At 32.7% G+C, this 246,255-nt stretch overlaps 26 protein-coding genes and 1 pseudogene across 35 annotated transcripts; 13 read left to right on the forward strand and 14 right to left on the reverse strand.

Annotated features, from left to right (window-relative positions):
* Positions 1 to 468: 468 nt before the first annotated feature.
* LOC146531906 (uncharacterized) lies at positions 469 to 23,651 on the forward strand. The gene is made up of 5 exons (XM_085197112.1): positions 469 to 780; positions 14,150 to 14,356; positions 17,644 to 17,767; positions 20,819 to 20,935; positions 22,721 to 23,651. The coding sequence occupies exons 1-5, from the start codon at positions 576 to 578 to the stop codon at positions 22,917 to 22,919; spliced, it is 852 nt and encodes a 283-aa protein (XP_085053238.1). The 5' UTR covers positions 469 to 575; the 3' UTR covers positions 22,920 to 23,651.
* A 2,678-nt stretch (positions 23,652 to 26,329) lies between these two features.
* On the reverse strand, positions 26,330 to 27,607 carry Dhpr (dihydropteridine reductase). Its single transcript, XM_085197113.1, has one exon. The coding sequence runs from the start codon at positions 27,272 to 27,274 to the stop codon at positions 26,570 to 26,572; it is 705 nt and encodes a 234-aa protein (XP_085053239.1). The 5' UTR covers positions 27,275 to 27,607; the 3' UTR covers positions 26,330 to 26,569.
* Positions 27,608 to 27,991: 384 nt separating this feature from the next.
* On the reverse strand, positions 27,992 to 31,363 carry NijC (Ninjurin C). Of its 3 annotated transcripts, XM_085197116.1 has the most exons (4): positions 31,134 to 31,363; positions 30,213 to 30,389; positions 28,689 to 29,113; positions 28,218 to 28,352 (listed from the first exon to the last, which is right to left on the reverse strand). In XM_085197116.1, the coding sequence occupies exons 1-3, from the start codon at positions 31,236 to 31,238 to the stop codon at positions 28,877 to 28,879; spliced, it is 519 nt and encodes a 172-aa protein (XP_085053242.1). In that variant the 5' UTR covers positions 31,239 to 31,363; the 3' UTR covers positions 28,218 to 28,352; positions 28,689 to 28,876. The 3 variants fall into 3 exon arrangements, with proteins under 3 accessions (XP_085053241.1, XP_085053240.1, XP_085053242.1); XM_085197115.1 differs by lacking the exon at positions 28,689 to 29,113 and having other exon boundaries at positions 27,992 to 28,352; positions 31,146 to 31,360; XM_085197114.1 differs by lacking the exon at positions 28,689 to 29,113 and having other exon boundaries at positions 27,992 to 28,352; positions 31,134 to 31,360.
* A 5,169-nt stretch (positions 31,364 to 36,532) lies between these two features.
* LOC146531909 (uncharacterized) lies at positions 36,533 to 43,665 on the forward strand. Its single transcript, XM_085197378.1, has 6 exons — positions 36,533 to 36,920; positions 37,161 to 37,290; positions 37,597 to 37,880; positions 40,755 to 40,930; positions 41,382 to 41,508; positions 42,989 to 43,665. Exons 1-6 carry the CDS (start codon positions 36,798 to 36,800, stop codon positions 43,586 to 43,588), a joined length of 1,440 nt encoding a protein of 479 aa, XP_085053504.1. The 5' UTR covers positions 36,533 to 36,797; the 3' UTR covers positions 43,589 to 43,665.
* Positions 43,666 to 43,942: 277 nt separating this feature from the next.
* LOC146531910 (uncharacterized) lies at positions 43,943 to 46,117 on the reverse strand. The gene has a single exon (XM_085197377.1). It carries the CDS (start codon positions 46,115 to 46,117, stop codon positions 43,952 to 43,954), a length of 2,166 nt encoding a protein of 721 aa, XP_085053503.1. The 3' UTR covers positions 43,943 to 43,951.
* Positions 46,118 to 46,431: 314 nt separating this feature from the next.
* Positions 46,432 to 56,206, reverse strand: TER94 (Transitional endoplasmic reticulum ATPase TER94). Its single transcript, XM_085197399.1, has 15 exons — positions 56,046 to 56,206; positions 55,663 to 55,768; positions 53,459 to 53,712; positions 52,969 to 53,161; positions 52,404 to 52,614; positions 51,564 to 51,776; positions 50,971 to 51,164; positions 50,370 to 50,534; positions 49,927 to 50,134; positions 49,693 to 49,820; positions 48,624 to 48,789; positions 48,052 to 48,221; positions 47,770 to 47,907; positions 47,475 to 47,629; positions 46,432 to 47,158 (listed from the first exon to the last, which is right to left on the reverse strand). Exons 1-15 carry the CDS (start codon positions 56,060 to 56,062, stop codon positions 47,059 to 47,061), a joined length of 2,418 nt encoding a protein of 805 aa, XP_085053525.1. The 5' UTR covers positions 56,063 to 56,206; the 3' UTR covers positions 46,432 to 47,058.
* A 2,044-nt stretch (positions 56,207 to 58,250) lies between these two features.
* Positions 58,251 to 66,265, reverse strand: LOC146531912 (meckelin-like). Of its 2 annotated transcripts, none has more exons than XM_085197400.1 (19): positions 66,101 to 66,265; positions 65,579 to 65,820; positions 65,068 to 65,185; positions 64,901 to 64,968; positions 64,481 to 64,605; positions 63,960 to 64,098; positions 63,379 to 63,494; positions 62,952 to 63,105; positions 62,360 to 62,494; positions 61,992 to 62,117; positions 61,838 to 61,925; positions 61,124 to 61,251; positions 60,601 to 60,821; positions 60,394 to 60,471; positions 60,232 to 60,260; positions 59,526 to 59,593; positions 59,165 to 59,313; positions 58,801 to 58,912; positions 58,251 to 58,480 (listed from the first exon to the last, which is right to left on the reverse strand). In XM_085197400.1, the coding sequence occupies exons 1-19, from the start codon at positions 66,204 to 66,206 to the stop codon at positions 58,403 to 58,405; spliced, it is 2,280 nt and encodes a 759-aa protein (XP_085053526.1). In that variant the 5' UTR covers positions 66,207 to 66,265; the 3' UTR covers positions 58,251 to 58,402. The 2 variants fall into 2 exon arrangements, 1 of the variants encoding a protein (XP_085053526.1); XR_014878750.1 differs by having other exon boundaries at positions 58,462 to 58,480; positions 59,080 to 59,313.
* Positions 66,266 to 67,805: 1,540 nt separating this feature from the next.
* LOC146531913 (glutamate receptor ionotropic, kainate glr-3-like) lies at positions 67,806 to 69,692 on the forward strand. The gene has a single exon (XM_085197397.1). It carries the CDS (start codon positions 67,857 to 67,859, stop codon positions 69,690 to 69,692), a length of 1,836 nt encoding a protein of 611 aa, XP_085053523.1. The 5' UTR covers positions 67,806 to 67,856.
* A 2,936-nt stretch (positions 69,693 to 72,628) lies between these two features.
* Positions 72,629 to 113,043, reverse strand: LOC146531914 (atrial natriuretic peptide receptor 1). The gene is made up of 21 exons (XM_085197737.1): positions 112,627 to 113,043; positions 110,700 to 110,865; positions 107,623 to 107,706; positions 107,075 to 107,237; positions 89,743 to 89,862; positions 87,695 to 87,804; positions 87,262 to 87,450; positions 86,455 to 86,590; positions 85,170 to 85,261; positions 84,258 to 84,410; positions 82,871 to 82,993; positions 81,342 to 81,509; positions 81,053 to 81,229; positions 77,752 to 77,908; positions 76,678 to 76,836; positions 76,303 to 76,480; positions 75,879 to 76,025; positions 75,545 to 75,737; positions 75,310 to 75,462; positions 74,906 to 75,026; positions 72,629 to 74,339 (listed from the first exon to the last, which is right to left on the reverse strand). The coding sequence occupies exons 1-21, from the start codon at positions 112,845 to 112,847 to the stop codon at positions 74,071 to 74,073; spliced, it is 3,279 nt and encodes a 1,092-aa protein (XP_085053863.1). The 5' UTR covers positions 112,848 to 113,043; the 3' UTR covers positions 72,629 to 74,070.
* Positions 90,374 to 91,705, forward strand: LOC146531915 (uncharacterized). The gene is made up of 2 exons (XM_085197671.1): positions 90,374 to 91,055; positions 91,201 to 91,705. The coding sequence occupies exons 1-2, from the start codon at positions 91,038 to 91,040 to the stop codon at positions 91,684 to 91,686; spliced, it is 504 nt and encodes a 167-aa protein (XP_085053797.1). The 5' UTR covers positions 90,374 to 91,037; the 3' UTR covers positions 91,687 to 91,705.
* Positions 104,635 to 105,507, reverse strand: LOC146531916 (uncharacterized). Its single transcript, XM_085197670.1, has 2 exons — positions 105,285 to 105,507; positions 104,635 to 105,139 (listed from the first exon to the last, which is right to left on the reverse strand). Exons 1-2 carry the CDS (start codon positions 105,300 to 105,302, stop codon positions 104,654 to 104,656), a joined length of 504 nt encoding a protein of 167 aa, XP_085053796.1. The 5' UTR covers positions 105,303 to 105,507; the 3' UTR covers positions 104,635 to 104,653.
* A 1,514-nt stretch (positions 113,044 to 114,557) lies between the features above and the next one.
* Positions 114,558 to 124,360, reverse strand: Ric (Ras-related protein interacting with calmodulin). The gene is made up of 5 exons (XM_085197232.1): positions 123,965 to 124,360; positions 123,675 to 123,748; positions 121,590 to 121,784; positions 121,162 to 121,302; positions 114,558 to 120,417 (listed from the first exon to the last, which is right to left on the reverse strand). Exons 1-5 carry the CDS (start codon positions 124,101 to 124,103, stop codon positions 120,307 to 120,309), a joined length of 660 nt encoding a protein of 219 aa, XP_085053358.1. The 5' UTR covers positions 124,104 to 124,360; the 3' UTR covers positions 114,558 to 120,306.
* Positions 124,361 to 124,748: 388 nt separating this feature from the next.
* LOC146531918 (WD repeat-containing protein 91) lies at positions 124,749 to 126,885 on the forward strand. Of its 2 annotated transcripts, none has more exons than XM_085197443.1 (4): positions 124,749 to 125,071; positions 125,355 to 125,504; positions 125,650 to 125,855; positions 126,536 to 126,885. In XM_085197443.1, the coding sequence occupies exons 1-4, from the start codon at positions 125,038 to 125,040 to the stop codon at positions 126,764 to 126,766; spliced, it is 621 nt and encodes a 206-aa protein (XP_085053569.1). In that variant the 5' UTR covers positions 124,749 to 125,037; the 3' UTR covers positions 126,767 to 126,885. The 2 variants fall into 2 exon arrangements, with proteins under 2 accessions (XP_085053569.1, XP_085053568.1); XM_085197442.1 differs by having other exon boundaries at positions 124,750 to 125,281.
* Positions 126,886 to 128,517: 1,632 nt separating this feature from the next.
* On the forward strand, positions 128,518 to 147,422 carry LOC146531919 (uncharacterized). Its single transcript, XM_085197080.1, has 18 exons — positions 128,518 to 128,759; positions 129,039 to 129,150; positions 129,451 to 129,566; positions 129,700 to 129,770; positions 129,839 to 131,119; positions 132,477 to 132,546; positions 133,444 to 133,542; positions 138,021 to 138,151; positions 138,772 to 138,847; positions 138,954 to 139,022; positions 139,097 to 139,152; positions 139,394 to 139,491; positions 140,708 to 140,876; positions 141,305 to 141,467; positions 142,058 to 142,191; positions 142,510 to 142,690; positions 145,046 to 146,550; positions 146,871 to 147,422. Exons 1-18 carry the CDS (start codon positions 128,752 to 128,754, stop codon positions 147,245 to 147,247), a joined length of 4,716 nt encoding a protein of 1,571 aa, XP_085053206.1. The 5' UTR covers positions 128,518 to 128,751; the 3' UTR covers positions 147,248 to 147,422.
* A 912-nt stretch (positions 147,423 to 148,334) lies between these two features.
* Positions 148,335 to 150,067, forward strand: amx (TM2 domain-containing protein 3 almondex). The gene is made up of 4 exons (XM_085197082.1): positions 148,335 to 148,606; positions 148,718 to 148,956; positions 149,408 to 149,529; positions 149,735 to 150,067. The coding sequence occupies exons 1-4, from the start codon at positions 148,513 to 148,515 to the stop codon at positions 150,012 to 150,014; spliced, it is 735 nt and encodes a 244-aa protein (XP_085053208.1). The 5' UTR covers positions 148,335 to 148,512; the 3' UTR covers positions 150,015 to 150,067.
* A 143-nt stretch (positions 150,068 to 150,210) lies between these two features.
* Positions 150,211 to 152,299, forward strand: LOC146531921 (uncharacterized). Its single transcript, XM_085197083.1, has 3 exons — positions 150,211 to 150,386; positions 150,848 to 151,029; positions 152,012 to 152,299. Exons 1-3 carry the CDS (start codon positions 150,231 to 150,233, stop codon positions 152,220 to 152,222), a joined length of 549 nt encoding a protein of 182 aa, XP_085053209.1. The 5' UTR covers positions 150,211 to 150,230; the 3' UTR covers positions 152,223 to 152,299.
* On the reverse strand, positions 152,255 to 163,956 carry Mau2 (Mau2 sister chromatid cohesion factor). The gene is made up of 12 exons (XM_085197081.1): positions 163,701 to 163,956; positions 163,338 to 163,517; positions 163,006 to 163,128; positions 162,791 to 162,919; positions 161,906 to 162,014; positions 160,365 to 160,529; positions 159,914 to 160,114; positions 159,158 to 159,267; positions 158,851 to 158,952; positions 158,386 to 158,489; positions 155,271 to 155,473; positions 152,255 to 154,984 (listed from the first exon to the last, which is right to left on the reverse strand). Exons 1-12 carry the CDS (start codon positions 163,923 to 163,925, stop codon positions 154,797 to 154,799), a joined length of 1,839 nt encoding a protein of 612 aa, XP_085053207.1. The 5' UTR covers positions 163,926 to 163,956; the 3' UTR covers positions 152,255 to 154,796.
* An 807-nt stretch (positions 163,957 to 164,763) lies between these two features.
* RpL12 (ribosomal protein L12) lies at positions 164,764 to 166,405 on the reverse strand. The gene is made up of 4 exons (XM_085197086.1): positions 166,243 to 166,405; positions 166,091 to 166,164; positions 165,224 to 165,404; positions 164,764 to 164,989 (listed from the first exon to the last, which is right to left on the reverse strand). Exons 1-4 carry the CDS (start codon positions 166,277 to 166,279, stop codon positions 164,787 to 164,789), a joined length of 495 nt encoding a protein of 164 aa, XP_085053212.1. The 5' UTR covers positions 166,280 to 166,405; the 3' UTR covers positions 164,764 to 164,786.
* A 1,753-nt stretch (positions 166,406 to 168,158) lies between these two features.
* Positions 168,159 to 171,093, forward strand: TSG101 (tumor susceptibility gene 101). Its single transcript, XM_085197085.1, has one exon. It carries the CDS (start codon positions 168,344 to 168,346, stop codon positions 169,544 to 169,546), a length of 1,203 nt encoding a protein of 400 aa, XP_085053211.1. The 5' UTR covers positions 168,159 to 168,343; the 3' UTR covers positions 169,547 to 171,093.
* A 337-nt stretch (positions 171,094 to 171,430) lies between these two features.
* On the reverse strand, positions 171,431 to 174,875 carry SerRS (Seryl-tRNA synthetase). Its single transcript, XM_085197084.1, has 8 exons — positions 174,422 to 174,875; positions 174,011 to 174,227; positions 173,680 to 173,840; positions 173,029 to 173,210; positions 172,725 to 172,815; positions 172,169 to 172,425; positions 171,918 to 172,044; positions 171,431 to 171,658 (listed from the first exon to the last, which is right to left on the reverse strand). The coding sequence occupies exons 1-8, from the start codon at positions 174,740 to 174,742 to the stop codon at positions 171,530 to 171,532; spliced, it is 1,485 nt and encodes a 494-aa protein (XP_085053210.1). The 5' UTR covers positions 174,743 to 174,875; the 3' UTR covers positions 171,431 to 171,529.
* Positions 174,876 to 175,405: 530 nt separating this feature from the next.
* Positions 175,406 to 209,045, forward strand: Rme-8 (receptor mediated endocytosis 8). Of its 4 annotated transcripts, none has more exons than XM_085197674.1 (39): positions 175,406 to 175,504; positions 175,914 to 176,263; positions 176,495 to 176,841; positions 178,070 to 178,205; positions 178,535 to 178,653; positions 179,481 to 179,627; positions 179,773 to 179,872; positions 180,316 to 180,354; positions 181,538 to 181,710; positions 182,513 to 182,720; positions 182,958 to 183,113; positions 183,434 to 183,676; positions 184,103 to 184,279; positions 184,559 to 184,750; positions 185,152 to 185,360; positions 185,776 to 185,935; positions 186,324 to 186,424; positions 186,689 to 186,863; positions 187,133 to 187,335; positions 187,525 to 187,645; positions 187,820 to 187,984; positions 188,174 to 188,325; positions 188,483 to 188,684; positions 189,179 to 189,364; positions 189,889 to 190,024; positions 190,552 to 190,736; positions 190,888 to 191,076; positions 199,546 to 199,722; positions 200,335 to 200,496; positions 200,996 to 201,208; positions 201,423 to 201,555; positions 202,185 to 202,448; positions 202,748 to 202,860; positions 203,289 to 203,461; positions 203,696 to 203,918; positions 204,249 to 204,416; positions 205,001 to 205,147; positions 205,382 to 205,607; positions 205,929 to 209,045. In XM_085197674.1, exons 2-39 carry the CDS (start codon positions 175,925 to 175,927, stop codon positions 206,000 to 206,002), a joined length of 6,633 nt encoding a protein of 2,210 aa, XP_085053800.1. In that variant the 5' UTR covers positions 175,406 to 175,504; positions 175,914 to 175,924; the 3' UTR covers positions 206,003 to 209,045. The 4 variants fall into 4 exon arrangements, with proteins under 4 accessions (XP_085053800.1, XP_085053799.1, XP_085053798.1 ...); XM_085197673.1 differs by having other exon boundaries at positions 175,407 to 175,540; XM_085197672.1 differs by lacking the exon at positions 175,406 to 175,504 and adding an exon at positions 175,589 to 175,761.
* Positions 192,482 to 197,535, forward strand: LOC146531927 (uncharacterized). Its single transcript, XM_085197676.1, has one exon. The coding sequence runs from the start codon at positions 192,556 to 192,558 to the stop codon at positions 197,533 to 197,535; it is 4,980 nt and encodes a 1,659-aa protein (XP_085053802.1). The 5' UTR covers positions 192,482 to 192,555.
* A 1,156-nt stretch (positions 209,046 to 210,201) lies between the features above and the next one.
* Positions 210,202 to 219,976, reverse strand: LOC146531928 (tyrosine-protein kinase receptor torso-like). The gene is made up of 15 exons (XM_085197738.1): positions 219,824 to 219,976; positions 217,683 to 217,719; positions 217,408 to 217,544; positions 216,872 to 217,124; positions 216,515 to 216,588; positions 215,961 to 216,096; positions 215,559 to 215,713; positions 215,073 to 215,187; positions 214,586 to 214,725; positions 213,912 to 214,098; positions 212,204 to 212,369; positions 211,568 to 211,993; positions 211,096 to 211,233; positions 210,559 to 210,750; positions 210,202 to 210,329 (listed from the first exon to the last, which is right to left on the reverse strand). Exons 1-15 carry the CDS (start codon positions 219,974 to 219,976, stop codon positions 210,239 to 210,241), a joined length of 2,400 nt encoding a protein of 799 aa, XP_085053864.1. The 3' UTR covers positions 210,202 to 210,238.
* A 7,948-nt stretch (positions 219,977 to 227,924) lies between these two features.
* ND-15 (NADH dehydrogenase (ubiquinone) 15 kDa subunit) lies at positions 227,925 to 228,802 on the reverse strand. The gene is made up of 3 exons (XM_085197354.1): positions 228,662 to 228,802; positions 228,317 to 228,537; positions 227,925 to 228,064 (listed from the first exon to the last, which is right to left on the reverse strand). The coding sequence occupies exons 2-3, from the start codon at positions 228,527 to 228,529 to the stop codon at positions 227,975 to 227,977; spliced, it is 303 nt and encodes a 100-aa protein (XP_085053480.1). The 5' UTR covers positions 228,530 to 228,537; positions 228,662 to 228,802; the 3' UTR covers positions 227,925 to 227,974.
* Positions 228,803 to 229,013: 211 nt separating this feature from the next.
* On the forward strand, positions 229,014 to 231,798 carry LOC146531930 (centromere protein X-like). 2 transcript variants are annotated; one of them, XM_085197186.1, is made up of 4 exons: positions 229,038 to 229,207; positions 229,319 to 229,444; positions 229,521 to 229,715; positions 230,042 to 231,798. In XM_085197186.1, exons 2-4 carry the CDS (start codon positions 229,361 to 229,363, stop codon positions 230,057 to 230,059), a joined length of 297 nt encoding a protein of 98 aa, XP_085053312.1. In that variant the 5' UTR covers positions 229,038 to 229,207; positions 229,319 to 229,360; the 3' UTR covers positions 230,060 to 231,798. The 2 variants fall into 2 exon arrangements, with proteins under 2 accessions (XP_085053311.1, XP_085053312.1); XM_085197185.1 differs by having other exon boundaries at positions 229,014 to 229,444.
* An 82-nt stretch (positions 231,799 to 231,880) lies between these two features.
* Phax (phosphorylated adaptor for RNA export) lies at positions 231,881 to 237,581 on the reverse strand. Its single transcript, XM_085197184.1, has 6 exons — positions 237,393 to 237,581; positions 236,966 to 237,223; positions 236,153 to 236,513; positions 235,206 to 235,297; positions 234,614 to 234,800; positions 231,881 to 234,201 (listed from the first exon to the last, which is right to left on the reverse strand). Exons 1-6 carry the CDS (start codon positions 237,453 to 237,455, stop codon positions 233,948 to 233,950), a joined length of 1,215 nt encoding a protein of 404 aa, XP_085053310.1. The 5' UTR covers positions 237,456 to 237,581; the 3' UTR covers positions 231,881 to 233,947.
* Positions 237,582 to 238,439: 858 nt separating this feature from the next.
* On the forward strand, positions 238,440 to 242,837 carry LOC146531932 (proton-coupled amino acid transporter-like protein acs; annotated as a pseudogene). The gene is made up of 8 exons (XR_014878749.1): positions 238,440 to 238,590; positions 239,107 to 239,228; positions 239,608 to 239,692; positions 240,165 to 240,276; positions 240,689 to 240,837; positions 241,293 to 241,468; positions 241,739 to 241,923; positions 242,495 to 242,837. The product of XR_014878749.1 is annotated as a proton-coupled amino acid transporter-like protein acs (transcript).
* Positions 242,838 to 246,255: the final 3,418 nt, after the last annotated feature.

Genomic DNA, 246,255 nt, shown 5'->3' on the forward strand with positions numbered 1-246,255 from the left:
CTATATCCCGATGACAGCTGGCAGCTGATAGGCAGATGGAACCTAGTGTTAAAACACCTCGTTCTCCACTTTCCACCGAATTTTCGAGGCGAGGCTGAGGCGTGTTTAATGACGTTATGCCTTGGTGTTAGCGCGAAGAAATGAAAATATTAAAAAATAATAATTCATTCTCACGGGTGGGGATCGAACCTATAACCGTCGTGTTTACATCACAAATCGCGCCACTGGGCCACAACGATCTCTTCCTCATCCATAAAAAATAAAACACTCAAATGACAATTATCTTAATAGTCCAGTTTACTAGGACATTTAATTTGAAACTCATATTTAAATAATTATTCCAAACAAAATTGCCCCTTAGTAGTTAAAGTAATTTTTTTATTATTAGTTAAAATTAACCCTTACAACTCGCCCTTGAATCGAACCTGTATCATTTCAGGCAACTGACAGCAACCTTTCATATACAGAAGAGGCGATACAGCCCGCCACAACACCGCTGCGGCTCGCCGTGCGCACACGCATGTTTAACGTGCACTTATTTATTATTCGTGTTATGTGACATCGAGAGAACCAAAATGAAAGTAATAGTGATATCGTTATGTTTATGTGTGACAGTGCTTTCACAAGATATAGAATCAATGAAAAATATGCCCAAATACGACTCCAGGTACGATTATTTGGACGTGGACGCCTTGTTTAATAGTAAGAGGCTGGTGAGGAACTATGTGGACTGCTTGATAAATGGCCAGAGGTGCACCCCTGAGGGAAAGGCGTTGAAAAGTAAGTTGTTTTTGTAAAATACGAAATTTTTGTTGACATAGAAGCTTTAAAAGAAAATAGCCAGAGATAAGCTTGCTCTGTTTCTAAGTATTAATTTTATAGATCTTGCATTTTTATGACATAGTAATAACAATTTTTATATAAATATTTATAAAATCACTTTTTATCTTAATTTGTGATAAAAAAATTATGACCTGGTAATTATTTAGTTATTGTTTAACTAGATAATTATCAGATAAATATAAAAAAATATATAATTATTTTGTGCTCAAACATAGATAAAATAAAATAATAGACAAAATTAATTTCAAAATCATATTGGTAAGAATTGAATTTGAAGATAAAACTTGCCTCGAATGTTATTATTATTATATATGTTATTATATACATAGTGTAGAAAATCGTTTATTGTTAATATTTCACGTGATTTTTCACACCGCATTTAACAAATGCTACAAATATAAATTCTTAATCTCGTGTGCGATCTCGAGAATTCAGCTCTACATTCCTCAATAAACAACCAATATTTTTTCTTTTTCTTTTTCTTTCTTACTTTACTAGGTTTTTTATTTATTTTTTGTTTTTGATGACTTTGATTTCATGTCACCAGACTGGAAGTATCCAATAACATTTAATATATTATACCATAAATACTGAAACAGCATGTGTGTCAGTATTTCACATTAGTATCTAGTTGTTTTTTCACTTAATGTAAGTCGAATTTACATTTAGTGAAAAAACAAATCTAAAAGATTAAGTCTTTTAGTCGGAATTAATAATATTTTATTCTTAAAATCCTAAATAAGTAATAGTTAGCGATACCGTAACAGAATAGTAAGGAGAGAAAATAAAATTACAGCTCTTCTGCCTTATTCCGTTGTATTAAGCCATTTTTCAATTGACTTTTTAAGACTTAAAGATATTTTGCTTATTTATTTATTTTTTACTATTCTGCAAGATTTGCATTATTGAAAAATTGTGGATAATTTTCTTATTTATCGTAATTTTCCGGTGACAATGCGTCACAGATTTCTTGAACAACACTGATTTAAAAAGTAGATGAGAATGAGGGAATAATTGTTTAATTTAAGTATGATTAAAATTAAACGTAAAAATAAACACAATTCATTAATACTATTTTCTACGGAAAGCAGTATCTTAATACTAGGTTCCCTCTACGTATCCTGCTATGAGCGGGATACAGCGTGATGCTGATTTTTAGTCATTTTCTAAAACAGGGAAAACAATATAAATGTGTTAAGAATTATAATATCTATTTACCTACGTATATATAAAAAATATAATGAATGAAATTTAAAATGCGGTAAAGCAATACGTTCAGTTAATAACCAAGTTATTAAGTTCCAGTCCATTTATAACATTACCTGTCCATCGTGAAATCGTTTGTGAAAGTCACAAGAAAAATGGGTTCCGCTAAATGAAGAAAAATAAATAAATATAAATGTATATAAAAACACTAACTTATTTAAATGTTTCATATATTTATATAGACCATCTAGTTAAAATTACAAAAGTTGATTTCTTAGAGGAATGTTTATTTCTAAATCTGACTTAACGTTTTTGCTTATTATAAATATAATATTATTGTACAAGTCTTGTTCATGTTAAAATCGAAAGTACAGTCGAAAGTATTTTCAATGTTTAGAAATCCCATATTAATTTCTTCCTCCTGGAATTAATTACACTACAAAATGTATCAAATAAAAAAAATATTTTAAAAAGAACTATAAATATTTAAAGTTTTCATATTTAAAAAATATATATTAAATAGATTATTACATTGTCGAACTATTTATAACCAGTAACATACTAAAAAATGGATTTCATATTTAGAACTTATACATAACGACACTATTTGCTTCATGCGGAAACCGAACGAGTGACCTCCATCTCTGCATTTGGCATTCTTAAACAACAGGCGGATGTTGGGTCTAGCACGCATATGAGAGCATAGAAATACATAAATAATATTGATATAGATTATAAAATAAAAATAGAATTAACAGATATGTTCGTGTAAACGTTGTTTTTCATTTTTTTGTTGTAAGTAAAATTTCATTCAGCCATGGGCGAAGGCCATTCCTATGCCCATATTCCTATGGCTTTACGCTATATTCCGCACGTAGCAGAAATAATAATTCATTCCCTCGAGTGGAAATCGAACCCACAACCATATTACAGGTGCTCACACCACGATGCCCTTAGTAACTCAATAACTAACTAAATATCTAATATAATCTAATTCAATCTTATTAATAACTATGTTTTTTTTAAAACGTGTTTTTAATATTACTATTAATTTATATTTCATAAAGTACAGGTAAAATTTAATGTATAATGTAATAAAAACATAATCTTTACGAATAATAAATATTGTTATGGCTGTTTTGGCAACTTTAAGGTCAAATTTAATTATGTATTATTTGAATTAATTTTGAATTAGCTTGAAAATAATTTAATTAAGATGAATTAAAATTTTCTATATAATAAAAACTATAAGTTTTTGTTAATTAACATTTATACATGTATATTTAACAATAAAACAAACGCAACAAGTATTAGCGCGGCATATTCATAGAAAATCATAAAAAAGTACTGAATAATAATATCTATAGGTGAGTTCTGCCACTATACGCCTTCAGAATTCGCTGGAAAGTGAGTAGCGGTCGTGTCTTAATGGGAACGGACTGTCTTAGCTCTCTCTAATTACTCTGCTATGTACGAGATACACCGTGAAGCTTTTATATAAAATAAAAATATAAGCAATTCTATTAGAGCGACCAAAGAAAAAAAAATATTTTCTTACACTACTCATGGATTCCGTCGTGGCTTATTCATTTTCTTCTTCTGGTGTCACTAGGCAGAGTGCATCGTTAAGTTCCGCTACTCAACACAAAATATCTTGAACTGCATGGGTAAAAGAGTATCTTAACATTCGCTCCTAAAGGAAGCTAAAAATAATAAGTACCTATATATTTTCACGATCAAGAGCAAAAAAAACAAGAATAATAACTATAATAAAAAGGAAAAATGCAGGAAATAACAACAAACAAATACTAATATGGAAGTACATACTAAGTTGAATCAGATTTCTTTGAAAGTTCCACCAGATTAGCGGCGTATCGATCAATCGACCGCGTGAGTGGATTGTATAATGGCGACCTTGTGTCAATTGTGTCACATAGCGGCTCTATATAGATGAATCATTTAGAAATGATAGAGAAGCTTTATATTATATTGCTATAATTTTTACAAACATACAAAAAAATTAAATTAAATCAGTTTTACGCTGTATCCCGCACATAGGGTAGGCAGAAGGAACCTACTATTAAGACACCCCGTTCCCCACTTTTCACTGAATTCAGGAGGCAATGCCTGTTGAGTGGCGAAACCCAACGCCGTGCTTTGTCTCGACAACAGAGCGAATAAATTAAAATATAGATTTAAATAAATGAAATGTAATAATAAATAAACGATATATCATGATCGTGAGTTCTAATTTATTTGGTGGGAATATTTCTTTTCTATATTAATATTATAAAACTGAAAAGTTTTATGGTTGAACTACTAATTGGATTATCTAAGGAAGCAAGCTGAAATATACCTACGTATTATATTTCACATCTTGCTTTTATTTGTTTATACAAAATTCTTCAATAGTTATTTTATTCTTACTACGAAAATGTCACGTTGCAAAAATATATGTTGTAAAAAACAGTCAATAAAAAAATATATTATTTTGATACTTTAAAAATTTTTAGGAGAATATCAGTTTTCAACAGAAAAAATATAAAAGAGTAGATTAAGTACATTTATTTTTAAAACCAAATTTGTTCTAATAAGGAGGAATTGTTTTAATTATTTTGAATAAGTATACGAGTATCTTTTTGATATTATTTGGCCATAACTTGAATTTTAAATGTCAGCAGAGTTACACGAAACAATATTTTCTTATACGAATAATGAAAAATAATAAAATATTTCAGTCCAGTCGTGGCTGACAAACTGTGACTACTGTATAAACGCGACATGTTGTCGGTTCGATTCCCACTTGAGGAAATAAAAAAAATATTTTAAATAAAAAAAATATTTTTAGTCTCCAGAATTTCGCTGAAATTGAGTAACGGAAGTGTCTTAATGGGAACAGAGTGTGCTAACACTATGTTTCCAGGTTCCCTCTTGTTACTCTGTTGTGTGAGGCTAAAAAAATATATAAATATTTTTAGACATGTGCCACTTCTAAAGACTATTATGTTCATTCTATACAGGCACAAGTGAAAACGTAAACAAAATATCTAAGTATAAGTATGGAATTTAAATTATGGCGAATTTCACTTTTTATGTGCGAAAACTATGAATAACGATCGTACGGTAAACTATAGAAATATTTCTTTAGAAAACGTGTAAAAATTTTGAAAGCAGAGAGATTTGAACCCGCTTCTTTTGAAAACCGTCGTAACTATGTAACACTGTAAAATTGAAAAATAATAGTAGACATATTGGATAATAATATTTCAATTAAAAAATATATTTGGTAGGCCGTTGTGGCGCAGCGGCGCAAGGGTGTGACTGTAACGCGACGGTTGTGGGTTCGATCCTCACACGGGGAAATGAAATGAAAATATTATTTATTAATATTTTCATTTCTTCGCTCTAGAATCAAGGCAAAATCACGGCGCTAAGTTCCGCCATTCAGCACGTAATGCCTAGAATTTTTTTCTCATCGTCTTAACACCATGTTCCCTCTGCCTACTTACTCTGCGGAATCAGCGTAAAGCTAAAAAAATAATATTTTCACAACATAATGTGAGATTTATGTAAAATGCATAGATCGGTCGTTTGGCGCAAGACCTTGGAGAGTAACAGGAGATACCTGTTGCAGGTTGCATTCGAAATAAACATCATTTAATTTTGCATTCGTTGGCTTACTTGGTTAACTACGATAAAAATTATACATTTGTATTTTTTTTATCTTCAAATATCTAGCCTAGGCCTAGGGGGCGCCAGGGTTTCATTGCACGAGCGCTCCCGAGCTAGAGCCGCCCCTGTAAAAAGACATACCAATTCCTATGTACATTTTATTACTGTATATTATGAAAAAAGTAATATATTTTATTACATTTTTATTTATATTTATATTAATTCATATAATAAATCTATCTATAACGTCGTGGGCACTCGTGGTTAACCACAGCATAAAATTTAACGTTACTAGCACGACGCGACGGTGTCATTTCATGTGAGTCTATTAGAGTTTATCTATTAAAACCCTGACCTGCATTATCTCCTTTTAATGCTGGTAATCATTTCTTCTATAATATAGTATATGTATGTGTATTATATTTACTTATTTTCTAGCATCACATGTTAGGCAGAGGGAACCTAGGAACCTAGTGTTAAGACAGTCAGTTCTGATTAGAATACTTCCGATCCTTATTCTCCATCGAATTATCGTGGCTTACCAAGTAGAGGTATAAACTCAATGCCGCGTTTTGCCTCGACACCAGAGTGAAGAAAAGAAAATATTAAATATTTTACTTCCTCGAGTGGGAATCGAATCCACAATCTGTCGCGTTTATAGTCACACACTTGTGCACCTTCGCCAGGACCAAATACCATTAAAGAAGCCAGGGAGAAGCCATCTTTAAGACCTCTGGATTTATTATCTTTATATCTGTATTACAGTTTTACAATACAGAAGGCTCACGAATCTAGAACTAAAACTAGACTTATTTACAGGACTAACAAATAACTGTACTTTTACTTTATACGTAAGTAAGGCATTATAATAAAAAAAACAGTTAAATATTGGCTTAGTCATATATGGAGCTGCTCTACTGTGTCAGGTTAGCACTTCTCCAATGTTACCGACACCATATAAGTTTCGAGGTCAGTAAATATTTAGGTAACACGGTACGGAGTTCAATGATCTTTTTTTTAAATAAAACATATTAGAAAACAATATAATAATAAATATTATTATATATTGAGTACGACTGTACACTGTACGATAGGTTGTGGGTTCGATTTCCATTCGACGAAATGAAATATTTAATATTTTCATTTCCTCGCTCTGTTAACGAAAGAAAGCGCTGAGTACTCAACACGCAACAACTCCAGAATTAAGCGGAAAATGGGTGGGGAGTGTCTTAATGGTAACGGGGTGTTTTAACACGATGTTCCCAGATTACTACTGCCTATACTAATATGTACTGGATGCAGCGTAAAGCTAAAATAATTTATTTTTTATTTGTCTTCAAGTACATATATTTTTTCCAATGTGCTTATTTGAAAATTCAATTCAATCTAAATCCACACCCCCCTCTTCCTTTACTCTTTGCTTCGGTGTTTTTTTATAATATTAGTCTTAAATGTTTTCTTTCAAACTTGTATCGATAATTAATTAGTATATTTTATAGGTTTCTTAGTTAATAAGTAACATTTATTAACATTATTTAATCATCCATTATATTATACCTCTATCATAAATAACGTTTGATTTATAATCATAATACTGCATCTTAAAAATTATATATTACTATATTAATATCAAATGCCTTACTTAAAATCGAAAATAAGGTTGTAAGCTTAAATAGCAAGAGTCTATTTTTTATCTACGAACATAAAAAAAAACATAAATTAAGAAAAAAAAACTTGTGCAAATTACGACATGTCTACAGTTCCAATCCCATTGTATTTTATTGCAAAATTAAATTATCGATTTAATGCAATTTGAATAATAAATGTTTATAGTCAATCTTAGAACCTGTTGACCTTTAGTGTTACTGGCTTTTACTATATGCATGGAATGTATCTATGATTGGACTTCTAAGAGCTAAATCTCTTATTTTTGTCTAACAACTAGGCACATAAAAAGTTGTAATCGTAATATTTTTTGCTATTCTCAAAATAATTTAACGCGTAGACATTTTCTAAATAAGAATTATTAATTGTTTAATTGATTAAGGTCGTGGTGGCGCAGCGGCATAAGGGTGTGACTGTAACGCGACGGTTGTGGGTTCGATTCCCAATCGAGGAAGTGAAATATTTATTTACCTTTATATTTCCATTTCTTCGCTCTGGTGTTAAGGCAAAGCGCGGTGTTGAGTTCTGGCACTCAACACGCAATGCTTCCAGAATTCGACAGAAAGTGGGGAACGGAGTTTCTTAATACTAGGTTCTCTCTGCCTACACTGCCTAGCGTGAAGCTGTTTGATTAAAGTTTGGATGTATTGATATTAACATACAATTAGGAAAGATAGAGGGATTTTACTTTGAGGTTTATGTGAAGATTTTGTCTTTACTTCACCCTAGTCTCATCAAAGAATATTTATTTACAGTCAAGGTTCTATAAGGGTTCTATAAGAGGCGTCTCTTAATCAGTCTGAAAAGTAACAGCACAGCAAGGAGTGAAACATCATTATTCTTCCAATAATTCATCAGGAGCTACTGGTTCGAATTGAAAAATTTCTATTGTTAGAAAGTTTTTTTTATCGAGTTGATCTTATTTATTAAGCCATTCCATTCCCGTTACGACCACGAGTGGCAGAACTCACGCCAGTCTGCCTTTTACCAGAGCGAGAGACTGGAAATATTAAATATTTTATTACCTCGAGTGGGAATCGAACCTACAATCTGTCAACTCGACTGGCCTCAAAAGATATAATATGCATAATTGCAGCTATATACATATATGTATATTCTATAGGTAAGTGGCGCCAAGCTCGGACATAATTGTTTCCTCGTAAAACAAAACAAGTTCATGGATATTGAATGTTGCTTAGCAATTTAACATTTAAAACATGAATATGACTTAGTTTTTATTATTTTTTAACATTTGTTTCTTTTTGATATCTGTTTTATTTATCATTTTTGCGGTTTCACAGAGATATTTTTATCTTTAACATAATTTGATTATAATTACTTAACTGTACGAACACTGACACTGCAACGGCTGTTTATTTTAATAATTAACTATATTTAAAACAAACAAGTCATTGGTACACAATTATTATTTTCAGTTTTTAAACACTTTATTTTCAACATATAAACCGAAACTGAAAACCATCTAATCTAAATCGAATCGAGTTACCATTAATCGAATCGATGAAAACATCTAAATCGAAAACCTAGTCTAAAACACTCCGTTCTCTACTCTCCGCCGAATTTTCGAGGCATTACGTGTGGAGTACATTTCCCCGAGCGCGAACGAGAACAGCTATGACTCATATATATAATATAAAATTTATTTAAAATATAATATAAATATTTGAATAGTTCATAGACCTTACTTCTTAGGATCCAAAAGCTAAGTTACAGCAACTATAAAAGTTAAAATTTTAAACCTATTTATACAATATTCGTGACAGAAACTTTTACTCTTAAAAAAAACCAACATTATAAGCAAAAAGTTTGCCAATTAAATTTATTACCAAAATCTTATTAAAATTTCTTAGCTTCATCAAAATTGTTAGGTACATTCCTGTGTACGTATTGTGACTGTGGAAATCTCGGGAACAATAGCAGCTTGCCTTGTCTTCTTTCATAAAAACGAATATTCTCACGTGCCTCTAAGCGGGGCTTACGCTCTAAAGTTGGTAGAGCAAAAAAATATAGTTATCTTACTTATAACAATATATACTTTACAGTACGTGCTGGGTAAGCTATTAGGCCTTCGTGGCGCAATGGCAGACTGCAATTGCGACGTTAAGGGTTCGATTCCCAATTAGGTTTAGAGTTTAGCAGGCACAAACCCACAGATACACAGACGAACCAACAAAAATTTCTATTACATTAATAAATGTCGCAAATAACAGTTTTACTCATATATCTTCAATGTACAGACAGCTATCAGTTACAGTTTTATTATATATAGATATTTAGATATTATAATTTATTGCAAGAAAAAAACATGTTTTCTTTATATTACTACGAGTATCCCGGAAGTCATGCAAATTTAGACTCTTTAATGGGCAAGATGTCCTCATCGATAGTAGAGTCGCCGTCATAATTTACGAGAGCGCTTAGAAATGTTATCAAATCATGACATCCTTTTATTGTAATTTGAACCGGTTTACAGAACATAAACAAACATACGAAAATATGATGCTTATACCTATATATTTAGTTTTTTTTAAGTAAAAATATAATTATCTACTGTTAGGAGAAATCACCAAAATATGTATGTAAAAACCAGATATGTTCCAATCAGGGCTATCGCCTACAAGCAATTGTCCCCAATTGACACAATTTTACTGCTTGCAAAGTCTTTTTCACCTATATCTACCCACTTTTACACGAGTAAGCTAACACTACATAACACATAGCATATAGAGCTGTATAGTATAGCAGGGTAGCAGGGAACATAATGTTAAGACACTCTGTGCCCATTAAGACAGCCGAATTCTGGAGAAAGCGTGTTAAGCGGCGGAATTTAACGCCGCGCTTAATCATATAGTATGAAACACATACAACAATATATTGAATTTTGATCTTGTATAGAAATACTAAAATTTACATGTAGTGTATAATGAAAATAAATAAGAGTTGTGTAGGACACAGGGCAAATTATAAAATTTGATCTAATTCTGAGCAAACATATTTTTTTCTATTCGAACCAGTATTTCCAGAGGTTAGTGCGGTGAACCAAACATACAACTCTATAATATTTAAAATCTCTATTACTAATTAATATCAATAGTTAGTTTAAAATCTATATTAACTGGATACGTGGCACTCCACTACTGTGCGGTTTCGTAGAAATTTCCTTCCACGCGCCACCGAACTGTGGAATGGCCTACCCGCGGCAGTGTTTCCAGGTCGGTACGATATGGGTACCTTCAAAAACCGCGTCTATCTCCATCTCAAAGGCCGGCAACGCACCTGTAGCTCCTCTGGTGCTGCACGGAGTCGTGGGCGGCGGTGATCACTATCAGGTGACCCGAACGCTCGTTTTCCTTGTCCTTTTTCCTTTTTCCAAAAAAAAAAACTTCTTTCTTTATCTTCTCATATACATCATCGATCTTTGTTAGCAGTCAACGAACTATTTGCGTGTTTGTTTTTAAAATATAAGGAAATTGTTTAAGATTCCTTGTTGCAATCACCTAATACATTATTTTAAACAACTAACAACTCTTGAATACTGATTGATGACGTTGGTGTGTAATTGTAAAGATAAAGCTTTGTTTTCTTATCTCTACTCATCATGGCTTATGGCAGAGGTAGAAAGAAGTGTTAAGATACATCGTTCTCTACGCACTGCCCAATGGTTGATCCAATAAAAAGCAATAGAAAAAAAAATTAAAACAGCTTCCACACCTTTTCCTGCATAGCAGAGAAAATCTAGTGTTAAAACACTCTGTTTCCCATTTTTTGGCGAATTTCAATTGTGAGATAAGTGGTGGAAGTCAGCGCCGCTTTCCTATTAGAACGTATTAACATTACCCCCGGTGTTGTTCAAACCCATAACCGTCGTTCGCTGCCATCTAGCCACACGGTGGTCCACTGATCTATAATAGCCACATTTATAGCCAGCTTTATATCCCTTAATTATAATGATTGTATAATAATTTATAGTCCTATTCACACAATTAGAAATATAAATAACTTAACTATGGATTACATTTATGGATTCATGAAATCTTTATTGTTTTTTAATAACTGTTATCGATAAATAGCCACATAATAAAAAAATTAAGTAATTTGAAAGCGGTCTTAACGGGAACGGAGTATCTTAACACTAGGTAAAGTAATTTTAGGTATGCAATGAGAAATAAAATAATATTCTATTAACATTAACATTCTACATCCTAAGAATTTATTTCCAGATATTGACTACAATGAACAATATTAGGTAAATATTTAAATAGAAACAGTCAATTATTACTTACTCATTATCTTTTATATTATCAGTAAACAAATTAAATTTTATTCGATTTGCAATCCTTTATTTATTCATATAAATATAAACAATAATTACTATTAAGAAACTCTGAACATAAATGTGATTCTAAATGTCAAAATATTTAGAAATTATTTTTTTAAATTTGAATTTAACGATTAATGCAAGAATATAAATCGTGATGTGGTCACGATTTGTTTTGTATTTGTTGAAATTTCTAAATAATTAATATTCTCTATGTAAATACAGGGTGGAAGAGGCAGCGCTTCTTTTACTGAAACTGCATATAGGGTAAAATATTTCAAACCCAAAATTAAAAAAATAATCAAGGTACCTCAACGGTTTGGACGTAGGATTTTTTTTACATTTCACGATTTTTATGCGACGTTGCCGCTTTGACAGGTAAGTGTGTGCGTGCCTATATTATACTTTACAAATGGCGTTTTATTTTAAAACGATAATTTTATTATTTGTTTTGTTTGAAAAAAAAACTTTTTCATTTTTGAGAATTATTTTTTTTCCAAATTATATTAGGCTTTTATAGAGTAGTTAAAACTGTGGTTTCATTTAAAGTGGCGCTGACAATTCCATCCTGTATATGGACATTGACAAAAAGTAATAATTTTTTTTGTTATACTGGGACGATAATGAGAATCGGGCTGAAAATTTCGCTCTTGGTCCCCGGTACGAGGGAAAAGTTCGCTTTTAGCCCACGAAAAGAGGTTTCCTTTTCGAGGGCTAAAAGCGAACTTTTCATCCAGGTGGGGAAAAAAATCGTATACGCACAAATGTAGGATATATCCATTCGACCGCGGCGCGGGCGAGAACATCCTACTGTTTATGTTATTATTACAATATAGGCAATTTTCCTTCAGGTCACCAACTTATACTACCATGTCGCTTTGTTTTTCTCCTTGGAAGCAGCTATACACGTTGAACAGCTAAGCTGAAGTGGCATGACCTTATTTGACACCCCATTTGATATCAAACCAAAACTAACCAAATCCGCCAAAACTTATGGGCAGAATAAAGATGTCAATTGCATCCCCTTTCGGGTCGAAAACCTCTTTAAGCCTCCCAAATACTCTTTCGGCATCTTGCATAGATTCGCTAATATTTTAGCATAACTATAATATCTAAGCTAAAAAGAGAAGAAGAACTAAAAAGAAGATAGAAGAGCTAAAAATCTATATGCGAACCTTTGCCTTTAAGTTGTAGCCCTAGGCAATGCCCTAGTTATGGACAATAAATATTAAACCTAACCTAAATGTACTTAAATAAATATAATACATGTATGTATATACCTAATAAATGTCAAATTATTTTAAGATATATTACTAGGTGACTGTAAAGAAACCAGCTTATCCAGTATAACCGGCTTATATGCCTTACGAAGTTGTTAAAATTGATTTTTTTCAACGTCATATGAAACCGCTTCCGGTAATTATAATATTCAACTATTAAATTAAATGTGACAATTTATATTGAAAATTGATACAATTAACAATAAACATATTTTGCATTTCCGTATTGAGAGGGCTTTATGGTAAATGAATAGGGTTCGACTTTCGTAGTATCTCGCACATAGCAGGATAGGCTGATGGAATCTGGGAACTTAATGTTAAAACTCTCCTTTCTCATTAAAACAGTGTGTGTATTTCCTTAGTGAGAGAATAAAATAACCTTAAAAAAATCAGAATTCCACCTTTTCCTTTTTTTGGCTTGATGCTGTATCCTGCACAAAACGGAGTAGCTAGAGAAAACCTGGGAACGTAATACTTAGACACTTCCGTTCCCAGACACTAAGACTTTTCAGACAGACCTGCCATGCCACGAAACTTATTATTTAGGTTCTGAATATGTTAAACTTTTTTAATTATCGAATGACCTTGTACCTTAGCCTTCTATAATAAATACATGAAAGACACATGGAATCAAAAATTAAGTTATTTTTAAATTAAACAAAAGTACATAATTTAAAAACAGTCCAAATTATAAAAAGGCCTTTTTTAAGTTCGAGGTTAAAAAAAGATTCCAGGAAGCTAAAAAAATAAAATAAAACCCTATTAATAAAAAAAATAAATGGATATATAAAACTATTTTCCCATTAGTCCACTAACACTATAAAAGTATAATTAGTTAAGACATTATCTTGATGACACATAATTGATTGTTATATAGATGTTCAGAATTATTTAAGAGATATTAGATTCGATATTGAAAGTAGATATTTTTTGTAGCTTCACGCTGTATCTTGCACGTGACAGAGGTGAACAGAGGGACCCTGGAATTTAAGTGATAAGACACACCGACGACAAATTCGAATTACGACTTTCGTTCCCTACTTTTTGTCAAATTCTTGAGACATTGCGTGTTGAGTGGCGGAATTCAACGCCGCAAATAATAATAACAACGCTGTAGTAAATAATAATAATAATGTTTTTGCAGGGCTTCTACCAGAGGCGTTAAGAACAAAATGCATACGTTGTACTGAGCGCCAAAAGAAAACTGCCGTGAAAATTATAAAGAGATTGAAGAATGAATATCCGGAAGAGTGGGCCAAGCTGTCATCTAAATGGGACCCGACTGGTGACTTCACGAGATATTTCGAGGTGTTCCTAGCTAACGAACAGTTTAACACAATACCAGCTAATGGTAAGTACATTATAATATATATGTTTCCATCTTGTTTATGTAGTAATTCCTAGTGTTAAGATACTCCGCTTTCCACTTTCCGAATTCTCGAGGCAATGCGTGTTGAGTGGTACTAAACGTTGAGTTTTTTTGTTTGTGTATGTTCGTCCTTAGTTTGATATAAATGTGTAAATGCCTTTTATATTTAACGTTGAAAGTCTTTTTATGCTTTTTATGCTTTCCGTATAGGTAAGTGGTTTACTTTCTTTTGTTAGCTTCATTTATATCTTGCACAATGTAGGCAGAAGGAACCTGGAAACCTGGAAACCTAGTATATCCTAATACGACAGTCCTATTAAGACACTTCTGTTTACCGCTTTCCGCCTATTCTACAGGCACTCAACCAAGACTCAGACCTCAGGCCAAAAGTTAAATGCTTGACTTATTTTATCGTCTCATTATTTTGTTATTACCTGTGTTTATCTTCTAAAAATATTAAAATTACGACCAATAATTGGTTGATATAAAATTAACTACTAGATTTAATCATTATATTAGTGTTCATAAACGTCAATCATTACACAATAAAAAAAGATGACGCTTATAATACGATAAACACACCTAATTAGAGAGATGAGAAGAGGAACTTAGGCTCGTATTTATAAACTGCTCTCAAGCCTGAGATCGATCTTGATCGATCGAGATGCAGATTTCAAGTATAAATTATATATGTAAGAATGAAAACGGCATCTCAAGATCTGTTTCTATTTGTTTGTGTGTTTTAGCTTTTTTTTCATGCCGATTACTGTTTCGAATCTCATTGAAAAAAAATCCTCCATTATAAAGTTAAAGTGTGATTTGGTTAGGCCGATGAATGATGAATGGATTAATATATTTATACTCCCTTTAAATTTTGAAGGTTGATGTATGATTTGAGAGATGGTAGGATAAGACAGATGCAGGCTAGAGGCCTCCGTGGAGCAGCGGCACAAGGGTGTGACTGTAACGCGACAGTTGTGGGTTCGATCCCCACTCGAGGAAGTGAAATATTTATTTACGTTTATATTTCCATTTGTTCGCTCTGGTGTCGAGGCAAAGCGCGGCGTTGAGTTCTGCCACTCAACAGGCAATGCCTTCAGAATTCGGCAGAAAGTGGGGAAATTAAAAACTAAATTCCCTCTGCCTACCCTGCTGTGTGCGAGATACAGCGTGAAGATTTTTATTTTTTAAATGAATTTAAAGAATAAAAATTAAGATAATAGTTATAAAAAAAATTAAAAGAATATGAATGGACTGACATATATTTTTTTAAATGTTTATAAAACTGACGTAAAGTGATGAAATACAAACATAATTATTATCACGTTTATAATTATGTTATTACAAAAAGGTACAACTTAATTGTTTATTAGAGTAGAATTTAATTGCTTCTTTACGTTTCCGGAGGCTTTTCGATTTAAGATGGATTGCAAAATTTGTAGGTATCGTATTCGAAATATACAATATTTTTAATAGGTTGTAGGCAGTTAATGTTCGTGTATCTTATATTGAGAAATTAAACTTAGTATTTGAAAATTCAAAAACTTACTAAAACAACTACAAGTTTTAGAGGGCATTGTGGGATAGATTCTCACTCGGGGATTCTCAATTATTTTTCATTAATATTTCTTCGCTCTGGCACGAAGGTAAAGCAGGGCGTAGAATTCCGCCACCTTGAAAATTCGGCGGATAGTGGATAACAGAGTGCCCTGACGCTGTACCCCGCAATACGCGGAATACAGCGTGTAGCTGAAAAAAATAACGTTTTAAATATATACGGAATATCGGCAATCTTCACAACTGTTTTTTTGAAATTTAACTAAATTTTTATGTTATAAATTGTAATTAGAATTTAATTTATTATGATTTAAAAGCAAGGCTAATGTAACTTGTCAGTCCACTTTTTTTGTATAGGTACAACTTGGCTGACTTTTTTGTATACAGTCTGACACAAAAACACAACAACCTTAAATACGTGTCGTTAATCTTTGAAGATCTCATAATTATTTGTAACGAGGCCAAATAACAGAACAGGCGACCCTGAAAAATTCTATATCATGTAATACGAAAATGTCTTTCTATACGTAATGAAAACTATGGTTTCATATTTGAAACTTTAACTTTACAATTGGCATTAGTGGTTTTCTTTCTGTTTGTAGAAAACGAAAGTAATGCAGATTAGGAAATTAATAATTATGTATTTTAAACGGGAGAAGCCGCGAGCGGGTCGCTAATTAACTAATAAAGTTCATTATACATATTAATTTAAAATAACTATACAATGTTATTCAATCATTTGCAGACAAGAAGAAAGTAAAAAATATACATCCCCGCGAAGGGAAATCAACTACCTTGTTCAATTAAACACAATCAAATAATATATTAAAGTTTCTTTAGTGCGTGTCTTTTTCTTTTTATTTAAATGATTATGTACAATACAGTGAAAATAAATGAATAAATGCAAAACTATGTGTAAGTCATAAAATTCCAATAAGTTTTTTTTGTTTATTTACACGCGAGCGAAATAATACTGAGAATTGTTAAATTACAAAACTGACATAATATTTCGATTTCATTTTAAATTATTTGTATTTTAAAGGCAATTGTACTGGTAACACTTGAAAAACTTTTGGTTTTGTAAAAATATAAGCAATCGTATGTTTGGTTCTTTAATATTACATTAGCTGCAAATTCTTTAAAGCCAATTAACAAAATATTCTTTTTATCTTAACAATTAATATAAATATTTTCTCAGTATTGTATATTTTTATTAGTTAATGTTGATTCCTGTTTCACATGACATACTGACAAAAGGAAAAAGAAGGCATTAACCTTCGTTGCAAGATTTACGTAAGAATTATAAGTAACGGAATAAAATAAATTATATGCAAAATACTTATTTTGATTATATTTAAGTTTAAAAAATAATATTTTAGATTAAGTTTAAATCAAAATTAAAATATAACTTCGCATAATATATAAATGTATGATTCAAAAATACATCATATTCATTTTTAATATGTTTTTAAGTGTCATCCCACACTTAGGAAAGAAACGATACGTACGTTTTCGAAATAATAGAAAACGTATAAAAATTTGAACGTAGCGACACTCTAACCCGCGCTCCTGGATATCGTCCATCTCTGTAGGAAGATCTCCCTACAGACTCTGGCTCTGTGTACAAGCCCTAATTTCACAAGATTACCTTAGTCAAAATTAATAGCTTCTAATTTCTATACTATGATAAAGATATACGTATATTGTTGCAGGTAATGAAGTATCCAAATCGCCAGAACCAACACTTACACTACGGCCGGTGCCAACTTCTCCACCAAGTTCTGAGACCCCAGTCGCCGCTGCCACACCACCACCACCACCGTTACTTCTAAATAGGTATGGAAATCTAAACTCTAAACTATCTAATTAAATATATATTATATCAAAATCTGAATACTAAATGTAAATAAATGTGTTAATTAAATAGTTTTTCATTCAATTAATATACAATTAATACCAATAAGTATAATTTGTATAATAATTAAATGAAAAACCTAATAAAATAAGATCCTAAGGTTTATCCAGTTTCACATTCTTCTTCTTTGAAATAATAAAATAATTTTACATTTTCTAGCATTTTCTGTTTAACAATATTTTACCATTAATGGCTCCTTCAATATCTTATCTAAAATAAATATTACCTAAATAATCCAAAATTCTCTAAATTTTAAATATTTTCTAGGATATGTAGTCCTTCTCTAAATTTTTTTTCTTCTAATCTTTTTGCAAAATGTATCTCACAATGCTTCAATTCTCTCCGATCTGGTTAAACCTAGCGTTCCTCCACAATACTTTTAATTCTAAATATGGAAAATGCGTAAACATAAAAAATGAGTAAAATCTATACTAATATAATAAAGCGGAAGAGTTTGTTTGTTTGTTTGTTTGTTTGTTTGTTTGTTTGTTTGTTTGTTTGTTTGTTTGAACGCTAAGATCTCTGTATCTACTGGATCGATTTACTTTGTTTTTGTTTTGTATGAAAGCTGCATTCTTCAGAAGTGCTATAGGCTATGTAACATTACATTACACATATGTACTAATAAATTAAAATACTTTCTAATTTGACATGCAATTTATTCTGCCATGTTAATAACAACCGTCGTCGCTACGCGACCGCGTCATTTTGATATTCATCCTTATGAAAATAAATATAATAGTCACTTTTAGCATTTCATCTAGATTGAAATTATATTTCTATAGAAATTATATTCTTATATTTCAAGCAGGCGTAGCCGCGTCCGGGTCCGCTAGTAACTAAATAAAACCATTCACTTGATAACAGTCCTTTTGGAAAATATTTATGTAAATAGTAACCTCGCTGTCGAAGGCATGTCATAAAATATTTTCTATATTCTAGATTTCACTCTTCTTTAGGTAAAATACAAATTTACATACCGCTAAAATATACTTAAATATGACATGTTTATGTTAAGTTTTAATAGAAAAACATACTTTTTGGTAGTATAATAGACGAACGGACTTTCTTTTTGCATTGCAAAATTGTAAATTTCTAATACAACATTCCATTTAATTTCTAATATTTTTTATTAAACCTGTGTTATTTATTTATCTGTGACATATGTGGTATGTCACGTCTGTCTTTTGAAATTTTTTAAAAATATAATCATAATATTACTCTTTTCATTACTTTACGCGGGTACATTAAATTATATTGATAGATAAAGTACCGTAACTTTCTTGATTAATAATTATTTCAGACATTGCTATTGTAACAACATCGTTGAACTGTCAGTGGGTTTTAAATGATATTATTAATTTACAAACGATTTGTTAACCACCGTTAAATAAAAATTATTAAATAAAATTGACATGCTCTTTAGCAGACGGTCTATACCTAAAATAATTAATTAATGTTAACGTTTAAGTTACCAAATACAATTTATTTCATTTACCCATAACACAAAAGTAAAATCTGCATGTAGATAATTGTATTTTTACATAACAACAATTAAAAGCATATTCCTAATAGCTGGAATCGCGTGTGCATAACAATAAACGATGTAATCTTTTGGTTACCTTAAAACACAGTTTTGCTAAACTGGTTTACTACGCGAGACTATCATTAGTTATATTCATTACAACATACCTGCTACAGTAAATAGCGTCGTATGTGATTTATAAAATTATTTTGCTAGGTGATTTGAGTTCGTCGAGAGAATTATTGAAAGAAGAATCGTATGTAAGATTTATGAACTCGAACCGAACTCTTACAGAAGCCTTTCCCTGCCGTCATTCCAGCATGATCGTTGATTCTGTGTTCTGAAAAACACAGATGATGACAGGGTGAACATGTCACGTAAAAGCATGAGAACTTTTCGGAGGACATGTATGAAAAGATTGATAGCAGTGGACTAGAGTTCTAGAACGAGGGCTATCTATTTTCACATTTTAATCAAATTAAGATAAATGTACGACCTACCTTAAAAACTGAATTGTAGCAATTTTAATAATAAAGTGATTTTTTTTAGTTCGAGCTGCAACTAATTAACTATAACATAAAATGTAAGAATCTGAATTACACGCACTTCTAATTGTTTTATCATTGTGGCACTTGGCAATTATATGTAGATTAGATGACAATACAATGTTATAGTACCATCGAGCTGGTCTGATGACGGAATAAGATGGCTGATGGAACCTTAGACTGCCTACTAATAAATAAACATATCAAATTTGCGCTCATTACATTGGTCTTATTTATATGTTCTGTAGGAAAAAACGTGATTTTAGGTTCTAAAATATGTTATATGTTTATTATATTATTTTACTTAACATTAGCTATTTTGCATGTAATTCAAATGATTTTTTTCCGAAACCCTCATATAAAAAAAATACTAAAAAAATTTTATTTATTTCAAGTACTTTAAATTTTGGAAATAACAATTTTCAACTACATTTCAATATAAACACTCAACAGGCTCAACATTCAATTACTCGACAATGCTGCAATATGAAACATTACACATAATGACAACATAATCCATATAATATCTACGTATCTATTGTATATTTACGCATATTGCCATTATAATTATATAGTTGACTACACAAGAGTATAAACAATACAGAAGTCAGTAATATTCCCACGTGGATTGCGTGCGAAGGTGGAGAAAGATTGTGTACCAGAAATTATTTATTTTCATCGATGGCTGCTTACTGCAACATGATGAAGAAAATTTATTGCAATAATTACATGTGAAGTTTTATTGCACCATGAATATTTTTTACCAAGTTAAAACTATAAATTTACATTAATACTAAATTTACTAAATTAAATGACCTTCCAAGAAGTAGATTTTTTTTTAACTGAATTTTAAAATATTTTACTAATTCAGTTTAATTTAACTAATATTTTTTCGTTTTCAGGTTTAACGACGATGGTGAAATCATGGTAGGCAGTCCGACTTCAGCAGTTACCACACCTCGAACCACTCAACCATCTATACGGACAGTGTCTACAATGAGGCCTATTATGCCACAAAGGTATTTTTTTTAATTAGTCCTATTAAAAAAGAAAAGCCAATTAATAAAAAAAATATTTTGTCAGAAATTACACTGTTCACTGACATGATTGCATATTTATTTTATCAAAATACATACATAAATACATGTTTAACTGATTTTAACTGAAAAAAAATCCATAACAAGGTAAATACATCAGGCATTATTTATTATAGGCTATTAGAGTAATCTTTATTATTAAAAAATTCCAACGAGATGTTTAATTTTATATAACTTCCATTCGATTTTTCCTCAAACATCTAAGAATATTTTTATATTTTCTCGTTATTTCTAATGAAATGATACACCTGAACTTAATGATGTAAAATAATTGTTTAATTATCACGCCGGGCTAATTGTACGATACGGGATACGCCCATTGTACGATAATGATCATGACATGGCAAGCTTATGTTTAAAAATATGTTTTTTTTTTTATGTTAATTTACTAGTTAGTAAGTACTTAACTTGTACTACTTACCTCCCAACTAGCATTTTTTAATGAGTCTAAAAAACTCTTCAACAATTTTTTTGTAATTTGTTGAAATTTTCTTGATAGATTTAGTATAAATTTACAATTGATTGTCTTGATTTTGAAATTAATTAATATAATTGAGGCCATTGTGAGTGTAAATACTATTATTGTGGATATAGTTCCGACTGGGACGAAATCTCGGACGAATAAATTATTTCCTTTTGGTAATATAAAATTCGGCGTTGAATTCCGCCACTTCACACGCAGTAACACGAATTCCGGAAACGAGATTAGGAGAATGCAGTGATTTAACAAATTTGCGTAGATATTAAACAAAATCATTTTATTTATTATGCGTAGCTATTACGATAATATAAATAATAATATTAAAAGCATGTCGTGGCGTGCTAGTAATAATTAACTATTGATTAAGACTAAGAGTAAAGTATAAATCGTTCTCATCACAAATTACAGTATTTATCAAGATCATAATATATGGAATTTATAATACATATGACGTAAACACCGGGCAGGTATATAATGTGGAATATTATGTTCTTACTTATACTTATGCGTAGATTCTATTAAAATATTAAGTCGAGTATTTAAATAAACAATTATAATACAAAGTTTTATAAAAAAGCCGTCGTGGAACGTCGTAGTACGAGCGTAGATGTAAACGCGACGGTTGTGCGCTCGAATCCCACTCGGGGAAATTAATTATTTTTTATTAATCTTTTCATTTCTTCGCTCTGTTAACAAGGGCGCGGCGTTGAGTTTCGCCATTCAATACACAATGTCTCGAAAATTCGGCGAAAAGTGGGGAACGTAAAATTATCTACGTTGGTACTAAGTGGGTATAAACTATAAAGTCATTCATTACAGCAAACCTTTTATATGTATAAACTGAAGTTTCAGATTCCTCTCTTAAAGAATCATCCTTAATGGAACTCATGGATAGATACACGGTTTTTTACTTAGTCAATTTATCAATTACGTTTTCTTAAGAATTTATTGTCATCGTTCAGTTATTTTTATACCTAAAGCATATTAGTATGTAAATTCAATTTTATGTCATACTTTTGCATTTATTGTATCTATTTTGTATTATATATATTTATGTATTGTATCTTATTTAAAATAATCGGAATTTCTAAACTAAGGATCATCGGAACTTTCAATAAAATTTACAAATTATAGTGTTCTAATATAAATTTCTTCCGTGTGATAATTTTATATATAAGTAATCATTGTAAAGTAATTTATAAAAATCAATTATTTTTATATTTCAGACCAACTGCAATACCGTGGGGCAGTATAGGACCAGAAACAATTCCCACAAGATTCACCATGCGACCCACAAAGGAACTACCTCTTCCTTATTCCACAGCGATTACACTTATAGATCAAATCGGCATTAAAATTATACGAACAACTGAACTTGTAACTGATATATTAAGAAACACCGTACGAGCTGTAGTTGGCCGATAAATGGCGCCAAAATTTGACAAGTTCTTTTTTTTTTGTTGGTAGTGAAGCATTTGATGTTATGATTTTAGTCATTCTGCCTATAAAAGTGTATCTGCACGCTTGGGACAAAAATGTTAATATGTTAAAAATTCGAAATTGTTAAATATTTTAATATATTTTTATTCTTTAGCTTATAGAATTAAGTTAAATTAAGTATACTTGATATGAAAGAGATTATTATTAATTAGCATTAGATTTTGCCTACTTTAAGTATGTTAACCGAGGATTCTGTGATTCTTAGAAATATTACTAAATCGAATTACAATGTAATTGTAATATAAATGTACATATATACCGCAAATAACATAGAACAAAAATGTAATATACAGACATTGTAATTTGTATGATGTTTTATTAAACATGTCAAATTGAAATAATTTATGAGAGTAAAGATTAAATGGTTAATGAATAATAATATTAATATGAATTTCCAGAGAAGTTAATAATAAGAAATAAAATCTTTTAATATTTCAAGAATTACAGTTGTTGTTAAATAAAATAAGTAGGTAGTTATGAATTCTCGATAGTTATAAGGTTTAAATTATTACTTTAAATATAAGTATTATGAAATATGTATGTATAAATATGTATGTATAAATATGTATGTATAAATATGTATAAATTATAATATAGCTTAATAAAAAAAATGTGAAATTATTATAATAAAAATATAAATGGATAAAATTGAAAAAAGCAGTGAATCAATATATTTTTGTTTACATTTTATAACTTTTATTCCTTAAAATAAAACTTTAACCACGCTTACTTTTAAAGATTGGAACCCTCGTAAGAGCCTTTGTAACATATAAATATTACTAACCAAAGTCAAAATCCAATAATTTTATTCAAAATAAAAAGTTACACGCTTCATTTTTTGAACACTAAAGTTAGAATCAGACAGAAGATGGCTTTCCGATGTTATAAATTAGGTGTCATCCCAGTTTATTACATTATGCAAGAAGTTATGATACCATATAATCAGTTAATTAATATAATATTATGTTAAAATTCTTATAATACTTTTAACTTAGCCAGTGCTTAAAGAGTAACATAGTGGCTTTTAGTAGTAAGTACATCTCCCTTTACTTAAATGTTATTATATAGAAAGTTAGGCATAAAATGCTAAACGACAAACGATCAGATAAATTAAAAAACACTTTTAACTTAAAAACACAGAAATGCTTTTATACTAATTTTAGGGCCTGAATCTTTTTACTGAGCATATTTTCTAACCTACAAACGATAAAAAGAAAATGTGAAGAGTAGTACAGTTTCTTCTTTACAATACTTTACTAGAAGCCGGCAATTAATTTGTTATTTTATTATATAATACTCATATCTTTCCTACTAGGTATTAAATGTAGAGTCTTAAAACGTCTCTGGAGGTCGGGGCTAAGTAATATTTTATCTATATTTTATTAACAATACCAATTTCATAATTCAATTAATTGTTATTAGACAGTTTATTTAAAATAAAAGGGGTTCAGGTTACAATGAGATAGCTATAGCAATTTCTTTTGTGTTCCTACCTAGTTAGTACAAAATACATACCCGTATAGTCCATGACAAAAAATGTTTTCTTTTCATATACCTAATTATTATTTCAGAATTATGTTTCATATTTTTCCATAGGGGAATATTTTTTTCATATTTTTAATACTGTTGCTTGTACTTATTTCTATAAATATATTCTGTGTTTCTTAAGTTTCCGTCACTCATGCAATGACTCACATACTTACGGATGAAAAGCGGGGAACAAAATGCCGTGTCTAACTATGGTCTGGCTAAAATGTGCTAGTTGATGTATGCTTTTAATACAATTTATTTGAAGAAATAAGAACAAAGAATATATTTTTATTAAATAATATATTTAGAACCGTCATTTATTACGATTTCTACAATTGAATGTGTATATATATATGTTCATACGAAACGTAACATGTTGAAGCCAATGTATCATCACTGTACAAACTTTTCATATCATTAAAGGTTATCAAAAAGTTTAAGTTGTGATATCTTCTCACAACAAAAAATATTAAATAATTTACTATATAAAAAGAACTAATTAACTATCAACATAAGATGGAACAAGTACTTACTTTCTAGAAAGTGAAAGCAAGTGAGGAATGCCAAATTTCGATCCAGTTATTTTACTTTCATATTTTTTATCCAAGTTACAAACTAATACGTAATCGTTATGTAAAATAATATAGGTCTTAGGTAGGTTATTAAACAAATTCTTTTATAAATCTATTTAGGCTTACCTAATGTCTACAGGAGACTTTAAGAAATACTATTTTGCAGGGAAAAGTATGCGGACTATTGATTTTAATAAATACAATTAAGTATAGTTATAGAATTATCATTCCTTTTTTTTTCTATCGGCCACGTAGGCATTTCAATAAACCACACTTTTCTTTTATATAGATACAAAAGTTACGAAAGCCTAACTTCAGGGCAGTCATGACTCGGTGATCGTACTATACGATAATTTAAAAAAAAATGTCTTGAAGGATTTGAATACGCAACTTCTGCTACTGAGGGTTAGTTAAATACAAAACCATAGGTGATTAAAAGCATATTCTAAGAAAAATATGCGTAGATTGTGTGTTGTATATTTGTATCTATTATTTGTTCACGTTTGGATTTCCCATGTTAACATTTTTCCTCATAATTTTGAACAACAAAAAATCTATGGTGGTGAATGAGGAAGGAGAACCGGAATGTCTATGAACGTCGAATCTCCGTGTAAAAATTCCAAAAGGTACAGTATTTGAATCTTTGGCTATCAATTAAGCACCTTAATTAATTGTGTAAGCTATAATAATTATAATTACGTACGATAACATGTCAACGAAATTTTTGTGTAGTTGTAATATTATTTATTAGTTAAAAAATCTATTCACGCCTTCGTGGTGCGCGGGCACAAGCGTGCGAATGTAAACGCAACGGTTTTGAGTTCGATTCCCACTTAAAATATTAGGGAAATTAAATATTTAATATTTTCTTTTCCTCACTCTGGTATAGAGGCAAAACGCGGCGTTGAGTGCCGCCACTGAACACGCAATACCTAGAGAATACTGCGGAAAGTGGGGAAAGGAAGTGTCGGATTTCATAAGCAATATTGTTATTAAAAATTTCTGTTTCTTTTTTATAAATATAAAAAAAAATACTCATTAAAATACAGATGAAAAATCGTTCTGATAGTGTCTATGTATAATGAAATTCTTATAATACTAAATTTTATAATGATTATGAACTTTATATACTCATACAGTACATGATGAACTAATTTGACCTATTTTTTACTTCAAGCATATCTAATTACATCTTAAGTAATATATAAAAATATTTATAATAAAACACAAAAGTGCTTATAGCATTTATTGTTCTAACATATCACATTAAACACTTATAAATAAAATCTATTTTATAATCTGTATACTTTATATTTGTTCCCTTATAAATGATAACTTACAATGATTATGTAGACATCAAAAGCGATTTTTCAACAAACTTAGAATAAATGCCAACATATAGTTGCATTATATTTTATTGAAAATATTATACTCAGATCATACATAAGTTAATGACGGGGTTTTTGGCAAGATTTACTGGACAATCAGATCTGTTACATTATCTTTAGTCACAAGCGCAACTAAGCTTCCACTTGCAGGTCTTTCTTCTCCTTTTAGCCATTTATCAAATAACTGAGCAACATATGACAGGGGTGTCCAAGATCCAAAATCTGCTTTAGGCATCCACTTTCTATTCATTTCTGTGTCCAGCGTTACTGGTAGTATAGCAACGGCAAGAGAGTTTTCTGGTAGACCTGAATCTTTAGCACCAAGAGATTTGGTAAGCTGATGTACTGCAGCCTTTGCTAAACCATAACCAATCATTCCTGGAGTCCCTTCCAATGCAGCTTTAGCACCTGTCAAAGCAACTAATCCTCCAGGACTTAAATATTTAGATGCCAAAGATGCGGCAATTGTAGAACTCCACACTGACTGCCTCCACATAAGATCAGCCTGCTTGCTCAAATCCTTGGCCGCGTTGCCACCAGCCCAACCGCCGGCTACACAAATTACTGCATTCACTTTTTGACCTTGCAAAGCTACACCTAATTCATTAACAACATGTTCTTCTTGTTGAACCCAGGAAGCATCCTTAGGAACTGTAATGTTTACATCTGCACTCTCATTAGGATTCAGATCGACGCTTGCAACCCAGTAGTTTGCATTCTTAAAATGATTTACGCAAGCCGCACCCAAAGCTCCCCGGCCACCGTATACGACAATTCGTCCGCTGGCCATTTTCACGTCTTAGTTGATCCGCGTAACACAAGTAACTAACAGAGTAATAGGTCTGCGCAAGATAAGTGGAAGGCGATATCGTTCGAGTGTAACCAAAGTAACCTCGACACTCACTTTTTATCGTATTGTGGCACAGATGACAACAAAACCGCGATGTAATTATATACTAACGTGGGAAAATGCTTCTTTCAAACTGTTGTTAAAGTTTATAAGCTCTCTTATCGTTTAAATATTTAAGCTTAGAAGTTTATGAAATATAATCGTATTTTAATTTCTAAGTACGACATTGAAGGTTGAATTTTAAGTACCTATTTCTCTACGATATGACAGTGACATTGACGTATGGACGTCATCGGTCATGTAAAGCTTCACAGTTCACTTGTAGTGCTATCGAAATAAATAAGTAAATGTTATAATTATTTTTAGAATTATAGTTAATTACATTTTATATTATAAAATGCAGAATTTTTATTTATTGTTTCATTATCTAAAGTAATACTCGTAATATTTCTGATATATGTTTTATTATTAATACATATTATTGATTTAGTTTCACTAGTTCAGTGTGTTACTTTGTGCTTATTGTACTTATTACATAAAGTAATATTTTTATTCACATTACAAAATGGTTTATCATTAATTTATGTACAAATGTATGTTTTTTATAGCAATATGTAGTGAACATTGGGACCAAATCTTTTATTATAAAAATACCACTTGGTAAAGCATATCATTTTATTGAGTATTTTGGAAAAACTAACGAGTCATATTTATATACAATATAATTAAACATAATTTAAGTGTATACAAAATTTACTTACATAGAGTGATATAAAAAAAATATGCTAATTGTATAATAAAAAAACTAAAACGAATGAGAAACTAAAATAAATGAAAACTATAACAGCATAGTATCAAATGAAATAGAATAAAAAATGGATATAACAACATTTAGTGTTGTGGCTATAAATTTGAACAATAATGAAATATTATTTAAAATTTCAGCAGTACGTTGATGCGGTAGGTGATTAATATTAAAAATGAAACCAAGAATGGCGCAGGAAATCGCTGAAAGAACCTAAAATGTGAAAACAAAAAAAAAACAAATAAATAAAAAATAAAAAAATGCGTTAACTAATTACTACTCTATTCTACATTACATTACATACAACGTGTAATATACACCATTTTTTTAGGGATTAAATACTTATTTTCATATCTAAAATTATAAAAAATACTGGCAAATAATTAAATGCACCTATAATAAACAAATCAATACATGAGCTTAAGTTTTCCATTTATCTAACAAAGATATTGTAGAATTATTAAAAAAATCTCGATGAGACAATGCAGGATCAAGGCCGAATGTCATTTTTATAACGTCACAAAACACTACACAAGTCATCATACCCACCGAAGTATGATACAACCAATCTGCAATTCTCTTCTGTTTTTCACTATTTTCTCCGTCCAAAGCTGATATCACTAAGGCTAAAATACCCGCACTTGCCTGAATTGATAAAATGTTCTGTCATTCAATATTTTTAATTCATAATGTTAGTTATTAGCTAATTTTACTTCATTTGTTTCGTTTCAGTTGTTTTAATTTGAAGTAACATTGCCTTTCCTTAAATATTCACTATTGATATATTTCAATCTATCAAGTATTAATGGATTATTAGAATATTCTATACCAAAAGCAGAAATAACGATATTTATCACAGAAATAACGAATATAAATATAACTATTATATCATTAAGTATAACAGCAGAAGGCTGGTCGTTGTCGTCGTTCAGGTCCAAACCTCCGATTACCACAAACAATAATCCAACTAGCAGCTAAAACAATATTTTTTATATTGAAATAGTAGCGTTTATTACTTGTTCTACTGTAATAATTAAAAAACATTTAAATTTCTAAATAATACACGAATAACCTAAATAAGTATAATAAATTCAATCGTAATCGAGTTCTAGATATCTTGCAAGCGATGAATCGAAAGCAGAAACGAGAATGTTTAATACTGTAACGATAAAGGCTACAGCTGTAGTGGCATAGTTAATGTTAAGAGCCGACGTCCTGTGTTGTGGATCATGGAAACGGCAATCGCGTAGCAAATTTAATGATAGTAGTACAAATCCCATCGCCACCTAAAATACTTATAATTTAGATGTAAAAAGAAATAAGGAAAATCGTTTTTAAAATATAATTTGTTTTTACAAACGTAACATCTTAATAGTTCATTTATAAATTGCCTTGCCACAATATATTTAAATTTCGCTATAATGTTTTTATGCTATCTACTCAATGCTTATTAATACAATATAATTTTATATATTCTTTAATACTTTTACAGAAGTACCAGAAGTTCCAGAAGTACCTACTTCACTTCTAATAAGACAGTTATTTTTTATTTTGTCGTAATATTATTTAAGTATTAACCAATTAATTAATTTGAGGTCAATCGTGTCGTCGGATTGTGGGTTGGATTCCCAGTCGAACAAAAAAAATATTTGATATTTTCATTAAATCTCCGGTAACGAGGCAAATCAAGGCGTTAAGCTCCGTCAATTCAACACGCAAGGTCACCAAAATTCGGCAGCAAGTGAAGGACAGAATTTCTTAATAAGAATGAAGTGTCTTAACTCTGGGTTCCTTTAAAGTACCCTTTGTCTACCCTACTACTACTACTTGGCATACAGCGGGAAATTAAAAAAATCTAGTTAATCTTTGTCAAATGGTAGTGAAAATTAAATTTCATTCTTAAAGCTAAATATTATTAAAGCGCGGCCCTGAGTTCTGCCACTAAACAAGCAATGTCTCCAGAATTCGGCAGAAAGTGGGGAACCTAGTGTCTTAACACTAGGTTCCCTCTGCCTACCCTGCTGTGTGCGGGATACAGCGTGAAGCTAAACATTATTAAATATAAATAATTACCTGTAACACGATAGAGATTGATATGAGCACCACAAGTAACATGTAAAACTCGTGTTTTGGTCCAACTTGAAGAACATACTTTAATTGGGATGCGTTAGAAGTAAGTAAAGCAATATCGAGCATTCCCTGAGCAACGGTTTTCTTCGTGGCGTAGCGGTTGGCGTCGAGGCCTTTCACCTGAAATGTGAAATTTAATTCCAAATTATTTTTATTATATTTTACGAATTCTTTCTTATAATTCAAAGTTCTTCTCTACTTAATATATAAATGTTTCTTTTCGAGTCCAGTAAAATGACTTTCTATACTAAAAATTAACCTGATATAATTATAGGTAAAACATGTAGGCTGGTTTTGTTCTTTTATAATTATGAAATTTCTACCTAAAGCAGTCACTTAGATTGGAGTCGCTCTTGCTTAGTCTTATAAAAAACAATCTGAAATTATTTGTTTTCAAATTTATTTATTTTATTTATCTGACGATAAGGTGCATAAGTATACAAAAATTGTATTAAAATATTTAATATATTAAGAAAACTTAAACGTTTACACAATAAGCACAGCTTAGTATTAACTAAAAAAATAAAAATAATAGCAATGACTAAACTTGATATTTATAAATTTAGTAAATAAATTTTCAATACCCTTAAGAACTAGTTATCTCAGTTCAGTGCTGCCCTATTTTCGCTATAGCTGAGAATACATTTTAAGATTATAATTTATTACACTTCAACTTAAACACTTAAAAATAAATAAATAAAAATAAAAAACCTTTTATTTCCCAATGGACAACGAAATTATACAGTTTTTTTTTTATTTATGAAATAAACCAACTTCTATTAAATTTTACTTATTATTATTATATTATTATGTAAAAAAAATGAAACGTCTAACTTAAAATAATGCAACATAAAAAAACTTTACTGATTCACAAACTTCTGTTGGTGCATCTTCATTATGAAAATCGCTGATGCTGACATCTTTGCCATCAGCTTGTTCTCCACTGTTTCCCGATTTATTATCCTCCATCACGACTACACTTATTCTAATTATATATGAATTTATAAACTAAAAGCATCAAATTTGAACAACGTTCAATTTCGCAAGATTACCTACGTCTGAGCACTAACTAAAATAAACTAAACACTGTAGAATAGAAAATTTACAATCTCGTAGGAAATCATTTGGTTTCCTTTCAACAAGGCCAATAAGATCCGGAAATAAAGTATTATTTAATTCTTGAACAAGTTTCCATTTGTCCTGAATATAAATTAAGTATTTTTCATGACCGCTTTACATAATTTACACAAACTACTGTTTGGATTTTAAAAAAATAACATCGTTAACCAAAAAATCTACGAGGTGTATTAATAAATAACAATGTGTTAAGAAGTGACTGTGAACGTGACCGGTTGTGGGTTCGATTCCCATGAAATATTTTGCATTTGTCCGCTCAGGTGTAGAGGCAAAACGCGGGGATCGAGTACCGCCACTCAACACACAATGCTACTATATTTAGGTTATAGCATTTTCTTTTGCCAAATGATAATTCTTAACAAAAGAGATGTAGCCTACATAAGTTGGATTGCCTTGGATTGAACTTTAAAAAAAACCGATCTTGAGCTTTTTCTGAAATTCAGGCTTAGTTTAGCCAGAGCCCTTTCTTCTGATACCTCACTTGAACTAGCTGCTTTTGCTCCCCTTTTGTGGCTATTATTTTTTATATAGAAAAAATCTGATTCACGCTGTATCCCGCACACAGCAAAGTAGGCAGAGGGAACGGAGTGTTAAGACACTTCCTCAAGTGGGGATCAAACCCTCAAACTTCGAGTTACAGTCACGCCCTTGTGCCGCTGCGCCACGACAGCCTCATTTTTTATAATTTAAATACAAGATGCTAACTGCAAATTTCATAAGTCTAGGTCAACCGGAAGTACCCTATTAATTTTGATTGCCTTTATACTCGTAGTGTCGATATACGCGTTTTTTGGTTTTTTGCGATATAAACGTCTATACCATTTTTTTAAGTAAATATAGAAATGTGTTTTTTATCAAGAAATCATGGGCCCGTAGATTTGAGTATATGGCTTCAATTTCATCTCGATATCTCCAAGCGTTCCTGAGATATAGTCTTGAGATAAAAATATCATCCATAACAAAGCACATTGCAAAACAATGCAAAAAAAATACACGGCACTTTAAATACTTTTTTATTCATTGTAATAAACAAAGTGAGCGTGGAGTGGCAAACGAAGCGAGCAAGGGCAAGCCTCTTAGTAGTATAATAAGAAATATCAAATAAACTATAAGTTTTCTTAATTATACAAACACCCAAAAATGCGAAATATAAAAAAATAATATACGGGTCATAATCAGAAAAGTGGACATTTTCGAATTCGTAACGTAACTGATAAGTAACAACACTGATAATGTTTGTTACGAAACTGATGTCATAAGGCATTATACACAACAAAATAAGGATATTATATGAATAAAATATTGTTTTTTTTATTTAATGAGACACAGATTAAAATTTTAAAGATTCAATCGTTGAATTAACAGATTACAAATGTAAGAAGAAAACATAACAAACTGACAATATGAACAATATAATAATGCTAGTTAGTAACGTAATAAACTTATATTTCTAGTTAGACATCACAAAGTTAATGATAAAATTAAATCCACTTTAAAATATATCAAAATTTGAGTCGTTATCACTGGAATTAAGTTTAATTCTTTGTAAGTGTTTATTCCGCATATCTTCATATTTAATAGGATTGGTCTTTTTAAGACGTTCTCTATATCTTTTATGTATTTCAGCACTTGACATAGGAGCCATGAGGCTTACTGAAAATACAAAAATATTTATCAAAAAATAATAATCACAAAATCACAACTAATTTCAGGCAGAATAAAAAATATTTTTAACTAAATCGATTCAGCTGTTTCTAAGATTAGCGTGCACAAACACAGACAAACAAGCAAACAAGCAAAAAACTTAAAAATCATTATTTTTGGTTACTTTACTTTATAAAAAGTCACTAATAGTTTTTTTCATATGCCAGCAATTTTATTTTCTTATATACATATCTTCCATATACAAGCACCGGTTCGATACAATTTTATTATAAACATATATGAGAAAACATTGGTACCGTAATTGTGAACTAGGCTTCATATTTTCTCAATTTCGTTACGTAACGAAATATAACGAAATTGAGAATGAAATCTGAGAAATTCTAACCCTTTTAAATATTTGCTCATAAGCCACGTGTTGCATCTGCAAGCACTGAAGTTCTTTTTTGAGATTTTGTAAAAAGAAGCAAATAACATAAACAAGAAAACGAAATTATAGAATACTTACCAAAATAAAAGCCGTTTATAACCCTGAGATGTAATTTCACGCATTCCCTCTAAAACATTCGAACCCCTCAACTGCTGCGAGTACACTACTGGTTGTAGCTACGACAGCATTGACTTTTAGAATTATGGTGCCACAACAAAAAATAATATTAAACACCATCCAAAATAATTGCGTTCATAATTTAATTGTACGTTACTAGCCCTGAGTAACAAAAATACAATATTTTGGGACAAATTTACTTAACTAATATATATTATTTATTAAATTATGTATCAATAAAAGTAGTTCTATTTAATATTATGCATAAAGTAAAGTAATATAAACATATCTGAAATCATATAAAACCATAAACATTCGTAACAAATCAATTCTTAAAAAGTAAAGTGGTGAATGGGACACGAAAAATTGTATGGAAGCATTTTGAAAGGTTTTTTGCAACTAACAACAAATACTATTATTTGCCATAATACATTTAAAATATTACAAAATTTCTTTAAGTTAATAAATAAATTTATCGTAAATGGCAAAATATTTAAATTATCTTGAAAATTGTATTTTTAAAACGCATTCAAAGTAGCGGGACAAGAAAAGACACAAAAAGGACACTTTTTCTGATTATGACCCATACACATTTCATTACTTACCCCAGCTAACCCATTCCGTAGTCCTGTAGGGAATATAGACGCCATTTTAATAGTTACAAATTATTAAATAAAATTAAAAAACTGTTAAACTAAAAAACGAATTAACTTTTAAATTTTGATTATTGTTGTGACATTAATAAATTCAGATTTTTCTGAACAATCGAAATTTTATTTATGAATATACCATTGTTTCTTATTGGAAATGGAATTACAATGTGTCCTACTATCATTCACCACAGCGTGAAATGATAAAATCGATGCCGTTACTAGACAACGGCAATAAACAAAACATAAAGATATGTACTTAATATATAATATAAGTAAATAAAATATAAGTATTTATTAAATTATTATTTTGTCTAATTTCCGCCTAGTTTTCTATACATTGCGTGTTGAGCCGGGGAGCTTAACGCAGACCTTTGCCATTTTATCACAGCAAAGATATGAACATAATTGATTCTTTCGAAAAGGAATCGAACCCTCAATCGTTGTCCACAGGCAGAAGCCTCATTTAATGATGACACTTTTTAAAGCAATTTAGCTATTTGAGAAACAAAATTGTGTAAAATATAACATTTATCATTTCACATACCTACACACATTTTACTATCTACTTCAAATTAAGTATCCAGAGGAAAAATGAATTTTTTCGTAAAGGCTGCACTGATGTTTGTTTGCCGCAGTCTCTCTAAATAGTCTGTATAAATAGTGACATGATACTAAGTTTAAAGCGTCGAAACCAGACGGTATGTTGTATTAACAAGTAGTAAGTACATTGTCGACGTAAATCTCAACAAGAGTTCAGCTCCACGCAGGTAGCTTGGTAGCAGAGGGGGAGCCGAGTGTGACACTCCGCTGCCCATCTTCCGCAGAATTCTTAGAACATTGTGTGTTGAGCGGCGGAATTCAACGATAGGCTTTATCTTGACACCAGAACGAAGAAATGAAAATATTAAATATTTCATTTCATCGAGTGGAAATCGAACCCACAACCTGTCGCCTGTGGAATGCCTTCAAAAAGCGCGTCTATCTCTATCTCAAAGGCCGGCAACGCACCTGTAGCTCCTCTGGTGTTACACGGAGTCGTGGGCGGCGGTGATCACTTATGGTAAGCGTACGGGCCGTACGCTCATTTGCCTTGTCTTTTTCCATAAAAAAAATATACATCCATGAAAAAAAAACAAAATTTTATTTTACTTTACTCTACGTATAATAAACTACACCTCTTAAAAAATCAACTAAGCTCGCAACACAATTTAAGAAGCTTAATTTCAATTACCTCCTTAAATATAATAGAAAATTGACAAATATGTATATTAATAATAAATTAACTATTAAAAGCTGTAGCAATCATATCTACGAACTAACATTTTAAGAGGTTTCAATATTTAATTAATTCAGCTTCACACTGTATCGCATACAGCAGGGTAGGCAGAGGGAACCTAGAGTTAAGACACTCCGTTCCCCACTTTTTGCCGAATTCTGGAGGCATTGCTTGTTGAGTGGCAGGACTCAACGCCGCGCTTTGCCTCTACACCAGAGCGAAGAAATGGAAATATAAACGTAAATAAATATTCTACATCTTCGAGTGGGGATCGAACCCACATTGGTCGCGTTACAGTCACACCCTTATGCCGCTGCCTACATAATTTTTAGAATATCCCGTTATGATGAATTCAAGATCTTTAATGCATACGATTCATTGTGTAGACGCATCTAAATTTTATTAGAAGAACTTTGAAATGACTTTTTACATTATATGTGGCTTTAGAGGTAAATATACGAAATTTTTATAAAGAAAAGAATGCAACTAAGTACTTTAACGCCATATGTGTTTAATATGAACCTTTTTAAATGAAACTCCTTAAAAAGTGTTGTTTTTTATTGAATGTTAAATTATATTTTGGGTTAGTTTTGTTACAAGACACTGAATTCTTAAAGTAAATGGTATAAACTTAACTCCCCAAACTTCTCAGAATTCTAAAAGATATTAATTGAAGCTGTAAAATAGTTTACTGGTAGTATTTATATATTACATTAGATAAGTTAATGTATAACATAAAATATTTAATATATTTTAATTTAAACAATGCAAAAATACATCGCGTGCAAATTTATTCATTTGAATGTGCAAGAAACTTGAAACTTTCAAACGCGCGTTTTTTATTTACATAAAAGTCTTTATTTGAAATTACTATTATAAATAAAGGAAGTACATTAGTATCTACATATTATTTAATATATTTAAAGACTAACTGCTGATAAAAAGAAGATAATATTTTTTTTATCCATAAAATGAAACGTCTAACTTCTTCCCGCCCTCTCCGCGTCGTTGATGTTGTGTTACAAGTGACTGTCAAACAAAAATATATCAATATTTTTAATCGTGTAATTTGTATAGTTATAATTAAAATAATAATGTTTTGGCTTTTAGAGTATATTTATTGTTACATGTATATACAAAATAATTTATTAAATCACTTATTTTGAGTGAAAAAGTATTTATCGTGGGAAGGAGCAAATTGTGAGTGATTGTTTTGTTTTGAGATTTCCAAGAAAGGAGCTTAAATCAACCAGATGTTGCCTTCTATGCCTATCTTATTTACGAGGGAGAGTCAAGATGCATTTGGAAATAAAATACAACCCAGTACAAGCTTTTTTAACCAAATTAATCAAAATCATCCTATCGTCAAAACCACGGTGAGTCAGACTTGAGTTTCTCGATTTATATAACTTTCTTAAAGTAAAACTTATGGTAGAAATAAATTTCTTTAACGTTATAGATGTTTATACATTTCTCAGTGATTTTTGTGACTTGTAAATGAGCTGTAATTTAGAATTCTTACGAAATAAACAGCCGTCATTAACTTTCGTTCGAGTGGTAACGTCTGCCATTTTATTTTTTGATAAAAATATTTTAATGCATACAACTTATTTTAGACTCTTGAATCAAAGGTAGCAGATAAATGCAATAATGAAATATCGATTGAGGTAACTAAAAATAATATTGGTAAAGAAAAGAAAGAGAAATCAGCAAAACCTAAAACACATGAAGACCCTTTGGAAACAGGTGAGCAGTAGTGTCAATTCAATTATTATTTTTAAACAGATATTTATTTACTAAACTATCATTACAAGTGCATAAAAACATGTACAATTGTTCTGTTTATCAAAGAAATAAATGAGTTGTTTATTTATTTTGGTTATAATGTAGTTTACAAATTTTAAGCCATACAAGTGTAGGCTAGCTTTGAATATCAAACATCTTATTTGATATTCTCTTGTCTACTTTATGATTTTTCTTTCTATTATCTATTTAATACAAATATTGTTCTATTATTCCAATTTATAATAATATATAATACCTTGTTTTCAGCTTTAGTTAGATCATATTATACAAAGATACAGTCAAGGTTTGGCTCACACCCCACATTACCGAGCAACAAATTTGTTCAATTTAGAGAAATTTTAAGGACTTTTGACCCATCAAAGGAGAGCCCAGTAGATTTATATAAGAAAATAGAGCAGCTATTCAGTGAACACAAAGATATTGTAGAAGAGTTCATGTTGTTTTTGAAGCCGGGCCAAGCGGCTGAAGCTGGGAGGTTTATGGACCATTTCATGTTGACACAAATGACAGGGTTTATTGCACTTTTACATGTAAGTTGGAAAAATATTGTTTTGCTTTATTACTTATTAAATTGTATTAAAGAAACATTTTAAAAGATTGTTTTAAAAAATTATTTCCTATTAGGATGTTTCATTAAAACTTTACATGGTAGGTACTACAAAGGATGCAAGTAATATTATGTTATTTATTGAAAGTGGCTATGACAATTGACTTTAAATTCATTTTATAAACTTCAAATTTAGTACAGTAAAATAGCTCCTTAATTGCTGTGGTTTTACAAAATTAATTTTACTTTACATACACTGATTGCAAATGCGAAATTTATTAATAAAATATTTTGGGACTTCTATTGCATACTAACAACATTTGTTGTTTTTTTTTATTATGATAATTATAATTTTCTTACCATTAAGAATATATAAATAAATACAATGTCTATAAGGTGTGTTGTGTTTTGTGTCATTGCCAAATTATTTAGGTCAAATAAGAAAAAAGTTAATCAAATATTGTAAGAAGACTGAGAAACTATTGTTCTTGTTTAAATAATTCAAACAAAAGGCTTTTAGGTAGACTGCCACTACAATGTTTTTTAAACTTAATTATATTTTGAAATAATTAAACTCTTGGTAATATAATGCTTAAAGTTGTAGGTTACACAATAGTACTTTTTATTCTAATTTATGGCAGGAAGATATTAATCCAAATTAGTGGTTACTGCTTAAAAAACAAGAGGCATCTTTATGCATTTTCCTGCATAACAGGGTAGGCGGAGAGAGCTTAGTGTCAGCGGCATGAATTCAAGACATGCATGTTGAGTGACAGAACAAAAACTACATTTTTATTTTGCTAGAATGGACCAAATTATTTCCTTGAATGGAGAAGCTTTTTTCTTAAAAGGTACGGAACGCTAAAAAGATTTTTAAAAAAATCTAGGATTTTATTATCTGCCCCCCTCCCCTCTATATAGAAAGCGGGCTACGCCCTTGTATCTATTAAAACATTCCTTACTCTTTCTCTCAACAAAGATTTCTGGTAGATCAGATTTTGTCATTTGAGGAAATGAAATATTTAATATTTTCATTTCCTCGGTTACGAGGCAAAGCGCGGCGTTGAATTCCACCATTCAACATGCAATGCCTCGAGAATGTGGCGGAATGTGGGAAACGGAAGTGTCTTAATGGGAATGGAGTGTCTTAACACTAGGTTCCCAGGGTCCTTCTGTTTACCCTGCTATGTGAGTAACACAGCGTAACTTATTGCGTTATTTATTCGAATTTGGCCCTGAAAGTATTAGTAATCAAAAGTCAAATTTTCGTCTTTAAATATTAAAATGTATAATGAATGACGTGACATGCTGCTGTAGACTTTCCTCTAAGTCACAAAGCATTACACTGGAGCAAAAATGAATGATTAGGATACACGCTAGAATGATGTAGAAAAGACATTGCTTAAAGTCGTATGCTCGGAGAAAGAATTCTGGGGGCATTACGTGTTGAGTAGCAGAACTCAACGTCGCGCTTTTGCCTCGACATCAGAGCGAAGAAATGGAAATATAAACGTAAATAAAAATAAATATTTCACTTCCTCGAATGGGATCGCACCCGCAAACGTCGCGTTACAGTCACACCCTTGTGCCGCTACGCCACGACGGCCTTAAAACTAACTACTAGTCGAAAATTAATTTAGCAATTTAATCTAAATTAATATTTTGTTTTTTGAAAGTTTCATAATAATTATCAAGACGCTTCTATGTAAGTACTTAGAGCGTCTCACAAAAATAGAATTACGTTAGAGAGAAGTTTTACTAATAATATTAGTAATAATTAATTACTTGTATTTTCAATATCGAATGCATTCATTCTTTCAATCTGAACGCATCTATGTTTTGTTTTGGTAAACATTGAAAGCCTTCGTATAGACGTAAGCGAATTTGAAGTTAGAAGAAAAATATTCAAAAATTCGTCTAAAGAAATGACTTTTATAAGTAAAAAGCAAAAAAAACCTAATGAAGATTTAATTTGGAACACTCCTTTTTTAAACCTAAGGAATCATATAATATTGTTTGAAATTCGTCGGTGCACGGACGAAGCTCTCAAATTCTCCCGTTTCCTCAATATTTATTTATTAGGAATAAAGTAATTCACTTCTATAAACCTTAGCGTGAAGCAATATAGACTTCCTCGATAAATGTACTATGAAATACAAAAAAAAATTAAAGCGAACTAATAATTCCAGAGATTAGCTCATTTAAGTAAGCAAAATCTTCTGTTTTATAATCTATATATATAAAAGGCCTTGTCCTCACTGACTGAGGTAAGACGCACGCACAGCCGTAACCGCTGATGGTAGAAACGTGAAATTTGGACAGATGTTTACTTTCGTAATCTGGACATCCACTAAGAATGGATTTTGAAAAATTTTAACCCTAAAGGGGTGAGATGGGGGTTGAAAGTTTGTATGGAAAAAAATTTAAATAGGCACCGATTTTTATAAAATTTGAAATTTAGATTTTTAAAAGTATTTAATTGAACACTTGTTTCATCGTTCTCTAGAATTCTCCCCCTAAGGGTGCAAATAGGGGATTGAAAGCTTGTATTGGTATAAAATATAGACTAAAGAAGAAACCACCAATTTAGTGTAATTATTAGTACTTTATAACTACCCCGCGTAAAGCTAGATTAGATTAGATTATAATATTTTATTATTGTATGCATATTCAGGAGTATCAAATATTGAAAATTCCATATTGACTAAGTATAATGATAATTTATTGAAAACTAAAATTACGTGATCATCTTATACTAATATGAATAAAAATCATGTGGTGTAAACACAACTACTTGCCTAACAACTGCCATTTTTTAGACATAAAGACCATTCTAAAAGCGGCCATTTTATTTCAGACTACATTTAACCGGAAACCGACGGTGTTAAGAAAGATAATACGCGCTATGACGACAGGAATCAACAGTGGGAACAGTGCAGATATGAAGGCGAGAGTCCTGCCACACCTGAGGTCCAACCCACGCTTGACACAAATATTTAAATCCTTGTTCCCGGATGAACGCCCATTGGATAGGTGGGTTGATTGTCTTGTTATTATTATACGAGTCTATAGTACGATCATACATACGAGTAGGTATATTCATGATGATAGTAAATATTTTAATTCAAATAGTATATATTTTTTTGTAACTTGAAATAATTTGTGGTGTAACAATATAAGTTGAAATTAAATTGTACGTATTTCATGTTTATGCAAGTGGATCGCCGGCTTTCTCACTAGGCGCATCATCACTGTCTCTGCTCTGAATACATGGTCGTGAACGCTCTCGTCTCTGCTATGCTATTAGCGTGAAGCTTCTTTACCAGCTTAAGCCCCGTAAAATCCGTCAAGCGTGAAAGTCTTAAACGGTATATTAATAATAATATTAATATAACATTTTTTGGTAGACTTAAGTGTATAACCATAATACTGATATACCTAATATTAACAAAACAACTTATTATTTCTTATTTTTATGTTACAGCGTGTACGACACTGGGACAGATGTTCTTCAAGATACCTTTTTAACTTGTGACAAAGGATATGATGTGTGGGAATTTGAAGAGAAAAATAATAAAAGAAAAGCTGGCGCTAAGCTTCTGGACTCTGAAGTGAGTGTATTTCAACATCTATACTTATAATGACTTCGTAACGTATATAACAAAAAATGTTATGGTATCATTTAATAACGTAATACAACCACACGTGTTTTTTTTTTATATTTTACGTCCGTTTATCTGTGCTTTTGTTCTTGCTTATCTCAGAAACAGCATAATCAATTTAATTTTTCATTATGGAGTATTGACAAGCTTCTCTTAACATTAATTATTTGATTTATTTCAATCGATTTACAATTAATAAAGTTATACCATTTTAAAGAATCTTGTTCGACAAAATTTCTATAAATAACGGATTTGAATTTGCTGAAATTTGTTTTGTGAATATAGTATTAGTACAGATATTGATACAATACAAATAATATTGGTATAGATAATTCTTTTTTAACTTGATAATATTATTAAAAAAATTAACTAGTACATTAATTTTTTTTTTTTTTATATATATATACATTGTAGCATGTATTATGTATATAATGGATTAGTTTATATATATTTTTTGATATGTTATTTTTTTTATTGCACTGTGTTTTTATTCCGCTGTTTGGCACTCATCCACTTCCATAGGTTGGCTGGAAGAGATTTCTTTCAGAAATAAGCCCACCATTGTAAACATAACTTTTCAACTGTTTCTTTACTATTTTCTTATACAGGGTGTCCCAGGAGTCAACGATAAAACGAAACCAGGTGATAGACGAAGTCGTGACCGTTATGAGAAAAATATAAAAAAAAATCTTTGTCATGTATTTTTCATATTATATTGATTTTAAAAAATATCGGAAAAACCGACACCCTGTGATGGTTTTTCAAGTCCCAGGACTACAAATATTGCTCTTTCTTCATTTTTTTTCTGTAATGTAATCATGAGTAATCCTTCTGTGAATTACAGTTTAAGATTTAAGCATACCTGAATCAGTTTTCAATAAAATGTGGTGGTTTTGCCAAACATTAAATTCAAAATATTTACTACACCCAACTTTAACCGACTGTACTATAAAAAAAATGTACTACACTGTTTTTGCAAGTAACTTTAAAAGTTGGCGCGTTTAATCTAGATTCCGAAATGGTACGACACTGGATTACTTCTTTGTTGAAGAGAGAAAAATCAAAATACGCGATAATCGGGATGACTTTCAACTTTTTGGTATCTTTTCCGATACATTCTAGCTGCAGCACTTGCATTACATAACCATTCTCCATGAATGAAATGCATATTGGCAATGTGTCAAAGACCGAGTATATGGCCTGGGAGAGCCCGGACTCGAGCACTGTCCTTATAAGTCCTGAGACAGCCCCCGATATTTTTTAAAATCAATATAATATGAAAAATACATGATAAAGATTTTTTTTTATATTTTTCTCATAACTGTCACGACTTGGTCTATCACCTGGTTTCGTTTTATCGTTGACTCCTGGGACACCTGTATGTGCAATAAAGAATATACATATTTATTTACTATTTATTCTATTACAGTATTTACACGGGCGAGTGTTCCTTCAACATGGCAGGTTTTTACGTACAGCGTGTGTCACATATCCCTACAGTAAAGAACCCTATAGAGTTCATTCGAGACGATTAGCACCCAACCATTGCCTTTCCCCGCCAGAATCTGACTCAGAAAGAGCATCTCCTAAAAGAAATAACAAAAATATATGCAAAATTCCACAAAAAAGATCTAAAAAGCAACTTAAGTCTCCCACTAAAAGTATTAAAGATGTCAATGACAATACTAAAAAAGAATGCCTTACCATAAATACTACCGCTAAAAGTGTCAAACCAAAACCACATACAAAAAGTAAATGCAAAAAAGATTATTTTTTAAAGAAAAAAGATAAGTGTATAACGAAAAAAGACGATAAAGTTAAACTTAAAGAAGAAAAAAAAGAAATTAAAAGCTGGACTCGAGATGAGGATAAAACAATGCTGGAAATAATAAAAGATGAATCTGTTACAGAGCAAGTATTTTGTAGAATTAGTGAACTCCTCCCGCATAGAAGTACGGCGGAGATAAAAGAGAGATTTTGTCACGTTATGAATCTTTTACAGCAAATGGCGGTCGGTGAAATCACGTAGATCATGAATTTATTAATATTTAATCAGAGTTGGTGTTTATAATTTTATATATAGAAGTAAAAAATATTTTTACACAAGTGTTGTTTTTTTTAGATTCTAGATAGACAAAGGGAATGTCGTCGCCGGATGTTTCGAACCCACAACCATCGCATTTACAATGTGAACAAGTTTGTAGAACTAGTGAACTCCTTCCAGACCTGTTACAGCAAATGGCGGTCAAAATAATAAAGATTATAAAAAGTTGTATCTCGTAGCATGTTAAATTAAAAACAATCATCTATTTTTATACGTTTTATATATAGGTGATGTAGATTAATAAAATATCAAAGTTTGCTATATCAGTATGAGGAAAAATATTTACATTTAAAATTGGCAATCCTCTCTTTTGAATAATTCTTCCAATTCGGGAGCTTCGTTCATTAAGCGTCGTAAAGAACGTGCTCGTTCACGAGCGAATGTTGGAGGGCTCACCAATAGATTAGACGAGGAAAATGACTCTACGTTTTCCTTTTTAGGACCCTTCATAAGATTCTCAAGGATTTTTTCAAGTTCTTCATCTGAAAAACATGTGCACAAATACTCAAACTCTTGATCTGAATATTGGGTACTAACATCTTTTGTTTTCGATTCGACTTTGGCGATTTCCGGTACTAACAGTTGCTGCCTTCGAGATTTTTTAACTAGTTTTTTCAATTTATCCAGAGGGCATTTCTCGTAAAACGGCAAGTCTGGAGGTTCATACATAGACATATTGCGCATGTACGCAGGGAGATGTTCTTGTAAATGTTTTTTAGCTCTTCGAGAACATCTACATCGTTTTGGGTAAACAAAATTGATATAACTATCCCATTTCGGCTCACGATCATGTGCCAATTCCGTTTTTCTATATTTTATTACACGTCCTATGTCAGTAGGCTGCCATGGAATAAATTCTTGTGAATCTGCAATTGGCAAAATAGGTCTTATTTTAGGTAAACTCTCACAGTAGCATGTTGAAACTCTACAAAGACTACATTCGATGTTCACTTCCCGGGGGTTGGGGATTTCATTTTGTAATATTTGCATTAGAGAGCTCTCTTGTTTTACGTGCTCCTTATCCATCGATTCAGTAGGCTTTATAGGAATATCGTATGTATAATCGTGGTCATCAACAAAGTCCTCGTCGTCTCCTCGGTGACCTTCGAGGAACTCAGTGAGCTTATCAGCGAACACTTCTATATTATCACAATTGGAGTATATCAGTTTTTTGTTCACAACGATAACTGGTAGGTGGGAGGCACTAGAAGTACAGTGCTTAGGACATAGGTCCTCTTGTATCCTGGGCTTAAACTCTTTATCACGACACACATAAAACGGGTGTGGTTTTGGTACAGGCGTATGAAAGCCAGCTTGTTCGGGAACAAAAATACTTTCAACGCTAGGATTTTCCATGGCTTCGCTTAGCTGTAATAGCATCAACTTCTCCATATTAATAAAAAAATCTGCTTGTTCAGGTAAAGTTTTTAAACAGTACTTGACGAATTGTTGAAATCTTTTCACAACGTGACAAATTTTTTTCTGCCATATCTGAATAAATTCATTGCGTTTTTTTTCTTTTTCTCTTTCACGCTTTATTTCAAAATCTTGCATTTTGATCCTCTCTGATAACTTTTTAACAGTTTTTTCATGTTCGTGTTTTGTAAGTTCCATATCTTTCTTGCACTCCTCTCGCTCCTTTAGGGCTACATACACTTGACATGCCAAATTCTGACATTCTAGCAGCACTCGCAACTTTTCAATGGCTACGTGTTTCTCTAAGTTTATATCGTGTATTTTATTCCCCAACTCCGTCCTTGCGTTTTCGACATCCAAAACAAATTTATCTTTTAACTTAGTCTTTTCTTTTAGTAACTTATCAGCGTACCTGTCGTACAACATGATCGCCTGTTGCTTTAGAAGTGTTTCGTAATGTGTACTCATCATATCAAAGGCTTCCTGTTTCACTCGTTCAACTTCCTTAACTGCCGCATCGCGGAGTAAATTATCTATTTTTGATAATGACGTCATATACAATACGGTATATTGCTGGAACGCCTTTTGTATTTTGGACGTGTTTTCTTTAGATTGCTCTCTAGAAGTATCATCCCATTGCTTCCTGCAACTTTCTATAATTATATGTTTCCAATTAATTTCATTTTCTAGGAGAGCTTTGCGTTTCTCTTCTTCCATTTGTTCCTGATGTTCATTAACTATTTTTTCTCCTAAGAAATCTATGCCTTTGAAACCCAACTTCGTTATAAATTGTCTTTTCTCAGGTTTCATTACGGCTCTGCCGGCGAGTAATTCTTTTGGTGGTACATACCAGTCGCTCCCACCACCTTTAAGGGGCGGTTCAAGTCCAGCGAGAACTTTAAGTTTAGGTGACATCGATTTAAAATATACTTCCGCAAGTTGTGGAGACATCTTCTCTTTCATGACACTCTGAGTAGGAACAGTTTCAGAGTCAAAATAGGACTGTCTAAGATAATAATCGTCGCTAAGTTCAAACATTTCGTAATTGCAAAATTTATTTTCTAAAATTTAAAACAATATAAAACATTGACAGGTGTCTGTCACTGTAACGAAATAAAAATTTAAAAAACATATACTTAAAATGTTAATTGATTTATGAATTTTATATTGTTTTCATTTCTTTTTGATAAAATTCTCTGATTCTATTCTGATTTAACTATTTTCACAGATATTAAAAGTTGCCAACACCTAATTTAGCATATATATTTAATTGGCCAAGGATTCACATAATAAAATAAATAAAATTTAAAATGAGAAAAAAAAAACAAAGACCATATAAATAAAACATCCAATTTTTGACTATAAAAATCTTTTATTATTTATTAAAAATCACTGCGCTGAGTCGCATACACGACCTGACATTAAATATACGACGTGGGAACATAACACAGAACTAAACGTAAGCGATTGGAACTAATTCAATTAAAAAATAATACATTTATAATATATTTGGAATTGCGACACTCAGACCGACCTCCAAACACCCAGTTAATCTTAATTTAATTAAAGAGCTGTAAAGAAGACAAATATACTACTAACATAGTTAATTCGAAGGAAAAGAACATTGAACTACCAAGCCACTCGTTTCCAAGCAACGTTATTGGAAACTCAAATACAATATAAGTTTTGTATATTTGTGTATATCAATATCTAAGTAACGTTAGAGAAATGTTTTTTTGTAAAATAGGCTAAGGTAGTAGGTTCAATGTTCGTAATGGAATCGGGCTCTCACATTCACTAAAGTGATCTATTGAGATTTATAAAAGAAATTATACAGAAATTTATATGTAATGTAAAGTAAACAAAACAACACTATTAACAAATCAGAAAAGAAAATCTAAATCTTCAAAACCACTTTAGCTTCCGACCAGTAGTCAATTACAGCTCAATTTATATAAGTAATGTCAGTATGCACGCGTCTAGCTATACAGGTCATCGTCCCCGCCTTCTTCCTGGAAGGTGGGCTGGTCCCCTCCTGACGTGCCCGTGCCGCCTGACGCCGCGCCTGACGTTGGGAACCTGGAAATTTAAATATAAATTATTAAATCTCTTTTTTAACTTCAAACTGTTTTCATCTAGCAGGATAAAGGGAAACTAGTATTAAGACACCCCAATACTCAAGCACTGCCCAATTTTCGAGACATTATGTGTTGAGTGTCGGAAATCGACGTCACACTATTACTACGAAAGGGGAGAAATGACAATAATTTAAATATGCCCCAATAAAATATAATAAAAATGGCCAAAATTCATAAACAAGGAACCTACAACCATCATCAACAATCAATACTATAAGATGTATATAAATAAAGGTAAATAGTATCAATCCACTCACCTGAAGTTAGTGCCGAACCCGCGGCTCTGCTGCAGCGTCTGCGCGAACATCTCGTACTTGCGTATGTCGTTGTCGGACACAGAGCGCCGCGCGAACTTCATCGCCTCCTCGAAGTGCGCGCGCGATATCTCCGGCACCGGGTCCTCCTCGTCCATCTGGAAACAATATTATTATATTTACATTTAATCATTATATGAGATAAATTTAATGGTAACAGTCGTGCACTGTTTAATTTTTTAACATAAATAATTGAAAGTTAACAAATATAAAAAACAAATAAAAAAATAAAACATACATCCATAACAGCGGCGGCGGCCTGCTGTTGACGCGCGCGCTCCCGGTGTATCTCTGCCTCGATGGCCTGCCGGATGGCCAGCTTGCAGGCGCGCTGGCAGATCTCCGTCAGATCAGCTCCACTGAACCCTTGGGTCACCTGTGATTGTGTTGATATATTATTTTATGATGAAAGGACAGAATAGGTTATATTGAAGTCCACATCCCTACATTAAAATAAAAGACTAACAACAGAATCTAACCAGAATTTTTCATACATTTCCGTATAAAAACAAGACATCACCTTAGCAATATAAGACAGATCAACATCCTTAGCAATGGGTGACTTGCGTAGATTAGCCCTGAGGATTGCCTCACGGGATTTCTCATCTGGCAGTGGTATGTAGATCAGCTGGTCGAGACGTCCAGGTCGAAGGATGGCCGGATCAATGATGTCAGGCCTGTTTGTTGCACCTGATTGAAATAAAATTATAATGGTAAATTTGACAAGTGTGTGATAGTAGTTATATCTATTCTTCTATACTAATTAAAGAGTAGTTGTATTACTTTTAAATTATTAATTTACGTTTCAATAATTTTAGTTCTTTAAATAGTAAAACATATTTGTTAAGTAGTATTTTGAATTTTTATATTAAATGTATAACACTTTTTTATTTTTTTTAAATAATAAGAAATCATTGTTAATTACGTGTCGAAAAAACCTAGTATTTAAAGTAAGCATCTTATAATACATATTGCCTAACATACATAAATACCTACACAATCTAAAAATCAATTTTAATACATTTCCTTTAATTTAAATCACAACATTTACCATGTTACCACAACATAATATTGAAATAAACTTAAGCTGACCAATAATGAAGACGTTCTTCTTGGCGCCCATGCCGTCCATTTCGGTGAGGATCTGGTTGATGACGCGGTCCGCGGCGCCACCCGCATCCGACACGGAGCCCCCGCGTGACTTGGCGATGGAGTCCAGCTCGTCAAAGAACAGCACGCATGGAGACGCGGAACGGGCCTGTACATATACATTTTTTAAAATTTCGCGTTGTAACCCACATATCTAGCCAGGTAGGCGCGAAGCGGACACAGTATTAAAACATTTTGTTCCTTACTTTCCGCCAAATTCGAACATTGCGTTTTAAGTGGCGGTAACCTTGCCTTGTTAATAGAATGAAGAAATAAAAATATTTCTTTCCGCAAGTGGTAATTGAATCCACAGTCGTCGCTTATGGAGTTACACACCACTGTGCCAACACAAACATATTAATCTTTAACTATATTTAAATTATCTATATATATAAAAGGACTTGTCCTCACTGACTGAGGTAAGACGCACGCACAGCCGTAACTGCTGATGGTAGAAACGTGAAATTTGGATAGATGTTAACTTTTGTAATCTGGACATCCACTAAGAAGGGATTTTGAAAAATGTTAACCCTAAAGGGGTGAGATAGGGGTTGAAAGTTTGTATGGAAAAAAATTTAAATAGGCACCGATTTTTATAAAATTTGAAATTTAGATTTTTAAAAGTATTTAATTGAACACGTGTTTCATCGTTTTCTAAAATTCTTCTCCTAAGGGTGCAAATAAGGGGTTGAAAATTTGTATGGAAAAATCTTTAAATCGCCACCGATTTTTATAAAATTTGAAATTTAGACTCTTAAAAATATTTTATTGAACACATGTTTCGTGGTTTTTAAAAATTCACCCCTAAATACGCAAGCGAAGCTGCGCGCGTCCGCTAGTCTATACATAAAATACAAATGTAACTGGTTGCTTTCTTCATGAGGATATTTATCAATACAATAATACCCAAAATGGTATTTTTTTCAAAAAATATCTGTTTTTACGCGTTGTGCACGCTATAGATATTTCTTAGTGTCTTGCTTTTAATTCTCAAAGTACTGTGAAAGCATACCTTATCGAAGATATCTCGCACATTAGCTTCCGATTCACCAAACCACATAGTAAGCAGTTCAGGACCTTTCACTGATATAAAGTTGGCCTGGCACTCATTAGCAATGGCCTTGGCTAACAAAGTTTTACCTGTATAAAAAAACATATTTTAATTGATAATAATAATTTAAAAAATCAGCTACATGCTATATCCTGAACACAGCAGGCAGAGGAAACCTAGTGTTAAGACACTTACCACAACCAGGCGGTCCATAGAACAGCACGCCCCTAGACGGCTGCATACCAAACTTCAGGAACTTGTCCGGATGCTCCACAGGGTACTGGACAAGCTCTTGCAACTCACGCTTGACGTTTTGTAGACCTCCAATATCGGTCCAAGTGACGTTGGGAACTTCTACTACTGTCTCACGTAGGGCAGATGGTGAAGATTTGGTCATTGCATACTGTTGGTAAATGGGAATAAAGTTATTATTTATTACATAAATAGACCTAATAATATTTTTTTTAGTAAAAGCTATAAAATTGTAATAAATATTATAATTATCACTGTCAAAAATAGATGTTCTTGTTTTCTGTGCAACTTGATACAATTTACATAACCACTATTCATTACCAACTTTACAAAAAGAAAAAAAATTACAATAAATCAATTTCAAACAAATATAAACAACAACTTACACGGAAGTTATCCATAGACACGGCCAATGAGTTGAGCACTTCCGCATCGATCTGATCATCCTCCAAGTCGATCAGGTCCATTTTCTCACGTATCTGTTGCAGGGCGGCCTCGGAGCACAATGAAGCGAGATCCGCACCGACGTGGCCGTGAGATTCAGCTGCTATCTGTGAAAAATGAATGTAGAATGTTATTAAAATAATAAGAATTGTGAAATTAACTAATTTAAGGCAATGCTAACAAAATTAGGGGAGTGGGGTATCTTCACACTAGATTGGCTCTGCGTACCCTGCTACATGCGGGATACAACGTGAGGTGATATAAAAAAATAAAAATCAGCACATTTTCTTGCATTGCAGGATAAAGTAGAGGAAACCTAGTGATAAACACTCAGTTTGTCATGTAATAAATAACTTTCCCAGCATTGCGTGTAGAGTGGCGTAACTTAACATCGCATTTTGTCTTGTTACCAGAGTGTAGAAATGATTTATTTTTATGAAACTTCTAAATATATTTTACTATTATATTTTTCTATCATTAGCATGAAAAAACACAATAAAAACTGATAAAATTCTAAGAATACTATATTATTTCACCCCATACCTGTTCCAAATCGACATCATCGCCCAGCTTCATATTCTTAGTGTGTATACGCAATATCTCCAGTCGGCCGGTCGCGTCCGGAATTCCAATGTCGATCTCTCTGTCGAAACGGCCGAAGCGACGAAGAGCCGCGTCGATCGAGTTGGGGCGGTTCGTGGCCGCCATTACTATCACGTGCGAAGATTTCTTCATACCTAGGAAGTAACTTGTTAATTACTTTATGATTTATTTCATTTTAAGCACATTGACATAGCATCGTATGTAATAATAATAATAATAATAATATAACACTTTATTGCACAAATAAGAAGGGGATAAAATACAGTACATGATAAATATGATTAACAGTGCAATGGCGGCCTTATCACTAAAAGCGATTTCTTACAGGCAACCAAAATGGATGTATTGTATTAACTTTACAGACCATCAATATTTTTTTAATTAATATAAATTAACTTGATTTATATAACTGAAACCTGTAATTTCACCCTCTTGAGAACCGTTCAAACAGCGAATTCAAGTCACACACACACTCCATTCCAATTTCAATATAACACCTTAAAAACACAAAAATATTTTTAAAAAACACATACCATCCATAAGTGTCAATAATTGTGACACAATACGGCGTTCAACCTCGCCATGGGTCTTCTCACGCTTAGGTGCAATAGCATCCAACTCATCAATGAAAATGATAGCTGGTGAGTTCTTATCAGCCTCTTCGAAAGCCTTTCTCAAGTTGGACTCTGATTCTCCGGCAAGTTTGGACATGATCTCCGGACCATTGATCAAGAAGAAGAATGCACCTGAAATATTATATTAATTTAGATATTTTGGCTTCAGACTGTAAACTACATATTGTGAGAGCCTAGTTTTAAGACGCTCCGTTCTTCACTTTCTCGAGGCATAGCGTGTTGAGTGGTAGGACTCAACGCTGCGTTTTTACATTACTAAAGCATGAAAATTTTAAATATTAATTAAATTAATTAATATTGAAAATTTTCAAAATTTAAATTTATTTCGTGAGTGAAAATCGAATCCACAAAAGTCATGTTTCCAGTCACACACTTGAGACACTGTGCCTTAATTGATTTGAATAAATCACTTATACGTATTGTTATATTTTTGGTTACATATTAATGGTATACAAATCTAAGAAATAGAGAAATGAGTATAAATATATAAATAGGTTTAAAGGTATATAGGTTTAAAGTTACGACTTCAAAGAAAATACCCAATAAAAAAACGTATACAATGCGGTATTATGACCACTATGTATGTATTCAGGTCAGATAACTGATATTGTCATGGTATTTTATATCCCACTAAGTTAGAGATAGATAAATGAAATAAGAATGTAAATAGTAGATGGACACAGAAAACAAAATAAATAAAAACATATATGCAAAGTTGGTCTTGTTTTTTTAACAAACCTGTCTCATTGGCCACAGCCCTAGCTATGAGTGTCTTTCCGGTACCAGGCGGGCCATACATAAGTATACCGCGGGGTGGTTTAACACCGATCGCTTTGAACAAAGATGGATGACGAAGCGGTAACTCCACCATTTCCTTAATTTGGGCGAGTTGCTTGCGACAGCCTCCTATGTCGTCGTAGCCTACTGCGTTGAGAGCTTCTTCTTCTTCCTGTTATATTATTAATAGATTAGTTTAGTTTATCCAAGAAAATACTATAAACGTGAAAGTTTGTGGGAATGGATATTTCTTCCACTTTCACGAAATAATTATTAAGTGGATTTAGAAGAAATTTTAATTAAATACAGCCTATTCATCAGAATACCAACACAAAACATAGGAAAAAAGATATAGACAACAGGCACATACATACATTATGACATACATTATAAGAAAATAATTATAAATAAAAAGTTGATATATTTTTGTTTAAAATCTGTGAACATAATTCTTGCTTTATTCTACTAATCTCCAATCATTATATGTAAAATAAATACCAAAACATAAAATACAAAAACAACTCACCTCACGTTTAATAGGCTCACCCTCACAATGTATGACCGTATCAGGTGCCACAATACAGTACGGCGCTGGGTCAGTCTCAACCACTTTGAACTCCACCGCTCGCATACCACCGCGAACCATGAAGGTGTCGTCACGGTGGATGGGCCTGTACGCCTCCATAAAGTATGGTTTGAGGTAGACTTCAAATAGATTTCTGTATAAGAAAAATATATTATTATTATTAGTATCTCACTATATACCGCACATATAGCAGGGTAGGCAGGGAATGTAGCATATTATAAAATTCACCCAAGTCAGAAATCCATCTTGAAATGCCATTTTCAAAAATAATTGATATATGTATCTATGGATGGATCTCAAGATTGGTCTGAGATTTGAGAGCGATTTATAAATAAGTGGTCTAGGACTAGGAAATTGATAACTATTTAAAATAATAATATTTAACATTTTTTTTAATTAAATCGAACAAACAAACAATCAATCAACTTACCCAGTCAAACCTTCAACTGAATCATCAATGGGCAGAATATGGACACGCTTGCCATATTTGACAGATGGACACGGTGCTATGGACACCACATCGGAGAGACGGACACGCAAATTGTTGCGCACTACGCGGTTCATACGTATCTTCTCATCTGGACAGTTGTCGTCAGAGAGAACTATGCATACAGTCTCTTTGCGACGTTTGCCTTTCAACAACACTGTGTCACCGCGAAATAGTTGTAGCTGCTCCATTTTAGCCTAAGGAACATATTTTTTTTAGTTAGACTAAAAATTTTCGAAAGATAGCATGTAAAACTCAACGCCGTGCTTTTGCTTCTTATCAGAGTAAAGAAATAGAAAATATTTCGTTCATTCGAGTAGGACTCAAATCCATAACCATCACGTTTAGTGTTTTATTTAGATATGGTTGATTACTTCATTACATCAACAAAGAATTAAAAATTAAAATCAGCTTCACACTGTATCCCGCACACCCAGTGTTAAGACTCTTTGTTCCCCACTTTCCGCTAAATTTTGGAGGCATAGCGAGTTGACTGGCGAAACTCAACGCCGCGCTTAGCCTGGACATCAGAACAAAGAAATATTTATTTAAATAAATATTTCATTTTCTCCAGTGGGGATCGAACCCACATCCAGTCGTATCTACAGCCACACTTTGTACCCCTGTTGTACAATTGACCTCTCAACTTATTACAACAACAACTTACTACAAAATTAAGTTTTATTTTTTTTCTCTTTGTTTGCCTAATCTGTAAACACCTTCATGGTACAAAAATAAATTTACATTTTATTTTTTATTATATAGTATATTTTTTTGTTTAATGTAAAGATGGTAGAAATCTATAAAGCACACTACAATATAATAATTATTTTTAATTATAATATGGGGGGGGGGGGGGGGGTTTTATACTGTAATGAAAAGATAATTTAGTTTTCTTACTAATTGTATACTATATTTTTGAATTTGAATATTCTTTGGTGATGTGTAACATTACAGCAATATCTCTACCTAATAAATATCACATTACTACAATCTGATGAAAAGTCTACAAAAAAGTAGATTACATCCTCTTAAAACAGAAGCTCAAAAGTCCTAGGAACAAAGTATGTATATGGTAATGAAAAAAAATAGTTTTTCAATATTTGAAGTAATATTTCATGTAAAAAGAAATACCAATTAGACAAGAATATTCTTATAAAAATGCAAAACATTGAATCAATATGTAAAATTATTGACTAAACAAATATTACATTGAGACATCAAGTTATTTTATTTTTTTTATATTCAAAATGTCATTATACTTTGTATTTTATAGACAAATTTTCAAAACAATACAAGGCTTTTAAATTATTTATTTTATACTCTGTAAAATTATCTTTATTGTAGAAAAAGAAAAAAATACAAGTGGACTATGAATTAAAAAAATATAATAATTCTTACTATAAATTATCAAAATCTATTTAGAATTAAAGCTTATACATACATGATCAAATAAACTATAACAAATATAGTTATGAAATATTAGATTTAAAATTTTTATCTCAGCACCTATTAGTCAATTGAACAAAATAAATAAAAGCTATATATAAAAGCTACTTTATTGGAGCTACATAAAATGTTCATGAAGTAAAAGATAGGATTATGTTTCTATTGTTGTACAAACAGACTGTATCCTGCATATAGCAGGGTAGGCAGGGTAAACATAGAAACCAAATTAAAATTAACACTTGTTCGCCCCGGTTTCCTTTGAATTCTGGAGGCTTTGTGTGTTGAGTGGTTTGAGAAAGGAAAACAACAGAGAAAAGTCCCCCAAGTGGCAATCAAAACCACAACCATCACATTTCCAATCGCTTCCTAGTTCCTTTGTGCAGTGATCGACCGAATATATTTTTATATTCAAATAATGCATGAGAGAAAGAACCCTGAATACAACATTTGTGAATCAACAGCACATCATCAGAATTTATATTACAGTTATTCGAAATAAATCTAAAGAGAATGAACATATTCTTAAATTATTGACAAATGTATGAACTTTTGTTACATTATACAATTTTTACATAAAATTTCATTTCAATTTCATCATAAAATAAATTATGTACTTAAGATGGCAGGTCTATAAACTATTTTTTTTGGCTTTTTTATGGTAGATATTAACTGCCTAATTAAAAAGACAAAGAACCAACCTGTGACAATGCAACGACAGAGTTGTCATCGCTGACGGCTTCCTCGACGATGAGGCGGTTGGGCCTGTCCTTGCGGCGCAAGATCGCGGTGGAAAGATCATCAGGGCTAAATAAAACAGATCATTAACCCAAAATGCCCGGCTTGACAACAGCGTTACTTTGCAATTTTGAAAATGTAAATGACATTTTTCTTATTCAACTGCACTTTTATACACATTAGAAGTATTTAATAATTTTAAATGTTGATATAACACCAATACAATATACTTGTAATATGAGGACATGATGACAAGCCAATTTTCGAATATTGGTTTCCATGATTTTGTAACAATTCGAAAAATATTTTAAAAACACTTATAATTTTCTATTATTTGCAATCTCACCTCTTATTATCTGCCATTTTTATCACTAATTAAGCTTAAAAATTTAACAATTATTTGTAACGCCGAATGTATAAATCACTTGTTCTCTACTTCATGAGCCCGCTGTGCGTGACGTTGCTGTATTTCATTTGTTCTATATCGATAAAGGCAGTGTTGCCACTTAGTGAAGCAAAGCAAGCCTGTTCTTGTCTATGGTTTTATCGACTATTTGTGCATCGATTGATATATTTTACGTATCGATTATTTGCCAATTTTTAATTTTTAACGATATTAATATTTTAGAAGATTTTATATCTTATAATCCCATGAACATCAAAGTAAAATTTGTCGAAATAATTTGAAATGTTTATATACTTAAAAATATTTTGGAAATATAAATGATAGATTTACTATGATAAAATTTATTTATTATCTTTGCTTTACTTTTTTGATTCATTCTTTTTGATTTTTAAAATATAGAAATGTGTTTAGGATAATGTGAAGAAAGCAAAAATATATACCTATCTATGTTAATAAAAATAATTATTTCTCATTTGTAGACGAGGATTAACCGAAAGCAAAAAGTTGTTTACAATTTTAATCATTTTAATACAAATTTTATCTATTGCATTATTTTAAGAGACCGTAGTGATGCCCGCTACGTTGATATAGGTAATTAAGTTTCAAATTTCACCTACATACAATACGTCCAACTAGCCGTGGCCACCCTGAAGTTAGGTTTTCTAAAGTCTTGGGCATTGTCGAGAAAAACAATAATTAAAAGCAAGAAAATCCTAAAATCAAATCAGGATTTGTTGACCGTACTGTAATCTTCTATCTTCTATATAATATATAAATGGACATGTCTCTCACTGACTGAGGTAAGACGCACGCACAGTCGTAACCGCTGACGGTATAAACGTGAAATTTGTACAGATGTTTACTTTCGTAATCTGGACATCCACTAAGAAGGAATTTTGAAAAGTTTTAACCCTAAAGGCAGTAAATAGAGCTTGAAAGTTTATATGAAATTTCTTTTAAATCGATTTTTATAAAATTTGAAATTCAGACTATTAGAAATATTTTATTGAACACGTGTGTCATGTTTTTTTTTTTAATTCACCCCAAATCACAGGCGAAGCTGCGCGCGTCCACTAGTATCATATAATTACAATCAAAGAAAAAATAGTTCAAGATTATTTTCAAAATAATATATTCTTTTTTTATGTCAGGGGACATTATAGGACGACATAAAGTGGGCCGAAATAACAATTGCCATTGGAGATGGATGCCAGCAGTGGACGAGGACATGTTGATTATGATAAGAAGTTCTTGCATCTTCTTACTATCCTAAATTATTTTTTCTTGACTGCTAATTATTCATAAATAAACAAATACGTTGTAGTGCAGATTTTTTTTTCTATACAAACAAAAATTAAAATTCTTATTTACTTATATTTTTATTTATTCAAAAATACATAGGTTAGTTTTAATACAATGTGTGTTCCAAATCGTCAACAAATTCTTTGACAGCATGTCTTAATTTTCTTTCTATATCATTACGATCTCGTGCACTTAACTTAAGGATACTTCCTAAAATAGTCTCTAAAAGTTTTTCGGTGTCTTCGTCTATATAAAGCTTATCTTTTGAGCCATAATTCTTTAACTCATAAACATAATCTTCAAATTGCATATACTGTTGCAAAGTAAAAGCGACGTTTATTGCCTCAAAAAAAGCTGTGCTATGCGGTCGGTTTTCCTCCAATATTTTTTTGTATATTAATAATTTTTCCTTTACATCTTCTGGGTACATGTGTGACATATATTTGAGATGTTTGCCCAATCTTTTGGCATATTTATATCCTAATTTAAAGATATGTCGACTTAAAATTCTACAGTATTTTGGCAATCGTTTTTCAGGAAATGATGTTGTTAGAAGCTCTAATAAACGACGGATAAATCTTTCAAATATACCTTCCGTTCTCGAATCACTTTCCTTTTTCAAGTGAGGTAATATTATCATACGTTCTGGATTACGAGTATCAATAACACCTTTAATGCTTATATTGTAACATAATTTCATATGAATTATTAATAAAACTAAACTCGTACACGTAAATCCTTTTAACATATTTTATGGAATGCAGAAGCTTATGTCACGTGTGATAAACAAAGTTATTTCTTATTACCTACGTTTTTTATTTCATCTAATTTCACGGTTAAAAATCTCATTTAATATCCACATTTTTTTCTTTTACAATTTTACTATAAATTGGATTTTATATATGGATTTTATATATTTGTACTTGACAAATGCTTTAGAGTACAAAAAATATTAAATTGATTAAACATAACATACATAAACATACGAAAGTCCATCAATTTTTAAATTTTTCAATGACAATTTTATTATTTACATTCCAATTTCCTAACAATATTCGTAGAGATTTCATCACCTGAAACAATTTTCATAATTATTTTTTAATTTCTTACTGTAAAAAAATATTTTGACTATAAAGATTGGGGTTAATTGTGGCGCGGGCTTGTGGTTGTGGGTTCGATTCCCACTAGAGGAAATAAAACATTTAATATTTTCATTTCTTCGTTCTAGGTAGGGGCAAAGCATGGCGTTGAGTTACACCACTTAACATGCAATGCCTCCAAAATTCGGCAAAAAATGGAGAACTGAAAGGTGTTAAGAACACTAGGTTCCCTCTGGCTACCTCGCTGTGTGCGTGAAAATAAAAAAGAATGTCTACAATATTGTATGACTTACCTGCCACGTAACCAATGTAACTAGAGCCGCCAATAAAGGCTGAGTAGTTACAATTACAATGAAACCAAAAAGCATAGCATCAAAAGTTGCAAACAGCCATTCTTCACCTAACCTAAAAAAATATTTATAAATATTTGAGTTCTTTACACACTTGACAACATAACCTAGGAACAAGGCAATGAGTTAATCTAAAAAAATCTATTAATAAATTTACAGGTGGAAGTCTCAGCGAACTGTTTAAGGAAACGGCCTATAGGGTAAAATATTTCAAACCCATACCTAAAGAAATTAATCAAGATGCCTCAACAGTTTGGACGTAGGATTTTTTTTATATATATACAAGAAAATTAAAATAATAACATACCACGTCACAGCAAAGCAAGAGGGTATTATGATATCTGTATCGTACAACAGGACGCTCGTTTTCCCTCCTTCTCTTTCAATTAGTTCTATATTCAATATTTTCTCTAGTAGAGTTCTTTCACTTGCTACCCAGTTCAAGCCATCCAGAGCCTATATCACACATTTAGATTATATTTTCTATTTAATTAGCCAATTAATTAAATTATGCTTTCTTTGTGTCTCATTCAACCATTTTACTAAATTGTTAAAATATTGAAAAATGTTTGTTGAATTAATATCTCTTAGTGACAAATTAAATAATATTTTTTTCGTTTGTTAGTTTATTTATGAAGAGAATCTAAGAAAATGTGCAATAAACTCACCCTTTCAAAAAATGCTCCCAAAAATTTTGATAAAAGATCATGGTTCCTGTCATAATCAGCATAATTTCCTACAACATTTATTATCGTTACGTTGCAACACTACGTTATCGTACAACACTAGCATTGTACGTCATAGAATTTCAATAGGACATTCATAGATAATAAACCTATACTAGAGATATGTGCTACTGATGAATCAGTTTACAATATATAAATAAATTAATCAATTTTTATTTACTCCGCCCTCTGCACTAGGTGTCGTAGTTTCTAGTTTAGGTACCTATAGCTATTAACTTTTATTGTATACTAGTGGACGCGCCCAGTTTCGCCTGGGGATGAATTCTAAAAAACCGTGAAACACGTGTTCAATTAAATATTGTTATGAATTTCAAATTTTATAAAAATCGGTTCCAACCTCTATTTTGTCCCTTTAGGGTAAAAATACAATACAATATATAAATATGGGACATTATGCTTGGAATGCCTCGTCATAGCGTATCGGAGAAATATCTACATATATTAGAAACATAAAAATTCTCTAGAGTAGTAATCTAACTGCGCCACAATGGCGTCAAATATAACGGACGTATGTAATAAATAACATACGAATATTATAACATAAATATTTACAGTACATTTCTAAGCATTCGTAATGACTTTTAAATGTTGTAAAATTAATTTAGACTAATATTTAAAATGTTCTTACCGTTGTTTGCCAGTTTTTTATACACAGTTCTGAAATATATATCAATCATAGTTAAAAAACAAAGTAGCCATAAAAGTTATGTAAATAAAAATCTATATGTTAGAAAGATCGTTAAACGAACGCTTTCCTAATTATAAGTTTTTTTTATTTAAAATAATGTACCTTAATTGTGAAGAGCAAATAACTCGACATGTTTGGAGTGGATTTGTATTTGATCTAAAACCCATTAAATCTTCATTTCTATAAAAAAATATATTATTTACTTACGAAACTGAGTATATTCTTAATTCTTAGGACATTCAACAATTTCTTTTATTCATATTATTAAATCAATATTAAAAGAATCTATATGTACAAATCGATACTGACCTCCCATCCACATAATGTGCGTAATATTCTTCTTGAAACACTATCAATGACAACTCTAGATCAGTACATAATTTCAACAATCTCTTCGGGGATGATTCAAACAGTTTGTCTAACAGAAATCGAAGACATATAAACGTACCATACGAACCCCACCAGGCAGTGGTTGCTACCACCCACTTGTAACCTTGACTTTTTGGTATATATATCCAATTATCTAAAATCTACAAAACTTTTGTTATAATATTGAAACTTATATTGCACACAGCAATGAAAAACAAACAATTATGAAATTTAAAGCACAAGTAATAAAAAGATGAGTATCGACGTTATTAGGACATTATTATGTAAGTAACTAGCGACCCAAAGTAAGTTTTAATTTTCAAATATAAGCTATTCTCATGTAAAGTTTCGTATTAACCCGTTCAGTAGTTTTTGCGTAAAAGTGGAACAAACATCCACCCTCACAGACTTTCACATTTATAATGTTAGTAGGATATTCTTTTAAATAATAAGAGCTGTTTACGTGTGTTATCAGAAGTGTGCTTATAGCAGTAAATCCAGGAGATACGAATCGTATTGTTTGCATTGACATCCATTCTCTATTTAATATTCTCAATTTCCAGTCATTCGATTTACGTTGACTTAAAATATCTGAAATATACGAAACAATATTGTTATTCTTCTTCCTCCTGGCATTAATCCCGGCTATTGCCAGGGTCTGCCAACGAAACAATATTGTTATTATACAGGGTGGAAGAGGCAGCGCTTCTTTTACTGAAACTGCATATAGGGTAAAATATTTCAAACCCAGACTAAAAAAAAATAATCAAGGTACCTCAACAGTTTAGACGTAGGAATTTTTTTTCATTTTACGACTTTTATCCATACCTGTATTTCGTGTCACGCACACATACGTATGCGACGTTGCCGCTTTGACAGGTAAGTGTGTGCGTGCCTATGTTATACTTTACAAATGGCGTTTTATTTTAAAACGATAATTTTATTATTTATTTTGTTTGGAAAAATAACTTTTTCATTTTTGGGAATTATTTTTTTTCCGAATTATATTAGGCTTTTATATAGTAGTTAAAACTGTGGTTTCATTTAAAGTGGTGCTGACAATTCCACCCTGTATAAAGATATTTTCCAAATATTTCGAAATAAAATATCTGCTTATGCAGCTTTCATAACTTAGTCTTTTTAGCTATAAGATAAGAATGGACTAAAACGAACATACCTGTTGTAGGAGGATTGTATTTTGTCCAGTCCAAATAAAATATATCACAACGACATTGGTTCCATGTCACCCATAAAACATTGGAAACCTATAATTTACAAAAACATGAAAGTACTACGAATAAAATGTGATTAATTTTCTTTTTGATACATACCTTTAAAGCAAGAACTACATATATAATTACTTCGATCGCATATTCCTCTGTTTTCGACAATGGTAGAGTCAGTCCGAGCGTACCCGCCTCTGCTGCGAGAGCATGGAGTGTTGCAATTACTGTTGCCTACAATGTTTTTAGTCATAGAATTCGTTGAAAATAGATATTTACAATAGAATATATTTTAATCTATTGCACATTAAGATTTTAAATAAATAATTAAATAGAATGCGTTGTATTGTGTTTTTCTACGACAAAAAAACTCTATAAAATGGAATCGTCTATAAAATGGAAAAAATTGGAAACAAAAGACTTTTTATTTTTATATTTTTCCTATTTACAAATATTATATGTTTATTTATACTCACATAATATAAGGCATCGGCAACGTAATTAAAAGTTAAAGGAACTATCGCAATGTAGAGCCCGCCTCTCCTCACGACACCTCGCCATTGTATAAGAGCATACAACACCATTAATAGACCAAAAACTCCTCCCCATATCTATCAATTTTTTTTTTTAAAATAAATAAATTTTCAAGAAACAAAATAAATGTAAATGAAATAAAACATGGTTTTTGCTTTACACTTTGGATACATTTTAAACATTTTTTTCTAACTTTACGCTGTATACATCATGTACTAGAGTAGACACATCCACATGTTGTCTTTATATTTTTAGGGAGGAAGCTTAATATTAAGATATTTCGCTCCTCACTTTCCGCCGAATTCTAAAGGCATTATGTGTTGAGTGGCGGAACTCAACACGGCGTTTTGCCTCAACACCAGTGATCTCTACAATATATTCAATTAACTGTTGTAAAAGATGTTTAATTTGTACCCTAAACACTTTACGTAGATTACCATTGAGATTATTCTTAAATTTAATAGTAACAAGAATAAAAATATATTTTAAACAAATATATTATAGCTACTAAAATAGAAGATGGTTTTTACTAACTTCCAAGCTGCGTAGGACTCCAGCACTCGGCATGTCATGTTCCACTTTAATATTTGTTGTAATAATATTAGTTAGATGTGACTTTGTAGCATATTGCGCTTCTACTTCTACCCGTAATTGAAGAGATCCTATTTTGGACGCATCTCGTTTTAACCTTTAAGAGTATAAACATTTTTTTTAACATATAGGAATATGAGGTTGAAAAAAAGAGAAGGAGAGAGATAGGGAGCCTAGTGTAAGCACTCCCTAATTCCTACCAATTCTAGAGGTATTGCATGTACTACCAGAGGGAAGAAATTAAACTATTAAACATTACAGTTTCCGAGCGGGAATTGTGGGTTCGATTCCCACTCAATAAAATGAAATATTACTGAACGTTTACAGTAACACGTTTGTTTCTCATATAAATAAAAATATAGATACTTACCGCACTTTAAATAGCAGAGTTTGTAAGTAAATTGTATTTGTTATATTTTCTATCGTGGAAAGAAAGCTGTTAACCACAAAGAACTTTCTAAATTTACCGGATGGCCAGGCAGATTTCTGTAATATAAATACAGACTGTTTATATTACCATAGACTATAATTAATTTTTATACATAAATATTCGTGTTAATAAATTACTTTTGAGGCCAGACGTAGCGCAAGGCACAGGCATGTGACTGTAAAGCAACAGGTTGTAGGTTCTATTCCAACTCGAGGAATGGAAATATTTTTTCGCTCTAGTGTGTAACGTTAAGTTCCGCCACTCAACACGCAATGCCTACAGAATTCGGCGGAAAATTGGAACCGGAGTGTCTTAACACTAGGCTACCTTTACGAGTCGTATCACTAGACTAGTACATTTGGAATTTTGTGTTGATAAAACTTAGCTTACTTACCTACCATGAGGTAGAGATACGAATATTTTTCTAAATAGAGAGAAAAAATCAAGAGAGATTTCAAAATTATTGTCTTCTATCGTTCAAGTGCCAAGTGTGCTATAATGATTTTAATTTACATAATTACCTGTATATAATGACCGCTCGGTTTAAGTATAGTAACAGGTAAAGGCATGAAACTGGCATTGCTTGGTGAATATAAATATAATTCCATAATATCTCCATAGCCTGTTTTATCGAAAGATATATTTCTTGAACAACGCTGCCTGAAACAAATTTAAATTAGTAGAATAATTAAAATGCAATATGTCGTTTTGTTATTATAGTACATTATAGTTGTTAGACCTATAAACGAGTGTTCACTCGCGTGTACAAACACCTTCACGCCCATACAAAGTGCACACGTTTAATTAGCTGAGTACGCTAGCATACGAAGAGATTATAAAACAATTATCTAACAATTTCACTAGAACAATAAAACAATTTATTATTAAATTCTAATGACTATAAACATTTACATAATAAAAACCATCTATTGGTAACTCTAAAGTTTTTAAGTTTTAAAGCCCCATGGAGAATTTTCGAATGGAGAATTTTATCCAAATAATTCACAAGAGATCCCTTTCCTTACCGCGTTCGGTTACTTACCAAGTATCATCACCAATTTTAATATTTAAAGGCGGAAGACATTTGTGTCCATTTTGACTCGTGTCTTCGAGAAATTCAAATCCACCATCACTTGTATGTATTGCCATAGCTATTTTAAGCGTATCCTTAAAATATTTCAATAAATTACTATTTATATAGTTCATCACACAAACCCTACACATAGAGGCCGAAGCGTGCGACTGTAAACGCTATGGTTCTGGGTTCGATCCCACTCTGGAGAATAAAAAAATATTAATATTTTCATTTATTCGCTCGTACAAAGACAAAGCACGGCGTTGAGTTTTCCCAATAAACACGCAATGCCTAAAAAATCTACGGAAAAATGACAAACGGATTTCCAGAAAAAGTCACAAAAACAATTATATGAAACAGCTAAATAGATAAATAATAGGTACTTACCCGACTTAAATCTAATAACAAATCATGTTTTATCACCTTGGTTTCATCAATAACCAGTAAGGGAAGTCCTGAATGTTAAAGGAAAATTAAATAGTTTTATTATTTTATATTTATATTAATTATTTTCATAATTAAAAATTAACTCCATGTACACTTTTATTATTTACCTGGATATATCGTTGAATTTCCCTGTAACCAAAGCCTGCAGGGACCAGCCAGATCAGTTGTATAAAAATTTTGAACACAGATGCTCGACAGTGCACGACAAGCACGAACATCGTGGTGCTAAAAAGTTAAGCATTTCATATATATTTCAAATTTATTTCATAATCTTAATATACAAATTATTAACTTAAAAAAAACTAAAACGAGCTTAATACAGAAGAATTTATTAAGAATAATCTAACAAGCTCAACTCAACAGGCATGCCAAGCAGAGTAGGTCTTAACACTAAATTCTCTCTGAGAAGATTTTCTCTGAGAAGATTCTCTCTGAGGCGATTTTCTCTCGGAAGATTCTTTCTGGAAAGATTCTATCTAATGTTAAGACACTCCGTTCCCCAATTTCTTCTTCTTCTTCGAATTCTGAGGAATTGCGTGTAGAGTGTCCAGAAACCTGTCCGTTTACCCGTTTGCCATCACACGCTTGTACCTTCATTCTCTAACTTACAAAACTTACAGTGCACATATATTCCAGTTTCACTATCTCTAACAGCTGGTCTGGATGTAGCTCGTTCACAGCATATTTGGGTCTGTCCATAACATATTTTTTTGGTATGCATTTGTCTTTAACAATTATTTCATATTTACTGCACGTACAAGCTTCACATTTAACGCAAACATTGTTGGATGCTTTGTATCCTTTAGCGCATTTAATACATTGTACTTCTTTCATAGGAGAACCGTCGAAATTTTGAGTTACTGTAATTATAACCAAAATAATAACTATCTCATAAAAATATGTATATAGCCTATATAATCTTCAATATTACATATATTTATTAAATCCTAAATATATATTTAATAAATCATTTTTCTTATTCCATAGTATTTCTTCATATCATATACTTAAGTAAAAAAGTGGAAAATATTACAAATATATTTAAAGGTAAACCACAAAATAAGGTATCCTAATATAATATTCTATTTATATGAAATATATACATACATACATAAATAAATAAATATTATTATAATTTACCAGAAATGTAATCCTTGGGACACTTCCTACAAACTACCTTCCCTGATGCACTTTGACATCGACGAGGTACACACATCGTGCCATCAAATGACACCATTTCAGTCATATTACACGGCTTACATCGATTTATTGATATTGCTATACTATGATCTTCACAAATACAGCCAAATCCTGATGAAATCCAGATGAATTATATATTATTAAAATGATAATGTAATTAATGTCTACTAGTAAAAATAAATGAAATACTAAAGAAATTCTGAAATTATGACACAATGTTTAACAATTCTAAGAATAGGAGAGCAAAAGATATTTTTTTAGCTAAAAATATAATTTATCACAAAAGACAACGTCTGATGAATAAAGAAATATAAATTACAAGTTGTTTATATAAATACTATTCATATTTAAAAATCTTACCATCTTTAGACGTAACTAACGATTTATTTTTAGAACATGGCAAGCAATCCAGTAAGCTTGGTTCATAATAATGACCATCTTCACATCTCCCAGGTAGTTTTAAGCCATTAACACAAAGTAAAAATGTAGCTATCCATATTGTTTTTGAATAATGAACCATTGTTAAAATTAATTAATACTTATTTTTAACTTACATTTTAAAAATCACAATTAAATACTTTGCAGCTCGATCTATCGAACTCTACTTTGTTTGCGCATTTTCTTGTTGGGTGTTGCTTGGTGACGCATGTGGAGGGGACACTTAACAGTAAAAAATAAGAATAACAATTTTGTTTCATTATTTAAACATTTGATTATAATAAACTAAAAAGTAAGAAATAAATTTACTTAACAAAAAACAAAACGTACTTTAATTTTGTTAAACAAAAATAATTAAATAAGATTTTATAATTTTGAAGTCGTTGCCAAGTAAAACAAACAGGCTTAGTATTTAAATATTGTAGTAAGATTGTTGCAGCATAAGCATTTAAACATACAAATTCTTCTAAGTAAAGATTATTATTATATGTAGTAGCAAATAAGTTTTTTACAAAAATGACAAGCTACAATAAAGTGATTATATATACTTTCAGAGAAATTATTACTATTATATTAGAAAACAGCATATAGTTTAGTAAATATGAAAAATATATGAAACGCGTACCTTACAACACCTGTAACGGGATCAAGTACACATTATGTAAATTGTACCTCATATATTCGCTAGAGACGACTCCTTCATATCTTTGCTAAAAAAATGACACTATTTCTATATTACAAAATAATGTTATAAAATTATCTATAAAATAAAGCAAATCAGCTTCACGCTGTATCCCTCACACAGCAGGGAAGGCAGAGGGAACCTAGTGTTAAGCCACTCCGTTCCCCAAACTCTGCTGAATTCTGGAGGCATTGCGTGTTGAGTGGCAGAACTTAAAACCTCGCTTTGCCTCGAGGCACACCAGAGCGAAGAAATGGAAATAGAAACGTAAATAAATATTGCACTTCCTCAAGTGGGAATCGAACCCACACCTCGTCGCGTTACAGTCACACCTTTGTGCCGCTGCAACTTTAGAATGCACTAACTACAGTCTTTGACAGTATTTAGTGCATTCTAATTAATGCAGTCAATATGCAACTATTTTTGTTACGCCAAATGAAGGTATTGTAATGGCAGCATTTAACAGAACAATACAAGATTAATTACGTTCACAAATGGAAAGAAATTTATGTAACCTACAAAATAGAACATTTTAAAATCGAAATACATTCTGAATCAAAACTTTCATAGATAAACATGGCTGTTTTTGTAGTTTTTGTCCTTTCTTTTTTCATAGTTTCTGCAACTGCAAATTTAAAATTTAAAAATGAACATAATCCGCGAAACGAGCGTGTTATTGATAGTGCCACTGACATCGCTAATAATTATTTTAATTTCAGAACACCAACTGTAGTCGTGTCTAAAGAAGTCGATAAAGTTCTAGTCACCAAGTTTATTCAGGCATATCGAGGCCTTATTATTTTAGATCATACCATTGGAGGGCCGCCTAAACAAGTAGTCATTATAATTGAATCATATTACTCTCTAATAAGAACTCTTGGAAAATTGAAGCCCGATTTGAAAGGAAAGACCCTGCTTCATAGCGGAGCCCATTTCTTGATCGTTGTCCTCGCTACTCCACACAGACTTCAGCGTATTAATAGTATTTTATGGGATTATTATGCGACTAATGTTGTAATTGTTATTATGAACAAAAATAATAAAATTGTTCTTTACACATATTATCCGTATAAAAATCATTTGGATTGTCAAAATATAGAACCTACACTCATTGGTTTCTGGGATGACGGAGCTGTTCTTGAAAAAGATTTATTTCCAGATAAAATGAGTGACATGAAAGGATGTCCTCTTTATATATCAACCAACAAAGTATATCATCCTGCTACAGAACAGAAAATTCCTCTGGAAATAATTAAAAGGGCAATCATCAGGTATCTCAGAGATGTGATGAATTTTACACCAATAATTTCAAGTAGAGATTATTTAAGCATTGATTCGGATGGTGCTAAAAATTGGTCAGAGACGCTGGACGACATATTAACTGGATCGGCAAACATTTCTACGTGCAGTATATCTCCAGGCATGGACAGAGTTGGTATTTTAGACTATTCTATACCATACTTCAGAATAAGTATAGCTTGGCTCGGTCCTCCTTTACCTCCCGGCCCAATATGGTGGCGATTGCTGTCGCCTTTAAATGGATACTTGTGGTTAGCCATTTTACTAGTTGTAATTATTGTTAAATCTATTCCGTTTATTATGAAAATCGGACGAGTAAAACAGTTCTGTTCGCAATATTTTAAAAATTCAAATAAATTAGATGGCGTTGTCATACGAATATGGGCTGTGATGATGGGTCAATCCATTAGGGTAAAACCGAGACGTTTTAGAGATTTATACATTTTAAGTCTTTGGATATGGTTCACATTCGTAGTTCGAAGCGCGTATCAGAGTGTTCTTATTGGAGCGCTAAAATCCGATATTGCGGTAGTCAGATTTGTTGATTTACAACAAGCAGTTGATAATGGATATTCATTTGGGGGTAGAGCGGGCGTATTGCCACATTTTGAACATGATCCGTTTATCCGTGACGGATATCAAATATTACAAGAAGAAGAATTCGAAAGAGTTTTCCAAGAAGTGTTAGAAGGCAAGAAAACGTTTATATTTGCTATATCCCTCGAATATGTTTGGGCTTACTGTATGGCGCAAGGGATAAATGAGAATGAATGTGGTCATATTCTTCCTGATTCTATTATGACAGTTCCTTTAGTAATATGGATGCCTAAGAACTCTGCTTTCAAGAGATCTTTGTCTGTTTGGCTTATACGTTTCTTAGAAACTGGTTTATTAGAAAAGGATACAATGAAAATGTCTAGTACTGCGTCTGTATTAAAATCAACTGATCCTAGTGCACTCGAAATTGAACAAGTTGTAAGCAGCATTTTGTGCCTAGCTGTAGGCTATCTTATATCAATTATTGTGTTTATTGTTGAAATAATACTATTTAAAATGAAACAATCGTCCATAGTTAAGAAAAGTAGTAATTTTTTAAAACATATTTCAAAATAGTGACTTTCGCTTTAACAATATAATTTGTTTAATTTAGATATAGTAATGTAGAAAATAGCTTTTAAATTATTTAATTATAATATATAGGTAGGTTTAAAACAGAAATACATAAAATTTGTAGATTATAAAAAATATTTATAACCTACAAGCTCGAGATTCTCTTCGAGATGTTTTAAAGATGCAAGTATTATTACAGTTGCTTCACAATTTGTATATTATAATATTCTGCTGATCCGACAATAGCTGCCAGCTAATGTAATAATTGAATTATGCCATTGACATTGAAAAGAGCAACTGTTGAGTTTCTTGCCGGCTCTTCTCAGCAGAACTGCCTTCCGAACCGGTGGTAGCTTTTTGTTTATAAGTTCATTAGACGATTCAAAAGTGCTTATAATAGTCTATTTGAATAAAGAATATTTTGAATTTGAACTTAGCTTCATAGGAATTATTAATAAAACTAAACTCGTACACGTAAAACCTTTTAACATATTTTACGGCATACAGTAGCTCATGTCACGTGTGATAAATAAAATTACTACTATTTTCTTATTACCCTACGTTTTTATTTCATCTCATTTCACGGTTAAAAATCTCATTTAATATCCACATTATTTTCTTCTACAATTTTATTATAAATGAAATTTCATATATCTATATAATGACAGGTTTTTCATAATATTCCAGTGCAGCAAGCGCAAATTTTAATTGAATAGATTTTTTTCTATCATCATTTTGACTCTTCAAAGTATAAAATATGTTTCTCAAATATATCTCTAGTCAGTTTACCGATGTGTTGTCTTTCACGGTGGCCATATTTTTTTAAATGATATAAATATGTATCCATCTTAACATCTTGTGCTACAGTGTATATGGAATTTAGCTCTTTAAATAAATCCATTTTCTTAGGCCTAACTTCAGTAAGCAATGTTTTCAAATTTGTCATTTTTAATTTTATATATTCTATACTAGGAGATTTATGAGATATTTTATGTAACAATTTGGCTAGTCGTTTAATCATTATTTTCATTAGGTATCCAGTACCTAAGCCTTTAAGAGTTTTGCTCAAGACACCCACGTAAATATGAAGTCTTGATGTAGCAAAACGATGGTCTAATATAATAGTAAATAAATTCACAATAAAATTATACAGTGGTCCAGACATCGGTGGAACTGGGGTTGTTGTTGATTTGAATATAAGCGGCCTAATTAATCAACTTTCGTCAATAATTTCATCACTTACATCGTAATTATAATTTGTAGTCACTTCATTTTCCTTACTTCCATTTACGGACAAAAAAACTAAGCTTAAAACATAAAATCTTACCAGCATTTTCAAGTACAAATGCTTTAGAGTACAAATAAAATTAAATTGATTAAACATACATAAGTCTATCAATTTTTAAATTTTTCAATGGCCATTTTATTATTTACTTTCCATTTTCCTAACAATATTCGTAGAGATTTCATCACCTGAAACAATTTTCACAGTTATTTTTATTTTTCTTACTATAAAAAATTGTTGTGACTGTAAAATTGGGGACAGTCGTAGCGCAGGCAAGTTAGCGTGTGATTGGGAACGTGACAGATTGTGGGTTCTATTCCTAATCAAAGAAACGAAACATTTAATTTAAATATAAGTTAAAATGAAACAATCGTTCATAGTTACGAAAAGAACTATTTTAAAACATATTTCAAAACAGTAACTTTAGATATATTTTATTTAATTTGTATAAAACACCTTTAAAAATGTCTAATTATAACATATAGATAGATTTCAAACAAAAAAAGAAACAAATTTTTAAATAAAATTAGTAGATTATAGAAAATTGCAGTTATTTTGTAGAACATGTATATTTTTTAAATAAAAAAACATTTGGTCACAATATAATATTGATTTTATTAACACCTTTATACTTTTGACTAGAAAAAGAGATTAGTAATTGACATAAATAAAAATTATAGCACGAATAATGTGTATATACTATATATTATACTTTTATTATACAATAGAGTAAATTTTACATTAATAATTGTTATAAAAAATACATATAAAAATATTAAAAAAAACACATCCGAGGGTGGGGCAAGGGTTCAAGTCATGCGGTGGCTCCAGAAAGGTAAAGCTCGGTAAAGCGCTTAATATATAAATAAAGGTAATTAATTTACTAAAAACACTTAATTAATGCTTCGCGTGATATTTATAATTTCTTTATCTTTTTATTTAACAAAAAGAAAGCTTTAAAAATAATAACTATGGGTAATTTATATACAATTTGTAGGTACTACAAATTATCAACACAAACTACTAAAATTTCACAAGATACATTGACTAAGGTAAACAAATACCAAGCTTAACTTATTTAACACTTCTTTCGTATTTTCATTCAATTCTAATTAACAACTTTTTTAGGCAGGATCGTCATAAATATTTGATTTTAGACCGACAAAATGTTGTCGACACTGACTGTAAAAGAAGCAGTTATGGTATCGAAAATTTACTAGATTAGATTACCTTTAGGTACGCTGGATACATGGTAAAGCTAAAATAATTATCCAATTGGAAATTGACCCCACAATTACGTCACAGTCACTTCCCTTTTACATTTTTTAAAATTTTCTATTTAGAATATTACAAACATTTTATTAATAGTGATAATATCGTGAAACACATATAAAAATATAAAATATTTCTCTACATCTACAATTAATTTTCTACAATAATATATTAATATCATAATATATTTTGTTTCTTTTTTTTTTTGTTTAAATAATATAAACATGCACCACGTTAACTAATATTTTTTAGGCAATTCAGATAAGTTACATACAAACAAGAAAAATATTTCTTTGCTTTTTTTTTAAATATTATAATATTGAAAATATACTAAGTCCTATAGAAGATTATGTATGTATTATATTTATTCGTTATCTATTGCAATTAGTACTTGTTTATCAGTTTTAAAAAGTCTTATTGTAAAGCAAATATACATATCCATATATACCTGTATATTTATTGTACTCATTTTTTTAACATGTTACTGTCTCTATTAATCGACTGATATTTCCTGACCTAATAAGCCTTGTTTGTTGTATATTACCTTTCATTTTAATAAAGCGAAAATAGTTTACAAAATTGTGTTTCACAGTTCATGGCAACAAAATAAGCGTAAACTGCTTTTAATATATTTAGCGGGAGCTAAAGCTTTCACGTTATTTTAATATTTCATTCAAAAAACACCGCACAAGGATTATATAACCAAAAATATATGCTTTATTTTATTTAACACCCTAAGAAAACATAATAACCTCAGAAAACGTAGTATAATATAAACTCTTTTGTAACTTTATTGGGTAGTACTGGTTGATACATATTTGTCCACACAATTGAAAAACAGAGAAATAAGAATCGACAAAAATGTTTAAATATTCTCTATATTTAAACTTCACCAAGTTAAAAAACAAGCATTAATTACTTACATACTTACAGATAGAACGCAACTTTTAAAGAACAAATAAAAATATATTTTTCTATCATAAATTATACAAGGTCAAATCAACACGACTTTTTAATTTGCCTTGTGTTGTCCATATAAATGTGCGGTTCACATTCGTTTCTTTCTAAGAAACTAATTGATAGCGTTCGTGTGTATTCATTCTACAGAATAAAAAAACGTAATTTTATCTATACATCTAACTAACCCTCTTATTTCAACGAACGAGCTATGTTGTTAGCTTTTAATTAAAGCTTTTACATTGAAATAACGTTGATTAAGCTTAGCTAGATACACGTGTTTTAAGTTAAATTATTTGAATATAAACTTTTTGGTTATCCGGCGAGGCTTTGAAGGTTTTCTGTAAGAGATACCGATCATTTGTTATCGTTTTATATTTCCAAAACATAAAAATTGTAGGCGTTCACTGTTTTGAGCACTTTTTTCTTAGAAATAGGAATAACAAGGCAACAACGCAAGGAAAAAAATATCTTAAATAAACAAATAATCTAAAATTTAATTTTTTGGTTTAATCGACAATCGATAATATTTTTGTACTTTATAAATCGTTTTTTTTATTGATTAAATAAAACTATTTTTTAACAAAAAGGACCTAGGGGTAAAAAAGAGTTAGGACTACGGTAACATTAGGTTTCTGCTGCATTTCCGAAAGGCTAAAGAGATTTAATCGAGCCTCGTATATTTTTGTCTATTTTAAAATATTAAGTAAAATTTTTATACCATACTTCGCTGTCAGGAAAATATTTGATATTACAATACATACCTTATTTAATATATAACAAGTTTTCTATATAATTAAATTAATTATTTAATTAGAGTACAAACGTCTGTTACAAAAGTTATAAAATACATATTAATTTTCCAATTTAAGCAGCTAATGTTGGTGGATCTACAACCAAATACGGTGTATGCAACAAAGGAGGTTGGGGCAAAGCTGGGAATAAAATCGGGTATTGTGGAGGAGGCTGGGGTCCTTGCGAGACCAGCCTCGCTTCTGGTTCAGAACAATGCAATAACCAATGAGTAAGCATTCGACCGCGTCCTTTTAGCTCCACCTCCCCTCGCCTCTCCACCACGAATGTGCCCCATTGTTGGAGTAATATCCTTGTGTTTTCACTTAGATGAATCCTCAATGCTAGAAATTAAATTATTTCTTTGTTTTTTCACTATTCCAATAATATTTAACAAAAACAAGGACATCATCGCACTTAAAAACTTAATTGCTAATGTGTTAGGTAATGAAAAGTTAGCTCGCCCACCGAGGGTTCCGTACAAAAATTGGAGGTCTCGAGCTGTTTTAGTTCTGATTTTTTCCTGAACTAGTATTACCTGTAAATGCTAACTGCCATAATTCTAGGTCAACCCTAGCAGAAGAAGTACCCTAACCCTAGAAGTAGCCTATTAATTTTGATTCCCTTTATACTCGTAGTGTCGAGATACGTGTTTTTCGCGATATAAAGGGCAATATCTTTTTTAGATATTTAATAATATATTTTTTTCAGGAAATCAAGTGTATATGGTTTGATTTTCAACTCGATATATCCAAGCGTTCCTGAGATAAAGGCTATTGACAGACAGGCAGACGGACGGACGGCCACGATCTGATCTTATAAGGGCAACCCTTGTTCCTTAAAAGGTACGGAACCCTAAAAATATTAACAAACAAGAACAAACGTAGTAACAGTACATTTTCGTACTCACGTTGTCCAGTAGACTCCATCCTGCTAGCAGTGTTCACAGTATCGCCGAAGAGACAGTAGTGCGGCATTTTGACACCCACCACGCCCGCGCACACCGGCCCCGAGTGGACGCCCACACGCACCTAACGCAAAATAAAGTCAAAATGAACCAAAAAAAGTATTGTATTTATTTTACATACAATGTTTCGAAATAGTTTAAAATCATAAATAGGCCTTCACATAAAAATGGAAGATCTATTCCAAGTATGTGTGATATTTAATTTATGAAGTAATCATGAAACCCAAAAAAACTTATCTAAATTAAAAACTTATAAAAAATATATCTTTTATATACATTTTTAAAATATAAAAACAAAAACATTATACAATATTTGTCTTGTTGTATACTTATAAAATATACTTCACCTCAAGTCTATGAGCGGGGCGATGTCTCACAACAAAGCTTCTAACCGCCTCCACAATGGCTAGGGCCATTAAACATATTTCTCGCGCGTGTAAATCTCCATTGCGCTCAGGTAACCCTGAGACCACCATGTACGCGTCCCCGATTGTTTCTACCTGTTTAATTAATTTGTTTTACCTCAGGCTATACCCCTAATATTTATTCATTTTATAATAAAATATACTGTAATGTTCTTACTTTATACACGTCATAATAACCGATGATTCTATCAAACGTGCTGTATAAGTCGTTGAGGAGGTCAACGACCTGAATGGGCGTGGACGCGGCGCAGAGCTCCGTGAAGCCGACGATGTCACTAAAGTAGACGGTGACACATTCGAAGCTCTCCGGCTGAACTACTTCACCCGCCATCAGTTGTTGTGCAACAGGTCTATACATAAATGTTTATACTAATTATAAATATTACGTATTTGTAGATCCTTACTGTAAAATTTTATTTATTTTCCAAATTTATCATATTCAAGATAAAAATATTCCATATAATATATTTTACAACTTGTAGATAACTGACCGCGGAAGCACTTGGTACAGCAGTTCTTCAGATCGTTTCTTTTCCAAAGAGAGCTGTTCCGTCTTCTCCTCTACGAGAGACTCGAGATTGTTAGCGTACTGTTCCATACGACGTAAAAGATCGTCCATCAAATTGTCACAGTATCCCCTGATAACAATGAAAACTTATTGAAATTGCATTTAATAACTGATTTGTGTTTCGAAATTGATATTGGTACTCCTAAAAATCATATTTTATGATTGTATTGGTTAAAATTTTAGCTGATGAGGTATGATATTTTTATGATTAGTAAGAAATATTAGTTAAATATACATATAATGCTATAAAAGTAAAATAAAAAAATTATGGGATAATCAAACAAATTAATAAAGATAAAATTGTCATAAATACATAATATTTTCCATTAATTATTAAAAAAACTAACTTGATGTAATTAGCGTTAATAGTATCAAATGAAGGGCGATCATCTGGTGTATCCAGCCAGCATCGCGCAGCCAGCTCTAGTAACTCCGCCGCAGCCCCTCCTGCTGAGCCCACCTCACCCAGTCCCACTACTGGGCGGAATGGTGGAGTCTCGTGGGCACAAACTCGTGATACTATTTCTAAACAATTTTCCATCAAATTAAATTCAGTAAAAAAGCGAAAAAATTAAAAATTATAGCGTAGTACATGCTAATTGCGCAAAACCCTATGCATAAGCATTTAAAAAGAGGTATAAAGTTACTCAAACAGTAAATATAAACATTACGCATATATTATATTTAAGCATTATTATAATTTTATTTAATATAATTTTCACCTTTATTAGACATAGTAGCAGAATAATGATGAAATGGTCCAGCGCGTAGCACAATTTCTTCAAGGATGATACCAAAACTGTAAACGTCTCCTTTAGGAGAGGCGACGACTCCCGGGTACACGCTGCCCGCTACGAGTTCTGGCGCTGTCCATAGTAACTCTAAAAATTATATACATAGGTTTATAATTTATACTCAACTGAGAGGTTTTCACAATTTATTTATGTTCATTCGATATATATTTATGTACTTCATGTATAGCTTTTTTATACTTTTTATATATTAGTGGGTGTAGTATAAATTATTAAATTAACAAGAAGATAAATAAAATTAAATACATCAAAATGTTTTTTACTCTAAACATGTTCAAATTTTTGAAGCTATCGATATCTACGATAGCTCTACGCCACCATATATTTACAGCTACACAGATGCTACGATGCTACGATTTTTATAGCAAGAGCAGTGGTGATGAAAATCACATTTTTGACTTTTTCAATTATATTTTATTTATCTTGTGATATGTTTTTATTCCTGTTACTAATTTAAGAAAATATATTTTACATGTTAACTTTGCGAATATACAGGAGTTATCACGGTAAAAATATTTGTACGGAGTTAGTACATATACATATTTTCATTTAACATATTATCCCGTAACATTATTCTTGTACAAAAATATAAATAAAAATACTAATATAACGATCACTTCTCTAACTTTAACGAAAGTGCCAACATTGCAATGTCACGGCAACTGCTACGAGTGCTACGAGTGCTACGCCGCTACGACATGACATTCTATTTGAGGACAGATTCAATCTACTTTTCGCAACTTGAACGAACACGTCTTGTAATTTTCTACGAATTTTACTCTCACAAGGTTTTACCGCATTAAGACATTCAAATTAATAATTTCAATGTACTTTTTTAATTCCTTTTTTTCAGCTTCACGTTACAAATGAAAAAACAATACTTAAACCCCAAGAAACTATCGTGGCATGACTGAGGCATTTAAAGTAATGACTTCTGAAACGAAGTCTAAAACATTTAGAAACAAAAACGTTTTAGATAAATACTGTAGTAGTAGGCGTCGTCTTTAATCAAGTCGGTGGGCGTGCAGAGCGTGTTGAGGCCATAGTCTGAGATCTTCAACACGAAGCGTCCATCGATCAAGCAGTTGGACGAACGCAGCTTGCCGTGAGCCCCCAGTCCGCTATGGAGGTAGCACATTCCCTGTATTTCAATAAACCAATATTACTGCTATTAATTTATTAATCTGAATTACTTTGGTGATTCATTAATATTATAATTTATAAGACAATTTAATAAATGTATTGTAACAATAAGTCTCACAGCATATTTTAAATTGATATAACTCTTTTATAGTTTTTTCAAAGAACCACAAATTCCCAAATATTTGCTGAACCACTGAAAATCGCTGAGCATACATGAGGGTGAAACGGATAAGTACTGAGGTCCACTACCAATTATATAAACATGCACCAAATTACCTAATGGATCTAATGATTGACCCTAAATTAACACGACACGTGCTTAATCAAAGTAAAACTTTGAAATAGGATAATTATACCTTTAACCCTTTTCAACGTCAACAATATGTAGCTATACAAAGCCTAAATAATATAAGATGTATGACGCATTAATTTAAAAGATAACAAAGAAAAATAATTAAAAGTCTTTTTAGATCCATGTTAGAATCATATGAGCTAGTTCAAATTAATTTGAACCTAGTTCGGGTATGAATGTTAGATTGAATGGAATACAGGAATTGCTGCAATGGTGACGGATACACGAAATCTAAATAATTTCAGATACCTAACTATATATATATATAAACTATAGCGCTATGCCATGCTAATTGTATATTTATTTTTTTAATATCAATTTTAAAATATTAAAATGTATAATAGAATGCGAGGCCGGCGCAGCGGCACAAGGGTGTAACTGTAACGCGACGGTTGTGGGTTCGAGCCCTTCTCGAGGAAGTGAAATATTTATTTACGATTATATTTCCAATTCTTCGCTCTGGTGTCGAGGCTAAGCGCAGCGTTAAGTTCCTCCACTCAACACGCAATGTTTCCAGAATTCTGCCGAAAGTGGGGAACAATGATGTCTCTGTTTACCCTGCTCTATAAGGGATACAGTATGGAGTTAAAAATATAATAATAATTTCGTTTTTAATATAAAATAAAAGTACATAAAGTATACTATAAATATAATGCCATTGTAACACTATTACGCTATAAAATAACTGTGCAAGATAAATCAACAAGTTAGCTATTATAGGAGCTCAGTATTATAGGTCAAAGTCGTAAAATCTAAGCTCATTGTTAACTCTGCTGACAAGTGCGGATCTAGTAGGGTATAAACTGTTGTTAGAAACACTTGAGATCTATGACAGGTTCTCGTTGACTTTGTAACTTTTGATCTTGAAATCGGAAATCAATAACGCTGCCAGCTTCACGCTCTATCCCGTACATAGCAGGGTAGGCAGAGGGAACCTGGGAACGTAGTGTTAAACCATTCCGTTCTACTTTTCAATGGTGACGGATACACGAAATCTAAATAATTTCAGATACCTAACTATATATATATATAAACTATAGCGCTATGCCATGCTAATTGTATATTTATTTTTTTAATATCAATTTTAAAATATTAAAATGTATAATAGAATGCGAGGCCGGCGCAGCGGCACAAGGGTGTAACTGTAACGCGACGGTTGTGGGTTCGAGCCCTTCTCGAGGAAGTGAAATATTTATTTACGATTATATTTCCAATTCTTCGCTCTGGTGTCGAGGCTAAGCGCAGCGTTAAGTTCCTCCACTCAACACGCAATGTTTCCAGAATTCTGCCGAAAGTGGGGAACAATGATGTCTCTGTTTACCCTGCTCTATAAGGGATACAGTATGGAGTTAAAAATATAATAATAATTTCGTTTTTAATATAAAATAAAAGTACATAAAGTATACTATAAATATAATGCCATTGTAACACTATTACGCTATAAAATAACTGTGCAAGATAAATCAACAAGTTAGCTATTATAGGAGCTCAGTATTATAGGTCAAAGTCGTAAAATCTAAGCTCATTGTTAACTCTGCTGACAAGTGCGGATCTAGTAGGGTATAAACTGTTGTTAGAAACACTTGAGATCTATGACAGGTTCTCGTTGACTTTGTAACTTTTGATCTTGAAATCGGAAATCAATAACGCTGCCAGCTTCACGCTCTATCCCGTACATAGCAGGGTAGGCAGAGGGAACCTGGGAACGTAGTGTTAAACCATTCCGTTCTACTTTTCAATGGTGACGGATACACGAAATCTAAATAATTTCAGATACCTAACTATATATATATATAAACTATAGCGCTATGCCATGCTAATTGTATATTTATTTTTTTAATATCAATTTTAAAATATTAAAATGTATAATAGAATGCGAGGCCGGCGCAGCGGCACAAGGGTGTAACTGTAACGCGACGGTTGTGGGTTCGAGCCCTTCTCGAGGAAGTGAAATATTTATTTACGATTATATTTCCAATTCTTCGCTCTGGTGTCGAGGCTAAGCGCAGCGTTAAGTTCCTCCACTCAACACGCAATGTTTCCAGAATTCTGCCGAAAGTGGGGAACAATGATGTCTCTGTTTACCCTGCTCTATAAGGGATACAGTATGGAGTTAAAAATATAATAATAATTTCGTTTTTAATATAAAATAAAAGTACATAAAGTATACTATAAATATAATGCCATTGTAACACTATTACGCTATAAAATAACTGTGCAAGATAAATCAACAAGTTAGCTATTATAGGAGCTCAGTATTATAGGTCAAAGTCGTAAAATCTAAGCTCATTGTTAACTCTGCTGACAAGTGCGGATCTAGTAGGGTATAAACTGTTGTTAGAAACACTTGAGATCTATGACAGGTTCTCGTTGACTTTGTAACTTTTGATCTTGAAATCGGAAATCAATAACGCTGCCAGCTTCACGCTCTATCCCGTACATAGCAGGGTAGGCAGAGGGAACCTGGGAACGTAGTGTTAAACCATTCCGTTCTACTTTTCGCCGAATTCTGGACGTATTGCGAGTTGAGTAGCATAACTCAACGGTCTATATAATAGATGCGTATGTTATTGTTTTTATTTAATTAATTAATATAATTTACATAACAATAGACAAAATTTCATTTTGCCGTAATTCTTGCTATTTGGTGGTGCAGTATTATGACTTTATTTAAGGTACTTAAATAATTTATTTGTTTTTAAAGATAAACATACTTTTGCTTAGTTAAACTTTAAGTCAAATCTAAACAAAATAATGATTTATATTACTATAAAAATACGAACACCGTACCTGCACAATATCATGTACCAGAGAAGTTCTAAAATTCCAGTCTAATTGCAGTTCCTCATTAGCTAGGACGTCCTTCAGAGAACCCTTCGGGCAGTATTCAGTCAGAATGAAGACTAAAGGGCAATCGACACACGCGCCAATAAAACGTGCTGTGTTTTCGTGAGATACGTTGCGAGCCTAGTGAAAAATTTTACTATTTATATAAAATTCAAATATAATACAAAATTACTCTCTGTTTATAACGATATTTATAGATTAACTAAATAAATAAAAAAAGAATATGACTTACTTGTTTGATCTCCCAAAGCAATTTTTTATTTAAATCTAATTTTTTCCTATGTATCTTCTTCACTGCCACACGATTGCCCTTATATAGGCCAACCGTAAAAGAGGAGAGTGTAACAGAAGGGCTTATTCCAGCGGAGTTTGAACTGCGTGTACTCCAGCCTAAAGATAACTAAAACAAAAAAAAATATTTTTTTTGCTTACATAAAATAGATCCCAATTCTTTAATTTCCTTGCTTTTCTAAATTAATTGAAAAACGAGATTAAATATTTTCAATATAATATAGGCTAGATGGGGTGACGATATTCGCAAAGTAGCGGGCAGCGGCTGGATGCGAAGAGCTGAAGATCGAGCTCAGTGGCGTACCATTGGAGAGGCCTATGTCCAGCAGTGGACGAGGACAGGCTGATGATGATGATGATGATGATGATAGACTTACATAAGTCTTAAAATGCAATTATTTACTTAGTTGTAAGATTTATAATTTCGTATACTTCGAATATAACCTTAATAACATTGTAGATTTAGTTAATTATAGCATTTTTTCTCGTTAGGTACTTATTCTCTGTAATGATGCCTGTAGAACATTTTTCTAGAAATCTTTTTAGAGACATATTACAATAAAATTTGTAATTTAATTACCTTATCATTTTCATACAGTTCTTTAACAAAACAAGGTATATTAAAATCAAACAATTAATAACAATAACACGATTGACCTTAAACTAATTATAAAAGATTATTTTTATAATAATTCACAGAAACCTTTTGTATTTACTGAAGCCTTTCACTTTGTTTGATTTGAATTAATATTTAATAAGCAATAAAAACAACGAATTGGAAGCATTTAATGAATTCAATAATTACGTGACGACGTGACGTAATTAGCAATGTACCGTAGGTATTTGGCGACATACTGAAATATAAAACTTAATGAAGCGTATTGCGTTAAATGAGTGTTCATTGATTTAATTAGCATCTTCTCCATTTCATTGAAAAAACCAGTACTAATTTACAAACTGTATGTACCTAATATGATAAGTTTAATTATTAAGATTGTATTTAGTTAGGACAATTAGTGAGCCGAATTCTCGAGGCAATTCTTAGAGGAAATGGAAATATCAAAGATTCCATTTCTTCGAGTGGGGATTGAATCCACAACCTAACGCGTTAACAGTCGCACGCTTGTGCCCCTGTGCCATAACTAGCATTTAATTCTAATTAACTAAGTACTAGTAATTGAATTGAAAGACTTTGTTTTTTATCCTTTGAGGTACATGTAAAGTCTATTATCTAGGAACATAGGAAAATTACAAGTAAAAACTTTAACTTTAAGCTTTACATTAGGTTGTCTATATTTATAAAATATAATAAATAAATCAGCTTCACGCTCTATCCCGCACACAGCAGGGTAGGCAGAGGGAACCTAGTGTTAAGACATTCCGTTCCTCATTTTTTGCCGAATTACGGAGGCATAGATCATATTCATGATCTTGATTATTGTTAATATGAAATAAGTGATAATTACATACCTTAAGCACTTCATTGATGCTGTGCAAGGCAGGACTGGAGCCGAGACCAGTTCCCACCTCCACCAACACCTCTTCGGGGCGAACGCGCCACGCCGTGTTGTTCAACTCTGCATCTATACGCACCTGTCTAACAATATAATAAACTTAATTTGTATAATAGATTATTTTTAGATTAGATATAATTAAACTTAAAGAAATCAAATATTACTTAAATATTTGTATATTACAAAATATTTTACGATCGTATATCAAAATAATAATCCGGGAAAATGATCAAATTTCATTAAGGCATCATAAAGATAATTTTGCCTCCTGCTCGTATAGCACACTGAGAGACTTATAAAGTTACAAAGAAAATTTCTATAGAGCCTACTAATATGTATTCTACTTAGTAACTATAAGATCAAATAACAACCACTCAAAAGCTTCCATATTCTGTCTACATACATATATTTGCTTGTAAATATGAAAATACACAAAGGACATAGTATTAAGTTGATTTTACTTTACAGGTGTTCCATTTTCGTATATAATTTTATATTTTTCTCTGGGTACCGGTGATTGTACTGTTTGTTTGTTTTCTTTTTCGAAATAGATTGCATTTTTTTATATAAAATTTTTCAATTATATAATATTTATTTTAATAGCATTAGGACTTGCAGCGTTTTCATTATAATTATTATCTAGGATCTAGGATTTCTACAAGATGCCTAAAATGTATTTGTTAAATATTTTGTATACTTACTTGTAAGCCACGCAACCCGCGGTAAAGGCGATTGTCAAGAATACCGCCAGCCCAATAAAGCAATATATCAACACTGCCTGGGCCTCTGAGCAGCGTGAAAATGGATCATAATTTACAATTTGTGTCTAAAACACTATATCTTTTATTTTATATCTCACAGAATAAACTTACGACACTTGGTGTTAACGTGTCTACGAAAAATACAATGTTATTATGAAAAATATTTCGAACTCTAAAATCTACCAATTTTCTGTAGATGTTTATTAGATTGTTTCCTAATAAAAAGGTGAAATTAAGGTTTATTTTAAGACTAGAAACTAAAGGCTTCTTCTCTAGCATTTAATATATTATATATAGTCGTAGTCCAGTCACAATTCGCAAAGCAATTTACTCGTACTGTAATGTCATTCGTATAAATGATACAAGGTTTACTTCAAATTTTATTTACGATACTTTTTAGCTAATATTAAAACTGTTCTTCTTTAGTAACAGCTAAATAAATGATATCCGTATATAATAGTACTCGTTTATAGATATCATGAATTTTGACGTACAAGAAGAAAAACCACCCAACCCTCAAAATTTAGTGTTTTGGCTAAAATTTTAATAAATTAGTGAAATAAAAAATTATAAAAGATTTACATGGACCTCACCTCCTTGGCACATAGGATCAGTACCGAGGAAGCCGCAGCGCGGTTTGTCGGGCGGAGGGCCGCGCCGGCCACCGGGCCAGTGGATGGCCTTGCCGGGTACTGGCTTGTAGCTGCTGTTTAAGCCGTGGTAGAAAGCCACCACCTATATTTTTTTATAATAAACAATAAGATTAATTTTAGCCTGTCATGGCAAAGCGGCGTGTGATGGTAAACGCGACGGTTGTGGATTCGATCTACACTCGAGGTAATGAATTATTATTTATTAATATTTTCAGTTATTCGCAAAACAATAAAAGGCAAAACGCGGCGTTGAGTTTCGCCACTCATCTTCAAACAAAATCAGGGCAATACAATATGCAATATTAATATATTATTATGCTTAAGTTGTCATAATTGCTTTAAATAACATTATAATGTTATTATTTTACATTGAATATTAAAATGAGGACATTTATATGAATTTATGCAAGTGTAATGACATTTACTGAAATTATATGTATTTGGGTCAGCACCCATTATAATTATTGTTACATTTGATTATCATAAAACTATTAATCCATGTAGAATATACTTTTATTAAATTAGAGAATAAATTTTACATTTTTAAATATAAATTATTATAAAAAAAATACATTTAAAACTATTAATTATTATTAACCGATTTCTGTAAAAGGAGGTTCTCCATTCGACTGTATTTGTTATGTTTATTACCTCAGAACCGTGGACCGATTTTGATTCATTTTTTTTTTTGGTCCAGTTTAAACAATGCCATCCGTGAGAAAATTATATAAATCTTAAATTAGCTTTAAAAATGTTCGTGACTAAAAGTAAGTTAACTCAACTTCAACTATTAGTGACTTAAACAACTTAAACTTTTTTTGGTAAATATATTTGAACTCACTTCAAATTTTCCAGTAACAGGATCGAGGTCCAAAATTGCGTAATCGGCATCTCTGTCTCCAACGGAGTCGATGCGGACGTGTCCTGTTATACCTGACAAATGAAATCTATTTAATATATAAAGTAAGCATTGTTACACTAAATATATTATACGTTTATTTCAACAAAGATATTTATATGTATACTGTATAGATATACAGAATTGAACTGCGACAAAATTCGTATTTGGTTTAATATATAAAATAATAATAATGAAATGCTTTCATATATTTTAAATACTTTACCTAGTGCTATATGGAATGACTTATCACTAGACTCTTTTTGGTTATCATATATAAAAAGGTAAAGTATACGTATACATAAATAAAATTCTATTATATATATATAGGGTGGAATTGTCAGCACCACTTCAAATGAAACCACAGTATTAACTACTCTATAAAAGCCTAATATAATTCAGAAAAAAAATAATTCTCAAAAATGAAAAATTTATTTTTTCAAACAAAATAAATAATTAAATTATCGTTTTAAAATAAAACGCCATTTGTAAAGTATAACATAGGCACGCACACACTTACCTGTCAAAGCGGCAACGTCGCACACGTATGTGTGCGTGACACGAAATACCGGATGGATAAAAATCGTAAAATGAAAAAAAAGCCTACGTCCAAACAGTTGAGGTACCTTGATTAATTTCTTTAGTTTTGGGTTTGAAATATTGTACCCTATATGCAGTTTCAGTAAAAGGAGCGCTGCCTCTTCCAACCTGTATATTATTTGTTATATAATTTTTGTTCATGCTATTTTTATGTCATTGTGATTACCTATTTGTTTGTGTTTGTAAGTTCCTTTAAAATAATATACAAAACCTATACACATACATAACTATAAATATCAATATGTATCTATATATATAAAATCGAAAGGTCACTCACTCATCACGAAATCTCAGAAACTACATGTGCTAGGGATCTCAAATTTTGCATAGGAGTTATTTATAGGACGTAGGTGCTTGCTAAGACGGGAATTTGCAATATTCGACTCCTAAGGGGTTGTTTTTGGGGTCGAAAGTTTGTATGAAACTTCGTTACTACAAATGGTAGGAGTCTCAAATTTCGCATAGACGTCACTAGGACGTAGTCATGGAGACAGAAATTAATAATAACATAGTTCACGCGGGTGAAACCGCGAGCGGACCGCTAGTATTATAATAAAAATATGATATTTCCTTTATTTTTCTATTTATTACGTCAAATGGGCAATTGTTTAACAATAACAATATTTACCATGAAAATCCCTCCCCCACATGCGTCGGGTGATGTTCCTCCCGTCCCTCACGTCGCCCCCCTCCGTCAACGTTTCATTTAGCGCCATGCCCAACAAGTAAACGCCATCATAAAACGCACCAATAAAGAAGTTCATCTGCTGACAATACGACGGATTAAACGATACAGTGTCTTTCTTGTGCCTTTAATAATATAATAACAATAACAATAAATACTTATTAAACATTAGATAATTTGAATAATTTTTTTTATAATTTCCAATCTTCGATCCGAATAGACTAGAATGGAAGAAGTGGAGAGAGGCCTTTGCCCAACAATGGGATAGTACAGGCTAGGGAAACAAATAAATCTTCGATATGTCTTGTACGAACATTGGTTGAAACGAGACACAAATATATATGTAAAATTCAAAAACGTGACAAATAATTCTGTATAGAGGCGGAATGGACCTAGTGCTTAGACACTCCGTTCCCCATATTCCGCCGAATTCGAGGCACTGCGCGTTGAGTAGCAAAACTCAATAACACACTGCCACGACGTCAGACCAAAGAATTGAATTGAATATATAAAAAATATTTCATTGCGGTGAGCGAACTCACAACCTTTTGCGTTTACAGGCACACTTTGGTCCCCTTCGCCACAACGTCTTCATTTATAAAAAAAAAAAAACAGCTTCACGCTGTATCCCGCACACAGCAGGGTAGGCAGAAGGAACCTAGTGTTAAGACACTCCGGTCTCCACTATCTGCCGAATATTGGAGGCATTGCGTGTTGAGGGGTAGATAATTCCAAAATTTCTCAACAAACCTCTTCGCCATCAGAAAACGTATAATTATAATGATGTTTCGCCCTTGCCCGAACTGTATCTGCGAATTCATCGAAGCGGTCACCGGTGGGTAACTTCAGAGACACTCGTAATAAGGCTTCGTATGCGGCTCGAGCTGCAGCATCACGCTCATCACCTGCAGCCCATCCAGTCTCTCCCCAGTAACCACCCTACAAAATTACTTATATATGTAATAATTGACATTTTTAACATGTTTGTTATTGAAATTATGAAATATCGTTATCTTAAATAATGTTAAATAAAAAAATTATAATCACAATTAACGTCTCTTAACAGTATTTTTTCTTTTCCTAGTCAAAATAGATTTTTTCGGTTTCTAAAATTATGCTGCCATTTTAAATAAAGGGGTTATATGTATATTTAATCACAATAAAAACTATTACTATACTGAACCTGAAATATTTCCACGTCAAGAAAGGCCCAATCTCCACGAGTCATGCCCAGCGAATGAGCCGCTAGAAGAAATTCACGAACCAGAGACCCTCGTACACTCAGTATAACAACTAAAATAAAAATATTCAACACTTATTTATGTTCTAAGGTAGACTATTATTAAAAATAGTTTATTATTAACCGACTTTCAGAAGGAGGATGTTCTGTATTAGACAACTGTATTTTTTTATGTATGTTTCCCTCGGTTCGCCCGTCAATGAATATTCAGATTTATTTATTTGAAAGAGCTTAGGTTGCCCAATGGGGCATCATTGCTTCCAAGATATGGTCTGATAATGGAATCCCAGGAAATAGTGAGAATCGTTTAACTTTTTGAGTAGGTAGACGTACCTAGTACTTCATATACATTATCTGTATCTTTCCCAAAGCAAGGTAGGCAGAGGGAACATGGGAACCTTTTTTTGCTAACATTTATATTTGTCTTTTTTGAGAAAAGATATAAATGAAATAGTTTTTATTCACAGGAATATTATATATTAACATAGAAATAATTAAAAACAATAAGGTTAAGGTAAAACAATCAATTATTTTTAAAACTAAACATGATACAAAATAAAAAGAGTACTTTTATGCTCTTCTTATTTAGTTTATCTTTTGATAGAAGCTATTAACGTCGGACATATCGATACGTTTCTAAATTAAATACGAATCACTGAACGCACTGACTTGGAACTTTGCTCGGGAGCCTCTAGATTTCTGGTACATAAGCCCTTTTACCCACTCGCCTTTAGTTTTGCACTAAGAGATCCCATGTTCAGAGAGCTATAAGTTTCTATTTGATTAGAAGATAAATAGATATACCTTACTAACTAAATCTTACAAAATATTTAGTAGGTATAATTTTTAAAATGCAAAATATATGTAATGTAAGTATCACTAAAAGTAAAATATTGTCTCAATAATTAGAAAGAAAATTAAAATCAACAGCAAACTCCAAACAATATTTTTCTAATTTGTACCATGTATAGGTATCCGTCGTGGCGCAGCGGCACAAGGGTGTGACTGTAACGCGACGGTTGTGGGTTCGATCCTATTTGAGGAAGTGAAATATTTATTTATGCTTATATTTCCATTTCTTCGCTCTGGTGTCGAGGCAAAGCGCGGCGTTGAGTTCTACCACTCAATACGCAAGCCTCCAGAATTCGGCAGAAAGTAGGTAACGGAGTGTCTTAACACTAAGTTCTCTCTGTCTATATTACATACTTTAAACATATCAACAAACAATTTAATTTCAATATCTATAATAGTTTCCTTAAATTTGATATAAATGGAAAATCAGCTTTAACGGCTTGTAGAGTTTATTTTAATCAAAAGAGGTTGTTTTGGTTGTGGCCGCAAACTTAGTAGAGCTATAACTAAATCCACGTAAACAACAACTTTACTTGGCTTGTTTGTTATTATCAAATTATTATAAACTTAGATTAAAGATTATTAACAGATTAAACATTATAGTAATCTATATATATAAAAGGACTTGTCCTCACTGACTGAGGTAAGACGCACGCAGAGCCGTAACCGCTGGTGGTAGAAACGTGAAATTTGGACAGATGTTTACTTTTGTAATCTGGACATCCACTAAGAAGGGATTTTGAAAAATTTTTACTCTAAAGGGGTGAAATAGGGGTTCAAAGTTTGTATGGAAAAAAAATTAAATCGGCACCGATTTTCATAAAATTTGAAATTTAGACTCTTAAAAATATTTCATTGAACACATGTTTCGTGGTTTATTAGAATTCACCCCTAATTACGCAAGCGAAGCTGCGCGCGTCCGCTAGTATATTATAAACTTAATTATTTCATTATATTGTAATATAATTTAAAAATAATTATATATACGTAATCTATATGGTATGTGCGCTTTCTTTGGTAAAATTATATTGAAATGATAAGTATAACAAAATATTACATATATTTTATTCTAATTTTTAATCACCGATGATTATAGCTTATTATAGCTTATTATGACAGAAAGATTAAGATCAACTCACCCCTTGCGTACATACTGACGTCCTTAAGCAGAGCTTCGCAAGATTCCCTTTCATTTCCGTCCAATTCCCGCACAGCCTTGAGCACCCCTTCTTTTCTTAAGCCCCATTCCAAAGATTTACCTATCCAGTATAAATTGTATTTATTTAATTGACTACAATTTGTGTTTAATTTAACCTAACAAGGCCTAGTCGTATATATGAGTAGTTGGGATTTGTTGGTTCTGGCGCACGCGCCAGAACCAACAAATGCGCTAGAACACGGGAGTGTGCCAGACCCCGCGCGTCAACTTGTCGATGCTTCGAAATTAAAAAAAAAAAAAAAAAAAGGTTTAGCCCCCCATTTGAATCGATTGCGCCGGGTCCCAGAGCTGTAGCTCTAACCGTTCCAAAGATAGTTTTTCGATTCATTAAATGCCACTAGACGCGTCTCTTATCAGTCACCCTCATCAAGCTCGGGCCCGGCCTTATCGCTCGCTTCCCCGAATTGCTAACAACGAACCTACGTCACAGTGCCCGTCTCTTTGTCGCTATGTTGCCTAACAATTTGTTTATTAAAAACTTCTCATTTAATATGCAATTTCTATCATTTTAATTTAATAAAAATGTCTAACCTAACCTAACCTAACGAAATCCTGCAATTTCTATCATTTTAATTTAATAAAAATGTCTAACCTAACCTAACCTACCGAAATCCTGCAATTTCTCTCATTTTAATCAAAGCGTCAGAAACCGCGATACAGGACTGTGTGTTAGAATCCGCGATATTAAATCGCTTTCTACAAATGATTTTCTTATTACAATCTTTGTGAATTTATTTAGTCTAAATACTTCCATTGTATTTTTTACTATATAATGTTTCAAATAATGGTGCGCCGATGTAACAATATTTTGTTTATTAAAACTTCTCATTTAATATATATATTTTTATGAAATCTAACAATAAGAAATCGAAATGAGAGTATAAAAATGTAAAGAAATGTTCAACCTAACCTAACCTAAGAATAAAAATATTTTGTTTATTAAAACTTCTCATTTAATATATATTTTTTATGTATTTTTTAGTTGTTATTGTAGAATTTTAGACATGCTCAAACTTGTAACATTTACTCATAAGTGATAAGCATACAGTTTGAATATTATCGTTATCACTTCCGGTATTTTAATAGGTTTGTTCCGCTACATTGTGCAAGTTAGTATAAAACGACTGTGTATCTTTTTTGGATTCATCACTAAGTTGTTCAGTGTCTTCTTGTTAAGAACTATTGTGCGAGTGTTGTCTAGTAAGTGCTAACCACATGGAAACCATTATGGATGTGAGTATTACTTTTTATTCATGTTATTTTGTATTTTACTATGATTTTTTACAACTTATGTTTTTTACCACTCTCTAACGTTTTTTAGATAGCATAGAAATTTATTTTATTTTATACTTATTTTCGTTTGTATTCATTGTTGTAGCTTACGTGCTGCGTGGGTGGGAATAAGACAGAATATGAAGAAAACACATATAAACAGTATTACTTCTCAACATCTGACGATGAACGTACCTCACCATACCCTATCAAGAAACGAGAGAGATCAAAGAGCAGTGACTCTCTAAACGAGTTCTTTCAAGAACCTCCTCCGAAGATAAAAAAGACAAAACTACGTTCTTCATCGGTGGGGCGAGCGACGAACGATGGTACCTCATATATTACTACCAACGAAGATGATGGATCCAATGCAACACATCTCATAAAAATTGAGATATTTGAACTGAAAAAACTGGTTGATGTACCACCGGAGGAGCACTGGAAACATGCAGATGTGAGGGTCAAATATTATAACAAGAAAAATAACAAAAATAACCACCACCAGCTTACACGAAAGTTGGTACATAGTATCACCAAAGAAATTTCTAGTGCACCAAACCTAAAAAAATATCACTTTAAACAAAAAGACTAAATAAATTATTTTACTAAAATTTTACTTTGTTTTATTTTCATCTGAAAGGCATTTTAATAAAACCAAATAATATTTTTTACATTAGCATTTATTATTTCACTCATACATATTTTTTTACATAATGTTATTCTTGTTTAAAATAATATAAAAGATTGAAACATATCGTTTAACAGAAGATCATTATTATTTGTATCTTGATTAAACATTGCAACAAAGTTAGTGAGAGACATACCTCTACGCTTAAGATATATATATACAAGACAGTATTCGCCACAAAAAGAAGAAAAAACATTTTGAATTATCTTATTGCTATATGTCCATCTACTTGTATTTCGTTTTAAAAATGATAAATGATAACTATTTGGTTTTCGACCAAAAGTATCGAAATATTCCCCAATTCCATTTGTACCTATGTAAATTGCTATCCAATGTGAGCCTGGTTTTGTATCAGGATCTAAATTACTGATCAAATAAACAGGAGTTGACATATGAACCGGCAATCGATTAGCAGCAAAAACATTTGATGTTAAGGTGGGATGTATTGTTTTTAAATATTTACTTATCTCTAAAGTATTCATGATATTTACGTCTATAGCACACAAAAGTTATCAAATATATAGAATATATCACATGGAGAATGTTATTTTATAAGGCCTACAGTCTATTAACTACTAAAATCTACACTTACGTTTCTGTTCTTGTCTATTTCAATTAAATTATCAAACTCAGCATAAACAATACAATTTATTGTTTGAGTGAGAGCATTTTCAAACCTTACTTCTAACCTAACACTCCCGTGTTTGATTAAATTCCAATGCGAAGAGGTGTTTGCAGCTAAATCAGGAGTTAGATCAAAGGCCATCAGACAATATCCTTTTGGATATCTATCTCTGTTGATACCATTACCTTCATTCAAGAAGTGAATACCAGTTCCCGTAAATAGTGTATGATACATAAGAGTATGAACTCCATTACTAAACGTTGGTTGTAAAGTTTTTGATGGTATTTGCATACCATCGATATATAAACTAAACGTATTAATACCGAAGTTATCAAAATCGTATGGGTTTTTAGTATAACTACCGTTAAAAGCTGTGTTATTAACAAATCCAATAATACACCGTTTAGGTATTTGTCCAAGGAAAACATTGTCAAGTGTTTTACCCTGAACACCAGATGGAATTGTTAAGACTTTTACTTCAGCTCTTGTGATTGGATATTTTGCAGTTGTAGATGCTAAAACTTTTTGATGAGCAAGCAGTACACTCGGATTTATTCGAGCTTTACGAATCATAAGAGTAGCATCAGTGATTGATACTTTTACTTTTATATCATTTGTTGAAGCCATGAGGTTAAAAGAATCTCTTGATCTAACTAGTTTTATACACATTTCAACACCATTTATCAGAAACTTTTCTTGATTAAAAATATCTCCATGCAAATGTCCAATCATTTCCACTTCTTTACTTTTCTTTACATATTTTTGTCTTTCTGTGAATCCTTTATTTGTTTCATCAGTATTGTTCATTTTCCCAGCAGTATCTTCATACCACAATCCGCATGTAAGATGTGATTGTTTCGCATGTGGAGCATAATTTAATAGAGTTTCTATGTAAGCACGATATCCATATGTATTATTTGGTGGAGACATAAGTTTTTGATTTAAATAGACATCTAATTGACTAAAAAGAGAGTGAAGCCAATAATTGACTGGAGCTACAACAGTTGTATCCTCAAGAGGTGTTAAATCTTGATTTACTATTTTTGCTTTGACATGAATTAATGTATGTGACAAATCAATGTAATCATCACCAGATCCAGGAATTTGAAATTCTAATGGCCCATCGTCGCTGAGTGATGAAATTGGTTTGTAGTGAATCCATTGTCCATTTTCTATGCTTGTTTGAGTAGATGGTAAAGCGAATAAGTCCAGTTCGGATTTGGCACATTCACAAGAATGATTATGTAAAAACGACATTATTTTTAATTTGTTGAAAATATATCGTCGTTGTTGTAATTTAATTTATAATTTCTTTTAGCTCTTTTCAATGTTCTCCCTTTTAGATTCTCCGACTGAATGAGACTTTGTAGGCGACGTCTCTTGGTTTTGTTACCTGATCCTGTCATCACTCGATCTATTTTATCATCAGCTTTTCTTTTTAAATTTGAAGTAGCTTTCCTAAAACGTTCTTGCATCGATTCATTTAATGGTTTTGCCTGTACCATGTCTGATAAAAGTCCTACACCAGCATTCAATGCCTCTTTTCCAATCACTCTTGCTCCATTCGACAATAGAGGTAGAACTGATCTAAACAACCCACCCAAAAAACTTCCAATACCATGACCACGCTGATGTGCCGCACCCTTATAGATAACTCCAATTCCAGTTCCAGCTTGATGGATGTAATATTGTTGATATGGACAAATATTATCACTACGTTTTTCGTACATAATTTTATTTAAATTAGTTGCGTTTGAAATGTAACTTAACACAGCTCGTTCCAAATTCAAATGGTATATTTTCTCCGGTGTTAGACCTTATATCTATTTCAATTGTATCAAACTCTCTACGCATTACTGGGATATAGTGTGGGGGCGAAAAAACGTGCATTTTGTTAGATCCATATGCATATTTAACTGGATCCAAGGAAATAATCCGTAACAATGAACACATTACATCTCCCACTATTTGAGGTTCTACGATATCACAGTAAATTAATAGTTGTGATGGTAAACCTAAGTAAAGGTTAGCTGGAAATTTACCTGTAGTTTTAGTTCTTACATCAGTATTTGGATCAAAACCAAGCTGAAGACTCAACTTTGAAGAAAACTTTAGAGAAATGAGGTCATCGATATTTCCAGTTAAAGTGATGTATTTTGAAATTTTATCGTAGCGTAGTTTAAATGATTCTCTAGAATTCAGTGCTGATAGAACATCCTCTATATTTTCATAACTAGATGCTGGGATATGATCTTTATAAGTAACAATCTGTGGTTTAGCTTCATTGGGAACCTGCTGCTCTCTTTTACTTATGTACATTATATTTTGTTTACTTTGGACAGTGAACATAGTACATGGATACTGAAATTCTACAATTCCTACCGACCATTCTCCTTCTAGTTTGATAGATTTTGGAAGTTTTGTTGAAAAGTGTGTCGTCTTATTATCAGGAAAGTATAAAACTGAGCTGTTACTAAGTAGTGTTAAATAAAAATCTTCGTTATTCATGACTCTAAGCTCGATGCTAATATCCAACTGTTAAATTTATTCGGATAACCTTTCCACTTCACGAACAACTCCTTTCTGAGACCTGAATACCGAGTACGAATAATTTTATCTATTTTGTGTTTTGTAGTGGGATCATATGTTACTTTTTGTAACTCTTTTTCATAGAATGTTCCTATTATAGGTTCATCTTTTAAATCTTTTAAAGTATACACTAACCACGGCGATCTCTCTATGACTGATGTAATTATAAATATTTCATCACTCCAATTTGTTTCATATCCTTTTTGAAATATGTGTTTATATTTTGTTATTCTAACATGATCACCAATTTGAAATTTACAAATGGTTTTATGCTGACTATTTGTGTTACCATACAAATTACGCCAAACTGTCATTATATTATTATGATTAACATCACAAGGACACATCTTAATACTTCGATGAATGCTATGGTTATATGAATAAAGCAAATCTTGTAAAATGTCAACATATCGATAAGTATTTTTATGTGTAAAATATCGCCACATTTTCATTTTCAATGTTCTCTGAAATCTCTCAACAATACTGGCTTTGATATCAGGATTGTTCGTCGTATAGTAATTAATATTTCGCGTTTTTAAAAATTGCTGTACATCTTTTGACATAAATTCAGTACCTTTATCAGATTGTAAGTGTTTGGGAATAGTGTTAGCTTCTAAAAATATACTTGAAAAACATTTTTTTATAGATTCAGAGTTCTTTTTTTGCAAAGGTCTAGCAAATGCGTATTTACTAAAAACATCGATAACACATAAAATATATTTATTTCCATCATTATATTCACTGTAATTTCTCATATCACTTAAATCAGCTTGCCAAAGATCGCTAATATTAGATAAAACATATTTATTTCTCGAAAATCGTCGTTGAACAGGCTTATGTAAGGTATAAGTTTCTTGAGACTCCAACCATTTTTTTGTATCTTCTTTAGTCATTTTACTTTTCATTGCTTCGGATAATTTATTTAAACTACTATAACCAGCAGGATTAGAAACATCATAATAAATATTTTTGATTTCTAATAAGGGGTCCATCTTTCCCAAGCAATTTTTCGTTTTACTTTTTCTTCGTTCGATTTTGGATATGTTTGAGGAGTTAATTGATTTGTGGTGCTTGAAGATTCCGTCTCAGCTTGTGACGTTTTCCCAAAATCAGGTGTCTTTGACATAACATTTATGAAAGTTGCTCGTTTAGGATTTCCTATATAACTCAATGGTACTTTTAAATCCTTCAAAACTTTCGAAAATTCTACCCAACCTTGTGGCGAACTGTTTTTGAGTGGTCTTACAACATCATTGATTAAGTCAACAATATTACTTTTATAAACTTTCTTGTTGTCTATAAAAATTGTACCATTATCGTTCCAATTAATCTTATTTTTATTTTTTAATAAAATATCAATTAACAGCTCACCTTTTATTTTATATGTCTTTGGTATGAGTTGAAGCAGTTGAGATTTAGTGTAATAGTCATTACTTTTGTGTGGAGTATTCTCATTAATCAGTCTTTCGTGTGTTTTCAAAGGCTCTTCTTTAATGTCTACAGTTTTTTTTGTTGTTGCATCTTCTTTTATATAATTTTCCGTTTCAGCAAAATTTACTAAGGGTATTTCTATTGGTTTTCGATCTTTAGCAATAAAATACAAATATCTCTGAAGAGTTTGTTGATAAAGTGACCATTTCTCTCTGTCGTCTAATTTAGTTTTTAAAACTTTACTCATTTCTTCATCAAGTTGTGATAAATTGTTAACAGTAGTATGAGCATTATCTTTCTTAAGTTTCTCCATTATTTCAGGTTCAATTAATATCATTTTCTTTGCGTTGTCCATTTTTATTCTAAATCAATGAATTAAATAGTGCACCCAAAACTGTGCTCAAGATAATTGGTAAGAAAGTTCCACCTTTTTGTATTATAATATTTTTTCTAGCTTTGTTCTTTGTCTTTGAAACAAGCTTTCTTAAAACATTCTTATACTTATCTAATTTATTTTTGTGTTCGTCTTGCAGCGGAATTTTCCCTTTCAAAACATTGTATATGCACTCACAAATGCAATCGATTTCTTCTTTATTACAAGCGCCAAGTAAAACTTTTCTATATTTTGGTTTTAAGCTATGTAGCGCTCTTAAAAACTCTTTATGTGTCTTTACTCTATGTGTCATTGTTTAATAATGATGGAATTGTCTTTAGAGTTATTGTATTTATATCCCTTCTTAGGAATGTAACAAATGGTATATTCATCAGGAAATATGTTAGTTTTCATTCGATAAATATCATCTGTATTTTGTTTTAAATCTATCATCAAGTATCCATGTGGTTTACTAGTGGCATCTTTGTATGCTTCTTCAACATATTTAGGATTCTCAGGTACTATTTGACGAGCAAGAAAACGTATTTGAGTTTTGTCTCTAGGATTTTTAAAGTAAATGATGTAGCTAGAATTTAACGATATATCACGTTGCCCTTTCCCTTGATGAAACAAGTTTTGCGTTATGTAGAATACACTCAAGTTTCTATGATGACTTCCTTTAGTAAAAATATCAACTATGCGCCCATCAGATTCTCTCATAAGGTCGTCGATTATAATCAATTGGGGATACTTCCCATCAAACATGTTCAAGTCAGGAATTCCTTGATAGTAATTAACTCCACTTAAATTGTATAATGGTTGCATTTCATCGTAACACCATAAGATAGTGTTAAATTCTTGATTACAAACATGATTTATGTTTTTCAAAAAATCACATACAAACTTTGATTTTCCACAACCACTAGGACCCGCTATAATAGCAGTGAAAGGGTGTTCAAAATGAAACATGTTAAATGTAGTAGGATACGTCTATTCAGTTAAAACGTAAAACTAAATATGTACATATAATAAAAAATACATAACATTTTATAATATATTTTCTTAACTAATACAATAAAAATGACATCTTAATACTATTTTAACTTATAATGACCCCAAGCTAATGTATCTATAGAGTTATGCAAAATATGTCGCTTGGTGTCGTTGTATGACAAACAAATTTTATTATTTTTTTGTGTAAATATAACATGTTTGATGCTTCTAAATCTATACATTTCAGCAAGTTGTATTTTTTTATTAAATAAACATGATTTATAGTCACTAACATTTAATTTCTTAGTTACACTTTTATTAACCCCTTTAGCTTTGGTGATAGTACGATCTTCGACACTCATTGCATACATTTTTGATCGCAATCCAACAAATTCAGTAAGAATTTTTCCGTTGTTCTCGTCTTTAAAAAATCCTAATTTCTTTTTATTTACTTGAGGAAAGTGAAATTGATTATTTGAAGGATAATCAGAAGTATCGAAATATGAATTTAAATCTTCCTTAATTTCTTTGTAAAAATCACCGCAAAATATTTGGTATATCAGACTATCAGTATCAGTATATAACAATTTTATGTTGGTAAATTTATTTTTCATGTACTGATAGTGAAAGTCATACATTAAAGTCTTGGATATCTCTAATATGCTAAAACCTAAATATATGGGCTTATTATAAAACAATTTAGTTTTGCGAAGTTGGACTGCGACCAAATTTTCAGAAAAAATGGAAAGACTGTGGAATTCGGGGCGAGCAATGAGACTCTCAACACCTTTGATTTTTCCATGATTTTCCCAATGTGTTAATAATTTCACGTTTACTCTTTTTTCGATATTTTCCATTGTCTTTCCAAATACAGAATTATTCATCAGCTTATAAAAATCTTTTTCAAAGTCGGATGTTGCTAAAGTTCGTAATTGAGTGTTTAATTCAATATATTTTTTTAACCAAGGTTTTTGCTTGAATTTTAATACTCTATGAACTTTTTGTACTCGCAAACCATATTTCTCACATTGCAAAAGATTTCTATAATGTATAACATATTTTTTTTTGTTATACAGGGTGGAATTGACGGCACCACTTTAAATGAAACCACAGTTTTAACTACTCTATAAAAGCCTAATATAATTCAGAAAAAAAATAATTCCCAAAAATGAAAAAGTTATTTTTTCAAACAAAATAAATAATAAAATAATCGTTTTAAAAAAAAACGCCATTTGTAAAGTGTTACATTATCACTCACACACTTACCTGTCAAAGCGGCAACGTCGCACACGCTTCATTCAAGAAATCGAGTCGCAGCAACTAGCGTAGGTATGTAGGCAACGGCGGCGAGCTGATGTTAAATTAACGCAACCAACACTTAGGAATACACTTTACACACACTTTTATTGAATTATTTCTATTAGGTTTTTAATTTTACTTTTGTTGCACTACAAACACATTTTTTATGTTCCCGTTTTAAACTAACACTCATTTTTAACATGTTTACAAAATTATTACAATAATAGCATTTTTTTCACTTTTTTTAACAATAAATATTACATTTTCTGTCCACATTACATTCAGCTCGATAATGACCCATATTATTACACTTGAAACATTTAATATTTCTTTTAATTGTAGCATTTCTTTTTACAATAAATGCAGATGATGATGACACAATTTCCCCCCGTAGTAGTATTATGGTTTGGAACTTCCAAGCATTCCAATTTTTTACTCCTTCCAGTTTTATTACTGTGCTGTTTCCTTTCCATTGTGATTGTTTATTTTGCTTGTTTTTCTTTTTTATTCCTTCCCGGCAACTTAACCTCCAAATTTCAATACCAACGCCGAAGCGTCGCGTGAAGTAACGCTGTTTTAATCTCGCCAGTATTTCTAATTTTCTACGATTGATGCAAACTTCTTTATTATTGTTACGACGTGGTCTGGGCCCATAACCCGTTGTATTTATATGGTTTAGTAAATAGCATTCAGCTATAGTCCGACCCAACTACTATTGCGCAGAATGTACGCGCCGCACCGATTCTATGGGAATCCCCGGTAATCGGTGCGGCGTGAGCGGGGTGTCTTTGTACAGATAACAAAATTCATTTTTAATATTGATTGATTGTGCAATATAACACTATAATTAATAATAAATGTAGATTATACTTTTTACGCATGATTTGATATTAAAATAATTAATAAAATTATCAATACTATTTACAAATAATTACTAAATATTAATTTATTTCGTATTGAGTTTTCGCAGGTCCTCGTGTAACATTATAAAACTCGTTTAATATTTAATTTTTATACGATTTTCTATCAAAATAATCATACAAATATAAATAATAATGAAAATCTTAATAAAAAATTTAATAGTATATTCGATAAGTATTTTAGTTAATGGCAACTATTACAATGTTTTTAATTATCTGTGTGAGAACAGAACTTAGCCGCGGAACGGCTAAGTTCTGTTGTATTTACATTATTTTGTTCGATTTTATACGTTGAATAATTATTAAGTGTTTTAAATTATTTGGATGTTGTCTAATATTAATTTTATCATTAATCGGATTTCTAAAATCGTGATGAATGTTTCGTGATCGTGATGATGTGATTACTGAGTATTTTTCTCAAATGTGAAACTATTGTGTCAGTATTTGAGTGTACTATCAAAACATACATTTTTTTAAGACGTTTCAAACAAATGTTGAGTTTTTAATATTACTTATGATGTAAATATTAGTGATAGTAAAAGGAGAATGCGACAACGACGATGTAAAACTAATGTTAAATGTAAGTATCTATCTATCGTAGTTCAATATCATTTTGTGTTAAAAATTTTGAATATTACTTTGTGGGTGGTTCAATAACCATGCAGTATTTCTAAATAATTTCATAATAAAGGTGATATAATAAATTGACTTAAAGTAGGATTTTGTTAAACAATTTTAATAAGAGGTTTGAACGTTATTTAGATTTATAATAAATAGGTAATTGCGTGACAAAGAACGCGAGATATCGTTCTTTCTCGTTCGGTTTGGTTTTGACGAATGAAAAGTAGAAGTTTGGCAACGCTTAGTAGTATTTTTGTAGTAGTATGTGTATGTGTGCGTCACACGAAATACAGGTATGGAGAAAAATCGTGAAATGAAAAAAAAATCCTACGTCCAAACTGTTGAGGCATCTTGATTAATTTCTTTAGCTTCGAGTTTGAAATTTTTTACCCTATATGCAGTTTCAATTAAAGAAGCGCAGCCTCTTCCACCCTGTATAAATTAGTAACTAATTTAGATTCTTTCGAATTACCTACACAAATATTTTCTGGACACAATGGAAAGTCGGAATGAGCATCATGCAAGCTATCGGGGTATTCTAGATCTACTTCTAAAATATATCCAATATCAGAGGTGATTGGTACATTATAATTTACATAAGGATCTTCCCATTCAAAATTGGACAAAGGCAAGTATTGAGACATAGCCCACCCATATAAATTGTTTGCATCAAGATAAATTAAATATGAAATAAGATCATTACTATCAAAAGTTTTCATGTGTGGATTATTTGCTTTTGCATAGCGATTACTGCATTGCGATATGCCTCCTCTAATACTGGATTTGACAAAAGCAATTTTGTCAAAATCTGTTAATAATTCTAGTTCAACTTTGGTATATTTTAACATAGCATCCCAACTTAGCCCTGGAGCGGTATAGTAATGAGCAGGATCTAAATCGTAAGTCTTCATGCAAACATTTCTAAAATTTTCGAAAATATCACATAAAAGTATTACATCAGTTTTTAAATAAAGATTAGAATAGTCAGCCATACTTTGACAGTGGAAATGAGACCATACTTTTTGAGCATGATTATAATCATCAACTGAAATGCTTTCACCAGTCAATGTACTAGCGAAACACTCAATTGGTGGCAAAGATGATAATTCTAATGATTTGAACGAAGTCATATGTTCATATGGATAAACACCTTTCCGCTTTAACAACTGAAAGTCTTTATCAGAGGGATATTGTTTTCTCGTTTCTCGGAACTCATTGTCATTAAGATTCTTAGCTAGTGAATCTAAACTACTTGATAAAAATTTGAAAGAGTCAATAAACCTCAAACCAACCTTTTTACCATTTACATTCAGAATTTTTGAGAAAGAAATATACTTTTCTTTATTTTGTGGAATGATTTGTACCTCACCTTCGGCAAAATTTAATGCATGTACAATAAAATGAGCATCGTAATTGCTCAGATTATGTAATATTATAGGAATAAATGAGGTATTATGAATTTTTTTGCTACAATTCTCATGACATACACCTATAAAAGTACCTAAATGCCAGTCGTGATCGATATATCGTTCATCCTTTAATTCACTCTCACATATGTAACATATAGAAGCTTCTTGTATTGTTTTGTTGTCTATTTCTGATAGAGGAAGAGGACATTTTTGAAAAGAATTAGCTCTACAAATAATTTCTATATCTTTATGTAAACTTGTCAAAAATACGTTAGCACAATTTTCACCGGTATAAGTAATATATTTAGAAAGCTTATTATCATATGAACATTTGACATAATAACCAAAGCTGTACTCATCATGTCTTTGAACGTTGGTAGTGAAAGATTTAAAAGGATCATTGGAACATGAATCGATTGGATTGAGAAAAGATTCAAAATCTGCGTAAATCACAAAGGGTACTCTCTTTTTCTTTTCATAACCTTCGAATTTTATCTTATCACTTGGTACATTTTCACCACGCCAGTTTTTTTTACTTATATCTTTATTTGGAAGATCGGTTCTGACATGTGTACAATCATTCAATCTATGTCTATCGAGAGCTTCCTGACTGTTAAAATAAATAAGGCAACCGTCACAAATGTAAATGGCATTATTTCGTGATGTAACCTGATGACTCACTAAACGAGATAAATTTTTTATATAGCAATAATGCCCATTACTTCCACTCGTTATGTAAAGTAAATTAATATGAATAGGTTTGAGGCACTTTGTAAAATATAATGGACCAACCACAGAGTTAGACTTACTCAAAGCATTGTATTCCAGTCCATAAACGTTAACACTCAAATTATTCATCTTTTCGATTTTATGAATGTCTGTTAACTTCACAGGAAAAGGAACACCATCAAAATTTAACTTGTTTTCATATTTTGAATATGAAGTGACTCGATCTGAACTTTTATTTGCTGGGTACAATGCTGAGAGTAAAGCCCACTTAAAGCACTGAACGTCGCTATTTTTTACATTTATTACTGCCTTTTTGTTTCGTATGTCGTGAGGCAAATCAATGTATGAAGATCCGCGAAGTGGATTAAATTTATTCACATTCATATCCAAACTAAATATTTTCTGAATAGACCAACCGCTGTCTTTATTTTCAAACTCAGTTATTTTGTTTGCAAATATTTCATTTAAAGAATCGAGAAATTCATTTAGATTAACAGATTCGTTAATGATGACATTCGGAGTTTGAAAATCAAAAATATTTGTCAATTCTTTACTCTGTTGAATAAAAATAGCTTGAAGTATAAAATTAACTTTGAAGGTTTTCAAAACTACTATACTCTCACTAACTAAAGTAAAAAGAATATCTTTGATGGAATGTAAAAACAAATTAAAATCCAAAAGCTCATCGCTAACGGAGAGTGGAGTTATTCTGTAAGTATAAACACGTTTTCCAAATGCTTTTTCGATTAATGTTACATTAGGAAAACTGTGATGAATACGTAATGCATTATTTTTATGAATATTGCTTCGGTAATGATTTACTAAATATCTCCTTTTAACAAGTATTTTGCATACCTCACAGTTGATCATGTCAATGTTTGATGGTTGAACTGATGGTTCTGAATCCCTCGAAGTTGAAGGTTCGCTTGGACGTCTCATTTTCACAACTTTTTTATTGTTATCTTGAACTACGCGTTTCAAGCCTCTGCCAACTTGTAAGCTGGTGAACAAAGAAAAAAATAAGTTTTAAATTCAACATTTCATAAATTTAAACAGGAAAAAAAAAGAAATAAATAAAAAACATTAATAATCATTATTACTTACTGCTTTTCCACACTTTCACTTATGTTGAACAAAGCTTCATCAAATTGTGAATCAAAAGTCTTTGACTCAATACTTGTGAATTTTTCGTTGAAAACTTCCATAGCACATTCTGCTGATTCAACAATCTCGCAAATTTCGTCCAATTCCTTGTCAGTCCAGCAATTACTTCCATTCTCTTGTTCTTTAGTAAATAACACACTAGTAACATGATCACAGTTCGACATTTTCAACACGAATGAATGTAACACAAGACAGTAAATGATACTATGTTAGAAACGTTTTTGGTTTTTATAGATTCTTTGTAAGGGAACAAAACTATAAAAAAACCGGAAGAGATAACGATAATATTTAAACTGCATGCTTGTCAGTTATGACTAATAAAGAAACAATGACATTAGTAATAGCAAATCTGTCAAATAGTTATCATTTATCATTTTTAGTAAGTTAGAAACGTTTTTGGCTTTTGTAGATTCTTTGTAAAGGAACAAACTATTCAAATACCGGAAGTGATAACGATAATATTCAAACTGTATGCTTATCACTTATGACTAATAAAGAAACAATGGCGTTAGGATACAAATAATAATGATCTTCTGTTAAACGATATGTTTCAATCTTTTATATTATTTTAAACAAGAATTTTAGAAAGAAGAACATTATGTAAAAAAATATGTATGAGTGAAATAATAAATGCTAATGTAAAAAATATTATTTGGTTTTATTAAAATGCCTTTCAGATGAAAATAAAACAAAGTAAAATTTTAGTAAAATAATTTATTTAGTCTTTTTGTTTAAAGTGATATTTTTTTAGGTTTGGTGCACTAGAAATTTCTTTGGTGATACTATGTACCAACTTTCGTGTAAGCTGGTGGTGGTTATTTTTGTTATTTTTCTTGTTATAATATTTGACCCTCACATCTGCATGTTTCCAGTGCTCCTCCGGTGGTACATCAACCAGTTTTTTCAGTTCAAATATCTCAATTTTTATGAGATGTGTTGCATTGGATCCATCATCTTCGTTGGTAGTAATATATGAGGTACCATCGTTCGTCGCTCGCCCCACCGATGAAGAACGTAGTTTTGTCTTTTTTATCTTCGGAGGAGGTTCTTGAAAGAACTCGTTTAGAGAGTCACTGCTCTTTGATCTCTCTCGTTTCTTGATAGGGTATGGTGAGGTACGTTCATCGTCAGATGTTGAGAAGTAATACTGTTTATATGTGTTTTCTTCATATTCTGTCTTATTCCCACCCACGCAGCACGTAAGCTACAACAATGAATACAAACGAAAATAAGTATAAAATAAAATAAATTTCTATGCTATCTAAAAAACGTTAGAGAGTGGTAAAAAACATAAGTTGTAAAAAATCATAGTAAAATACAAAATAACATGAATAAAAAGTAATACTCACATCCATAATGGTTTCCATGTGGTTAGCACTTACTAGACAACACTCGCACAATAGTTCTTAACAAGAAGACACTGAACAACTTAGTGATGAATCCAAAAAAGATACACAGTCGTTTTATACTAACTTGCACAATGTAGCGGAACAAACCTATTAAAATACCGGAAGTGATAACGATAATATTCAAACTGTATGCTTATCACTTATGAGTAAATGTTACAAGTTTGAGCATGTCTAAAATTCTACAATAACAACTAAAAAATACATAAAAAATATATATTAAATGAGAAGTTTTAATAAACAAAATATTTTTATTCTTAGGTTAGGTTAGGTTGAACATTTCTTTACATTTTTATACTCTCATTTCGATTTCTTATTGTTAGATTTCATAAAAATATATATATTAAATGAGAAGTTTTAATAAACAAAATATTGTTACATCGGCGCACCATTATTTGAAACATTATATAGTAAAAAATACAATGGAAGTATTTAGACTAAATAAATTCACAAAGATTGTAATAAGAAAATCATTTGTAGAAAGCGATTTAATATCGCGGATTCTAACACACAGTCCTGTATCGCGGTTTCTGACGCTTTGATTAAAATGAGAGAAATTGCAGGATTTCGGTAGGTTAGGTTAGGTTAGACATTTTTATTAAATTAAAATGATAGAAATTGCAGGATTTCGGTAGGTTAGGTTAGGTTAGACATTTTTATTAAATTAAAATGATAGAAATTGCATATTAAATGAGAAGTTTTTAATAAACAAATTGTTAGGCAACATAGCGACAAAGAGACGGGCACTGTGACGTAGGTTCGTTGTTAGCAATTCGGGGAAGCGAGCGATAAGGCCGGGCCCGAGCTTGATGAGGGTGACTGATAAGAGACGCGTCTAGTGGCATTTAATGAATCGAAAAACTATCTTTGGAACGGTTAGAGCTACAGCTCTGGGACCCGGCGCAATCGATTCAAATGGGGGGCTAAACCGTTTTTTTTTTTTTTTTTTTTTTTTTTTTTTTTTTTTTTTTTTTTTTTTTTTTAATTTCGAAGCATCGACAAGTTGACGCGCGGGGTCTGGCACACTCCCGTGTTCTAGCGCATTTGTTGGTTCTGGCGCGTGCGCCAGAACCAACAAATCCCAACTACTTATATGCAACTTCTTTAATAGAAAAAACATTAAGACTTAAGCAAGACATTCCGTTTTCCACATTTCACCCGAATAAGTTTTGGATTTGTCCCATAAATTGGGAAAATAAAACTAAGTAAATCCCATGAGTTTCCTATGGTTCGAACCCATAACAATCATTTTATTTATACGCACTCTTAGGCCTGTATTTAAAAATCGCTCTCTAGTCTGAAAATTATCTTGAAATGACCTTTTCATTCATTAATTAATTTTCTATGAATGAAAAAGACATCTCAAGATCAATCTCAAACTTGAGAGCGATTTATATAATCAACTATGTATTATTATTATATTATTTATATAATATAATTAGTTCATGGCTCAACCCTATTTTTAAGAGCTTTTTCCTGATAGCTCTACAAAGTAGAATGACTCGAACTAAATTCGTGTTCAAGTATTACTTTACTGTAACTTCGAAATTTATTGCAAAACTTATGAAAAGATATACCTACAATAATGTAAATAAAGTTTAGATAATTAATGTTTCAAATATAAAGTTTTATAACATTTAAATTGGAATCTGTTTTTAAACCTGCCTACAAAAAGTAAAATTTCCCTTTAAGAAATTTAAATTTTGAAAAAGTAAAGCTAATAATAAACTTACCAACAGTAAGTGAAAACAAATCAGACTTATCCAGAAGCAGTGCTACGTGAGACCATCCGAATCGCTCGAAGACGCTGGTGAAGACCCTCGGCAAGCGACACTGGCAGTACGACATTCGGGTCAGTGTTGGATACTTGCCCTTGTCGTTGAAGAGTGTTTGAGGCTAGAATATGATATTTTATAAATATATGGATATATTGTAAAGACATAATTATATTATAGACTTCAAACTTATACATTTTTTAGGCATAGGTTAATATTGTATTCATAAAGTCGATAGCAAATCGGAATTTTAGAAAAGTATGAAATTATATTTCAACTTTATATATATTATTTTAATATAACATTATTATCTTGTACTTAGGTTTTTGAAATTCGGATACTCTCTACATAAATAAATATTTTAAAAATAGTTGATCTACTCAATTATTTAAGATCAAATATAAATCAATCAAATAGTGTTTTAATTGTTATCATTTCAAACTACATATTTAATAAAGCTATAGAACTTCGTTCATTCTCAAAACTTCATAATTTTAACAACTCACCCTAGTCCCTTTACGCAGGTTCCTCAGTCTGTGCATGCGACTTACGACACTCGCTGGGGCCGCCAATTCTCCTTCTGAAGGAGGCTAAAATAGATGATGCATATTTAATTATTTTAAATATTTTATTAATAGCATATAACACTGGTTAAATGCTGCAGGGATTTATAATATTAGAAATTATGTTCGCCTCGAAAAATTCGGCGGAAAGTGGGGAAACGAGTGTCTTAACTCTAGGTTCCCTCTGCCCACTCTGGTGTGTGCGAAAATAATTCAGATTGGAAAATAAATAAATGTGTAGAACAAACAGGCGAAGCCGCGATCGGGTCGCTACTATATAATAAAAATCCTAACTAAGACTTGAACTCAAATTACAAATAAAGCAAAAGTTCGACAACAGTATCAAAGACGATAGTCGTAAAATGGATTCGCTACACACTAATAAAAATCTCTATTCAGAACAAAATTGCAAAAATTACAATATGATAGAGACGAAATAAAGAGAGAAATAAATCCTTTAAATTAAATTAAAATAAAAAGGAGAGATATATCTACATATCGAAAGGTTGACTTTACAAAGTAAGTGTTCAGTGTTCACAAACCATTACACTTCAATTCCATTTGTTTGCGGCGTCAATGCCAAGTTCGTGGATTCCGTGGAGCTCTTTCGCTGATTTGTTTGTACCCTTGACCACCGGGACAAGGTAAATCGAGCCCGTAATGACTGTTCTCTAGATGAAACTATTCTCTTGTGTACGTAACATAAGCTATATAGGAAATACTTTGTTTTAAATACTAGTTGCTATGAAATTATGTTTTATTTTTGTATGATGCATAAATACTCGTTTATCATAATAAAACAGACATGTTAATATCCGCTATGCGATTGAAAAAAATGAAAAGACTGTGTACTTATTAGACATATTTTCGGTACTTATTAGGCATTTTTTCACCTTTTTCGAAGAAATTAAAGTATAAAATGTCCTACATATTGCAATATAATATAATAAACCTAATGATAATAAAGCATTGAAACAATTATATTTTCGAAATAAGTAAATAATTATAATTAATTCATGATAAAATATTGCATATAATACGTACAATATACATTTAATTAAATATTTATTCTTTGAAATTTTAAATGAATATGTTTAAAATATTCACGTGGTTCTCGTTACTTGACCTTTGAAGATTGTAGTTAAGTAATTAGGGGAAGGCCGGAGATCGCTTATCAACGCTAAAACTACAGGGACCGTTTCACAAAGACTTCATTAAGCCTGACGACTTAAAGTAAGTAGAAACTTAATGAAATTTGAGTAAACAAGATAAAAATACATGAAACGAAACTTTTTTGTATTTCGATTTAAGCAGAGTAGGCAGAGGAAATCTAATGTTAAGACACTACGTTTCCAACTCTTCACTGAATTTGGAATCATTGCGTGTTGAGTGATAGAACTTAATGCCACGCTTTGCTTTGATACCAGAGCAAGCACATAAAAATATTAAATAATTTATTCTTTTGAGTAGGAATCGAATCCACCACCGCACCGTCGCGCTTACAACCACATGCTTGTGCTTCTGTGCTACGATGCGACGACCTCGAAAATATTATTATCTATATATATAAAAGGACTTGTCCTCACTGACTGAGGTAAGACGCACGCACAGCCAAAACCGCTGATGGTAGAAACGTGAAATTTGGACAGATGTTTACTTTCATAACCTGGACATCCACTAAGAAGGGATTTTGAAAAATTTTAACCCTAAAGAGGCGAAATAGGGGTTGAAAGTTTGTATGGAATTTTTTTTAAATTTGCACCGATTTTTATAACATTCTAAATTCAGACTCTTAAAAATATTTAATTGAACACGTGTTTCACGGTTTTTTAGAATTTACCCCCTAAGGGTGCCAATAAGGGGTTGAAAGTTTGTATGGAAAAATCTTTAAAACGCCACCGATTATTATAAAATTTTAAATTTAGACTCTTAAAAATATTTCATTGAACACATGTTTCGTGGTTTTTTAGAATTCATCCCTAAATACGCAAGCTAAGCTGCGCGCCTCCGCTAGTAATATAATAAAATTTACCAAAAATATCTCCACGATAGGCGGAGGGAACCTAGTGCTAAGACACTCCGTTAAAGACCCCACTTTCCACCCAACTTTCGGGCCATTAGCTATTGATTGCCGAAACACTATTAACCCTTTGTGTATCAGTGCCAAAGAAATGAAAATAAATTAAATATATATCAATACTTATAAAATCCTATGAGCCAAATCTTTTTAATATTACATTTATTATATATCCTTGTGTTTGAAGAGCCTTCACTCATATGTCCTTTTTTATTTAACTCTACAGAAGGTCACAGAGTTTCATTTAGATAAGGGATGTCGTTTAAGTTCACGTTTACACTGATTTGTTTTAGTGTTTTATTTTTTTATTACCCCATAAATTTTACGAAGAGTTCAATTGAAGTTAGGTATCGGGCACTAAATAATTTTCAAAACTAATGAAACTTAAATTCTTAGATTAAAACTCGACGGGTTCGACCTTTGCTTAATAATAAACTACATCTCTTGTGTCCTGCAGTTTTAATAGAGTTCTTAACTTGGTGCAGCACTCGTCAAACTAAAACCAATTCTGAATTATATTAAATTTTAACTTTAAAATTTCATTGAACAAATTTGAACAGTATTTCTTTAGTATCTAAGATAAATATTTGCTTATAGTTCACTCATTTTATGACTGAAATGAATGATTGAATGAACTTTTTATCTAAAGCTAAACGACTACATAGTAAACAAAGCACTCTCTTTTTAATCTTAGCAAGACTTTATGTACAGAGTATGATATACTCTGTACATAAATCTTTTCATAAAAAAATATCTTAATTATTATAATATTTATTATTTTAGAATATTCTTGTTGATGGTGTTTGTTCCGTTTTCACACAAAATCTACTAAACAAATTAAGATGAAACTTCACATTAATTTGGCAGCCATTTACATCTAACAAGGCGGCCACAACTCGCCGACATTACTTTATATAACTACTCAATTCTCGTCATGACTCACCTGATCTCCCATTCCAGTAATGATAGGCGTGTTCCAGTATGCTGCTAACCTGGCAACAGGTTCTAGGGCGAAGGCGCATGCCGGTCCTACGAATGCTATAACGTCATCTTTAAAGTGCATATCCGCTGCTAGTCCGGGGGCCAACGCTCCAGAGCACGTCGGATAACTGTATGAATGAAATTGGTTTTATAGAAACTTCATACATTAAGGTCTGACGTGGTTGTGGCCCACGTGTATGTGTTCCGAATTCGATCCTCACTCGGGGAAAATTTATATTTATTTAAGGACCGTCGAGACAAAGCGCGGCGTTGAGTTCCGCCAATCAACACACAATGTCTCCAGAATTCAGCGGGAAATGGGGAACAGAATGTCTTAAAACTAGATTCCCTCTGCCTATCCTGCTATGTGTTGCACACAACATGAAGCTGATTTTTATTTTATTTAGAAACAATAATTAAATAGATTTTTTATTAGCCCCTGAATTATACAAGAAAATAGATTAAGCATATAATGCTAAGATTAAATAATATAATAAAACTAGTGTATATTGTTTTTTCAAGAACTGTCCTTTATACATATGTCTTACTTACACATGATTATAACAAAAATAATAAACGTTCTAAAGTTAAAATTGACAAAGTAATAAAAGTGAAAAAAAAAATCTTTTTTTTTTAAATAACAAGATAATTTGTCTTAAATTAAAATCAAAAATGCTAAAATACATATTACGTACAACATTATATTTTAGTGACAATATACACCAAACATTTTATAGGTGTCGTGAACTTCGAAGCTTTTATAAGATACCGTTTTCACTTTAATAAAGAAAATATCTCATTTTATATAGCTTTTCATATAGAAAAGGATTCTTAGGAAAAAATAAATCTTAGCCTTGACCTGTGCTGTTAAATGAATTTGACGTGTATTATGACGCTAATAGGAGCATTATAACTACTTACGGAACTTGTATTGAATGAAAATGAGGTAAATTTTATCTTTTAGCCAAGATCCTTAACGTACAAACTTTAATTCTCAAACGAGAGACTGGTTATCTAATGTCGTTTTAATTAGATTCAGATTTCACGGGGAGAAATCTCTTTGAGCCATATAAAAGTTTTATAGTATAGAAATAAGAAATTATAGGACTAAGACTAGAAAGAAAGGCACATTTACAGAAGTTTGTTAGGAATATGTATTTGTGTTAATATGAATGTAGATGTGGAATTTTGAAAATTGAAAATTTATTTACTGTACAAATGTATTTAAAAAAAATAAAGTTTTAATCTACGTAAACTAAGATAAATTGGGAACCCTATTCGCTCCTGTGTTCGTCCGTCTGTCTGTCATTACATAAATCTTATTAGTTAGACAGTTAAAATTTTCACAGATGATGAAATAAACTGTTTTTAAAGGGGTTCTGATACAGCCAACATGTTTTTTGCATTTTTATAGATGATGGTACGGAACCCATGCACTCGGCCTGTTGTTTTATATTTTTCGTAGCACAAATTTGTAGGACTTAACGAATATAAAAAAAGCACTAAATAATTGTTCTTTCAGTACCTTCTCTCAGTTGTTAGATATTTTTTATTGTTAGGATATAAATAGGGCAATAAAATAATTAGAGGCCGTCGTAGCGCAGCGGCACAAGGGTGCGACTGTAACACAACGGTTGTGGGTTCGAACCCCACTCGAGGAAGTGAAATATTTATTTACGTTTCTATTTACATTTCTTCGCTCTGGTGTCGAGGCAAAGCGCGGCATTGAGTTCTGTCACTCAACACGCAATGCCTTCAGAATTCGGCAGAAAGTGGGGAACGGAGTGTCTTAACACTAGGTTCCCTCTTTTTTTTTAAATAATATAGGAAGAAGTAGTACAATTTTAGTGTCAACTAACACTATATATGGGTATAACTTATAAACCTACCTTCCTTGAACTTTTTGCAGTTCCACATTATGATGTGCAAGAAACTTTTCGTTCACTTTATCAAGCGCCAGATCCACGGCAGGGCCGCATCTTTCCAAATCAAAAGGAGAATCCAGCCTCGATGCCATTAGAACTCCTATCTTATATACAGTGCGAGCGGACAGACAGACTGACAACACTTGTATTATTAAAAAAAGACGTGATAATTTTATTAAATGCATGTTTTTAAAAAATTTTGCCTTATAATTTAAAATCTTTTTACCAATTTCTTTTAAATTCAATTGATACTTGATAATAATTGAATCGAATATCCAAATGTACTTGCAAATATTCTATATATATACATATATAAAATAATTCTAATTTAAATAAGTTAGGAAGCCGCGTCCGTATTTTCGCATGGGAAGGAAGCGTGCGTTTTCCTGCGACACGAACAACAAACTGACTGAAAGCTGAAAGCTGAAACTGAATATACGACAGCAACGCGGGTGACGCAACAGGTTCCCGCCATTCCTCGCCATTAACCCTTGTTGATAGATCGTGAAATTAATGCTGGAAATATTATAACTTGAACACGCTTAAGAGGTTCCCTCTCAATAAACAATCATTCTCTTATATGTATGTACGTAGTAATATTGTTTATTTATTTATTTTACTTTATAACCTTTTTACATATGAATATATGACACGTTTTAGTAATATTAAGTAAGTAATAGAAAATAATATTTAAAGCATTTAATTACATTTTTTAAATTCACGCTGTATCCCGTATATAACAGGGTACACATAGTGTGGAGACACTCCGTTCCCATTCAGACACTTCCGTTCCCCAATTTCCGTTTACTATGGTCTCTACGCGCCACTACGGCCTCCATTCATTTAAATAATAAAAAAAATATTATTATTATATAAAAGGTAGCCATATTTTTTTCTTATTACTTTACTGTACCCATAAATATTATACGAGGAATCACAAGCTACAAGAGATGCTCGCAAGGCTAGCCGCAACGGTCAAGATGTCGGCTGTTGTCGTTAAATGCAAGTTTACGAGCTGTATTGTTAGTGCGAAATGTTATGTGAAAATACGTAATGGTGACAACACATTCCCCATATAATAAATACTTCGAGAGGTATTAAAATATATTAATATATAATTCTAGTATTAACAACGGAAGTACTCGGCGTTGTCCAATTTTTTTTTCAATTTCATACTGTATCCTGCTTATATCAGGGTAGGCAAACGGAAAACAGTGTTAAGACACGCCGTCCTCCACTTTCTGGCGAATTTTCGAGGCAGTGTGTGTTGAGCGGCGGTTCCCAACGCCACGCTTTACCTTGTTAACAGAGCGAAAAAATGAAAAAATTAAATACTAATAATTCATCTATGAAGCGTACGGGTTTTGTGTATTGTTTCGGGATAATGTATATTGACTATATCTGTATTTTAATCAATATATTAAGAAAATTTGAACGGAGCGGGATTTGACTCTGAGCCTCTTGCGTAGTGTGGGTGGAATAACACTTTAAAAATCCAAAAAAATATATAGAACGTTCTCTCTCACCAAAAACAATTCTAGGCAATTATTTTTAGGTAGCAGAAATTTGTAAAATTCTTCTTTAGATGTAAACGGAAATAAATTGTAACAAGCATATAAGAATTTCGCCGTAGCTCGATAGGGAAGTATACCTTAGACGTTTTCCAACAGGGGCGGGTTCAAATCTAGTTACTTTCAAAATTTTATATGTTTCCATAAAAATATTTTTCTTTCATAGGTGTAGAATAACACTTCAAACATTTAAAAAACACTATATATTTAATGTTTATATTTAAACAAAATATTAACATTTAATGTTTTCTTTACATGTTTGGTATACGATTTAAAATACAGGTATACTTTAGTCCAATTGAAGTAGGCATTAAAAAACCATAATAATTTAAACAGGACATTTATTCAACAAAACCTCTACACACTTCTTACAATTTCGCATAAGTTATTACTTAGTTATTATAAATATAAATATGAAAAGGTACTATGTGGTGTTATAAATAATTAATTTGCATAACAAAATATTCTAAATATAATATTTTTAGACAAAAAAAAATACAACAATATTAACATATTTTTAAGTAAACACAACATAAATATGGTTAGGCCCATTACAATGTATATATAGAATAAAACAAATAACTATTTTAATTAATTTCATATAATGGTATAAGTGTTCGGAACTTTTGGAATCAAATTCCTTTCAAATTTCTTCAATAAGAAACATAAATAGTCTATGACAATGTTTGGAAATGCAGGTATAATTTTTTTATTTTACTTTTAATAAACTTATGTATAATGTTTAACATGTTATAATCCTTTTTTTATATATAAGTATATATGTTTTACGAAAACACGATTAAATATATAAATTTAGCTTAAACATATTTCCTAACATTAAAATAAATAACATGAAAAATTAAATCTTTTTTAAACAATTGGCGACAGAGTAAATAAAATTTCTAATAAACAACGAGGATTGGTTCCGACGTAACGTGTTTTTCACTATTTAGGACTTCTTAGTATTATAGAAATAGTTAAGAAGATCTCGAAATAAATACTTATAATGTCATTTGGTTATTTTTATTGTGAAATTATTTTCTTTTAATTTTCTTTTAATTTTGTCATTTTGTGCGCATTGTACACTTCGGAGGAATATAGCCAAAACTAAGAAAAAAAACTGTAGAAACAAATTTTTGTATCTACGTTCAACGTGACCACGACTCGTTGTCTTTATCTTAGATTTTTCCGATTATTAAGCATTTTAAATGAAACTCTTTGACCGGAATCCACGTAATTTAGTATCATAAATTTTGGAAACTCCTTGCAGTAGTCCGTGGTCACGTGAATTAAAATGTATAATACTAAATATACGCGCCTAAACCGGCTAAAAAGCTCCGGTTTCATTTGAAACTTTAACAATCTTCATTAGGGACGAACATGTCATTGTAACCAATATTTTAGTAAAAATTTCACGCTTCGAGATCTTTTTCACTATAAAACACAGACATACTACAATATTTCACTTAAATTAACAATGACTAGATAGATGCCTATGGGGAGTTTCCATTAATAATTGTGAAATGGAATTTTTTAGCATTAACTAGTGTTTAATTTATGGCATTTTAATGGATGCCATGCACGCTACCGTGTACTGTAACTGTATATAAAGGTTATTATAATATCAATAAAAACACCATTATCAAGAGAATAAAAAAGTATTTTTTGTAAAACATTGAAACTATGGCCGCCTAAATAGGATTTGTTTTAATTTAAAAAATGTTAGGAAACGAATTTATATATTTATCGTAATTTTTTCAAATATCACAATTATATATTTTTTTCATATTGGAATTTACAGTAACGTGCATGGCTAATTTAGCAACTAATATATTAATAAAAATGTGTATATTTTGAACACTTCATCAAAAATGATCATCATCACAATACCTGTATCTAAATAAAAAATAGTTGATTTAAATAACCTTATATATAAAAAATTTAAAATAAACGAACGTATGAACAAAATTTCAACTGAATATTAAATGGTGAATTATTAAAAACATAATTAATATATCATTGTAACATAATTATATTTAATATTAAAGATTGCGTTCATTAAATTATTAATGAGCAAAAATAAATAGTGAACTTATAAATGCAAGCCACAGATTATCAAGAAGTTTAACCTTATACAGGGTGTATAGCGACAAGTGCCGCGAAGCTCATTTTACTTATAATTAGTTTTATCTATAAATACTAGTTTGACACCATGGTACTGAGGGCATTAATTTGAAAATATTAAAAGTCACACTTAGATAGACAATAAAAATCTAATCTTAATAAAAATACTTAAGACTTATTTTGTAATGGTCTATGTTTTATTTAAAATAAGAATATAATTATTTAATCTAATATTCTCGAAAGGAAATTTCATGCGTTTTAATTTTTAAAAAGTAAAATATCTCGCGTCAGTATGTTCTTATTGCATGATATATTTTTTCTAAGCGTGACTTAAAATACCGCCAAGTTCACATTAACCGCTACACTAAAATTTGTGCGTATCGACCTAACGTTACATTAAATATCGACATCTCACAACACTAAACTCACACACACACGCCAAATAAATAAATTATTATTATATAAATATATTTTTATTTACGTTTTATTGCTGTCTCTGTCACACAGATAACACGAAGGGCACGCTAAAATATCTTATTCAATTAAATTGTACTTCAGGGTCGAATCTAAAGTATAAGATAAAATTTGCAATAATTACAACATTTATAAATTAATATTGTAAATTAATATATATTAAAAATTATATGACATTTAAAACTTATTTACTTCCATGTTTGTCCAAACATCAAACTTTGCTAATGAACCGCGTATTGGGCGGAATCTACTAAATACTACGTTACCTCTACTCGTAATGGGAACAAATATTGTTTATAATTGTCTAAACACTTTTTCTTTATTTTTCTTAATTACACGGCTTTCTGCTCTTATTAAAACAAAATCAAGCGCTGTAAAATAATTATACAACTTTATAATTTGAATTAGATACCTACAGTATTTTCAAATATTTGGATTTTTTGGCTCAATTAATATTTAAATTGTATCAATTCTTATTTTTGTTATATATTTTATTATTATTTGCCAACGTTATAGTAATCATAATAATATTGTTGTCTAAAGACAAAATATTTTCTGAAAAATTCCAATGATTATTCTGCAAATTCATTACTTTATATTACTACCCAATTATTTAGAGTACCTAAATAAAAAAAAACCATTTTGTCTTAAAAAAAAATCAATAAGCATTTCAATAATAACGGGCCATTTATTTTTACGTGTAGGTAATATTTGTTTATTATTAAAAATTTTAATAAATGTAATCCTATATCAATATCACTAACTTTATTTCCGCTACACGGGTTCGGGGTACAACACTAGTCACTATAATGCAACGCTACTAAAGTAACAATAAACTGTATCCTAGAAAATTCAAATGGTCTAAGTTTTTTTTATTACAATAACACAGTACAATTCCCATTTTACAATTCCAAAAGGATGTTGACGTGAATGTTAGGAAAGTAGTGAATGATTAAAATGGTTTAAAAACTTAACAAAATCGTTCTCACACGGAAAATTTACTAAGAATTTACTTTCGTAAAACATTGACGTCTTCTTCTTCGTTTTTCACCTTTAAATCGTTTGTGTTTTTAATTACAATAAAATAATCATTAATGAGAAAGTCAACATCCCTAATTACTCAAATTTCGCTCTATATTTTTAATCTACCATTGTAAATGACAATAAATATATCATTTTTCTTATGCCGAATTCCAACAGATCGCCACGACTAATTTCTAACACTTATTAATCTGGCCTATTCTTTTATACTAACACAATCTTGCCTGGTCTAGCCAAGTCCATCAACATGCTAAAAAGGTCACATAAAAGTACCTTTCATATAATATTAAACATTTAGATCGCAAAATCACGTAATGGGGTTTATAATTTCTTAATTAATTGAATTATTATTTAAATACACGTCTCCCACCATTTGAATTCCCTTTTACGCATAGTGTAAATATAATCTAAACAATGTTTTATAGAACTTTATACGACATAATATTTTAATGTCAAACAATACACTATATTTATTATTGCTTTATCGGATTCCTCTGCGGAAGACATTTCTTACATGAGGCCAGTTTATTAGGCTTTGGGTAGATATCTTTTTCTACGTATTAAGATAAGAAAATCTTGATTGAAATAAGGAGAACGTACTCTTAACATGTGAAGGAGAGTCAACAAAAAACTAATAGCTTTTTCTGGCTTTAAAGTGCCTTTCTAGGGGTAATTTATGGTAATGAAGACTTCAAAATATTCAAAATGCAAGATTTGCATAAAAAGGATGGGCCGATTCCAACTGAGAAAAACAAGTTCTTCTCTTCCACCACCTTCGGTAGAACGTGGGTACAGTGCCGTTGTTCAACAAATTTTTAGCACTGTTTATTAATTTAATATCACTGTTACAGATAATGAAAGAAAGAAAAAACATATAAGAAATATTGTAAGCCTACTCGTAACAATAGGAGTCTAGTTTTATTCTAAGAGATTTAGGTTCATTTTATGGTATAATATAATTCACAATGATATTGGATCATATTTGTTTAAATATAATTTTGTTTAAGCCCTGAACGTGTCAAATGCAACGTCACGTTTATTTGATATTAAAAAATTAAGTACAGATAAAATATACATATCTAAATAGAATTAGGCCTACAATGGGATCAAATTTTACGAAATTCCCGTATGTTTGCTAATTGGGTTTTTACCTTGAATGAATATTTAAACCACAAAACTTGGCTACACAAGACGACAAAAAACATACTATATATAAGTGTTTTAACTATAAAATGGCTCTAACGCAGGAACGTCAATTGAACGATTTAATTAGTACAAAAGAGGTAGAAATGCATACAGGTAGATATTTTTTCGATATTTGGATACGAGGAAGTAATATACAACAAGATATATAGTACGTTGGGGCAAGATCGTTAATGGGTCAAGACTATATAGAAAAAAATATCGACTAATTAGGAATTAAAAATAATTCCTAATTAGTCGATATTTATTTTTATATGTCGATATTTTTTATATTTTTTTTTAAATATTTGTTCCACGCTAAGGAAAGAAAAATACTTTTCAGAAAACATATAGAAATTAGAACGTGGCGTTTTAGCTGAACGTATGACGGTTTCCACGAGGCGCGGGTTCATATACCGCTACTTTCAAGTTTGCATATGTTTTCTAAAAAGTATATTTATTTTATGTTAGTCAAACTGAACTTACTTGTGTTAAGTGTGACTAACACAAAAAAATATGAATTTGCACTTTGATGTATACGGTCTTGACCTTTTAACGATCTTACCCCAACATACCTTAAACTAATTAATAATTTACATAGCTATAAATATGGCTACCGCTTCATATGGAACACAACTTACTAAATAATTAGCATTGATTTGAGGTAGTGGAAAATTAGGCACCTGACCCTAAACTACGTACATACATATTAAATTTGTCGATCTCTCTTGGTAATACAGAATAATATTATAATAATTAATTATGAATTCGCCCATGTAAGTATTATTGTAAATTTACTTACGTTTTCAAATTTTATATCTGTATTTCTGTTGCAATGCTATTATTGAAAAAAAATCTAAACAAAGTACTAAATCAAAACTTAAAGTAAAGTATGTGAGAGACCAATTTATTAAGCGATGGCTCCAAATAAACAAAATTTCATAAAAATCCTTAAAATTCAAACACTCATTATTTACCTTTTCTGATACATACTAATAGGATTATTTCGACGGTATAGGGTAAATAAAGTACTTAGGTCAAATTAGTGGGTGGAGTCGTCGTCTTAAAAGTAACATTTACTTCATAAAAAAAACATAATTTTATTTAGATTAGGCAATTAAGATAAATAATAGGCATAAGGTAAAACACTTAGATCAAGTTGGTGGCATTATCATCTCAATATTTACCTTAGACATAATAAATAGCATTATTTAGGTATATAGGTGTTTTAGGGTTGGGTAAAATACTTAGATCAAGTGGGTTGTCGTCGTCGTCTGCGGAACACGAGGGCGAAAATGCTGCGTAATCGCCGCCAACGACGCCGCCCGCCCCCAGACACTATGCCCGTGCCTAGGAGGGATGACTGTAGAACAAAACAATTATTTCATTTATATATATTTTCTATTTTATATATATTTCTACATATAATCTTTTTTGTTTACTTTTTAGAAAAAATATAAAAAAATTAACGTTCAAGCTTTTATATGTTTTCTAAAAAGTATTTTTCTTGCCTGATGTGGAATAAATGTGTATTAACATAGGGTAAGTTTTAACTGTTACTAACAAGTGGACTAATGTCTTAATTAAATAAATTTATTATATTATTATTATTATTATATATAATAACACGTTAAAAATGTAAAAAATCTTTTCTATTCCTCGAAACTTTGTTTCGCATGATTTAGCGGCGGAAAACAACGCTATATTTTACATCCGCTTTTACCAGAAATAAGAAAATAAACTTTAATCATTTTTAATACATGTGTTGTTGTTGTTGTCTCCCTCTATTCCACTTTGCATGGTCTTCAACATAGCAAGTCCAGTGGCTCTTATTTCTACATTGCAACATCCAACCATCGGTTCCTGGGCGTCCGGGTGCCTAAGGCTAACTCTGGGTATAACTCCAGGGACAAACAGCAAAGCATTTTCTTGCAACATAGTAGCCCTATCATTTCAGTCGACACTCTTGGAGCGGATACATTACGACACGAACATCAAGAGTATCTCGAATGATTGTGTCACGTGTGCGTCAGACCGCACACATCAATTTCAACTCTTAATTCCCTACTAATGTATAAAAATGTATAAACATGAATAAAAATTTTACCTGTCGCTGACGTTCAAGCCGGCGTATTTCCCTCACGAGTCCGTGGAAGGCGTCGTCTACGAAATGGCGTAGCGCCGCTGATGTTTCGTAGAACGGACACCCTAATTGCGTCGCGAGCGCTTTGCCTTCTTCTGTTGTTACCTACAATAATTTAATACCATTAACCAAAATAAGGAGTTCAATAAAGGATTACTGTACGTTAAAATAGATATGTTCCTTATTCAAAAAATAAGGTAAAAAGTGTCAAGGCAAAGCGCGGCGTTGAGGTCCGCCACTCTACACACATTGAATTTGGTGAAAAGTGAGGAACGGGGTGTCTTAACACGAGGTTCCTCTCTCCCCTCTGCCTACCCTGCTACATACGGGATACAGCATGAAGCTGATAAAATTAAAAAAAAATCAAAACACTTAGAAAAAATATACCATACCTGTCTAAACCTAGGCGCTAAATCCAATTTGTTACCAACAAGGACCAAAGGTAGCCGCTCGGATGGTCGAGCTTGCGCGAGCAATCGTTTGTACTCGGCCGCGGCGCGGAACGACCGTCTGTCCGTCACAGAGTAACACAACATGAACCCCTCCCCACACCTCATATATTGTTCTCGCATTGCTGTAAATTCTACCTGTTGATGGCCAAAGAATTCATCTTTTCATCGGAATATTGAAAATGAGGCTGTCATGTCATGATTGATAGGTAAAGCGACGATTGTGCTATCAATGCGGTCTTTCAAATTGGGCGGAATGCAGTGTCCTAACTTTAGGTTCCCTCTGCCTATCTGCTATGCTATGAAGCTGTTAAAGTTGTTTAAAATGTCAACGAAACATATGAATGCCAAAACTGTGTGGTCTGTTAATATAAAAAATATGTGAATCAGAATGTCAATTTGTACTCATACACAAAAGACATTTATAATCTTCTACCTAAAATTAAGACTCTTAAGTCAAATAAAATATATTATTTTTCTAGATATATGAAAGGACTTGTCCTCACTGACTGAGGTAATCGTGAAATTTGGACAATTGTTTATTTTCGTAATCTGGACATCCACTAAGAAGGGATTTTGAAAAATTTTAACCCTAAAGGGGTGAAATAGGGGTTGAAAGTTTTCAGTTGTTGGTGTTGAAAGAATTTTTTTGAAAAAAAATTAAATCAGCACTGATTTTTATAAAATTTGAAATTTAGATTTTTAAAAATATTTAATTGAACACGTATTTCATAGTTTTCTAGAGTTCTCCCCCAAAGGATGCAAAGAAAGGGTTGAAAGTTAGTATAGTTTTTTTTTTAAATTGGCACCAATTTTTATAAAATTTGAAATTCAGACTCTTAAACGTATTTAATTGAACACACGTTTCGTGGGTTATTTTAATTCATCCCCTAGGGGTGTAAAAAAGGGGTTGAAAGTTTGTATGGAAAAATCTCTAAATCGCTACTAATTTTTATAAAATTTGAAATTGAAACTTTAAATATTTCATTGAATATGTGTTTCATGGTTTATTAGAATTCACCCCTAAGGGTGCAAATAAGTAGGCGAAGCTGCGCGCGTCCGCTAGTATAATATATTGTGATAAACCACTCTTCCAATGCCTTGCGGTGGCCCTTTACATGTTCAAATGAAAATAAATTATATTTCCAAAAACATGTCCTGCATAGTGAAGTGGAAAAAGTAGATCTTTTACACATCTAATAAAAGAAATATATATTAACTTTCCGAATTCCGAATTTCAAAGTGTGTCTTGTAGTTGTGACTACTTTCCACCAGATACACACAATATCTCGAATTATTGTGTGTTGAGTGGTGGAACTCAATACTGCTGCAAAATTATCATTCCTGTGTAACACTTCCCCATGATGGGCTCAAAAACATATTAATTTAATAATATATTTTTGAGGCCATTATTTAAAACCATTTAAAATAGGACTTATACAATAATTTTTAAAGAAGTTTTTCATTAACACTGGCTCTATAAAAGCAGAAATAATAAGATGGAATACTATTTTTCAATATTTGTCATTTCATATTATACCTTGCGATAGTAAAAGAAGTCGCACAAATCTTTATTTGTTTACTTATTTGGTTTATCAATGAAATTATTACACAATAAAACAAAGAATGTATATTAGCACAATCTTAGAAGAACAGTGCATAAATATAATTATTTTTAAATAAACACCGCATGCAAGAAATCAAGATCATTTTTAAGATAAACATTTAAATGTATATAAAAAATTTAAGCAGTTGGATTGGGCTGTTGCTCCATTTATGTGATAAATAAAACAAAATGCTACATTCTATTTACCTTTATGTAAATATAACAAAATTATACATTTTGATAAATATTTCTTTAAAAAAAACTTTTTTTTTTTAAGAAATATCAAAATATAAAATTAATATTAAAATATTATTCTGAACCCAAAAAAAATATAAAATTGTGTTAAGTGCTTTTTAAAATTTCATCTTTTGTCAACTTATGCTGTGTAAGTAATAATTTCCTAATAAAACTAATTTTGTTACCTGTCCTGCTGTATCCAAGATATCTAATAATGCCGGCTCCCCATCAATCACAGCTTGTTGCTGATATGAATCCTCTGAAAAAGTTTTTTGAATCTTCAATTTTATTTTTTTATCCTCTACTTAATAACAAAAATACATATTTGACATAATAATAACTTAAGACTTTATTTATACAGAAATATAGATAAACAATTGATTATGATAGAAATCTTTTCCATATGGTTAAAAAATATTCTGATAATATTTATTGTAATAGACAGTACTAAAGTATGCGAAAAATTAAACCATGCCTATTGTAGGATCATGATAATCCAGAAAGCTGTGACTAACGAATTGCAATGTGACCGCGGACTTCCCCACACCCCCGTCGCCGAGGACTACAATTTTGTAGACGCGGAGGCCACGCGACGTGCCCGCAGCCTCCGCCATGCCACTGCATGCCTGCGCGATTGGGGGCCCAGGAGAGCCGCGCCCGCCGCGGTCACTTGCACCACTTGCTCCTCGCGCTCGCCATCCGCACAAACCGCCCCCCAACACTACCACGATGCTGGTTTAATTTTAAATTAAATCAAACTTCACGCCATTTAATACACATTTTATAAGTAGTTTTTATTTTAAAAATTGGCCAATAATAAAAATCGACAGCTGATTAAAGGCAATTTCGATTGACAATTTGACATAGAGATTTTTTAATGTTCGAGCGCCGTCACTCCAACGTCTAGAAGTTATAATTCCATGTTATAATCATGAGATTTTAAATATAATAATAGTATTCAAATTATTGAAATATAAAATAATATATAATAAATTTCATATTTATATAACCAATAAACATCCATCATTAAAGGACACGATACAAAAAAGATGACCTTACTAAGTAGCAAGATATTAATTTAAAAGGACGAAGCAATGGAACTGTTATTTTATAAATAATGTCCTGTCTTTATTGAACTAATTTGAAGATATTTTTTTCTCTTATTATATTTTTTTATTTCAAATACAATTTAAACAATAAGGCTGCATAATCTATAACCTTTGCCTTTTATGTTTGTTGACAGAATAAACGAAATTCATATAAATAATCTATTTCCTTTGCAATTGCCAATTATCAACAAAACAAGAACAACAATCTATCTCGATTATAATACTCTTTAAAAACAAAGGGTATAAATGTATTAAAGCGTACAATTATTGTTTATTGAATGAACTGTCTCAAATTTAGATTTAGATTCCATCTATCTAATATATTTACGAATTTTATGTAGTTTTAACAAAGTTTATCAAATTATGAATTTGTATGAATTACAATAACATTAAGAAGACTATTTAACCAGTGATAATCAAGACGAATAAAAAAATTGTAATGGCTCACATCCAATTAGTCGATGAATTGGTTCGTGAGTATTTACTATTCAGAGGATTCAGTTCTACTGTGAAGGCCTTTGACAATGATTTAAAGTCTGATAAGGATAAAGGTTTTAGAGTTGATAAAATAGTTGAACAAATTGTACACTATATAAATGTTTCTGATTTAAGTGGATTAAAGGAATACTGGTCCCATTTAGACAGTCTTATTTTTTCTAAATTGGAAATTCATGTACAACCTGGTAAAATGAATTGTTTTTATTATTGTAAATATACTACTGCTCAGCTTTTTTATATGCAACAATCTCTTTTCAGCGGTACGGAAAATAGAGTACAGCTTATACAAATTATATTTTGTAACAGCCTCGCAATCCACTAGTTCCACAAGAAATGAGAAATTAACTGAATTCTTTTATAAGTTAATGCCAGAATTACAAGGCCAAAATGAATGGAAGGATTGGTTTAGTAAGAAGGATTCTTTTTATTTTTTCATATCTAAAATATATAACTACATAATATATATAAATGTTTTAAAACATTAATATATATAAGTCAAAATAACATTCAAATTACTTTAATGACACATTTTTATTTATATTCTTATTTTTAGTGCTGCCCTATATACAAAAACCTGAAGAAAATCCTTCATTCAGTCTCTACTTCACGAAAGCTTGGCAGGATAGTGTTCTAGTTTCACTTCATAATTTATTAGCTACAGTGTTTCAATGTATGCCACAACCAACACTGATAAATTATGAAAGTGATGCTGCCTTAATAAAGCAGCTGCAGAATGAAATTGCTTCATTAAAAATCAAAGTATGTTTAATATTATAATTTGTTTTCAATATTACTCTTTTGGGTGAAATGGAAATCATTGCGAGAATAAATTATTTTAATTTCTTGGTTCTGATAAGACAACAGCATATTGTAGAGTTTTGTGACTTAACTTGCAATGTCTCAAAAAGTAGTCAGATAGTAGAATGTTCTAACAGTGGGTTCTATGTCCTTACTTTATTATATAGGAGATATAGCTAAGTGATTCTAAATAAAAAAGAAACCTTAAAATATGTTCATACTCAAAGCTTGATGCTTTATCTTTAGCGGGGTAGTAAGAGGGAACGGAGCACCAAATGCGACGGTCTCTACATACCTCTTTCGCCTCATCTGTCATCAACCTTTTCATACATGTCCTTCGGTGGATCCTCATGCTTTTTACGTAACCTTCTTCCAGTATCTTTGATACTGTGTTTTCGAAGGTCAACCGAGGTCTCCCCCTACCTCTCTTACTGCTCACTTTTCCATCATAGATCTGTCTTGCCATTCTTTCATCACTCATTTGTTTCAATGTGCCCAAACCATCTGAGCATGTTCTTCATTCTCACTGTGACATCCTCGGTAGTAAAATATATATACATATTTTAAGGTATATGTAATCAATATATACATATTTAATAATTTTTTATCAATATTTTAATAAATTTTATATCTGCCAACAGTCTCAACAACCAACAGAAAAAACATCACCTATAGGGCATCAGTCTAGACTTGCACAATATTCGGAACGCTTAAGTGGGCCATTGCCACTAATGGACGACTTTTCTGCAATACCTTCGGAACAGTTTGAAAGTGGCATAAGAGAAGCTCGCGGCCTAAGGGGACTACTAAGACAAATGGGTGGAAGTCCCGTTATGGGTAGAAAAGGTGGAAGATCTCAAAGCCAAAACTAGTTATTATTAAATATATTCAGTTGATTAACAAATATTTAAATTCATATTTGATATAATTTGTTATGTTATAATTAATTTGTAATATTCTTAGTTTGTATGAAATAAATATTAAGCTTGCATTATTGAATATTATTATGTTGAAATAATTCTATAATATAAAGTGAATATTGTATTAACTATTACTTTATTGTATTTCTCTCTCTCTCTTTTTATTGTATTTATTTTGTGATCTATTTATTTTCAATAACAGTAATCACTTTAAATTTTTTCTACAATATTGAATAAGCTCGAGACGATCTCTCTCGTACTACAGAGAGTAACGAGATAGTTTTTTTTTTTTGCTTCACGTTGTATCCGGCACATATGCAAGGCAGAGGGAACCGCGCTAAGTCAATCTATTCTTCATTTTCCGCCCAATTTTCGAGACCTTGTGTGTTGAATGGAGGAAATCGACGTCGCGCTTTGCCTCATCACCAGAGCGTCATGCTAGAGCGAGGAAATTAAAATATCGAATGTTTTTCGAGTGGCAGTCGAACCCATAACCTGTCGCGTTTTTAGTCGCGCGCTTATGTCCCTGCGCCACGACTAGCCTCAGTTTTTTTTTTGATAATTATTTATTAACCAAATCTGTATAAAAAGTTAATATTAATCGGGGCTGTCCCCGATTTTTTTCGTGTTCATCTAATATTTTTCATTTTATAGTTATTTTAGTTATGGTAAGTAAATATAATACAGAGAATACTATCAAAAAGAATAATAGAAAATAGTTTATCTGTGAAGTGTGAAAGAGCTTGTCAAAGTTGTTGTAACTTAAAAGCAGGGCTTGTTAACGTTACCAATTCCCATTTAAATTAACGTTAATTCCATATAGATACTTAAGTATCGTTACAATTTAGTAGCGATACTTGGTAACTTAACGAAATAAAAACGTTTTAATAAAGTTAATTTTGCGTTAAATCTTAACGTCAAATTTAGTGTAACTTTAAAAGTAGCGGTATAAATCATCCTTTTATTTTGTTACTTTTATGCGACGTTGCCTTGTGTACAAGTCGCCGATCGACGTAAGGTCTCCCGCGTCCCGCCCTCTGAGCATCGTCACGAGGCCGTCGCAGCGCGGCACAAGGGTGTGACTGTAATGCGACGGTTGTGGGTTCGATCCCCACTCGAGGAAGTGAAATATTTATTTATGTTTATATTTCCATTTCTTCCTCTGATGTCGAGGCAAAGCGCGCCGTTGAGTTTTGCCACTCAATACGCAATCCCTTCAAAGTTCGCCAGAAAGTGGGGAATGGAGTGTCTTAACACTAGGATCCCTCCGCCTACCCTGCTCTGTTCGGGATACAACGTGAAGCTAAAAGAAAAAGGAATAAAGAAAGTTCCACAAAATATTTTTTATAATGATAATAATTTTATTAAAATTACCCATTTAAGTTTTATAAAATTAAATGCTTAACGATTGTCAAACCAGTGATGTACCTATATTCACAAAACAATCAAAACTTGGAATAGCAAAAGAAAATGCGACCGCAGTCGACGCAGTCTTACATACATTGGTACTGTTGCTATTAGACTAGAGCTATTAGAGAGCGACGGTAACAAAACTAGCTTATAACGATACTATTTTAACAATACCTAATGATATCGTGGATTTCAAGTTACCTATGCTTAACGATAAAATTATCTAAATATAAAGGTAAATATGGTAACGCTATTTATCAAGTATCGGTACCCGGCGTAACGATACTAAATTACCAACTTTTTAACGTTATTTCAAGCCCTGCTTGAAAGTAAGCCGGTTGTAGTTTTGTACGCTATGTTTTTTATTTTAAAACTATGAATTATACATTGAAAATTAATTAAAAATATAATCCAATTTATACTTTAGTCTTTAATGCCATCACATTTTTATGACAATAATTTAAACTACAATATTACTTTTACTCGGACGTTATCAAAATAAGCGGTGGCAAAATTTGCCCTCCAAAATGTCGGGGTAAGTTTATCAACTTGTACGTTGTGTAAAAAGTGTCTCAAGTCAATAGATTCTCTATTTAATGGGCTAAATACGTAATTAAAAAGAGGCAAAAATTAAAATATAGTATGATTAATTATTAAAAGCGAAAACAGTGTTTGTGTGTTCATTTTTTTATATCTAACTCCATGACTTATAATAATTTGCTTAATATTTAAATAATTTTAACAATTTTATTTAGTGTTATTATAATAATATAAATAAAACATCCAATTTCTATGTGTTATTTGGTTTTTACAGAAAAGCATATACTATGAGGGAAATGAAAACTATAGTAGATTATTTAGCTGAGCACAAAGCTTATCATGAAATCAAAGGGAGAAAGATGTGGATAGACTTACAAGATTCAAAGGTTTATTTTTTAATCTTTTTTTTTACTTTAAGCTACAAAAGTGTTTAGGAGAAACTTTTTATTTGAGAAATACTATGATATAGTGCTTATTTTATTTCTAATTTGATGAGAATAATTATTGAACAAAAAGTTTAATATTAATAATACAATAATAAGCATGTATGTATGCCTCCAGAATTTGATAAATATTTCATTTTTTTGAGTGAGGATGGATCCCACAACCAGTCACATTTACACTCACACATGTGTACCCCTGCACCATTCATGGTCTCTTTATTTTATCATTTAAATAAATTTTAGGTAACAAATAGAACCTGGCAGAGCCTGAAAGAGACCTTCATCAAGAGGATATTACCTAATATAAGTGATCCCTATTATAAACTGTCTACACAACAAATAACTAGCTTCAAACAAGGGTAAGGATATTATATTGCAGTAACATATTGTATATATGTATTAACACTAGTACACTCTGTCTGTGAATTGAAACTATGTGTTGTTTGTAATAATATCATATATCATAATGCTAACATAATATTTTTTGTATAGATATGATGTAGAAGCAAGGATTAATAACAGATTGGAGATTAGATCAGTCAGTCGGGACTCAAATACAGATGGTAAGCTAATATGTTACTCATGGTATTACTTGCACTTTTACTCTTGGTATAATCAAAAAAATTTACAGGAGAAATTCAAAAAAATTGTGGAGAAAATGAGAGCCATGACAACAAAACAGGTGAGGAATATAAACAAACAGATATAAGAGACTCCACAGAAACATTAGTTTTGGAAAACTATGAAGATCCTGATGCCGAGCAAGATAAAGGTCAAGGAACTAAGACACTTAGAGAATTGATAACTTATTCAGAACCATTGACGCCAATGCTTCAAGTAGTAATTGAGGACTATACAAGTGATGGTGATGGTTCCAATGATGAGCCTAAGATGCAAATAGTAGAGGCACCAGAATCGGACATAATACAAAGCAATGAGGAGTTAATAGAAGTACTGGAAGGTTCTGATGAAGAGAAAAGCAAAGGAAACAATGAAAGAATAGATAATGAAACTTCAAACAAAAGTCAAACTGAAATTCCAGAATCAACTAAGGAACAAACTACTGATAAAGACAATAATGGTGAATCGTCTATATTACTTGATACTGATATCCCTCCTAATAAAGAAGCTACCACACTTGAAAAAACAACAAATACTAAAGATAATCTTAACAGTCAGAGTAAATCAACTGAAAATATTTCAAACTCCACTACTGATACCTTTTTACCTGGCAACCAAGAAGCCCTGAATGACAAAGATAATAAAACAACGCATTCAGACAAAGCATTAGAAACTTTAAAGGTTACCAGCTCCAAACATGGGAAAAGGAGAGCAAATTCTCAGGAAGACCATACCACCAGCAAGAAAAAAATATTAGACAGTGACAGTGAAAAGAAAACTAATACAGATGTTGATACTCTTAAGAAAAAAAATAAAAAAATAGACCTAAAAAAACTTAAAATGAATGTAAAAAATCTTGTTGAAGAAACGCAGCAAAATGCCAAAAATGATAATCAGGAAGGTAGTAAATATAAAAATATATGTGGAGACGAAGAAATAGCACAGACTTCTAAAAATGTTGAAAATACACAAGAATTTGAGAATCCATGTTTAAAAAGCGTTAGTTTGTATGAAGAACAATTTTCAAACAAAAAATACTCAGATTCTGATAACACAAATGAAGAAGATATACAAGAAAAAAATAAAATGAACACAGATCCAAATAAAAAAGTAAACGCCGCCCCTAAAAATGTAACAGTATGCTCAGAAGTTAATGAAATAGTGGTACTGAAGTCTCATTCTGAATCTGTTAGTGATTCAGATAAACCGCCAGTGACGACTAAACAAGTGTCGGACAGAGTTCGTCAGCAAAGAGATCGCGCTTTAACAAATATGTTTGGATTTGCAAGTGGTAAGTTTATATTTTAATATGAAAGAAGAATCTTCATGTTGGATTTATTAACATAATTAGAAACATGGTGGTGGTTACTGATTGATAAAATATGGATTAAATTAACATTTTATTTGTTTACACACTTTAAGTTACCCATATTTTTTTGGAATTTGGATTGGATGGCCTGGAAGAGATTACTTTTAGTGTTAGGTCCTGCTTTGTGCAATTTTTGTGCATATATATAGTACGATTAAAAACAAGGTATCTTTCAAGCGTGTGATAAAGATTATATCTTTATCTCAAAAGAACTTCATACTTATAGCTACTTTATACTAAGTGCTAAAGGTCGGCTAGGCTAGGCAAATTAATAATTATTTATATAACAAATCCTATCTAGACTAGAGCCCACTCCGTATTGGCACAAGCGTGCGACTATAAATGCAACAGGTTATGGTTCAATTCCCACTGAGGAAAATGAAATACAAAATGTCAAACATCGGAAGTATCTTAATAGGAATGTAGTGTCTTAAGGCTAGGTTCTAAGGTTTCCTCTGCCTACAATACTATGTGCAAAAAGCAACGTGAAGTTAAAAAAATATTGTCCATATACGAAATTATTCGAAACTTTTTGGATTCGGTTATGGTTACAGACAGTTTATTTCAGATATTTGATAGTTTCGGTTACGAGTTCCGTAACCATATCGCCGACAGAATAAATTCAGAATCTACAACTATCAGTCACAAACTCAACAGTCAACTATGACACAGTAGTGACATCGTAACAGATAAATTATATGTCAATTATTTTTTAAATAATCTGGGGGCTATTCTTAAAAAATATTTTCACTAAAATTGTGGACTCTTTTGGCAATTACATTTAAATTATTAAACAAAATTATTTTGTAATATTGTTAAATTATACCCTAGATGAAGGATTACAGTCTAAAAAACGGCGAAAAAAATACGAGCACGTGCTCTTATTTGCGCCATACCAAACTAAGCCTTAATGCAATGACATAAGGTTGGGTTTTATTGAAATGATCTTATGTCATAAGTCTGTGTGTAATAATATACTGAATTGATGTTTATATTGACTGGTGCCATATTTTTAAGCCGTATCCTTTATCTTGTGTATAATTGATCGAAGGTAAATATCTAAATTTCAAATGGTTTTTTTTTTTATTAGATTCCCATTATAAATATGTCAATGTAAGGAAGTATTTATAAAAGACAAAACTTAATAAAAGGATGAATTTGGAGTGTAAAATGCCGGATTTTATACAAACTAATGTTATTTTTAGAATACAAAACATATTAAAGTTTTATGAAACATTTCATTTTAATCCAATAATATATCATTTTTAACACTTGCTAGGTGGAGTCAATAAAAATCGTAGAAGAACAAGTACTTTTCGAAAGCATGCAACAGTTCGTCGTAAGTTACAGTGAGTGTTGGTTTATTTTTTTAAACACATTTTTATAGAGCTCAACTACTTGTTTAAAAAAAATAGAAAGGAAATATTTAATATTATCATTTCTTTAATTGTGTCGAGACAAACGCAGTGTTGAGTTACGCCACCCAACATTCTATTCCTCCAGAATTCGCCGGCTAGTACGTCAAATAGCATCAAACTAAAAAAAAAAATTTTAAATATAATTTTAATAATAATAGAAAGCTGCAGCTTTTATTGTAAGTAGGTAATTAGAAAACCTATGTATGAATGTATGTACACTTATTGATGTATACAGGTGTAACGCCATCGACATTTCAACGGTTTGTCTGCGAGTGTGATAAATTAATGATTATTTATATTGATTGATTAATATTTTTTTCGCCTAATTAATATAAATAGGTTTTATTTAAATGTAATTCCGCAAATACTGAGATCCTGCGGGCATAAAATTCTTAGTTCCGCAAACACCGAGTTTGAATGTTGGGGGCTGCGGAATCGGAAACAATAACATTGCTTTATTATAGTATATTTAAAAATTATATATAACAATTAATAAACGTAAAATTTAAAAGTTTGCAAGAATAGATTGATGTTTTTTCCTCTTTCACGCATAAACTACAGAACGAATTTTCGTGAAACTACAGTAATTTACTTATTTATACAGGCTACAATTTATGTAAAGATTTTGTATAATTTGATTGTATACCTATATCAATAAGTAAAATCTAGCACAATTGTGAGCGGGTTGTTAATTATTAAATAAATAGATATAAATAATCCTCGAGATCTTACAGTCAAACTCATTAAGAGTTTTGTTTTCATAGTATAATTTCCTATGTATCTTCTATTGTACTAATAAATAAAAAAAAAAAAATCAATTTTTCACAGTAACATAAGTACAGAATCCAGTGAATGGACTTCTGATACCGGCTCGGAGTATGTGTCGCCGCCTCGTGGAAGAAAGAACATGCAAACAAGAAAATATTTGTTAGAATTTTTTATTATTTTTTACTTGTATATGTCATCGTGAGATTGCAAAAACCGTTAGTTCATAATTATTCTCGCGAAATTATAAACTATCCGAAGATTGTGAACTCTTTAAGTTTAGTAGTGTTTGAATTCAATGGTGAATTTTTGCGTTTGACAATGTCGGTTCACAATTTTTCGACAGTTTACAATTTCACAAAAAAAAATAATACCGTTAGTTTTTATAATCTTACGGTGACATATACACTCCGCTTTTCACTTTTCATAATATTGAGTTTTATTTTATTTATATTTTTTCATTGATTTAAAGTAAAACTTTTTAAATCTCGTAAACTTATTGCAAACAGTCATTGGTCTAGATCTGGCATAACGGCTTGATTTTCAAGCTGCGGCGCTCTGGCTTGCCATACTGTCTCATGCGCATCCTGCAGGATTTTCTGTCAAATAGATACTTCGCTATAAAGTAGAAGGAACTCTCTTCTCCCCCCGCCTCCTCCGCGCAGGCGTCCCCCAGGGTTCAACCCTCTCTTCTTCTTCCTCCTGGCATTAATCCCGGCTATTGCCAGGGTCTGCCCTCCTACTCAACCTACTCCACTTTGCACGGTCTTTTGCGTCCTCGGTGGTTAGACCATTGGCTCTCATGTCCTGCATCACGACATCCAGCCAGCGCTTCCTTGGGCGTCCAGGAGGTCTCACTCCAGGAACTGATATAGCAAGGCACTTGCATCCGACATAGTTCTTAGGCCGGCGCGTAACGTGGCTAAACCATCTCGGACGACGCTCTTGGAGCTTATCCGCTACGTCACGGACCCCAAGACTACCTCGAATGAATGTGTTGCGTATGCGGTCAGACCGCGTTACGCCGCACATCCACCTCAGCATCTACATTTCCGTGACGTGAAGCTCCTGAGTGTGCCGAGATAGTGCCGGCCAACATTCGCTGCCGTATGAAAGAACCGGTCGGATGATGCTCTTGTATATCAGCCCCTTGAGCTTGGGCGGTCGCAGACCACACCAGTGACCTCCCGCCATTTGGCCCAGGCAGCGCTTATCCGCCCTTGGACATCGTGATCGATGCCTCCAGACTCGTGCATAACGGATCCAAGGTACCTGAACTTCTCCGACTAACGGCTGGCTCAGGACCTATAAGGATGGTGCTCGAGTCCCGGCTCCCGCAGGCTCTCCCCTGCTCTCCCCTGTCTTCGACACATTTAGTTTAAGACCGCCGTTCTCAAGCGTACCCTTCCAGAGGTTCACTTTACGCTCCAGCGTCAGTCGGTTCTCGGCAATGAGAGCTATGTCGTCGGCATACATCATCAGCCATGGAGGCTGGTCCTGGATGTGAGCCGAGACAGTATCGAGCACTACATTGAATAAGAACGGACTAAGAGCCGAGCCCTGGTGAACCCCCACTGTAATCGGGAAGGGTCTAGTGTCGCCAACAGCAGTCCTAACCATAGAAGCGGAATCGTGGTACATGTCTCTGATAATCTCAATATAGGCCTCAGGGATCCCTTTGGATCGCAATGCCCACCAGATGCACTGACGAGGCACACAGTCAAAGGCCTTCTGCAGATCTAAAAAGGCCACATGCAGAGCTCTCCTTTTTTCCCTGTATGCCTCCATCAAAGTTCTGAGGGCGAAAATGGCGTCCATGGTGCCCGATCCTGGCTGAAATCCATATTGAGACTCAGAGATAGTACACTCTCGGCAGAGCCTGAGGTCGATCATGCGCTCGAAGAGCTTTATGGTATGACTCATAAGCTTAATGCCCCTATAACTACCACAATCTTGAACACTGCCCCTTCCTTTGTAAATAGGGGTAATGAAGCTAAGCCGCCACTGATGCGGCATCTTACCAGTGTTCAAGATATGGTTAAAAAGGTCAGTAAGCATGAGCACACCAAGAGAGCCCAACGATTTCCACGCTTCGATCGGAATGTCGTCAGGTCCCACCGCTTTTCCGTTCTTCATGCGTCGAAGGCAATTACGTGTTTCGTCAAGGGTTATCGGGGCAATAAGTCCGAGGTTAGGCGGTGGGTCGTGATGAAGACTGCATGGGTGCTGAGTATTCAGCAACTCCTGGAAGTAGCTTCTCCACCTCTCCTTCACAGAGGCATGACTACAGAGCAGCGTGCCCTGGGAATCTTTGACGCAAAGACATTTTGCGATATCTTGCGTCACTTTATCCCGGGAACGTGCCAGTTTGTAAATGAGCTTCTGCCCCTCCACAGTTTCAAGTTTATCATACAATGGTGACAAACTTTCACTGCGGGCTCTGGCTACAGCTCTTTTACAGGCACGTTTAGCTACTGTGTACTCCAGTCTGTCTTCAGGAGAGTTGGATTCCTGCCACTTCTTAAAGGCAGCCTTCTTTTCACGAGTCACCTCCTGCACCTCGTCATTCCACCACCATGTCTCCTTGTCGATGACACGTCCTCCCCTAGAAAGGCCAAGAACTCACCTGCCCGCCGCAATAATTGCCGACTGAGCCCGAACCCAAGCATCCTGAGCAGTCTCGGTGTTAGTCGAAATATCGTGACTTTTCACCTCTGCCAGGAAGTTGGTCTACATCGGTCCATTCAGCAACCACCACTTGATCCGAGGCCTACGTTTCTCGGCTACTTTCTTCTTCGGAGTGACGTTAAAGTCCATGACAAGAAGACGATGTTGGGCCGTTAGGCTTTCGCCTGGAATGACCTTACAGTTACTTACCCTGCCCATATGACACCGTCTGGTCAATAAGTAGTCTATTTGAGTTGAGTGGGACCCGCTCTTATACGTGATAAGGTGCTGAGAATTCTTTTGGAAGAACGTATTCACGACGGCCAGATCAGACGCAATACAGGTTCTCAGAATGTTTTCTCCCTCTGCATTGCGAAGACCGTGCCCAAAACCCCCGTGAACACGTTCATACGGCTCAGCAGCCTTACCGACGTGGCCGTTCAAATCCCCCCCAACTAAGACCACTTCGGTAGACGGCACAGCAAGTAGCACCCCTTCATACTGCTCCCAGAATGTCTCCTTTTCGGCCGCGCTACATCCCGCCTGGGGAGCATAGGCACTGATTAAGTTTGTGATAACGCCCTCAATCAGTACCCTCACTCGCATCAAGCGGTCGGAGCGACGGTCAACTTCAAGGAGCCCATTCTGAAGCTCTTCAGAAAGCACTACCGCTACACCGTTTCTACCCGAAGGTGACCCAGTGTATATAAGCCGGTAACCCTGTCCGATGTTACGGGACTTATTGCCCTTCCAGCGAGTTTCCTAGAGGAAAGCACACTGGACCCGACGTCTCATGAGTACATCTGCGAGTTCCCTGCATCGTCCGGTTAGAGAGCCAATATTCCACGTTGCAAAGCGGAGTTTTCGTCGGGGTACTTGCATCTTTAACCGTGCCCGTACTTGACACGGTAGCCCTTGCCTACTTGTCGCAGGTGTAGGGCGATGTGCCTGCGCGTCGTTATGCGGCGACGCCCTAGCCGTACCCAGTCTGTTGTTGGTTCGTTCCATGTTGTGGCTATTTGTGGTTTTCCTGGAGCGACTGCCGTGTTGCCTCCAAAAACCCCTTTGTGGGGAAAAACCGAGGGAAGAGGATAATAGAGGGGGATAGGATAGGTAAAGGAGGGAGCTGGAGAAAGGAGGAGGAGAGGGGGGGGGAGGACACCATTCTTACGGACTGGATGAGGATATAAGAGTGGCGGCTCGAGGATCCGGGGTCGCGTACCCGTATGCCCATAAACCAATATCGGACAGGTATTAGTCTGGACACCCTCTGGATGGGTTCAACCCTCTCTCCTATGTTATACGCGCTGTACACAAGAGACATACCTCGTACCAGTGATGTACACTTGGCTATGTACGCCGATGAAACCGACTTATACACTTCTACACATCTTCGCGTAACACACGCATAATAGCCGATCGACTTCAGAAAGCGGCCCGCGCACTTGGTGTGTGGTTCCGCCAATGGAGAATCGAGGTTAATCCAGAGAAGAGTAAAGGGATACTCTTCCTTCGCGCTCGTTCAGAGCAAATCTCTACCATCTATCTATTAGATAAGGACATTCCCTGGGAAAAAGAGGTCCAATATCTAGGTGTCACATTAGACTCTAGACTCTCCTTCAAACCCCACGTCACGAAAGCTTGCAATAGCTTGTGTAGCTTTCGCGCACACTAAGCTAGATCCCATGCAAAAGGTACAAAATAAATTCTTACGTATCGCATCAGGTTGTCCCTGGTTCGTGCGTAACGTCTACCTACATAGAGACTTTGAACTGGAATCGATTCACGAGCACTGCAAACGCTTAGCGAAGCGCTCAGTCAGTGGGAACATGTCCTTTTATATATATAGATGACTTAAGGTTTAACAATTGATATTTATAATTTTTTATAATCAATAATAAGTCAAATTGGTGTGCTTTCGAAAGTATGGAGTACTCATAATAAAACGAAAATTTCAATATTTATTATTTCAGAAAACCTAAATCGGCGCGCGTCTTATCACTTGAGGAAGAAGGGGGACTGTTCGTTATGTACGGAAAAAAGATATACCCCGTCGTGAAAGATGGAAAAATTTTTAAAAACTATGTATCTTTTACACCAGAAGGTATGTATTGATTTTTGGTGTTATTTTTTTATCTTAAAAAATATTTCTTGGAGCAACGTGTAGAATCGAGAAAATGCAGAAGTCAGAAACTATTTTTTTTTTTTAAGAATTCAACTGCTTCAGATGTAATATTAAATTGGGCTGATAGATTTGCGGCATTCCATTGTTATTATTGTTGCTAGAAGCCAGCCAGCCAGAAATATTTATTAAAATGTATATTTTCATTTCTTCGCTCTGGTGTCGGGGCAAAGCTAGGCGTTGAGCCATTCCGTAACTCAACATGCTATGCCTCCAGAATTCGGCGGTGCCTGTGGCTGGGGAAAGGAGTGTCTTAACACTAGGTTCTCTCTTTGTGCGGGATACAGCGTGAAGCGTGATAAGAAAAAAAACACATTTTAAAAAAAACTCACTCAGCACAATCCAATATAATAATTTGAATGACAGAAATAAAATTTATGATATCTTTATATCTGTATTAGCGTTGTACCTGTATAGGTATTACACGTTATTTGGGTATAAATTATATTCTTCGAATTACCTATATATGTATACTATTGCTTGCCTTGCTTCCGTTTTCTAACACTATAGTAATGTTTAATGATGAATTCTTCTGTTCTCAGATGACGTCGATCCGGAGGAATCATACTGGAAACTGAAATATGTTGAAGAAAAGAAAAGGACAGCCGAGCTCACAAAGTAATTTTATTTTATCTTTTTTTTATAAAATTCTACTTTATTTTGAATTTTTTGTCAATTAAAATTTTACTACAAATTGGAATTGTATTAAAAAAATAAATTACAGATTATTAAACCAAGTAAAAGATAAGAATGATCAAGAAAAAAGAATTCCAGAAGTGCCATCAACATCAGTGTGAGTGTTTTTAATATAATTACTAAAAAAGTTATTTATTTCGGGAAAACCAAATTTACCAAAATATTTTTCAGTCACACAGATTACATTCCAAGTCCCGTCAAAAGAGAAGGCGACAAAATTGCTTCAGGTAAATTTTTTTTTTTTTATATTTACACACTTTTATTTTATATTGTAGTGAAAAGATATCTTTACCTTTTACGTACATTTCTAGACTATGTTTTAATACCTAGGCCAAAGTAAATAATACAATACACATTCTTTTCATTCTTTGAATCCTTAAATCCTTTTTAATTTTGACAACTGTTTATGTTCTTTTCCACTAAAGTATTATTTTGTATTCTCCTAATATTTTTTAATACTTTTTTCAGACAATATGGTTGTGCCAGTCAAAGCAGCTCAAATGAATAAAGTAGAAGCAGGTGCAGAGGAAAAGACTGTCAAAGTGAAATTCACCAAAAATAATGAGGCAAATATAATCAAATAATTTCAAATACTTTTATTTCATAATTATAGGCATACTAGCGGACGCGCGCAGCTTCGCCTGCTTTTTATTGCTTAGGGGTGAATTCTAATAAACCATGAAACACGTGTTCAATGAAATATTTTTAAGAGTCTCAATTTCAAGTTTTATAAAAATCAGTGGCTATTTAAAGATTTTTCCATACAAACTTTCAACCCCTTATTGGCACCCTTAGGGGGTAAATTCTAAAAAACCGTGAAACACGTCTAAAAGTCTGAATTTAAATTTTTATAAAAATCGGTGTCGATTTAAGTTTTTTTCCATAAAAACTTTCAACCCTTTAGGGTTAAAATTTTTCAAAATCCCTTCTTAGTGGATGTCCAGATTACGAAAGTAAACATCTGTCCAAATTTCACGTTTCTACCGTCAGCGGTTACGGCTATGCGTGCGTCTTACCTCAGTCAGTGAGGACCAGTCTTTTTATATATTTAGATAATAATATCTTTATTTTCTTTATTTAAACATTTATAAGATATACGATAGTTGGTTGAGGTACTGTCCTCATAGATAGGTCACAAAGTAGCCCGTAGTAAAGAGTAACAGTGCCGTGTCCCACAAGGGGTACTAAATGAAGTGTTCCTTTAAATATACGAGTTACAAGTCTTAATATACATAATATATTATAACCTAATTATCTCTTTAATATTATAAATATTTTGGTGTGTGTATAAGATGTGTGTGCGCGTCTGTGTGTGTGTGTATCATCAAACATAATATGTGTACTGATATAATTTATACATAGTAAGTTTTTAAGTTTGAATAGCGAGGCCGTCGCAGGAGCACAAGCGGACGACTGGGGACGGGTTCGAAACGGGTGGAATTCAAATTTTTAATTTAATTTCTTCTTTCTTGTAACTAAGCAACACGCAAGGCCTCAAGAATTCGGCAAAATTGTGGGCAATAAGTTTCTGAATGGGGAACAGAGTGTACTAACACTAGGTTCCCTCTGCCTGCACCCAGCGATGTGTGGGATATAGCGTTAAACTATTTTTTCTTTTTTCATTTTCTCGAGTGGGGACCCACGACCAGTCGCGTTTACAGTGATACACTTGTCATTTTTTTATTTTCCCATTTTCATAGTTTTAATAAATATTTTCTTATATTATCAATATAATATAAGAAATAATTACAATAAATTTACCCTATTTCTCTATCATACCAGGAAGTGCAGCTTGAAGGGCACTGGTCCCACGTAAACCCAGTTTTAGCTCAAGTACTGCAATTACTGCAAAAGGAACCCGAGTCGCTGGGACAAAGGCCAAACCCCAAAAGAGAATCTTTGTCTGAAGTATCTAGTGCTAAGTCTTCTTCTGTAATTGTTAATGAACAAGGTATGTTTAAGTAATACAATATATACATTGTATTGTTTTGTATCTCAATGCATATCAAGCCAGGATTTTGATTGATCTGTATGAGAAAATATATATCTTTTAATATTAATATTCATCATTAGTATAGTTAAACGGGTAGTAGTAATATTATATTTTTTTTATAGTATTCCTGTCATCTATTACATACCATAGAGTAGATTGCATGTTGTGGAAACTGAGAAATGAATGAAATTTGAATTGAGTGAGATTGAAGCCCACTGCCCACGGCCCAAGCCCACTATCGTATATGTACCATAGTGGCAGTGGGCTTCAATCTCACTCAATAACACTAACTTCAATGTTTTTAAATTCTATTTTTATTTGCTTTAATACTTTCCTTTTCTGTATGTAATAATGACAGTCATTGTCTACATGAAAACTATTTTTAGATGAACCTGGAAGAGTTAACAAATTGGAGAATGAAATTTTCAAAGAGATTGAACAAACCGAAAAGGAGGTCCCATTTGTAGAGAAGGCATCGACATCCAACGAAAGTCTTCCTAAACCTGAAGACAGAAATGTCACTAAATCGGAAGAAAATGTTACGAAACGGTAACACAATCGTTCATATAAATACATTTTATTTTCTCCATACATTTGAATATCCAAATATTACTTTTATCTTTAAAATTAAGTACAACATTTAGTCTGACTAATTACATAACTGTAAAACTGAAATAAAGTATTTTGATTCCCGTTGTAGCGCAGAAGCACAAGCGTGTAACTGTGTGTTTAATATTTTCATTTCTTCATTTATTTAGTTGAACCTCTGTTCTTATAGAGAAATATATCCTATAGAGATAATTTAACTTTAGCTAACTTCATTTCTATATTTTTTTTTGAGTGAGTGTAATGCGACGGTTGTGGGTTTGATCCCTAATCGAGGAAATAAAATATTTATTTACATTTATATTTTCATTTCTTCGCTCTATTGTCGAGGCAAAGAGCGACGTTAAGTTCCGCCACTCAACATGCACAGCCTCCAGAATTTTGCGAAATGTGGAGAACGGGGTGCCTTAATACTAGGTTCCCTCGGTCTGACCTGCTGTGTGCGGGATACAGCGTGATGCTGATAAAAAAATAAAAAACATAAAATTTATTCATATGCATTATACATATAATGCATATGACTAAATTTGTAGCAAAGGAAGGCCGAGAAAATCTCCAACGAACCAAACTGCAAAAGCTCCAGCGAAGAAATCTAAACTCAATTTAGATGTTGAGGAAGAAAAACCTATTGCTGCAAGAAGAACACCGCGGACGCCCAAAAAACCAGGTTTGCATATATTATTTATAAATTTCTTTTTAGTTTATTTTTTTCGAGTGTGTTAGAATTTTCATTCCTTTTTTTATTTAAATAAAAAAATTAGAAATGACGACCTGTCTTATTGCTTACCCTTTTTCATTTCTGTTTATGGGATTTTTCTCAACTGTATTGTACTTTTGTTTTTTTTTGTAACTAGGGTTGTATACCATTTGTATTGGTTTTCAGTTCTTAATCAAATTTCATTTTCAAATTATAGCATTTTTACTTTGTCATAATGTAATTTATATGTTTCCTTTTATAAGATTTTTTATATATTCCTATTTACAGAAAATAATAACATTAAGGCAAACAGCACTCCGAAAACACGACAAAGTACACCTAATAAAATGAAGCAAAGTAACATAATCGAGGATAGTCAAGCTAAGTACAAATTGCCTTCCCCAAACAAAAATACAACAACATCAAATGGAAAAGAAGTGAAAAACACAAGACTAAGAAAATCTAACAGGTAGTGAGTGGACATCTGTTCTCTTATATTATCTGTGGCAAATTAATATTGTCAGTGTTATGGTACATCACTATTGTTCCTTTTTTTAGCTTTTACCATTATTTTCTTTATAAATGTTGCTCTTTTATTTTCACCAATCATTATTGCCGAGGCCGTTGTAGCGCAGCGGTATATTGCCTTGAAAATAAAAAATATGGTTGTGGGTTTGATTTCCATTTGTAGAAACAAATCATTTTATACAATATTTATATTACCGTTTCCTTATTATAACACTACTACATATTTTTTTCTTTTCTTTTCTTGTGTTTTCAATATTTAATCTAGTCATGTGTACAATGTTTAGTTGTATCTCAGCAACTTCGAATATAATAATGAATAGTCATCATCAGCCTGTCGACGCCCACTACTGGACATAGGCCTCTCTATCTCATATTGTTAATATTATTATATTCGTATTGGGTATTGTAATTTTATTAATTTATTATTAACCTGCCGTCTTCTCCTGCCTAAACTATATGGTTTTTTTGGTATCTATACAGTTCAACACTAAATAAAGTTATGGATTTTGCTTGATTTTGCTGGCGAAAAATGTCGAATTTAATAGAAAAATATTTGGTTATTTCATATTTATTTGGGCAGGTAGATACTCGCGTGCGGTAAGCGCAGACTTTCGGCATAAAAAGTAGCCTATATTTTGCTCCACAACCCGTTCAATCTTTCAAAGAAAGTCTCATAAACATCAGTTCAGTTGTTCCAAAGATTAGTTCGGACAAACAGAAAGACAGACCAACAAACATTTTAAAATCATTAGTCAACGGTTTAGTATCATGTAAATAACTATGTATATGCACTTGACATAGTGCAGTTGTTTTGAATTACTAATAAAGTTTTTCCTATAGTTTTTCAATTGTTTTTGTTTTTTAATTATATACTTTAAAAATCAATTCTGACAAAATATATATCTTGGTATTATAGTGATGTACCATAGTCGTAATCGAAACTTTAGTATTTAAATTCTTAATAGTACAACACTAGAGTTATTGAGTAAGGATTTATTTTTAATCATATCAAATTAATGAAATACGTTAAAAGTGAAATTGATAGATTCAAACACATACATTGTTTGCAATTCTTTTGTAAAGAATAATTAAGGTATGTTACACCAAGCTATCGAAAGTTGACGATAAATTTACAATTGACTTATTTTATATCAATCAATCGACTTGTTACTTTTAGTTACGTTTTAGTTTCTTGTCTTAAACTATTTATTTTCTTTTTTTTAAATTTAATTAATTTTATAACCTTTACATATTATTAACATCTATCTAATTTGACATTGATTTTAACATTTGTCTAAATATATATATATATATATATATATAATGCTTTTGCATTACTTTATCGATAACTTTGTGTAACTTAGATATATAGTTAATATAGATGGGGAGCCCACGATGCTAACACGGGATTTGCTCGAGCGCCATAGAGACTTATTGGGCTTAAATGATACTCTTTTCGTCACTCATATTGTCAGATTAGTGGAATATACACGATTTAGCATGTAACTAACATAGTGTACCTTAAGCTAACGCGCTCGAGGATTTCAAATGATCATTTTTTTTTCCGAATCTTTTTTTTTCTGATCCTTTATCTTAGACGGGCGGCCATATATATGGAGCACATATTTAGGGGGAGTATGTAGCCGAGTGCAAGGAATTCCCCAGTATATTAATCTACCACGCTTTAGTAAATCCCGAAAGTCTCCTCCTCGGCTCCTCTACCATTAATAAATAATATAATTAAGCAAATCGTGAGAAATTATGTTTTAGTCCCAAATTGTTACTTACATTGACTATTTTAAATTAACTTTTCTAGTAATGTTTGTCTTAAAGCATTCTTCCATTTATTTTTAAATTAAAAATAAATATTTTATAAAAACTTTGTATTTTTTATGCTACACTTAAGCAGTAGTTAAAGAGCTAGACACCAACTACCATTTATCAAATGGGAGCAGGTAATATAAAAAATAAATGTATTAACATGCAAATGTTTTTTTATTTATCATCTTTCACATTTAATATCATATTACATATACACACTTATTATATTTATTTTGTTATAAATATATAAAACATATATATGTATATAATATAATGTAATTCTATGTAATAATAATATACATTTGTTATATGATATAAATATCTTATTTTACGCATGTGTACATGATAGTTAACCTGCTTCCATTGAGTTTAATTTAACACTTAACTTGCTTTGTCTTGTCGCACTTTAGCTTCTGCATTTTGAGTGCACGTAATGCATCGTTGCTGATTGCTTCATATATATTTCTTTCAACAGTCCCACATCCTTCAAATTATACACATCTTTGGACATCGCATACAATTCTGCTGACAGTACTCATGGATATTGTGATTCGGATCCAAGTCCATTGAGGATATCAGTACGCAAAAAGAAAAGACTTAGCTACACATGTCCTACTTATAAACCTAAATATAGAGTTAGAAATCGAAGTACGTTCCTTCCATCCCTTACTGAGGATGATTCTAGTAACTCTTATCAAGGTACCGTAAAAAGTGTCACTTTTGAAAATTCTTCGTTATCATCCAATATTTACAAATCTGAATCATATCAACTTCTAATGAACAATAATATGTCGTTGTTTAACAAAAACACAACTCAAAAGTTGGAAATAATTAATGAAATCGATCCAGTCTCACAAGAAACACAAATAATGACAGACGAAAACAATGAAATTGTGTTTGATTTGGAAGATAAAAGTAGTTCAGAACGAAGAGATGCTATTTCTATAACAAATACAGATAGTCAGTCTAGTAACATGACGTTACCCACATCACCTGTTTTATCCATTGTTGAAAATATATCGATAAATAAAAGTATTGTTGACAATTTGGCTTTCAATGAGGATGTATATATGATAGATAACGACTGCACAAGTAAGGTCATTCTCAATAACTTAATGAGAACTGGAGTTGATGCGTCCATACCTTTGATGCAACAAAAATGTAATATAAATTCGACAATGCAGGATGGAATGGAATACCACTATAATATAAGTTCACCTGTAATATCTGTTGTTTCCGAATCGCTTCTGAACAAAATTAACACTGTCAACATAGAAGATCCGATTTCTGATAGCATTAATGATAAGCTCAAGGATCTAATTTTAGAAAGTAATAAAAAGGGTAGAAAAAGGAGATTTAGTTTGGATAAAAACATGGAACAAGATGAAAACGAAAACACTGACACCAAAAAAACTAAGACTAAAAAACGAAGCTCGACACCCCGAAAACGTCAACGTACCCGCAAATTGAAATTTGCCCAAAATGAACCGTGCATTGAGGAAGAACATATGGAAACATGTTCACAAATTAGCCGCAAGTCTTGCCCACCTGTTGTGCAACCGTTTGACGAAATCAATAACAATAACGATCTCAGTGTAACACTTGAAACTAATAATGATAAACCGAAAACGAAAAGTAGGAGAAAGAAAGATATAATTAAAGTTAAAATTTCTAAACCAAAGAAAAAATCAAATGAAAGTGTACAAAAAAAGCAAAGTTACTCCCAAATCGATAGTGGTATTAATGATTCAGAATTTATTCACCTTCAGATTTCGGAGGACAGTGTAGACTTGATCCACAATCACTCGGAAACTTGTGTGAATGCCAATGAATGCTTAGAACCGAGTATAGAAGTGATAGAGAACCAAAAATCTATCATATCCATCGATTCATCGTATGCTGATAACTCCGACATTCACGAAAAATTATCACAAGAACTATACTGTACTGATGCCCAAGATGGAACACAAATGAATATAGGTTAGTAATTTTGTTTTCTGAAATCATAAGTGCACATTTTACTCCCAATACTTTTTATTTTACTTAATTATATCTCTCGACTCGAGGAGATGAAATATTTATTTAAATTTATATTTCCATTTCTTCGCTCTGGTTTCGAGGCAAAGCGCCGCGTTGAGTTCCATCACTCAACATGCACTGCCTCCAGAATTCGGTTGAAAATGGGGAACAGTGTCTTAAGACTAAGGTCTCCCTGCCTACAGTTCTATGTGTGGGATACAGCGTGAAGCTGAAAAAAAAATTAAAATAATATTTAACAAAATCTTTGCTTTTCCTTTCAGCTATTTCCGACAATAATTTAAGATATGAAAGCGCTACAGCTACTATATTTCACACGCCATTAGGTAGCTTGTCTCCACCCTGTAGTCTTTTTACTGAAGACCTTTCTGATGAACCACTAAGTCAAGCGAACCGTAATACGAAATGGTATCTTTTTTCTGAAGATGAAACCACCAATACTTTCGATATTGGCCAAATCGGAGGCCAATCAAGCGCTGGAGCGAATTTAAACCAAATATTCCCAATTACGTGTTCTGTACCAAACTTGTCTACCATAACAGAAATATCTAAGGACAATGACGAAAACACAAGAAAATTCAGTGAAGGCACGAATTCCAGAAATGATATAGATTTACAAAGTTTATTTACTAAGTATTAATTTGCATTGTTTTGTCTTTGTTTGTGTGTTTTTTAATAAATAATTTGTGTTATCTATTGTAATTAATACTATTTATGGTGCTGTGCTTTTTTCTGTAAGTGATTTCAATTATCGTTTGTAAAATAGAATGATGTACATTTTGATGATAATAAATTCAAATTCAAAATATTGTTTATCCAAATAGACTATTATTATAAGCACTTTTAAATCGTCGAATAAACATATGAATAAAAAGCTACCACCGGTTCGGGAGGCAGTTCTGCTGAGAAGAGCCGGCAAGAAACTCAACAGTTGCTCTTTTGTATAATTTGATTTTTTATTTATTTTTTTACTTTTAGGGTAGGCACTGGGAACCTATTGCTAAGAAGTATCTTATGCCTCAAATATTGGAGAATACAGTAGTCCCCAATATATTATTATTAGAGGCATTGCATATTGAGTGCAACAATAAAAAATACAATTAAAAAAATTATAATCATTAACTTTAAAAGTGATCGAACCTACAATCATGGGGTTAACAGTCGCATGCTTTCGCACTGCTGACGGTAGGGCCTGAAAATATATATATTTATTACTAGTTTTTTACTGCCTCGCTCTATATTTTATAAAGAAATTGGAAAGTGTACCGGAAGTTGCTATTAAATATTGGTGGAAGTAATTTGATCACCTGCGTAATTATCCAGTACATTATTAATTGATTCTTAACACGGTACTGTACCTATCAAATATAGCCTTTTGCTTTTGGTCTGAATATAGTCCCTGGTACTCAATAACTACCTTAAAATGGGTATACAAAAATTATAGCAGTTCAAATGCCTATATTCAAAACATTTTATTTTCTTTTAACTTAACGTTAATATATCACCAGCTATTATGAAGAAAATTTGATTATTTAAATAAAAAGAAGTGAAATAGTAGATTTACTAAAGAAAATAATTTTAAATTATGATTTAAAAAATCCTGGGTTTGTGTTTTTTCACCCCGAGAATTATATTCACCCCAGTAAACTATAATCAAAACTTGTCAACTTTTTAGGCATATAATTTGTTTTCTGTGGAATAAGTACTAATAATTAATATGTCAATTTCAATTAGCTGTCACAGTCAATAGCGATGGAAAAATATAAATATTTATGTACCTGCTTTTTTTTCCTAAACTCTAAACTAAGTAACTATCAATAAGAATTATAAGATATATAAATACTATAATAATTGGTATTAAAAAATAGTATGATATTTTGCAAACAACTGTGCAAGTGAAACAAAATGTGCCCAATTTTACCATTAAGAATTGCTGTTAAAGATTCTTTAGTCTTAATTCTTTTAGTTATTTTTAATACTATTCACGTTACAGACTTAGGTAAGTGTAACTTAGGAAGAAATTATAACGTATTACATAATAAAAATTTTATTAAGTACTTATAAAAATATCTTAGAAAATGATTCGATATTTTAATGTTCTTATTCGTAGCTAATAATGACATGGACCTTCAAAATAAGCAGAGCAAAATAAAAGAAGATACCAGCAATAAAATACTTAATTTTAATAATAACGAAGATTACTTGAAAAACTGTCCAGTGGAACAGGATAATGTGTCAGATTGTTCATCACTGAATTACCCCTGTATTAATTGCAACAGAGATATCGATTGTGCTTATGGAGGAACCTATAATTATACATGTGTGGTGAAGGCCAAAATAATTTGCAATGTATGTAATATTTAGATTTCATATTATTATGATTTACTGAATAAATTTAATTTAGGCTCCTGTGGCACAGCTTCTTACTGGTAATATGAATGGGAACTCAGAAGAATGATATTATTTTAATTTCCTCCCTCTGATAAGAAAACAAAACCTGGTGTTCAATTACTATCACAATATCTCAAGAATTGGTAACATGTGTCTACCTTCAAAATCACAGTTGCACAGTCAAATTACTTCCTAGTGTGCAGCTACAAAGAACACATAAAATACTAGTGACTCACTTACAGCTTTGTTCACACACAGACATTTTTTGGTTGCTACATTGATAAATGACCCCACAGTTTTTATGTAGACAGCAATCTAGTACATTTTTATTATGTGTATAGACTTACTTCAAATATTTTAAGAACAAACAATGTCATAAATCCTCTATGAATTACTTGTGTCATTACAGGGCTCCAAAACTTTTAACAGAACAGCCATGTGTCGTTTCTGTTATCAAACTGAGAAGTGGGAACACAGATGTGAGCAAAAAGCAAATTGTAATTCTCTAGCTTCCCCCACCAAATATTATTTGTAAGTTTTGCCTTTAGAGCTTACTGATTCTTTATTTGTTTTGAATATACTTTGGTACATTAATTATAATTTATTAAAAAACAGTAAAAATAATTGTAACATGCTTCAATAATTTCTTAGTAATCTTTAGTGTATCTTTCAAACTTTATATCAAAACTATTTATCCTTATGTCATACATCATATAACAAATTCTGTTATTTTCAGGACAAATTGCACGGTTTCTGATCATGTAATATGCTTGGGAAAGCGAAAATTTTTAAAGAAAGTGCGTTGCACTTGGACGTCCGGGACCAGATGGGGTACTGCTCTTATCCTCGCACTCACACTTGGTGGTTTTGGTGCTGATAGATTCTACCTCGGTCATTGGCAAGAAGGTATCGGAAAGCTCTTCAGCTTTGGAGGCCTAGGTGTGTGGACTCTAGTTGATGCACTTCTCATTGGCATACATCACCTCGGCCCAGCTGATGGATCTGTTTATATTTAAGTTAGCTTTAAACCAAATCTTGTAACTTATTTAATATTATAATTTTAACACTTTTGTGTCTTTTTAATCTGTTTTCGTTTTAGATAATTTCTTTTATTGAAAAGAGATGAAATGTGAAAAACATAAAAAAACGTCAAGAACGTCAAATTTGGCATTTATTTCATTAGGTGTATCTAAAAATTTTCGTAGTTCATTTAAAATTTTCCAAACTAAAAAATGTCTCACGATTTCTATGCAGATGCTTGGAAAAAATCTATGAGGAGAGATCGTTTGTGGTATCAAACGCATCTAAAACCGGCTTTATTGGCGGCTAAAGAGAAACAAGTTCGAGAAATTGATACTTCCATCGCCCTTGCCGACGAGCTTTTACGTGTATACAAAAATATTTTTATTAGTGTTTAAAGTTAAATAAAATGAAAACTTATTTTATTAGGTCAGCATAACTAAATGACTCTTTCAATTATAATCAAGTAAGTCGGGAACAGTCGTGGCGCAAGGGCAGCGTGTGTCTGTAAACGCGACAGACTGTGGATTCGATTCCCACTCGTGGAAATGAAATATTTAATATACTCATTTCTTCGCTCTAGTGTCGAGCCAAAATGCGGCGTCACTCAACACACAATGCCTCCAGAGTTCGGCGGAAAATGGGCAATAGAAGTGTCTTAATGTTCCCAGGTTCCCACTGCCTACCCTACCATGAGCGCAATACAGCGTGAAGCTTAAAAAATGTATAGATTAGAGTATGATATAGACATCAATAAGCAAAAATCTTTAAATCAAATTAGAAAATACAAGATAATGCAATTTAAATGGTAATTTGTTCATTTACTTAGATCTATGACGAACCAGTTGCAAAACCTAATCCGGTGTCTTTACACGATTTTATACCGTTAGAGGACGACAATCTTATGAAACCAATCGAACCAAGTGTAACAAACCTTCTGTATGGATGTACTGAAAAAGGTGCAGCTCGGCAATATCTTAAAGCCAGATATAAAAAAGCTCCGGAAGAAAAGTATCTATGTTTCATTCATAATTTTTCATGACTGATAAGCAACTACCATTACTGAGCTTCCCGCTGTACTCGGCGTATAGCGGCGTAGGCAAAGAGTATCTAGTTTTAAGACGCTCCGTTCTTCACTTTCCGCCGTATTTTTGAGGCATTGCGTGTTGAGTGGCGGAATTCAACGCCACGCTTTTGCCTACATTAAAATATTACTAAATAAAAATTCTTTCCCTGGAGTGGAATCGTTCCCATAACCGGCGCTTTACAGTCACACAGTGGCGTAGAAAATAAGAGATTCAAAGTATCTTCTACTCTCACGTACATCAAGCGTCAGACACTAAAATGTGACATTGGCTACCTTTACAAAAAAATTAATCGTCGACTTTGATGCCCCTTTCCTTTTGATGCCCGACCGAGGGGGGGGGACCCTAGCTACGCCACTGCAGTCACACTTGTGCCCCTGCGCCAAGACGGCCTCAATTTTATAATACTATTGCAATTATAATTGCTCACGCGATCCTGCAAGCGTCACGATAGTTGCGGTTTTCTCTTACGATTTTTTGATAGAGATTATTATATTTAAATGATTTTCATTTCTGGTTAGCGTCGCCTGTTAGCGCGACAGGTTGTGGGCTCGATTCCCACTTAAATGAAATGAAATATTACCTATTTTAATTTCTTCGTTTTGATGACGCGGCGTTAAATCCACCACTCAACACGTGATACCTCTGGAATTCGACAGAAAATAGGGAATGGAGTGTTTTAAAACCCCTACGCCCTCGACCTATCCTGCTGTGATCGGGATACAACGCGAAGCAAAAAAAAAAACCTGATAAGACAAAGCAGGGCTAAGTTGCGATATCCCCTATATAAAATGCTATGTCTTTCGAATCTGAAATGAAGAGAAATCTAAAAAAAGAGAATATCTATTTACATTTGTTAATCAAAGTTAAGAAACACCTAATATTTAAATATAATTATACGGACGCAGGTTCTATTTCCGTATAACATCCAACTGGGACTACGGCTGGCAGCAAAAACAATCGCGTGTCAGAGCTCGCGACGTGAACTGCGGGCGACGTGCCATTTTGCGTGACACCTTCTACCGCAAGAGCAACCTCGGCCCAGACCCTTCGCACTACTCGAGCCCCGCCGGCGGAGAGTTCTCTATATGCAGCGAATACTCTTGCATCAACAATTAATAAACTATAAGGTTTTAAATAACAAGACAGTGTATAGCAAAAAACATATATATTTATAATTTTATTATTTACAATAATTCAACTTTTATTTACATATTTAACAACAGTAAATGTACCCATTTCCTAAGGCCACATTTCACTGTTTAAGGAAACTACTCAAATAAAAAAAAATGTGTACAGATTACAGTTGTATAGTCTACAACATAACCCCGGCTGAGCGTGCCAATGGACGGATCCCGGTACGGGAGCGACCCTCCTATATAGACAAAAAAAAATCAGCTTCACGATGTATCCCGCACACAACAGGGCAGGAAGAGGGAACCTCGTGTTAAGGCACTCCCCACTTTCTGCCGTTTTCTGGAGACATTGCGTGCTGAGTGGCGGAACTCAACGCCGCGCTTACGATACCAGAGCGAAGAAATGAAAATATAAATATTTCCTTTCGAGTAGGGATTGGGTACGATCCCAATTTTGCAGCACACCCAATTTTGCAACCAGCCGATTTTGCAGCACACTTTATGCCCCTATCTAGGCTATCATATAAAAAATAATAATTAGAATGGAAAGAAGTATTAACAGCTATTGTGACACTAACCTAAGACAGATCCATCCATTGTAACGTCGATAAATACACAATTAAAACTAAAATTAATCAACCATACTTCAACAACGTTCGCGCACTAACAAATTACTAAAAAGAAGATAATAAATATGAGACGTCTTTGTTCTTTCTCAAGTTCGTATTTGACGCAGTATTTACAATTATACACTATAAAATCAGTCCATTGAATTTAGCATAACCCACATTTATTTTTAGCATTATTTAGAATTGTGCAAAATAAGACCAAATGCTCTCCCTTCTGCTATATTACTAATAAAGTTAATGGTAAATGGGAATAAAGTTAATATAAAAAAAATATTAAATAGTAAATAAATTGTTGCAATGTTATACATTTGAAAGTCAATATAAAGCAAATTTACAAAAACCTAATAAACTATAAATATGCATTCAATTTTAAATAAATCTATTAAATAATAATATTTAAATTCTAACAGAACATAAGTCAAAAATGTATATTTCCTACTTTGACATTAAAAATGAGATAATTATTAGACATTATACAGAGTTTTACTTGTTACTAAAACATTATACAGGGTTTGTATGAAAAAATAACAATTTGCTTTCTTCTTTTACACTGTTTTCAAGTTCCACGCAGGGAATCAGTTCCACACTTTTCGTCAGTGCTTTGTCATGTTACCAGAACAAGGAAATGAAAATATTTTTTACCCCTAGTAGGATGAACTACTACTGAACCCACAATTGTCATATTTACAATCAAATGCTATGCAACAATGACATTTAACAATATTTTACATTGCTTAATAAAAAAATATATACATCATACAGCTGACCTAAGATTTTTGATCTTTTGTTGTTTCAATTGTTGACTTACATATTGTTAGAATTTGATAATTTAATGAATATAATACTTGTTTTGACAAATATATGTAAATATAGTGATGTCGGACTTATTCCAATACTTTATAAATCAATCCAGAGGACTGGTCCGAGGTCAAGTCTAATTAAAATGACAATTAAAATAAATTAATTCTTATGAATTATGTTTCTTATTGAATCAATAGAATAAAAAGCAGAATATAGGAAAAATGGCTAGATGTCATAAAAAATTGACAAACCACTAATCTTTGATCATTTTATATGAAATAGGGGTATAAAATTAATTTAAAATTACAAAACTTTAGGAAATGGTCAAGTTAATAAGTATTATATCCACTTACAATTGTTAGAATATGTATAAAATGGTAGTACCAAAATATAAGGTGGTTATAAATTGTATTTATGTTTTTCTTTGAATATATTTTATAGGAATATTTTATAATCTCCTAATGATATATTCGGTGAATTACGTCTTATGTCTATGAGCATGTACATTTAGTTTATACATATTTCGAATATATTTAAGTATCATAATAAATTTTAAATAAGTTACAGTTAAATTATATGACTCTTTACCAAATATCAATTAAAAACAAAAAATATGCTTCTAAAATGATTTAAGGGCAGAGCATTACAAAATTAAGTCAGGTCAAAATTTCCTCAACAACCAATTTGTTACCATTCACGAAAATAATTTAGATATATAAAAATTGGAACATAGACTCAGCCTGCACTTCAGAGGGGCATTGGTCTGAGTCCTGCTATATTCAAATATTTATAAGGTTTCTAAAATATTTTTCTAGTCATAGTGCAAAATAACACTTTAAAAATGTTAAAAAAATTTACACATTTACTCACTGAGTATCTCACACACCTACATTTAGGGGTCACTAGTCACTTTGTAAGCACTTCACTGTTTTACTCTGACACTTGCACTTGATAAGTCCAATACAGTGATCCAGACAACCACACAAGTAATATATTATTGACTACGTCACAAACACGCAAAATTTTAAAAAATAAGATTAATATAAAAAAAAATACTTTGAACATAAAGTAGCCAATAATAATTACTTAATAGTATGAAACGCATCACTTGTCTATATCCATATTATTTAAGTGCCATGAGTGTTTCCAGGGGGTGGGGGTAAAGCCGGGGGTGGGCCACTAGTCCATTGCACAAGCGCGTGTTGCGGCAACTGCGTGGCTTGGAAATGATCTCTAAGTAGTGCTTGCGAGAAGTTACAGTGCATTTGGTACGCTTCATTCTCCCGCTCCGTGTCCCCTGCTAGCCTGTACAGATCTAGAAGGGTATAAAGATAAATAAAATAATTAATTGTAACAAAGTAAGGAAGACACGCTTGGATTTAGTACAGTTTGAGAGGCTTAAGTTGTGCTTTGTATTGGTGTAAGTTATAAAGTTTGTTATTAGAGATCAAAAAAAAAGTTCGAAGTTCGAATCTCACACCCACACTTCACTATTACATATGACCACTTGCTTGCTTGTTTTGCCAAAGAGGGTAAACGAAGATAATACAATCCTCCTTCTTCCTTATCAATTCCAGCATAATTTTTAAAATTATCATTACCTTTAAGTATAGCACTGGCCCACAACTGCACATGAACGTCTGGTATCTTGCTAGCTAACTGCATAGCGGGCGTGACCATGTTCATACTCTCTCGAGAATTATTTATGGACAGGAATATATGCCCGAGCAGCACTAGAGAACACGACGTTAGTCTGTTCAAATCCTCCGCATTCGCCATCTTTAAAGTTTCTCTAAGGTAACGTCTGAAATTAATGATATCATATATAAATAAATATAACTTCACGCTCTAATCTGTTTTTCTATATACTATCAATGGAGAATAATCACTAATTTTAAATTCTAGCTCATCGTATTGTCTTTTAAAAACAAAAAATACTTGTGAAAGAATTATTTTGATACGTCTATTAGTTTTTGAGATATTGTCCTTTAAAGTAAGCGCGCGACGCGAGATTTCGTCGGGCCGTAACCGACTCGCGTGACGTCACAGGTCTTGCAAAACTCGCTCGCTCAGTTCGTCCTCGTTCACTCGCAGCTCGCGCTCTTCTTTAGCTGGCGTTCCACCACAAATTTAGTGTCGTTTAATATATAGATATATTTTTAAAATCTTTTTCACTTACATAATGTAATAGCGAGCATTGTATTTTAAGATATTGAAGTTTTGATAGTACTTTGTCAAAAAAACAGTTCTATCCTGCTCGGTTTCATGGCGTGTTGTACCAAAATCTTTAGCTTTGATTATTTTATTGTAGTATCGATACTAGAAAGCTTGATTTTTTTCCAACAACACTTGGCTTGGCTTGGGCGTTACCACAAACTTACCACAAACTTTAATTAAGAGACTACTCAGAACTTTGATGGAGGCATACAAGAAAAAAAAGAAGAGCTCTGCATTAGATTTGCGGCCTTTTTAGATTTGCAGGAGGCCTTTAACTGTGTGCCTCGTCAATGTATTTGGAGGGCATTGCGATCCAAAGGGATCCCTGAGGCCTATATTGAGATTATCAGAGATATGTACCACGATCCCGCTTTGCGATTCGCGATGGTTAGGACTGCTGTTGGCGACACCAAACCCTTTAGTTCACCAAGGCTCGGCTTTTAGTTGGTTCTTATTTATTGTAGTGTACTGTCACGGCTCAGGACCAGCCTCTATGGCTGATGATGTATGCCGATGACATTACACTCATTGAAGAGAAGCAACTAATGCTGGAGCGTAAAGTGAACCTCTGGAAGGGTGCGCTTGAGAACGGCGGTCTTAAACAAAATGTGTCGAAGACGGAATACATAGCCTGAGGGAGCCCGGACTCGAGCACTGTCCTTATAGGTCCTGAGCCAGGCGTTAAGTTGGAAAAGTTTCAAGTACCTTGGATCTGTTATGCATGAGTCTGGAGGCATCGATCACGATGTCCGTGGTTGGATAAACGCTGCCTGGGCCAAATGGTAGGAGATTATTGGTGTGGTCTGTGACCACAGAATACCACCCAAGCTCAACGGGCAGATATATAAGAGCATCATCTGACTGGTTCTATTATAAGGCAGTGAATGTTGGCCAGCACTATCTCGGCATGCTGAGGAGCTTCACGTCACGGAAATGAAGATGCTGCGGTCTGACGCATTCGAGGTAGTCTTGGGGTCCATGACGTAGCGGATAAGCTAAAAGAGCGTGGCCTAAGATGCTATGGCAACGTTGCGCGCCTGCGTAGGAACTATGTCGGATGCAAGTTCCTTGCTATGTCTGTCCTGTCCCTGGAGCTAGACCTCCGAACGCCCAAGAATGCGGTGTTTGGATGTCGTGATGCAGGACATGAGTGCCAATGGTCGAACCACTCAGGACGTTATAGATCGTGTAAAGCGGAGTAGGTTAAGCAGGAAGGCAGACCCTGGCAACATACGCCGGGATTAATGCCAAGAAAAAGAAGACTTGGTTGCAGTTGTTGAAGACTCGTCGCTTCGACGATGTAGCCCATTATAAATACCATGGTATGTTTACAATCACCTCTGCTGGCGGCACAATCTTCGCAGATTACGTATAAACTTATTGCTTCTTTTCATTGCATTCTAAGCTGCAATAATATAGTTTAATACGTGCGCGGTGTTCTGCTGTAATCTACATTTGGCAATACATACATAACCTACTCTTTTAACTTATACGTACGCAATAGCACGCAATAGTACGCATCATGACCATAACTCTCTCTTGCCGATCTTCAATAATCACAATAAAAATAATATTCAGATATACATATATAAAAATATTAAAAATCTACATTAAAAAAAAATTGTGCATGCTCAACTTACTGCATGAATTTAGTTATATTATTATTATATTATTTTCACTTATAAAACAATCTACTACTACTACTTTGAACTTGAATAAAAAGTTTGGTACTTTTAACGCAAATAGCGTTACCTACAATATGAAACTAGTTAGGTTAGGTTACATTACAGTTTTAAATAAATAATTTCAAATAAAATAACGTAAGCTAGTTATTATCTATACCCCAAATTGACATAATATTACTAGTTAGACAACAAAACTTATCTTCGCATTTTTACTCCTCGCATTTCTGCGGCGATTAAATCACTATTTTCCGATAAATAATCGGCAACCATAAATCCATCTATTACAGGTAGGTTATCCGATTGACCTTTTTCGATTCCTTCATTCATTTTAATTAATTGTATTAACACTAAACACAAGCGAGTAACAAATAAACAAAGTACTGCGCGAGATCTCCTATCACCGTTGGCGACTAGTGAGTTCTGCCAGACCTGTGACGTCACCGCCGGCCGCGGGACTGTTAGCGGCATTTGAAATTTTTGCAAACTTCAAATGCCTGTAAAATCATAACTACTTGGTTATTTTTAATGAAACAAAAACTAGTGCATTTGTATACGTAAAAACTTTACTGTAACGAACTTTGAAGCATTATTTCATACCTATTACCATTCCTCATTTTCAAGACATTGTGTGTACATAGGCGAGAGAAAAGAAAATTCAACGCATTTCAAGACAAACATAATATAGCAAGGGACAATAAAATATTTTATAATTTTTATGTTTTGACTTGAGATGTTCAGACGGTTTTTTAGGAAATGAAGGTTCAAGAGCTACATTCAAATTGTATAAAATATATAAAAGCCAATAATATCTTACTTGGCTTCATGATATCGCGCCTGGAAGAACGCTTGTAGGCCGAGCACGTAGTAAGAGGCGGCGCGAAGCCCGTGCGCGTAAGCCGGTAATGCCTCGGGCCGCACCTTATAAAAATCTATATATTAATATGTGAAGCACACACTTTGCACTCTTTTTTAGGATAATTATACGACCGGAGGAGCACGAAATTTGGTATAGTTACAGTTTATATAAGGAATGAGAAAAAGGCTAAAAATGCTTTCAGATACATATTTTTTAATTTCTCTGAAAGCATATTATACTGTACAAAATTTGTTTTGTGTTATTGTAAGATCAAAATATTTGCGATAAATATTTGTTGTTAAAAAAATCACATAAATAAAATTAAAGTAAAATTTTTAATATGTGATTTCTTTTTAATATTTTATCTCTCAGGGTATTCAAAATACATTTTTTTATTAAGCATAAAATCAAAGCTAAATTTACCTGTTCCATTAATTGTGCTAAATCATTGTCTCTTCGCCCTCTTAAATACACGATGGCCAAATTCAGTTTTGCAAACATCCATAAGTCCTTTTCTTGTGACATCTAAAATAAATATCAAAGATGTTTAAAATAATGTTTTAACAAAGTATATACGACTTATAGCATATAGACAGAGGTTATGTTGTGTTAAGTCTCTCTGAATGAACCACCCAATTTTGAAAAATTACTCAATACGAGTAAAGGAATTTAATGCCGTGCTTTTTCTTCTCCCAAAAAAGAGAATAACATCTTTGAAAATATAACATACATGTATAGCAGTGTGGAATTGTGCCTCAGCCGCCTCCATACAATTCATCGACATTGCGTAGAGCCCTAGTAAACAATGTAGCTGTGGCGTGTGCGCCGCCGCCGTCGTAGCTGTAAATAATCATGTTTAAATATTTTTTTTTTATTTTTGGCAGTTGGGACAAGTTAACCTTACGTAATAAATAGATATTTTTTGCCTAAGCTAGACTTCTTTCCACCTTTTAAAAATATTTTTCTAAGCAAAGATTGAATACATACTTTTTGACTGTATGAAAGTGGCAAAAAAGTGACAAATAATTTCGCCAATGATTGTAGCCATTTGCAATGTATATTGTATCTATCATAAAAAAATATCTAAAAATATGCATAATTAATTATTCTGCATATTCATTCTAGGCTTCTTTTCCTTATCCTCATTGGGTATAGTAATACTTAGGGCCAGTTTCACCAGTTATGAATAAAGTTTCAGATAGCAGTCTAATAATGAATGCTATCCCACAGATAGAGGATGAAAATCCAAAATAACTGTTCCTTATATTTTCAAGAATATTTTTTCATTAATGAACCATAATAGTAGGTTACATTTTTAAATTACAAAAAAGTATGTAAAAGTGAAATGCATGTGTCAAATGTGTATCTACTAGATATTGCTATTCGCGACCTGTGAAACCAAAAACAATATCTTGTCTGGCAGATAAGGCTGTCCGGGACTTCACCACTCAGTGGCGAAACTGGCCTTTAGTATAGTGGTTGGTACCATTAGGCGCAGTGTTCAGCAAGTGCGCGGCGCGCGCTATCTCGTGTAGGGCGTGCGCCTTCCCGCCGGCCACGAGGCGGCACAACGCCGCGTGCTCCAGCAGCGCCATGCGCAGCCGCCACGCCAGCGCCGCGCCGCTGCGGGACGCCGCCGCGCCTGATGCTGCTGGGGTGGTGGACTCTGATGCGTTCTCTTCACTCGCTGGAAAAATTATGTCAATGTATTAGTTATGTTTTTATTGCTTCGCTCTGGTAACGAGGCAAGGCCCTTTAAATTTTGCCACTTAACAAGCAATGCGTTAATAATTCGGAAGAAAGTGGATAATGGAAGTGTCTTAACGAAAATGGAGTGTTTTAAAACTAGATTCCCAGGTCCCCTTTGATATATGTCTATCCCGATATAGCGTGAAGTTAAAAATAATATTAAAAATATGTATGTGAAAGAAGCTCACAAGTAAGCTTATCAATCTGCGCCAATGCCTTCTCGGTGTACTTATGCGCTTTATCCATGTAGCCAGCCTGTGCGGAATGCATCACCGTCACCAGATACACTAGAACGTAGAGCTGCTGTCGCGACAGCCACACGAACGACTCGCCTGACGCTACGCCGCATACTGCTGGAATATATATAATACATTTCTTTTATGTTTTCTTAATTAGCAAAATAGACCTAAATTAATCGGATTTTAGCAAAATTTAAGTAATGGAACTCAATTCCATATTTTGTACTAATATTGTAAATATAATCTTACCTTGCTTAGAATGTAAACCATTTTTGTCAGGGTAGGTAGTCGTACATATTTATACCATTCGAAAGTGTAAATAGAAATTCAAAATCAATTTTTATTTTATTTCATATTTATCTATACTAATATAATAAAGCGGAAGAATTTGTTTGTTTGTTTGTTTGAACGCTAAGATCTCTGGATCTACTGGATCAATTTACTTTGTTTTTGTTTTGTATGAAAGCTGCATTCTTCAGAAGTGCTATAGGCTATATAATATTACATTACACATACATACTAATAAATTAAAATACTTTCTAATTTGACATGCAATTTATTCTGCCATGTTAATAACAACCGTCGTCGCTAAGCGACCGCGTTCGTTACCGCGTCATTTTGATATTTATCCTTATAAAAATAAATATAATAGTCACTTTTAGCATTTCATCTAGATTAAAATTATATTTCTATAGAAATTATATTCTTATATTTCAAGCAGGCGTAGCCGCGTCCGGGCCCGCTAGTACTTATAATAAAATCGTAAGAGAGGTCGGTGTATGTACTGTACTTGGAAGATATTTTAAAAAAAATGTTATTAGGAACCTTTATTAACGCAATAAGGGTTCTAAAACAATGATTTTTAAATTTTTTGTCTGTTTGTGCGTTTGTAATCGCTAATCTCAGTAACATCAAAGCTAAAAAAGCTTAAGCTAAGCAAGTAAGCTTGTGCCGTATATATTAATTACAAACGGTTCATAAATTAAAAAGTTATGTCAATTTAAAGTACTTAGTTCGATAAATTTGCTAATTGCTGTAATTAGTATTAGTGATTTGTAAGTAGTATTAGTCATTTTATACAACTGTTTTACTAAAGTGACTGAATCTTTAGTTTTCAATTTCTTTATTAATACTTATATTTCAAGCGGGCGTAGCCCCGAACGGGCCCACTAGTAATAGAATATAAAAATAATTTTACAAAATTGTAAAAATCTTTAGCTAATATATACTTAGTTTTTTTTTATAGGACAGTAGGTTTACACTCTAAGCCAATGATATTGTAACTGGAAATAGCCAACAGAGTGTAGTCTCTTTTGGTTCAGTTTTTTATTTAATTGATGATATTTTGTATGACTTTATATGGAATACTACATATTAAAAAACGTCTTAAAAAATTTGGCAGTGCATGATGGAAAACAGTGCCTTAACATTAGATTCCCTCTGCATATCCTGCTTTCTATAAAGGGACTTAAAAAATATCTATGACTTACCATCATCATCTGGCCACGTAGGAGCCATTATAGTCTGAATGCTTTGCTGCAGTTGTTTAAGACATGGTTTCACACTTTTCACTTGTCCAGCCATTAAATAATGACATACCTAGGAAGAAACAACCCTTTTTTTAAAACATTTATTCGAAAAACTTATATTTTATTAGTGTATATTTTATTATTGTATAATGTATTTTTTTTTTTTTTAGTATTTTATCTGCAATCAGTCGCAAAACTACAAGCAGATGGCCTGAGTGTAAATGGCATGACAATGATAAATTAGCCATGTTTTCCACATCCTTTTTAATTAAAAAAAAACAACATTTTATAAAAAGTATAATGTTTGCATTTTAATCAAGTATTATCAAGTAGTTTTAGTAATTACACTACTTGATATAATAATTAAAATGCAAACATTTAACTTTTTACAAAATGTTGTTTTTTTAATAAAATGGTTGTGGAAAACATGGCTAATTTATCATGGTACAATAAGAACATTAATAAATGTAAGCTTTTGAGGAATGGCCAATAAATTGTATAAAACTGTAGTTTTGTAAAGTTACAAGTTACAGTTTTCTAGTAAAAAGAAATAAATACAAACAATAAAAAATAATGTGCATTATTATTCCAGTAAGATAGACAGAAGAGTTTCAATTAGAAAGAGAAAATTATAGTACTTTTTGATATAGACTTTTTAGTTGAATTTTTTTACAATTTTCAATGAAGGTTAAGAATATATTATGGCCTAGTGATAAGAGCATTTAGACGAATTCCACATGAGTGGCACAAGTTCAAAACCTGCTATGTTAAAATTTTCATGTTTTCTAAAAAATATTTATCATTCCTTATAATTGAATAAGACTATACAGATAATTATAAATTTACCTGTAATACAAGGAAAAACACCTTAAGGTACTCTTTTTGATGTACACTACCGGCCCAAGTTTCTACCAGGTGTCCAGCTTGATTCAATAAGGGTAACACTTCTTGGATTTTTTTGTCTATTAACAATAACTGAAAAAATATATACAAGGTAAATTAATAATAAAATATTATATAACATTATATATCAAGACAATATATCATATTTAACATCTTACCATAACTCTACTAAGCAAAAACAATACTCGGGTATATGCTGCATTAGATATCTGAGCATAATCAACTCCTACTCCCAGTAAACTACTTGCCACTTCATATTCTCTTTCAGTAGCATGGATTTGCTGAAAATGTAAATGCTTAGCTATATTTTGCCTTTTCTAAAATGTTTAAAATCTGTTTAAGCACAACTAAAAATAATTTTAATTTTACATACACTAAAAATAATATAATATCAAGAATTCTAATAGGTATTCAAAATCTGTTCATTATCTATTAGAATAATTACCCTTAGAAAATATTTTCATTAGATAGATTAAATTATTATACTTACCGCCAATTGGAATATAAGCCTGCAATGCCAATAAACACTGTGTTGTGATAGTTCAATTGCTTTTCGTAATATTGGTTTCGAATGTGTTGGTTGCCCTTGTTGCTCGAATAGTTCAGCAAGAACACTTGCTGCTTCGAATTTAACGTCATCGAAGCCATTGATAGTCTGAGATAAGCACCACTGTAACGAAAACACTATATGACCCACTTCAACATCATTGTTTACATTCTATGGGAACCTATCGTTTTTATCTGCGCTATAAAACTATTACTAAAATTATGGTACACTTTTATACTTTATTAGAACTACACAGACACTTTTATGTTAGCTTCAACAGTCACTAAAATAACAAAAAAAACTTACACTCTGTTCCAAATGCGTTCTCGCCAAGTCGATGTTTTTAGTGTGTGTCAAAAGGATATTTCCAAGTTGTAAATGTGTTCTGGCCTCGACTCTTTGTGGTGGTTTGAAATTAAATACAGCTTGAAGGCACTGAATACAACTTTTTATGTCAGGAGGATTTGATGTACGGAAATGTTCCGCTAAACCAAGTAATGAAATATACCAAGCGTCCTGCGTTGACGCCATTTTGACATTTCTGCTTGGAGGGAGCAGTGTTGACAGCTAGTAATCTTCCATAAAATAAGGTACAGATAAAATTATTTTCCCTCCTTAATATTATTATTTAACTGGGGTGAATAAAAAATTGGGAAGGTTTTTTATATCATAATATCTAATTATTTTCCAAAATAAAACTTCAATTTTAATTAAATATCTATTTTATTTAAAGATCAAGATTTTCTTAATAATAGCTGAAGATGTCTAGACGTTATAAAATATATTTGAATGTCATCGCCGGAATTGCCATAATTTTTGTAGAAAAAAAATGCTTTTTGGTATATTACAAACGTTGGATTATAAAAGATTCTTTAATTCAGTGTTATTAGGCTTCGTGAAATGATAAAAAATCCTAATTTCTTTAGGTGGTATGGGTTTGAAATATTTTAACCTAAATGCTTTTCTCGTAAAAAGAGCGCAGATGCTTCTTCTCCCTGTATAATGATATAAAATACATGAACCTACTTATTTTAATTTTAAATATTATTACAATGTTTAACTAACTAATACTAGAGGCCCGTGCGGCTTCGCCCTCTTGAAATATACGAATGTTTTATCAAGTGTATTTAAGAAAAAACCGACCAAGCGCAAGTCAGATTCGCTCACAGACGTTTCTGTACCAATTTCAGGAACTTTTGTCAAACTAAGTTCTCTTACGATTTTTTTAGATTGTTAATGATATTGTATTCTATAAGTATTAACTTTAGTATATATGTATTAAGAAAACATATTGTATTCAGTTTATAGTATCTTTATACTTGCTTCTTGAAAAGATTTAGGGATGATTATTATAATAAAACCAATCACATTTATAATTATATCTTATGAAATTTATTCATCAATTGTTAATTCACCACTGTTGATGTCTGCAATAAGGTCATGAGGTGGTCTTCCATCTATAGTACAACCTACAGATTGGGCTGTACCAAGGATCTCTTTAACTGTTCCTGAGAGGTACCTTGCCATTGATCTTGGCCTCATAACTTTAGCAATGCCAATAACATCTTCCAATGTGATGTTACCATTATGTTTAACTGGAAATTTAAAAGATATACTATTAGTTGGATTCAAAATATAAAATATTGTGCATTATATATATATATATATATATATATATTTTACAAATGTCATATGAAGGAAACTATATGAACTTATTATTATTTCACTTTTAGATACAAATGTTTTTAATTTAATTACAGTAGCAGTTTATAAATGATTGAGATTAATAAATAAAATAATTAAAATCTTGATAAATTGATAAAACTTACTATTTTTCTGCTTCTTACGGTCACGAGGAGGCTCTTTCAAAGCTCTAATGATAAGTGCTGCAGCAGAGGGCACTACAGATATCTGCGCCTGTCTGTTTTGAACAATCAGCTGCACTGTGATCTTCAGTCCTTTCCAGTCTCCAGTAGCTTTAGCTATATCATCACCAACTTTCTTGGGGGACTGTGGCATAGGCAAAGTTATTAGAACACAGAATTATTTAATAACACAAAATAACATAATAACATCTGATACATGCTAGAACTAAAAACCTACTAAGAACACTATAAAGCCTGGTCCGCGACTCCTTATTGGGCATTCGGAGTAGCCGCGACAGGGAAATGGTATCCTGAGTCGCGGGTTCCTTCCATCCGCCACCCGGAAGGACGCGCCTGGTAGGGAGGCACCCCCCAGGATCATACATCACACGACGAAATTGTCAATGCGAAATTGTTATGTTGTATATTGATATGTACTTTAGTCAATTTAATGTAATTGTAAACCTACATCTGCTTGAACATTTAAACTACTGCTCTTAAGTTTAGAAGCGGTAGTAAAAAGCATCGAATATTAAACTGATATATATGGTGATATATAAAGATTACAAGAAAATTACAAGACGATTGATTTCACATTGCCAAATTCATACGGCGTTACCATACATAAGGCATTTCATGTACTTAACATTACTATTCAATAATAATAAATGTAAATGCCCAATGGTAGTAACGCCTGGAAATGTGCACATACACGTGCTGTATTTATAATTAAGTACTATTTGTAATATCGTAGAAAGCTCATACGAAACCTAACCTATCAAAATGATAACCTATAAATTTCACTTATTTGAAATAGATCAAAACACTTACCAGACCCAAGGGACCAATTTTAGGAGCCAATGATGACGTAGCACCAACTTCTCCTCCAACACATCTCAAGTTAACTAAAATTTAAAAGAACCAATGTAAGCACTATATGTTGATACAATTCCAAGCTGAAACACCGAAAAACATGATCTTACCGATTTTAATTTCGTTAGGATCGAACTTAGGAGGCATTGTTCTGAATAAATCTAATATCTATTTAAGATATTAAACAAAATCCAAAGAGATTACTTTGGATTTAAAACTGAACTGCACAGGAACGTTCCGTGAACGTTGACAGTCCGTTGTAAAAGAACAAATAAAAAAAAAATACTAGACACTGACAAATGACATCTCTAAAATAAATGTTGTCAGATTTAATTATTATGCAAAGCCTAGACTTATAAGCTGCATTATTTTCACCGTACCATTTTATGGTATATAAAAAATATATTTAGTGAATACATTTTTTTTATTTAAAATCAACTTGATGATTTTTTAACGTATTCAAACAACCATCTAATTAATAATACTTTCTTCACTCTACAAACGCTAAGTTGTCGATTCCACAGTTGACTAATAAAGTCTTCAAACCACCAGTTATAAGTTTAGCTTTTACTGTAAGTATTAATGATAAATTTTTTACATGACCTGTTACTTGCCTAGGCTACGGTAGATTTATTAAGTGTATGTCGATTATAAAAATGTCAATAGTAGTATATGATGGATCAGGTAAGATGAAAATTCCAGAAAAAGTATTAAATATTTTAATACCTACCGTTTATCAAATAATTATAGATCCAAATGAATGGGGGCTTAAAATTTTTTAGACAAATTTTAAGATTCCGCTGGGATACATGTAAAGTAAAATCTTGAATAAGTATGTCTATAAGAATAAAGTAACATATGTTGGGATGTTATCAAAATTCTAAATTCAAAAATTCAAAATATTCTTTATTCAAATAAACTTATAATAAGCACTTTTGAACAAAAAGCTACCACCTATTCGGAAGGCACTTCTGTTGAGAAGAGCCGGCAAGAAACTCAACAGTTGCTCTTTTCAAAATCAATGGTACAATCTATTACATTAGCTGGCAGCTATCCTTCCTGACATTCAATAGACATTAATTCCATACATGCTTATCCTCTAAATATTCTTGAACAGTGTTATACGCTTATTTGTTAGAATTTTTTTTACAGATATTTTAAATTTTTGTAGTGGCAAACTAAGAAAACACTGCGGAATTTTATTATATACATGTATACTCAGACCCATAAAGGATTTATTAACTTTTTGGAGGCGAAAACTTGGTGTAACAAGCTTATCTTTCTTTCTCGTTCCTATCGTATGACTGTCACTATTTTTGACAAAGACTTTAATAATAAATATTATGAATTATGAAATTTATCTAAATCCAACACTTGAGATAACGGATTTTAACTCTTTCTTTAACATGCAATTACTGGATATACTCATTTAACTTAATTTAGAAACGTTAACTCAACATCTTATCTGTTGTACTGTAACTTAAAAGTAGGTAGACCCCGCACGAGATAAACGTATGTTCTGTTCAGGCGTAGTGAGGGGACTTAAGGGGGGTCATCAAGCTCAGGGCGCTACTCCCAAAGGGGCGCCGAATGGTCCGCAAAACTATTTGAATATTTGTATGTAGTCTGGAGACGCTGAAGAAGTAATTTGGCGTTGCGAATTAAGCTCACTACTCCTCTGGTTCTGTTAGAACTTACCATTGCCTGAAACTAGTTCCGGTCAGTTCTAAAATCTTATCAATTTGTATCGATTGGTAACTACCAATAATGGCACAATAGTGTTTTTACATAGACCGATTATCTAGTTACAAGTTTTTATTTTTTATTTATTTTTAACTAGATAATCGGTCTATGTAAACACAACATTAATAAAATAACAAAATGTGTCGCATTGTATTTAGTAGCCTTCATGCAAACTTCTTGAAAAATTTAAAAATATAAAAAGAAACCCTTGGTTATGTCTATTCACCTCGTTATTTCTTTTCACCCTAGTAAATTTGGTACCTATTCTCTAGTCTTCTATTTTATATTTTTTTTGTCTGTGATAAAATATAGACGACAATATCTGTCATCGCTATAAATGACTCTTCATTGTAATTTTTAGTGGATAACTGTCAAATAACAAATTATTTAGAATTTAATTCAACTATCAAGTTCTTGTCATTGTTTCAATATTTTATTTGTATCCATTTTTAAGAGTCCTTAATTATTATGGACCATAACGAGGCTGTGTTAAGGGCACATCTGTCGAACTACAAGCACCGAGATGTTACATTAAGAGAAGTGATTAGTGTGATTCAAGTATATCGCAGTCTTACTTATCGTTTAGAAGGCTTTGTTTTCAATAATGGAATTAGAAAAGATTTGTTAAATCTTGAAGGTACTATACCGGTTAATTTTAAAGGCGCATATTACAACATCCCAGTCTGTATTTGGTTGATGGATAAACATCCACAAAATGCTCCGTTGTGTTTTGTTAAACCGACAGCAGATATGTCGATTAAAGTTTCTAAATATGTCGACCATAATGGAAAAGTATATTTACCTTATTTACATGAATGGAATCCAAAAACCTCTACATTACAGATACTTATACAATGCATGGTATCAGCATTTGGAGAATTACCTCCAGTGTTTTCTAAGCCTCGCAATGCAACTCCACCGTATCCTATTAGTCCATTTATGCCTCAACCATCAGGATATCCATACCCACAAGTTAGCTCCTCTCAAACAGGGTTCCCAAATTTTACTTCATATCCAACAACATCAAATTTACCATATCCAAGTTTTGGCACACCCTATCCAGGTTCTGCTACTTCTAATGGTGCACCATTTTCTCCACCCAATGCAACTCCATATCCACCTGCAAGTAGTGGTGGCTATCCTGGAACAGATCTAACAGGTGGGACTATAACTGAAGAACATATTAAAGCTTCTTTATTATCTGCAGTTGAAGATAAGTTAAGAAGAAGGCTTAAAGAACAATCTCAGCAGTCTCAAGCTGAACTTGAAACATTACGTAGAACCCAGCAAGAGCTAAGAGAAGGCAAAACTAGGCTAGAAGATATATTAAAACGATTACAAAGAGAAAGAGCAGAATTGGATAAAAATGTAGCAACCCTACAAGAAAAAGAAAAAGAGTTGCAAGCTGCTTTAGAACATTTAAGTGAGCAAGAAAGTGTAGATGTAGATGAAGCAGTTGTCACTACTGCTCCATTGTATTCCCAACTTTTGAATGCTTTTGCTCTTGAAGCAACTTTAGAAGATGCAATTTACTATATGGGTGAGGCTTTACGTAAAGAAGTTATAGATTTAGACACTTTTCTAAAACAAATGCGTATTCTTGCCCGTCGTCAGTTTACTTATAGGGCTTTAATGCATAAATGTAGACAAAAGGCTCAGCTTGCTTGTTAGTGATAACAACAGCAAAAATAATATATATATTATATATACTTGAATACACTCAATATGTATTGATAGTATTATATAAAATGTTAATAAATTATAAATCTTATCAAAGGTTCATAGATTAAATATGCATTGATGCAAATATGTATTAGTTATTGCCTTTTACATTTTGAGTATGTAAAGTGATAGGGAGGGTATATATTCTAAATTGTTATTATTATTTGTTTATTGACTTTTAACTTAAATTCAATTGAATGTTAAACTGTTTTTTCATAAGGCTTCATAAAATTTAAACCTTTAAAGCCTCAATAAAATACATAATACATTTTTTACAATCAAGCATTTATAAACAAGGTAATTTAAATTTAAAAATATTACAATAATAACATGATAATATCACAAATTTCCCCATACAATGTGACATTGGCATAGTGAATAGCGCTCAACAGGCACAGTCGGAATGCCATAAAATAAGAACTGAACTGAATATCTTAAATCAATATCTGTGATGTACATCAAGACTTTGTGAGTCAGATAGAGGTAATAATTTTTATGATATCATAATTATATTTATATAAATAAATGTATGATTTAAATGAGAAAATCCCAGTTATATTCAGATAGATTTGTTTTTTTATCATAATATATGTATGTTGTAAATGTTGCATGAGGGCCATTAGCACACTATTTTAAGTTATGTTTAAAGCTTTTTGTGTTTAAAAAAAAATAAGAATATGAAAAAAGTTTTAAGCATTGGTATCTCCAAATTATGCAATTCACACAAAAAGTCAATAAAATTAATAACAATAAATATTGTAATCATGTAGCTCTAGGTTGTAACTTCAGTGTTTTATATCATGTATTCAAAAGCTTTTTTAAATGTAAAATGATGTTATTTTGTATAAATATTCAATATTTTTTGCATGAAGTTGATATATTAGTAAGTATAGTTATAGTAATATTGTGTTTTTACCTGACGTAAAATTACTCATACAACTTTATCATATATCATAAAGTATGTTAGAATAAAGATATAAGTAGTTATGATGCAAAAAGTATGATAACTATTGTAATTGAGAAAATAATGGCTGTAAGCTATTAAGAATATGAAATTGAAAATGATTCACCATGAGGGTGGGTGTCCATCAGTTGCAGTGCCTGGGACTTGTGACCAAAGTATACTTTAAGCTCATCTCTACCTAACCAATTTTAAAATGGTTCTGACAGTGGCACCTTCAAAATACACACTATAAATTAATTGATGGTAATTAAAATATATTATAATTTGTCTATTCCAACAAAAATTAAGCTTACAGCTAAATAAACAAAAAAATGATTTAATTGTAACTAATGTAAAATGATATACACATAATCTTTATAATAAATGTATTCTCAACATGTTAAAAGATGTGACTTTAAAGTTGTGATTTTATTATGTAATAGTATTGTTTTATATTATTTTTTCATATATAAAAAGTGAAGAAATTTTTGTATGTATGGTTGATATTGAATTGAAATCTGATTTGATTGTCACAATAAATTATAAAACACGATTTCTTTGTTCATTTTATTAAATAATTCTAACAGTGATTTTGTTTATATTGCTCATCTGAATAATAATGTCCTATTAGGAAAAATACTTTTTGCTAACAGGACATTATACTTGAGGTCAGTAGTGGCGCAGGGGCACAAAGTGTGACTGTAAAACCGGCTGGTTGTGTGTTTGATCCCCACTGAAGGTGATGTATTTATTTAAATTTATATTTCTTTGCTCTGGTGTATAGTTTCACTGCGTTGAATTCTGCCACTCAATACACAATGGCACCAGAATAGGTGCTTAGGTACTTAAAATTGATATTTTAAAACAAAAATATAAATGAAACAAGACAATAAGCAGAACTGTTTATTGTATAAAGAAATGCTTATCTGCCATCAAAGCTTAGCTTAGCATACATATAAATAAATGCGAGATGTTTATTTAAAGATTGCTTATTTCTTTTCTTTTTTGCCCTTCTTGTTGGCAGCGGCCGCCGCCTCTACGTCTATCGGAGCTGGTTTCACAAACGGTATGAACTCCTGATATTGTTCTGGCATCCAGACCTTCAAAGCGTCAGGTACCTGTAAAAGTGTGTAGTTTTTATTTTTCGAGACATTGCGTGTCCAGTACGGGAACCAACACTGAATTGTATCGAAAAACGATTTATTCCCCGAGTTGGTCAAACCCACAAATATAATGTTTACAATCAAACACTGTGCCTCTGTTTTACAATGGTCTCAAAGAAGAAACAATAACAGTAACATATTAATGTATTTTTTTTTATGATCACAAATTGCTTTTAATATTTTATGCACAATATAAAAAATTTAAATTTTGTACCTCAATACCGCGTTCGCTTTGACATACTTCCAGTATGGCACAGATCACTCGTGTAGTAGCACACATGGTCGCGTTCAGCATATGCACATACTCTGTAGCTGCATTCATTTTTTTTGTTTGGCCATACCTATAAACACATTGTGTATTTTTAAAATTTGATTTTAATGTAAAACCTCTAGTTTTGATAAAACTAGATTCAAGTCATATATTTTTTAATCAAAGAGTTGTTGTATAATGAATATATATTATACCTGACCAACAAACGCCTGGCTTGATATTCTAAGCAGTTGCTGCAAGATACCAGTTCACGAAAAGCACCAGATCCTGGAAACCATGCTTCAAGATCCAGTTTCTTTGCAGCCGCGTGGTTAAGAGCTCCTGATACAATATTCACAACACGATATGGGATACCTAATATCTTATAGAATTCTTCGGCATTGTTAATCATTTCATCCATCATTTCCCAAGATTTGTTATCATGTGGAGATGTAAGGACAAATTGTTCTACCTACAACAAGATTTTTTTTCGAAAGATTGAATCTATAACAATAGTCTTATACTTATTTCACGTAAGCAACTGGTTTGGGAATGTTGAACAAATGAATGAGGAAAAAAGGTTTATGATGGTAGCAAGCGGTAAGCGAGGTAGGGGGAGACCTCGGTTGATCTTCTAAAACACACTGTGTTTTAATAATGGAAGAAGGTAAGAACCGCAGGCATAGTGAGGGGATGGGGGCAAGGAGGGGCATGATACTCCCAAAGGATCGCCGAACCATTTTATTGTTGTATATAATAAAGATGATATACCTTTTCAAATTGATGTACCCTGAAAATACCACGTGTATCACGTCCGTGTGATCCTACTTCTTGTCTAAAGCATGTAGACAAGCCAGCATACCTAAAATATAATATTAATTTTAGGTAATAGATAGATAATTTAATAGGACACACTCTTTTACAATAATGTGGGACAATATCGGTATATTTATTTATTTATAGAATAACTTGTAATTTATTTTTATAATTTGTAATTATAATAATAAATTTCAGGTTATTGATTGATATATGAAAACAAATTGAGAAATAGATAAAAGTCAATATATTTGCTTACTTTACAGGTAAAGATGATTCAGGAAGCCATTCATCTCTATGGTATGCAGCAATAGGTTGTTCAGATGTGGCAATAAGATATTTTTCTTCTACAGCTACATCTCCTTTATTTTCAGAACCCTTTCCTATTACCTTGTATAGTTCCTCGTCAAACTGGGCCAACTGAGCTACTTCTTGCATCACCTGCATGCATCAAATTAAATCATACTTTAAAAAAAAACTAATATTGTAAATTTTATTAAATGATATTAATTGCCAATTGAAGAAATAAATAATGCGACATATTTAAAGGCGTCTAGAAATGTGCATTTCAAATCTATTCTTATCATATATCACTAATGATAGGAAGTAAAATAGTGAGATGATACTGTGAAAACAAAATCATGGTATACCCAAACAATGCAAAAAACAGGGATATTTATTTTTAAATATAAAACCACTGTATTAAATTTATATACTTTAGCAGTTTCATTAATATTTAAATATATTTTAAAATGTTTGCCTAAACAGGATTAAACTTAACAAAAACCTCTCGACATGTTCTTATTAAAGTTCTAAAGGCCTGCCTTTAGAAGCTATTCCACCATAACAATGTTTTTATATACAATTTGGTTTATATATTTTTTTTATTAGTAATAAAATCAATATTTACCTCCTTTCTCATGAAGAATGGTGTGTAAAGTGGTGTGTATCCCTTTTGCAAAAGAATTCTAAGAGAGAGTTGAACCAAGGCTTGTTCAAGGAAAACTGCAGGACCCTTTAGATAGTAGCCACGCCCACCAGATACTGCAGCTCCCCTTTCCCCATCCATACCTAGAAGATAAAATGAAAATATTTTTAACTTTTCAATTTACAATATTCTACTGCATCATTAATTAAAAAGGAAACTATACAAATAACCAGTAAACTCATAATAATATAATTTTTTTATAACAAAGTGTTCATAATTCTATATATTTCTGTTATAAACTCTTTTAACTTACCATCTATCATACAAATAAGATCCACATGAGAATACTTTTGCCGGACAGTACAGTCACCAAAAGTTCTTTTAACAGCATTGTGATCTTCATCATCATCTACAGGTACTGACTCATGTAAATGGTTACCAACTTCTCTAAGTGCCGATGAGCGTGCTTTTTCTGCAGCTAATAAAGCTTGTTCATTTTTTGCTATTGCTTCATCTATGAGTACTCGCACCTAACATTATTTTTTTTTTTATTATTAATGAATTATTTGTGTGTATTTTAATATACATTACTACATTTTAATATACATTTAATAAACAAGTACCAAAGAATTGCATCCTACCATATGGGTAGAAAAATGACAGTGCATTTAAAGTGTTATATTGATGTTGTATTTAAAAGTAATAATATATGTGATAAACCAACCTTTTTAATTTGGTTAACTGTTAAAGGTCGAAGTTGTTCGCCTGTTAGATCTATTAGGTTATTAGAAACGTCTTCAGGAACTCCTTCATCTTCTGGTCCAATAGGTTCTTTATTTTTCATCTTCTGTCCAATCTCTTTGCTGCATACATTTTTAAGTTTATTTAAATTATCGGCATCGTGTCGCAATTTTCTCCATAAGGTATCCTGTTCCACAACAGTGTCTACTAGTGCTACATCTTTAAAGCGTTTACGTTGATTTTCACGAATTTTATCTGGATTACCGTCTTTGTCGGCGCGAAATAAATCTAAATCTAAAACCATTGTCGTTTTAAGTTAAAAAGGATCTATAAGAAACTTTTATTATTCAAAAAGTATTAATGCCACCGCACTAATTATGACGAAACTCGAAACTTTAGCCTTTTGGCAGATTCACATCTAGGATCTGACAGTGACAGCTGTGACTACTGATTGTTTCGTTTCGTTGGCCGTCGTCATCTACACAGAACACAATTACTCATATTTACTCATCATTTACTCATTATGGTCATCTAATGTATAAGTCGTCTACTCTAGACCTGAACTTACAAAGCCATATGAATTGGTAACAACAAAAATAGCATCAGCAAAGAAATATATAACAAATAATAAGTAAATAATACAATATTTTTATGAGTTCATATAACTGAAAAGACCATCTGTCTATATTTCTATTATACATTAGAAGCGAAGCTCTTTTTACGGGAGCAACATATAGGGAAAAATAATAATGACGAAAGAAAGGTTAACCGTAGGATTTTTTTCATTTTACGATATTTATCCATACTGTTTTATGTTTGAAATGACGTTCAATAATAAAAGAATTGTTACTATGCATGATAAGGAATAAAATAGAAATTAGCTTTTTTTGACAACTGCAACTGCAACTCTTTTTATGACAATATTTTTTGGCAATCTTTTAATTGTATTGAAACTGGCAATACTAGAGACAGATGTCAATTTGGCGATTGGTCGGCTAGTTTTGACCTATCTTTTTCATATTTTGCTGAATGTTTTGTATACTATGTTAATCTTACTAGATTCTAGGTGAATTAATTTATTTTATTGATTTATTTAAAAATTGTAAGTAATACAGCAAGTTTTAAAATTATATCTAATAGTTAAATAATTTTGTTTAACATATTGTTTACACGTCTCCAATATCCGTCTTCTTCGTATTTACAAAGGGGAGGATACTTATTGGTAAAATTATTTCTATATACATAGGATATATAGGATAAGGACTTCATTTGTTTTCAATATTCATTCTTGAAAAACAAATATGAGTCCTATCAGATCACCAGGTTTGTTAGTGTTTAATGAAAGTAATTTAAAAGGATACCCTTATATTATTAAAAGAATAAAACAGTAATATTTTGCTTTTATAGTACAATTCATTAATATTTTTTTAATTATATAAATTATTTTATACTATAAATTTCTTTTTTTATTGTAGGCAATGTTAAGATGATTCCGCTTAAAGACAATCAAGATGTGGCTACTTTCCTTGTCACAAAACATTCCTGGAAAGGCAAATATAAGAGAGTATTTTCTATAGGAACTCATGGGATTACTACATATAATCCTGATCGTTTAGAAGTGACAAACAAATGGTTATATTCTGATGTGGTTACTGTTGCTTCGGCAAAACATTCCAACTCTACTACAAACCATGACTTTACTCTTGTTATGAAGAAAGACAAAAAAATAGATTCAATGAAATTTTCGTCTGAGCATAAATGTCTTATTTTAACTGAAGCTTTTAAATACAGGCACTTGTTTGCTGAGAAGCCTAAAGATGTTTTTGTAAGTTACTTTTAAATTTTAATATTTTACTTAGCTAAGATTTCTTTTTCTGACTTTCATGTGTTGAAAAGTAAAACTCAACACTGCTATGTGTTGTTACCAGAGTGATAAATAGAAAATGCTTGATGTCTCCTGAGTGGGGATTGAACGCACAACCATTGCATTACTGTCATATGCTGAGTTGCTGCACCACAGTGCATAAAATTTTATAATACACAATATTAATTACAGAGATACCAGGCCTATAAACACCATTGGAGTGGGACACGGCTCCCCATAGTTTTAGAAGTTGGACCATGTTCTCTTGAGCAACTTGATCCATCTACACACACTTTACTAGCAAGCTATCCGTATTGTGATATACAAGGCATTCTTCCAGTGAGAGATATACCAGGAGGTTTTGTATTAGCTGTTGGTGGTTATAGCCGACTTCATCTATTTTCAAATGCAATGGATCATCAGATTATTATTAATAAAATGCTTGAAATGGCAAGCTTGACAATGAGTATTAGTATTAAAGTGCTTTCTGCTACAATCACTTTAGATGACTATCACAACCAAAGATTCGGCAAGTACAGGTAATAATGAATGATATAGAGAATGTTTATTATTTATTTTAATTAATTAAGCTTTTTACCCAACTTTATGCATATAATTTATAGTGTTTTATTATTTTGATAAGGTATGCTTGGCACTGATTAAGTGATGGTTTTATTTTTGCACCATATCAATTTAAATGTATTATATGTTCATAATCATTGTAGTAAACAATGGATTACTATCTGAAAAGCAAAATATTACAGAATTTCCATTGAGATTGAGATTGTTGTTCAATGTGACAGTATATAACAATAAACGGTTTGTATGTTGTAGTATCTAACAATAAATGGTTGTAGATTCAATCCACATCCAGGGAAATTAATTATTTTTATTTTTCCAAAAGTGACATTAAGTACTTTTCCACATAAAAACTAAAATTCGGAAAAAAAAAAAAGGAAAATGGCTCGCAATTTTCAGCTTCTCTTTGCCTACTAGATAAAGCCATTGAAATTAAATAGTAGTAGCATGAAATTTTTTAATTATTATTATTTTTACATTAATTCAAGTAAAGAAAACATAATTTTTGTGGTCCAGGGACACATGCACCTGACTTGACTTGACGAGACTCAAGTCAAGCTTGATTGCCTGACTTGAGGAAATGAAATATCTAATATTTTCATTCATTACCAAGTCTAGTAGATGCAATGTGAAGTTTCAAAAAATTGTAACTTGTAGATAAATTGTCATTTACTCCATAAAACTAATTAAAACTCACAAATTGTGTTTACTTAGAATATGTTGCTCTATTTTTAACAAAATTATTAATATGACCTTTGTAATTTTATGTCATCTATTTTTTCCAGTTTGATTAAGCACAATGATATTATTGTAAACAGTTATACACTGTTTATAATTTGTTTGATAAAAGCTATGTAAAATGTTAAAGTTGTTTTTAGATTATATATTATAGACATTTTAAAGAAATACTTTATGCAATTATTAAATTTTATGTATATATTTATTATCATTATATACGTCTGACCGTAATTGAGCTGTTTATGGGTTAGAGTCCTATATCAGAGAATATATTATTTCCATTTCCTTTCTTCGGTAAGAAAGCAAAGCGCGGTGTTTAGTTCCGTCTTTCAACATGTAATGTCCCGAAAATTGGACAAAAATTTGAAAATGGAATGATCAAAAAAAAATAAAATAAAACTTAACTTTAGCATCACAGTATATTATTTAATAAATTTTTGTTTTTCATAGTGGTGATCAACATCAAACTTCCCTAAGCGAGTTCTTAGTACACAAAGTGAACCCAGCGCGTCACATGGAGCCGATGCGGAGAACTCTCTGTCTCTCTGACACATGTATCCTGGAAAGAGATCCGCAGACATATTCTGTATGAAGTTTGGATTATTATATGTATATTGTTTGTAACTTTTGAAATTTTAGTATGTCACTGCTAGCTTTATATTTAACTATTCTAATATGATAATGTGAATCAACGTTAAGTAACTTTGTGTTTTTGTATGTTAATAACTAGATTTGTGTATATTTATACTCATAATAAAAATTACATAAAAATTGGCAATTTAATGGAAATCACTTTTAAGTAAGATTAAGCTTTTTAAGTAAGATTAAGTTTTAATTCGATATGTCATTGTTATATAAGATTTAAAGTTTTCACTTTACTTTAATAATTCACGTATTAATGAAATAATATTTCAGGTAGTGTGTTTAAGGCCACTCAGCGACGTATTTGCGCTAGTACGAGACCCGGACCATCCTCAAAAATTTTCTATTGAGTATTTAAACGGGCAAACTCGCACATATTTAGCTGGTGAAAGGTAAATAAAAACAAATTTGCAAAATATTTATCCTTTTAACAACTTAAACAAATTACTTAAAATTACTAAGAATAATATATTAGTTATTACAGTATAATAGTTATAGATTTGCGTAGTACATTTGTGCCTTATCTAATCTTTGCAATAATAGGAATTGTCTGGCAGTTTCGTTATTTGAAAAAATGTTGTAATTGAAATATAATAATAAATATTTATCATTTTGTTTTGAAAGGTAAAATTAAATATTATACTTGTGATTGCGCCTCGCCCTGTCGTTCTTGTGTATTATGTAATAAATTTTAATTGACGCGCTCACATATTTTGTTATATTTACATAAAGATATTAACATATGTGCGTATGTTTTATTCTGATGTATACGCTATATTACTGTATAGTTTCATCTAAATGTGTTCATGCATGCAATGTATTTTTTATGTTATCCTTAAGGCTTTATGATAATAAATTATTTTTAATTTCCCACTGTAGTAGTAAGACATAGTGTGGCGGTCAATTCCACACGTCAAATGTCCTTTGTTCAGTTGGTAAATGGAGAACGAAGTTACTTAGTTCTCTGTTCCTATCCTACTATGTTTTTTTTTAAATATTTTCAAAACATTATTTTATATTTAGGAATATTTGATGAAGATATTTGTTTAGAAATATATAAAAATTAAACCACTAAGGTATATATTCATATACGGGTGACAAATTATCGTTTAGTTGCCAGAACGGTTGAATAATTTTCAAGCAGCATGGATTGAAATCACGCTACATTAAAACTTTTATACGTTTTCTAGAAATAAAACTTATTTAATTATTTCATCAGAGACTCATTACTAGCGTCGCTGGTGGACGGCGTGCGCTCGGCGGGCCAGCGCGACGTGCACGTGCGCTCGGGGCGCACGCCCCGCGGGCACCGCCTCGGACCGCTGCACCACGCCGTTGACGAAGAGACAGAGTCTAACCATTTGAGGTATGCTCGTTGGATATTATAAGTTTAGTGGGTGTAGTTTGTAGATCCGTGAGAGGCGTGAGGCAAAAAGATTTATTCTTTAACTTGAAGATCCATCTTAAGCTAAAGAAACATGCAGAAATAATGTTTGTGTTTATTATTTTAGATTGTTTCAAAACCCTGTTGGAATGTCAAGAGCTGAAGTGATAGAGCGCTTCAACGCGAACGTCGGTTACAGCGGTCTCATTTACTCTGTGAGCCAAGATGTGAGTTCTTTTTTATTATTTTAAGCTAAAATAATTATGAAACTGCTTTACTTATATTTGCGCTCTCATAAAAATATTATTTCTTTTTTAAGTTTAGTAGTATTATCAGATTTATATAAAATGAAAACACGATATAGGGCAGCTAAAATGACCTAATTAATAATTTTTGCTTACATTTAGTAGTCCAGGTTCAAATTTATTTCGAATAATACATTGTGATTATCATGATAACATGCTTGGCTGTTTCCTTATACTACTTTCGCATTTATAAAAATCTATAAGATTAAGATTCCAATTTGAAAAAAATCTGACCATGTTTTACTATTTTTAAAAGCAATATAATATTTTATATATTGTATGTTGTAAAATATAATCGCTTCTGTACTCTATATTGCTTTAACTTTGTTAAAAGAGCATGTTAATTATATGTTGTTGCGTTGTAGGCTCGTCCCCTGTTGTGGCTGTTTCTAACGTGGGATCTTGTAAGTCCCCATAATATTATTATCTGTCCCTTGCCTAATTCCAGAGTAAGAGGTGATGTTAGGTTACTTTTTTTTTTGTTAAAAACATGTATGTTCTATTTTTATTTCTTTCTTTTTATAACACTACATAATATAGTTTCATGTCAGTACTCTTATTTCAATTTTTCAATAAATTGGGCTAAATCTCACCCGGGTGATTATTTACGAAAATCCCTACTCGATGAAATTAAATATTTAATATTTTCAATTCTTCGCTGGGGTGTCGAGGCGAAGCGCGGCGTTGAGTTCCGCTACTCAACACGCACTGGCTGCAGAATTTGGCGGAAAATGGGTAATGCAGTGTTACGAACACTAAGTTTGTGACACGGTGGTTGTGCAACCATATAGTTTATTAGCTGCATTTATAGGGTGATGTTATATGAAACAGTGTAAAGGTCTTTTTAATTAAAGCTTTGTTCAAAAAATTTATAAAACATAAATGTTGTTAACTAATTTCCCTAAGGTCAGCTCTACTTTTAGGTATGCCCATGTTTGCGTTGGGATATGAAACTTGTATTACATTTTCATAAAATCTTTTACGTAATAACTAAAAGGCCTTATTGGCTTCAGTGTGTACTTTGAGCATTTATTATGGGTATTTAGGGATTTGCAAGATATAATTAAATTAACTGTGGAAATGGTGTTTTTTAAATATTAACAATAATATAGTGCTTAATAATGATGTATATATGAAGTGCATTGCATTTACTTTAAAGAGAAAATTAAGAATGCTTATCGCTTTGTAAATAACGCCAACTTTAGCTGTGCTAATACTTAATTTATGTACATAATGCAATGATTGTAATCTTTAATTGACGAAACTTTTTAAAAGTATATGAATATATACAATACATGTTTAAATAGCGCGGGGTTGAGTTTTGCCACTCAACACGCTATGATTTAAATAACTTGCAAGGTGATAAGGCCGTTAATTTTGCTTAGATAGCCGACAGCTTTGCTCTACAGCGCAGCGGCGCAGAATTTAACTCTAAACGTCACGGTTGTGAGTTCGGTACTCACTCGAGGGCATGTAATATTTTCATTTGGCCGCGACGAGACAAATTGCGATGTTGAGTTTGGCCAAAATAAAACTCAATTAAAATATGAAATAAACATATTATTATGAATTTTCTCGTCCTTACAGCGTTTGTTCGCGGAGAACAAGGAGAAATTGATCACTGGCGCGTTAACTGCCATCATGACAAGTGCTCCAGCAGGGGCTAACTTGACCTTGCGAGAATTGGAAGCCCAGTTCCACGCATTAAGAAGGCTGTGTGCAAGTAAAGTCGGATTTGCAGCCTTTACCGCGTTGCCTGGGTAAGTTTATAATACATGTTTTGTAATAAATTTATTCATTTTTTAAAGGAACCCATTTAGTCGGAATAATCGTGTATATTTAATACTATACATTTTTAAACCCGAGGTTTCGCACAATTTACAGTAGTCTGTGGTCATGAATGGTGGTAGACGTGGCATCCATTTATCAGTTGATATAATTATTATATAAGACTACCGTCAACCATTTTATCTTGAGCTGACTTTATCTTGGCCTCTTGTGTGGTGGGTTTGGGATTGCAAAGTTTTAAATAGGTCTGACATAGAATGTTTCCAGCTATCTTTTCTATTGTAATTAGGTTGTTCTTGTATTTTAATGGCCTCAAGGATTATTCTAGGAACATATTTATTTTTCTCAGCGAGCATGTGGGGTTTATCAAACCTAAAATACTGGTGGTGTATGTCGTTTATCTCCCACTCACAGCTGACTTCGATACATGATCATTTAAAATGTGTAATAATTGCGAAAATAATAAACCGTATTAATTAGTTTGCCTTGTGATATACAGATAGTCTAATAAAAGCGAACATTTTCCGCACATGTTTTTAGATACTGCTTGTTGAGAGGTGGAACACAAATCTACGTTGCTTGTATCAGATCGGGAAATTGAAAATAAACCATCGATCCCCTAATAAAGATCGTACTAACAGCAATGGTTGTCGCAATTACAGTCAGACGCTGTCTTTGCGCCACGACTAACTAGTATTAGTAGATTTATGAGTATGTTAGACTAAACTAAAACTAAAAGTAAACTAACTACTAAAAGTAGATATATAAAATCAGGTTCCGTGAATGGATGGGCAGTGCGGTGGTAGGTGCACTACGTCGCGAGTGCGCGGCATGCAGCCACGCAGCCCTGGACGCACTGTGTGCCCTCCTGCAGCCGATGCACGCGGAGCCGGACCTACGGCAGGAGCAGCTGAATAAAGCTAGTATGCTGGCGTCGGCCGCCTTCCTTGAGGGCTTGCTGGCTATGTGGGCGGATCATGTTGTGAGTATATTTAGTGCCTACGACGACCGACTTTAGGTCGCGGCGGAAATATTCATTTATTAAAGTTTTAATAGCTGTGGAGTGTTTGACGACAAAAATAACTTTTCTTTCGCGGATTTTGTTTGAAGAACAGGCATGAAATTTGTATAAAATCTGAAAATAAACTATTCTACAATAGGTGTCTTCTATAAACCGCGTAGAGGTACGATAAAATAAAACAATATTTATTATTTCCAGTCAGCGGGCACGGGTGCGCTCGTGGTGGCGGCCATGTTGGATTTCTTAACGTTCGCTTTATGCGTGCCATATAGTGAAACCACTGACGGCAAGCAGTTCGACCAGCTACTAGAGATGGTCGCTAGTCGTGGTCGAATTATATTTAAATTGTTTGAGGTACGTTTTAGTTAAATATAGTTTTAATAATTTGACATTTTTAAGTTGACATGTTTAAGTTTATAAATTTTGCGAAGTGAGACAAAATAATAAATTGTTGTGTGTGTGTTAATAAAATGTTTCATAAGCAAATTCGTTTTATTTATTTGAATAAGATAATCATTCATCATGTAAATAACTAATAAGCATACATCCAAGTGATAAGATTGATTTTTAACCGAAAAAAATAATTTGATAAATAAAATAAATTTTAGTATATACATATATAGATATAATTCAGTCATGTAAAATCCATAAATGTAAATAATTACTTGTTACAGCATCCTTCAGCAGCCATAGTGAAAGGGGCAGGTTTAGTCTCCCGCGCCTTAGTAGAGGAAGGCGGTGGTGGTGTAGGTTCGAAGGTACAAGCCCTCGCCCTTGCTGAGGCGGCCCTACCCCGTCACCTGCTGCACGCACTGTACGCGCCGGCGCGCCTTCAGCGGCGGCACCTGGCCAGGCACCTGGTGGCGCTGTGGCTGGTCGACCACGCGCCGGCTAGTGATCTGTTGAGACGTATTATGGTATTTTTTCTTTTAATTTAGTATTTAGACCATCTATTCTACTTTATGCACAATTTTCTAAGCATTGCGTGTTGAATGCACTCAACGCCGGAATTTATTTTGTTATTATCATTTATATTATAAGAAAATGAAATAATTTATTCTCATGAGTGGGAATCGAACCCACAGCGATGATTATAATTAAACGACATTGATTAAAATTTTGAAAATAAAATTATAATAAAAAAATATATAGTTACGTAGTACGTAAAAATACGTAGATTTGATGAATGTATTATTTTCCATGCATCCAAACTCCACGTTAAGTAACATTGTTTCTTTTATGTAAATCAAAACCAAAAAAACAATTCAATAATTGTGTTACGTCATATTCCAACAGCCACTTACATACGGTCCATTAATTAACCGTAACTACTATAACCACAGCCTTCAGGGCTCCTCGCGTTCCTAGAGTCAGCTGAGGCTCCGCCCGCGGCCGCACTGGAGGCGGAGCGCGTGGAAGAACGTGACAACCTGCAGCTGGCGCAGGCCGCTGTGAAGCCCCGCGCGCCGCACTGGGAGGCGCTGGAGAGACAGGTCAAGTACGTGGAGAAACATATTGAGGTGAGTTATTTCAGTTGTTTTTTTAGTTGCTTGTAGTCGGAATATAGCAGGATAGTCAGAATATAGCAGGATAGTCAGAATATAGCAGGATAGTCGGAGACAACCTCGAGTTCATACATTCCATTTTTTGCTAAGCCGACGACTTGTAGCCACCCTGACGTTAGAGCAGTGCATTTGATATTTTTTTTTCTTACATTTAATTATAAAAAATTAAAAGTTTAGTAAACCTAACTTCGAGGCGGCCACGACTCGTGATACTCAAAAGTATGATTATTCCAGCACTATGCGTCCCTGGCGCTTCAGCACTGGGCGATGCGTGCGCGCGGCGAGGCGAAGCGCGACGCGGTGCGGGAGCGCCCCGTGGTACTGCGGCGACGCCGCGAGCGCGTCAAGTCCACCGCCAACTGGGCCATGTTCTACTACCAGTTTCATAGAGATCACGCATTGCCGAATCTCATATGGAATCATACGGTTAGTTTTACATATTTTTTTTGGGACATTATATATCGGGGACATTATGTGACGCAATCATAATTTGTTTTAATTTGTTTGCTTCTTTTTTAGCCTGAGAACAGACGTTTTACTATATCTTCAATAAAGACCAGACTGTACCAAATCATATTTGACATCCTACTTAACTTTATTTAATGTAACAATTATTCATTATTCTATATCTTATTTTATTTTTTTGTTTATAAAAAAAAGAATGGAAATAAAATTTTATAAAAGTTAGTACTAAATGTCTGTGATTGCTGAACTTAATTTAATTAATTAGTCCAGTAACTTTTTAACTTTATTCAAATTATTTTGTGTAATGTTAAAAAATGTTTGACGATCGTATATTTCAATAAGATTCGGTTTTAAATATTTAGACAAGGGAAGAACTTCGTAACGCACTAGAAAACGAACTACGCGCATTTGCCTCCGACCGTGAAGTGGCTGGAAACACGTTAACTTCTTGGAACCACGCTGAACTAGAAGTACACTATCAATGTCTACAAAATGAAGTTAAAATTGGCGATTATTATTTACGGATATTGCTTGAACAGAAGGATAATGATGACAGTCCGATTAGAAAGTCGTAAGTTTATTGTGTATTATATATTTTTGATAATAATTCATTTTCTCCAATGTAATTGACTTTCTTGTGCCCTTGTAATAAAACAAAATGAAGTTACGATACACGTTCTCCACGTTCAATCCAAATTCAAAATTTTACTTTTTATGCGATTGAACTTAACGCCACAATTTTTCACACCAAAACAATGAAATGAAAATAATAATTTAAATATCACTTTTCTGGTGGGCCTAACTGTAATCAGTCAGATGCTGCCCCACGAAATATTCGTGAATTGTTTATTCTGTCAATAGTAATATTACAGAATTCTAAATGCATCTGTATATTTTTAAATATATAATGTTATTCTCAAATAAAATTTTAAACAAAATATAAGCTTATAAGATAAATAATAATCTAATATGATAAGATTTTTCAGGTATGAATTCTTTAATGATCTATACCATCGGTTTCTATCGACACCGAAAGTGGAGATGAAGTGCATGTGCCTACAAGCGATGACCATTGTCTATGGTCGATATTACGAAGACATTGGACCTTTCGCAGATACTAAATATATAGTTCAAATGTTAGATAGGGTAAAAATATTTTAATATTTTTATGTTCATTTATTTTAATTTTATATCGTATATAGGTAGGCAGAGATAAACAAGTATCATTAGTGTCCGTTCACGGCTTTCTGCTTGAATTCTAGACATTACTATTTTAAACCCTGTCCTACTGCGCCTCAATTTCGGTTTCACTTTGAATATTGCATATATGTAGAGTGCTCAGAGAAAACCTATTCAAGTTTAGTCTAATCAAGGGAGGGAGGGAGCGAAATAATAAAAATAATTTTTTTTTTCGACCGTGGGATCTATTCCACAACCACCACTTTTTTAGTTAGACAATCCCATTTAGTTATTATAGGCTCTGTAAATCACATTTATTTTATTATATTATTAATCTTTTATAATTATCTTACAGACATGTGACCGAATGGAACGAGATAGATTAGTGCAATTCCTATCTAAACTAATTTTACATAGAAAGAATGTTAGTGAGATCCTGGAATGGAATGGCATAAGGTGGGTTTATAATTTTTTTGTCATTTTTTTTTGCCTACATTCGTTATTACAAATATTTTATATTTTATTGAAAATTACAAATATTTATCTATTATAATAAACATTTTCGTTTGTTTATCACATGGTTTGTTTATAAATTAACATTTCAAGATCGAAAACATAAAAAAGGTTATGCCTAGAAAGATATAAAACATGACTTTAAATAAAATATATAATATGTTATATAAAAATATGTTATATATAAATATATAATATGTATGCTAGAATTCTCGTTGAGCTGATGACCCTCGCGCACCTGCACACGTCGCGCGCGATGGTGCCCGCACAGAGCAACGTCATAGAGGGCCCCGCGACGCCCGGCGACGGGGACCGCGAGTGGTACTACAACTTGGAACAGGGGGACAAAGTGCTGAGGAAGGGGCCCGTGAGCTTTCAACAGGTGGTGCTCGATATTTGTTTTTGAGAGTATATGTAAATAAAATTCTATGTGAAAATAATGACTGTAAAATAATTTAGGCTATTACATGGTGATTGCATCACCATGTAATAGCCTAAATTATTTTAATTTCCCCACCATTGCATATTAATGATCTATGGTCTGTTTAATTTATTTAATATCAAGAAACGTTGAAACAAAAATAAATATATCTATATTTTTAATCATAAAATATAATAATAAAAATTAAAACATTCCCTATATATTTCCAGTTAAAAGACCTCTACAAATCCGGCGAAATTAACAACAAGACGAAATGCTGGGCGAACAGCATGGAAGGATGGCGGGCGTTGGGCGGCGTGCCACAGCTGCGTTGGAGCCTTGTGGCACGGGGTGCGCCCGCCCTCACAGAGACTGATTTGGCTGCGACCGTGCTCGACCTGCTTATAGCCTGTGCCAGATATTATCCTAGCAGGTATTGTTTTTATTTTATACTAGTGGCCCCCGGTTGGATTCGCTCACTTGTACAACATTATTTATTTTATTTTCTCATCTCAATTACATTTATGATCTAATAACATAAATATATAGTGGTATAAATTTTCCATATGTTTCGTTCGTTTCCATACTAGATAACACTATATTTTCCAAATTATGATTTTAGGGATGAAGAAGATGCGGTAATAAGGCCCTTGCCTAGAGTTAAACGATCGCTATCGGAACCGGCATGCTTGGCGCATGTTGTGCAGTTATTACTGACGTTTGATCCTATACTTGTTGAAAAGGTACGTTATCCATTTACGTAAAAAGTGTATATTTTATCTATACTTAATTTTACCGCAACAAGGAAATAATAAAAATTTGTGTACTCTTTATGTGAATTAATTTATGAAAAAATAAGAAGAATATGAAATGCTTAATTTTAAATGTAATAAAGTTGAATATTTTTATTTTTTTAGGTGGCAACTCTGTTATACGAAATAATGCAAGATAATCCCGAGATATCGAAATTGTACTTAACTGGGGTGTTTTACTTCATGCTTTTATACACTGGTTCTAATTTGTTGCCAATTGCAAGATTCCTGCGGCTCACTCATATGAAACAAGCTTTTCGAGCAGATCAAGTCAGTATCTTTATTTTTTAGCTTTTCACTGTATCCCGCATATAGGAGTGATAGTTAGACAAAGCCGAAATTGGAATAGGCGAAATCTACTAAATTAGAAATTATAGTTTAATGACAAATGTAACAGAAAATTATTTAAGGAGTTATTTAATCTTACAATGTATTATCAATTCTCTTTGACTTTTACAGACGAGTTCAGATATTATGCAAAGATCAATCTTAGGGCAGTTGTTACCAGAAGCAATGGTTTGTTATCTTGAAAACCATGGAGCTGAAAAATTTGCCCAAATATTCCTTGGCGAGTGGGACACGCCTGAGGCTATATGGAATTCAGAAATGAGGTATGCATGTTCGTTAAAAAAACAATTAAATTTATATAACTATAATTTCCATCCAATAAATAAATAAAAAATATTAACCACCTTGAACTTTCACTATATAAAATTCCACGACTCGCCGACTGTAATCTAACGTAACGCCACACTTCGCCACCAACAGACGCATGTTGATAATGAAGGTCTCCGCGCACATCGGCGAGTTCACGCCTCGCTTGCGCGCGCACGTGGCGGCGCGCTACCCTTATCTGGCGGTGCCCGCCGTGCTTTACCCGCAGCTACGGCACGAGCTGTTCTGCAACATGTTCTATCTGCGCCACCTGTGCGATACCCACAGGTTTCCCGACTGGCCGATACCTGATCCGGTATGTTGTTTTATTGTAGTGGTATTTTGTGGTAAGCAAATGGTGAGACGTGAAAGATGTATGACGCGGCTATGAAAACAAAAATCTATAAATTTAGATAAAGAATTAACTGATTATAAAAACATCTGTTATTGTGGGCATTCGTCAATGTAATAACGCCGCGCCCGTTACCAGATCAAAGAATTGAAATATATCCATCGCGTTTACAGTCGTACACTTTTACTATTGCGTCACGGCATGCATTTTAAATAAATATGTTAAATATAAAGCAGAGACATAAGTAGTGTTTGTGTAAATAGAGGATACTGTATAGTGAAATAAGCAACTTACTCCAATCTACTCTAGCCAGATCCATTGCAGCTATAAATAACCTCTCGAAGTTTTTTAATCTGTAGCTTAAAAACATATAATATATCATAATAGTACTCCACAATGTTTGTTTATATTAAAACTTTTTGACAATATAATTCAATAAAATAACTTCCAATTTCTAGGTTGGTCTACTAAAAGATGTTTTAGAGGCGTGGCGTCGTGAAGTAGACAAGAAGCCAGCGTCAATGACAGCGGAACAAGCTTACATGGCGTTGGGATTAGAACCCGGACACGATGAGGCGGCTGTGCGTAAAGCATACTACCGACTGGCCCAGCAGTTCCATCCTGATAAGAATCCTGAAGGAAGGGTTGGTACATTCATTTATCTATATATTAGTATGTTAAGTAAATATATACACTCCTTTACACACTTTTGTATAAAATGAGATACACATTGCTATGTTATATAGTTTAGATAATTTTATGTATGAATTTTTTACTTATTTTATTTTATTGTATTTTTTTCAGTTAATGTATATCCTGCACATAGCAGTGTTGGTAGATGGAGTCTAAAAACATAATGTTGAGACACTCCTTTCCTATTAAGACACTTTTGTTCCCCACTTTCCGTTGAATTTGGAAGGCATTGTGTGTTGAGTGGCGGAATTTAATGCAGTGCGTTGCCTCGTCTCCTGAGCAAGGAAATTAAAATATCAAATATATCATTTCACCGGGATTGAAATGAAACCACAACCTGGTCCGTTTACAGTTGTTTGTATCCTTGCACCACAACTAGCCTCTATTATTTTTATTTAATGATCTAGGATAATTTTACACTTAAAATTGTAGTATGTAATGAAATGGATTTTCATTAAAAATGGTTATTTTGCAGGATCGATTTGAGGCTGTGAATCAAGCTTATGAATTCCTATGCAGTAGAAATGTATGGAGCGGCGATGGACCAAATACAAACAATATTCTACTTATACTACAGACACAAACTATATTATTCCAAAGATATTCTGAAGGTATATTTTTTAATATGGAGTTTTTGATGTCGAAAGTAATAATTGATATTTATCATATATTTATAAAGTTTTATAGTACACAAAATTGCTGCATTATTGAGCATTGAAAGTGGATTATTTTAACAACCATTAAATTATCCAATTTTTATTCATTCTATTAAAATATGATTTTTTTTCATATGGGGCTAGGTAAACTTTTTCAATTGCTGTTATATTTTGCGATATAAAAAAATAAATTGTTTCGAATATATATTTTTCTACTTATTGAGTAATGTGTAGTATGTTTACTGCTTACAGTATATCTAACTGGGTGCCTACCCTGCTGTTGGGGGTATTTAATGTTCAGAGTTAAGATACCCAGTTTTCTACTCACCACTCCACCGGAATTCAACACCACGCCTTTGAGATTGGGAATTGAACCCACAACCGTCCCGTTGACGCTCGAACGTGGTGCCGTTGCGCCATAACTTTTATTATACTACTCTAAGGGTAGTATTTTTTTAAATCCATTATATTTGTTCACTTAGTGCTGGCGCCATACAAGTACGCGGGGTACGGCGCGCTGCTACGAACAGCGAGGCTAGAGGCAGAGGCTGAGGCGTTGTTCGCGCGCGACGCGTCCTTACTACCCGCTGCCTGTGAACTAGCGCACGCCACGCTGTCTTGTTCTGCGCTTAACGCCGAGGAACTCTGTAGAGAGAAGGGACTCGAGGTTTGTTGGATTTATTTGTATATCTTATATATAATCTGGTCAATATCATTGGAAGTCGCTAAATGTCCAATAGTGGGCATCGAAAGGCCAATACAGTGCTGATTATGATGATCTTACAATACCAAAAAAACCTAAATAACATTGTGTACAGGTGCTTCAAGAGGCGCTATCCCGCTGCGTCTCGGTGCTGGGCGGCAGCAACGCGGACAGCACGGCCGCGGCGGTGTGCACGCACTGCGCGCGCTGCTTCGCGGTCGCGGCGCGCTTCCCCGCTTGCCGCGCCGCCTGCGCGCAACTGCCGCAGCTTTGTGCCGACATCGTGCCTCTCCTCAAACGCCCTGTGAGTATAATACGTGCTGTACGAGCAAGCGCGTACATGTAGCGCTTAGCATGCATTTTATATGACCTAAATTACTCAATACCAATATTTTAATTATAATAAGTCAGTTCATCGCTTTCGGTCATTAAGAGTACCGCGCGTGGCTCAATACATTTTTGCATTTAATTCATTATACTTTTAGATGCATTAATATTATATATTTATGATAGAAAACTGTTTTATTTATAAACACTCGTACGGCATCCCGTACATATTGGTCCTTCGAGCCTATAGAAAAACGGAACCCTTGACCTCCGCGGGTGTGCGGTTCCGTATATCGGTGTACCTGTAGAGACACAGTGCATTAACTATAAGTGACTTTCGTGTACTACGTGTACTGTTCGATCAAGAAGAATAGTGAGTAGTATTCGACCCTTGCTGTGACATTAAGAGTTCCAGTGAGAATCGCCTGAACACCAAGGATTCAGGCGCAGATTTCAAGTAAGATCTGTCCATTTATTTTATATTATTTCTCTCAACGATGTCGTCGGTGGCTGATATTTTGGCTAACCAAAAGCAGCTGGCATCGGCCATAGAAAACGTATATACAAATTTTAAGAAAGACGGCGCAAGTAGAAGGACTCCCGAGTACATAAAAAAGAGGTTGGACCTTCTAGAAAGCTATTGGTTCGAGTATGAGACTAACTTTACAAGACTATCGAATAAGGAGTTAGAGATTCACACTCGTGATGCTATTGCTAAGGATCTGGAGAGGATGAAAGAGAGGTATGATATTATTAAGATTCATATCCAGAGCTGTGATATTACAACTGGAGAGAAACCACAATCTCCCCTCGATAAACCTCCCACGTTCCCACTGAAAACACAAGAGTCTAATCCACAACCGGGCAGCAGCAGGGCTGCTCTACAACACTCCCATACGGATAGCAAAACCGTGGACATGCTGAGAAAGCAACAAAGTAATTTCAAGGCCTTCCATCGGACAGTGGAAGGTATAACTTTAGATTTAATAAGCGAGAGATGGGAGTTAGAAGATCTGCTTCGCACGATTCAGTCCCGATGGTACGTTATCGACACCCTGCACTGGGAGCTAGATGGCGAGCTGAACGGATCGAACGAGGAGTACGAGAGTACATTTTTAGCTTATGAACATAAGTACCAGGCCGTCAAAAAGGCCTTTAATAAAAAGATATGGTCCGTAGTCCATATTGTAAAATCCACCCCTCAGTTGGAAATTTCTACGTTTAGCGGAAACTATAATAACTGGGTTTCAGTCAAGGACTTGTTCAGTGAGAGTATCCATAAAAATAATGCCATGTCTGACGCACAGAAGATGCAGTATCTCAAGTCCAAAGTAAGAGGAGAAGCTGAAAGACTCATTTAAATATAACCGCAGATAATTATATAGTTTGCTGGGAGATATTAAATCAAAGATACAATAACAAAAGACTTATTTTTCAATCATATTTGAACACGCTCATGAGCATGCCTATAATGCAACAACAGTCAGTCGCTCAAATTAAAAAAATGCATGACACAACACAAGAATGTCTCAATGCAATAAAAAATTTAGGGGTGGACATTAGTTCCTGGGATCCTATAATTGTATATTTATTGACTCAAAAATTAGATACCGCATCTTATACAGATTATATGCAAACGGTAAATAACCCGCGCGAATTGCCATCCCTAAAAGAATTTTTGCAGTATTTAGAAGCTAAATTTATTTCATTAGAGTCGTCGCATAGGAAACAAGACAGCGCTATGCACAAAAATATCGTCAGTAATAAAAATCAATATCCTAGTAGTCAGCTTAACAAATCGTATTATCATAAAACGTCCTTAAATAATAGTAAAGTAATTTCACCAGTTCTCAATAATAAAAGTAATATCATGTCAATATATAGGTGTTCATTGTGTCGCAATAATGATCACGGAATCTATTACTGTCAGAAATTTCTAGAGATGCTACCTAGCGATAGGCTAAAAACTGCAAATAAATTAAATTTATGTATAAGTTGTTTATCGAATCATCAGGGTAAGCAATGTAAGTCAAATAAAGCTTGTCGCGAGTGCAATAAGGCACATAATCGACTTCTACATGAAGCATTTATGCAATCGCAATACACGCGCGCATCGACGGAAGTCGGTCATAGCGGTGAGGGCACGGGCGTGCGCGGGGGCAACTCTGCTTATACAAGGGAAAATGCCAGCGCAGAAAAACAACTTCCACGTAACTCACACGTGTCAGTTCAGGAGGATCCAAACGAGATCCTACTCCCTACTACAATGTTAAAGGTGCAAGCCGCTAATGGTTCTTTCTGTATCTTGCGGGCACTGCTAGACCAGGGCTCACAAACTAGTATTATTACAGAGCACGCAGCGCAGACCCTGAAAATCCCGCGGCAACGGTGTAAGGGGGTTATTTCAGGTGTCGGCGATAAGGAAAGCAATAGTAAGGGTATGGTCACACTACATTGTTCATCTTTAGTAAGCGATTTTTCCTTTGAAACCGACGCGCTAATAATGAAACAGCTTATTAAAAACTTACCTAATTGTACATTAGAAAAATCGAACTGGTCATACCTGGATCACATTACACTGGCGGACCCGGAGTTCTATAAAAGTCGCCCGGTAGATATTTTATTAGGCGCAGATATATATTCTATTGTTATTATGGATGGAATATGCAGAGTAAATTCGACCTTACCGACCGCTCAACAAACGCAACTTGGTTGGATTTTGAGTGGCAATACAAAAACTTTTCATTGCAATGTAGTTTTACATAACCTCGAAGAAATACCAAAATTTTGGGAAATTGAGGACCTTTCGGAAAAGTCTGACTTATCATTGGAAGACAAAAGGTGTATGGAATTGTACCAGTCAACTACAAAAAGGCGAGATGACGGGCGATACGAAGTCAGGTTGCCACTGAAACCCGAGTACCAGGAAAAATTAGGGAATTCTAAACCAAAAGCAATAGCTCAATTTTATAATTTAGAAAGAAAACTTAAATTAAATAAATCAATTAAAAATGATTATTCGGAATTCATTCAAGAATATTTGTCGCTCGGACATATGACACCCGCGGCTGTTGACCGTAATGCATTCCTTAGATGTTATTTACCTCACCATTGTGTCACCCGAAACGATTCGACGACAACAAAATTACGCGTTGTATTTAATGCATCGAGTAAAACGTCATCAGGCTTAAGTTTAAATGACGTTATGTTGCGGGGACCGAATCTTCAACAAGATTTAATGGATCTTATTCTTAAGTGGCGACAATTTAAATATGCATTTACTGCCGATATTGAAAAGATGTTTAGGCAAATATGGGTTAGTAATAAAGATCAGAATTTGCAAATGATTCTGTGGAGAGATAATCCAAATAAAAAGTTACTTGAATATCACTTAGCTACGATTTCATATGGAACTAAAGCGGCTCCATTCCTTGCAATGATGACGCTTAAACGATTAGCTCACGACGAGAGGCCGAACTTTCAAGATAGTTTAGCGCCTAGCGTACTAGAAGAATCCTTTTACATGGATGACCTCATTCATGGGGCCCACTCGCTTCAAGCTGCCAAACAGCTACAAACAGATATGAATAAATTATTGAAGAAGGGTGGTTTTCACCTAAGAAAATGGAAATCAAACTCGCCTGAGCTACTTAAGCACGTCAACGTACCTATTCAACCACAAGATCTCTTCGACTTCAAGCAAGTGGAGTCAACGAAGACCTTAGGGCTTGAGTGGGACCCGCAGACCGATAACTTTACATTTCAGTCGCAACTACTTACAACATCCAAGCTTACGAAAAGAACGCTTTTATCGGAGATATCTAAGATCTTTGATCCGCTAGGTTGGCTCTCTCCTCTCACTACAAAGCTTAAGATATTGTTTCAAGACGTTTGGAGGGAAGATCTTGCATGGGATCAACTGGTACCACAACACATAGCTGAAGAATGGTACAAAATTAAACAAGATATCGATTCAATAAGCCAGTGTCAAGTACCAAGGTGGCTGCAAAGTCACGAGGGTGATATAGAACTGCATGGCTTTTGTGATGCAAGTACTAAAGCTTACAGTTCTGTCGTATTTTGTAAGATAACACGTTATAATAATTCCACAGTAGTTTTAGTGGCAGGGAAAACAAAATTAGTGCCACTAAGTCAAAAATGCTCACTGCCTCGGTTAGAACTGTGTGGCGCAGTATTACTGTCAAAATTAATGGCAAAAATTAGAAAATGCCTCGTCCACTATAATATCACCGTTCATGGTTGGGTGGACTCGATGGTCGTCCTAGGCTGGCTCTACGGCCAGGTCGACAGATGGAAGCCTTTCGTGGCGAACCGTGTGAAACAAATCACAGAGTCGATGCCGGCTACCTCTTGGCGATATGTAGCATCTAAAGAGAACCCAGCTGACTGCGCAAGCCGAGGACTTATGGCCTCTCAACTTCGAGAACATAACTTATGGTGGCATGGACCGGCATGGCTACCAACCTACATACCTGAAAAGGAAAATAAACAAAAATATATTACAAATCAAGACATAAAAACTAATAAGCAAGTTAATGTTTTATTAAGCGGTAGCGAAATTATTAAGCAAATAATTGAAAAGCAAACTTCACTGACTAAAGCTATAAGAATTTTGGCGTGGATATTAAGATTCACTACAAAAAATAAAAAACAAAGTTATTTAAGCATACTAGAGGTAAATAGGGCTAGGAATTTAATTATAAAAAATTGTCAGATTGAAAGCTTTTCACAAGAAATACATAGTCTAAAGATAGGAAAAGCCGTGAGCAGAGATAGCAAAATATTTAGTTTAAATCCTATAATAGATGAAAACGACATCTTACGAGTCGGCGGCAGGCTTAGGCATGCGAACATCGATCCTGAGATGAAGCATCCTGCCATCATACCCTGTAACACGAGATTAGCGGAACTCATTATCGACCAAGCACATGAGCTTACTTACCATGGGGGTGCGCGACTAACAACCGCGATAATTCGGCGCAAATACTGGCTCATAGGTGGCAATAGCGCTACAAAGAAGCGGCTTCGCATGTGCGTTAAGTGTAGGCGGCATAGTCCTGACCTTCAGCAACAGATAATGGGAGATTTGCGCTCGGCGCGCACAAACCCTTCACGCCCATTCTTTCATTGTGGTATTGATTACACTGGGCACGTAAACGTCAAATCCAGCAAGGGCCGTGGTATTAAGACCACGAAGGGATATATAGCAGTGTTTGTGTGTATGGCGACCAAGGCTGTACACTTGGAACTCGTCTCTGACTTATCAACGCCTGCTTTCATTGCGGCGTTGCGCAGGATGATAGCCAGAAGAGGCGTTCCGGGTCACATATACAGTGATCAAGGAAAAAATTTCATTGGAGCAAATAACGTATTAAGACAACAGTTGACTGAGCTCCAAGAAAGTCAAGAATTTAAGGTTGAAATTGTAGATATGGGTATCGAATGGCATCATAATTGCCCCTCTTGGCCATCCGCAGGTGGACTGTGGGAGGCTGCAGTTAAGTCTCTGAAACACTATCTGAAAAGAGTTGTCGGCGAACAAAACTTGACGTTCGAAGAGTTCACTACACTGCTCGCTCAATTAGAGAGATGTTTGAACTCGCGCCCGCTCTGTTCCTTAACCGAAGACCCTGATGATTTGAATTTTTTAACTCCCTCACACTTTTTAAGTAGCGGTCCTATTCTAACTTTATATGACACAGAGACAGACCTTAGAACTAGGTGGCATCTCAACCAAAAAATATTGAATGATATATGGAATAGGTGGCGCCAGGAATATTTAACTTCACTTACCGCTCGTAGTAAATGGAGGGAGCCTATATCTAATATAAAAATAGACGATATTGTCATCATTAAGGAAGACAATCTCCCGCCGGGGAAATGGGCCTTAGGTCGCGTAGTAGAGCTACACCCCGGCAGTGACGGCTACGTAAGAGTCGTGACGCTTAAAACCAAAAACGGGTTCATGAAAAGGCCAGTTATAAAATTAGGTAGGCTTCCCGTAAATAAAGAACAAAATTCTATTAAATCTGTAACAAAAAATAAAACCGTTAGCTTTGCCTTAGTAGCACTTTCTTTATTATTATTTTTTATAAATATACCACTAGGTCAGTCCTTTTATAATATAAAACCCTTACCAAGTAACAATAGTATTTATTTCGACCATATTAAAGACATGCAAATAATTAGAGACGACTGGCGGTTGGTAGTGTATTACGATACTCAACCGTATTCCGAAGGCATTAAGGCTCTTGGGAAATACATAAAGTACCTGGAGAATATTTGTGAAAAAATACAATCAGGATCACATTGCGACGGCGTCTTATTGCAGCTACGGCATGAGGTGAGCGAACTGCAATACTACTCCAACCTGTTAATGACGCACAATGTAAACAATAACGTAACAAAATCATAAGTTAATTCATAAGAAACTAAACGCCATAGAAGGAGCCATTAATCAAGTAAACATAGAAATTCAAAATACGTCACTCGTTAATGACTTTTTGGCAACTTCTATGATGACAAATAATTTAATATTTAGCCTCAATAATATTCAGAAAACACTTCTAGATGCTGTAACTAATATTTATAATGGGAAATTTAACTTTCATCTTCTTACACCCGACCAACTGAGACACGAACTGGTAGTTATCTCCGAGCAGCTTCCTAAGGAATTGTCGCTGCCGATTAAAACGTCTGAAAGTCTACCAGAAATTTATAATTTATTGCAAGTTCGTACAAAGGTGACTGGCAGATTTATTATATTTGAGATAATGATTCCCCTAATGGATGACAACGTTTATGAAATATTAAAAATTTTCCCCATACCGCACCGCGTAGATACCAACAATGAGGTAGTTGTGGTGCCGGTGGCCGACTACGTGGCCGTCAATCTGAAGCATGACTCTTTCCTACAGCTTACGGAATGGGATTTAAAATTATGCTTACAGAGAAACTCTGAGGTAATATTATGCCATCTTAGAAAATCTATTCATGTTATTAAAGATGAATATAGTTTTTGTAAAACGATGCCAAAGGAAAGAAAATGCAAAACAATAATTTCCACTTGCAAGAACAGATGGCTGGAATTGAGCAGCCTAAACAAATATATATTCTTTTGTTGTGAACCTTGTCATATGAGACTTGTATGTGACGATCAAATTACGCCACTACAATTAATTAATTCTGGATTTTTCACCGTCGATGGAGGATGTACTATCAAGTTTTCTGAGTTCCTTTCTGTCTCACATAGTCAAAGGGAGAGCAAAGTCAATATATCCTCTATCATACCACCATTCAAAATATCACAGATTAATCATATAATAAACATCTCCTTACCGAGTGCTTCTACAAATGATATCTCTGACTTATCTCGTAACTACACCGTTCAGCTTCAAGATATTCAAAAAAATATCGAATTAATGAAAAATACCGAACCCTTAGCAGAAATGTCTTTTCACGACGTTCACCACTATGCAGCCATATACATATTATTCGCTTTAGTGGGCCTCGGGGTAGCAGTATGGGTGTACTATTGCAGCAGAAGGCGAGCACAATTTGGCGCTGGAGCGAGGGCCACAGGCGGCCCCGACCCGAGAGGCGCCCGCACCGACTCAGTCTACAGTGCAGCCAGTTCAGTGTAGTGAAGTGGTAGATGTTAGTGCAAGTGTATTAGTGAAAGAGACACCTAGATTTAGTGTTCCCGAGGGATATTTGAACACTTCTCTAGTATAAGTTACATGTTAAGGAAAAAATGTAATCATCTTGTAATTCATGGTAGTTAAGCAATTTTGTAATAATCACCTTGTTATCATCGCAGCATCTCATCTCTTCTACTAACCCTCATCTTTCCCGCCCGGGAATATGTACGAGCAAGCGCGTACATGTAGCGCTTAGCTTAGCATTTCTTTAATATGACCTAAATTACGCAATTCCAATATTTTAATTATAATAAGTCAGTTCATCGCTTTCGGTCATTAAGAGTACCGCGCGTGGCTCAATACATTTTTGCATTTAATTCATTATACTTTTAGATGCATTAATATTATATATTTATCATAGAAAACTGTTTTATTTATAAACACTCGTACGGCATCCCGTACACGTGCCACTACCACAATTGTGCGCGGTCATCGTGCCGTTGCTTAAGCGCCCAGTGAGTTTAATGACTCAATGGAACATTTGGATTTGATATAATAGTTTATAATCTGAGGAATGGTTAATGGGTTATTTATCTACCGAAATGAGCACTGTTAATGGAAAATTACTAAAATGTACAATAATGCAAAAAAAGACGTGCGTGTTTATAAACATCGAAATGCACATAATAATATAATGATATTGCAAAATTATAAAATCATCATTTATGATATAATTAAACAAATAAACTTAGAATAACAATAATAAGGAAAATGATAATTAACAGGAGCTGGGTGAAACAGCTTGTGCTGGAGCAGAAGCAGTGGCAGCGCTAGCGGCAGACGCGGAGTGTCGCGCCCGCTTTGCTCGAGCTCATGCGCTCCACGCCTTGTTGCCTGCTGTGCTCCGTTACGATTATACACTTGCCGAGTCCGGATTGCACAAGGAGGGGGATAATAAACAGGTTAACATTTATTATATATTTTGCGTCTCGCTAATGTTAAGACAGGCTGTTGCACCCTTTCCGCCTAGTTTTTTAGACATTGTGTGGTGAGTGGCGAAACTCAACGCCACGATTCGTCTTGTTATCAGAGCAAATCAAATACAGTCGCAAGCCCTTGCGCCCTTGTGCCCCTGCACTACGGCGGTCTTAGACCAAATTATTTAACGTTATGATATTCACTTTTCACATTAATTACAAGCTGATATTTTTATTCTCACAATACGTTTTAATAAATAGAAAAGTGATTCTGCACAATATATTTATTTATGTCACGCTGTATCCCTCATAGAGGCAGTAGATAAGCAGAGGGAGCTTAGTGTAGTTAGGATACTTCGCTTCACACTTTCCGTCGAATTCTTTAGGCATTGCGTGATCAATGGCCGAAATTAACGCAGTGCTTTGCCTCAAAACCACAACGAAGAAAATGAAAATATGAAGTATTTATTTATTTCGAGTGGAAATCGACTCAACTTATCACGTTTACAGTCACACGCTTGTGCCGGTGCGCCGTGACTGGTTTCATGCTGTATAATTAATACTTTTTTCGTATGAATAACAATAATTTTAACTCAGGAAGTGGCAAATCGTTTCGCAACGCAAAGCGTGGCGGCATTAGCAGCACTCTACGGCCCACACGAAGATGCTACAGAAGAAGACGAGAAAGTTCGAGACGCGTTGCACGCTTTACTCACGCCGTATTTGTGCGAGAAACTCTCCAGTTCCAATACACATGATGTATGTTGTTTTTTCTATATATATGTATATATAAGAAATTTTGCGGTTTAGTTGGTTATTGTAAAGAAATATTTAGTTTTTTTTTTCATATTATATTTGGTATCTAACAATTGTTATAGCGATTTGTATTTGTACTTATTTATACATAAACAATTTATTCATAAAATCTAGAGATTAAACTACCATCGCGTTTACCTTCAGACATTGTTCCACTATACCACAACAGATAATTAATTTATCTATCCAATACCTACTTGTAATACCTATTTGTATACTTCAGTACTTAAGTATTTTTTATATTTAATTCATATTTATTTATTACAATATATAAAAACGTTGTAATAGTTTCTACATTCTACATTCGTGTAATCGACAATCCTGATAATCGAATGTATGTTTTAACTTATTCGTATCAGTATATCTGAGGGGCGAATAACCGTGTTTGTACTGTATTTATACTGTGCATATTATTTTCCCTAAACCAAAAATATATTTTCAGCTACTTAAAACGTTAACATCAAATTGGAAAACACCCTACCTCGTATGGGACAATAGTACCCGCGCTGAATTACAAGAGGCTTTAAGAGATAAACCCGTTGGAGACGACGCGCCTCTTGTACCTCTTTTAGAATATTCTGCACACGAAGGACTGCTTTCTGTCGGCGGTGTTTATTTACATATATATAATGGACAGCCTGATTATTCCATTGAGGTTAGTAGTATAAAATTATCTATACTAAAATTATAAATGATAAGATAGTTAGATTGAAAACACTAATCTCAGGAACTATTGGTTCGAATTTGAAATTCAATTTGTGTTGGATAGTTTAATGATTGAAGAATAAAGGCACAATAGATATACTTATGTACTGTCATTTTTTTTTAAAAAAGAAAATGAGTAAATAAATAATAATTTTATTTTACAGAATCCTCAACAATTTATTTTGGACATATTGAGTTTCATAGACAAAGAAACGCAGTCTCACATGACAGAAGAAAAAGCTGAGCACATTACTCTTGCAATGGATGCACTTGCCAATTGTATTATAAAAAATCCAGGTATGTTTTTTATTTATGTTAATGCATTATTTTTTTTTATTACTATTCCACACCTGCAATTTTGTTTGTGGGGATTTTAAAACATAAAATGGTAAATCCCTTTTTCTCGTTTCAGTACCAATTCCCAAGAAATCATTTCATAGTTTTTATTTCCTAACCTCACTCTAAATTTTCAAGTTTCAATTGCAGTTGGGAAGTACAGTTGTTTTGTATGTGTTCAGTAGTAATGCCATTTCCATCGTGGTACTTATATATTGAATAAAAATATATTAACATAGTAGGTTATGAGCAGGTAAAACAGGATTACTTTGTTGACTATCTGTTCGTTTGTCAAAACAATTTATCTCGAGATCGTGTCGGGGTGTTAAACTGAAATTAGAAATATTCCTTGTTTCTTCCTCCTAGGTTCCTTGAAGCAAAATATTTTTTTTAAGTTTGTCAAATTTTATAAGATACATTTTCCGTTCTCGTATAATACTGAAATTGGTACGGAAGACACGGTGGGCGAGTCCGACTCGCACTTAACCGGTTTTTATTACAAATAATACCCCTTTAAAATAATATCTTTATCTCTACATGCATCTGAAGTATCATTTTTGCGCTATTAATATTATAATATAAATAACCAGGTGTGGAAATCCAATGCATTGGCCACTTTGGCCTCATTTTCGGCTTGATGTCGGCGGCGGCGGTGCCGAATGCGGCGCAGCACGCTGTGCGCGCAGTGACGGCGGCGGCGCGCGCGCGTGAATGCGTGGAGGACGTGGCGGCCGCGGCGCTGCTCGGGCACCTGCTGCCGCTGCTGCACCGCCACGCGGACGTGCCGGCCGTGCTCGCGGCGCTGGCGGCGCTCGTAACCGCCACACCGCTCGTTAGAGAGGCTTTGTCAAAAGGTATTTCTTTTATTGATATATTATATTAATATCATAAAGCCGAAAAGATCCATTGGTTTGCCTGGTAATTTCAAAAAAAATATTAGTTTGGATAAATTTATTTTATGTTGGATATTGGATACCTATTAATTATCTACTTCTGGGATTTCGAATGTGGCATGTGCCATTTACAACCCTTAGTTGTTTCCATTTGAGCACATGGGCAAAGCCACTAATAACAGTTAACTTTATATTGCTGATTTTTATCAGCTTTTGCTAGTTGCAATATATTTTTAATTAATATTATATATTTTTTGTAGGTGCTGTGATATATTTATTAGATTTATTCTGCAATTGTAAGATACCTGAAATCAGAGAAATGGCGGTTGATTTGCTTGCTCGTATGATGGCCGATAAATTACTTGGACCAAAGGTAACTTGCTGATTGTAATGTTTTCTATATAATGAAACATTGTTTTCTAGTCGCTTCACGCTTCTTGTACTTTCTTTCCAATTTTTGTGATATTGTCTGTTAAGTGCGAAAGTCAACATTTGATTGTGATCACGATGGTTGTGGGTTGAATCTTTATTTTGAGGGAGAATGAATTATATTTATTTTCTCACTCTGGTAAGGAAACATAGTGGAGCACTAAGTTTCGCTACTCAATATGCAATGGCTGCAAAATTGTGGTGGTGCGTGGGGAAGAGAGCGTTTTAAACTAGATCCTCTCTGCCTACCTTGCAATATACGGGACTCGGAATAAAAAAAAATGAAAACGTACAAAAATTTAAAAGTAGCGAACCGGCGCCCCTTGGATACATTTATTGGGTTTTGTAAATTAAGTAATATGATGTCTCTAGGTGCGTTTAACGATTTGCCGTCACGTGCCCGGCGTGTTCGCGGAGGCGATGCGCGAGGCGGGCGCAGCGGCCGCCATGCACGCCTTCGACGCCGCCCACGACCACCCCGAGCTCGTGTGGGGCGACGACCTGCGCCAGAAGGTGCGCGCCAGTGTCGCCGCATTGCGCGACCGGTGAGTGCCCTCACACCTCACTAACTTATATGAGGAATTAATACCTTTGTTATATCTTTATAATTTTTCATTCATTTTTATATACTTTAAATAACAAAGTTAGAGATAAAAGATATTGGTACAAAATAAAGATATTGGTAAATTAAAACTTCTGTCATATAAATCTGTTTAAATAATTAGTCCTTCATTGCAAAATTAATCTTTTTAGATATATAACCAAAAAATGTTTTACAGACATTATACTGACCAAATCCGAGATCCATCAATATTATTTGAAGAACGCGATGTAACCGAACATAACGAAGAGGCGTGGGCTCCACCCGGCGAAGTGGTAGTGGGTGGTGTGTACCTCAAACTGTTCCTACAAAACCCCACGTGGAGTTTGCGAAGTCCAAAGCGTTTCTTGCAAGAACTCGTTACTGAAACGTTGTCGTCGTTAAATAAAGATACTTCGGAAGTGAGTATATATTTTTTAGTTTCACGCTGTATTTTGCTCTCTCGATATACGACCTGTCTCACATTTTCTAGACTATGACAATTTTTTTTACTGTAATTTGATAAATTCTTGGGGTATTCTATGTACCGGTCTTGTGCATGAAAAAGAAGAGTAAAAAATATATGCTAGTTAGTATTAGTGTCTAAAAACGCTTGGATGATGGGTCTATACTGTCTTACTATCTACATATTATGGCCATATTCTTGTCATTTGAATAAAATACAAACAGAATTGTCAACACAAAATTGCAAATGAAATGAAGTATTAACATTAAACAATAATTGCTTTCAGGGTAGCCGGGGTGAGACGTGTGCGCGCGCATTAGCGGCGTTGTTGCGCGCGCGACCCGCATTGTGCGACGCGTGCGCGCAACTCGGCGAGCTGCCGCGACTCGCGCGCCTTCTGCCAGCCTGCCCGCGCCTCGCCGTGCCCGTGCTGGCCGCGCTAGCTAATACGCAGGTATTATTATTTACTTCTTTAACTGGCTTTTTTATTTATTATTATCAGCTCCACAATGTATCCCGCACATAGCAAAGTAGGCCGAGGAAACCTAGATTCGAGACAATTCGTTCCCCACTCACCGTCTATTTCTGGAGGCATTGCGTGTTGAGTGACGGTACTCACCGTCGTCAAAAAAATGAAAATATGAATTTTAAATAAATATTTCATTTCCTCGGGTGGGATTGAACGCACTAGTCGGTTTACAGTCACACTTTGTGCCCTTGCGCCACGACTGGCGTTCAGGATTATATTACTAGCTTAATAACTTAAATATATCTTTAAGTACAGCGGTATTTTATAGTAAATCTGTAATAGTATAGTAGAAATAAATGTGTATCTCGTCTCATTGAACGCGTCATTCGATGATAAAGACAAATGTAAATTTTGCAAAAACGTTTACGGTGTAATTTCTTGAACGTCTTTAAATCTCTTGTTATGGCTTATTTTTCTGGGATTTAGTTATGTTTTGTAGTTTATTTATATGGTATACTAGTATATTATAATAATGAGATATTTAATACGAGCCATTACTTTGCCAACAGGCTTGCGTAACTGCGCTGAATCAAACAGACGTGATGGTGGGCCTGAAGACGGCGGTGAAAACGTGTCGTGAAGTAGTGGGAGGCGCTTGCGACGCTCTTGCTGCTATATTTACCAGTTCTGTCAATACCGACAAACTTGTTTTGCAGGTAGGTATAGTATAGCGCCGAACGTCGATCGACCAAACATGTTTTAGTAAACCAAAAAAATTAAATTTTTAAGCTACAAGCTTGTAAATGGTATGTTTTGTTACCGTAATCATCCTTAATTAAAATTATACTAATTCGAATTTGTTGGAGAATAAACAATAAGTTTCATGAAATGGGATCTTAGAGCATTAAGACTAAAAATGAAATTTCAAATTCATACAATTATACTCTCAGGCACTAGAATGCGAACTAATCACCGAGCTGCTGGCCGTCCTGGAGCAACGAGCGGTGGAGGCGGGTGCGGCGGCGCGCGTGGTGGCCGCGCTCAAGGCCATGACGCGCGCGGGCCTGCACGCAGAGCGCGTGCGCGCGCTACTGGCGCGCTCGCCCGTGTGGGACCAGTACGCGGCGCAGAGACACGACCTATTCATTTCTGCTCCTCAGCATCACTCTATTGCTGGTATGGTACTACTATAAAATAAGACTATGGTATTTTTTTCTTTGGCTTTAGGTGCCCTGCTAGAGAAGGCAGAGAGAAGACATTCCCTTCCCCACATATCGCTCAATTTTGAAGTATGGCGTGTTGAGTGGTGGAACTCAATGTTAAGATTTTTGTTTTCTTTAACCAGAGCGAGGAAATGACAATTGTTCTTTCCCCTAAGTAGGAATCGAGCTCACAACTATCGCACTTACAGTTACTCCTTATCCCACTATACCACAAAGTCTTTTTATTTGTAAAAGTACTATAGGAATATCTTATGACATTATATTATTTCCACAGCGGCCCCACAGACAGCGGGCTACCTATCGGCGCCGCCGTCAGTGCCGCCCGCGCACCCGCCCCCTCTGGACTGACCGCCGCCCCCTCACGCCGCCTTACTCAGTATTTACGATTATCGATATCTACTCGATTGATATTATAGTGGGGGTTGTCCATAATGTCATAATTTTTGAAATGCTGTTTTTGTTTATAATATATAATGTATTATTGCAAAGTATATGACGTCACACAATGATAAGATAAGTGTCTTACAAATGTGAGACACTATTCGTGTGACGTGGTTCATATATGGCCCTCGAGTATATATGATTGTTTTAGTCGATTAATTATCGATATCAACTGCATTTGCTTCTATGTTTTTGAAGTACAGGATTTGACTCGATTAAACTCCCTATATGATAGAAATATAAAATAAATATGTATAAATTTTGTCGTGTGTATTACAATACCGACTGAATATGTTACCGTTAACATAATGTTATACGATTTGTACATGAGTATGTATATTCTTAAATATACGTATCAATTATTACTGATAATTTTCGTTTTTAAATTTTATTTGGCTTTATAAATTGCGAATGTCTTTTAATGAAATGTAAATAGAAATATGATGATATAAGTGGAAATATAAATAATATAACATTAAAATATTGATTGCTGTTCGAATGGAAAGATACAGTAGTATTCATATATGTGTATGAAGTTTGCTGCAATGTTTTCTTATGGTTATATAAAAATACGTTTTATCTTGAAAAAAAAACAACATTTTTTTTTATAAATACGACGCTACAATAATGTTGAACTGCCAAAATGTATATAAGTAATAGTGTTGTAATTAATAAATATTACATTTTGAAAGCACTAAATTAACTTGCTATTGCTATCTAAAGCTAAAAAAAATAATTTGAAGCACTTTATTCAGTAAATGAAGATATTTTGTGTTGCGTAATGAAAACAGAAACAATAACAATATAAATATTTTCTTAAGTCCAGTTAATTATTATCTGCGTCATGATAACGTCCCTATTTATAAAATTTTCATTAGTACTATTATGATTTGGGAAGTGGTGGCTCATATATCTATGCATACATAGATTATTGTTGAGCGTAACGTGTAAATGCGACAGGTTGTGGATTCGAATCCCAATCGAAGTAATTAAATATTTAATATTATAATTTTTTCTATCTCTTGTCGAGGCAAAGCGTCTACTACACACGCAATATCAGCAGAATTCGGCGGAAAGTGGGAAGTAAAGACTTAATGCTGGCAAAAATATGAGATTTTAATACGAATTTACACATGTCAATGATGTATGTTATGCATAGATTGAATTAAAAACAAACAATTTTTATAATTTACGCATACAAATATGTAGCATGGATTGAAGTCTATTTGGTAGGTGAACGTAATAAAATGAACATTAAATAAAAATATTTATCAAGATGATAATATGTAACCATTGCTTAAAATGTACTTATTTTATTAAAAATTCAATCAAATTATACGGAGATTTTAAATTTACTGTGAAGGTGCGATGTTTCCGTCTCCGTTTATATATCCATAGTATTTAATTAATATTATATGTGTCGTTCTTATGTTTTAAAGTGATCTCTTTCTTTTAAGCGAGATTTAGATAAATTTTCATATTGATAGACAAATATAAATTTAAAGTACTAAAATTTGTTTATGAATGTTTTATTAAGAGTGATTTTTTAAAAATAATATACTATATAATGTATGTATTACGTTAACGTATTATATTTTTATATATATTTTTTATAAGGAGGCTAATTTGTAAAAAAAAAATGTATCTAATATTTTTTTGTGTAACAACTTTCACTTAATTTATGTCATATTTGGTATTTAATATATTAATATTAATTACTATGAAAGCTAAGCAAAACAAATAAACGTACATATAAATAATTACTTATTAAAATAAGTATATCTTTATCAATATTGCTTGTCGCCATTCGCATTTAATTATGAAAATCTTGCCTTGTTTTTAGAGCACTTAAATAAGCTGTTCGTTCATGTCATTCAGACTGAATTAAAAAAAAATGATTGCATAAAAAAATCTATGCACATTTTGAAATTGTTCATTCAATCGCCTCATAGATATTAAAAATCTTAATCAATATAATTTTAGCGCTCGATTTCCTAATTTTTGGGTTTATATTATAGTGTATTTGTCTACGAATCTTAGTGTGATATTATTATACTATTTGTAAAGGAATGATGTATTGCTAGTATCATATCATAGAAATAAGAAATTATTTGGAAATTTAAAGCAACGTATACACGCTCTCTCTTTTATTGTTCGTTAATATTCATTCAGCTCTGTATAATTAAAAAAAATTCTTCATTATTATAATTTGAGAAATTTTTCACTATATTATTTGTCCTTTTGGGTTTTTTATTGATGTTTTATTAACATTTTGTTTGAAATCGCATGTTTAATACTGAAAAGAAAAGAAGCCCGGTACTTTCAAAATTCCATGTAGCGTTAGTGTTATTCTTTACTCAATAAGTCAATATGTATTATGTATGTGTTTTACTGTCTATATAATGATAATCTTTTGCCTGTTGTGAGTCTTTCAATTGTATTTTTTTTTTCTATAATAATTGAAAGTTTTTTAAGGATAAAATCTTTTGAACGTGGTAAACGGATATAACAATGATATGTTGCAAATTTAATGAGTACGTCCTAATTACGTTGTTGATATGAAACGTTTGGTCGTAGCGTATGTGTGTCCACGGTTTTCTAAAATGTACTATTACTGAAGACTTGTATTTTATTATTTAAATAAAAGCTTTTAAAAAAAACCTACCACGGTTATGAAACATAGTCTATACGAAACATTTAGAAAAATGTATAATTTTATAATGAAATTTTTCGACATTTTGATACAAATATTTATCGCTTTTTTATGTGAAACGTTATTTTTCTATTGTCTTTATAATAATTGGCCGTGAAACTGCGAGCACACACGCTATTGAATGGTACGGACTGAAGGCAACAAATGGTATAGAGCAAAGAGTGATTGTTTAATATTTTTATATTTAGCTGTAAGTTATACATATGTAATGTAAAGTAATATATTGAATTAATATTATTTCAGTGGTTTTTTTAGCCTATTAACTATATAGTAAGATAGGTAGATGGAATCCAGTCTTAAGACAAGTGGCGTTGAATTACGTCATTTACCACACATCGTCTTGAAATCTATTAGCAAGAAATGAAAAACAAGTCAAAAGTTATATTTATTTATTTACACATGTAAAATTAAATACCCTGTTACTTAAGAAATTAATTATTTTTTTCGTATACACTTTAAATTTTAAAATCAACACTGAATGTAGGCATGATAATATAATCTATGTAGTTAGTACATTATAAATATTGTTATATTTTTTACTATATGAATAGAAAAAATGAACGTTCTACAATACTAGAGATCATATGATTTTTAAAATATTTAAATATAAATAAAAAATAGATAATACAAGTATAAGATAATAAATGTTATCAATAATTCTAATAGCCGCCTGTCAAGTATATTCGCTTTAAAATAGGCGGAATGCAAAGTAGCTACTTTGCTTTCTTTATAATATACTTATAGTTTATAATATATTTATCGTCATTAGAGACGTACCTATAGGTACATCTCTAATGGCGATAAACCAGGAAAATGGGGAACAGAAGTGTCATAATGGGAATGGAGTGTCTTGACACCAAGTTGCAATATTCCCTGCTTACTCTACTATGTGCAGGATACGGTGTCATCAAAAAGAAAAGAAAAAAAATACTACTTTACTATCTACATACAAGAATTAAGTACGAATAATAATACTACGGTAGGTTATAAAATATTAAATTTAGGATTTAGGTATGCTCTTCTTATTTTTTACTTCAACTCAAATTCTAGTTTATCTTAATTGATATTAAAAGTGGAGGTATCAAGTAAGAAGCTAGGATGAGGAACGACAATTACGATATAAATTATAATACACACTTAGCTCTAGTTGGGCATTTTTGATGCAAATCGAATATCAAAATAATCGTAACATTTATGCATTAGCGTATCTAGAGATATTTTCTGGGGAAGGAGGGTTGGATTTTATCTTTAAACAGATATGATTTTTTTTTATTTTTCGGGGAAAATTTTTTGTTAGTAAAATTTCTGAGGTCGGTGGGAACCAGACTATTCTAGGGTGGGCAAGGACCACCCGTCCTCTCCTGTTCCTACGCCCATGTAATATATGTAATATGGCTGTTCAGTTCGTAAAATCATTAATTAAATTTTGTTCAAGAAGGGTTGACGACGGGTTGGTCGGTGTAATGGTTGGTGGGCGCCGCTAACGGACGCTCGTAACTCTTAGATCGTTTCCGTCTCCCTCTATAACAAACAAAATATTAAATAAGACTAATATTAATGTGAGGGTAGTCTTGGAGCCTGGGCACAAGGCACAAGTGAATTCGGCAGAGACTACGGTACGATATTGTTTATTCCAATTCATTGATAAAATTCACCGTACTGTTTCTTATCTCATAACCCAATATATCAAGAAAAAAATGTTTTCAAAAACATATATACTAGACTAGAGCAAAGACACAAAAGTACCGACCTTATAAGCATGCGCACGTATCTATAAGGGTTAGGGCGGGTTTCAGGCGCGTCGGGCACGTCGGCGGGCACCGCCAGCGACAGGTAGTGGTCGGCGCACGCGCACAGCAGCTCGTCCATCTTGGCGTGCAGCTGGCTGAACGTGGGGCGCGCTCGAGGACGCGAGCTCCAGCAGGATAGCATTACTTCGTATCTGAAATGTTAAATTAAAATAGCTCATTTAGATAACATTATTATGGCTGTCGTCGTGCAGGGGTTGTGAGTTCGATTCCTACTAAGGTGAAGAATGATTTAATATTTTCATTTCCTCAGTGTCGTAAAGCGCGGCGTTTTGAGTTCGGCCACTCAACATGCAATGCCTCCAGAATTCGGCAGAAAGTGGGGAACGGAGTGTCTTAACACTGCCTACCCTATTGTGTGCGGGATACAGCAGGAAGATGATTTAATATAATGTATTTTGTTACTATTATCTTTGCCCAAAACAACCTTATTTCAAAAAAAGCTAGGAAACCTTAAAACTTAAATATAATTGACTCACAGTGCGGCACTGCAGTTGGGCGGGCGCGGCATGCGGTAGCCGGCGGCGAGAAGGCGCGGCAGGCGCGCGGCGCTCAGCCCCGCGTACGGCGCCCCGCCCACCGTCACCACCTCCCACACTACCACGCCGAACGACCACCTGGAAATATTCTTGGTTTTATATGTGTTTTCTTAGTGTGGACTTTTTCAGGTAGAATATGATGTATCATTAAAGTTTTCAAAATTTATTTTAATGAATTTGTTATAATTAACACCGTCGTGTCGCAGAGACAAAAAAGCGCGAGAGTTTGGTCAAAAACTCAACACGCGACACAATGTCTCGAAAATTGAGAAAAATGAGGCACGGACTAGCTAACTAGTTTGACATAATTAATATAATACTTCGTAGAGCTAAATGATTAAGGTATTTAAGGATTACAAATAAAATCAATGACTTAATAATGACAGATTAAATATTATTTTTCAAAACTTACACATCACTCTGCGTTGTATAAATTCGGTGCGTTAAGGATTCTAAGGCCATCCATTTAACCGGCATTTTGCCGTTGCCTTTCTGTTTGTATTGATTTTCTTGGTAAATATCTCTAGATAGACCAAAATCTGCAATTTTTAATGTTCTGTCTCCAGTGACTAATATATTTCTAGCAGCTAAGTCTCTGTGAATAACGCGATTTGACGCAAGGAACTCCATACCCATAGCGATTTGTCGGCACAGCGAAAGGAGATCCAATAACGTTAATTCCGTATCGCAAACTCCTTGCAGATCATAGAGACGGTTTGCAGCAAATTTTATGTCTGTTGGTTTATTTTTAAAAATATCATTTCTATAGTTAATACTTTCTTTATTGTTATTGTAATATTTTGCATTTCGTCGCGACAGCATTAGGTCCCATGAGCATCTAATAAAAAAAACATAATATTTAATTACGAGAGTGAGATAAGCAAATAACCTATGTACATAAAACTAATATCTTCATAATGTAATGCATTAAGAACTTCGCACTAGAACATTTACACTTTGCAAAAAAAAATCGAAAACATAATCTGGAGGTGTCCAATTTTAATAAGTTATCTAGGACATCTTAATCTCCAGAAACTAAGAAATATACCTCAAGTAGGAGAGCAGGTCCCCGCGGCTGCAGTACTCTACCACGATAAGCGGTCGTCGGCCGCTGTAGCACGCGAGCAGGCTGACCACGTGCGCGTGCGCGCCCACGCTCTTCATCAGCTCCATCTCCGCGCGGAACGAACGGATTTCGTCCACTGTCGGAAAATCTGGCCGACCAGTGGCCATACGTTAGAATACTGACAATATTTTTTATTTATTCGTTTTTTTTTTCAGTTTCACACTGTACCTATCCCGTTAGTAGCAGGATATACAGAGGGAGCCTAGTATTAAGTCGCTGCCGACTTTCCGCCGAATTATGCTGGCATTACGTGCTAAGTGGCGGAACTCAACACCAGAGCGAAGAAAGGAAAATATTAAATATTTCATTTCCTCAAGTGGTAATCGAATCCACAAACCACACGACAGCATCATGGTCGTGGCGCCACATCTGGACTTTTGTATAAATATTTACTTATTATTTCTTCTATATAATAAATATTTATATAAAATTATAGGTTTAATAGTAGTGCACATACTTGAATCATATTTTTGTAATTCTGCTTTTGTACATAAATATAGGTAGGTTACAAATCAAGTTTATTATTATACCCAATTATATTTTATCGAATCATTGTAATATAGATATCTTAATGATTTTTGCGATCATGCGTTCAATAAATGTATTGTTTATCTAATATATATTTTTACAGATGTACCTACTTAATATTGTATAGTTAAGTAAGCGAAAGTCAAAAATTGTCATAATTACGTATATTTTTCCAGCGCCATCTAATATAATATATATATAATTTTTTTTTATGGAAAAAGGACAAGGCAAACGAGCGTTCGGGTCACCTGATGATGATCACCGCCGCCCACGACCCCGTGCAGCACCGGAGGAGCTACAGGTGCGTTGCCGGCCTTTGAGGTGGAGATAGACGCGCTTCTTGAAGGTACCCATATCGTACCGACCTGGAAACACTGCCGCGGGTAGGCCATTCCACAGTTCGGTGGCGCGTGGAAGGAAATTTCTACGAAACCGCACAGTAGTGGAGTGCCACGTATCCAGGTGGTGTGGATGGTATTTAAGTTTGTGACGTACTGTGCGGTTGGAAAATTCGGCGGCAGGTAACAGGTCGAACAGTTCCTCGGAACACTCACCTTGAAAAATGCGATAGAGAACGCACAGCGAGGAGACGTCTCTACGCAGACCCAAAGTGTCAAGCCTTTCACAGCACATTGGGTCCTTAATGATTCGAACGGCTCTACGTTGTATGCGATCAAATGGGTCAAGCTGATACTGGGGTGCACCAGCCCAGAGATGAGAACAGTACTCCATATGAGGCCGAACCTGGGCCCTATATAGGGCCAATCGGTGTTTTGGCGTGAAGTACCATCTCGCTCTATTGATGACCCCCAGTTTCTTCGAGGCCAACTTGGCCTTGCTTTCCAGGTGATCGCGATACTGGCAGTCACTCGAAACATTAAGGCCCAATATACTGATACTGGGCGCGGCTGAAAGGGGAGTGTTCCGAAAGACTGGCGATACGATAAATGGGATTTTTTGGGACTATAAAAATATCCGCTAAGTATTAGGCACCATTGAAAATTTGACGAAAATTATACGTAAATTAGACGAAAATTATACATAAATTAGAACAAAATTATACGTAAATTAGACGGAAAATATAATTAAATCCAAAAAATACCTTTAAGCATTTTGACTGCGACGTCTTTGTTGGTAGGCGCGAAAGTCCCCCGGCGAACAACACCGAAGGCGCCCTCGCCGATGACCTCGTGCAGCAGTAGCCGCTCCGGCCGCACTTCCCACTGATCCTCCACACCCTCCGGAAAGCCCACTTCGCTATCATCTTGGGGTATCTTCAACATCGTAGACTACATGTAAAAATATTAATTTAATAAATATTTAGAAAAACAATTATATAACAATATTAGTGAATAAAGTTACGAATAATAAACCAATACAATTTTTACCCAAGCTTTATGCTTAATTTAGACTTTTAATGTTAAAGAATAATTAACATATTTTGGTAAATTACTAGCCGTTTTTGGATTTAATTATATATATATTTTTCTGTAGTTTCACGCTGTATCCCGTACATAAGATTCCCATTATGATACTTGCGTTTGCTGCGATTTGCCTCATCACTCTTGTGAGGAAATCAAAATATTAAATATTTCATTATCTCGAGTCGGAATCAAAGCCAAAACCTGTAACACTTACAGTCACTCGCTTATGCCCCTGCGCCATAACTGGCCTCAATTTCTTTTTATAATATAATTATTATCCGATAGGTACAATGTTTATCCAGTAGGCTTTCAGAAAAAGGTAGAGAATAAATGTAATATAAGCTGAAATTACCCTATAATAATTATTTGAATTTCTCATATTTAAATGGCGTCTCCAACAGAATATGGCCACTGATAGTGCAAAAACAACTACCAACGCTGCCGACCATGCTCCAACCAACACTCCAAGAGAAACCGAAGCTTGTTCTTGACCTGCAATAAAAAAAGATTTTTTGTTAAATTATTGAGAAGAAAATTAATATTTCATTAAATTAAATAGAATAGAGCGAGAGGAAATGATGAGATGTTCAATATTTAATTCCTCCGAGTGGGAATCGAATTCACAACCGTCACTTTTACAAAAATCAAAGGTGAAATGTGACGAGCTATGGCAAAAACCAGGGTGATCAAGAAATCGTTAAATTCGCAACTTATAGAGTATATCTTTTATTAAAAAAAAAGTTTTTTTTTATTATATAGTAAATAAGATTTATTTCCGAACGTTAGTATTTGTTTTAGTTAATGTTAATGTTAATATTTTTGTTAAGATAATTACGAACGTGTGAACAAGTCGCGCGCACTGGTGTGGGACGTGCGGTCGCCGGCGTGCGCTACGACGGACACGTTATAAAACCCTTCACCTTTCACTCGCCTGAACTCTACATTTGTTACGTTCTGAAAATTAAAAAAATACAAGTTTAAGTTTTCTATTGGTATATTTGTCACTTATAATAAGAATATCTATAACATAACTCATCGCTTAACATAATATTAATTGTATTTTTTTTTCCGTTTTTACTAAATTTGTTTAATTGTGAGAATATATGGTCTCTCCAATTGTCTGTTCTCATATCATTTGTACACCAACCACTTTCATTGCGTCTTCTGATTTTCGATGGTAAAGGTTGCCTGGTAGAGATTACCTGTGGTGGTAAGGCCGCCTTTACACCAAAATGTTATTTTTCATTATTATTTTTATATGTTGTATCGTCTTGGTGTAATAAATAATTAAATAAATAAATAAATAAAATATTAATAATACCTACACCAGAAACCTTCACACTTCGGCGGAGAACATTGGTGCGCAAAGTGACGTTATAGTGCGCGGGCGTGCGTATTGGCTTACTCCAGTTCACTTGTACTAGCCACATCTCTTCATCTTCATCCCAATCAGCATTTAGCGTCAAATTCTGAGCTGTGTCTAAAAAATATACAGAAAATCTTTATCTAATTTAAAAATTGTCAAATATTAACAGAAATCCTAAAGTTAAATTAGACCACATTAAATTTAGAAATACGTGTTGGAATAACACATATAAATATTTATTACTTATCTAAACACAAGTTTCGTTCTTTTTTGAGATCATATAACGTTTTACAAGTTTTTCAAAAGAAAATGTTATTATAAGAGACCTGGAAACCTAATGCTCTTGGTACCTGAAACCTACCTGGAACACATCCTTGGTGATTGCATGGCGGTGTTTGATATGTTTTCTTGGTGATTCCGTATGTGCCGTTTATTATAAAAGTGCATTTATCATTGAGAAGTAATCTTTTTAAAACAACTCGGCGATCGTCGCATGGCTGAAAGAAAGTAATTATTTTATAATATTATATCGTTACGCTACATCTCGCACACAGTAGGGCAAGCAGAGGTAACCTAGTGTTAAGACACTCCATTTCCCATTTTTCCGCCGAATTTTGGAGGCACTGCGTGTCGAGTGGTGGAAGTCCACGTCGCGCTTTGCCTTGACTCCAAAACAAAGAAATGAAAATATTATTACTACATATTTCATTTCCTCGAGTGCGACTCGAACAACTTTTCACGTTTACGCGGCTAGCCTCACGGAATATTTTTTTTTCTAAATTATGCTTAAATATTAATCATAAAACGATTTCTTTTATGAAGCCAATTTGTTTTAATATACACAGGCAATGAAATCAATTCGCCTTTATTGGGTTACTATAAAAAATGATTACTTTTCTATATAAAAATACTTACTTCAATGTGTCTGTAAAAAATATCTCCTTGAGTCTTTTTGTTGCAACTATTTATCACTGTAAACGTGTCAGCGGCTGAAAAATATTAAAATTGCTTGATATTTTAAATATTATAATAGTAACTTAAGTTAGCTTCCCGTTGTATCCCTAGCGGGGTAGTCAGAGAGAACGGAGAGCCAAACGCTACGGTCTCTGCATACATGTTTCGCCTCGTCCACTGTCTGTTTTATAATAGTGTCTGTGGTTATTTATCTAATCATTACTTTTATGTTTTTTATTTATAAAATTATGGCGAAATGAGAGCCAGTACCTCTAGTGCGTTTACATTTTAATAAAAAGTATATAACAATATACTTACGATCAACAGGACTCCATGTCACTTTTGCCGTTACTAGAAATTCATGGTTTTCGTTGTAGGGTTTTAAAAATTCTATATTAATATCATATAATTTATGTTCCTTTTGAAGACCGACTTTTCTGATGAGAGGTCCACGTTTCCATAGGGAAGGAGCTCCGATTTCATTAAGAATGGTCGTCCAAAATGTGTAGTTTCCTGGCTGAGGATAAAGTACTGCTTTGTCTATATCAGGATTGATTATAGTAAATTCAATCTGAAAATATAAAATAAAATCTGTTTTACTTGATAATATTTTTTTTAAATAAGTTATCACTATTGTCAGCTTCACGGTGTTTTCCGCACACAACAGGGCAGGCAGAGCGAATGTAGTGTTAAGACACTCCGTTCAATTTCCGCCGAATTTTTCAAGGCATTGCGTACTGAGTGGCAGAACTAAACGTCGGGCTTTAGCCTTGGTGCCAGAGCGAAGAAATGAAAATATTAGTAAATAGTAATTAAATTATTATATAATGAAAATATGACTAAATATTACTTACGGGTATATTAACGTAATCGTCGCTGACCATTGCAATAAGCTGCATATATTTTGAAGGCGCTACTACTAATGATACTTTGCGGTCCGCTTGACATTTTATATCTATTTTAGATGATGGATATATACTATGTGTATGACCTGAAAATATTACGGAAAATATAGTAAGTATATAGATATTTAAAATATAGTAGATATTTAATAGGAATTTTCATTTAATTTTTTTTTTTATTTAATATATAAAGCCATGTTTATGATATAATTACTTAAGAAACTTACTTAAAAAATGTGTTCTGCATTTATTTTGACGTGCCTCCTATAAAGGATAAATTATTAATTAAATATTACGTAAATAATATTTTAAATATAAGCTTAAAAATTAAATCTTATTGTTACAGATGATCGTGGACCCACTCACTAATCGAAATTATTATTTTTATAATTATTATTAATTTCCTGATAGGGTAAATCTACGGCCGGCGCCAACTTTTTAACCACTTAATTCAGTCGAAAAGGTTAGAGGTTAGGTCCGTATTTTAGTAGTTTCATTCATAAATTACGTATATGAATGAAAACGGCATGTCAAGATCGATCCTGACTTGAGAGCGATTTATAAATACGGGCTTTAGTGTCTAAACACTGTGAGTGTCTTATGATAAGCCCTACGTTGTAAATGCAAAGCGAGGCCTTGAAGACAAAATAGCTGCAGGAAACTGGAAAAAATCAAAGAATAAAAATGAATTTGCAATTAAACGTTCATGTTTAGAAACACTACTATTAAATAGTTAATTATAAGGGCCATATACTGTTTACGAGCCGCCGGTGACGGACTTCGAATTTGAGCGATTGCCTCATTGCCATATTTTATGACCTGTTTATCAACATCCGATGTGGAATATACACGATAAAAGGTATCCCTGCTCCAGGCCCCGGGAACCAGGAATTTTTGAATTATTTCATTGATTTTGTTTCGACCATGGGCGTATCAAGATTTATTTTCTGCGATAGGAGGATTTTTCCTTAGTTTTAAATATTTATTTTTCGGGGCATTTTATTCTGAAGAATAGCAAAGGAAAGTAAGCACCATCTGGCCCACTCCTTTTTTTAAGCCTAGCCCTAGGTTTTGACTATAATAGAGGTGGTGATGCTAAGGAAGCCGATGCTACTAAAAGTTACGTTGTGGTCCAACACGCAATGCCTCCAATAGTCGGTGGTAAGTGGGGAACACTAGGTTCCCTCCCTCTGCCTATCCTGCTGTGTGCGGGATACAGCGTGAAGCTGATTTATTTAGATTTTTTTTAAAAATATAATATGTCCCCATCAAACTATATGAAAATATAAAAATAACGCAAAAAAGACATCATTACCTATTATTTAGATTAAGCTGTTGGTGGATTATATTATCGGCTAAAGCCTATTGCCAAAATGATAACTTAGTAAAGCTGACCGCCGGTGTAGGAAAACAGATTAGGGACAACTGTTTCAATATTAAAAACTAGAGTTACGAATTATTTAAATTATTTGACAAAAACGATAAGGACGTAAGGTTTAAAAGAAAAAATATTTTTCTACGATTTTTTACTTTCTAATACGATTTTTGTAGTTATTTATCACAATTTTTTTTCTCATATATTCAATAAAGAGACGTAGCGATATATATCTTACAATAATATATAGTCAAAGACAAAAGGACTTTATATACAAACTATTAAAAATACTTGCATTTCAAAAGGTAAATTAAATTACTAAGTAGAAATCTTGAAGTTTTTACTTTCTCGAGGAAATTAAATATTTAGTATTTTCATTTCTTAGTGTCGAGGCAAAGCATTGAATTCCTCCACTCAACACGCAGTGCCTCCGGAATTTGGCAGAAAATGGGAAGTAGAGTGTAACACTAGACTTCCTCTGCCCACCCTTCTATTTTCGGGATACAGCATACAGCTAAAGAAAAATGTAAAACATCACGTAGGAAGGTCACGTTAAAAGCTTGAGGACCACCCGAAGCAAGGAAAACATTTTTAAAGAAGTTGATGACAGTGGAAGAGAGAAAAGAGAGTAAAGACCATAGCGCTTGGCTTTCGATTCTCTCTGACAGTCTAACTTCCCCGCTAGGGAAATATCATAGTCAAGGTATATTTTTACTTTTTAATATTTATAAAGTTTAAAAAATATATTTGAATTATTATTAAAATGAGGAATATGTCGTGGAATATTTCCTCTGAGAAAAATCTAGCAATTCTTTGTCAGTAATAAGAAATATATTTTATATTTAAAGAAATATAATTTATGATTTTTTTTCTTGGTATATAAATCTGCCATCAGTCGCAAGATTATACGAAGATGACTTGCTTTTTATATATGGCCATCTAATCTATGTAATAAATTAAAAATATATATATAACAGTAGGCCGAACACTTACCGATGCGTCGAAAAACAGTTCGCTGCAGACAGCTTCCGCTAGATCATTTACTTGGACGACGGACGCGGGGATTTCTTTTAGTAATGATTCTTCAGGAACCGCTCTACATACATCGAGGTATAATAAAAAAAATATCACTATAGCTTTTACCATGATTATATTACTTAAATTTAATATAAATAATTTGACATTTTATTTTGTTTTTAAACTACATATGGTTTTTGAATAAGTTTATAGTATTTCGAAATTATAACATTAAATTAAACTTTAGAGTATAATTCTAATGAAAGAAAATTTTCAGCGTTTGGAAAACTAATCGACGAGATCACAAATCGCGCACTCCGATCGCCCCCACGTTCTGAACTGGGCGTTGGATATTCGAAATGCCGAAACTTACGGGCGGGCGCCTTCCACCACTTAAACTTTTGACAACAATCGCCAAAAACTCATTCAATACAATAATGTATTAACTTACATATAATATTACGAAATAAAATATTTATTTAAATTTATATTTTAATTTCTTCGCTCTGGTGTCGAGACACAGTGCTACGTAGAGTTCCGCCGCTCAACACGCAATGCCTCCAGAAATCGGCGGAAAGTGGGGAACGGAGTGTCTTAACACTAGGTTCCCTCCGCCTACCCTGCTGTGTGCGGGATACAGCGTGAAGATGATTTAATTTAAATGTTTAATTTTATGTATAGATATTTATTATTACTCAACATATTATCAGGTTACGCCACGTGCATTTCATTCTTAAATTATTAATGGTGCGTAATTTTACGTTCTCGTCAGATTGCGATCAACCTTATCTTGTATAGTACGTGACTTTGTGACCTAAATGCAATTATGATAAGTTCGATTTAGTTGTCATTTAACTTGTATAAAAAATAAGATATTATTTTGAAGATTAACCCAATAAAAAATTACAATAATAAAATCTGATGTCAGTTTTAGAACTATACAGTGTTATTAAAGATTATTCTTACCTTACTATAGTTTAAATTTCTTAAATCTGTAGTATGTCTATTTATTACATTAAATATATTTTTTTAGCTTCACACAGTATCCTGGTCATAGCCGGGGGATCCTGGACGTGTCCATTTTTCGCCAAAATCTGAAGGTATTGCGTGTTGAGTGGCGGAATTCATTGCCTCATTACTAGAGCGAGGAAGTGAAAATAATAACGATTTAATTTCTTCGGATGCGAATCGAGCCCAATACCTATTACGTTTACCGCCGCACGCTTGTGCCCCTGCGCCATCACTGGCCTCAATATCAAATAATATTTCATAAAAAAAGAGGTCAACGCGTACATTAATCTAGGGTACCCATATTTGGATACACGCTTTGAACAGTAAACAACCTATGATCGACATGAGTTGGATAAAGCCAAGCTCTTATACTTTAAATTTTAATTTTAAATGATAAATCCTTAAAGAGGCCTTCGGAGCGCAGGGGCAAAAGGGTTGACTGCATCGCGTCGGTTGTGGGTGCGATCTCCTCTCAAGGGAATCAATTATCATTTATTAATATTTTCATTTCTTCGCTCTGATTCCATTCAAAAATTCGGCGTAAAATTACGCCACTCAACAAGCATTGCCTCTAAAAAAAGTAAGTTGCCAGAAAGTGGGGAACGGAGTTTCTTAACACTATAGGTTCCCTCCGCCTAGTCTGCTATGTGCGGGATACAATGTGCATGAAGATGATTTAATATTTTTTTAATCTTTGCCTGCGCCTCAACGCTTGTGTACCGTAGCTTATTTTACAATATAAAACGGTAAATGATTACAATTTACAATACTTTCAAAAGAAATTGAGTATTTATTCAACGTACTATAACGGTTGACCTGCTTCTTTCAAATGATCTGCCTCAACTTACATAAAAAAATATATTATGGAATACAATTTATTATAAATGTTATTCTTTATCACGCTTTTTGTTTGAAATTTATATATTCTCTTTGAAACTTAAGATACTTACGAAAATAAATAAACAGAACGGGGAAGCCTCGTACTGTTGGGAAACTGTTGGGAAAACTGATGCGGCGGCGGTCTTAATCTAAATGTATCGAAGACCGAGGCCTGCGGAAGCTCGGACTTCAGCATTTACTAAGGAGTTGCGGATTCTGTGCATGAGTCTGGAGGCATCAATAACGATGTCTGTGGCCGGGTAAGATTAGGTGGATCGAGCTTTATGACTCGGCGCGGAGTCTTTGTTGAAACGACTATTCCTGGTTAATCTCTTGATTTTAAAAAAATAATTTGTCTCCATACCTAATTCATATTAAGCAATTTTCTTCAATCAATGTTCTCTTTATCACTACACTCCATTTTAATATCACAAAGTATTTTACAATATATTGCCGCGAAATAAGCAGATTCCAAATTCAAAAGTAATATTTTGTTTATTTTTAATTGTGACATTACTTATAGCCAGACTAAATATATTTATATAAAAAATAGTCTAGAGCATCAAACAATCATTAAATTTTAAGGGCATGGGAATCTTGCATCTTATTATTAAAATGTTTTCATAATGTCTCTATCTTTATTAAGGCTGTTAACATTCATTGAGCTATTACTTATTCTTATTACTCAATCTTTCTTCATTGCAATTCGCATTTATGACTCAAATATGTTTATTAAAAACAAAGGAGCCACTTACGTCTGTCTAAAACTTTTAATTTAAAAACAAAGAGATGTCATTATAATATCTCTCTCGGGTTTTGGTTAGTTCATCAATTATGACGTTTCGAGCGTGCCAGTTGGGCACAAAATCATTTCGCCAATTTCCATAGAGAATAAGCGAAGGATTGATTAATCGGTAAAAACAAAAAATTCAAAATAATAGATTAATCACAACAAGTATTTTTTAACGTTATATATATTAACGTTAAAAACGACTTTAATTTTATTTATTTAAAATTTATTTAAAAAATATAATACATCAAAAAATACATGTATACATATATCGATTACTGTCGTAACAAGTTAGTACATGTCAAATGCGGATGACGTCTCTACACGCGGGGACTCTACACGCGATAGCTACATGTTTGATTTACATGTGTGGAAACTCCATTGAATTTTTGGCTATCCTAATGTGCTAAGAAAACGTTTGATATTATTTGATTCTAGATTATCTCTATCTGCCCACATTCGGTAGATATGTTAAACTAAAAATAATTGATTCAAGTACCACTTTCGAAGATATTCTATTCAATAAAATATATAATATTTTAAATATTATTTTGAAGTTTTTGAGTATTATTATTCCGCGGAGTGTTTTAGCAGTAAGCTGCATGTTACATGCGGAATACAGCGCGAAGCGGCTGCTTTTTACACGTATAATATTTTGATTATTTACTTCTTTAATGAGTAATAAATACACCTATTGTAAATATCATTAATCTAAGTTTGTTCCAGAATTGAGTTCGGAAAAATATATTTCATTGATAAAAAAAATAATTTTAAATGGTTAACAAAAACGGTAATGGTTAACAAAAATATAGTAGATATATTACATCTGTGCATATTATATTCACGACGAGCCGGACGAGGCCAACAGAATTCATAAAACAGTAACTTTAAAATTATAATGGCCGATCAACAGGGACGAGCTCTCAAATATTTTCCACACACAAAATACTTCAGAATTCTATTAAGCAAAAGGTTAAAAAATAATACATATGAATGAGATGGTGCTCGGTTGAATCGAGACTAAAAATGAAAAATTTCATTACTGATAGCGTTTTTGAAGCATTTGTGAGAGTTCTATAATGAAAGCAATATCTCTAAATAAATAAATTCCTTTTTTTTCATTTTAAGAAAATAACAGATTGTTAAAAAGTACATAAAAACAAATAATATTATTATATATAAATTTTAAAAATAATAATTTAACGATTTAAAAAACCTCCTCGTTGCCCCCTTGTCCAAAACAAAGAGCTTTCCTATGATACGCAGTCTTAAACAACAGTATTCTATCTGTTTCTTTATCCTGTTTTTCCAACAGGATAAAGAAACAGATTTCTTATTATTATTCCTTAAATATTTTTATTCCTAATTTTAAATATTTTTATTCCTAATCTGTTGATTAGGATTAAAAATAACCTCTTGACGTTTTAGAGCTTTCATTATTCACCGTTAACTGAAATGATTGTCATACACTAGCGGACAGCCGCCTTCGCCCGCTTGTACTATACGAATATTTATTTATTTATTTATTTATATTTTAGGGAAACACACAGAATACAAAATACACAAACATTACAAATTTAAAAGATGACACACAATCCAATTAAGTTTCCACATACCATTTATAGATACAAACAATATACACAAGATAAAATAAACTACTAAATTACAAGTTACATTAAGAAAAGAAAATCAATTTATTAATTCAATACATACACAATTTACACTATACAATAAATGAATTATACATAAGTTATATAAATTAATCACAAGTACAGCAATTTATTTAGATTTTTTTTTAAATCATTGACATCATTAATTTTGAAAATATCAATATTAGCAAACAATTTATCATAGCTGGTGCAGGCTCTATTGAGAAAGATATTTTGTGCTTATTAAATACATTACATAAATACATTGTGTTTATTAAATACATTTATGACATTATTTTCCAATTCCACTTTTTCCAGTAAATTATTAAATAGCCATAAGAAAAGAACTTAGATGTACAGCGAAACTCATTAAAGCATTAAGAAAGTCTTTCATTCCAGAGCTGCATCTTTGTTATTCCGTACAATGCTACGATCGGAATTAGTATTAGTACTATTAGTAGTAGTATTACAGAAAGCTGCATTCTTCAGAAGTGCTATAGGCTATATAACATTACATTACACATATATACTAATAAATTAAAATACTTTCTAATTTTTTAGCATTTATGAACGATAGCAGAAATTATCTAAAAAATAAATAAAATCGTCTACACAAATTCAAGATACAGCAAAGCAGACATGGTTATACAACGCATTAGGTATGCACAATTCATTTCCCAGTCAAAATCGGTCGAACATGAATTATGTATTGGAACTTGTAGATAAGGCACTGAAAGATAGACTCGACCGCCAGAATAAATGCTCTAAAAAATAACATTAAGTGGCCTCTAGAGTCACCTACGCTGCACCTGCAGTCTGTGCACCTTGTTCTATTTCAAATAGCTTTACCAGAACCAAGGTGAAGAAAAAAACGTGATTGATTCTACAAAGTCCGTACTGTTAATATATAAAAAAGGATGTTGTTTTTCTCGTTGATATAATTCGAGCATAGTAAACGTAGGTGTATATAAAAACTTATTTAATTATGAAAGAATTTTAGACAGTTACGTATAAAATAAATATTGTTTATTAAAAAAATAAGTAAGTATAACATTTTTGACGTTTTTTTTGGTGTAATATATTCACATATCTGAAATATTTTAGTTCTTAGTCATTACACAGGATGTTAAGTTATTAATTCCACATATGGTTACATAATTTGAATAACATAACTTCGTTAACCAGTATTCTTATTTACTTTTAATTTTTAAGAATCCATGTTTCTGCAACTCCTGACTTATTAAATAAATTTCGCGGTTTAGCACCCAGTTAAGTTAAGGTAATTTCTAATTTATATACTATATATATGTAGCTCACAAGCTAATATTATACGGACATTAAATTATATCTTTATTGGTTTAATAGCCTGAACTCTCCAAGGATCGTAACTCCGAGATCCTTGTCCTCTCCCTAAAAAGGACATTAACTTTTAAAAAATCAGTCTAAATACATAAGAAGGTCGAAAACCTTTTAACAGTTTCCGTATGATATATATTAAGAATATATTTTTTATATATTTATTTTTTGCCAGAGGGCACCGATCGATTTCGTCAGCTACCTGGGTATGATTTGGTATAACCTTCACTCGTATTTCATCAGCAAAGGCCGGTCATTAACCTATAGAGACTAAATTATTGAATGTTAGTCTCGAAATCTATTTCAAAACAAATTAATATTTATTAATGAGGTAAATGAGGTAGGTGAGGTAGGTGACTTGTTAAGTCACAGTGTTGATGCAAAATAAAAAATCGTAACAGTTTTGTAAAGAAAACGTACAGCTGAATGGGTAAGTACCTATATGGTCATAGTTATTCTATGATTATAAAATTTATAGATTGCCCTTTCTTACTTGTATACAAAAAAGCTTTTAAAATACCGTCATGTACCGTATGCACTCATTTTGATGAAGTAACGCATGAACTGTAATTGTTGTCTTGTTTTTTCCATATTCTAACGAAATTAGAGTGTATATGTAACATTTAATTACTGAATAAAGCATTATAATTAATTAATTAATTAATTAATTAACTATTTGTAGTTCATTTCACACAAATAAGTCTGTAACTATATTTTTCTATGAAATATCTATAAATGTTCAATAATGCAAAAAGTCTCGTATCTTTTAGATTGCGTTTAATTTTTTTCTGTTCCAAGGGACCGAGGACTTGAATATTTGATATCAATTTCAGCATAAGCTTAGCAGCTCCACGCTATATACCTAGAGATAAACCACAAACGAATAAGGAAATGATCCTATAAGGGTTCCGTTTTTTCCTTTGAAGGTATAGAACGTTAAAAATATAAATAGGGGAACATATAAATATTTTACAATATTAGTTCAGCAATAATAAATTTTACCGGCAAAATTGAACGCGCGGGCTATGACGCAGTAACCTTAAGTTATCCGCGTGCGCGTGGGCAAATAACTTAACAAAATAATAAGATTGTTATCCATCATTTGACATGTAAGAATTGATTGTAAATAGTTTGGCGCCAAAATTCCGCACAAAAAAACCTTCGACCGACCGTGACTTGAACGTAAAAAACTCTAGTAGATCGGCCGCTGCGCCATCCGCATATCACACTGTTTCTAAATCTTGCGTAGGACTCATAACTTATCTATGTTTAAAAAATAATAGATGTTGATAAACTAATTATAATATACTTAAAAGCTATATTTATTATATAGCTAAGTTATTATTATTATCATATAGGCTGCCTAGTGGCTATTACATAAATACATCTTATTTACTTAATACGAGGTCGCTTTTAAACTGCACAACAATTTTGAATGCTGTTATCACTAATAGGTAGAGTAATTCGAGAGGAATTATTGTAGGTAGAATATATTCTACATATAAAATATTAATATTGAGGCCAGTCGTGGTGCAGGGGCAGTGTGCTAAAAAATCTCCTGGTTGTGGGTTCGATTTCCACTCGAGGAAAGGAAATATTTATTTAAATGTATATTTTTATTTCTTCGCTCTGGTGTCGGGAACAAGCGCAGCGTTGAGTTCCGCCATTCAACACACAATGCCTCGAGAATTCGGCGGCAAGTGGGGAAAAGAGTGTCTTAAAACTAGGTTCCCTCTGCCTACCATGCTGTGTGCGGCATACAGCAAGCTGATTTTTTTTTACTTTATTATTTTATTAGGCGCTCATTATTTTTAAGCAATTTAATATTTTTTAAGCAGAACCTTGTTATCGTGAGTATTGGCCCTTAAAGCCCGTAAAAAAATATTTCTAGTTTCACATAAACAAATTACGGTATAATAATTAAAATAACGCAATTACATTTTATTTTAAATTATTTATTAAAAAATATATATATATATTAATAATAATAATTTTATTTTAATTTGACACAAAAAAATAGAAATAATTCTTTTCTATATAAAAATTATAATTAATTGATTTTTTAACTAAGCTAGATACTAGTACTAAGGCCAGTGCCAGTGCCAGTGCCAGTGTGCCACAGCACAGGGACACAAAGTGTGATTGTAAACAACAGTTTGTGGATTCGATTCCCACTTGAGAAAATGCCCCCATTATTCCGAATTCACCCATCCAATTTGAATATACAGCAAAGAATGGAATGTTGTGACACCAGGTTCTCCCTGTCTATGCACGAAAAAAAATATGTGAAATTAATAAAATAAGAATTCATTAGAGCATTAAAATTTATTAAGAACGAGAGTAATGAGCTATTTCGGTAAAATTTATACTACCAAAATAAAAACAAATTAAATAGATTAACAATTCTATATTACTACTTATGAAGACCAATACACAAGTATTTTAGAAACTGTCTACTCTTGGATTCACATATTGCTCATCTCCTTTAAGTTTTCCATCAGCGATCTGTCTGTCTCTCTCTCTTCGCATAGCCTGAAAATTGATTTATAATAAACAACTTACTTTTAATATTATAAAACTTATTAAATTTTTCATCTTGAGTTTAAATTTATAAATTTTGCGTAGACTGATCAGACAATTATAATTTAACAATTTCTTTTTCAGCTTCATCTGTATCCCGCATGTAGCATGGATAATAAGGCATTAACTGATATGACAATTAATTAAAGTAATAAAATTAAAACAATTTATCACTTTGCAAAGTTAACATATAACATAACATACTGTAAATCTCTTAAATTGCTTGGTTTTAGTCTGGCATTCATGAAAGTCTGCAAAATACTCTTGGCATTTAACTTTGCCTCTATCTAATCCATAGGCTTCAAGGCAGTCCATAAATCTCATTTCTTGTTTTTGACATTTTCCCAGCATTTGATGGGAAACCATACCACCAGTAAGATCCGTGAAAGGAGAACGAAAATATGGCGAGAGTGACATTGTTTAATCTAGATGTACAAAAAAAGATAATGTTTTATTTTTTACTAGGTTAGATAATTACGTAAACAAATGCAAGTATGCCTAATAGTTGGATTTATCAGCATAACAGACTGAATGTAGAACAATGCGTACCTATTCTGGAAAATAGATAAAAGGGCCGAAATCGTCAAACCCCTCAATAAAGTGTACTTTTAAGACAAATCAGTAGTATATGCTCCTTAAGACAAATATTAATTTTACTTGCCAATGTCAATAGAATATTTTTATCTTTTTGTATTACTATGGTGTTGCTCATTGCAAAATATTTATAGAAAAAAAAGTATAATATTTGTATTATTATGAAATATATTATAATATGATAATGTTAAACTTATTATATATTTTAATAGTAACAATATACACTTCAAACGGTATGTTTGATTTTTTGATATACACTAAAAATTTACAATTTTTTATGCTGGTAAAATTTCTTGTTGTCTCTCTGTCAACTGCAGAGACTCTGTCAATTGAGTAAATGTATTCTGTGGTCAACTGTCATTAAATTATATAAAAATAATACTAATAAATAAATAATAGTAATCCGGAATAAAAGAGCTAAAAACTGTGTAAAATTTTCATTTGTGAATTATGACACATAATATTTTTTAGTTGCCTTGTTTTCAAATCACCTTGTGGCTTGTATGTTAATCAAAGTTTATACACATTGTTGTAATTAGCGCTAGCACCTTTCAAATACGTACTCATTAAATATAATATTATTATTTATTTCTTTATATTATACTTCTACAGTTATTTATCGGTTGTTACTCTTATACTAAAAGACATACTAACATGGCTCGATATAGTAATGAAAACGAAGATGGTAATATAGACCCAGCTTATGTTGCCTCTAATGTAAAGAGCTATATAAAACAGGTATAAAATTAATTATTTAGGAAATATTCAACGTTTCTACTAACTTACATACAATTTCTAAATATATTTTTCGTAGGATTTGATCAAAGAATTACTCAATGGATCATTTCAAGATAACAAAACTAAATTGGGGAATGATGCTTTGACCCTCGTAGTAGAAGTAGCGAAATGTCTCGTTACCGAAACATGTCTGAGAGCATCAAACGAAGCCCTCCGAGAAGGGTCGAATAAAGTCGACTTTGACCATGTTGAAAAATGCTTACCACAACTGGTGAGTGTTATGCCAAAAATAATTGTTGTTTTTTAGCTTTACACTGTATCCAGCATATAGTGGGATAGGAACTTGTTTGAGAAGACACTCCTTTCCCCCGTTTCTGTTGAATTTTTTAGACATTGTATGGCAAGTGGTGGAAACAAACAATGCTTTTATTTGTCTTATTACCAGAATCAATTCATTTCCCAGATTGGTAACTGAACAGATAATCACGGCTTTTAGTCTTGTGCCACTGGGCTCTGACATTCTAAACAGAAATATTTAATATAATATTGATCATTTGGCCATACTCTTCTATATAAAAACATATTACATATTTACAGATGCTGGACCTCCCCTAGTTCTAAGAATAGTTCATATGTTAAAATAAGTTACATCATTTCTATTATTTGTATACTTTTTATGAAAAAGAATGTTATTTAGCAATTGGCATGTTTAGTTGATTGTGAAAGAAAGTGTAATTAATTAAGTAATTTAATTTCTAGAAATTAACTTCATAAAAAATATTTTGGAAAATAATACACAATAGTAGTGATTTATTTAAAGTGTTAAATTATTAAATGTAATATAGTATATGTATATATTTTATATCTTTTAATAGTATATATTTTAAGTAGATTTACTTTTAATGTGATATAAGTAAATCTATTAAAATTATATTTGAAAATCCCTTTAAATATAGTAAAATGTGATAAGTGATGTTTTACAGGTGAATAAAGGTTAATCTTGCTCTTAAAAATGTAAAATAAAAATTCATAATATAAGTGTAGATATGTCACCATAAGATTATAAAAATCATAAGTCACATAAGTTTTCTCTCGAAATTGTAATTCAAAAAATTGTAAACACTTTGGCCCTGAATGGTCGCTTTTACAGTGAAAACTATGTGTATTGACACATTGTGATCACAAAGCTAAGAATCGAAAAAGGCGTAGTTATTGAACTCTATGGTGTAATTTTGCATTTGACAATGTCACAAAGTATCGATAGATTACATTTTCGCGTTAAGCGAGAACTTTATTTTGTAATATAACAGTTTTTATAATCTTACAGTGACATATACAATCATATTTTTTTTAATTAGCAAGATGAACAATTATTTCACTCTCCCACAAACCTGATCTTTTGACATGTCTGCTTATACTTAGGGAACATTGATTTATGTTATCCTAAGTTTAATTATTATGTAATAATAAAGAAATTAATTAGCTATACTACTTAATAAAAGGGAAAAATAGTACTAAAATTGAAAAAATATACCTTGTGTAGGTAGCAATACTGACTTCTAACATCTAGTAATAAGGAAATGTTGATTTTAATCACAAAATAATATAGAAACATTCTTCAAACTCTGTTTTCTTACTAAAATAGCTGGTTCCTCCATGATTTATCATAGTTCCACACCGTCATCTGTAAAATTGACAGTTGTTTGATCGAAGTTAAATTGATTTAGTTTCATGCTCTAAACCTAATGTAAGCATCATTTAGTAAACATAGTCTTAGGTTATCGGAGAAGCGAGTGTATTGACACTAGGTTCTTTCTGCCTACTCTGCTTAGCAGAATAAAGTGTGCAGAGGATAGTTATAGGCACAGGTATAAAATAGCACATAAAACTTAACTTAAATATATGTTTTAATTATAAAAATATCGCCGGTTATTTACGTAAAGAGGCTAGCTGTGACATTGAGGAACAAGCTTGCGACGATTAATACGATAAAATGTGGGTTCGATTCCCATAAAATATTTAATATATTCATTTTCTCGTCCTGGTCTCATGACAAAGCGCGGGGAAGAAGTTCCACCACTTACCACAAAATTCCTCTAGGATTCGGCGGAAATTGGAGAACGGAAGTGTGGGATACAGCACGAAATCAACAAATATTCTATCACACTATGTGCTTATACACTTGTATGTGATTAAGTTTAAGACCTCACACTTCATGTAACTAATTTTATATTAACAATACTAATTAATAAGAGCTGGTATATGCATAATGCAAGCTTATTGCTTTAAATGAATATGCATGACTTGAGGTCAAGGTGCTTCTGTATTCTCCTATATTATAATATGAATCATAATTATAGTTGTTTTATTTCATATCTTAAGTTGAACATGATTGTGGGTTTAAAACTTTATTTAGGAAAGAAAAGACAAAATCAATTTATTTTTTACAAAACTTTATTATACAAATAATTCAGTATCTGTTCTAACATACAAATGTGCATTCAGCACAAGTTCTTTTCACCCAGCAATGTCAGATATTGCCTTATCATAAAAAAGAGTAACATCAATCCCACACTACTCGACAAATAAATAGCAACTGTGGTTTCTTAACAACCACACAAAAAACATATAATAGTATTTTTTATATCTATTAATACAAGATGGCTGTTTAGAGGGCATGGTAGTTTAGTTTTAGGAGTCGCTTAAATTTTTTTAAAGATATTGCCCGTCTGATACTCGGAGATAAGGCATTCCATAGTCGGGAGGATATGACATCCAAAATAGCGACGTATTTTTTTTATCTGTAACTCTCAACTTAAGGAAGTATATAGGGTTTACCACGCTTAACGTAAAAGTATAATTATTAGAAGCCAGCTCAGTACTAGTATTATTTTATAACAATATTTAAAATCTATGTTTTACGAAAACCTAAATGAAGCTTTTACAGAAAATAATGAGACCGTCGCAGCGCAGGGGGAACAAGACAAGACGCAGCGTAGGGTTCCGCCACAGAATTACGCAACGTCTTGAATTTTGTCACTGGATTCTTTCTGGTTACCCTGCGGAACTGCCTGCCTACTTGCGGAAAAAGCGTAAAGCTGCAGAAAAAAATGTATTGTGCATTTTAATCAATTTTTGATCACCAGTTTCTATGTTTCATATCAATCTGATAAAATAGTAATTATTATTGTCTACATCTACAGCTATATTATACAGCACAGTTTGAAACCACAAAGAAGTGGTTGGTTTTATAAAAAAATATTTTGTTAGCAGATGTATAATGCCTAAATTATTTTGCATAAGGCTACAAGGGGACTGATTTATAAAAATATAATCCTTTACTACAAAAACATATTCTTCATTTTAGCTATGCGTTGAAAAAAAAAGTAACACTACCATAATCACTATTTCTCTATTTTAACTCTTTTAACAACGAAAAATATTCTACTGGGCAATATCTACAGTACTACATTTCTTGCATTTTCCAATCTTTTAATATTTTTTTGCTGCTAGTTTTATTTTATAGAATCTATTGAAGTAAGACGCTATTTAATGTATATATTATTATACAAATATATTTATAAGCTAAAAACTAAATTTTGGGGCTTAATATACTAATATAATATGAAAGTACTAAATAGTTTATGAATCAGAATTCAAATGTGGATGTGGAAGTTTTGAAGATTCAAATTCAATATTTTATATAATCGTAATGCACATGGTCAGTACATAAAGTACAGTTTCGTTTGCCACTTGCCAGATGTAATTGAGGCCATCGTGACTTAGTGGCAAGGCGTCTGACTAAAAACGCGACTGCTGAGGGGTTCAATTTCGTTCCGGGATTCGGGGAATGAGTGTTTTCATTTACTTGCTTTAGAAACAACTTGCTTGTCGAAAGTTGGGCGAGTTTTATGGGTTAAAGGTTCCTTCCTAAATGCAGGAAACAGAGTAAAGCTAAACAAAATTAAATAGTATACATTTAGGTTGCAGAGAAATTCTCACAATCTTATAAATTTGAACACTTCTATTTTATGAAATCATTATAACACCCATTTCAAAATCACAACCCCTAAACAAAAGTTGCATATACATACGTATATTTCAACGATATTGTTTGCTTAACAATTATATGATACTGACCTAACATCATATTATGTAATAGCACAGAGTAAACAGATCTGTTGCAATATCAAGGCCATATCAGTTACGGAGTCTTTGTAAATAGTGTGTAAAATTCACAGCCACATATTTAGATGCAACAGGGAATGCATGTGGGGCACACCTCATCACAGTCACACATGTCACATGTCTCAGACAGTGACCTTACATAGAATAAACTGATTAAAGACCTAGGTTACCTAGTGAAGGATGCATTTTAACTCAACATCATTTTCATATGTCCTCCAGATAATGTGACATTGGTGAAGTGACGCATGCTCAACTGGCACGCTCGGAACCCCACAATAAAAAAAAACCGCAGAACAGATGAAAGCACCAATACAATTAGAACAAATCCATGTTATCATTACACATGACTTCTAAGAAGTCATCATCATCATAGTCCTGTACTGTCCTTGTGGTTCGGTCAGGCAGGGGGGACTTTGGGCGAGGTGACAGAGGTAGTTCGTTGTGTGAATGGCCGTCAGTGTCACTGGAACAATCGCGAGCGTCTGTCGCTGGTGAGGGAGGCGGATTTGAACCGTGCTCGGATTGCACTGTGGCCTCACCGCGTGATAAAAGCGATGGTAGCTCTGAATCTGTAAATCAAATATATAGGAATTACGTAAAAATTTTAATGGACCTAACATAAAATATTTCTTTGTTTAGTAATAATATAAGCAGTCCTGGTAAGCAATTTTTCCCGCATAGCAGTTTAGACAAAGAACCTAGTGACTAATTGTCATGCTGACAAAGATAGAACTCAGTTCAGTTATATTATAAGAGTGTGATCCTTGAAGTGGGTAAATTCAAACTCTTCATAGCTGTACTATATGGCCATTGTGTCACAATTGGCTTATTTAAATAATATTTGTATACAATAATAATATACTATACAGACATTAATGAATGGAGTGTCTTAACACTAGATTTCTTCTGTCTATCCTTCTAAACAAAATAAGAATGTGTAGCTATATATAATAATGTGTATATATTTAGCTAAAAATATACCTGTGAGGCTCTGTTTCAATTGCTCCATAACTTTTTGGCGACTCTTGGCACGAGTCTTCTTTATTCTGCGCGCTGTTTCCTTTCTATCTTCATTAAATATCTGCTGAATCATTTCTGGAGAAACTTCATCGTCTCGTTTTAGCAAAAAGAAGTAAATACCCCCGGGTGTGCGTCTACGAGTACCATTCTGAAAAAATACATATTATTTTAATTATTTATTAAATAGTATAATTTTATAGTCTATTACGTATACGAATATATGTACCTGAGGAAGTATTAGTACATAAATACCAAAGTCACAGTGTATAATCTTGATTCTTTATTGTTTATATTTTAATTTTCGAATATATTAAAAAATTAAAAAATATATTATTAAATAAAAAATTAAATAAAGGTTCATTTTATTGACACCTTTTTAGATTCTTACCTTTGTGGTCACAACGCATATTGGTCAATTTTGCTGCAAAAGCGTCCAATCAAGACCAGTGCTTAAAGAGTTTACAATTTTCTGAGAGAATACGATTTAACAAGAAAAATTATGAACTAATGGTTTGTACAATCCTAGGTGACACATAAATTTAAAAAGACTCACCATTATAAGCATTCCACCGTCTGCTTCAATCCTTTGTGTTTCCTTATACAATTCTATAGCTTTACTGGCACCAATTACATGCATAATCCTACCTGTAAATTAAACTTAAAACTTAATTAATGTTGTAATTATAATTTGCTGAAATATAACTATTAATTTGCAAACTAAAATTTAAAATTTATGCAAATCAAAAAATTATATAAGACAATGATAATATGATAATAGATGTTCATCACACACACAGTGCATTAAAATCTTTGATATAATCTGTAAATATTATAGAGGTGAATAGTTTGTGCACTAATCTCAGGAACTATAGTAAAACAATCATTCCGATGCTTTGTCTTTTATTACAAAAAAATGTAGAATTAGTTTAGTGTTTGGCATTTATATACTATACATTTTTAATCAACATAAAAAGATACTTAAAAGCATGTTTAATAGAAAAACTTTTAAGCAAATTAAAAAGAAAACAACTGAAAATAATTTTAAAAAGCTTGAGTATTACTTGTTTATAAATGACTCAGACCTAAGAACGGGCATAAAATACTTAGCAGGGCTTTTTTTTGCCCAAGTGTACATATTTAAAAATATACTAACGTTAACATACCTAAATATATTATTTTTTTATAAATTACGCCTTCATACATGTTTTTTTACATATAATGTTGAATATAAAAATGGTATAAGCATAAATTTTACTCTTATTCTGGTTTATGCCTGTAGCTTAACTTGGGGCATTTTTAAATGTAAAGTACAAGTTGAATAGGAGACATGGTATGTTTTAAGCACCCAAATGCTAAATGCTTAAAAAATGACTAACCAACACAGAAGGATTTTCAATTTGAACATGAGAATATTTTTAAAATTATATAATATTATATAGATTAAATAATATACATGGTATATATTATATAAAATACATAAACATCCCTATTTATACATACCCACTAATTCTTTTTTCTCTTCAGACAATTTCTCGGTGATTTCTTGAATAATTTGATCTGTTGGGTGATCAGCTGTCACTGTTAGATCTGGTAAAATCCTCGGCTCCTGTTTCTCTTCTATTGGCTGATCACTATTTACTCTTTTACCTAATCTTAACTTTACATTTCCTCTGTCTGTAAAATTTCTTTTGTTTGATGCTGGATCTCTGTTTTTATATGAATGATTGTTTGTAAATATTTTCTTTTTTGAAATATATTCATCATCTAATCTATACTTAATAGTGTAATCATAAGATTCAACGCCATATCTTTTCTTTTTAGATACATCACAGGTGACCATGTCCTCTGTTAGCAACTCTTCCTGTAATAAAAAAATTGATTATATATAATAGCCTTATGCATAAAGTAACTAACAGCTTTAGATTTATACAGTTATTTTATATTATAAGTTTAGCATCAATCATTAATTCATTTAATTAATATTTAATATGTTAACATTTTTGATTAATCTGTCATATCAAGTAAAATTTGTTAAGTGTTTTATTGGAAGATTTTTTAAATTATAAATATATTAAAAACATTAGATACTTTTTTCTAGCTTCACATTTTTTTCTGCATAATGAAGTAAACCTAGTGATAAGGCACCATTTCCCACTGCTATATCGAAGTAAGGAAATGAAAATAATTTAAAGATAACCATTACTCCCAATGGGTTCGGTCCTCATCATCAACTCATATCTTACTATGCTACAATGGGCTCAAACCTGCGTTAACAAAAATAATGTCACTAATATTACAAAAGTATATATATACCTGTAATGCTTTGCACCAAATATTATATTTGTCTTTTTTGCCAGGTTGGGCTTGGGGCTGAGGACGTCGAGGTCGTATTTTCGATCGCTTCGGACGTCTTCGTGGTTCCTCGTCAGATTCAGATCCAGATGACTCCTGGACCGACTCCTCATCACTCTGTTCATCTTGAATTTGCATGTTTACCAAAGACGGCGGGTTGAAGGCTTCTGGTCGTGCCAAAGGGATATATGTACCCTCTTCTACGTCTGAATCCTCTAACTGAAAAGAATACGTGATAATTCAACGACATTATCTATGTACTCAGGCTTCTAGATGGAAAATAAATACACGATAGTTTTAGGTACATTAGTATCAAATAAAGCATAAAAAGAGGTAATTTTAACAGGCCATAAACAGTTAGGAATGAAAGTTAACTGTGTTAGTCTACCTCGCCATCTTCAAGTTCATGGGACACCTCGACATCCAGTTCGCCTTCTGTAGTAGACATCATACTTGCCGAATATAATCAGACTTGAACAATAACTGCACATGAAAGTGTTTTGCAAAATGCTATAATTCCGCCTTAGATTACAGTCGCTGGCTTTTGCTGCTGTCACTTACAAATAATAGACAATATAGACTTATTTGTCAAACAACTAAGAATTCCTCATCACGCTTGCAGAGTATTAAGATATTTTAGAAAAAGTAAATAAGAATATTTAATTAATATTATATCAACCAAATGGTTTGTTTATTTATATATTAAAAAATAAAATTTAAATTAGGGCACACATGTATTTACTTGTCCTTTATTTTTTGCTATTATTTTAAGAAAAATATAAAAATTAGCCTATTCCACAATAAAGCAGAAGGCATAGAGATCTAATTATAGAAGTGGCGGCTAGATTTGAAATCTGTGCTTGTTTATGTCAAAAATAATAAAAAAATACTATTGCTCTGAAAGAAGATGAATCTCTCATCTTAAATAATTAGAAGTAGTTGAGCTGATAGATTTGGTATTTTACAATGTTAGTACTTATATTATATACAGACAACTTCTTCAATTTTTAAAGATTTAAAATTATGCTAAGCTAGTTAACAAATATATATAAATATAAATATTGATTTTACTTCTATTAATTCTAGGGCTGCATTTGAGAGAGTTAGCAAACTAACACTACAACCGCACGATCGATTTTCAATTATTGATGTTAGGTTTACCCGATTACCTGTGGAAAGACCACCAATGGATGACTATGACCCTTTAGATCACAGAGAACCTAAACGGCCAATTAAGTACAGACATAACTACGTTTATATTTTTAACGTATATAATTTAACATCGTAACATATACTATGGTAAAAAGTATCACTAATCAACATACTTAATTCGACAAAATTCAAAAATCAGGAACCACACCTACTTAGTGTTTCTAAAGGATTGTGCTGTGCACGAAATTTTTGATCTAACTCTATTTCAATTATTTATTTTTAGATTGTGGATGGCATATTTCAATATTATCAGAACAGTGTTTGGTGCCGGCGTTTTGGGGCTCCCGCTGGCCGTCAGTCAGGCTGGTATTGTTCTCGGTCCTTTAATGTGTATGGCATTAGGTTTTCTAGTCACACATATGCATTTAACTTTGGTAAGGAAATTTCTAATTACATATTTAGGGGTTTTTAATATTTTAGGTATAATAAACATATATAGTATAGACTCTAGAGCCCGTCCTGAAACGCGATGATTATGAGTTCGACTCCCGCTCGAGGGAATAAATTATTATCTATTAACATTTTAATTTTTTCGCTCTGGTACCAAGGCAAAAGCGTGGCGTGGCGTGAAAAACCGTGTGACATAGCACATAGTTTTCCTCTATTTATTTCTCATAATAAAGGAGGAAATGTGTACATACTATAGTATCTTTTTAAAAGCTTTTATTAGTTATAATATTATTCAAATCCTTTTTTTTCTCAATCCTTAAATCTTTATATTGACTTTGTAAGGACTTCTATATTGCGTGATTAGGACAGTTTACGTTGGAAAAATATTTATGTGAATAATATTTAGTTGCCATTAATAAAAACTTTTTATTTTAGTCGGGCATTTTTAATAATTAAAAAATATATTAAAAAAATAAAGTATTATTGTGTTTTAAACAAAGCTTTGGTGCTTGAATGAAATCAGTCGACAGTTGAAGGTTCCCCACACGTCGTATAGATATGGATTTCGTCTGGCTCTACTACACGGTCCTTAATGTTGCCATAAAATTGGACACCATGGGCCGTAAGTATAAGATTTTGTCAATTTTATGTATGTATATTACTTATTTGGTTATGATAAATTAAGTTTTTATTTCCTCTGGTGTTGAGGCAAAAGCGCGGCGTTGAGCGGCGCCACTCAACACGCAATGCCTCCAGAATTCGGCAGAAAGTGGAGAACGGAGTATCTTAACACTAGGTTCCCTCTGCCTACCCTACCTACCCTGCTGCGTGCGGGATAGAGCGTGAAACTGATTTATTTCAAATTATTATTATAAACTGTCTTTTCAGTGAGAAATAAGAAATATTATATAAAGGATAATAAAACAGTTTTATTTCAAGCACTACTTGCTCTTATATATACTATGAATTATAATGTCTACTTATAGTATTCTGTGTTACAGAACCATAATATCCACCTTCATGATATTAAGTCAACTGGGCATTTGTACAGTCTTCGTGATATTTACCACTGACAGCTTGAGGGATGTGAGTGACGAATATCTGCTGTATTTTTCAGCTTCAAGCTATATCTCTCATGTGGCAGGGTAGGAATAGTGGTGCCTTGTGTTTAAGACACTCCTCTCCCCACTTTCACCAAATTCTGAAGGCATTGCATGTTATGTGGAACTCAACGCCACGCTTTGCCTCCACGCCAGAGCGGAGAAATGAAAATATTAAATATTGAATTTCCTCGATTTGGAATCGAACCCACAAGATGTCACGTTTACAGTCTTACGCCTGTGCCTCTGCGCCACGACTAGCCTCTAAGTTATATCTAAACTAAACATGAGAAAATTAAAATCATATATATATATATATACAGCCTTACTTATATACTGTTAACATCCACAAATTATTATGAAATTGTAATATATTTTTAATATTAATACATTTACCACCTAATATAAAATAATTTAAATTAAATTTACCAATTGTTTGAATTGTTTTTTTTTTCTAGATAATGGATTGGAATACATCAAGACCAGCAATGGCTGTGTTATTAGTGCCTTATCTTTTACTTGAATATTTTATGAAATCTTTAAAAATTGTGAGCTATATTTCCATGATTGGTAATTTCAATAATTTATTATTTATATATTATTAACCCTAGGCCATATAGCCTATTATAAGCAGTTCACGGCGCTCATCCTCCACCGTTCGCTTTGCCTCGTTTGCTCACATTATATAAAAATAATTGAATTTTAGAGACATTGCGTGATAATTGACGAAACTGAACGCCGCGCTTTGTTTTGTTACCAGAGCGAGAAAATAAAGCTGATATTGCGTTTTATTGAGTGAGAATCGAACCTATAAAAGTAGCATTATACAGTCCCACGCTTATACCACTGCACGACGACGACACCGGCTCTACTTTCCTACTATTACTTGATATTACTTGTTAAAAATGACTTCTCCATAGTTTTTTTACATTCGTAAGTAGTTACATATAATTTCATATTTTTGAATGCTTTTTTTTTTCAGGTAATTTTATGAACCTAGTCGGTTTACTATTGGTGACATATCACATATTCCTCTGCCCTCACGGTAGACTAATATACGCGACGTCCGACGCCATGGCGCTATATTTTGTCATTGGCTCTTGTTTATTTAACCTGAGTTCTATTGCTGTAGTAAAATAATTAGTATTTTTGTCTACATTATTAATATATAATATAATAATATATTATTTTAGCGAGGCCGTAGTGGCGCAGTGGCACATGGGTGTGCCACCCAAGGTAATGAGGTATTATTTCTTAATATTTTCATTTCTTCGCTCTGGCATCAAGGCAAAATTCCGGTGTAGAGTTCTGCCACTCAATACGCATTGCCTTGAAAATTCGACGGAAAGAAGTGAAGAAGTCTTAACACTAGGTTCTTTTTTCCTACCCTGTTGGTTGTGGGATACAGCGTGAAGTTGATTTTTTTTAAAATATTATACATACAGTAGGCAGGCAGTTTCGTGTGTAGTACATATTCTGTCAGTCACTTGGTAACTGAAGAGTTTTATAAATATATAGATAAATACATAATATAAGTATTAAACAATAGATATTAAATAATAGATAATTTTTGTGTTTTCTGTTAGGTTTTGTCTATTGAAAGAGCCCTCCCTCAGCCTCGAGTGCTTAGAAAACCCCTAGGGGTAATAACTATCAGCATGTTTACTATTACTGTCTTTTTGACCATTTTTGGCGGTCTAGGATATTGGTCCTTTGGAACTATGGAAGAAAATGTGTTGCGATCGCTGCCTTTCGATGACGAGTATGATTTTTACTTACTTTAATACTTAAAGGTAGGGAACAGACGACAGTCAGACCAGCCGTGGCGCAGGTGCCCCTAAGAACCCTAAGATAATTTTACAGCTCTACGTTTTTATCACATAGCAGTATGCAAAGAGGAACAAAGAGGAACAAGTGTCAAAACCCTTTTCATTCAAATTGAAAAGATTTCGCAAATTGAGTAACATAACGCCGCGCCTGTATCACCGCGCCACTTTAAAAAAATATAAAATATATTATTAATTTTTTTCAGTTCAGCAATCCTAGCTATAGGATTGTATCTGGTATCCGTAGCTTTTGTGTATCCCATACAATGTCATCCTGCGATTCATATAATTGTGGAGGTAATAAAGAATAGACCTACGCTCGAACCCCCATCAGAAAGCACATTGAAAATGGTAGAATGCTTTGCTAGACCCATCTTTGTCGTTACCTCGTGTAAGTAAGAGTGTAGATATTGACAATACATAAAAACATTATAAATTTGAATTTTTCGAAGTATAAAAATCATGGTGCCTCGATCGAGGCACAGTGGAACAGCTGTAAATGGAGAAAAATATTTTCATTTCCCTTTTTTTTCTACTCAATATGTCAACGTAATGTCTCGAATTTAGGAGGAAACAGAAGAACAGAGAACCTTGTATAGGTAAACTAGGTTCTCTCTGCTAAATGCGGGATACAGCTTGAAGCAGACTTTATTTAAAAAAAAGATTAAATCAAAAATGAGGTCGTCATGGCGCACAAGGGTGTGACTGAAAGGCGACCATTGTATATTCGATTCCCACTGGAGGGAATTAATTATTATTTATTATTTTTTTTCATGTCTTCATTCCGGCACCAAAGAAAAAACGTTGAGTTCCGCCACTCAACAAGCAATGCTTCCAAAAGTTCGGCGGAAACTGGAGCACGGAGTGTCTTACCTACTACTACCTTGTTGTATGCAAGAATTTTTTATATTATTAGGATATTTATAGCTTTTAAATTTTATACTTTTTCTCATCAATTATAGTTGCAGTCTGCTACGTTGTGCCGATACAAGGTGCATTCGTAGCATTCGTTGGGAATCTATGCGCGACCATGATTGCTCTTGTCTTCCCTGCATTAATGGAAATATGCATTTTATATCCAAATCACTATGGAAAATACAAGTTTTACTTAATAAAAGATCTTATAATACTTATTTTTGGACTGTCGTCTTGGATACTTGGTGTAGCGTTGTGTGGCTACCTACTCTACGTTAGAGTTCTTTCGCTGAAATCGCCTAATAATAACATGGAATATTAATAACGATTCATTGTTATGTAAAGTAGTATTTATGAACTGCTTGTAATAAATTATATCTTTTTTCTTTATTTTTTTTTTCATCTTCCTATTTTATTTTATTAAGTGGGCACATGTCGATCAGATATTAATATTAACCTTCATACTGAGAAATCTATTTATAAATATAATAAATGTGTATGTAATGTAATTGGATACATTGAATATAAAAAAAGTACGTCTCAGGATTTTTTATAGAAGTAACATACGAGCATATAGTGATCGTAAGCTGAATTAATAAGTGCCTTTTGTAAGTCAAGGTTTTATCACTCGATTGATTATCAAAGAAGACAATAAATTATAATTTTAATTTCTCTGACCAAAAATTTGTAATGATTTGAAAATTGAACCAAATGAGAGCAAAAGGTAAATAATAACAAACAGGCATTAGATCCAACTTTCGATTGAGTTCTGAAGTCAACGTCACAAATGAATTTAAATTTGTCTTTATAATATTATAGCTGTTATATAATTTTATATAAAAAAATATAATACTTATTTGTGCTAGTTTACAAAATATATATATAATAAAATTATTCTTTATTGAGAATATTCTTTAAAGTGAAAAGGACGACGAACGTGTTGTCATAATAATTACCAATACCTATGTCAAATTAATTTTATTTTCTTCAGATTTTGTAAATAATTATTTTTTATTATATCTACATGACGTTAGAATATAAAATAAAATTGAGATTATAACTCATTTAAGACTATCTATCTCTTAAATGTGTGCTGAGATGATAATAAAATGCATTTTTGTACTTATGGTGATATTTATAATATGGACTGGTCAAGCCAAAACGCAAGTTCAAATAGTTTATTACAATGTATCACACTATCGTACTAAATATGTCTAAAATTTAATTAAAAAAAAATAAACAATAATTTTACAGACGAGACGTCCCGTTATGGTCCTGGAATTGCATAAATGGTAAATGCATACCAGAAAACTCAACAATTTCTCAAAAAATCCAATCACAAATAACATGTACCATGCTTTGTGGTGGTCCTCAGTTCTGGCCGCAACCGACTGGAATGATCAAAGTGTCTAATGCGGCGGTGGCAGTTCACGAAGACCTATTCAGTTTACAGATATTATCATTTCCATCGACTACTGTTCGAGATCATTTAAAAAAAGCTTTTAAGCTTTTTCGCTCTAACATACAAAAAATAAAAAATAATTCTCATGTTTTCCAAACACAGCATCCAGTTATAGTACGTGTTACCATCAACGAAAATGGCAGCATTGACCCTAGAATGCGGATAGACACAGACGAAAGCTATCAATTACGTTTAAATAAAGAAAATAACTTGGTTAATGTAAATATTTCTTCGAATTCTTTTTGTGGCTCCCGACATGCTCTAGAAACTTTACTGCAAATGATTTGGGTGGACCCATATACAAAAGGTTTGTTTATTTTAGAAGAAGCTTTTGTAGACGACGCTCCCCGTTTTAGGTACCGGGGTTTAATGTTAGATACTACACAAATATACTTTCCTATAACAGACATACTACGCACTATCGACGGTATGGCTACATCAAAGCTTAATACCTTTCATTGGCATACAACAAATCTAGACAGGTTTTCACTACAATTGAAAAATATACCTCGGCTAGATCTATATGGAATTTATGAAAATATGTATACTGCTGAAGATGTACGTGTTATAACAAGACACGCACGAGTACGTGGTATTAGAGTGCTCATAGATTTTGATTTATTAGCATACGTCGGGAATGCTGCCTTCTGGGGAAGACAAGCAAGCATTAAAGATTTGGTACCAGGTACAGAAAAAAAGCTTATAAAAGCTTGTGAATTAATTAACTTGAATGATACATATATTCTTAATATTGCTCTTGAAATTTACAAAGAAATCTTTGACCTTACTGGTGTTGATGATATTTTTTATTTTGGTGGTAGCGATGTTCCATATGATTGTTGGGCCCTAAAATTCAATACAACAAGTCCGTCTAATATTTGGTATAAGTTAACCTTAAGTATCTTAAAAAAAATAGAATCTGATGATATAAAATTACCAAATATAATTTTATGGTCTAATTATATAGAAAATACTTTAATAGATTTACAAGCTTATTATGATAAAGTCGTTTTTCAAATTCCTAACGCAATTTCGCAACACAGCTATTTCTCTGGATCATGTGTTATCATTTCAAATTCAGATAAATGGGATTTGAATAGTGGATACGGAACTTGGTATGAAGGATTATCTACACGGTACAACTCATGGCAAAGAGTATATGAATTTCGATCGTGGTCCAGGAACATGACTTGCATAGAGGGTGGGGAAGTGACAGTGTGGACGTCAACCCTCGATGCGGATGGACTGGATGCTCGAATTTGGCCACGAAGCGCAGCGTTTGCGGAGAGACTTTGGTCTGACCGTGCAGGAAGTGTAACCCATTCAGTGCAGACTAGACTAAACTTACAACGACAACGTTTGATATATCGTGGTATAGAAAGCACTCCATTGGGGTCCATGTGGTGTGCTTGCAATACAATTTATTGCTAACTTTTTTTATTTTTATTAAAGGATTTAATTATTGTTTAAATTGTCTAGAACTTTTTGTGGCACTAAATGCATAAATATATTTTTATTTATTTATTTTTAATAAGCGACACCCCTAGTTTCGTGGAAACGGTAGTGACGGCTTATTGCGATATTTCCGTTTCCTTTAGCAAAATGTAACGTTCGGAAATTTATAAAGATGTTTTATTTTAATCAATGTGTTATCATCTTATTACCTCCTTATTGCACAGATATAATATATTGCATAAACTTACTAATTAGTATATTATGTTTATTTATAAATAATTTGTCTAAGTAAGTTAATACATTCGTTTCAAAAGACATACATATGATTGAGATTCTGAACGGAAAATGTTCGGATACTTTGCTAACGTTTTACAAAGTAATACTTTAAAAATAACATATTTCTAAATATTTATATTATTATTCTATTTGTCATGTCTGTTACATACGTTTTATATTTTGTAGGTTGGACCTATTCATATGTAAAGATATTTTCTGGGGAGGCAGGGATATTTAGTGAACAGATATGTTCGTAGGTTCGTGGGAGATATGTTCGGAATGGGCACTAGACTATTCTATGGTGGGCACCTCCTCTTCCTACACCCATGTGGTTGGTCATTCGAGTTTTTTCAAATATAAACCGACATAAAATGCTATTCGATTTAAACTAAAGCAGTCGGCGTTTCAATGTTATATTATGATATAGGAGTTTTAGAATAACTTATATTATACCTTTTATTATTCTAAACAACCTTATCTTCAGTCACTTTTGATATGTATTCATCATGTTACATTTAAGACAACAAGTACACATTAATCGATTTTTGTTAATTTGTTGATTTTGACTGGAACTTTTTTAAGTAAAATTTCTCTTGCGGTGACTTGCGGTGGCAG

This window comes from Heliconius melpomene, chromosome 14, assembly GCF_056956725.1.
Source record: "Heliconius melpomene rosina isolate 202511_hmr_F chromosome 14, ASM5695672v1, whole genome shotgun sequence".
NCBI classification, from domain to species: Eukaryota; Metazoa; Arthropoda; class Insecta; order Lepidoptera; family Nymphalidae; genus Heliconius; species Heliconius melpomene.

Coding starts and splice junctions, on each gene's coding strand:
- LOC146531906 (XM_085197112.1), top strand. CDS start 576: ATGAAAGTAATAGTGATATCGTTATGTTTATGTGTGACAGTGCTTTCA. Junction 17,768..20,818: donor CCACCGTTACTTCTAAATAG/GTATGGAAATCT, acceptor TTTCGTTTTCAG/GTTTAACGACGATGGTGAAA. Junction 20,936..22,720: donor AGGCCTATTATGCCACAAAG/GTATTTTTTTTA, acceptor TTTATATTTCAG/ACCAACTGCAATACCGTGGG.
- LOC146531928 (XM_085197738.1), bottom strand. CDS start 219,976: ATGGTAAAAGCTATAGTGATATTTTTTTTATTATACCTCGATGTATGT. Junction 215,714..215,960: donor TCACCAAGGATGTGTTCCAG/GTAGGTTTCAGG, acceptor TATATTTTTTAG/ACACAGCTCAGAATTTGACG. Junction 211,994..212,203: donor GACCTGCTCTCCTACTTGAG/GTATATTTCTTA, acceptor TTTTTTTATTAG/ATGCTCATGGGACCTAATGC.
- SerRS (XM_085197084.1), bottom strand. CDS start 174,742: ATGGTTTTAGATTTAGATTTATTTCGCGCCGACAAAGACGGTAATCCA. Junction 173,841..174,010: donor TCTTATTTGTATGATAGATG/GTAAGTTAAAAG, acceptor TTTATCTTCTAG/GTATGGATGGGGAAAGGGGA. Junction 171,659..171,917: donor AAAGCGAACGCGGTATTGAG/GTACAAAATTTA, acceptor ACACTTTTACAG/GTACCTGACGCTTTGAAGGT.
- Ric (XM_085197232.1), bottom strand. CDS start 124,103: ATGGCGGAGGCTGCGGGCACGTCGCGTGGCCTCCGCGTCTACAAAATT. Junction 123,749..123,964: donor TTATCATGATCCTACAATAG/GCATGGTTTAAT, acceptor AAACTTTTTCAG/AGGATTCATATCAGCAACAA. Junction 121,303..121,589: donor TAGCGCCTAGGTTTAGACAG/GTATGGTATATT, acceptor AAATTATTGTAG/GTAACAACAGAAGAAGGCAA.
- LOC146531913 (XM_085197397.1), top strand. CDS start 67,857: ATGGCTGTTTTTGTAGTTTTTGTCCTTTCTTTTTTCATAGTTTCTGCA.
- amx (XM_085197082.1), top strand. CDS start 148,513: ATGTGCCCAATTTTACCATTAAGAATTGCTGTTAAAGATTCTTTAGTC. Junction 148,607..148,717: donor TATTCACGTTACAGACTTAG/GTAAGTGTAACT, acceptor TCTTATTCGTAG/CTAATAATGACATGGACCTT. Junction 148,957..149,407: donor AGGCCAAAATAATTTGCAAT/GTATGTAATATT, acceptor GTGTCATTACAG/GGCTCCAAAACTTTTAACAG.
- Dhpr (XM_085197113.1), bottom strand. CDS start 27,274: ATGGCCAGCGGACGAATTGTCGTATACGGTGGCCGGGGAGCTTTGGGT.
- LOC146531921 (XM_085197083.1), top strand. CDS start 150,231: ATGTCTCACGATTTCTATGCAGATGCTTGGAAAAAATCTATGAGGAGA. Junction 150,387..150,847: donor TTGCCGACGAGCTTTTACGT/GTATACAAAAAT, acceptor TCATTTACTTAG/ATCTATGACGAACCAGTTGC. Junction 151,030..152,011: donor AAAAAAGCTCCGGAAGAAAA/GTATCTATGTTT, acceptor ATACGGACGCAG/GTTCTATTTCCGTATAACAT.
- RpL12 (XM_085197086.1), bottom strand. CDS start 166,279: ATGCCTCCTAAGTTCGATCCTAACGAAATTAAAATCG. Junction 165,405..166,090: donor AAATTGGTCCCTTGGGTCTG/GTAAGTGTTTTG, acceptor CCTATGCCACAG/TCCCCCAAGAAAGTTGGTGA. Junction 164,990..165,223: donor CCGTAAGAAGCAGAAAAATA/GTAAGTTTTATC, acceptor TTAAATTTCCAG/TTAAACATAATGGTAACATC.
- Rme-8 (XM_085197672.1), top strand. CDS start 175,740: ATGAGTCCTATCAGATCACCAG. Junction 187,985..188,173: donor AAGCTTTTCGAGCAGATCAA/GTCAGTATCTTT, acceptor TGACTTTTACAG/ACGAGTTCAGATATTATGCA. Junction 201,556..202,184: donor TTGTATTATAAAAAATCCAG/GTATGTTTTTTA, acceptor ATAAATAACCAG/GTGTGGAAATCCAATGCATT.
- LOC146531912 (XM_085197400.1), bottom strand. CDS start 66,206: ATGACTGAAATGGTGTCATTTGATGGCACGATGTGTGTACCTCGTCGA. Junction 64,099..64,480: donor AAAATTGGTGATGATACTTG/GTAAGTAACCGA, acceptor AATTTGTTTCAG/GCAGCGTTGTTCAAGAAATA. Junction 61,926..61,991: donor ATGTAGTTCTTGCTTTAAAG/GTATGTATCAAA, acceptor TGTAAATTATAG/GTTTCCAATGTTTTATGGGT.
- NijC (XM_085197116.1), bottom strand. CDS start 31,238: ATGGAGGATAATAAATCGGGAAACAGTGGAGAACAAGCTGATGGCAAA. Junction 30,390..31,133: donor CAACAGAAGTTTGTGAATCA/GTAAAGTTTTTT, acceptor TTCACATTTCAG/GTGAAAGGCCTCGACGCCAA. Junction 29,114..30,212: donor CAATCTCTATCGTGTTACAG/GTAATTATTTAT, acceptor ATATTGTTTTAG/CTGCTAGTTGGATTATTGTT.
- LOC146531910 (XM_085197377.1), bottom strand. CDS start 46,117: ATGTTTGAACTTAGCGACGATTATTATCTTAGACAGTCCTATTTTGAC.
- LOC146531914 (XM_085197737.1), bottom strand. CDS start 112,847: ATGCATTTAATAAAATTATCACGTCTTTTTTTAATAATACAAGTGTTG. Junction 77,909..81,052: donor TGGTACATGATATTGTGCAG/GTACGGTGTTCG, acceptor ATTGAAATACAG/GGAATGTGCTACCTCCATAG. Junction 74,340..74,905: donor GATGGAGTCTACTGGACAAC/GTGAGTACGAAA, acceptor TTTAATTTCTAG/CATTGAGGATTCATCTAAGT.
- LOC146531930 (XM_085197185.1), top strand. CDS start 229,361: ATGGCTCGATATAGTAATGAAAACGAAGATGGTAATATAGACCCAGCT. Junction 229,445..229,520: donor TAAAGAGCTATATAAAACAG/GTATAAAATTAA, acceptor TATTTTTCGTAG/GATTTGATCAAAGAATTACT.
- Phax (XM_085197184.1), bottom strand. CDS start 237,455: ATGATGTCTACTACAGAAGGCGAACTGGATGTCGAGGTGTCCCATGAA. Junction 237,224..237,392: donor ATGAACTTGAAGATGGCGAG/GTAGACTAACAC, acceptor TATTCTTTTCAG/TTAGAGGATTCAGACGTAGA. Junction 235,298..236,152: donor AGAGAAAAAAGAATTAGTGG/GTATGTATAAAT, acceptor TTTAATTTACAG/GTAGGATTATGCATGTAATT.
- ND-15 (XM_085197354.1), bottom strand. CDS start 228,529: ATGTCACTCTCGCCATATTTTCGTTCTCCTTTCACGGATCTTACTGGT. Junction 228,065..228,316: donor AGCAATTTAAGAGATTTACA/GTATGTTATGTT, acceptor ATCAATTTTCAG/GCTATGCGAAGAGAGAGAGA.
- TSG101 (XM_085197085.1), top strand. CDS start 168,344: ATGGACCATAACGAGGCTGTGTTAAGGGCACATCTGTCGAACTACAAG.
- LOC146531919 (XM_085197080.1), top strand. Junction 129,567..129,699: donor ATAACTAGCTTCAAACAAGG/GTAAGGATATTA, acceptor TTTTTTGTATAG/ATATGATGTAGAAGCAAGGA. Junction 132,547..133,443: donor ACAGTTCGTCGTAAGTTACA/GTGAGTGTTGGT, acceptor AATTTTTCACAG/TAACATAAGTACAGAATCCA.
- TER94 (XM_085197399.1), bottom strand. Junction 50,535..50,970: donor ATGATGTCGATTTGGAACAG/GTATGGGGTGAA, acceptor CATTTTTCACAG/ATAGCAGCTGAATCTCACGG. Junction 47,630..47,769: donor CCGCCGCCGCTGTTATGGAT/GTATGTTTTATT, acceptor TATTGTTTCCAG/ATGGACGAGGAGGACCCGGT.
- Mau2 (XM_085197081.1), bottom strand. CDS start 163,925: ATGGCGTCAACGCAGGACGCTTGGTATATTTCATTACTTGGTTTAGCG. Junction 155,474..158,385: donor GCGCGATATCATGAAGCCAA/GTAAGATATTAT, acceptor CATTAATTTCAG/ACGTTACCTTAGAGAAACTT. Junction 154,985..155,270: donor GGCCAGTGCTATACTTAAAG/GTAATGATAATT, acceptor ATACCCTTCTAG/ATCTGTACAGGCTAGCAGGG.
- LOC146531909 (XM_085197378.1), top strand. CDS start 36,798: ATGTTGCCTTCTATGCCTATCTTATTTACGAGGGAGAGTCAAGATGCA. Junction 40,931..41,381: donor GATGAACGCCCATTGGATAG/GTGGGTTGATTG, acceptor TTTATGTTACAG/CGTGTACGACACTGGGACAG. Junction 41,509..42,988: donor CTAAGCTTCTGGACTCTGAA/GTGAGTGTATTT, acceptor ATTCTATTACAG/TATTTACACGGGCGAGTGTT.
- LOC146531927 (XM_085197676.1), top strand. CDS start 192,556: ATGAGCATGCCTATAATGCAACAACAGTCAGTCGCTCAAATTAAAAAA.
- LOC146531918 (XM_085197442.1), top strand. CDS start 125,038: ATGGCTCACATCCAATTAGTCGATGAATTGGTTCGTGAGTATTTACTA. Junction 125,505..125,649: donor TGAATGGAAGGATTGGTTTA/GTAAGAAGGATT, acceptor TCTTATTTTTAG/TGCTGCCCTATATACAAAAA. Junction 125,856..126,535: donor TTGCTTCATTAAAAATCAAA/GTATGTTTAATA, acceptor ATCTGCCAACAG/TCTCAACAACCAACAGAAAA.